Source organism: Harpia harpyja, chromosome 1 (assembly GCF_026419915.1).
Source record: "Harpia harpyja isolate bHarHar1 chromosome 1, bHarHar1 primary haplotype, whole genome shotgun sequence".
Lineage (NCBI taxonomy): Eukaryota > Metazoa > Chordata > Aves > Accipitriformes > Accipitridae > Harpia > Harpia harpyja.
Window position 1 is genome coordinate 46,306,722 of NC_068940.1, and position 269,077 is coordinate 46,575,798.

At 52.9% G+C, this 269,077-nt stretch overlaps 5 protein-coding genes across 18 annotated transcripts; 3 read left to right on the forward strand and 2 right to left on the reverse strand.

Moving 5' to 3' along the window:
• Positions 1-18,134: 18,134 nt before the first annotated feature.
• On the forward strand, positions 18,135-199,417 carry DLGAP4 (DLG associated protein 4). 8 transcript variants are annotated; one of them, XM_052791038.1, is made up of 14 exons: positions 18,135-18,508; positions 45,395-45,532; positions 125,699-126,741; positions 128,125-128,295; positions 134,200-134,417; positions 137,817-137,931; positions 140,913-140,963; positions 142,122-142,368; positions 189,846-190,207; positions 191,652-191,743; positions 192,196-192,605; positions 194,310-194,401; positions 195,985-196,137; positions 196,892-199,417. In XM_052791038.1, exons 2-14 carry the CDS (start codon positions 45,481-45,483, stop codon positions 197,105-197,107), a joined length of 3,222 nt encoding a protein of 1,073 aa, XP_052646998.1. In that variant the 5' UTR covers positions 18,135-18,508; positions 45,395-45,480; the 3' UTR covers positions 197,108-199,417. The 8 variants fall into 8 exon arrangements, with proteins under 8 accessions (XP_052646998.1, XP_052647009.1, XP_052647031.1 ...); XM_052791056.1 differs by lacking the exon at positions 18,135-18,508 and adding an exon at positions 115,614-115,707 and having other exon boundaries at positions 45,419-45,532; XM_052791063.1 differs by lacking the exons at positions 18,135-18,508; positions 45,395-45,532 and adding exons at positions 92,549-92,565; positions 115,614-115,707.
• A 3,307-nt stretch (positions 199,418-202,724) lies between these two features.
• On the reverse strand, positions 202,725-210,626 carry TGIF2 (TGFB induced factor homeobox 2). Of its 3 annotated transcripts, none has more exons than XM_052791119.1 (3): positions 210,418-210,626; positions 209,196-209,434; positions 202,725-205,459 (listed from the first exon to the last, which is right to left on the reverse strand). In XM_052791119.1, exons 1-3 carry the CDS (start codon positions 210,455-210,457, stop codon positions 204,875-204,877), a joined length of 864 nt encoding a protein of 287 aa, XP_052647079.1. In that variant the 5' UTR covers positions 210,458-210,626; the 3' UTR covers positions 202,725-204,874. The 3 variants fall into 3 exon arrangements, with proteins under 3 accessions (XP_052647079.1, XP_052647090.1, XP_052647070.1); XM_052791130.1 differs by lacking the exon at positions 210,418-210,626 and adding an exon at positions 210,229-210,396; XM_052791110.1 differs by lacking the exon at positions 210,418-210,626 and having other exon boundaries at positions 209,196-209,932.
• Positions 210,627-217,111: 6,485 nt separating this feature from the next.
• MYL9 (myosin light chain 9) lies at positions 217,112-226,439 on the reverse strand. Of its 4 annotated transcripts, none has more exons than XM_052791155.1 (5): positions 226,316-226,439; positions 225,262-225,335; positions 219,297-219,500; positions 217,960-218,121; positions 217,112-217,736 (listed from the first exon to the last, which is right to left on the reverse strand). In XM_052791155.1, exons 3-5 carry the CDS (start codon positions 219,478-219,480, stop codon positions 217,564-217,566), a joined length of 519 nt encoding a protein of 172 aa, XP_052647115.1. In that variant the 5' UTR covers positions 219,481-219,500; positions 225,262-225,335; positions 226,316-226,439; the 3' UTR covers positions 217,112-217,563. The 4 variants fall into 4 exon arrangements, with proteins under 4 accessions (XP_052647115.1, XP_052647105.1, XP_052647125.1 ...); XM_052791145.1 differs by having other exon boundaries at positions 226,266-226,408; XM_052791165.1 differs by lacking the exon at positions 225,262-225,335 and having other exon boundaries at positions 226,266-226,375.
• A 4,416-nt stretch (positions 226,440-230,855) lies between these two features.
• On the forward strand, positions 230,856-237,249 carry RAB5IF (RAB5 interacting factor). Its single transcript, XM_052791189.1, has 4 exons — positions 230,856-231,068; positions 232,557-232,660; positions 234,688-234,817; positions 235,486-237,249. The coding sequence occupies exons 1-4, from the start codon at positions 230,940-230,942 to the stop codon at positions 235,525-235,527; spliced, it is 405 nt and encodes a 134-aa protein (XP_052647149.1). The 5' UTR covers positions 230,856-230,939; the 3' UTR covers positions 235,528-237,249.
• Positions 237,250-241,053: 3,804 nt separating this feature from the next.
• GGT7 (gamma-glutamyltransferase 7) lies at positions 241,054-263,380 on the forward strand. 2 transcript variants are annotated; one of them, XM_052791203.1, is made up of 15 exons: positions 241,054-241,271; positions 245,130-245,356; positions 246,777-246,928; positions 247,924-248,038; positions 248,577-248,644; positions 249,329-249,402; positions 249,876-250,069; positions 252,391-252,478; positions 253,228-253,355; positions 255,506-255,594; positions 256,380-256,532; positions 257,056-257,173; positions 257,898-258,035; positions 259,023-259,122; positions 260,611-263,380. In XM_052791203.1, the coding sequence occupies exons 1-15, from the start codon at positions 241,085-241,087 to the stop codon at positions 260,772-260,774; spliced, it is 1,995 nt and encodes a 664-aa protein (XP_052647163.1). In that variant the 5' UTR covers positions 241,054-241,084; the 3' UTR covers positions 260,775-263,380. The 2 variants fall into 2 exon arrangements, with proteins under 2 accessions (XP_052647163.1, XP_052647172.1); XM_052791212.1 differs by lacking the exon at positions 241,054-241,271 and adding an exon at positions 244,775-245,015.
• The last annotated feature ends 5,697 nt before the right edge of the window (positions 263,381-269,077 follow it).

Consider the following 269,077-nt stretch of genomic DNA (forward strand, 5'->3'; position numbering starts at 1 on the left):
GGCCATGTGCTCTGCCAGAAGCTGCTGCTATCAGAAAGGGGAGAACGGGATATGTAACTGCCTCAAAAATGCAGTGGGCAAGGCGGGGGGGGGGGGCATGGCAAGGCTTGGGGCTATGTGGGCAGTGGCAGGTTTCTGTAGTTGTCTTTGTAATGCCCATCTCGCCTGCCTGCATGCCTGCTGCTGGGCATCAGTGCTGGAGGAGCCCCCGTCCTCCCCTCCCAGACTGGGGGGGTTCCTGCTTACCCCCTCCAGCTCATCCCCTGCTGCACGATGCAGGCCTGGACCCAGCACTGCTCCTGATGCCCTCAGGCAGGATCCTACTGTCCCATATGTGCCTTCTCCACCACTTCAGTCCTGGCATCCTCAGGTGTCTCAGATGAGGTTTGTGGTCTCCAGTTCATTTCATTTGGGTCTCTCTGTTGTTTGTATCCAAACTTTGGTCTCCCAGGGGCACAAATACTACCAGCACAGCTTGACATTAAGTTTCCTGAAAATCCCAAAGGAAGACAAACCCACCAATTTTGCTTTTTCTCATGCTCTGAGGAAGACCAGGTCCCTATCCTGGAAGAGTCGGAGAGTCCTCAGACTCATGCATGGTGTACTTGTAACACAGAGGTGTGATAAACAGTCCATGGGCGGGGAGCAGGGGGGGAGTAACAGCAAGGACACCCTACCCCAAGGGACAGTGTTGGATGGACTTTGAGGACTCTGGTTCCTACCCCAAGTTCAACCCAGCTTTGGCATTTGGGAGATGAGCTGCAACTTGCACTGCAGCCAACCCGGCCCAGCTGCCTCCACTCTACTGCGAGGACTCCTGCCACATGTGTTCCTCCGGTATTGCTTTTATCACCAACATGCTTCCTGGGCAACAGTTATTTGGAAGCAAAATGACTATTAGCTAACAAACATTGGGGCAACATTTGTCTTCTGTAGGAGTTAAACAAGCCCATGCGACTCGTCTTTAGGTTGCTGCTGGCTGCTGAGCCTGGGTGGGCTGCAGAGTCCCATCCCTGCCTGGTAAGAGTCCAAAAGAGCCTTGAACTGGCGGGATGGGGGTGAGAGGGGGATGTCCCCCCTGCCGTTAGCAGTTCCCTGGCTCCTTGTCACATGTCAGCCACTGGGGGTTACCTGTGTGGACCACAGTGACATTTCTTGGTCTCTCACACAAGGACAGCCAGGCACTTTGGAAGAGTATTTCTTGATTTGTGTACCTGCGTTGACACATCGGGGGTGGGCAGCTTCACCCTGTCACACCAAGGCTGCCAAAAGCAGTTGTCTGACCCCTAAGCAGAGGGACATTGCTTTCTGGGTGCTTGTCATACATGGCTGAAAGTGCCAGTGCCACCTTCTCTGCCAGGCTTGTGAGCTGCGTTTTGCCATCCCAGGGTCCACACTGGATGAGAGCATCCCCCCCCAGCAAGGAGGCTTGGCTGGCAAGTCTCAAGGCCAGCTGAGGGTGGCCCCTGTCTTTTGGGGCCCTTGAACAGCCAGAGAGGGCTGCAGGGAGGCTCGGCGAGGGCTGACCCCCTGCCCCATCACAGCCATGCCTGCAACAAGCAGGGCCCTGGTCCTCTGGACCCTGACCTGAGGGCTGACTTTCTGGCTCAAGCCTTGAGCTGCTTCACCATTGTGGGTTTGCTGGGTGGTCACTGGGCTGTGTCTGACCCCAGTTACTGTTGCCACACCTGATCCTGACCCTGGCTCGCTGACTTGCCTTCCAGGCTTGGCCTTGGACCTGTCTCATCACCAGCGACGTGCCTGATGATCGTGACTCTTGGCTGAACCTGGCTGCCATGCCTGCCCTGCTCCCTTGCTCGGGTACCATGGGACAGACCCCCGCTTATGAAGCCCCAGCCCCACCAGCCATGTTACTCTGCCCTTGCTGTGCCCTGGCAGGCATTGCCGTGTAGTGCAACACTGAAAGGATTATTTTCCTTTGACCTGTGATGCAAAATAAATATAGAAATGAGCCGAAACTTTGCTTACAGAATATACCAGGTGAATAAAATATGGCTTTGTGCATCTGACTAGGAATTCCTGCTCTGCTTCTGGCTGTTTTTTTGCAGCCAGGGGAAGGCATGCTTGGGCAAGCATGGCTTTCCCTTGCAGCTCACTATCAAAGATTGGGGATAGGGAGTCACACAGTGACCTCTTGTGTGCACTGCACAATACCCAGTACCTTCCTAGACTGTAGGCTACATGCTAGGTGCTGTACGTTTGCAATGAAAAGAGTAGGTACCACTCCAAAGAGCGGAGGTAGGAATACCTATGTTAGAGGTATTGAGGAAAGGAACTTAAAAGCTCAAGGCTTTGCTGCCAGAAGAGTTTGTGGCCAGTGGAGGATGCTCGGGCAGAAGTGTAAGAAACGTGACAAGCCCCAAATGCCTGCTCTGGCCACCTCATTGAGGTGTCGCTGCTTGTTCAGAGACTTTTGAGATTGCGTGCAGACCATCATCTCAGATGTTGGACTTATCCCATCTTGAATGCCTTTATTCTCTTTGCCAACATGATGCCCTGTGGCAAGGAGGTCCACAATTTCCTTGCACATTTGTATGGACAGATCCTTCCTTTTGCATGTTTTAAACCTTTCTCTGTGACAGCTTCTTTCCTGGCTTAGCTTCTGCATTGTGAGACAGAGTGAATTACTATTACTGACTTGTGTTCCTGCCTCCTTGTGTCCCCATCTGTGCGCCAAGGACCCTGCAGGAGCAGGTCCCAGCCACCAGACAGCGTTTGACTTTTCTGATGGGACAGTTCCCTTCAATTATTTTTTTTCCCAGAACAAAGCCTTTAGTATTGCTGAATCTGTGAAGATAAACAAGAGCACAGGACAGACTACAGTCTGGTTAATGCACCCACCAGGCAAGCAGCATGACGGCTTTCCATGGAAGGAGCCAGGGCTCGTGCCAGAGCTGATGCCAGGACATGCCCTGCCCTTCCCTGCCCACCTCCCCGTGCTGGCCGACACCTTCTTTCCTGGTCCGCTCCCACTTTGGCTCTGGGAAGTCCAGCCCTGGATTGTACAGCAGCTGGCTAGACAAAACCCTTCTGAATTGTCTGAAATTAAGCAAGCTGTATATGTGAGACAAGGAACCTGGACTGAGCATGAAATGGCTCTGTCCCTCCCCAGCAGCTAATTTCTAGATTGTCAGAGCCATTTATGGATGTCTACCTGCTGCAGTCTTCTTGTCCTGCAGTATGGTAGTAGCCAAAAAAATGATGAATAATAAAATTGTTTTTACCCATTAACTCTTGTCTCTCAGGCACATGTTCATATACAGAGTACAACAATCTCATGTTACTTGATAGACAAGAGGCTGCAACACTAGCAAATCTCCGGGTATGTTGACAAGAAGGTGAATCACTAGCTAGGCAGATTCAGGCAGACAACTGCCAGGCAAGCACATGGCTGGATAAACAGAGGTACAGGAGCTGATCAGTAGGTGGAAAAGCATTAAAGATCCTTTCATAGTTAATCTGTAGTGCAATAAATAAGACTCACCAAGAGCGGAGGGCATCTCTCTGCAGTCTGCAGGAGTGTGAGTGATGTACCTGTGGCATGATCTATATGGAGAGCCAGTATGGTCCCTGATTAATAAAGCCAAAGACTTTTGTCTTCTATGCTTCCAAAGCAGATCATACTGAACTGTGAGCTGAGATGTGCAGAAAAAGGGCAGATCTCAGCTCTGCAGAGCCAAAATTTCTGGTACACTGTTTTTCCACCTCTCAGATTTTTGTTCTTAAAATTGAGCCTTTTCTCTGAGATTCACAAAATGGATATTTTCATGCTAAGAACAATCCAAATCACACTTAACATTTTGAAATTTTTATTTATACTTTCCCCAGTGATTAGAGAAACAGACCATTTTTAATGAAAATATTTGCGACATTTTGCAAATCTGTTGTGAAAACAGGATGATTTTGCATTCATAATGAAGAGTGAAGAGACTGGCAGAGAACATTTCCCTGTTTCATTGCATGTATTAGTCACTCTGAGTGGAAAAGAGAGACATATACACATGTAAAGGCAAGCAGAGAAATGAATCTATAGGAAAAGAGCACTTTGTGAATGGTCAGATGAGGGACAGAAAAGGGGAGAAATAGGGTGGAATTTGGCAAAAGTGTATGTAGAAACAGTGGTGAACCTGGATAGAAAAATATATGGAGGGCTGGCAAACAGCCCAGGAGGAGGTCCTATTCCTTGAACATCTTCCTTGCACCTGAGGGCTTCATCATGTCCCTTCCATGGCAGGTCATGGTCTACCTGCAGTGCCCAACTGCCCCAACATCGGACATCTCTAAGAGAAGCAGCAGATTGTGTAATGCAGGATTTACTCCAAAGAGAACAAGGAGCATACGCTGTCCTGCACGGGGCATCAGCTGTCCCAGCAGAGCTGACCAAGATCACCAAACACAGCAGGAGCTCATCTAGAGTTGATACAACAGTCTTGGATATGGTGTGGGGCTGAAGGAATTGCAGGCCACCATGTCATTCGTCTGAAGGGTTTTGGAGAGTGCCAGGAGAGCTCAGCCTCTTGTCCCAGTGCACTGGGGCTGCACAAACACTTTGCCTGAAGTTGTCTTAATCTAGGCTCAGAGGTGGATAGGAGACAAGCAGCGTTCAAACACACCCACCACCCAATCCTGACGTTTTTTTCATTTTTCAAAATTTCACTTGGGAAACAACAATTACACTCAAAATTGGCTTTAATGTCAAGACTCTAATTTTCAGTTTTGCATCACTATTATTATTATTTTGATATAGTGGACCGGTGTATGCATCATATCAAAAGGCACATCACGGCGTGTACAACCACCGCTGATATATCCTAATAGAATTGTTTCATAGTGAAATGTTTTGACACTTTGAACAAGATAGGAAGAAAAGCACACAGCATACTAGTTAGAGGCCCAGCATTTTTCAATATATTAAATAATGATTTTAAACTAACGCAAAGGTATTGTGTCAAAGTATTTCATTAAAACACAAAGAAACATTTTGATCTAGAAAATAAGACGTTTCAATCAATGCTAAGTAAAAGCTGTTCAGAATAATGTAAAACAAATACAGTAATGTGAATAAAATAATGGAAGTGGTGCAATCCTCTGCCCCAGTGTGTGCCTGATGCATGTTACACAGTACTGCTGCTGCCACTTCTTGAGTGATAGAAATGTAAAGAAATACAGTTTGTATCCCTAGGGAAATGATGAAATGAATATTTTATTTCAAATTTTATTTGTGTATTTTATTTTAAAACACAATTTGCACTTTTATTTTCCAAACTATATTTGTTCCAGAACTGCTCATTTTATAGGACAGTTTTTTCCCTGAGCTAGAATTAATGCAGGTTTCAAGATGTGACAGTTTCTTATTAAATGCAGTTTCCAAGCTTCAGCCCCCGGTTGGTATGGCTCATTGCAACCTGTCCTGCTGTCCCTTGCCTGCCCATGGCTGGATGAGGCAGGGAGAGACCTTCCTGCCTGCACCAGTGTATCAACATGCTCTGGGCTCCTGGCACGGCGCTTCCCCTTTGTGCCCACAAAGCCCAGTGACTGTGCCTGGGCTGTGACCACCTCGCCCTCAACTGTTGCAGAGGCGCTGAAAATTGGTGCTTCCTTCTCTCCCTCGAGGCTGATGCTCTTTGCAAGGGCAGCAGGCACACAGGGCTGGAGCAGGGTCTGGTGGCATCCCTCCCCAGGCTCCTGTCCCAGCGTGGGAGCAGGCTCTTGCAAACAGAGTCTGTTGGGAACGCAGGGATTCTCCACGGACCGGTGGCATCATTAGAGAAAACAGCATCTAAGGGAGTCACGATCAGCCTCTGACTTTCCCTTTGGGCCCTAATTCTGTTCTTTGTTCACAGATGCCAGGCCCAGCTCCATTGGGAGGCTGTGGTGTCATCCCCGAGTGCACCCTGAGCTCCCCAGGAGCAGAACTGAACCATGCGGTCCATCACTCCTCACACTGTCAGTTAGAGGACCCGTTTCCCACTCCACTCCATGCACTGTGGAGGAGCAGCAGGCAGCCTGGGGTGAGCTGTGTGGCATTAATTCAGTCCTGGCTGCGCTGGTGGCTCATGAAGATCCAGCGAGCCTCCTTCCAGAGCTGCAATGTCACAGCATCACCATGCACTTGTTTCCTCCCAACCCCAAGCAGCAGCTCCATTACTCTTCCCATCCTGAGCAATGCTGCGGCCACTGACTCCTGTCCAAACGCCTGCAGCGCCTTCAGGACAGACATCTCCCTGGTGGGCTTTGCAGCAAGCTGTCCCCAGTGAGCTCCCCATGGCAGCTGGGGTGTTCTGCTGCCCAGCCTCCCTGGCCAGGAGGCAAGCCTGGCATTTTCTGTTCCACTGGGTTTTTCATATATATGCTAAGCAGGTAATCCTGGCTGGTAGACATAACCCATTCATCTTAACACAGCTGGGGATCCATCCATTTCTTTCTCCTGTTTTGGAGGGTTGTGCCAGAATTTGCTGGCGGTATCTGGAGTTGGGAAAGTGCCGAGATGCTACAAATCTGTCAGGACAGCACCAATGTCCAGATTATGCATGCAGGTAGGCAGTGCTGCATTTCTTGGACACATGCCTAGCCAGCCCCTTTTACCTCTCAGGCACTCTGGCCTCAGCAGGGTGGACAGACAGGCTGACTGCACTACCTCTGCTCCTTCCTTTCTCCCACGGACACCTGCCAGGCAGTTGCAGCCAGCAGACCAACCCCACAGAGATGTCAGACCAGAGCACCCAGCCTCCACAATCACTCTCTGCCTGGCACGAGACAGGGAGCTCCCGAAGAGGCAGATGAGTGCAGCAGTATGAAGTCTCAGGAGGGCTCAAAGGGCTGCTGGGCAGCAGGGATGTGCTGCATGGCCACTTCTGATGCCTGCATTGGAAATGATGCTTAAAAAATGAAGTGACTGTTTTCCATCCTGGCAAGAGTTTCTGCAGGGTCTACTGTCACAGTGAGCAGATGCTTGCCCTCATGAAGGGCAGGAACAATTTCCATGCCCATGAAACAATGCCTGTGGGATCATTTCTGACTCCATCTGCAGCAGTGCAGAAAGGCTGCAGCAGGCAAGCTCCAGCTACACCATCCAGCTAGAGCGACTGCATCCCAGCTCGGTGGCCTCAGTTCCAGGGAAGTCCTACATAGTCACCTTGGTGCCCTTGGAGGACCGAAAAGACTGCGGGCTGTGCCTGAAGCACCAAGGATGGTGCCTGCTTGGGTGCCCCTGTGCAAAGTGCTATTTGGCTCAGCTGGTCCCCAAGTTACTCCTGTCTTGCTGCTCACCTAGGCCCCCCCAACTCCAATGGCATCTCTGCTGCACAGGTAGCAGCAGCCATCAGGAAATGTACAGATTGTCAGAAAAGGAGAAAAAATGGCTGTCAGTGAAAAAAATGTATATGTCACTAAAAATGGCAAGATAATGTAGAAAAATCTGCTTTTCTTCCTTTGGCTTTAGTCTCTCTTTGGTGTCAATGCCTTGAATGCAGAATGTGGATTTAAGGGTTTCTGTGTTTTTTGAAGATTGAAAATGATGGATTTGGTATAAAGGGGAGTATAACTCTTGTAGTGCATGCCTGGACTGGTCTGTCCCTGCAGTGAGTCCGTCCCACATGTCCCTGGCCACAGGCAGGGTTGTCCCTCTGCATTTCAGGACAAGGCAATGTCCCTGGACTACTCTGGTGGCAGCCCAGGCAGGACTGGGAGCTGCCCAAGCTGCTCCCATGCAACTGCTCGCTGCTGACTGTGCAGGTTCCCACCTGCCTCAGGTACTGGAGACTCGCTAACTTCTCCTCCCCAAACTGCTCCAGGCAGTCAGCTGGCAGACTTGTGGTTCGTGGTTCAGTGTTTTCAGCTCAGAGACTTCACAAGCCAGATCTGGTTTCTGGATATTTAATAACCTGCCTGGGGATTTCATTTCTTTCCATTTATTTATTTTTCACACTTGTTATTGTTGAATCCTCAAGAATTTCTCTTTCAAGCAGTTTTCTGGTCTCCATATATTCCTGTACACTTTTGGCGTCTACAGCATCCTGTGGCAAGGAGAACCACAGCTCTGCCTCCACTTCATCACAGCATTTTGGGTTGGTTTGAACCTCATTGCTCTCGGCTTCATTTGGAGTAAGACGCTGTGAACTTTTTCCGGGTCTAATTCCTGTGTGCCCTGAGGGGAACAGAACTGCAGACAGCGTTCAAGAGGTGGTTTTCAGCTTGCACAGTGGCTCTGCCGTCTTCTTTCTTCTGCTTGTGTTGCAGTGGCCCAGCTGCATTGCTGGAAAGGGCACAGCTTCCCCATTTGCATGGCCACCTCGGTCTTCACACTGCACCGGGGGTGAGACTGAGCTGCATCACGGCCATTGGGAGCAGTTACAGCTAAAGCCAGCTCCAGGCCCTTGAACTGCAGGAGCTCCAGGGCATGAACACCCAAAGGTGCTTTGCTGCCCAGGATGCTGAAGTCAGAAAGGCAGCAGTGAGCTATGGTCCCAGGTCACGCATCAGCTGAAGGAGCTGGGAGGCCTTCAGCTCCCGAGACATCACAGCCTTCCTTGCATTTTACAATGGCCTTTCTATTTCATCTCTAAAATGTGCCTTGTGTGCTTTCTGTGTCTCAATAATAAAAAAAAAAAAAAAAACCATGGTATCTCCACACTGCAGGGAGGTAATTAAGACTAATAATGATCCGTGTTGTAAGTGATTTTAAAAACAAAGCACAGCTATTTCTATTTCTATTAGGCTTTTATAAAGCTTTTATAGGCTTTTATGAAGCTTATAGTTGGCTTTTTTAGATAATTAACTGTAGGCCTTAGCCTACGGGATGCTGATGTTACACCTTCAAACCAGCCATACTCTCCCACCCTGCACCAAGCACCTCTAGTCAGGGGGCACCTCTCCATCCATTTAACAAAATACCTCGTAATGTTTCTACATTTTCCTCCACACTGGTATAAAGCTAATTGCTCTGTGATAGCTCAGTGATCCCATATGTTGTGTTCGCTGCTTCTCAGTCCCTGGAAATCCTACTTTTCTTGAGGGAACTCAAACCTGACGCTTACCTGGAAGCTGCATTTCTCTTGTTGCCAGCTAAAAGCTGGTTCTTTCCCGAGCTGCATCTTCCCAAAGAAGTACGCTGCAAAAGGAGAAGCAAAACCTGACTTTGTTGTCTTTGCTTTGGGCAGGAATGGGATCTGGAGATGGGATCTGATGGGATCTGGAGATGGGTTCTGATGGGATCTGGAGATTTTAGAGAGGCCAAAAGATGCTGAAGGATGAGAGTGGAGCAAACCCAGGATGTGACCACATGAGCATGCTTGGAGGCACGAAGCAGCAACACCTCCCAGGCTCTGAGCTCTGCCCGACCAGCAGGTGCGATGCCAGCAGTGACAGCACAGCTTGCCAGCCTCTGGGCTGTGTGGTGTTGGCACTGCTGGCAGCGGGCATTTGCGTTAGCAGCTTTGCTTAGATAGGAGCACACATCTCCTGGTCACCATCACCTACCATAGCCTCACCTCTTGGGCTGCCACTTGCCAATGAGATGGAGCCAATGGAGGAGATTTCTGCTGATATGCATCTGATGATACATTATTTATAAGGTGGTTGTGTATTTGAACCAGGAAAAGGGGATTTTAATTATTCTGTAGTAACTCATTAGGTTTGACCATTATGCACATGAAAGAAAAAAGGGTACCACTGTTAAACATTGCACATTTTTGCCTCACTAGTTAGAGGGTGATTTTACGGCATACATGATGTAGGACCCTTCATACCCTCAGGAAAACAAAAGAAGTGTTCTTGGTGTATCTATGAGAAGAACCATCTCACACTGGTCCCCATCTCAAGGTTGCATACTCCATCTGGGGAAAACAAGGTATCAAAGTCCTTTTTATAAGAATGTCTTTTACAAGGTAACTGGAAAAGTTAAAAGAAAATGTGTTAGGTATGACCTGCCAATCAAATGTCTTCTGAGATCATCTGAATATAGCATGAAGGGAGGCAGGCAACGTGATGGAAAAGATTAGCCTAGTACCAAGGCCTACTCACTGTGGTAAAACATCCCCAAAATAGCAAAAGCCCCTGGCCCAGGGTGTGCGCTGAGTCTGGTGTCCAAAGCAGCCCCTGCCTGGGCCAGCTGAGAGGGCTGGGCTGTGGCCAGGCTGTCAGGTGCCCAGCGGCTGGGTTAGGAGAGGTTTCTCCAGTCTGAACTGGGCAAATGAAACTCCCCAGCCATAAAAGTGGCTGTAGATGCCTGCCCACCTCTGCTTTGCTCTGCGGATGACAGTTTCATCATTTCTAAGCCTTTTGGTTTGAATTCAGTCAGGTTGTAAAAATATTCATTTTATCCCTAGCTCAGATGTTGAAATTGAATGTCAGTTAGAAGCAGAAACCCAGAATTATTCCATGAGAAAATGCTAAAAAGAGGTTCTTCAAACTTTATTCCAAAAATAAAGTAAATTTTCCAGGGAGGCAGTTTGCTCCTGCAAGCACCCGTGCTCTCCCCAGCCCAGCGCTGGGGCCGGCTCTGCCCACAGCGGGGTCTGGTGCTGCTGCCCACCTGGCAGCATGTCAGCTCAGGATTTCACTGGGCATTTAATGGTAGCTGCAAATATTTGTCACCTCCCACAACCCGACTGCCGGGAGCCACACTGCCAGGGGAGTCTCAGTGCCCTTCCCCTCCTTTCCTCTCTCCATGCCCTCGGCATTATTCTCATTTAGCGAGAGCTTAGAAATACAAACTCTAAAGGTTTATATACCAGAAAGCAAATACAACTGCCAACAATTATTATTTTTAACCTCTCCAAATCTGTAATCCAATGACATGGATTTAAAAAATAGTAATTTATCTTATTGTACTTTTCAGTGAGGCTGATTTTTTTCATGTTTAGACTTCACCATGGAGTTACCTCCTGCTTCTGCCAGGGGACTGGTGCCACAGCGGTCTGGGCTTACTGTGTCTCCTGCCCAAGCAGAACCAGGAATTGGGCTGGGTGAGAGCCACGCTACCTTGGACATATCAGCTCATCCTTAGACCCAGCTTCCTGGTGTTGCAAACACCAGTTCCTATAAGGAAACCCTATTTTCAGCAAGCACTGACCAGTCACCAGTGCAGGATCCTGGCCCCGGGAGAAGACACGGGTACCCAGGGGAGAGGCTGGCTGGCTGGCACTGGGTGCGGACACTGCCCTGGCAAAGTGAGGCTGCCAGCTCCTCCATGTGGCCTGTCCCCAGGTCCAGGCCACAGCATTTACATCTCACGTGAGAAAATGACATTACGCTGCTGTAATTTTTGTGGTTAGCACCCTGGCTTTGCTGCACCTGTTGAGTCCTCCAGTGAAGCCTTCCTCATTTCTGTTTCTGGGTCACATCCTCAATCTCCCTTCTTATCAGGTTGAATCTATTTTTTTAATTAAATGCATTTCTGCTTAGCTGGTGCATATATCTCACCTGCATCATTCCTGGGCAGAAACGCAGCTTGTTCCTGGATGTTCACATGCTGAGAGCTATTACCATGCCCACTGCAGCTGAGAGCAGTGTATAAAAATACTGGGTTTTGGGGAGGGTGTGTAGATTTTGGGTGCATGGTTTTAATTAGAAATTGACATTTCTAAGCCTTTTGCTGCCAAGCAACAAGCATCTAGAAAATTATCTCAGTTGTGGTATGTAGGTACCCAGCGTCCATCCTCACTGCTGTATTTAAAGCCTCAGAAAGTGCCACCTCACCATTCATTACACAGGCACTCATCGACAGTTAAGTTAGCAGTTAAGCTAGATGGAAGCCAAGGCAGAGTGGCTGACCAAGGACCTTGTCACCCCCCAGCACTGCTGGAGTAGCAGAAACTGAACATAAAATTATGTGGGAATGAAATTTGGTATCAGAGCCAGTAGGATGCTCTGAAACTGCAGTCTGATCCCTGGCTGAATCTGGAGCCCTGGCTACTCTCTGTGGGTCAAGCCCAGGACTTCCCACAGCCTGAGGACTTGGCCCCTTGTTCAGCAGGCAAATGGGAGTGTGCAGCTGTAGCCCGGAGCCCGTACAAACAAAATGCAGCAGGAGGCAGAGAGCACAGAGACACTTGCACAGCTCTGCAGGCGCTGCCGTACAGCCTCCCTGGCCTCGTCCTTACAGAACAAGCAGCTTCCTCCTTATCTTTCCTTTCTGGAAGAGATTCTTGCCTCAAATTAGCTGACTGACTCACTGCACTCTTTGCAAAACAGTGTTTTGTCCTTTCTTGCTTGCAGCACCTCCCCTAGAGCTCTTCAGCCAGGCTGGCAGCAGAGGAGAGCAGCAAGAGACAGTCTCTAGAGACTCTGCAAAGCTTTGGCATCTCTGGGCCATCCTGCAGGTGGGAGGTCCTGATGGATACAGCACGCTCCTCCCCCTGCACAGCCCTTGTACCTCTGGCCTGCCCTGCCCTGACAGGAGAAGGGGCTGTAGCAGTGGCCGGGTGAAGCTGCTTCCCTGCTCAGCAGATGCAAAACTGCCCATTGGCTGTGGTCAGAGCATGGCAGCAAGATGAGCTCCTGAGCAATGGAAGAAAGGTTGCAGCTGCCTTATTCATTTCCCTCTTCCTTTCCTGGTACAGACTCATTTCTCATAGAATATCATCCAGATCTTTGCAGGTACAAAATATAACAGTATCTCTCAAGGAACAGCTGGACAGTATTGTAAACCGTTTCCTAGTGCCCACACCATGGTTTCCTGCAATAAAAACGTGCAAACAGTCACACTGGAGTAAACTGATGGCCCATCTGGTCTGACACTCTATGTCCAACAGTGGCTCATGGCAAACGCTCCCAAGAAGTTCCTTATACGCTCTTAATGTGCTTAACTGTGCAGTCCTGTCCTGTGGGGGCCAGATCCCAGCTGGCCAGCAGCTCTTGGTTTGTAGCAGGAGGTCTGCTGTCCCTTGTTTGTGTCCCTCTCTGGCCTAATGTGACTGCAGATGCTCCTCTTCTCCGTAAGTGCCTCAGCTTCTTTCTGAATCTTACCAAGCTCTTTCCTTCAGTTTTATCCCATTACTCCTCAGCATTCCTCCCTGGCATCCCTTCAGATAACTAGATATGGCCTTATACTCTCAGCCCTACTGTGCTCATTGCTTGGCTCATCATGTATTGAATTGAATTTGGTGCATTGCAAACGTGAGAGTAAGTGTCTGGCTGAGTTTAATTCACTTATTTCACCCTTCTGAGTATTCAGTTCTTGGTGTGCCCTATTTTGCATGCTCTCTGAGGTAGGGCACAGGACATTTTTTGTTCCAAGATATCATCAACTATAGGCGATGCATCTTGCCTATGTGGAACGTGTCTCTCCTCAGATGTGCTGATGGTCTCCAGCTTGTTCAGGCAGGGTAGGAGACCCATAATCTGCCTGCAGGTGCACATGCCATAACCAGCCCATCTGTCCTCAGAGAGAATGTGGACTTCAAGCCTCCAGCAAAGCCACATTGCCTGGAATGAACCATTACCTGGTTATGAGGAATTTTATGACAAAGGGTAGCAGAGGGTGGTCTGACAGACCATTCATTCTCGGTGAAACAGGCTTTTGAGAGCTTCCACCTAAGACCAAAGCAGGGGCATGGGGAGACATTTTCTGTGAGCAGGACACAGAGAGCATGGGAGACTGGGGCAGAGGTTTTGAGCATGTGGCTAAGTCAACAGGCTGTTACTCAGCAGCGTTTGCTTTCAGCAAGGAGCAGAGAGAAGAGTTGACTTCTGAGTGATTTGTTGACAGAAGATCAAAGCAAACCAGGCCTGCCCTCTGCCTAGCTGGGAGGTGCAGGAGGGCTGCACTGTGCTGTGCACACACCTCTGATCTTTTACAGCCCACTGCAGATTTTCTGGCCTTTCACCCCTCAGTGGTCTCCAGAGGTATCTCCAGCACCCTGGAGATACCCATAGTCAATGCAGGGGGTTATAGGATCTCACTGGAAGACCCACATCAGCTCAGAGCTTCATGAGCTTGGGGGATGCCAATCCATCCTGTGTTCAGTGCATCTCCATGTATCTGGGAGCACTGGGGTCTGGACCCCACACTTGAACAGCTGCTTCCCTGCAATGCCCTCATCTGGGCTCACTGTGTCTCTTCCTTATTCCCCCAGGTCCTAAGTCAGTCATGGTTATTTGTCTCAGGGTCCTACAGACTTAACAGCCCCAATATTGCTTTGTGCGTGCTCAGCACTGCATCCATCACTCTACACTGCCACCTCACTTACTCCTCTGACCTCCCTCTCCATATGTTGTCCTCTGGTCCCTCCCCAGCTTTGCTTGCTTCCTGTGCAGAGCCAACCTGGGTCATCTCTCCTGTTGGCAGCGAACATTTGGTCCAGTATGACTGAAATATTTGGTGGCATCTTTGACAAATTATGTCAGCCTTGGAGACTGAAGCAATCCAGTGCCAGAGGAATTGTTTCTGCTTAACAGCAGAGGGTTGCAAGCTACATTCAAAGACTGTCCTGTGGGCTGCAAAGCCATTCACTAGCTAAAATTCTAGGAGGATAAAACTTGAAATAGAAGAGCCTTTGTCTGACCAGGGTGGCTTTTGTGCCCATTGCTCATACAGTGCCATAGTGCAAGTCCCAAACTCAAGCCAACTTCTCGACTCAAACCAGTTCCTTTTAGATTTGATTCTGCCTTCTCCTCCCTAAATGACTGTTCCTCTCAGCGAATTGACCTCCCACACAGCACCCTGCCACCATCTTCATGAGGGATGTAAGAGATCCTGACCTGTCAACTCTCGTCCTCTTCTGCTGCTCTGTGGAGACAAATCTCCCCTGCCACCTTGGTGGGACTCTTCTGGATCCCTCTGTTTCTCCTTGCACCCCCATCCTCTGCCTCCCATGGGGACAGTCTCCCTCTGCTCTGCTCTGCTCTCTCCCTCACCTGTGCTAGGGCCCCTCAGCCTTACAGCACAAACATCTCTAAGCCTGGAGAAATCCCCTCAGATTGCTGCCCCATCTCTCCCAGGCCTTCTCCTCCTCCACCTCTACACTCACACCGTCTCTGCCTTCTGTCCCACTTGCTCAGCACACAGTCCTGTGTCCAGGTTTCAAAGCTATGCTCAGCCTTCAGCTTGGATCTTTCTCCTTGATGCCACACATTCAGTCACACTGGCTTAGAAAGCTGGTCCCTCTGAGCTTCTCTGATGTCCTTCCCTGGTTTTCTGCCTGCCTTTCTCAACTCTGCTTCTCTTCCTTGTCCTTGCGCCCGCTTCCCTCTTCTGCTGGATGCCCACAGCATCCTGTCCTTCAGCCCTTTCTGTTTTCCTTTCACACATTATCTCTGGGTAATCTCCGCTACCCACTAACTCCAACTGCTATCTCTATGGTGACTCTCAGATCTACCGTGCTGTGCCAGACTTGTCTCTTCCTTTCAAAAAAAACCAGCGAGTCTGGCTGATGTTTCCTGGTGGAGGTCTACCCCCTCAGCCCAATTTCAGCACAGTGAGAGCAGAGTTCATCACCTCTCACTAAAGCCTTCCCCATCTCTCCCGAGCAGACAAGACCTCCGTGCTGCACTGCTCTGCACCACCTTGAGTCCCACACGTTCTTTCCATACACTGCTTCCAGATGAACACTTTCATATTAATTCCTCCAGCTAAAATACTTGTATGGGCTCAAGGACGTTGCCATTTGATTACTGCTACACTCTTTTCTCTGGCCTGACAACAGCAGCCATGTTAATGAATATTCATCGCACTGGAAAGATTATTTCCCCTTTGCCTTGAATGTGTCACCTCTTCTTCCTATGGCCCCTTGATTGTCCCTCCTTTATCCCCAGGAAAAGCATCTACAGCTGCCTGTGGCTTTCCTGCTAGTGTCCAAGTCCCCTCTTGACTCCTGTACACCTGAGAAGTGAGGTTTGGGGCTGTTTTGCAGACAAACCTCCCCAGCTGCCCCTCATTCCCAATATCCCTTCTTATCCCACCATCTTATTCCTCCACATGGGCTTTGCTGGGTTGCTAACTAAAAATATAACAGGGGAGCATGCCAGCCTGCCAGGGCTGCTCTCCATCACCCTGGGGTCTGCACCTGGCTGTAGGCTTCTTAAGACATCAAGTGGCTTTTCTGAGGAGCACACATACACTCATGGTAAAATCAGCAATAAATAGCATTATTCATGCCTTCATCTTCCTTTCCTTTCAGACAGTTGGGGCTGACATAAGGCTTGGGAGGGCTGTAGAATAGGCAGTATGATGGAAGAGGCATTGCCCCTCAAAGCCAAAAGATTCAAGACTGACTGGTCCCGCCACTGGGATCCAGAAGCCTTCTTGCCTTTGGCAGAGACGAAATGCACTTTGCCTCTGCAGCAGCATGGTGCCTTTTGAAGTAAGCCATTCACTCAGCTTCTGCTCTCTTTTTTCCCCACACCTCTGGGTCGCAGTCTCCATCATTGACAAATAACCTGCCACATTTCAATTTAAGAAGAAAACCCATTTTGAAGCTGATAGGCATTTAGAGAGGGGTTTCAAAAATATGTGGGTAGCCTTCATTGCCCTGCAAAGGGAGCCAGGGACCCCTGAAACTTGGGAGAGGAAAATGCCTGGGTTGAGAAAGACTTTAGAAGGTGCAGAGAGCACTGTGGGGCTCGTTGTTCCTCTCTACTTGGTCATTTCCCCTTAGGAATGAACTGAATGGTCAATTCTGTATTCAAGGCTGTGAAGGCAGCTGCACTTTTGCTGAATCTGCTACAGGAAGGAAAAAAAAATCTGTATATTTCCATTTTCCTTAGAGAATGAATCCTCTTCCTCAGAAAGCAAAGCTCTCCCTTTGCAAAAGCACTAGGGCAAAGTGATGAGAAAATAACCATGATAGCTGCTCATAGCATCTCATATTCATCCCTCAGGCCTGATTCTGAAGCCTCTGACGGAGGTGCACAGCAGCTGTGGTGTTATTTTTTAGAAATTACCACTGCTTGGCTCTCCGAACACCTCACTTTCTCATGGGGCAGCCCTGGTCAGGCCTCCCAAAGCACCAAAGTCCATGAATTAGCAATCAATCACCTCTGAAGCCACAGATACCTGAATTGCCCAAGGCCAGGCTGTGAATCCGTGGCAAGGGGAAGTCCAAGAGCTCTTGCTCAGCATCCTGCATGGACCCATCTGCTCAGAGCACTTGAAAGCCAGTTGCTTGTCCTGCACACACCTTGAAGGGGCATCTGAATAAAGGGGCTGTTCCCCCAGACAGGTTCCTCAGCTCTCCCCAGGAGAGGACTGTGGGCATCAGGCAGGCTGGGCAGGGGGAATCCCTTCCACCCAGTTAAGGGTCCTAAGAGCATCCTAAGAAGATCAGAGAAAGTGTGAGGAGCAAGCACACTTGCCTGCAGCCCTGTGATGGCTGCCAGGCCTGGCAAGGTCATCCCCAGCCCATGGCAAGCTGGTGCCTAGGAAGACACGCATGCAATGGAATGACCAAAAGCCATGGGCAAAAGAGGAGAAGTATGTGAAGAGCTGAGCTTAATTTGTGCAAGACTGTAAATGAAAATCAGTGTGGCAGATGGTCAGTGGATTATTTTCCAGAGGGTTAATCAAGACCCAGATTAGGAAAAGCTGAGAAACTTTGATGTGGTGTGCAGGACACTATCCTGGTGCTCAGGACACATGGACCCCACTGCCTTTTGAGGGGCTCCTGGCTGTTCAGGGGGGTGGAGGAGCCCTGTCAGAGGATGGCAAAGCTGGGAGGGAGGCTGCCAGGGCAGATGTGGGGCCAAGTGTGCAGACTCTGCACACTGGGTTGGCAACACTGGCAAAAGGTGCCCCCCAAGCTTTACATGTCTTTAAAGCCAAGCTCCTGGCTGGGGTGGCTGGTGACCCCCTGGCTGGTGTGAGCCCTCACTTAGGAGGACATTTCGGTTTTGCAGGGGAGCCCTGACACTGCTCCGGCCCTGCGCGGGGCCGTGCCCACAGCCTGCATTCCCCTGATTTTTGCTTGCCCTTGCCACTCTCACAGCATCCCTGGGTTCCGTGCTGGGGTGCTGTGCCGGCCCCGCTCCGCTGCCTGCCCTGCTTTTCCTTGTGGAAATCCCAGAGTCTTCTCCAGATCCAGCTCTGGTTTTGGGGGCAGCCATCTCCCTCTCCCTCTCCCTCTCTCTCTCTCTTTCCTCTTCCCTCCTTCTGCTCTCCTTCCTCCTCCTCTCCCTCCCTCCTCTCCGCACTGTACTCTCCGGGGGCTCTAGGTACCGCTGCAGCATCACTAGCCACCTCCATCCAGGAGGCTGGGAGCGCGGGGCGGAAGGGGAGGGCTGCGGGGGACAAGCTGAATGAATGGGCATCGCCTCGGTGCTGCTGGAGCCTCCGCATAGGGGCGAGGCGGCCGGACCGCGCCGCGGGCAGGGGGGCAGCGGCCGCCGGCCAGCGGCCGGGGCCGGGGCCGGGGCCGGGCCGGGGCGGGCCGAGCCGAGCCGGGCCCCCCGCCGAGCCCGCCGCCGCCGCCGCCGGGGGGCTGCGAGGAGCGGGCGCTGCCCCGCCGCGGGGCCGCTCCGGCCCGGGCGCCGCCTCCTGCCGCCGCGGACCGAGGTGAGCGGGCGGGCCGCGGGGCGCGGGGTGGGCTGCGGCGGGGCCGGCGCTCGACCGCGGCCGCTCCCGGGACCCGCGCCGGGGCCGGCCCGACGGGGCGGGCTGCGGGGCTGCGGGGCTGGGGGCCGCGGCGGCCGCCCCGACGCAGCAGCGCGGGGCGGGGGGGGGACACACGCCGGGAGCGGGGCGGGAGGCGCAGCCCGGGAGGGTGGTGTGGAGCCGGGCCGGGCCGGACGGTGCGGGGCGTAGGGCTGGACGGGGCTGGGAGCGGGCTGGAAGATGGTGGGGCCGGGTTCGGTGATGCTGGGGCCGGGCTGGATGGTGCAGGGCTGGGCTGGATGGTGCTGGGGCCGGGCAACAAGGAGTTAAGCGGCTGCGGAGCAAGCGGGCTCAGCGAGTGGGTGCGTGTGTGTGTGTGTGTGTGTGTGTGTGTGTGCGCGCGTGTGATCCGGCACCCACCGGGGGGGCGTGGCCCATCCCACCCCACGGGTGTTGGTGCGCACGGCGAGCACGGGGCAGCGGGAGGCCGAGGGGTGCAGGTGCTGGCTGCAGCGTGTCGGGGCTCCACGGTTGCTAGAGCCACGGCAGAGCCTGTCCCCGCCGCTGCCTCCCCGGGAGCCACATCGCGCTTGTACGGGTGTGCGTGTGCGAGAACCCCAGGCCGAGCGTTCGTGCGTGTTTGGGGGGCGGGGGAGCCACTGCGGAGCCGGCGTGTGCGGTTGTGCCTGGGTGTGAGCCCCACGCCACGCCTGGCGCTGTCAAGGGTGCAGAGCTGAGCGTGGCCCTGTTTCGGCGTGAGTGCCAACCGCATTGAGCCTGTGTGTGGGAGCAACCCCCGCCGGAGCGCGCGCGTGTGTGTCCGCGCGTCCTGGTGCATGCGTGTGCACTGCTCTGAGTGTGCGCGGCGCATGCACGCGTGTGTGTCGGTAGGTGATGTGGGCCTGCCTGTGTGCATGCTGCGGGGGGGGGGGGGTGTTGGGGGCTGTGGGGGGGTGTGCCAGGGAAGGCACCGGTGGGATGGAGGGAGCAGGCATGTGTGGGGAAAGCGGGGATGTGCATGGAGTCTGTGAGCACCCGTGTGCCAGGGCTGGCTGCTTCCCCCGTGGGCAGGGGGGCAGCGTCTGATGGGCACACCGGGCCCTGGGCTGGCTCCTGGCACCTCCAAGGGAGAGGAGCTGCCGGCTACCCCCCTGCCCACCTCCGAGTGTCTGGCCCCCATCTCACCGAGTGGCTGCTGGCACTGAGCATGGCCTGCCTCTGGTTGCATCCCTCGGTGTCCCCCTCTCCTTTCCCTGGGACGGGGACACCATCGGCACACAGTGCCTGCCGAGGCAGGGTGGACAGCCGGAACCTCACCCCCCGCTGCCTGCTAGGTTTTGCAAGTGTAAAGGTGGTCCTGCTTCGCACCGGAACACACAGAGCCAGAGGGGCTGTGGAGAAATGGAGCCGGCTGGCAGCGAGCAGCAGTGCCTGGCAGGACAGTGCCCTCTGTTCCCCTGTGGATGCCGCCGGCAGGCAGGCTCCCTGCCTGCCCCTCAGGCTGTGGCAACGGCGTGGATCAGCCCTGAGGCGGTGGCCAGGTCATTACACTCGCATTAGACTTTTGGAGGGGCAGACAAGTGTCCCCCCACATGCTAGTCCCCCTCCAGGAGAGAGATGCCACAGAACAAACTCTTCTACAGGTCTTTGCCATGATGCAGTTAGGAAGCCCCAGTCCAGGATGAGGCCCAGGCAGGAGCAGGATTTAGAGCCTTGTTGCCATCATTTCAATAGGAGTTTGGCACCAGCATGCCTGTGAGGATCTGAGCCTTGGTGACCTTCCCGACACCGTGCCACCATCCTGGTGTAGGGCCAGCACCTGCTGCACCATGAGCAGACGTGTCCATGCAGATGCGCGGGGGCTGGCAGCCCACAGGACCTGGGCATCTTGGAGCGCTTCCTGCAAAATGGACTCTCGGAGCCTTGCAAATCTGCCTTCGACTGCTTCTCCTCTGAGGAAGCACAAAGTGGAGCCAGCCCAGAGGCTTCCTGCAGGAAGCTAACACCTGGTCAGAGCTGCCACTCCTGCTCCTGAGACATGGGGCTGCTTCTTACGCTGGCAGGAAAATGGGGCTTTTCCAAATCCAGACTCGGCAGCTGGTGTGTGCAAGCCCAGTTCTGATCTCCACAGCAGCTCGGCTCCTTCGCTTCTCTCAGTGTACGTGACGTACCAGTACAGTTTGAAGCACGGCTGCAAGTGGTGAAGGAATAGAGCAGCACAAGAGAAACATGCCACTCTGCAGCAGGAGACTTTTGCACCTTCTTACACCCTCGTGCCAGTCCAATGGTGTCGGGCTGAATTTCGCCCTCAGAGCATAAACATCTGGCAAGCCAGAAAAAAATATAAATCAAATAAACATCAGTAGTAATTGAAGACCCATTTTGAAATTGGTTTGATACCTGCATGCCTCCCAGGCAAGCTTTTCTCATGTTAACCATTGTGCATCTTTGCATGAAAAATGAGGCTTTATTTTCAGCCTGGGTAATGGCAGCGCAGCATGGATAGAAATGAACACGCTGTGTCCCCTCTAATCTGTCCACAATCAGGCTTCTCGCAAGCACTGAGCCGCTACTGCCGTCGTCAGAGATGAATAGTCCTGGATCCAGATGGCAGCCTGCTTTCCTTGGTGCCCACATCATCCCTTTGCCATCCGCAGAGGAAAGCAGCCTGTGAGAAAGCGTCCCTGGGAGGACCCCTGTGCCACAGCAGCCACCTGCGTCCCCAGTTTTGCTGCCCATGGCTCAGGCCAAAGCCATCAGATTGTGCCCAGCAGTGTCAGCCGCAGGCAAGGCAGCACCTGGTTGCCAGAAGCTGCGCTGACTGCTGATTTGCTTTTGGACAGAGTTCAAGGTGCTGATTTTGAGCTTTGAGCTCCGCGTGGTTTTTCTTCTCGCCATCTTCCAGCCTGGATCCGTCGCACCTGGGGCTGAAGCCACAGCTAGCTGAGCGGTCTGGCCAGCCGTGCCCAGGGCTGGAGGCAGCGGGCAGCCCCTTGCTGCAGCTCTGCAGTCCTGAGCAGCCTTTTTGGTCTCCTGGACCATGGTGAGGTGTGCTGAGTCACCCTAGGTCAGGCTGAGACATCACCCACCCTTCCCATGAGGAGACTGTGTTTGTGGAAAGGACTCTAGTCATACTTACTGAAAGCAAAGAGGTTGCAGGCGGATTGCAGGCAGATCTCAGGCTATAGCTGGGATGATCAGAGGGAGTTGTTTTGAGCAGGGAGTCTGCTTGATTATTCTTCATTTTGGGGGTGTTTTTAGGTTTATGCAGAATAAGTGGAAGTGAAGATTCAGCTCCTCTGCTTGGGGATGTGAGGGAAGCCCTCGGAACGAGCTGTTGCTTTAGGCACTGTGTCTTGCTGAAAGCTGGCTATGTGACAGCAAAGCTTTGTTGAAATGACACTCCCTGAGATTTGCATCAACCTCTTGCAGCTTGGACTTGGTGTGTCCTGCTATCTATGGCATAAAAATGACAATGCTTTGCAGAAGATACCTGTATTTCACACTTTGTATCTGCTTACAAGTCTTGTTTGCGAGCTTAGCTGGGTTCCTCTGTGGGTAATGTCTTTGGCTACAAGAACCACACAACTATTAGCAGAGTTTCCAGCAGGCTCCTTGTGTGACCTTGTGTTATGGTTTTGTGTGCGCAAGAGAAGGGAGTCCTGAGCCCCTTCTTGCTTGCAGAGACATTGCATAGGGAAAGTTCCCATGAGGCTGAAACTTAACATGCCAGCTCTTGTTTTGCTCAGGCAGGCTCTCAGGGATGTCACCCTTTCCCAGCTCTAATGGCTGGCTGGTGGGTTTGGACCACGGGCTGTCAGGAAAATTACCTTTCCTGAGAGCTTTCTCTGAATGACGCCTGGCTCACTGCAGCTCTTTGCAAAGCTTTCCAGCTGCTTGAAGGAAATTCTGTACAACTTCCAGAGCTGTTATGGTGATCTCAGTGGTTTTATGCCCTCTGGGGATGGGCAGGGGGGTTGTGACAAGCAGCCACAAACCTACACTGCTGGCTGCAGGATGGTTTAGATGTCCCCTGGGTCTGGCTCCTGCATGCCCTGGGGAGCATGCACCCTTCTGCACATCCCTTGGGCAACTCTCACATTGAGGGACCCCATTCCTTCAGGCCCTCAGCAACAGCCTTGAGGTTTGGTGTCCCCTTCTATCTCCTGTGCTGCCCATAGACCAGTTGGTGAGGACTTGGAGGAGCTCTCTCTGCAGGAGGGACTCAGGAGCTTTGAAGAACAGTTTTGACACTTGCGGGTGAGCAGAGGTCTGGCCTGTGAGCAGGGAAGGCAGGTGGCAGCTCAGTGTGTGCATAAAATATGTAAAAGGCAGGAGTATTAAAACTACTCAGCACTGGCTCAACTGTATCCTCAGGAGGAGCAGTATGAGACCCATGACAGGTGTCATGAAAGTCCCCTTACCTCAAGTATTTAATATCCAAATCCCTCGGCCATTTGTCTTAATGTGTCTGTGCAGGACAGGGGCCACCCACACCATTTCCCTTGCAAGATGAGATATGCGTGACACTGTGATGGTGGCTGGCTGGCATGGCTGGAGCGCTGGAACCCTTTCCCCACCTCTTCCCCTCCAATTGCCGTCCCTTTCAGATGTGACAGGGTATTTTCTTCATCCACATTGTCTCAAGGCCTTGGTAGAGGAGCAGGCACTGGAGCAGGCCGCTTCCCTCCATGCCATGTGTGCTGTGAAGAATGTGTGGCGAATGTCCCTGGGATGTTTCAGGGCATCAACTTGTGCCCTGAGGAGCCTCGGTTGCTACCTCCTCTTGTGTGAGACACCCCTCTGTGCCTGGGGTGCCCTGTGAGGAGGACAGAGATGGGCTGACTGTGTGTTTCAGGCTGGTTTGAGTCAGACCATAGTCCTCGGCTGCAGCCACAGGGAGCCTTGCAGTTTGCTTTGGAAGCATCCTGTGAGTGCTAATTCTTTCCACCATCTTCTTACCTCCGTCCTCCCCCTGGCTCAGCTCCATCCCCTCTGGTGTCTCCAGGGTTTACACAGCTCTTGCCCCATTCCCATCGACCGTGGCTCTCTCCCAGCCCCTAGCTTTCCTCTGGGGCTGCCCTGGAACAGCCCTGCAGTAACGTGTCCTTCTGTCCTTCACCCTCAGGGCAGGGCCAGGCAGCTGCCAGCTCCAGTGATGGTCATGGCCGTGCCTTTCCTGGGAGGCTGCCAGGCCCCAGCACCAGGGTAGGCAAGGGCCACGTCCTACTGCTCCATCAGCAGAGCAGCACCCCACGAGGTATTTATAGGCTTAGTAATGTTATTCCCTTGCCAAACTATTACTGAAATAGGCTCAGTGTGTGTCATAGGAGAGAGGATTTTAATGGCACAGTTTCTTCACTGCCGGACTGAAGTTGATGCTCCCTCACTGTTTCCCTCGTCCGATTAATCCTTCTCGTGGTGGAGGGGCACAAGGGGTTGGCTGGTCCGGTGGCTTCGTTGGGGTTTCACGGGCTTGGGCAAGTCCTTGAGATGGGCACCTCAGCCAGGTGTTCATTGCTGTGCCTGCTGGGACCTGCTGCCTTGCAGCCGCGCTTGGCTGGACCTAAACTGCCGGAGCGGTGGTGCCTCTCGTGGCTCCTCATGAGACCCTGGGGAGCACTGAGCCTGGCGGGAGCAGCCTGGACCCCGGGGACCCTCCTCCTGGGGCAGATCTGCCAAGGCAGCCGGGACTCAGGGCTGGTGTTGGGACCGCGCTGACACAGTTTAACGGACAAGGTCCCTTTTCTGGCAATTTTCGTTCTGAACAGTAAGGCAATTTTCTGAATGATCAGAAAGGGTCAGTTTGGCATTTTCTAAATAACCCACCCTCCTTTTGTCTCAGCTGGACACTGCTGGTGGTTTGGGAAGAGGTCAAAGTCCAGTGAATCCTTTTAGCAATGTCTCAAGGAAGCGTTTCAGCTGGCTGAAGCACAAAGGATTTCTCAGCCTGTCAGTTCATAAACGCTAGTGTGATTCCCTGTCTAGTCCCCACTTGCTGTGGTCAAAGTGTCTGGGGTGGGAAAACCAATTTCATGCCGGGTGTAGGTTTGGGTTGTGCTTTCCGGGCAGCATGCTGCATGTCCTGGAGGCTGGAGGTGCACGGACAGGTGTCTGTAGGACACAGACCTACCACAGCACGATGGCCAGTGTCCTCTCCCCCAGCTCAGCATGAGAGGGTGATGCTCAGTGAAGGTGTATGTGCCTTCCACAATGGGATGCAGGACAGTAGGGCTGGGCAGAAATAGGGGCACCTAAGCTCCTGATGAGCTCTTCAGTCATTTCCTGGGGCTGGCTGGGCATGGGAGTCCTGGCCCCAGCGCGTCAGATGGGTCTGCCTGTGGGATTTGAGCCCTGAAGGGCATGAGCAGAGGAGAGCAGCCCTCTCACTGCCCAGCACAGAAGCAGTGGAAGCCAAGGTCATGGGCTCTGAGTCATGGGGAGCCAAGGCCCCTGTGTGACATGGGGATGGGAGGCTGCTGCAGACCAGGGCTCACTAGGTTTGGAAACAGTTGCTACTGGTGACCCAATGAACAATGCGAGGCTTTGGAGCTGGAGCAGCTGCTGTCGTGGAGCTGCTGACCATGCAGCCTCTGCCCCTGCCACCCTGGTGACTCTACTCCTCTGCTTGGAGCTGCAAGCTGGGGAGGGAAACCTTCCCCTCCCATTGCTCCCTGACAGCCTCCGCCACTGCCCACGTGTGATGCAGACAGACACACTCCTGGGCCTTCATGCCCTCTGCCCCAGGGGGAGCCAGCCAGGGGCTGGTGGCCAGGGGCCAGTGGCCAGGAGGAGCCCAGCACCCAGTCCCCCGCAGTGCTGCGCACAAGCGCAGCACCCAGGCCCTTGAAGAGACAGCTTGGAAACTGGGAACCGATGTGCTAAAGAAAAATGTCCTTCCCACACAGCCCAGCCTATCCTCCTCCCTCCACCAGTGCTGCTGCTGGTGAGCTGCAGGCTCACTGCCGGGCCAGGGCACCAGGAGCCGGCAAAGTGATGGTAGCCCACAGGATGAAGAGACCTGAGGTCCAGGGCAGGGCGTGCAGATGGAGCGTATAGCCTTGGGGAGGCTTCTCCTGTGATGCCATGGGTATCTCCCAGGACCCGGCCCTCCTGCCCATGGCTCTGCAGGCCTCCCTTTGCCTCCTGCCAGCTCAGGGAGCTACCTTTTGGTGGAGGTTGCTGTGGATGGGTGCTGATGGTGGCTGTGTGGCTCAGGAGGCAGCATCCCTGCCCTGCTCTCCTCCTGCCCACACCTCTTTGGCTTCCACCATTGCTGCCAGGCCCCCCAGGCAGGCTGCCCAGCCAGCTGGACCCCTCGTCCTTTCCACCCCCAGTTATTTTCCGGACAGTCATTCCTCTCCCTCTCGTGGCTGCATATCCTGAGATCAATGCTGAGTGCTCTCCTCCTCCTCCTTGCTGTACTGTCCCTTAGGACAGACCATTCAGCTTGCTCCTCCTCCTCCTTTTCCACTTCGTTAATGAGTGTCTTCGCTGCCAGGGGACCTGGGAGGACTGTGGAGAGCAGTGGGAAGGCCACCAGCCCAAATCCCAGGGTTTGGGATGCTGGGCGCTGGGTTGCTGCTGTGGTTGCCTTGGTGCTGGCTGAGCCCCCAGCACGAGGTGTGTGGGGCAGGAGGGACATGACAGACAGTGAGTGTTTTGCACTTGCTCCCCTGCAGTGGCAGGAGGTGGAGAATCAGTTTTGGGTAGCTCCTAGCTGCTCTGCTAGTTTTGCCCCTTTTCTGCCATGCATGGTGCTCCTTACCCTGCTGCAGGGCTTCTCCTTCAGGGATCTCAAGGGCAGAGGGTGGGCAGCCCTGGTGTGGCCTCCCAGCTCCATCCCCGCAGCAAAGCTCCACATGGCCACTGAAGCTCCTGCAAAGGCTCGTGAATCTCACAGGAGATCTCCACTGGCCCTGGTGGGCTTCAGATCCAGTGGGCGGTGTGTTGGCAGGGGATGTGGGTCCTGGGCAGCCTCCAGCCCCTCACCCAGCAGCTGGTTCCCCTGCTCAGCATGTGCCAGTTGGCAGCGGAGGGGTCTGTGTGGCAGCTGCGCATGGTTCAGAGCCTTACTAATGAAAACTGGACTTTTCAAACACATTTTGTGGACATTGCTTTACTTTCCCAGTGTCTCAACACTCTCCAAAACCTGAGAAACTGAGATGGTTTCTTCTCGGTGGGGAGGTAGGCTCCTGTTGTCGCTCTCTCACATATGCACGCATGCACGCGTGCGCGCGCGCACACACACACACACAGAGGCTCTTTTCCTTCCCACTTTCCTCCTCCAAAAGACTTCAAACACTTTATGAAAATGTTATTTTCTCCCAGTTGCCTTTCTGTCTTGCTCTCCCTGAGCAGCCTGCTGGCTTTCCCTGGGCTCTGCTCCCGAAGTGCATGGTCGCAGCCACTCTGCATGTGCAATGTCAGCGATGTCCCTGCAGCAGATGCAGCCGAGCCTGCAGAAGGGGGAAGGTGCTTGTGTGGCTGCGCTGGGGGTGGCGGGCTGTCCCAGGGGCCTAACAGCAAACCTCCCTTTGCTTCTAGTGGGGCTCATCTGATCCCTCAAAGTTGTTCTAGATACAATAAAGCAAAACCCTCCTGCGAGGTGGTGCTGTGAGGATACAGCTGCCCAGCTGTGCTCTCCAGGATGCCATAAAGGTCCTGTTCACCAGAAACACACTGGAAGATGCCCGCAGCCCCATGGGAGCCTGCTTGCCTCTGGCAGCTGCCCTGCCTCGGGGAGCTGGGCTGCGGCGCTGGGCAGGAGCCCTGCTCCCCCTGCATATGGCAGGCTCTGCCGTCTGAGTGTCCTGCAGGCACGGATGGACCTGGGGACAGGCTGGAGGTGGGCTGGAGTTGAAAAACCCTTTGTTGTCTTGTACGAAGGGGACTGACTCACTGCTCTCCCGTGCTGTCATAAGCAGATGATTTAATCACCTAGCAACCAAAATAATGTCAGGTGAGGAGCGCTTTCTGATCTGTTCTCGGCCCACAGCCCCTCTGCCAGGCTGGTGGCAGGGGCCAGGCAATCCCCAGCCATTCCCCAGCCCTTGGGCTTCCCTGGGATAAGGCTGGCAGGGATCCCTCTCCTGCCAGCCCCACCAGAACAGGGTGCAGGGCTGTGCTGTGCATCATGCCTGCCACCAGCAGCCCAACAGAAGTGGCTCCCAGAGCCATGGCTGAGGTGGGGTGCACAGGGCCATGCAAGGGGTGAGGGTCATGCAGGGCCATGCAAGGAGTGGGATACTCCAAGGCCAGCTCCCAGGAAGGTCAAAGGGGCATCTCCAAACATCCACAGAGGGGCCAAGTCTCTAACACCATTTGGGCCAGGTTGCTGACTGCCTGGAGCATCCAGAGGTCCCATATGAGGTGAGGGAGGCTTGTGCCCGGGACCTCCAGAGCACAGTGAAGTTTCTGGGAGGTGAACCCAGAGGACTTTGGATGGGATCCACCAACCCCTTGGCACCCCCTCCTTTGTGTGCACCACTACAGTGCCAGCTCTGAGCGCCCATGGCTCCTGCCCCGTCCCCTTGCCTGGCACCCTGAAAGTGGGAGAATAACCCCAGCATCAGTGTGTTCATTCCAGTTCTTCTCCCATCACAGGCAGGGAGGTGTTTGCCTGCCCTGCCCGTGCTCATGGCATAGCCCTGATACTATCAATCCTGTGCTGCCTGAGATAGCAATTTCCTCCTGATGGCTCCAGCCACCCAGAAAGGCTCTTGGCATGGGCCTACTACAAGCCTGCAGGATGGGTTCACTACAACCCACCCTGCAGGTGATGAGACCTCCTGGAACAGGGTCTGAGCTGAGAAGGTTAGCAAGTGCTGGGCAGGCAGAGGGCTGCCCCAGCCTGGCCCGGTGGGGTGCAGACGTGTGATGACACTGTCAGTCTTGGGGTGTTCGTGCCACCCACTCGGAGCTAGCTGGAGTCCCTGTGCTGCAGACCCCTTCATGGCTCCTGACATGGGTGCATGTGCGAGGTGGTGTGGTGAGGACACATCTGCCTAGGCCACAAGCTCCAGCACCCTTGTGGGATTGCACTGCTGGACTGCCCAGGGTGGGCTTCTTCCCCCAGAGTGCCTGATCTTATGCTCAGACCTTGGTGGCAGCGTGAGATCACTTGCAGCCCTCAGGGCAGCCCAGTATTAGTCCAAGGGCTGGAGGGTGGGATGGAGAGAGGCCACTGATCCATCAGAGACCGCCTCAGACCCATGCAACTGTCTTCCCTCCCCACCAAAAGCAAACATCGAGGCAGGGAGTGGTTGTACCAGGCAAGCCTCGCTGGGTGTGGAGGTGTGGGCGGTGGGGAGCTGCTGCTCCCCTCCTCCAGCTGATTAGGCTGAAGGACATGGGCCCATCGCAGTACCTGGGCAAGGGGTGGGCTAGCACCAGCGCTGCGGCTGCTGGGGACCAGAGGAGAGCTGCGTAAATAGGGCACCCCATCTCCCAGCTCCTCTTTGTGGGACAGAGCCGATATAATTAGACGATACGCCCTGTTCTGTGCAGCGCACTGAGAAAGTCTTTGTGCTGCCGTGGCCCCAGGGAGCCTGGCAGCCCTACTTTGGTGGTACCGCTTGTCCCCACAAAGGTGAGCCACTTGCAGGCAATGAGCCCTGACTGGTTTGCTCCTTCCTTCCCTGTGCTGCTCCAAGAAGCACTGCCTGGTCTGCTTGCTAGATGACCATGTCTCCTCTCCTCTGCTGTGGGTTTTGGTGGCTTTGGTGGACCCTGCCGACCTACAAGAGAGGGGTCAGTGAGGTGATGCTGGCAGGAGCTGAGCACAGATCAGCACCTGCAACTCTGCACACCTGTGGGAAGAAGTGACCAAATCCAGTGCCTGCCACAGCAAGACAAGCTGCAGGACACAAGGCTGGCCTCTGTGAGCCAAAGCCCCACAGGCAAGTTAGGGGGTGGAGGGGTCCCCCCAAGTCAGGCTCTTAACCTCATTAGTGAACATCCCAAACTGCATCTGCACTGCCCCTGGAGAGCCTTGTCCCTCAAAACATCCATGAAACCATCTTGGGGTAGCTCCAGAAGTGCAGAGACTCCTGGTAGCACACATCGCCCTAGTCCTCCTGCTAACATGCAGCTCCCTGCTACTGCTGGTAGTGTGCCATTTTGGGGAGAAGAAAAGCCAGGGCCTGCTCTGGCTTGGTCTAGTTCACTTCTGCTCAGTGCCACAGCTCTTCTCTAAACACTCTGTCATGTTCTCATGTTGATTGATTAATGACCACAACCTAGGTGCTAAGCGGCCTGCTATTGATTTCTGCCCCAGGGTGTTCTGCACATCCCGGTGTTGATCAGTTGATCCTCCTGGACTAGTCCTGCCAAAGAAACTGAGCCATAGCTATTTGGGAAGTCCTGCTTGGTGGTTCTGACGTCAAGCTACCAAATCCTGCCACTTCTGCCCCTGCCAGCAGACAGGAGTGTGTTTGGCATCCCCACTCCTCCAGCCACTTCCAGTTCCTGCACAGGGATGGGCTCAGACCAAGCACCCACCAGCTCCATCAGGGTCCCTCTGCCAAGCTCCCATCCAGGTCTGGGGTGGATCTGTGGGTGCTCCCTGCAGAGTTTGCTCTGTGAGCATCCCTCATGGTAACTGCCAGTCTGCTGCAGAAACAATTGAGGTCTCTATGAACCAAGGCAAATTTCAGAGAAAGAGAAAAGAAATTTTAATTCCACAAATGCCTGTTTACACTGATCTACTGGTTTACACTGCAGATGTAAAGCTGCTTTAACCTCCCTTTCTCAGAGGGGCGTGAAGGGATATTTATGTACATCAGGCTCAGCGCTTGGGTCTCCAGGCTGTTCTCCCCAGGAGTCAGGTCCAGTTTCCTACCTGAGGACAGATTGATTAACTCACTGGCTCAGAAGCGGCTGCTCAGCCTCGTTGCAGCACCACTGCCTGCTCCTCTGCCCGCTCAGCCACGGCTCCTGGCTCACGCCGGTGGGAGCACTTGGGAGCTGCTGCACTTTACCTCCCCAGAGGTGGTACACAGGACTGTGCCTGTGCCTGCCCCAGACAGGGCTTCGTCCCCCTCCCACTGGAGGACACTTGCCTCAATTTGATGTCTTGGCTGGGAGAGAAGCAGTGCCATTGCCACCAGCTGTTGCAGGCAGTATGGACCAGGTGCCCCTGCCAGCCGTGTGTGTCACCTCCAAGCCAGGGATGACATAACCAGGAGGAGAAAAGAGGAGGGTGAAGGGCATCTGCTTTGATATTTCCTACTCTTGGCAGGGAAGTGACCCCATGAGGGGGTGCATGGGACCATGGGGCACATCAGGACCTTTTCCATGAGAAGAAGTCACAGCACATTGTGGCCTTCAGGGAACTTGGTGCAAGGAGAAGCTCTGGCTCACCCTGGCTGCTGGCCCTGGGCAGTGCCACGAGCAGCATGGTGCAGGCAGGTGCATCGGTGAGCTGGCCTGGGGGTGCAGGCAGGACTGTCCTGCCTTGGTGCTGGCATAGGGATGTGTCTGACGGTGGCTTGTAACAGCCTGTGGTGAGGTCCCAGTGTAGGAAGAGCTCTAGGAACCCCCAAGTTTTCCCTAGCCCCACCAAGCTGTGATAGAGCTGCTGGCAATGGGGCGAGCAGAGCAGGGTGGGAGCGGGGCTGGGTGCTGCTGGTGGCTCCCATGGTACGTGGCATCTCCTGCCCTTGGCAATGCTGCAGGAAGATGGGGTGGGCTGAAGGGAGAGGCATTTTTGGTTGGAAAGCCAAAATGGTGGGAGACCAAGCCATTGCTGTAGCTGGCGAGGACTCACCTCTGCACTGAACCCAGCCCAGGCACATTTGAATTTCCAGTGCCATTCCTGCTCTTTCCTCTCTCTGAAGATGTGACGGGATGGCTTTCTGGTCAGCTTGATGTTTTTGAGTACAGTGGCTCTGTTTGTCCTCTCCTCCAGGCAAGGAGGACCAGCCTGGGCAAGGCAATGCTGCTCAGGGAGCCCTGGTGTCCTCTGGCACCTGGACCTCAGCCAGCATTGCTCAGAAAGGGGAATTTCACAGGATTGACAAGGAGGAGGGAGGAGAAAGTCCAAACCTATGGATTTGAGGAGGTCATCCCAGATCTGAAGCAGGCTCTGACTCTCCTGTTTTCCCCAGTGATGGGAAAGACCAAGCCTGGGAAAGAGCCAGTAAATCAAACCCAGGCCACCCACACCCTACTCCAAGAGTAACTGGAGGCATCAGAAAAATGAACCTCTGCTGGCAAAGCAGACAAGGGCCTACTGGAGGCTGGAGACTGGCTCCAGCATGACTCCTTCTGCAAGAGCCTGGCCAGCAGGCTGGCCTCTCTACTCGAGATGGGAAGAGGGGCAGGACAGGGAGACCCCAGTGGGCCTGGGTGCTCTACTGGACTGGGGCTTGTCATCATTTCCACGAGCTCTTTGTTCTGTGTGCACCATCTTCTCCCAGTGGAGAAAAGACAATGTATATTTTTCCATTGAAATTCACAGTTTTTCTAACTTTTATCATAATGGGAACGTGAAATCTTGCCTCCCCTAGAAGTATGTGCAGCTTGAGCAAGAGATCACTCCACATTTAATTGGCATGGTGCAGGGAGCTGCAGTTTGGACAGTAGGTGCTTTTCTCCCAGCTGTTGTGTTGGCATTGCTGTTAAATAGGTGTCTGCAAAAAACATGCTCAAATGTCGTAAAAATGTGGCTGAAAGTCCTATTCTCTCTCGGATCATATGTTTATGGACATAAAGAGCTTTTATAGGTAGATTAACTTCATTAAAATTGAAAGCACTCATTAATACCACTGTAACTCAATCTAATAATGCCTTAAGCTGACCGGGTTCATCTTTGTGATGAAGCTGCTCCTCTGTGGGTGCCTGTACCTGTCACTGAGGCTTCCCATCTCCTCCCTCTGCCTTCACATCATGTTTGCATTTCTGTGTTGGATGATGCCGGATCAGGGTGGTGCCAGAAGGCTCACTCAGCACCAAGGGTTGGCGGGGAGCACACAGGGCCACGCAGGCTGGGGGACGGTCCAGGGTGGGTCTTGCAGATGTCAAGGCCCAGCAGGGTCATACCAGGGGTGGAGGACAGGAGTATCTCTGTCCTTGTGCACTGAGGATGTGGCTCATGCTTTCGAGCTCTGGCTCTTTGCTGTGTCTCCTATGCAAAGTCTTTGCACACAGCATGGAGCACTGCTGGAGGTAGCTGGGCTGCTTGGCTTTATGCCCGTCGGTTGGGTTTTAGAAGGGGTGTGATGCTGGGGAATGGGGGTGAGCACTAGGATGACTTTTGGGAAGGCCAAAGCTGTAGAGCAGTTCCTGAGATGGTCCTAGACCCACCTCATCTCCTGTTTGATCTGGAGCAAGTTTCTCACCCAGGAGAGAGGAGCCTGGTCCTGTAATGAACTACATGGGAAACAGGGGCCCTGCTAGAGACAGCAAGGGTTCAGAAGGGGCTGAGGCCAGCTCTGCTGCTCCTCCTTTGCTGGGAGCAGCATCTTGTCTCTGGGCTCTGTCTGGAGGAGGTGTTCAGAGCAGCCTCCACACACTTGTCATGGGCATTACCCAAAACACACAGGCATGGGGCTGCTTCCATCATAGCCTGCTGGTGGCCGCAGGGCTGGGGCGATCCTCTCGGACATATGGCCATGCCTGTCTGCACACACAAGGACTGCATTGCCTGTGGCTGTCAGCGAGTCCCATCACAGCATGGAGGTGCCAGTCGGGGCTTTCTTCCTGGAGTCTATCCCCAGCCAGAGCCAGCTCCCTGCCACCAGCAGCCATGTGGGGAAGGAGACAAGTGGGAGCCCCAAGAAGTGGTGTGAGCTTTCTGGGGCACTTGCTGCGCTGCTGCCTGCTGATGGCCAGTCCCCTGGTGTGACTTGCCAGTCATGGGAAGCAGGGTCCCTGTCCCCCTGAGACAGCGCAGGTGGCCTCCAGCCCGGCGCCAGGCTGCCCTTCTCTGGCAGCGGCATGAAGATCTGATTTATCTCCCCTGCCTTCAATTGGCCCCACTAAGCAGGTTTTAATTTTGTTAAATAAATATGAAGTAATGGCAGCGGGGCTAGGAGCCAAATGGCCTGGGGACAGCCTTGAGAGCCAGACGAGCTCTGCAGAAGGGCAAGACTCACTGCAGGAGCTGTGCAAGCTGGGGATGGCGTTGGGCAGAGCCTCCCAGGGCGAGAGGGAGCTGCTGGCAGTGGGGCCAGCAGGGTGGTCCTGGGCTTGCTGGCGTGGAGCAGATGCGGCTGCACGCTGCGGTGTGCTCACAGTGCCTTGCTGCCTTCAGAGCAATTTCTAAATGGCTGCTAAACATCACTGTCAGAAGCACACTCATCTTCCCTTCCTAATTAGTGGATCAGACAGTAATTTGTAATCCTTTTGAATAGGAAGATCTTAGTGTCTAGCCCTGGAGCCTGGGCAGGACATGGGGGATGGCAGCACAGAGCAGAGCTTGCCCCAGCCAGCAAGGCATCCAGGCAGGGATAAGGCAGAAGGGCTTCCTGCAGGGTCCTCAGTCTCTGCAAGAATTGCTCTCCCTTGTCTCTTTGGTCCAATGCACCTTTCTCTTCCTTCTCCAGAGTTTTGGCATTTTCATTTCTCTTTGTGATACGAAATGTAAAATAATCAGCACGGCAGCCCCAGCAGCAGGCTGGCTTGCAAGTCAGCTCCTCCAAGGTGGTGGATGTGGCAGGGTGGCGTAGCTGGTGGGAGCTGGAGCCCTTTGCACTGCTGGCGAGCCAGCTGGGCACAGTCACACTGGAGTTGGGATGGGATGGTGTCAGGGAAGCCCCCCAGGGCAAACCCATCCCAGCGTGGGTCTGGTCTTTGGTGTGCTGGTAAGCGTTTGCATTTTCAAGGCTGAGGATAAGATGAGACCTGGGAGCAAAAGGGGAAAAAAAGCTAACAAGCTGAAAAACATGATGCAAAGGAGGAGGGAATGAGGGTGGGAGGTGCACAGAGGGCAGTGAGCAGAGCAAGCAGGAGCGGACCCAGGTTAGATGGGCAGGGAGAGGAGGCCAGCATGGAGATGGGCTGGGCTGGACTGCTGGCCATCAAGAGCAGCAGTGAAGCAGGAGTTTGGTGCGATGGCCACAGCCTATCCCAAGTGTCAGCATCTCTGTGTGGCCCTCGGACAGACCAAGCCATGCTCTAGGGAGCAAGGCAGAGGTTGGGAATGGAGGTGGCGGTTCACAGAGGGGTCACAGCAGCTTCCCTGCACACGCAAGTGTAGGGGAGGGGAGAGTGGTCGTGGTGTGGAGTGGGGCTGAGCCAGGAGAAGGGCAGCAGGCAGACCTGCAGCACAGGGTGATGATGGGTGTTGAGGCTCATAGGGAGCTCTGGGATTATTAAAAGCGGTGACAGGCAGAATCAGCGCTTTGGGCAGACTGAGGGGACCAAGGAGTAGTAGTGTGCTGGGAGAGGGTCATGCAGCCCCCACCACATTATGGATGGCACTGAGCAACTCCTTGCTGCTGGTGTCTTTAGCATCAATTAATCTGGGAAAAGCATATCTGTCCTGCATGCATTAACCTTTATAAATGGCTTAATATGAGGTGCAGCCGCAAAGCACAGGAGGGGTCGTGGGAGTGGTAGAGACGCAGCTCATGTTGTCACCCCAGGCATGAAGAGCCTGGCCCCAGGGGGCACAGCCTTGGGGGAGGCAGGTGCCTGTGGGGCAGGCCAGGGGGATGGAGCCATCCCAGGTCGCAGAGCAGAGATCTTGATGGAAGGAAACAGCTGCAACCAGTGACTTCAAGGAACACCACTTTCCTACTCATTTCTACAGACTTTAGAAGAAAGTGTTTATAATAGCATTGGTGACTCACTGAGCGCGCTTTACTCACCAGTTAATGACTGAGCAGAGTTCCAGGGCTCTTAGCGATTCTGGCTTAGATAAACTCAACCTTTCTCCCAGATTCCCATTAATAGGGGAGAGTGGTCTGGGGCATTCAGAGAGGGCAGGTGAGCAGCATGGACAAGGAGGGCAACTTCTTACCCCAGTCCCAGCTCCCCACAGCTCCCCTGATGCTGAGGGTCTGCGTCAGAGCCAGAGGTAAAAGGAGAAAGCAAGCGATTTTGCAGGAAGGCTGGAGAAGCCACACACTCCATTTTTGGTGCTCATTCTTGCAAACCCCCACGCATCTGCACCCCGAGGCAGCTGCCTACACGTTCATGAAGAGGGTGGTGAGAGCCACCCAGCTCCCAGAGGAGCAGGAGAAGGTGTCAGTGGGATGGAAGGGGCACTGTGGCTGGAGCAGGGAGCTGGGGAGCCTTGGGAGCTGCACTTACTGTGGTTCCTGGTCTTACATAAAGTTATGAGTCAGCAGGGGACAGCCTGCTTTGGGGATGAACAAGAGGTTCCTGGAAGAAAAGCTTAAAGCCAGGCCTGGCTACGAGTGGTTTGCAAGGAACAAAGCACAGGAACAGATCACCATGCAGTGCAAGACCTTTGTGCACCATCAGAGCTTGGATCCAGAGGACAGGCTCTGGCTTTCTGGGCAAGAGTGTGTCCCACCAACGTGCCCAAGCTCACTGCCCTGGTCATGCCCCACGTGAAACATGCTGTTTGGTACGTGCTGACTGTGGGAGGTCCCAGCCCAGCCACAGCCGGGGCTGCTGACAATGGGTCGACGGAGTGTGCAGGAGCCCGTCTGCTGACTCCTGGCCCTCTTGCTGCAGGTGAGCTTCCCCTGGCTCTTGCCCCGGCCCACTACGCTGTGCTACCCAAGCAGTGAATCATGAAGCCAGGGTGAGCAAGTGCTTGCAGCTAATCACAAGAAGCCTGTCATCACTGTTGCGGGCTTCGCCCTCCAACCTGCCATGCTTGTCATGCTCGCCAGGGAGGTTTTGGTGGCCCCAGGCACTCGCTGGCTGGTTTAGGCAAACCAGATGCCAACCAGGTCCTTCCCACCTGGAGTGGCTTTGGATCAAGCCACTCCGCGTGAAGTGGTAGCACTGACACCAGCATTGGCACTTGTTTAGATAAACCACAGGATCAGTGGGATCAAAAGTTGTTCCCTCTGTGTACCAGCAGCACACAGAGGTCTGGCTCATGCATGGGGACACTGGGATGGCTGTAAAGGCTCCTCACCTCTGCCAGCCACATGCAAGGCTGGTTGTGAAGCCATTGCAGAAGCAGGATGTGAAGATGAAAATGAAAAAGATGCTCAGGTCTGTGGGGTGGGGAGGGGACTTGCAGGAAAGGAAGTTGAGCTTTGCCTGCTTTACCATTCATGATGCCCGCACCGCCCGGCCGCATCTCATGGGGGCTGGCGGGGAGGGAGGGCTGGAGGTTGCTGGCGTTCCTTGGCTGAGGTGGGATGCATGCCCAGGGCCTTCACCGGCAGGCAGGCAGGCTCCCCGCACCACTCGGTTCAGCCTGCTGTGTTCAGACCATGCCTTGTCTGCAATTAAATGGGTCCCTGCTGGCACTGAGACCAAGAGCCAAGGAAAGACCCCTGTGCCCGACAATAGACTTTCTTGTGCTCGTCCATCTTGTTTGGATGCTGGCTGCATCTGAACTGCCTCCTGGGATGGTTCCTGCCTGTGCTGGTCCCAAACCATGCCCTGAACCCAGCCGAGGGCTGTGCCAGGACTGGAGGGGTCAGGGCTTGGTCCTTGATGGTGGGGAGGTTTCCTGGGGGCTGGGGCTGAGGCCGGACCCAGGGCTGCCCAGGGCAGAGGTAGCTGGAGGGGGTGATGCCTCCCATGCTTGCAGTGCAGGGAAGGGGCTCATCCTCTGTCCTAACCAGGCATGTCCCAGTTCATGTGGACCACAGAAACCCCTCCTCGGCCAGAGGGACTGTAAAGAGGGAACAGTGGGAGGTTTCTCCAGGCTTCACAGGCTCCTGTAAGCCTGGAGCAGGGGCCTAAGCAGCACCTAGAGAGTGCACGTGGTGTGCCTGGAGAGCTGGGCTCAGTGAGGCAGCCCTGGCACCTGCACTGCTGGTGGATGAGGTGTTCCTGCACATCCATCTTCCAAACTGCTTTTGACAAAACCATGGGTTTTGAGCTACTATTTTTGCTGTAACAAGGTAGTTCGCGGCTGCCCCATATTCTTGCTGGGCTGTGAGGTGTTGTCTCCTCTGGGCACAGAGACCTGCCAGGACTGGCCCCAGTGCTCAGTGGGTCAGGGGGACGTGCAGGACCCCTGGTATCAGCAGGGCCCTGTATGTCCCTGGTGCAGCCCTGGCCCTGAACATTTAGGGGTCCTAGGCCCCCAGGGAGGGCAGGCTGCCTGGAGGCAGCTTTGTGTGCGTGTGATGGATGGGCAGAATTCATTTTAAGATTTTTTTTTTTTCCTAGCTTTTCCTTTTTCTCCCTAAATTACCAAATCTGGGACAGAGAGCTGGCTGTTTGCATTTGTCACACATACACGTGATGTTACATCTATACATTATCTTGACATCAAAGGGAAAGTGTGACATTTCTCTGGCTGTGCAGGCAAGAAAGGACACTGCCTGCTTTTGGGAGACAAGAGGTTATTATCAAAGGGTTACAGACAGCTCCTGGAAAGGAGAATGAGAAATAAGGACGGAGAGCACAGAACTGGGAGTGACAGCAAGGTGCTGCAAAAGCAAATCTTCTCCTGGTCTTTTCATCTTCCCTCTTTATTAAGGCAGGGCAAGAGCAAGCCTCTCACGGCATGGACTTAGTTATTATTTTAAGGAAAAAGAATCTGCAGATGTGATAGCTGGAGGGAGTTGGGGAATTTTGTTTGGGGAGGAGACTGAAGGAAACCTATCCGCATACAAAGCTTTACTGCAGTGATGCTCAAGGTTAAGCCAACACAGCCACCTTAACCCAAATGGGTGGGTGCTGAGCTCCTCAGTTCGGGGACGCTCATGCCACTGTCTCAAGCTCCCTGAGGAGTTCAGCACCTCACCCCTGAGGAGCCCAAGCACGCGAGCACTTGGAGGGGGCATTTACCAAAGTGCCATGTGAGCTTGGAAAGCTGCTGAGCCTTTGGCACCCAGGTCAAAACAAGCCTGGGCCGAGGGAAGGTGTAAAGAGACAGCATGTGGAGACGAATCTGGCTGGGCACTGGCCTGGCTCTGCCCCAGGTCCTGGGGACAGGCAGCCCCATGGGAGCCCCTGTCCCCTGGAGTCCTTCAGCGTATCCAGCCCACTGCCCTCAGCCCTGCCTCCTGCCTGCCCTCCCTCCGAGCAGGGCAGAGTGGCGAGCTGCCGGGGGCCTTCCCCATATCCCCCTCCTCTGCCTATGGGAGTGGATGACCAGCTCGTCGCCATGCACATCCAGCAGTGCCCGTGATGGGCAGCTGAGCCCTCTCCTTGAGTGGAGTTGTCCTCACTGGGGCCAGCTGGGCAGCCCAGCCGAGCCAGCTGAGCTGCTACCAGGCAGCTGGGCAGCCAGGAGGAGACTGCCCTGCCTCCAGCCTCCCAGCTGCCGCCTGGGCAGCGCCCACAATTTGCCAGATGACAGCTTGCCTTCCACCCCAAGGGTCTCCCGACCACAGGGCTCCTGGGGCTTTCCATTGGTGCAAGGTCGGATGCTCCAAAGGACTGTTGTCCCTGCTGTGGAGAGCTGCAGACAGTGTCTTCTCCTGAGATAGGTCCTTTCTGCTCCATCTCTCTCCTCGCACCAGGGAAGAAGCATAGGGGGGCAGTGGCAGTGATGCTGCCTGGCCAGATTGCTTCCTAAATGACCCCACATCCAGCTGTTGGTCTCCCCTGAAGCTCTTCACACCAAAGCAGTGTGGCTGAGCTCCCCTCTGCACTGCCCACACACCATGGGAATGCAAACAAACCTGTCTCCAGGCTTTACTGCAATGAAACTGAGTATGAAAAACAGCAGGGAGAAAAACTTCCAAGCCTGAGACTGGTGGTAAATCCTGCTGGGGAGTTTCTACAGGAAGTTGGTGCTGGAGGGTCCTTGTAGAGGTGACCCATCCCAGCGCAGGGAGCTGCAGGCTCGGTGCCTCCAGCCATGCTCCGGAGCTGGCAGAGCTGGTGCAGATGAGCTTGCAACTGGAGAGCAGCAAACCGCAGGAGCTGGATGTGCATGTTGTCCTTCCTGCTGAAGGTTTCTTGTCTGTCTTGGGGGAAACCTGGAAGGCAAAAAGGTTCCTGCTTGTCCTCTGAGCGGCCAAGGTCATTTCTGGGAGCCAGTGCAGACGCCGGCTGCCAAGTGGCTCATGCCCACAGCACCGTGGGGTAATTAGCTGGAAAGACAGTCAAGCAGCATGGGAAATGGGCAAGAAAAGGAAGGAAACAGCAGAGCCATGCCCAGATTGGAGCCTGAGGAGGATGCTTTTCTCTCCAGAGGTACCTCTCCATGTTCAGGTCTTCAGCCCCTGGAGCTGTGGGGATATTTGTGTGGGCATGTGTGGGGCAAGGAGTGGGAGCTCGGCCTGTGCTGGCTACCAAACGTGTCTTGGTTCTGCATCAGGGTACTGCAGGCTCCTCATGGTGCCTCTGCAGTGCCCCCAGACATCTTCCCCGGCCCTCCATGGACAGATTGTGTTTATTTCAGCTCAGTGCGCTCATTAGATTAAAGTGGAAGAGTCGATCTGATCAAACTTGGAAACACAAAAATAAACGTGCTGGGTTCAGCAGATGGAGGGAGCAGCGTGGCAAGTCGGGCGAGTGATGGCAGTGCCCCACAGCAAGCACTCGCAGCAGCTGCTTTGCAGCAGCCCTCGGACACACCTTCCCCATGCCATGCTGTGTGGTGCTCCTGCCCTGCGGTGCAGCACGGTGGGGATGCCGGCCGTGGCCTCGGGAGGGGGCTATGGGTGATGGGGTGTGCGCTGGGGGCCAGATCTACGCCTGGTGCAGCCACGTGGTTTTTCCCTCTAGCACTCTTGGCCAAGCATTGCATGGGGCTGCAGCTCAGGCCTGGGTTTTCTCCCTTTTGCTGCCCAGCTGCTTTGCTTTCCCCAAACCTCCCTGGCAGTGAGCCCGGGAACTGCTCCCACTGCCTCCAGGCAGCCTTGGATGGGGGTCCCGAGACTCCCCCCTCTCTCACTAGCATTTACTGGGGCTGAGGGTTTGTTGTGTGCTTCCATCATAAACCTCAGCAGTGTGAATGGTTATTCGTCATCTCGAAGGAGAGCACTGGGAACAGAGGTGAACGAACCTGTGCACTACAGTACAGCTGCTAGATGAACGTTTTATGGGGTATTTACTTTGCTGTGATGCTGAAGTACCTCTGGAGTTCAAGCACTGCTGAAATACATCTCCCCTGTCCTTTCCAGCTCCTTAACACCTGAATCCAGCCTGGCCCGCAAAAGGAGCAGCAGTGCCTGTCCTTTGGGGACCTTACACCCTCTGCCCTAGCAGAGAAAGCCCCCTCCAGCTTTCTCAAGAGAGCCTTGCCCTCGAGCCCTGCCCTCATCCTTCCCTGGAGGTGGCCTGTGTCCTCCAGGTTAGTGGCACTGAGAGCCCTCCCTGAAGATTCCTAGCCACCATCCATCTCCTCCAGCACTGAGGGATAGACTCTGCGGTCAAGGTTTCAGCGAGCAGAAGGGGAGCTGCTTCTCCTGCTGGAGACGTCTCCAATCCGTCTCTGCCAGGGCATTCGCATACCTTGCTGTCTGCTCCTCCAATTTTGGAGTCATTTTGCTCCTTAGGTTTGGAGCCACCTGAGCCCCAGGGCTCCTCCCAGCCCAGCGAGGGCTGGTTGTGCCTTAAACCTTCTCCTTAGTTAAATTTCTAATGGGTTTTCTCATGGGTTTCTAATGGGTCCCTGGTCTGGGGGGGGCTCCCACTGCCCTGGAACTGGGGGTAATGGTTGTATCTCCTGCTGAGCTCAATGGGAGATCTGCCTAGGAGGGAAGGAGCTGGTTGTTCAGACACCAGCACCAGTGTCCCCAAGCATGCGTCCTGCTGTATTTGTGTGGTAGGGGAGTGGACTCTGGCACTAATATTCCAGCATGGATTTTAAGTCTTCTGTGAGTGGTTCCGGTGATCCTGGCCATAGTGATCCCGGCAGCTCTCCTCAGTGGCTGGATCGTGGCCTGGTGGTTCTCTGTTGTGTGCCTCTTGCTGCCCAGAGTGTGCTGATGATGAACCAGAGTGTTTCTTCAGGGAATGATGTTGCACAGATCAAGTACCGTGTTACCCAGAGTCCCCATCCCTCTGAGATGGGTGCTTTTGGGGCTGCTCTGGCTCCTAGTCTGCTTGTGTGCTGGATGATGAGGCCAAGAGTCTGGGCTTTGGGAGATACAAGCTCCATCCCTGGGTCTGCTCTTGGCTCCCTGTGATCTCTTTGGCAAGTCATTACCCCTCTGGCCTCATGATATCTAGTTGCAAGACAGATGCAGTGCTCATCAAATGTACTGGGGAAGGTCTTTCTACTGGTGTTGTGCAGTGGTAGGATCTGCAGCATGGTGGAGAATTTACAGCAGGGGCCATACAACCCCTCTCTGTAGTGTGTGGGGACAACCCTGGGCCAGCCTCATGTCACTGTCCTCAGCCCACTGGGAAATGATGGGGTGGGATGAATCTTTCTGCTTGTGCTTTTCAGTCTGGGAAACCTCCTCCTACTGGCAAATGCTTCTGGGTTTGCTTCAGGGTCTTGTGAATATGTAGGGTTGTCCAGGACACTGAAGCAAACTGTTTTTTAAAGAAAACCAAGCAGAGCAGTTTTGTGCTTTGCTTTGTAACAGGTGACCTGCATGGGATCAGGCAGTCACATCTGCTCTCTCAGTCCCAGCTGAGTTTTAGGTCCGGCAGAGAATGACTTGTGAGGCAGCTGGGATGGAAGGGCTCTGGTTAGTGTTTGGGACTGAGGGAACAAGAATTGAAACCTGTTGGAGGTTGCCTTGGTCCTGAAGAAAAGGGAAGTGGAGTGTGGGGGCTGTGCTGAGAGGGTGTGGAGGTGGTCTGATGCCAGACAGAGAAGGTGGTACAGCAGTTTACGCTTTCTGATGGGCCCGGAGTCAAATAACTGCAGTGGTGATGCAAGGATGCGGAAAGTCACAGGGGAGGGATGTTGGGGATGATGGGGCTGTGATCTCCCCTGTCGGTCCTTACCATGGTGGGGAGAGGAAGCTGCTCTGTGGTTGGCAAGTCTGACCACTTCTCAGTCTGCCTATGCAGCAGTTGTTGGGCAGTGGCTCACCTTGACTCCTCCACTCTCCCTGCACCATGGATGGGACTTATCCTGAGGCTCTCGACCAGTTTGCCTGGCAGTCACAGCCCCTGTCTTTGCCAGGGTGGCTTGTGTCTGCTTGGCACCTGGTGCAAAGAGAGAAGTTTTGAACTATCCTGTCTTATGAAGTTTATTTATTTTTTTCTACCCACATGTCTTTTTCCCCCCTTGCCAAGAAAGCTGTCTGATCAGCAGCAATTAGCAAAGCAAGCTGCAGTAATGACCTTTATAGTGTGTTCTGTGCTGTCTCTCTGAATGCCCTCAAGAAGAATGCACCAGATGTTTGGGGGTTTCTGCTCTGCAGAGATAGGGCCAGGACATGACAAAGTGCAGCGAAAGATGCACAGGAGGGGCTGTGCTAGGCAGGCAGTAATGGTCACTCTGCTGAACTTCACCTGGGGCAGACCTCCACGTGCATAGCCTCTGCAAGCAGTGATCCTAACGCTGGTTGGCAGACCAGATGTGGGCTGTGGGACCAGCACCAGGGTCTCCCAGCAAGGCTGGGAAACTTGGAGCTCAGCAGCTGACTGTGCCTTTTCAACTGCAATAGGCTCTGCAAGCCCCCGTGGCTGTCCAAGCTCTTTCGATGATTTGATCTCAGCTCTTCTTGTCTTGCTGCTGTTCAACAGCACATCCAGGAAAACACTGGACTCTGGTACTGCTTTCCCATCCATCATCAATGATTCTCTTTTCATTTGCTTTTTGGCCTTCACCTTTTAATCCAGCTGTCTCCTGCCTTACAAATGTTTTTTCCTCAATTACTTACACCACGCTGCAGGGCTGGCTCCATTCATCTCAGGAGCACGATGAAGCTGTGCACTCAGCCAGGGCTTTGCTAGCTGAGTGCACAAGATCCTGCACCAGGAGCTGCCCCCTGCGTTGTCAGTCCCCACTTACGCCAAACAGATTGCACTGGCATGAGGGGTGGCTCCACTCTGTGCTTTCACCACTGACCACATCCCAGGTGGCTTCTGCCCATCTGACACACAGGTCCTCCACGTGCAAACCTAGTGTGGGAGCAGATTGCTTTCCTCAGCCTTCAACAGATGATGCAGGTTGACACTTCTTATTCCCTTCCTCTCCCCTGGTGCTGGTGTGGGGATTACCTCTAAAGGGACATGAGGAGGAAAAGGTGCCTGGCTTTCTTGGAGGAGCAAGTTGTGTCTGCTTTGCTGCAGGAGCTGTCAAGCTCCAATCCCATCCATGGGGCATGGGTCAGGGTTGGAGATCACCCAGGTGGTGATGGCTCTCAGTGAATGCCTCTGAAGGAGGAGCAGAGCTCTGCAGATTGCCTCTGGACCCGCATTCAGGAGGCAGAAGAAGGACTTCGCAGAGGAGGGAATCCAGTGTCAGCTTGGGGCTGAAGTGCAGTCAGAGCTGGGAGGTACCAGATCCCCTTACTGAAATGAGGGACTATGGGGAGAGATCCCACCCTGCTCCAAGGTCTCCTGATAAGGACTGTGCTGTCCTTGTTCCCCCTTGGGATTTCAGGCTCCTGATACAAAATACGAGCTTTTGGAGTGATCCTCTGTGTCCTATGCCCTGCCCTTCTTAGAGCTCCCCCATCTCCTGCACTGAGGGGGCTGCAGGCATGGAAAGACAGGTCATGTTAGGAGGGATGTGCTGAGCTGCTCTCAGGTGCCAGGGCATGCCACAGCACGCCAGACTAGGGACCAGCACAGACCATTCCTGCATGAAGGCTGCTTTATCCCCACTTCTTAATGCTCTTATCTTGAAGGCTCTCCTCAGATTAAAGCCCAGGCAGTCAGTTCCCTCCCTGGATTTATTGCAATGCAGTTTTCTTCCTCTAATCCGATCAGAGTGTAAGCTGCTCTTTTCAAAGTGCATGGGGAGGACAGATGTGCATGTCACTGGTGTGGTTAGCCAGTCTGACAGAAAGCAGCGGGAAGGTGCCCTGTTCTTTAGCTTTGTGGCACATCTGACTGTTTTCATGGCTTAAACCCCATTTTTTCTCCGAGCCTCTGAGAGCAGCTGTGATGTCTCAAGTGCACCAACAGTCATAAGGCAAAAGGTTTGCTTTGGAGCAGGGTGAGTTGCTCACCGTGCTGGAGTCTGTTGACCTTCCTGGACACCCTCATCAAGCTGGAGCCCAGTCTTTGGTGTCTGACAGCTATGGAGACCCTGGAGTCAGGGGAACGGTGCTGTCCATTTCAACAGGACCCCAGCAGGAGTTCAAGTGACACCTGAGGATTTGACCTCAGCAGTGTGACTGCCACCCAGTCATGGTGGACTGTTTTTTCCTGATGAGCTCATGAGTCCATGGCCATGCTTGGAGCAGGTCTGGAGAAGCCAGGGATGGACATGCATCCCTGCCGAGTTCCTTCTTTGCCTCTGCCTCTTGTTCTGCTGCGGGACTGGGGAGCTGAGACCACTCTTCTCTGCATGGCTGGTTCCCTGCGAGGGCTTTCCCAGTCCTTCTGATGGGTGCGGCATGGGTCAGCCCCACTCAGTGTGTTCCCAAGGAAGGCAGGGGCACATGGGGAGCCAGGGAGGGCTGGTGGAGAGGAGTGCCTGTGGGAGATGCTGGGTATGAATGTGCTCTGAACTTGACAGGTAGTGATACATCTGGGGTCTGGGGACTTTGGAGCAGGAGTATCTCTGCTGGATCCCTCCCTCACTGAGTGGGCCTGAAGGGACCTGGGGCAGGGGAAGACTGGAGGAGGATGACTCTTTTGTGATGGGGAAGGGACTGGGGTTAATCCATGCGTCTCTGGGCTCACACTCGTCTTTGTCCTCCTCAGCCCGAGGAGCACGGTCACAGAGCTGCCACCTGGCTCTGCCCACCCCGCAGCCAGCGCATGGACCACCAATGTCCTCCAGCTCGTGAATGACGGCAGCATCCTGGCAGAAGGGTCACCTCGGAGAGCAGCATCCGGACTGTGAGTGCTCCGGGCACCGCGGGCAGGGCAGGGCCTGAGGCAGCACCCCCACGGGTCATGGTCCTGCTCCATGGGGTTTCCTTGGGGCAAAAGGCAAGAGGAGCCTGTGGGTGTTGGAAAGCTGTGGGCTTCTCCTCTCTCGGGATGCTGTTGCCCTGCGAGGCGAAAAGAGAGCCTGAGCGCCGAGCGCAGCAAAGGAGGAGAGGTACTGCTGGCAGGGTAGGGGGAGATGGAGGGGCTGTCTGGGATGCACAGGTGAGCTGATATGAGGTGCTGGCATGGCCCCAGTGGCCTGGGGCACAGGGTGGCTGGAGGATTCTGTTACGGGTCTGGGGGCAGGGAGAGCTGTGACGGTGTCTGCTCTGGGTAATGGCTGTGATGCTGGGCAGCGGCTGGAGCAATGCCAGAGCACGGGAGCATCCAGGCTCCTGCTGTGGCTGTGGGGCAGAGCCCATGGAGACCAGGCAAGCCATGAGCCAAGTGGCAAGCAGACCCAGGAGGCACCTACACCCTCCAGGTGTAGGCGCAGTGGGGTCTGTGGGGCTGCCCCTCACCATGGTTTGCTTTCTGCTCTCTGCTGTTAGTTTGTGACCATGAGTTCAGCTACACATGTGGTGGTCCCCAAGGTCCCTGACTCACAGTGGGCTAGGTGGGCAAGAGGAGGGTGCAGACGCTTGACCCCCTCCAGCGAGCTAGAGAAGGAGGCTTCTGCAGGGAGCGGCTGCAGTCCTCTCAAGCACATGGAAAGCCTGTATTTCTCCCCCAAGGAGAGAGATGAGCTTATGCAAAGGGCAGGGCTCTGGATTCAAGCAGTGTTGCCGCAGCTGCTAAGGTCCATTGGGAAGGAACTTGTTCTGAAAGCAGCAGACACTTGAGAGGCGGTGAATAGGCAGGGCCAACCTATGGAGGAATAAATCACATGCCTTCCCTATGTGAGGAAAGATCTTCTGCCATCTCCCAGGATGTGACGCTGGCTCCATCAGCAGCTCAGCCAGACCTAAATATTCAAAAGGTCTTGATTTGGCCTCCGAAAGGGAGAAGATGGTCATAAAATCCAGTAAGCATCAAGACCATGTCAGGAGATTTTTTCTTCACAGCCCTGGACCTTTGGTCAATAGCAAGCAGCTGTGGACCCCAAGGGGTGGGGCTGGTGGGGTGCAGGGGCTGGTGTGGGTGCCCTGTCCTGGCCCTGATGCCACTTAGAAGTAAATAACAGCTCCTCCAAAGAGCGCAGGCTGCCAGAAATCTCATGACCCTTACAGCATGTGGCTTTCTCAGTACAGCAGCTACTAAAACACTTCTTTGAATTGTTGTCACAGGAAAATCCATGATGTTTTTTAACCAAGTTGATCTTTTTCCTCCCCCTTTGGGCCAATAAAAGAGTCTTTGTAGGCTTCTGGGGTCATTGAGAAAGAAAAGGCATATGGTTTTCTGCAGGCTGGCATACATAGAGGTTTCTCCTTAACGTCGAGGCTCTGGCAAGTAGTGCAGAGGTCTCAAGGAGATTTGGCAATGAGGATGGAGGTTGGGCATACATGCATGGAGGGATGGGCTGTGCACCTGGGATGGATACTGTGTTGGATTGAGGATTAAGGTCATACACAACCACAACCTCATCCCCTTCTGCACTGCAGAAAAGACCTTCTCCAGCCTTCTTCCTGAACAGCACATTCACAAACAGCAAACCCTACCAATGCAAACTGAGCACATGGTTTGGTGATGATTGAGACACAGCAACACTCCAGGCAGCTCCCACACACTGTAGTGCCAAGAACAGGGAAAGGGCCAGAAGGAAATCAAATCAGATGGGCTTGGGTACTTCCTGGATGTTACATCCAGGAGGATGGGAGAGACAAAGTTTGGTGTATGATTTGGGAAGGGAGACCTGAGAGCAAGTGGTCACAGTCCCCATGGGGCACAAAGGTGGATGGTTGCACAGGGGACAGTTATGTCCTTAGGATAGGAGAAACCACTGGGAACCCTGGGTGTTAGGAGGCCTCCACACCAGCGGGACTGCCCCTCTCCCATGGGACCTGCATGGCACAGTGAGAGCACCAGCCCTGGTTCCCTGCTGTGAAAGCACCGGGCAGCAGGGCCCTAGCTGGCTGGCCTTCCCTGCTTCCCCACTCCCCAGCAATCACCCATCTGTCTCTTTCCCTTAATTGCAGTTGCTTGATTTCTCTCTGGGTTCTTTTTTTAATGTAGGTGACACATGTTTGGTTCAAAGCACTTAATTACCTCTTGGGATGCATTTCATTTATTCATTAAGATAGAAATTGGAGTTGTCAGGTTTGCTTTATTTTGCTATTTTTTTTCCTTCTTTTTTCCCTTCTCTGTTTTGTAAGGAAAGGGTGGTGAAAAAAAATCCACATCCACCTCCAGCATGTGTGCACCCAACCTATCTCCTCTGTGCCTCCCAGGCTCTCCCGTAGCTCCTGAGCAGGAATGGTCCTCCCTGGCAGTCTGTTGGCACACCGTAGCTCCTTGGAAACTGGAAGGTGAATCGCAGTGCCAGTGCCAAGCTCAGCTCCCAGGCTGCCATGGGAGATGCTGGGAGGTGAGAGCCATGTGCCAGGTGCTCTGGCACAGGACAGGAGTGCTTGAAATACCGGGGGCTTGCAGCCTGACCCCCCCATGCCCAGGCAACCATGGTGCTGCCTGCAGTGGGCTGCTGAGCGGGCACCAGGGGACAAGCCATGCCTCAGGCTGCCTGGTGCCCTCAGCCCCTGCCTGGCAAGCTGGGGAAGCTGTGTCATGGGGGCAGAGGCATCCCTGGTTCTTCCTCTCTGACCTGGATGTGAGAGAAGAAAAGCCCTGGCGAGGTCTTTGGTTGTGTTCCTGTGAGGCTCGAGGGTCAGGGTCAAGGACGTGCTCCTGCCCTGCCTGTGTGACTGGAAGATACCTGCTGCGCTAGTATGGTGGTAGACTCCATGGCAGCAGGTTGGGATGCTGCAGCTGCACAGTGTGTTGGTCTGCGGGTGGGGGTGCCAGCATGTAGCAGGTGATGTCCCAGGAGGCGGGTGGCAGAGCTCAGGACAGCCTGGCTGGGGGGATGCATAGCTGCACTGCTGGATTGGCTTCCTGCCGTCTTTATAGCATGGCCAGGCAGTGGGTTGGCATCCAGGGTGATGATTCAGTGATGCTCAGGAGAGAGGAGCAGTGGGCATCTCACTATTGCTACAGCTGCCCTCCCCATTGTGAAGGACACATCACAGGAGCAGAACATAGTGGTGGGACGCATGGTGCTTCATTGGTACAAGCCACCTCTGGTGCCTCTGCCCTCCCATGTTGTGAGGCAGGCTGGAAATGAAGGGCCAGCCTCTCCCTGCACCTCTTCCCAGAACAAAGGTGCCCCCTCATCACCAGGCCAGGCTAGCAGCCTTGGCTGGGTTTTGCAGCTGGTCATTCTCCCCAAACCTGGGGAGGACACTTGTGCACAGCCAGGCCTGGTGCGTGCCCACTCCCAGCCAAGTTCGCTCTGAGCAACCCTTGGCACAACATTCACGTGCAGGTGGAGATGGAGCCACTGAGCAGGACCCAGAGCTGCTCTCCTCCATCTGCTCGCTCAGTGCCAAGGAGGCCAAACCTCTCCTGGCACCCATCTGAGAGCAGCTGGATGCTTCAGCACCTTCAAGACAGGATTTTGCTCGTGGCTGTCTTAAGCAGGGACCTTCTTGCAGTTTCTGCACAGGGTGCTCAGCGAAACGTGTCTTCAGAAAGGGTACTTGGGTCCTTATCACTAGTCAGGACTTCTGCTTTCATAACCTTTCTTGAAAGTACTGGAAAATGCAGGTGTGACTGCCTGCCCCTTGCCACATGTCTCATCGGGACTCTGGTCTCACTCTGCATTTGCATTTCTGCCCAGGGAATTTGGAACCAAAACAACCCCTTCCACCAGAGATGTGGCTGTATCGCAGTAATCCTCCTGCTGCCTATCAGTTGTGAGAAACCAATAACTCAAATTAACTGAAGAGAGAAAGAAGGCTTGCACTAGAAGCCCCCATCCCTTTGCTGCCTTGTGTCTGTGCAGAGAGACTTCTAGGATGGTCGCTGTCTATGCTGGGTAATTGCATAAACCACCCCGTGCTCTGACTTTGGGTCTGGAGGTGAAAAGGGGCCCAGGCTGGGCAAGGCAGGGGAGCATGGATGTATTTGCTGTGCTCCTGCAAGGATTCACCCATGTGGCTGGAGGGAGCTGCTGGCCTGCGGGAGAGGGATGCCAGAGCCTTTGTGTACTGTGGGAGAGAATCTGAGATTAAAAACTAAGGAGTGAGACTGATTAAAGATCACAGAGCTCTCAGAAGAGGCAGCTGAGGACTTCTTACTCCTAATGGCCTTCTTTTGTATGTTGAAGAGAAGCTTAATCTGAGGCTCCAGTGTTGCTTATTGACGTGTGCTGCAGGCAGAGCCAGCAAATGGGACCAGGATTACCCCAGGGCTTGGTTCAAAGTCAGAGTCCAGCATATTTGGGAAGGACTAGGGGCCTGCTCCCCTACAACGTCTTGCTTCCTTGAGTACAGAAAGAGGTGGTGGAAGAGGATGGGATGGCGAGTATTTACACTGTTCAGCCCAACCCCTGGCCCATACCCTCTAGGTTTCCTCCTGAGAGGAACATATTCCCTGAGCACACCTGTAACGAAGCATGGCTGATGACCCGTCTTCCCCAAAGTGTTTGGCGCAGCCCGGAGCACTGGTGTTTCTGTAGGGGTGAGGGTTGGCTGGGGGAGCGTGCTCTGAGCTGATGTTCATCCTGGAGAATTGCTAGCACAGGACAACAGGAATAACATGGAACCATGAAACCTAGCACCTGACTTGCAGGCTCCAGCCCTTCTTTCAAAGGGAAGAGGTCTGGCCTGCTTGCAGAGTCAGCTTCCACATTTGTACGTGATGAGCTTGTGGGATTGTTTTGGTTTTTACATATCGAAGGCCACTGGTGGAGGCACCTGCACTCCTTCTGGAAGCTTGCTTGCTTAGAGACAGAATAAAAGCAGAGGACGGACTTTAAGGCTTGGTGTCTGTTGCCCCAGGCCACATGTTTTCAAAGCAGTGTTGGTGCCCAGACCTCTGCAGATCCATCTTCTGGCTAGCACAAAAGTAGAGTATACCTTCTTCCCTGTTGAGAAACCCACAGACACATACTGGAGCTAATAAATGGAGATCCTAATAGTCACCTGGCTACCTTCCTAATAAACAGCAATCCAGACAGCTAATGGATTTGGATTTTGTGTGGATAAAAGAGAAAACTATGGAAGGACAGATGGCCAGGTGGACAGATAAATGGATGAATGGTTTGTTCTAAAAAGTTGAGCTGAATAAATTCAGAGAGGTGAACAGGTGGATGCTGTGGTGGGGAGGATGGGACTGCAGAGGCAGACCTAGAGGGCTAGCTTGGCCAAGGGCAGGTGGGTCTGGTACCTCCCGGCTCCACACATCCCCATGGTGCTTCTTGTCAGAAGCCTTGGTGCAAGAAATCCACCCTAGGTCCCTGCCCCAGTGACGGCTTTCTGCTGCCAGGGATTGCTGTCCCTTTTTTTAGGGGTTTCTGTTTATATTCTTTCCTTTCTCCTCCAAAGTTCTCATCAGCATGAACAGTCCCATTAGGAACAAGTGGACTGGGCCAAGAGCACAGGCATTTTCTGTCCCTTGGCAAGAGCCCTCCTGAGAGCATGACCTCCCTCACTCCATCCCTCTTTGCTTGGTTTCCAAGGGCCTAGAGGGAAGAAGAGTCATGGCTTTTAGAGGCAGCATGCCTTCCTTGTCAGAGGCTCCCTGGTCCAAATGGGCTCTCTCTATAGAAAGCCCCCTGCACACTTACTGAATCTCAGCTCCACAGTGCTCCTGTCCCCTTCATAACCCAGGGGCTGAGCCCCTCCAAAGGCTTGTCACCTGCAAAGGACCCCGTGGACACTGTCCCTGGACTTCCACACTCCATCAGTCCCTGAGCACCTGTGCTAAGGAGCACAAAACCAACCTCTCTCTCCCTGGATAGTGGTGCCACATGTTGAGTAAAGTGGCTCCCAAAAACTTGGTCGTGGGGGAACTTGTGCACCAGCAAACATGGAGATTGTTTTGCTGTGGATTCCCAAAAGATCTTCATAGCCCAGTAGTGCCCTGTGTCTGGCAAGAGAACTTGTTGGTTGTGTGAAGTGGGCGCTGGGTGTTGGATATATGGACATGCATCTATAGGTTGGGATCATCAGTAACCTGACGAGCTCGCAGCATGAAATCACTCCTCTGGGAAAGGGGCAGCCATGTTCCTGGGGGCTCAGAGCACAGCCCCCTATACTGACCAGGCAGAAATGAGCAGCTTGGCCAACACCATATGCCAAAAAGGGAACAAATCCCCCCAGTCCAGTTTTCTCCCAACCTGGGTCCTCCAACTGGTCTGGCAGAGGGGCTGCACAGAAAGCACAGGGGACACTGCTGCACACTGCCTGTGCATATGCATGGCACTAACACCCTCCCAGAAGTGCTCTGGCCCACGCTGCAAAGGGGCTGCAGCCACACGCTGTGAGCACTTTGCTCCCACCATTTCTCACAGCTCCAGACCTGGAAGCCTTTTTCCCTCTGCCTTCTCCTCCTCTCCTCCTGCTCCCCAGGTTTGAAGAGAGAGTTCAGCCGGGACTATCTGTGCCAGAGACAAGCACAGGAAAATGGGAATGGATGGTTCCTGCTCCCAGCCAGGCTATCTGCTCGGGAAGCTTTAGCTTAATCTACAGAGCCAGGATCTCCTGGGGACAGTTCCAGGACCTGCCTTGGGCAGGAGAAGGAGCAGGTGCTGTTCTGGACCCCTTTGTTCTCTCTCCAGAGTAGTTGTTTTCCTTCCAAGCAGCACTGCAGCACTCGAATAAGAAGGGATTTGCAATGCAGAGAAAAACCTCCCACCCGCCACTCAGCAGCGTGTAGGCTGAGAGCAGAGCTGGGAGCAGCTGTGCCACTTTGCTTTAACTGCTTGGGCTCAACAGTCCTCCTGCTTGTGCCCTCTGGGCTTGGCCACCTTACAGCATGTTCTGGGTCAGTTCCTAGCTCTGGGACCCGGAGCCTGCCAGGTAGGCTTATGGAAATTCCTCCTGGGACCCTCTGAGGCAGTGTGCCCTGGAGGGTGAAACGCTGCCTACGGATCATGGAGAAGATGATGCTCTGCTCTTGGCTGGTTTGGGGCTTGCTGCCTCCTTGCAACATGCTTTATTTTCCCAGTCTGCTGAGCAGGGACAGGGCTGCTGGCTTCACTTTGTGCCTTCCTTGGAGTCCTGGGCATGAAAAGCACTATAGAGGAAGTAGAAGCAGATGTAAGACAGTGAGATTTTTGTGTCTGTGATCCAGCAGATCAGCAGAAAGTGGGTGGATGTTTTGGCAATGGGGCACCAGAGAGAGGGCCTGGAGGACTCAGAGGTGTCCCAGGTTAGTCCCGCACCAGAAGGGAGGACACCGCTCCTGGTCTAGGCATACTTTGCTTTCTTGCTGGGAAAATGAGGATGGCTGGTGGAAGGGACAGCGTGTGCTTGGTCTTGGCTGTCCCCCCATACTGGACTGACAGAAATTCAAGCAGGCTAGGTGGGAGGGGGCACTATCTCCAGATTTGGAAACCAGTGCTGACCACACGTCCTCTCCTGGGAAGGCCACCATGCTCTCTGCTCCCTGGGGAAGCTTTAGGGTTACCTACAGAGAGAAGGAAACACCCTGCCGCGCACAGAGTAGCTACTTGTGCTCTTCTCAGTCTCTCAGTGGGGCAGGAAAGGTTTGGGTGATCCCAAGGTCATCCCTTCATTGGGGCTGTGATAAGGGACATCACAGTGCTGCTGCTTTGCACTTTGGGCTGCTGACCCTGCCTCCCGCCTGGAAAAAGTGAGCTGTGGTGGCTTACATTGCTTCCTCCCAGACTGAGGGTGAACCTGGGGATGATCTGCAGAGGAAGTGATGTAGTTGCTTGGCTCCAGGTGCCCCTGAGCCCAGGTGGGACAGGCATAATTTCTGTGGCACTGACTAATGAGCACATCCCCATCTCTGGTCCCACCCTCATTTCCCCAATACCCAGCTGAATGCGGGGCCTGAATCCCATCTCTGGACAGTGGGAGCAGTGGGAGCACTTCTCTTTCCCAAGCTGTCATGCTGCACTGTCACCTTGAAGAGTCAGAGCGTGGCTGGCGAGGCACCCACTGCTGGCAGCTGGGAGCACTGGAGTCCCAGCTGCTGAAAACACGGAATGAAACAAGCCATACCATGAAAGCCCAGGGGGTTTACCTTCCAGGAGCTAAAAGGGCTTTCACTGCTCCCCTCTTGGTTTGCAAACAGCTGCTGGGTTGCTTTTGCCCCTCTGTACTGGGGTGTGCTGGGTTTCTAGGTGAGCTGGGAAGAGGGCAGCTGAGGATGGACTGGCTCAGTGCAGCAGGGTCTGCATGGCTGCGATTAGGAGGATGCCATCTAGCCTCTGGCAGGGAGATGATTCCTCCTTGAGAGGCTCTGCCCTGAACAGGCAGGTGCTGCCCTGGAGAGGGGATGGTCTGAGATCATTGGTTTTTGCCAGAATAAAAGGGAGAAGGAAAATCAGCTGCCTCCCCAGGGTAGAGTCGCAGGAAGGGAGGAGTTGCTCTGGCTTGCAAGGGGAGGCAGGAGACCCCCAGCCTCTGGAGAGCTGGGACCACCTGGGACCTCACTGGAGAGATGTGTTTTCTTCCTTAGAGCACAACTGTCAATGGAAAAGTCTCAGCACAGACTTCAGTGCTCAGAAACACTGTGGGCTGGGACATTTTGGGGAAGATTTTTAGCTGCAGCAAAGAAATTTGGCAGGTTGGAAGCAATCTAATCATCCTCCTCCCATATGCTTGGTTCTATTTAAAAGGGAGCATGTACCCGATTCCTTCCGACCAGCACAGTGACATTTCCAGAGTGCGTTTGGAAATAAATTTGGCATCTGCTGTCAAAATCTCAGATTGAGCCCAGTGCGGCTAATTTGGGCTCTCAATGCCTTTGCCTCTGCAGAGCACTTTTCCCTGCTGACAGATCCTAAAGGCAGCAATAGCAGGGTTTGCTTCCTGCAGCCAGGATGGCACAGGCACCAGCCAGGCTTTGAGGGCTGAAAGGCACAAGTGATTTGGTTACCGGCTGGTGGCTCAAGCCCCTTTTCAACAACCGCTAAAGCTGAGGAGGCCATTCCCAGTTGGGTGGTAGCTGTGTGCCTGCCTGGCTCTCCTGAGCTGCTCTCTTCCCAGCACGGAGGCAGAAGGAGCTGCGGATGCTTGGGCTCGTCCTGCCAGCCTTCCGGGAGAGATAAGGCATTCTCTTTCCCCTTGCTTACTAACAGAACACCCATTCTCCTCCAAGCTCTCTGCTCACCAGAAACCTCTGTGAAAACAGTCCTACAACCTCCCACCCAGTGCCCTGCCTGGCCCAGGGGTGATGAGCTGTGGAGGGGCATTTAGAGTCTTCCTCACCTTCCCTCTCCCATTACACACCAGCCACCTGAATGTCTGAGGTGATGCCCCAGCAAGGTGGGAGCAATGTCGTACACAGCAGCGCTGCCCCACGCTGTGCTGGGTGGTGTGCGCAGGCATAATGAAGCCCATCTCCAGCTGTCCACAAGTGAAAACTGTCAGGGAAGTGGATGCTGCTTGTACCTCCCTTGTATGAACATGTGTCTGGTGGCCGGGCAGGCTGGCGGGCCCATCTCCATCCTACAGACGCGTCTCTGCTCTCCCCAGATAGGTGAGCATGGCTCTTTACATCTAGGTCTTTGCCCCCTGCCTGCAGCCACCCCTTGCTCCCTCAGCTTGAGGCTGTGGGTGAGATGGAGACCAGCCAGTCCTCCCAAGGGGAACATGGGGCTCTGGGGCTGTGCTGCACACCTGGTGACTGTCACTGACGGTGACAGCAAGGGGCAGTGCCAGGCAGTTGGGAGGATGTTTGGAGGGGAGTGTTACTGAGATGCTGCACACACACGAGGTTCGGTGTCATGTCAGCCTGTCTCAGCATGTTAGGTTGGGGTAGATGGACTGTATCTAGAAATGAGACCAGGTGCCACATCTCTGACCAGGAGCTGTTCCCTCCCCTCACCCAGAATCCCAATTCCTCCTCGGTCCCCCTGGCCCTGCTGAGCCCTGCCCTGCCCATCGCTCTGACCCAAACTGCTGCAGGCTGTGGGTGCACGGAGGTGTGAGTGCACATGGACACCCGTCCAAGGGGACAGTCTTCCTCCCTTCCTCTTCCTTCATGCTGGTTTTGGTCTCCCCCAGTGCTGCAAAAGGGCATTGGGGTGAGGGTGGAAGAGTAAAGTGGGTTGAAAGCATATGGTCGGATTAATGTTTATCTCTGCCTCCTAGCTATACATGTGTTCCTTCTCTGCCTTTGCCATTAGCTTCGTTAGCACCGCTGGAGTGGTGGATTAAATCCAGTGAGCTGTGCAATGAACCTCATTGCTTGAGTCAGTTTTAAGGATTATGGTGAATTATGTAGATCAGAATCAGACAGCAATCCAGGCATGGCCCCATGTCTCGAGGGGGTGACAGGGCTGTAGCTTTGCCATTCAGGAGGTTTGCTGTGATCTAATTAGATGTTCAAACAGACCCTCCTGGCCACAGCTCTGCAAATGCCTGCCCACATTTACCACTCCCCCCTGTGCACTCAACTTTGCTCAGTCTTTGTAAACAGCAAGGTCTGGGCTAGGCTTGGGGACAGAAGGGCGAAGGATATGTTGTGATTAGTGCCCAGATGGCAGAGGGTCCTGGAACCATGGAGGGAGGGAAGGAAATAAAGGTAGGAAATGAACAGATCTCTCTTGGTACCAGGTAGGAGGTGGAACCTGATGTCTCCCTCTGCCCAGGCTGAGCAATGGGGGGTTGCAGGACTTGCCTGGGTGCAGGCTGCACCTCTGCTCCCCACTGTGCAGTGCCATGCAGCAAAGCCGGCCAGGCAGGGGCAATGCACTGCTGCAGACATGCAGCTCCGCACTGCTCCTGCTGGACTGGGAGCAGGCTCCCTGCTCTCAGGTGTGAGCTTTCACTGGGGCGGAGGAGGACCCGAGGGTGAAAAAGGCAGGATCCCTCATTGCAGGGAAGAGGTGGAGCTTCTCCCATGGTCCTGATCTAGATCCACTGACCGACACAGGCTTTCTGTGCCTTCCTGGTCCAGTTCAGACATGCTGCCTGCTGTCTGCACCTCCGTGGTGCTCACTTCTCACTGACAGGGCAGACATACATGGTATTTTTGCCCTGGCTCTCTCTTTAAGCCTGTTTGCTTCTCCATTGCTGGGCAGTGATATGAAGTGCGCTATGCATTGGCAGTAAAAGCCCAGAAGAAGCCGAACTCCCAGCAGTGCCCTGACTGAAGTCCCATGGCCCTCAGTGCAGGTGAGCACGCTGTGCTGAGCCTTGGGGAGGGCTCACCAGTGGCCAGCACCCTGGGTGTGCTCAGTGCAGAGGAGTCAGGGAGGTGCACTGAAAGGTCCTTCCCAGGGCTGGGGCTGCAGCACATAACCAGTGCTGCTGAGCCAAATGCCAGGGTGGGCTGGAAGAGGGAGGTTTCTGATCTTGGCTAGGTTTGGATTTCCTTGGCTGAGGTGAGCATCATGCTGGCCTCCTGCCAGGCACACCAAAGGGCTCCTGCCTGTGCCTCAGGGCTTGAGATCAGATTAAAACATTCTTGACCCAGGAGACTTCTGGACAGACCCCCGTCCTGCTCCTCCAGGCTGATGTCTGCTGGGGAAGACTGGGCAGACTGCCACGGAGAAGGGATATTGTCTGGGCCTTTGGCCCCCCTGGAAGGGCTCCTCTGGCTGCCTTGGCCCTTCCTTGGGTCTAACACCTTTCTTCTGCAGCATTTTTTTCTCCACTGTAGTAAGGTGGAACACCTCCAAGTACCCTGCTGCTGTAGAGGTCTACCTCACCACCACCAACATTGTTCTACCTGCCTGCTGCTCCCCCCGCCCTCTCACCCTGCACACCCAGCTCCTGACTATTGTGAATGTGCCTGTTCCACCATGCATGGCCCCTATCTCCCCTGGCCTGCCCTGGCTGAGCAGCAAACACCCACGGCCCCATGGACCAGCTCCCTGCACCCTCCAGGACAGCAAAAGGGTTTGCAGGTCACCTGTGATTGCTAGCTCCCCTCTCTTTTTTTAGTTTAACTGAAAGAGCTAAAATCAAAGTGTGGGAGAAGTAATAAGGAAAAGTAACGTGGCTCTGGAGAATGAGGTGGTGAAGCCTTCATGGGCTACCAAGAAAAACGTTGTAGGTCCAGCTTTTGGTTCAGCCACTGATGATCCCCATGTGTGTGACCAGGCTCCAGACCAAAAGGTACCTAATTTTCCCATGCCAACTTACACCCTCCGGAGCAACCTTTGAAAAGCCTCCACTCATTCGGTTGAGTCTGTGAGCCTTTAAACAGCCCTCAGAGAAATGTGCTGAATCAGTCTGGTTTCATTTTGGCAGCGGGGTGTGAGCTGGTGTACCGGCTGGTGCTCCTGCCCGTGGCTCTCTGTCCCCAGAGGAGCTCTGCTCAGGCTGGAGAGCAAGGGCAGTACGGGGAAACAGTTCTGAATCACGAAACCAAAGGTGTCTGAGGATGGCCCGGGGAAATGTACACATGTTTGCAGCCAGCTTTATCCACTGCTTTGCTAGAATAGATCCATCAGGATTAAATGAAGAGTGACGCTTGCCCTGGTATCTCTTTTTTGTCACTGTTGTTCTTTTTAGCATTGGGCTATAAATTGTCTGCCTTGCCCAGGCATTGAAATGCTCTCCCCCTCCCCTGGCTGCTAGAAATAGGGTCAGCCTAAGGCTGTTGTTTAGCAGTACACAGAATACACTACCTCAGCAGCACCTCCTGTCCCAAGGTTTCAAAGGCCATCCAGGGATGAGTGAAGTGAGCTTGACAGTCCTCCTGCTAGCCAGTTCAGCAGGGCAAACAGGAAACTGAGGCACACTGAGAAAAGTGTGGATAGCTGGGACTGACTCAGGGTCACACAGCAAGTGGCATCCACCCGTGGGAAGGACACTGGCCTTCTCTCTGCCAGCCCTGGGTGCTGGACACCAGGCTTCCTCTGCCTTGCTGGGTTGCTGCACTTAAGAGATGTCATGAGTTTAACCTCTGTCTTCCCCCTGTGAGAGGTGTGTGCACGTGGGTGGACAACACTGCCAGCTCTCAGCCTCCCAGCCCTGCTCTCTTCTGGGTCTGTGATGGCCCCACTTGCACCCCAGGTAAAGCAGTGCTCTGCAACTGGCTGGAAGCACAGAGGGCAGGGAAGCCGAACGCCCTCCTGTGCTGCCCTTACTCTGAATCCTGTCCCAGTGGTGAAGCCAGGATAGCCGAGAGCCCAAGCAAGTCTTGTAACTGGGTGTCAGAAAATAAGGAAGGTGAATCCTGCGAGGCAGGTCCGTAGCAGTGAACAGAGTGTTTCCTGAATTGGTGGGGCAGCCTGAGCTGAGCACCCCTTCAAATCCCTCACCTCGGTGAGGATCCTGCCAGATGTCTGCACCGCAGATGCAGCGCAGCAGAGAAGGAGCTGGTGGTTCATAGTCATTGAGCTCTAGGCAGAAGATGTAGGGAGGATCCCTATGGAGACCATCACGTAAAGTCTCAGATGGGGAAGGGATTAGTCTAGCCCAGAATGACTTTGGTTTCAGCTGTAGCAGTGCTGGGCATGGGTCTGTTCCCAATTAGTGATGGAAATCCAGAATAGCCCTTAGTGTGAGTCAGGATAACTTCAGCATGGGGCATCTCTGCTCCTGGGCCCATACCTGTTCCTGCTTCAAGCCCACCAGGGCTGAAGTACCTTCCAGGCACAAAACTCCCTGGGTCCTCTCCAGCCCGAGGTCTGGAGGGAGGAGGGCTGGCTTGGACAGACGCTGGTGGCTGCCCGGCAGGCCCTCTGGCACCTCCAGCGGGAATCACCCACCGTCTTGGCATAAAAGGAAAGAGGGGAGAGCAAAATCTGGGATGGGCACACACCAAAACAGGAAAGGTCTGGCTAGCCTGGGTTATTTCAAAGGTCTGTGAACAAATGGGTGACAGATGTAGTCTCCATGACAACCCACAGCTGGCCGGGCAGGAATTAAAGGGCAGTGTGCTTCAATGGAGTGTCAGCATCTTAGATTCATCTACTCCTAGTAACTTGGGTAATTAGAGATGCACTTGAAAATGTGCAGATCCGAACATGTTCTTGTTTTAAGCCCTTTGAAGATAAGCAAATACAAGGACAATCATCCAAAAGGCTTATCTTCTGGTACAGCTCCTGTCTCCCAGCCATGTGCCTCCATGGTAGTTCCCTGGGCGTTGCGGGTGGTGGATGTGAATGGTGAGACCTCGTCTGTTTGTTCTCTAGGCAGCTCGCTGGAGGAGGAGAGCTGCCAGTGCCAGCACACGCCACTTCTGTGTTTTGTGCCGCATTGTTCGGTAAACTGGTGGTTCATGAAGAATGCTCTGGGCTCCGAGCCAAGCAAATTAGCCGTAATAGGTAGATAGCAATTAATGGCAGGTTTAACTGAACATCATCTCACAAAAGCTCTGCCCCGTGGAGTGGGCTTCCCTCACGGTAAGGACCCAAGTCTGAGGGATTCCTTACGTCGGGGAGGTTCGTTACCAAACAGCTGCTTGGCTCTAAATGAGGGCAGCTGAAAGCAGAATCTGCCCCATTTAAATTGGAGAAAGGACTTCATCAATGTAAGGAAGAAACAAATGGAGACCGGCCTCTCCTCTGAAAAAATCTTTTGCCTGTTATTACTATAATAAGTCTCCAAGTCATGTGTCTGAAAGGGCTGAAGGGAAAAATCTATTTTTCTCCCTGTTTTTTTAGGCTGCTGTCTGTGTCACAGTCGCGCTGCAGTCGCTGTGCTGGGTTCTGCGTAGAGGTAGCCAGTTTTTTCTTGTTGTTTGTGTGGGTTTTTCACATGGCAACGGCAGAGAGAAAAATCTTTTTTTTTTAAGAAGAAGCAAATGTGATTGTAAAAAGCAACTCAAATTTGCAAGAAAGAGGAAAGGGACGGGAACACAGACATCAGTGCACCTCACTCCTTTCTCCATTTTGGGACCACTGCGGTTGTTGTGCTCTTCTCAAACAGCCAGGCCCCGGGATGTTGTCTTCATCATCTGCTCCAAGGACATCTAAAAAGAGACCCCAGCCTGGGGCTGCCTGGGTGGGTTTCCTAATGGCCAAGGTAGAAGCAGGTCAGCCTCAGGCTGATGTTTTGCGGGGAGGCTCTGGGCATGCTGTGCTAGAAAGGGTTAGGGGTTTGGGAGCCTTGGTCCTCAGGCATCCTTTGGAAAGCTGAGATAGCAAAGGGAATGGGAGTGGTCTGGCTCTGTGTGGCCACCAAGAGCCATGCGGGAGCTTGTGCTGCCGAGCAAGCACCCTGAGCCAGGAGGAAAAGCGCCCGCGCTAATATGCCCAGTGCTAACGCAGCTCCGGTGTGCTGGGTCACCAGCTGGTGTCTGCAGGGAAAGGTGCCACCCTGGCCCCCCGTGCAGGGCAGCCATGCCTGTCCCACGTAAGAGCCATGAACGCCTCCCTTGCTGCTTGTACCCAGCTGCTCCTTCCCAATCCTCCTTGGTCCGGCCCTGGCCATGGCTGGAAACCACGTGCAGGCCCCCGGCACACTGCTCTGCTCTCTGCCCACCAGGCTGTAACAGCCCGCCGTGCTCCCTTGGGAAACTGTTCCCTTCGTTGGTCCATCACAGCACTCCCACGGCTGGTGCATGCGTCACTTTTTTCCCCCTTCTTCATACAACTGCCCTTTAGATATTTATATAGTGTTATCATGTTCCCCCTCAGGCATCATCTTTCTAGGCTATACAAATTAAATTCCCTTAGTCTCTGCCCATAAGTCATTCTCTCCAGTCCTTGTATCAATTTGGCTGCTGTACTCAGGATGTTTTTTTCCTTTTCTGTGTGCAATGTCTCTCTCCCTGTAAAAGCCACACTGGGTATTGTAGGACATATTTACCACCATGGTGTAAAAATAGAATTAGGACTTGTTTTGTCCAGTGAAGGATCATTCTGGGCTCACACCTGCAAGCAAGCTGCCTTTCAGTGGACCGGCAGCTCAGTGCCATGTCCCCACCCGGGTGCTTCCAACTCTTTGATCCGTGATTGCTCTGTAACTAACCATGTGCTCACTTCTACCCGTGCTGCCTGTCCTCCTTCCCGGCTGGGAGGGTCTCAGTGTGAACCCTGAGCACCAGCCTTGGTGTGCACCCATCAGGAAATCCTGCCTGGATCTCCCTGGATGCCCTCTTGGCTTGGGATGGCCACCAGATGCTCCTCTGTCCCCTGGCTTGTGGTAGCCCCTTATCTGAGCACACCCCCGGCTTGTGTGCCCAGTGCCCCCACTGCAGGCAGCTGGGCACTGCCCGGTGCCCTGTGAGTGTCCTACCCTGGGCACAGTGGAGGCTTCTCTGTCCTGCCAGATACACATGGCTTGGTCACCGGGGGGGCAATTTGGGGAGCACAGGGGAAGGTGGGATGGTCGGCCCTATAGCTACAATTTCTGATCAGCAGTTTGCTTACAAGCACTTGGGGAAGGCAGCTTGCAGAAGACATGACTGCAAGAGGCCAACAGTGCATTGGTTTGTCCTTAGCCTGTCAATGAATCCCTCACTGGAAATGACCATGATTAAATACTTGCACTCTCTACCTCGGACACCTGCAAGCCCACAGCTATGGGGGCAGCGCTCAGTGCTGTTTTCTTCTGCGGACACTTGGCTGTGGCAGAAGAACAAACAGGGAGCAAAACATGTTAACATTGCCTACCTTCTGTGGTGTGACAGAGGCCACGCCAGAGCAGTAACAACTGCTTGATAGAGGATAAACTCATTCACACAGCAGCTACATTCTATTTTATTCATATTTTCCCCCAGAAAATTAGATTTCATTTCCAGGTGTTGCTGCTTTTTTACATTCAGTATAAAGCTGAGTAATGTGTGCTAATGGGGTGCCCCAAAGCAATGCTTGCAGGGTTTTCATGCCTGCCTAGCAGAAAGCCTGGCTCTCGCCACCTCTTGCAGTCTGCCGTGGTGACCACACGTGGTCGCAGAGTGACCTCTTGGGAGAAACTGTTGTAAATTTGGGAGTTCCCATCAACCAAAAGGGTTTCTGTAATTCTTGCTGCCACGTTTGGGGTTTGTCCTTATATTTTGTCAGGCTGTATATTCATCCAGATCTACTCTTGGGAGGCAGCCGGCTTGCTGAGATGCAGCGAGCTGCCTTGGGGCTCAGGGCACTGTTACGGAGAGGAGGGGGATGAGCTGTGCTGTGCCTCCAGCTGGTGGATTTGCAGCCGCCATGTTGCAATCCTTCCTCCTGAAGGATTTTGTTTTTCTCCGTTGATCTCTCCCTTGTTCTTCTCCTGACCTCTCCCTCCGTATGCCAGCCTGGGCTTCTCTCTTGGTTGTTGCCTGCAGGATGTCTTCTGGGGTGGTGGTGTCTGAGACCTGCATAAGGACTGGGGAGGATCGCTCCATCCTTTAATATCTTTCATGCCTGCCTTCGCCCATGTTGCTTACTGGTGATTGTAACCTCCCCTCCAAGGGCTGGTGGGTTGTTGATGCAGCGTCAAACGCCTCTGGCTGTGCGAGGCTGGGCCTGGCTCTGCACAAATGCTGCAAGCTACAGTCACTCCCAGGGGCAGTAAGGCAAGAGGAGGTTGTGTGGCTGCAGCAAGTGTAGCGGGAGTCTGAAAAGTAGGAGTCTCAACCTCACCCTGTCAAGCTCTGGTTGGGAGCCACCCTCCTGTTCCGAGGATCCCACAGCTCCCACGAGGTAGGGGGACCTCACCCAGCACTCAGTCCCCATCACACCCCCTGTTTCAGTGCCAGTGCTCTGAAAAGGCTCAGATTGCCCATCTCCAAGCACCCGTGGTCCTGCCTGCACCTCCCCAGCTGCAGCCTGGCAGGGGCATCTGTGGACCACACACCAGCCCGGTGGAAGGGGCTGGTTTCTACGGCCCAAGCACTGAGCACTCTGCGATGCCCTGGGCTCTCACAGCCACCCCTCCCCATCGCATCATGCCTCCTCCAGCCTTCGCCAGCCATCAGTGAGCTCAGGCATTCAGACAGTCACTTGAAATGCCACCATGTTACAGTCTCTCTTTCATCCCTGGCATCTCCATATGTTTCATCTTGGAAGGCTTGATATTAAAAAGCATCTCAGGAGGCGTGATGAGAGGATTATAGAGGTTGAGTTAATAATGCATTTCACTTTGCAGCTTCCCTTTAAGCAAGAACTGGCTGGGGTGAGCTGCCTAAACAGGTAGGGACCCATGAGTGACAACATACAGACCAACTTGTATGGCTTGTAGAGTTTTTCAAGGCATTAAAGTTAATTAAGTACTAATTAACTGAAATACTCTGAAGTATCCCTGTCATAGCAACCTAGTATATCAGAGCCTGCCTGATTTATATTCACGTAAGTTCACTTTTTACATCAAGGCAGTCTGCTTTATGGATTCACTGCCGCTTTGTGTTGCATATCTAACCTGCCTGCAGGCTGATGGCTCAAATAGGAGTGTGGCCCCGATTCAGGAAGGGAATCAAGTGTGTTTATAATCAGAGAGTTGTGTTGAGCTGAATGGAAATGAAGCACGTGCGTGGGAGTGGGCCACATGCCCACCATGGCCAGTAAAGCACTCGTAGGGTCCCAGTGAGCCCTCCCTGCAGGACCTGCTCCTGGCTGCCTCGGCTCTCCTCCAAGACACCAAGCACATCACATGTCCCATGGGTGCCTCTTGCATAAGCCAGCACTGACCCCTGGGCCCAGCAGGGACCCACCATGTTTGATGGTGAAGCAGGTCTGAGTGCCTCCAGGGGGAAAGGCACAGCAGTCAAAGTCCAGGCAGCGAGTGCCTGTCAGCCACGCAGCCCTGCCTCGCACTTGCACGGTGGCATCCTGCATGGTCGGGACTGCTTGAACCCTTGTGCTTTCATCCTCTTTTCCCTTGAAGGGGAAAAACTCTGCAGGATTTGTCCTCTTTTAAATCTGCCGCAGCATCAGCCCGAGTCTTTGCTCTGCCTCAGTGCTTCTCTGACTTCCCCTCGCCGTCTGGTCACATTGAATTTGACGGGTTCTTTTGATGTCTCTGTTTAATTCAGTCAGGTGATGCCAGAGACGCTTTCTGCCTGCTGGAAAGCAAAGAGTTACCTCTTTAATGTCTGTGTAAGCCTTTGGGAAGAGTGGAGTTGGGGACATTAATCCTGAAATGAAAAACCCGCTCTTTGCATTGACAAGGTTGGCTGAAAAAAGGAAACCATTAAATTATTTGAAAGGCAGCCACTCTGGGGAAGGCAGACAATTGGGGTAGCACATGTAGGTTTGGAAACCTAAGAGATCGTGCAGGAGCAGAGGACAGCAAGGGGGACATAGGATATGTTTTAAAACTCATTGGATTAATTCTGATCTCAGTGGCAGGAGTTTCTCTTGGAAGTAAGGCTGCTGGGTTATTCCTGCCATGCCAGACCTGAATTCAGCTCTCTGGATTTCAAGGTTGTGGTTCAACCTGTCTAGATTTCATTCCCTGGCACTTGTGAGTTTCTGCTCCAGGGATAAAAGCAAAGTGAAATCATGTTTCCCAAGCTCTTGCAAAGCTGTCGGCACAAGGAAAAGTACAGCATAAAAGCGAGGAGGAGAGACCTGGATAGCTCGATTCCTGCCTATGCCGAATGCTAAAACATAAGGGCAGGGCAAACTGAGGCCAGGGTGTCTGCAAAGTACAGCCCGGAAATACAACATTCACAAAACTGCTGCCTGAAGGGAAAATCCCTGAGCAGGACAATTGGTCTCCATCCCTTTGAAGAGCACAATTTAGCCATCCTTTGCTTTTATTCAGACATAAAGCATCACTTTAAAAAGCGAGAGAGCAAGAGCGCATATTGCTATGCATGCATGAAAGAGAGAGAACAGATTTTCTGCAAGACTGGCAAAGGATAATTAGCAGTTTAGCCATTATAATCTGATATGTGCCCATTATAATCTGATATGTGCCCCCTCCCCAGCTTCTCCCCTGGTGTGTACAGTTGCTGTGGGTGTGTGCCTTGCTTGTCTCCTTGCCATGTAGGCACAAACACCGACCTGGTGCGCTTTGTTTTCTAGCTGTCTGGAGGAAGCTCATCTGCCCTGGGGTGTACACTGCCCTGGGCACCTTGTGCAGGAGGGACACTGGCAAGGCAGGGGCCCAGCCAGGCTCAGTCTCGGGGAAGGAATGAATTTCAGTAGCTGATAGGGCCTAGGAGAGGGCAGTTTACTGGCCATCACAAAATGAAGGCTGCAAAGGCTGTGTCCGTGCAAAAACTCAGGGAAGTTAGAAACACCTACCGGGACCAGGCTCATTCAAAGGCATGTATTGTGAGCATCTGCCATCTCAATCAGGTAATGGGATCAGAGCTGGAGATAGGCTTTGCCTGAATACCAGACCTGCTGAAGACAGGCATGACCAGTCAGTGCTGACCAGCTCCATCTTCTCCCAAGCAGATCAACCTTCTCTGGTGCCCGTCTGTATCCCAGTTGCCAAGTTCTCCTAGGACATGGTGATAGGGCTGTGTCTGCCAGCAGCATTGCCAGACTAAGGTGGTTGGTGCTGTCAGAGTAGGGTGGGAACGTGGTGGCACAGGAGCAACCAGCCCAGGTTGGTCCCTGGGCAACACTGAGAATGCTGGAAAGGGACAGCTCACCAAAGGTCGAGCTAGCACTGGTCAGAAAAACCCTTTTAATTTTCAGAGGCAGAAACTGTCCTACACTAATGCCAATTAAATTTTACAGGCATCTAAAAATTTAATCTGAGTTTAATCTCCCTTGCCAAAGCCACGAGTCTCTGATAAATATTTTATTTTCCTCCAAGTAAAGAGGCTTTGGAATAATTAAAGCAAGTGATGAGTCCTTTACTCCACTTGAGCCCCAGCAGAAGCAAGACCATAGCTCGCCCCCCAGCTCTCATGCTCCCCAGCGTGCCAAGCCACACAGCAGCCAAGCACCGGCCAGCCAGACACTTGCTGCACTCTGCATGCCTTATTGAGCAATTTGTGAAAGCTGCCTCTGTAGATAATGAGAGAGTTTTGCTGGTTGCAGCAACATTTGAAGAAGGAAGAAAGGAAGGCAGATGAGAAGGTCATTGCTTTCTCTTTGGAGGCAATGAAAGAAGTTGCCGCTTTCCTGGTCATTTGGAGATTGCGCTTGCAGTACGATGGCATGCTGTGTTTGGCATGCTTCATTGACACTTTCTGCTCTCCTCTGAGTGGGAAATTTTGGAAAGCATTGTTTTCAAAACCCATTACAGTTTATGGGAAATGCAGCAGCAATTAGAGATGCCATAGGTGGGACTTCAGATAGGGAAAGATCTTCCCACCTTGCTAAGGCAGGGAAGAGTTTTTCTGTGGACTCATGGCCATGGTTTCTTACCTGACAAATGAGCAACAGTAGCTGCAGGAAGATGAATGTGACGGAAGCAGGCTTTCCAAAGAGGGCGCGTGCAGCCCATGGTGCCTGAGCTTGGCGGAGCCTGGCCGAGTTATAATGGCTTTGTCATGGAGCAAGTGGCTGCGCTGAGCAGAGAAATTATATTGTCATGAAATCTCCATAGAGGGAGTCCATGAAAGTCCACTCATTGCACGGGGAAGGAAAGCATGTCAGCTAGCATAAATGTGCTCACCAGTGAGGAGAAGAGGAGGGTTGACAGCGTTTGCATTGACAGGGAGCAAGCCAGGAGGGGTCTGGAGGAAACAAACTGGGACGTGAGCTGTGAAGTCATTCAGCTGGCCTGTGTTTCCGAGGCCCTGGGAGCCTTGTAAGAGCCAGCCCCATCACCCCCTCTGTGGGGCAAACCAGCTCCACCAACACCCTCCGTGGCCAGGCAGAGCTGCAGGGGGACACGGCTCCTGGCATGGCAGGTGGAGCACATCAGAGGAAAATCAAGCGTATTCCACTCATCCCATCATCAGGCTGTTTGTCAGAGAAGGTGAGAGCAGGCTGTCATGGATGGGTGGATGGCAGGGATGGGTGGATGGCCCTGCACTGTCACCTCCCCACCCATCAGCCAAACTCATTGGCATGGAGAGCAAGCAAGGAGGCTTGGTTGGGAGCCTGCAGGCAAACCAGAAACCCTGCCAGCAGTCCGCAGCTTCCACCGTGATGTTCCTCTCTCCCCACTTGCCCCCTCTCAGCCTCCATCCAGTGATGCCCCCAGAGCATCACAGCTGTAAGTCACCACGGCAGGGCTGGTGACAGACCCCCTAAGGCTGGCATCCACTGGCAGGCAGCAAGCCAGACAGGTAGTGAGGCTGAGTGTAGCGGAGTCGTCACCTGGGTCCATCAGCTGTGCAGAGTCACGTTTCTGCAGTGCCCGTGTCCGCCCCCCTCCATTCATCACCGAGGCAGGCGGTAGTGCCTTGCACCCCTCTGCCTTGGCCTGTGGGGAGGAAAATTGGCAGGTGCGTTAAGCTGTGTGCACTGCTATGGTATTTTTTTTCTCCTGCAACTTTTTTTGGGGGGCTGTCTAGGATAGTGCTTGTAAAAACAGCCATAAAGACGTTAAAAAGCAATGTGCTGGCTCAGAGGAGTCGTTCAATATCCTTATTAAAGACCCACAGCACTGGAGCCATAATAGTACTTGGCACTCAGAGGGCACCTTTCATCTCACGAGTTCAAGTCACTTTACAAGCGCTAATGAATTAAGCTTCATAACAGCCTTGCATGCAGAGCCTTGCAAACGAATTATTCATCTGTTCTCACAATATAGGCATTAAATAATAATAATAAGCTGGTTAATTCTGTCTCTCCTCTGGTCTGGGGATTGTCTCTGAGCTGATATCAATTCCTTCCCATTTCTCCAGTGCTAATGGTCAATATTTCTAATGTGCAGGATTAGGCGAGCAGGGTTTTGCTGGCATATTTGACAGTCAGCCTGTGTTTTGGTCAGAGCAGCAGTATGGTGAGGCTACTCCTCTTGCCTCTTCTCCGCTCCAACCAAGCATTGAGCCTCAGATCCTGCCAAGGGCCAAGCACTCAGCCTGGCCCAGATAAGCTCTTAACCACCACCTTTGCTGATGTACATGAGTAGCGCAGTTAACGTCTGGGGAAATGCACCTTCCAGCAAATTCAACATCTTCCATAAGGTTTTTCTGGCTGGAGATTGAGTACTCTGGTGCTTCAGGGGATGAATCCAGAAACAGCCAGTAGGTGCTGTGCTCATGAAGAGATACAGGAGTAGTACTGAATTGGATCAAATGCTTAAATTAAGCACATTCGGAAGGATCCTGATCCATCAGGGTTTGGGTGAATAGTCCATTCAGATGTTGCTCTCAGAAAGTTGAGGTTGGGTGCAGGATTTCCTGGGGCAGTCCTGAGAGGTGGAGAGGGAATTGGTTTGGTTTGGACCAAAACAGAAAATGTGACACTTTTCAACCAAGTAAAAACCAAAAATGCCACTCTGAAGTGTTTAATCTGGTAGAAACTGAAGACCTTCATGCCCCTGCGCACTATATGATCCTCCTGCTTATGCTCATTTTCTTTTAATTTGTGAGGTTTCAATGTTAAAGCCCCAAACCTTGCAGTTTCAAAACGGCGCATATAATGTTGAAAAGAAAAAGAGCAGCTGTTCCAGCACACCTGCCACAAAAGTAGTCACTTAAAAACAATAAAATGCTTTTCAAATTGAACCTCCCCTTCCCCATTTTTGGCCAAAGCTCTTCACCTGGTATTTAATAGAAGCAATTAGATTTAGTCTCTCTCAGCACCAGATGCTCTCCCTTGGTCAGGGCACACAGTGGAAAGACATCGCCTTGCCTTTACCACAGTGGTGGCACCTTCCTGGAGGCACTTTCAGAAATATCAGGGGGCTGAGAGAGGGGAGGGGCAGCCGGTGGGTCAGGCAGAAGGTCCTTGTCCCAATTACTGAGCTCCAGCACGGTTGTGTTGGCTCTGGGAGGAGGGAGTTGAAGGCTGAACACAGGGGGGGACATGACTGGGCATCTCTTAGAAGGAAAGCTCCCCATCTCTTACAAAGAAATAGCAAACTGCCTTGACTCAGTTGTCAGGATTGAGTCACTGGTACAGGCGAGGGTGACAGCAACAACTGGAAAACTGCCCCAGAAATTCCGAAGCAAGGTGCTCCCTGCCCAGTGTCCATGCCAAGCCAGCGGAGAGCCCCTGGGGGAACCTGGGACTGATGGCACCAGGCACCGAGGTGGCAGTACGTCAGTCCCAGCCCCAAGGGCTGTGGCGCAGTGCAAAATGCGGAAGCACAAATGGTTGGTATCTGTCCAGACCCCTGTTACCTGAAGGTCATCAGTGTTGGTAAATGGGAGCACAGTCGAGACTGGGGCATGCTAAAAACCATCTGACTGTGCTAGAAACTGGGATGGTCAGGCCACACAGCTGGGGCGTTGCTGGGGCACCTGCTCTTACCTGCCAGCACAGGCTGGCCAAGGAGAAGTGTGGATATCTGCCCTTGCAAAGAGGGGGTCATGGAGCTGCTCCAGAGAGAGCAGAGCCAGAATGGGCAACAAGCCAGAGCCATCTGCAAAGTGACCTAGAGCCAAAGCGGACCTGTCACATCCCGGGCTAGGCTCGGGCTGTCTCCCCAAGGCATCTCGTGCAGTCCCTGGGCTGTAAGGATGGATACACAGGTGTGCGTCTCTGTGCCGCCTGCCTCGTGGTGTCCATGGGGAGGTGACACTGAGGCATCCCTGCTCCATCCCTTCCGGCAGCACATCTGTGGGGACTGGGGTTACCCCAAAAGCAGTAATGGCAACTGTGTGGGCATCCTTGCCCTCTCCCAGGAGGGTGGACAGCCCATGCTGACAGCAGGGTGGCACAGCCAGCACTCTGCGGCATTGGGACGTCTCCTTACAGCCAACCAGACCGATGCAGTCCTGCCCTCTGAGGGCACTGGAGGTGGTCCCTCCCATCCCTACCTGGGCATCCCCCCTTTCTCCTGGTTTCCATGGTGCATATTTGGGCGGTAATTATAAGGATGCTGCTGCTGAACTCATTGCTTTATTAATTTATCTGGGTGCTGAGGTCACCATCTTCACACTGGCAATCATTATAGCAATGAACACACAATAAAATAAATCTCCAGTCAAAGCCCAAGTCTAGAGGGAAAAAATCCCAGGAGCTGTCTCTTTTGCAAGGATGTGAGATAAAGAAACACTTGCTGCTAGGGATCTGCCATTTTCTCCATGTGATCTGAAGAATACAAGTGTCTAATGTGCTCCTGAACAGCATCTGAAAGGAGTGGTACAACAGGGGTTGAATTAGCCAGGGGTTCACACTGCCAAAACCAGCTGGGAAGCAGATCCCAGAGGAGGGAGGCTGTGCCTGCCCCAGAGGTGGAGGTCGGGGGGCAGCAGCCCTGCCAGTGCTGAAAGCCTCGGCTGCGCCTGGGCGCTGCAGGATTGCTGAGTCAGAAAAATAATAGCACTGAGGAGGAGTCAGAGCGGAGCGGCAGGCAGATATGCCGGAGGGGTTAGCAATTGCTTCCCGCCTCCAGCTCCTAAAGCCTCTTGCTGGGAATCCCAACTCCCACTAGATCGGACAACTTTTTTTGCTCACCACATGACCTTGGACAAATAATCTTTCCTGTGGTGCCTGCTTCCCCACCTGCACTGGGGACAAGGATGCCCCCCCCCCCCCGTTTTTAGTCAAGACCCAGAGATGGAGGCACACAGGGGTTTGCTCCCCCCGGTGCGGGACTACCCACAGGCATGCTGGGGCTGAGCCGGCTGCTCCCTTGGGACGGCTGTGGGAGGAAGCAGACGTTCGTCCATGGGCTGCTGTGGCATCATGCATGTGGATACCAGCTTGGGACTGTGTAGCATCGCGCTGGCAGTGCTGGCAGTGCTCTGCTGGCCCACGGCCACTGCGAGCTGGGTCTGGGGCTGGTGGCTAGGGCACCTGTGCTCTCCCCACAGGAGCAAAGGGCAGTATTTAAGGAGTGCTGGAGAGCAGAGCCCCTGAATCACAGCTTGATCTTGCCTGATCATTCCGTGTCACTAACCAGAACTCAAAATTATTTCTGTGCCATTCTGAGCATAAAAAAAGGGGTTGGGAACTGGGAGCGGAGTGTCAGTGGAGGAGTAAGTGTGTGTGGAAATAGCATAAGATTAATTACAGGAGCAACAACTATGATTGTTGATAAATCAGCTCCTGTTAGGAGAGTACCCGTGGTCCTGTAACTATCTACCATTCTCAAGCTGGGATGAATGAACTAGCTAATTGTTTGCTGTGCTGAAAAGCAATCTTCAGGGAGCAGCACATTACATTAAATGAGTCAGCTCCGTGCTGGCAGGACTATTATCAAATATTATAATATTTAGCTGGACGATTTCTACCCAAGCTCAGTGTCAACGGAGAATGGTGTTGTTTTCGTCAATGTATAAAGACAGACAGACATCAGATACTGTTTGTTTCCTGATGAGCCGAGATCTGGCAAAAAATGGGATCATTTCACTTGTTAGTGCACTTTTGAAATGAGTCATGTGTGTTTCAGTGCTGCTTCCAGAAACTTAATTGAAAGTTCTGGTGTCTGTTGTTGTTAAGGGGAGAACCATATGCCATCGAAAGACATGACTTGTTTTTTATAGTCCAGAAAGATTATAACAGCATCAAATCCCAACTGTTGTGGCAATGCATTCAGAGAGCAGGAATAAATCTAGGAGTTTCTACTGTAAGGAGATCAAACACCTGACGACAACAACAAAAAAGGAGAGACTGTTTGTGAAAACACAGCTTCATTTGGTAGTGTAGATAATCGTTGCTGACTGATCTACTTAAGGTCGAACGGCTGCAGGGATGTCTCCCCGTCCAGTGGAGGATAGGATGTGTGATACAGTCAGTTGTTTGCGAGGTGCTTGTGCTGCTGGCAATCCAGACTGCTGGCCCGTCTTTGAAAATCCTGGTTAATCATCCCATGCCATCCCATTCATCCTTTCTTATTATTATTTGCAAAGCTCTCTTGGCTGGAATATAAAGTCAGTGAATAACATGCTGGGAAACAAACAAGCCTCGTGATGCCAGTCTCCAGCAGCGTCAGGAGCTGAGCCGTGAATACATGGAGCATGGTGGTGAGAACACGGCTCCCGAGATCCTCGTGTAAAAGCTTTCTTGAGAAGAGCTGGAGTCCCTCCATGACCATCTCATCAAAGACCACATGCAATTGCTCTACAGAGGGCTTGTGAAGACAGCCTCTGCAAAATGAATAAGTGAAAGCAAAAAGCCTGAAACAACACTGATGATATAAAGTTGCATTGTCTAAGGAGAGCAACATGGGTAGTTGAAGGTGTTTATGCAGTGTCATCCCAGAGAGACTAAGCCCTCTTTCATCTACTGGAGATGTCCACAAGGACATAGTCTGCCAAGCACAAGTGTCACAAGTCAGAAGTAGCTCAATTTATTTGGCTGTGAAGTTGCAGTGTTAGCAGTTGGGTTACTGAGGTTTGCTCTTTGAGTTTAGTTGGGGTTTCTGTGGATAGACTGTTAACAGCTCTGTCACATAAATGGCGATCTCAGCACAGCCCCACATCTCTCCTATGCCTCCTCTACCCACTATTTCACATTTCGTCCCTTCCTTCTGCAGGTCACCTTCAGCAAAGCACTTAAACAAGTGCATAACTTTAGGTATCTGCTTAAACCCTAATACAACAGCACATGTTTAAAGCAAAATACATGCTTAGCATTTTGTGTGCTGGGGATGAAAGGGGCTGTTTCCCAAGTAGGGGTGCATGTGCTGGACTGCCGCATCCCAGGCAGGAACTAGCTGGAGCAGGAATCGCTTCTGAACCTGTTTGCACAATGTGGTGAAGGAGAGAGTCCTTGCAAGGTCCTGCTGTAGGCGGGACTGCAGCAGATACAGTAGTTAAATAATAACAGCCCTGTCAGAAGTGCTAACCTGCAGGAACTCAGCCTTTCTCTAATTCTGTATTTCCCTGTTTTATACATATGCCATATGCTGCAGTAGCATATGTCAGAAGATAAATTGCATGTGGCAGAATAATGAATTATGTAGAACTTGAACACGGGCTTCCTATTGTTGATAGATTTCTTCTTTCTTTTTATTTCTTTCTCTTTCTTTTTCTCCTTTTGCATGTACATCAGTTCAGAAAACCTCATTTCCCACAAATATGGCCAAGACACTTGCAGGGCTATTCACTGGAAATTTATCCAAGGGTCTACAAAAATGAATACAATTAACGAGTAAAACGGGGGAAACTTGGCCAAAGTATTTCAACTTCAAAAAAGGGGATAAAATTGAATAGAAGTTGCTCCTTTCAGTGGGCACAGATGATATCCTCAGGATATTAACCCAGTGAAAAGATAAACGAATGCTCATCACTTCTTTTTTGTCAGGAGGATGTTTCTGAGGGCCCAGCAGGCTTGGCACCTGAAGCAAGGGTACTGAGATCATTTTAGGTACAGTTTACCTGTCACCTTACAGGATTCCTGTGAGATCTTATGGGAACAAAAAGGCTGCTGTTATTTCCAGTGCTGTAATGGGAGAACCAACTAGTAGGGAAAAAAGTTGGGGTTTTTCTACATTTTTTTTTGTCTCAGGCAGAGGAGTAAAATTTCATCTCTGAAAGAACAATCCTGCAAGATGCTGGGTCCCTGTGCTCCATGAAGGTGATGGGGCCTCAGGACCTCCTGGGATGTGCTTAGCAGATTGAGTGGTGACCAGAGTAGAACAAAGGTTGACAAAAGCCTGGTCAGACCTAAGGGGGACAGTGCTGTGATCCAGCAGGCTGCTCTCAAGGCCTTAGAAATTCAGCTGTCTATCAAACCTGCAAATAAAGCAGCTGCTTTGGAAGCCATTCACTCACTTGCACTGCAGATGACGTGAATATATCCTAGACAATTCTGAGCAAAGAGGCAGGAAGAGCAACTCTCAGAGCACTTTCCTCTTGGAGTGGCACTAAGCTACAAAATTTTTTTGAAGTACTGCAGTGGACTCCCCACAAGCATAAATGGCAGGTCAGGTCAGGACAGAGGTGAGATTGCAGGCTGTCACCTCACCCAGAGACCTATCTGCGAGGCTGTGTCCTGGGAGGGGGTGAGAATTCCCCTTCTCTCCTAGAGCTGGAGGTGGCAGAGGGTGGAAGGTGTCCAGCCTGCATTTGGGCAAGGGGCCTCTGTAGCCTCCCTTTCATCTCATCCAAGTCACCTGCAGCAGCCACCCCTGGAAGGGCCCTAGGTACCCCCCTGTCCCCAGGCTATCAAAGGTTTTCACAAATCTATCATTCTTCTTGGAAATCACACTCTTCCTCCTCCAGTGCTGGCAAAGCAGGGCTGGGAGAATGCTTCTGCTCCCTGCTGCACATGTGAGAGCAGCAGGAGCACCGGCAAACTCAGGGCCATGCAGGAAAAGCAGATTTTCAATGACTTGATGGGTCTTTGATTCCAGATTTATACATATAAATATATATAGCATCATGAGTCATGACAGTGCTCTGGGAGCACAGGAGGACCATGAAAAGATTGTCTGACCACTAGCTAATTTGAAGATCTCCCCCTGTGCCAGACGCTCACCAGTGCTAAGACACTGCTGACCTAATGGATCACAGGGAGTTCTGGGAACTCAGCAGCTTCCAGGAGTCAGCCTGCTCACTGCACTAATCAAACAGCAGCCTGAAAAAGCCCCCAGATGCCTAGTCCATGCCAGGCACTGAAGACTTCCCTGTTGTCTTTCATTGTAAAGCACCACATTGGTTTTAAGCTGCAGATATGGGAATTAACATTTCTGAAATGACCAAGCATCTGTTTCCTCCATCTTTTTCTCTGTAGAGCAAAATGTCCACCTTGCAGGGGGCTCACACAAGGGCCGTGTCCCTCTTTCATCTCATGTTCACTCCTCTGCGTTGTAGACTTTTGGCAAAACCGCAATGGATGTGTTAACCTTTATTGTAGGCACACCAGTTGATATTCCTCCTGCCCCATTGGGCTTGAAAGCCCAAATGACCTGCCCAGCCCAGGAGTGGCTGTACTCTTGCAGAGACAAATTGCAGAGATGTTAAAGCAAGCAGGTGAGAGGAAGGCACACCAATCTGTGCTCCACTGGAAACACACAGAGAAGTAGGACCTCTTAAGGAGATGTCTACAGGTGGCTGAATTTAAATTCCCAGGGACTAGGACAAGCAAACAAATCATGGGAGGCATGTTTTAGAGATTCATCTTGTATACAGAAGCAAAGTGAATTGCAAAAATTGCAACTGCAAAATTGGCAATGCCAAATAAGCCAATTTCTGCCTTCGGACAGGTATACAGCTGTAGTAAGGCTATGATGAAGGAGGCAGCCTTAAACCCAAGCTTAGGCTGTTGCCCCTTTGCCTGCCAGATTTCAGTCCACATCTGACTGCTCTAGTGAGCCCAAATGCTGCAATGCCGCACACGGCAGGCAGGCAGCTTTGTAAGACACGAGCAGTCAGTGCCTTTCTATATGCCTCCCCGTATCTCCTCGCCTCTGCCACCAGCTGCAAAACCTCTGTAGAGATTATCAACAGAACATTTCTTGCCATGAGGAGGGTTGTTTTCACTCCTAATGGAGACCCAGACACAGCAGCCACGAGGCTCAGAGCCGCCCAGCAGGGTGAAAGGCAGTGTGTGGGCAGCCCTGGGGTGCTGGTGCCTCCAGGAGCACCTGGTGACGTGCAAAGGGCTACTTTGCTCCCATTCAAGGGCAAATCAGTGAAGTGGCCACGCTCAGTTACTCACAAGCTATTGCCAGCCAATGGTCAGCATGCTTAGACAAACCAGACTGACATGTTTGCTAGAGAACAATAATCTGCCCGTGTTGCCAGGTCTCTTTCTCTCACTTCTCAGTTAGTACTTACATTTTACAGTGCCCAAAAAGGAAGAATGAGCTCAAGTCTGTCAAGAAACTGCTGAGGAAAGAGGTCTTGTGACGGACATTGGTGATCATTTCCTTTACTGTTTACTAGTAGTGTATCTCCCCAAGAGCTTCCAGATGATGTTCTTGTCCTTGATCATCTTTTGGGGTGAAACACTGTAAGAAAGCACAAGCTACAGTAGCTCCTTTCTCCTTATGAATCATTTCCCTTGCTGCAGCTGATGTATACACAGCCCAGGGCAAAGGTTTAGTGGGCCATTTGCTTAAGGATCTATGGTCAGAAAGATCTGTGGGTCTTGCTGATGTGATTCATAGGTGGATTTGTATAGGAGACCTGAGGAGGCAAAGTCCCTGGGAGAAATCACCTGGAATGAAATTCCTACCCATAGAGAGCAAGACAAAAATAGTGCATTTTCCGAGTTGTTGAAGCAGGCGTTGATTATCTGTGTAATATAACACTATTTAGTAATCTACAACAATGGCACACCCCATTTATTCTTGCACAGCAGAGTATTGTCCTAATGGCAAAAACAATAAATGCAGCGCGCACCACCTGCACCACCTTCAGTGGGGTGCGCAGACGGCAGGTGCTGTGCTGGGACACCCAACAAATCCCTCTGCCTGGCCTTCAGCCACCCAGAGGGCTGGGGACTGAGCGTGTCTGGGACCCGGTGCCACAGGATGGGCTGGCTCCTGGAGACAACTGGCCCCTGCCCTGCTGCTGGCATAAGGCAAGGCTTGACAAATGGCTTTGCTACATGATGGCTTTTTGTGGCTCATCTAGGGGAGGAGTATTGCAAAGAGCAATTGCAAAGAGCCCAAGGACAAGTGCCATTAGCTGGGGCTCTTAAGAGGGAGGTCAAGCCAGAGACTGAGCAAAGCTCCAGCGTCTCTTACCCCTGAAGCCGAGCGGGAAGGATGGCCATGGCTGAACAGAGGAGGGTAATGGCTTTCATGAACTGGTCTGGAGATACCTGGGTGTCTTGCTAGCTGTTGACATGAGCATTACCAAATCTTGAACAGCAGCAGCTTGTGGAGATTGAGCCTTGTAGGGGCAGCTCCATGGCATTGCTTCACAAAGAAGACAACACAGGGCTTCTGCAAGAGCCTCCAGGCTCGGCTGCTTAATCTTCATTACTGGGTATTTACAAGTGTGTGCTGCCTCCTCTTCACAGTCGCTTTGATTGTGTGAGCAATTAGCAGGTCTGACGCTAGGAACAGGTGTTGTGGCGTGCACTGTGGGACAGGAGCAGGGGTTATTTTTAGGTCTGTAGAGTTGCTACCGTAGCACCCCTGTGCTGCACTGCTACCAAAAGCAGCACCTGCCTGTCTGGCAGGATAAAGGGCAGGGGGCTGAGCCAGTGACCCCAGCAGCACTGAGCCACTCCCTGCTTGCTAGCGCCCGTATCATGCCGCACAGCTGGCATCCACTGCCACGATCACTTCTCCTCACACTGAAACTGGCAGGGAGGTTGACTCTTAATGGAACAACCAGGGGTACATTTTGGGCCAGCCAGGCAGGTCACTGGGAAAAGGCATGTTCATAGCCAAGGAGCAAGTCAGTTGGTTGGTCACCACTGTGAATGTGGAAAGACTACAGCTAAATCAGGTGGGTTTTTAATTCCTATTTGTAAAAATAATAGGAGACTCTGAGCTCCCTGCTGCAAACTCTATGCAAATTTAGACCTCATGCATCTGAGCCTGTGGTTCTGAATGTCAGCAGATGTCCCTGGAGCTGCTCCTGGTACAGGATCAGAGGTTTGCAAACCTTCGGCACCTTTCACCCCTGGAGCTGCAGAGTGCGTGCCTTCTCAGCTCAATCTGGTCCGAGCACATCTCAAGAAGGTGACTCTGGCCCGTGGAGCTGGCAGGAACAATGTGGCATCCTGGGGATGGCTCAGCAGACAGGACCCTCAAGCATGAAGTTGGATACAGTCCCAAATGCAGCCAAGCAGCGAGCTGGAGCTGACAGCTGTCTGCAGAGGCCAGGGAGCCTCAGTGAAGGAGCCCCTTGGCCATCCAGGGGAACTGTCGTCATCCCTGTGGCTTCAGGAGACTCCCAGAGCAGCTTTCTCACACTGTAGGAATGATTCACCAGTGGTGCCCTGGCCTCCTTTCTGGCTGCTGTGTGGGATGTGGCATGCTACGTTCTGCCCCCAGGGGAGTCTTGACTTGAGCTGGCTTTGCCCTGAGTGCTGAGACTCAGGAATAAAAAAACCAAACCAGCTGGAGAGGGCTGGAGACCAAGGGCAGCAGTCCCTGTAGGCATGGTGCAAAGCCTTTCCCACTTCCACCAGCTATTTGTGGCACAGAGGAGCCCAGTGGGAGCTGGCCCTGCCCCATCCTGCCAATGGTGTGGGCTCCCTTTGCCCAGTCAAGGGATCAAGCTGGGGGAGATACAGATCACAACCAGTATTTGTTAGAACACTTTTTATTAATGAAGCTCTTATTATTAGTAGAATCAAGCTGTTAGTAACAGAGGAGTGTCACTAACTCACACACCTGCAGTTCCCTGGCGGCAGCTGCCACAGGGAGGCTGGCTCTGGAGGGTCGTGGTGATGTGCCAATGACTTTTAGGCTCAGAAAGTCCTTCAGGGCTCCCTGCTTTCATCAGATGTATACATAACCTGTAGTCTTGGTCTGCAGCAGCACACATGCCAGCACCCAGGGCAGGCACGTCCTGCCAGCCTCCCAGCACACGTGCTTGGAGAGAAAGGGTGGTCCCAGACCCAGCAGAGCCAGAAGCCCTGCCAGCCTCTGCGCCATGCCTGCTCCTCTGACAAGATTGATGGGCAGCTAAAAAGCGTTCGTAGCTGCCTTGTAGAAAGCGAGTGTGTCGTCGTCTTCTGCAGCTCTCACAGTACCTGAGGACCTGACCTTCCAGCAGTCCTTGCTGCAACTCATACAACATGGGCTTAATTCCTCCTCCCTGCACAGGCCCTTGTGTTGCTACTGTCCCAGATAAAACTCCATACAAGGTGTGATGTGACCTTGATTCAGGGAGCATGTCATGCATGTTGTCTTCAGGTCAACAGACTGTCCCCTTCCAGGTTGCTGAAATCTCCACTTCAGTGTGCTATTGCATTGCATTCCCACGCTGCTCCCAGAGGATTTGAACCCACTCCAAACTTCTGGGCCAAGTTCTGCCAAATCCAAGGTAAAAGTCTTTGAGCATGCAGTCAAACACACTGATGAATTGGAGAGGGGGAAACGAGGCAACTGGTGGGAGCAGTGGTGTTCACAGAGCATCCCAGCACTGCTGCAGGGCAGCCTGCGTGACAGCCAGCCTTGCGCTCCAGCAGGCAAAGGAGCAGCTCTGTTGCAGGAAGGAGGACACAGGGGGTAGGAGGCGGAGGTGAAGCAGCAAACATGCCTCCAGGAGCAAACAGGGCTCCAGGAGTCAGGAGCAGGCCTAACAGTTCATCTCCCCCATGGTCAACCCAACTGCATCAGAGAGTCAGACTGGCCTGAAGGACATCTGTCATGGCAACTGGAGGGTCTTGCCATTATTTACTTATTTAGCCTTGCACCTCCCAACCCAGGTCCCAAGTATAAGATGTCTAGGAAAACCATGCACCTCTGTGAGCCTGACAGTTTGATTTTCTAAGGCTGAAGGTCAAAGAACAGCTCCAGCTTCCAGGAGGTTGGAGACATCATGATAAAGTAGCCGGAGGTGAGCAGAAATAGTCAGGAGAATATGTGAAGAAGGTAAAGGAGAGCTGGGTATTAAACATCTTGAAGTGAGCCATTGTTTCTGGTCCACAAAAGGCAGGCCCAACAGAGCTCCACGTGGAGCTCAGCACGATCAGTTTGGACCCGTTGCACACAGTGATGAAGCAAACCAGAGGTTATGAGGAGAGGGTGGTCTCAGGACCAGCTAAGTGGGACTTTGAAAGGAATCATCAACTCTGGGAAAATACATGCTGGTGGCCAAACCCCCAGTGGATCAAACCCACAGCCTCAGCAGGGTGTTGGATCTGAGGTGGCTGGAGGGGTTTTCCCATTTGTTTGATCTATCCATGCCATGCGAAGGTGGTACAGCGAGTATCACCACCCAGGAGGATGGCAATACAGCAGTGATTGGGTCAGGATTAGGATTTCTGCCATCTGTGGTGGCACAACAGCAGTAGTGATGTTCATCGCACTAACATTAACACTGAGCTGATGGTATGGCATGCAGCTGATGATCCCAGCGTGAGGGGTCAGGCTGAGCGCTGCTCCAAGGGAGAACAGGAGCATATAACTAGCAGGGGTGCAGGATCAGTGCAATGCTCCAGCAATACTGCAAGCATGGGGGATAGTATCCCCTGCACTGTCTCAGTGGCAGGTCCTGCAAAGCCCAGAGGGTGAGTTGGCAGCACCAGGACAAGGGTCCTTGCAGGGTGGAGGGAGGGGAGGGACCAGGGCTCACAGCTGCAGGGCTGCAACACAGCGAGGTGCCAGGAAGCTGCACACACTCTCTCATCGCATCTGTGCATTCATGAATGATTGCTGAGAGGGACTGAATGAAGGCTGCATGGTCCATGGAGCTCTGCCCCTCTTTTCTCCCTTGCCAAGCAGGCAGAAGACGCAATGTGCTGCATATATCACAGGCCTCTGAGCCGCTAAATCCCTCCTCCCCTGCACACCCCACACACCCCCAGCAGTAGATTAAACGATGGCGGAGGGAAGGAATACCACTTCATCCAGGCAATGCATGTCAGCCAGAGATCTGTCATCTAGGGCCTGACTTTCTTCCTGACTTGCAAGCTGGCCACCCCGGTCTGGAGAGCTGGAGCTTTCCCCCAGCTGCGTTAGCTCAGGCTGGGCACCAGACTCCCATCTGCACTGCTCTTTTCCAGTGGTTGGGCACTTTAACAGGGATCCAGTGACATTTGCTGCCAGAAAAGTATTTTCTACAAGAAGAGGCTTTTTTAAGCAAGTTAAGAGTGAGGGGTTATTTAGCACTGGCAATGCCACAAACTTGCTCTGTGCGTTTCTGTACGAAAATTGCACAGACAACACCAGGAGGCTGCACAGTGCTCAGTCTGTGCCTTTCCATCTTTCCCAGCCTTGCCATGCCATCTGGCCGGCTCCCGTCCCGCTCCTCCTCCCAATTCCCCAGCAGACCTAGGGATCCCATGTTATAAAGGTAGAAGCAGACTCTGCTGCCATACCCTCGTGCCGCCTGTACTTTTTGGGATGCTGGTCCCTTGTTTTTCAAATGAGGCCAAGGGATCACCTGCATCACCTACCTACCAGCTGGCCAGGTAGGTTCTGCTGCTGGAGCCCACCCCCTGCCATGACAGCGATGGGACAGCAGGAGCAGAACAAGCCCTCGCTTTTCTCCACATGGCCAGTGCCAGCAGCTCTGTTCATATTGGGCTCACTCAGTCTGCAGTGAGTGGCCAGGGACACCCTGAACTGGGCCACGTCCCCAGCCCTGGGGGGGAGAAGGGTCGGCAGTGTGAGGCTGACTGGGCACCGGGATGAGGGCCATCGCTGGTGCTGGGGAGGGCATTGTAGTCCCCCGCTCGGCCAAGCTCCCTGGCTCATCCACAAAAGTAGCCCAGAGGTGCCAGACATTGTCTGCAGGGAAGTGAAATGCCCTGCCTCATCCATGCTGCCCATCCTGGAGAGGCTGGCGGCAGAGCTGGGGGCTGACAGAGGGACCAGGGCTCACGGCGGGGACAGGGCTAATGGCAGGGACAGGAATGGTGGCAGTGCTGGGGATGATGGCAGGGCTAAACCGGTGACAGGAACAAGGCTGATGGCAGTGACTGCAAAGAATATCTTTCCTGGGTCCGTGTGCCCTTCTGAGGGAATAAGGGACCTTGCCAGTGCCAGCAAGGACAGCTTCGCAAAGGGGCACAGAACCGATGGTGCACCAGGTCACTGGGGAGACAGCTGGAAGTGTGCGTGCTTCTTTGATGAAGACAAATGAGCACATTTATGTCAGGTCCAGAAAAGTAACATCTGCATGGGGCCTTAATGAAAAGCCAGGTACCTGGTAATATAATTACCATCTGGATTGTCAACAGCAAATTAAACCGTTTAGGCTGGGTGCTGCCTTTCTTCTGGGGTTATTTTCCACAGGTAGGAAATCAGCAGAGTTCTTGGGGCTCAGGGCTTTGTTGTTATTTGGGGGGGGGGAGTTTACTCTCATGGACCCAAATTTCTTCTCTCCCTGGAGCATTCAGCCTCCTGCCTTTTCTGATGCAGCACAGGGACAAGAGGCAGCTTCACTCTCGATGCCCTGTCCTACAGAGATGCTGCTGCAGGGGCAGTCATGCCTCTATCTTTGAGGGGCCAGATTTGCAGATTCAAACCCTGCTCCCAGTCTGGGCAATTGGTCAACTGCAGGAGCGGCCTCAAGGCATATCCCGAGGGATGCTGAGCACCTTCAGCTCCCCATGAAGGCAAAGGCTTGGTAGGCACCAGAGCTGAGAGTCTGGGTGCTTACGCAGAGAGTGACTGATGTTCTGCCTCGCTGCTGCGCCCTGCCGAGAGACCTCAGAGCAAAGGAAGGCTTAACGTACTAATTGGGGTTTCAGTAGCTCCTGGGTCATGGTAACACCAAGCCTAGTGCAAGCTAAGTTTGTCTAGGTCCCACCTTCCTAAGTTAAAGCTGGCACCAGCATCTTTCTTCTGGAGTGGAGAGGAGCCTGAGCGGGGGCTGCACAGGCTCCCAGCCAGCGCTGAGCCCCATGGCAGGACCATGCCAGCCTCGTGGAGCTGGAACACAGCAGTGTTCCCTGTCTGGGAAAGATGCTCATGGGTTTCCACTGGGCTCAACCTCCCTGGCCCTGTCACTTCACTGTCTCCACTTCCAACATCAGCATCTTCAAAAAACCCTTCAGCTGATGGGGGACCTCAGTGGCCTCCAGCGGGGGCTCTCAAAGCCAGGAGGGACTTGCTGCAGCTGCGCTGCCAATGCTCAGGGAGGTGGGAGGAGGCGAGCGAGCAGCAAGCGACAGCGCATCTTTGCCCCTCGCACTCTTCCACACTCCTTCTTGTGCTTCCGACTCCCTTTTTTGGCCATGCATGACATTAACAGCTGTTCTTAGATAATCACAGATGGACAGAAAGCCAAGGCAGCTGACAGCGCAAACATCCCTGTCTCTGCCCAGCACTTTTCCTTCCCCTGCTTGGTTCTGCTCTCTGTCCCTCTCTGAGGTAGAGGAGACCAGGGAGCTCTGATGAGCACGTGGTCTCCCTGCCAAAAAAAATTTTATCCTCCTGGCAGCAAAAAAATGCTTTCAAACATGCCTTCCAATGAGTCAAGCAACATTTTTAGAGTGGGATGCAGTCATGGGGTGGACGAGGGGGGCACAGCACAGCCTGTCCCATGTCATGGAGACAGAGCATGCATGTCCCCAAGCAGTATGAGTGGTGTGGCTCTGGTGCTTGCTCATCATGAAGAGAGTGTTTGTTCTGTGTGGTTTTGCTGATCAATCGCTGTTGACCATGTTTCCTCAGAGGAGCTACATTAATAAGTGCCGCAGCCTTTGCCTGCATCTCCCACCAGCCCTACTCCCCAAGCACAGCGTGAGAGTTTTCAGCAGGAGCCTAGGCTAGAGCAGGTCTGGAAAGAGCAAATCGTCATGTCCTGGTGTCCCTTCTGAAGGGCTCAGAAGCACTTTGAGATCTGTGGATCAAAAGAGCTTGTGGGGAAAGGCCAGTCAGGACTGCTGCTGCAAAGCAGGTGAGGGCTGAAGCAATCACCTGCAATGTGCAAAGTCCTTTCACCTTCACTCTGTTGCTTCATACTCAGGCAAAAGCCCCTCTTCCAACCCTCTGAGTGTGAGTGCTGGCCAGCTGTGCCAGCTCCAGCCCAGGGCAGCCTGCTTCACACCAAGCTCAGGTGGGCACTGTCTGTCCGAGAGAGCCCTGTGCGAGGGCACAGCGCCGGCAGCATGACCTCCTTGTCTTGTCGTAGCCTGTGCAGGAGAAGTGCTCTGGCTTCTTGTGCCGTACACACAAACAGCTGTTCAGAGGTTGGCTGTAAATCATGCTCTCTGAGCAGTTGGCAGATGCAAACTGGTGGGCACAGACACCCAAGGACCCTACCAAAGGGCTGGAACATACAGATCAGTGCAGAGCAATGCTGCGAGCTTCCACCCTCCCAGCCTCTCCAGCCACCAGCAGGACAGTGACCCTGGGACAGAGCAGCCCCACAGGCTGGATGAGGGGCTGGACTTGGGTATGGGGACATGAATTTGCCTTCCCAAGTCCATCGCAAGCTTCTCACTGAATGGATGAGCCACTTACTGCTAAACCTGTGTAAAGCAAGGGTGGAGCATCCCTGCCCCATGGAAGAGCTGAGAAAGAAAAATCCTCAATACTCGAATGTGGTGGGCTGGCCATGTCAGGTCCTACAGGGCCAGTGTTGTGTGCAGAGGTGCAATGGGGAGCAGGTCAGAAGCCATTTTAGGCTAGTGCTCCATGGCATCCTGATGTTGTCTTGTCTCTGGAGGTGTTTCTGATGGTAAGTCAGCTCATCCTGCCTGGCAGTACATTACACTTACCAGCCAGCAGCACAAGATGCCCTGATGATAAATAGTTTCAAAGGCAGGACTAGGTAGGGCTCAATATATTATCATCTTACTATTAACACATAGCTTCAGGTGCCAAAAAGCAGCTTTCCTGGCATGCTTTCAGGGCTGTTATGCCAGACCTGCATCCCAGCTGCAACTTTGACGATGACGCTCTTGAGCTGTACTTATTCAGGTGCAGCATGCAGACAAACCACAGAGCAACCAAGCAATAAATAGGATTCTCAGCCTGTCCCGTCCCAGATGTTATTTCTAAGCATGTCCTTGGCCAGGACTCTTCAGGGTAGTTCAGTCCTGTAGACTGAAGATCCCAGGGATCTGGTTGAGATAAGGAACCGCTTCCTACCACTGTTTCCAGGTCCTGGCCGCAGCAAGGCTGAGCCAGATCCCCGCTGGGGCACACACCCTGCAGGCACAGCCGAACCAGCATAGGCAGGAGGGCAATGCTTGTGTGGGGGATATATGAGCATGAACAGCCCCATCCTACTCCTGAGGCTCACAGCTCAGGGAAAAAACCCTTCAGAGAGCCTCCTCGGTATCCACCTTCCAGACCCTCAGCCTCTCCAGGATTTGCCTCCAGCACTGCCTGTTGTACTGACTGGCTAGCCTGGCTTGAAGTTCACTAGCGGATCTGGATCACACGCACACACAAGGATGTACCACACAGGAAAATAAGAAGGCAGCACAGACTGCATGCTTGTTCCTCCCTGTTATACCTGGATCCCTCCCTTTCCCCACCTTTGACCCTTCTCCAAACCATCCTATAACAAGTATTGTGCAATCCCCAAATTCCCTGGTTCAATCCTCAAAATTCCCCCAGGAAGTCCTGGAAACTTTGTGCGGCAGCCCTGTTAGCATGCACACCTTTCCAGAGAGTTTCTGCTGCTGAATCCCCATGGAGGGGGTTGCCACAGCGGCAAAGGTGTGAGCACTCAGCCATGATGGTTTAGGGGTGTCTGAGGGTTAGCTGAGGTCAGCACTGCCTCATTTCCTCTGGTCACTCTGTGTTTATTTGCATCGTCCTTACACGGCCATCCTTGAAGGACAGGCACAGGGACGCAGCAGGGAAAGTGCGAAAGAAGGATCACATGAGCATAACTCTCGTTTGAGGTGTTGCGCTTCTGTACAGCATAAATATGTGTGAACACACAAGCACCATAGCAGCCCTCTCTTTGAAGGATATTTGTGATCCATCCTGTCCCCTTAGCAAAGAGTCTGTTGTCAAATAACAGCACAAGATAAATTGGTGTCTGTGAATGCCTGAGCTGAGACCACCACACTTGTTACATGGGAGTGCAATTTGGAATGACATGGCAGCCTTGGGAGCATGTGTTGTGTCATCCCTGCTAAACTCCCGTCTCTGAGCACAGGAACAAGTACCCACAGTATCGTGTGTCTCCTCACTAGACACAGCACAAATAATCACATTAGTCCCTAATGAGCCCAGGGCCCCACTGTGAGAGTCAGACACAAATTCATATTCAGAGACTTTTCCAGTCCCAAATGGCTTATGAGCTATCCTGGTTAAGACAGACAGAGGAAATATCATAAGCCTTGCTTTACAGATGGGGAATTGAGGCATCAAAAGGTTTAAGTGACTTAACAGGGATTCAGAGAGCAGTATTTCCAGAGCCCAAGTGCAGAAGCATCCCTGGAAGAAGGCCTGACCTTTCAGTGTCCACCTCATCAAAAATACCAGCTGGCACAAAACAAGAGGTATCAACAGCTATGGATGACCATTCATGATGCCAGCCCAGCTCCAGCGTGCCCCCAGTTCTTTCTCACTGCATCAGGCTGGTGGCATGCAGGCAGCCCCCGGGGTCAGTGCCCTGGCAGAAACCTGTGCCCCCTCCTGCTCCGGTGGGGAGAGGCTGTCCCCTCCTCTGGGCAGGGTGCACAGAGGCCACACGGACCGGCACACAGGAGACTGGTGATGCTGGCACAAGGCTGATGCCAAGGTTAGAAAAGTAGCTAACCTACTGACATGACTGAGGTTCCCAAAAGCAGCCCACATCACCACACGCAAGCCTCCAGAGCCTGTTGGCACATGCAAGGAGACCTCTGGAGACAGGGAGGGAGTTAGTAGATCCCAGGGATCTCTTCCTTCAGGGGCTCTGTAATCCTGTTTGTCCCCAGCTTGCTGCTGTCACCTGAGCACTCCTGGGGTCTTCTCAATGGATTTGTCTCCCTGTTCTTTGCTCCTCCTTCTCTTGGGTACTTTCAGTGGCTTGTTGTGTCACAGCCTGGGGAACTGTGTCAGCACCTGCCGGGTGTGTGTGCCTGCACATGTGCATATGTTGGCACGTGTGTGCATGCTTGGAAGGGGAGAGACAATCCTGTAACCTAGATAACCTAGCATAGTATCTTACCAGCACTGCTCTTGACAGTGACTGGGCTTTGGAAGAGGCCATGGGGAGTGTGGGCATGAGCATCTGCACGGGCAGGAGTGTCTGGGGTGCGTATGAGGTGGGTGAGCTGAAGGAGGGGTGCCCATGCTTGCAGCTGGCCAGGGTGAAAGTCAGTGCTCCCAGGCAGGAGCTGTGCACTGTGCACCACCAGTAGGATCCATCCCTGAGGACATTCAGGTCAGGGCTGACCGACCTAACTTGCCCATGGCTCCCTCCATCTTCAGTAGTGAGAGGCACACCTGGAAAGAGGGGGGGGGGGGCCCTGAGCCCCTCCGGCACACCTAGGAGCCTGTGTATCCCCAGTGATTGGTCACGCAGGCACACTTGTTAGCCCTGGCTTCATCTGTCCTCACTGACACAGATCAGCCCATGGCCCCAGGTTTCCTGTGCTAAGACTTCAGGAGGAGGTCTGCAGAGTGGTCCTGAAGTGGTTTTAGAAACACCTCATGTTTCCAGACATGGGACACCAGGACAATCAACGTTGGATGCTCAGATGTCACCTTTGGCTTTCTAGAAAGCCGGAGATTGAAGATTTTGAAAACACCACATGCTGAGATTTATTTGCTTCTTTCTGATTTTTTCAAGCTATTTAGCATGCTGTCATACCGCTGCAATCAGAAGGTCAGAGCTTTGCTACTTAAAATACAGGAAAGCAAGCTGGGTTTTCACGTAAGCCTGTGGCTCCTGGAGCTGCAGCGCATGAAGCTCCCACCAAATACAGTGAGCTGAGAAGTTTGCACGAGTTGGCCAGGTGCTGTGCATGTCTGTGAATGAATAAATTGGCTGCTGAACTCTGAGCTGAGGGAAAAGCTTTGGAAATTTCCTGCAGAAGTGCAAAGTGGCATGGCAGCATGTGCAGCCTTGGCTGGCCGAGAGGCTCCGGGCTTCGGTCAGGGGATGGGGGGGGAAGCTGTGCTGCCCATGGAGACCCAGAGGAGCTCTTGCAGGCTCAGGTGCGAATTGCTGTGCTGCAAAAGAGCCCCACATGTGCTTTACAGCCTCCCCAGGCAGGGCAGGAGCATGGCCAGGCTAGAGCGGCTTCAAGGCCCCACAGCTGCAGGGTCATGGGCCAGTTACCCCATCACCCCCAGCAGCAGCAGCAGCAGGCTTGGCTTTGCAAACCAGTATTTGCCAGCAAAAAAGGTATTTGCTGCTGTTGTTTTTTTCTTTTCTTTTTTTCTGAAGGAAAGATGTAAGGTGCTTTAGCAATAGTGGTGAAAGGAGGACTTGAGGAATTGCTTATGAGAGCAGATGTGCTGCAGCATAAATTGTAGCTGTGAATCCTGGTTCTGCAGGCAGTGTTGGGGGCATTTGAGACACATCTTTTATAAATTTTGGGTAAAAGGGCTTTGGTCATTTATAATCTCCTTCTTCTGTGAGGCATTTGTGTCTCAGGTTTGTCTCGGTGAATGTGTGTTGTCCCTGCCCTGTTCGTAGTGAGCCCAGGACCGCTTCCGATAATCTCTTTCTGTCTTGTTCTCTGCGTTTCTTTAGGACTGAGCCAGTGTTTGTCTCCATGGCTCTCCATTAATATCACATACTGTACGCTTTTGAAGCTATTCTGTGGTTTGGCTGAGGGCCTCACTTAATACCTGGCTGATCTCCTGGCTCAGAAAGATCATTGTCATGTTTTTAGGTATGCGGTTCACACTAGCATCGTGCTCAGGAGCAATGTCCTGCGTTCAAGGAATGGGATGTCAGAAGTGCTCTGCCATAGGGTAAAGTCTGAGCACCCCAGACACCCCAAGATTTGCCTCAGTGGAAGAGATGGCTCCACAATGAGCTTCTGAGGTCTTCGTGCCCTGGGACCTAGGGATGGGTGCAGGGTGCTTAAAGCCAGATGTGGCAAAGCCCTGGGTAGCCGCACTGCCAGGGAGCCCTTCTGCCACAACCCCGAGAGGGTGAACGTGAGCCACAGTCCAGCATTCACAAGACCCGCTCTGCTGAGGCTGTGCCCAAGCACCCAAAGAGGGAGCACCTCACCGAACTCCTGAGACAGGCTGGGTATGAGGGGTTACGTACGATCCCCGTGATTTTACACAGCAATGGTCTCATTGCCTCCTTGCTCTGGGCTGCAGCGAGGAGTTGTTCCCAGGACTGCAGTCATCAGTGCTGCAGGGTTTGCAGAGTAACAGCCCCGTAAGGAGCTGCTTGCATGGTGGAACAGCCACGGTCCCTCCTGCATCCCACGCCCCTGCTCTCCGAGCTTGGCCTCAGCCAGGCCTCTTTTGCCCAGTAGTGAAGGAAAGTCCTTGTGAACTGCTTTCAGAACACTGGGTCCCCTCCACGGCCATGGTGTCAGCCTGCCCCTGGCTCCTGGTAGGCTGCTGTTCCCAACCAACTTGTCAGCCCTTGCAGGGCGTTAACCCCTGGGGAGCTGGTACGGGGAGATGTCATGTTCATGCAGGGAGTCAGCTGGTGGGAGCTGCGCTGGCCCTGTTCACAGATGTCTGCAGGGCACACAAACCCAGTGCAGCTGCCCACCTGTCCTGTCCAGTTTTATGTCTCAGAAACAAAGAAATAAATGACCCAGAATGAGATTTTTAAAGCTGAAGGGTGACTGTGTCAGATGTGGTCCTTTTCGAGGCGTTTGTGACATCTGCAGCCCAGAGTGATGGCCTTCCCATAGGAGCTGCTCCAGCTCTACCTAGTGGGTGGCTGTACACCCTGATTTCCAAACCAGAGCAGTGTGCCAGGCTGACTGCCACCAGGCTGGGGCCACCTGGGCATCCCACAGCTTGATAGTGTGGGGCTGCCATGCTGGGGCTGGGCACTGGTGCTTGTCCCAGGGTGTGGTGGTCCCAAAGCAAGAAGGGGTCCACAGTCTGCAGAGGTCTGCTGGTATCCCCTCTCCAGGTTGCTCTCCTGGTGTAGGTAGTGCTCAGATCCTTTTCTGTTGCAGAATCCTGGGCTTTCCTCAGCCTCCCAAATTTGCTCTCCTCTGCTCCAGCATGAAGTGCAGACATGCATGGCTCTCCAGGGCCTGCTGGGGAGCCAACAAGGGGGCTCACGAACCCACTGTTGGTGGACCCCACAACTGCATGTTAGGATCAGCATTCCAGTAGACTTTTTTCCTGTTTCTTGCCATACAACAGACTGAAGCGAAGTTTTCCGGCTTCCTGGGATGACAGTTGAATTACTCAACCAGACAAGGGCAGTGAGAGAGCTGGAAGTTGGACACTTAGTTGCAGCCCTGCAAAGCATGTCTGGCTGTGCTGCTGTGCCTCAGTTTCCCCCTCCGTGTAGAAGGGATGGTTGTTCTTAGCTGTTTGCATGAGGCATTGCTGCCAGACAGGCACCCAGAGCAGGGTGCTGAGCTGAACAGAGTAAATGGGTGACTTCAGCCACCCAAAATCCTTGATGGAGACTTCCGAACCACAGGTCACACTGGGAAAGGCTCTCATTTTCCTGTGTCCCCTTCCAGATGGGACACAGCTAGTGTGAGAGCAGAGGGGAGCGCCAGTGCTGCTCCTGCTGCAGATACCCGCTCCCGGGGCTGTGCCTTGCATCGGGGGATGCAGAGAGGTTGCTATGGGCCTGTGGCTCTGGCTGGCAGCTGGGGACCATGGCTGTAGCACACCCCACTCACTGCTGGAGATGTGTGTGCTTTGTATTAGGAAATGGCAAGAATGGGATCAAGCTGCTAAAAAGTGACCTGTTGGAGAGAAAGGAAAGTCCACAGCTCCCTCAAAACGGTCTTGGGTGCCTGGAGCCCGTTTGCTTGCAGTGTTAGATGTCCTTTCTGCTTGGATTTTTCTTTAGAAACAGTATTTCAGGTTTCATGACACTCTGCTTTGGTGAGGAACTTCTTGGGCTGTCAGAAGGTTAGGGCACAGCATTTGGGCCCCTCACTACAGGAAAGACATTGAGCTGCTTGAGCGTGTCCAGAGAAGGGCAACGAAGTTGGTGAGGGGCCTTGAGCACAAGTCTTATGAGGAGCGGCTGAAGGATCTGGGGTTGTTCAGTCTAGAAAAGAGGAGGCTGAGGGGAGACCTTATCGCTCTCTACAACTACCTGAAAGGGGGTTGTAGTGAGGTGGGTGTTGGTCTCTTCTGTCAGGTGTCTGGAGATAGGACAAGAGGAAATGGCCTCAAGTTGAGGCAAGGGAGATGAGGTTAGATATTAGGAAAAATTTTTTTACTGAGAGGGTTGTCAAACATTGGAATGGGCTGCCCAGGGAAGTGGTTGATTCACCATCCCTGGAGGTATTCAAAAAGCGAGTGGACAGGGTACTCCAGGGCATGGTTAATGGTTGGACTCGATGATCTTGAAGGTCTTTTCCAACCGAAATGATTCTATGATTCTATGATTCTATGATTCTATGATTTATCACCTGGCAGCTAGCTACCTGTGGAAAGGGCTGTCCTGCCACCCCTGCTCATTTTTATCTTTCTCCTTCCCCTCTTAGTACCCGCTGGGGCCCTCCTGTGCTGCACCAGACCAGAGTGTTCAGATCAAACCTCACCGGGAAAAAACAGCCCTTTCTAGTAATCCGGGTCCCAAACCGGCTCCCTGGGGGATCAAGCAGGATCAGGTTTTCTTTGTCCTTGGGCTCCTCCCATGACTCGTATTGGGGTTTTTCCCATGGCTGTCCAACGTGGGCAAAGCAACAGGACAGCCCCATCTCCGAGCGAGCAGCAGTGCAACGCAGAAGTGGCACCTGGTCAGACCAAGGAGCGTGCTTTCCCGGAGAGGGGCTGCACGGCAGCTCCGGCATCACGGAGTTAAGACAGAGGTTTGGCATGACGGTGGACACCTGCCTTTACAAAACACAGCCTTGCGAGGCTGCTGCGAGACCTGGTTTGGTTTTGGCAAGGAAGGTGTCACGCAGCTGTGCGTGTGACCACCGCCGAGTTGGTCGTAGTGTTTTCCTGGCTTCCAGGGGACAATGGTACGGGGAGGGGTGGCGAGCCCTGGGCATCACGCCTGCCCTGCGGCACGTCGCTCCCATCTCCATCTCCTCCTGGGTGTTACCGGCGTGTGTTCACACGCTCTGCGCGGGGCGGCACTCGCTGCCACCGGTTCCTGCCAGACCGGCCGGGGCCACCTCGCTCGCCTGATGCCTGCGAGCTGGCTGCCGCCGGGGCGGCACGGGGGCGGCTGTCGGCCCTGTCCCCGCTGCCTCCGGCCGGCGGGGCTGGGCGGGATGCCCGCCGCGGGGATCCAGCGCCTCATCTCCTGGCAACGGTCCTTCCGTAGCAACCGCCGAGCCGCCGAGGGGAGCGGGAGGGCTGCGGCCAGGGAGGAGGAAGAGCGGGAGGCCCTGGCGGAGCCCCCAGGTACGTGCGGCTCTGGCCGTGCAGCGGCTATTGCCGGATGCTGGACGGCGCCTGCCGGCATCCTCTGTCCGGCCCCAGGGGTGCTGGGGCAGCAAGGGGCCCAGGGCAGCTGCTGGGCCGGGGGGCAGCTCAGCCCGCGGGCGTGTGGGGCGGCTGGGAGCGGGGAGCAGCGTGTGCGGGGGCTGCTGGCTCCCAGCCATCACTCGGGCAGGGGAGGGCGGGCAGCGGGGCTGGCAGGCGCTCCTGCTGGTGTCCCCCAGGCGTGCCCATGGCCTGGCCAGCCTGCCCAAAGGAGCAGGCACTGGGCTGGTGGAGCTCCCTCCGAGGACGTCCTTCCCTCAGCTTTGTCAAGGCCAAATCGCCCGCTGTACTGACTGGTGGCGTCAGTGCCTGGCCCCAGCAGGGTCTTCTCCAGCTGCCCCTCGGCACACAGGCAGTGCCCACGGACCAGCTCTTCCAGCAGCTGGTCAAGCCCAAGCCCCAGTGCATGGGAGCTCCCCACCCGGTGCTTGCCAAGGCATGTCCCTTCAGGGCTGGTCCTCCTCAGCCGTTGGCCCATAATGTTTTTTCAGTGGCGTGTGAGTCACAGAGTGAATGTCTCCATGACTTGCCTCTGCCCTTGTTCCTTTTTTTACTGCCAGCCTATTTTAAGCTGATTTGCTTTGCACTCCTGGTTGCTTCCCCTTTGCCTTAGCCGTGCCTGCACCTGTTGAATGCAGACCTGTGCACTCGCTGCTGTAGTTTAAGCTCAGCCTTTTGGTGTTCCCCTCACTTCTCCAAAACCCTCCCTGCGCACATCCTCTCCACACTATGCCAGTGGGTGGGTGCATCTCTTGAGCTGAGGCCATACCCCGCCCCCCCCCAGGAGCAGGGGGCTGGGCACCAACGTCTGGGTTGTCGCATGGGGATGGTGGGGCCATGGCCAGGTAAACCATGGGGAACTTTGTGCCCCTCTGCACAGCACAAGATTCACACATGGGACAGACACCCTTGCTGCTGCTTGCACTTGCACATACTATTGCACCACAGCATCTCTCCAAAGATTTGCTATAGGAGGTGCCTCTTCACTAGGTGTGTGCCTATGCCACTCTTCTTTCTCCATCCCTGACAGCACTGGCGTGCCTGCAAGGCACAGGAGTGTTCCCCATGGGGCTGCAGGCTCAGGCTGCCCTATCCTGTGCCACAGCCAGCTAAATATGTCCAGAGAGCTGGAATGAGAGCTGCAGCTTGCACCGACACGGGCTGCCAATGTGCCTTTGAGACACACGGCGCGCAGGCCCCTGCGGTAGTCATCATGGCCAGAAATGCTGCTTTTTTTTCTGTAACAACAAACAGCATTCATATGAATACAGTGTGCAAATCAGGCACTTGGAGAATCATGGCCAGAGAGTGCAGGTGCCAGAGGACACAGGGAGGAAGCATAGCTGGGGGCGATCCACCATCCACCTGCAGGCGGGCAGGCAATGGGGGAAGGAGTTAAGATGCAGCAGGCTCCCACAGGCACAAGGCAGCTCTGGGCACAGATCTGGTGGGAGAGCAGGGCTGAGTCAGCTCACGCCCCTTTCTCCAACCCTGTGCCTCTACCTCCTTACAAGAAAAGCCCTGTGGAGCAAAGGTGGACTGATTGAGGGATGAAGGGTGTAAACAGGCAGTAAGCCATGTCTAGCCATCACTCAGTGCTGCTCTGTGGCTGTTGTACATCTGGCCAGCATTTCTACCAGGAGGGCCCCTGCACTGACTGTTGATGCTTTGTCCCACTGCCTGGGGACAATAGGACTTGCCTTTCCCTGGGCCCTGCAGATGCTATAATGTGGGACATCCATCAGACACAGCAAGCCCCCAGAGACCCAAAACCTAAGTGCAGGTACCCTGGCCGTGGGGAGTTTCTTGTCAGGGGTTCTGCTATCTGTTGTGGTTTAACCCCAGCCAGCAACTAAGCACCACGCAGCCGCTCACTCACTCACCCCCCACCCACTGGGATGGGGGAGAGAATCGGAAGGAAAAAGTAAAACTCATGGGTTGAGATAAGAACAGTTTAATAGAACAGAAAGGAAGAAAATAATATTGATAATAATAACAATAATAAAATTACAATAATAATAATAATTAAAGAATTGGAATATACAAAACAAGTGATGCACAATGCAATTGCTCACCACTCACCAACTGATGCCCAGTTAGCTCCTGAGCAGCAATCTGCCCCCCCAGGCCAACTCGCCCCAGTTTATATACTGGGCATGACGTCACATGGTATGGAATATCCCTTTGGCCAGTTTGGGTCAGCTGCCCTGGCTGTGTCCCCTCCCAACTTCTTGTGCACTTCCAGCCTTCTTGCTGGCTGGGCATGAGAAGCTGAAAAATCCTTGACTTAGTGTAAACATTACTCAGCAACAACTGAAAACATCAGTGTGTTATCAATAATCTTCTCATACTGAATCCAAAACATAACACTATATCAGCTACTAGAAAGAAAATTAACTGTATCCCAGCCAAAATCAGGACAGTGTCATCCCCAAATGACACGTTTAGTCCAGCTCTTCAGTCTGGAGATCCCCATCTGGAGATTTCCAACCCCAAAAGTGACTTCCAGGACCCCTCGGATTTCTTCAAGCTTCCAGCCCATCCCAGGTGAACAGAGTCCTTGTGACTCACTTTGGTTCTTGAACTTTGGGTCAGCTCTCCCTGGAGAACGGACAGCAGTCAGCTCAGCTTGCAGAATGCAGTCTACCCCATAAATTCAGTGGCTTCGCTCCCCTTCTCATCCTCTGGCCTCTCTGAGTCAGAGTGGCAAGGAGCTAATCTCTGTCACTGGCTCAGCAGGGGCAAAGGCAAGACAGGGTGTTGAGGACCCATGCCCATGGGTCTCCTCACCATAGCTGAATGTTTGCACAGACCCCTGATGAGGTAGAGCTCTCTAGTCAGGGACAGCTGGAGGCAATCAGATCTGGGACTGTTGTAGGAAAGACAGCAGAAGAAATAGGGAGGTATCTCTGGGCTAGTGGCAGCTGACCTGAAACCTTCAATTAGTGCTTGATTGGTGCAGAGCCCCTTGGAGGAACAGGAACTAATTATACTGGAATCTGTCTCTATGCAGAGGGACCAGAAAAAAACATATTATTCTACCAAGTACATCTGTGTCTGTACGAGATGGGTCCAGGTCTACCCCAAAAGCACAGCCCGCTCTGTGGCAGGTTTTCTCCAGCCTTATCAAAATGAGCCTCCCAGAACTAGATGTAGCCATCTCCAGGAAAACTCCATGAAGAGACTGTAAGATCTTATGCAGATGGACTGAGTCTTTCCAGACCTGTGGGCAGATGAGTGGGAAGAGGCTCTGATCTCTGTTTTTGGCCTTTGTATGCTGCTGTGTTTAAAAATTTAGCAGCTATAATTTCAGGCACAGCAGGCAAGTCTCTCCATGATGCGATTGGACTGGTCCAATTGAACTCAACTCCCGAGAAAACAGCAGGACCTTGGCTTGACTTTGGAGATCCCAGACCCCTGGGGATCCCCTGAAATAGGTTGGAGAAGCCCAGAGGGCCAGATGCAGAGAACAGGGAGCAACAACGGCTGTTGGCAGGTGGCCTGGTCCCCTGCCAGCCCCAGTGGCAAACATGGCGCAGTTCCACAGATGGATCTGCATCGCTTGGCACGGAGGTTTCATTGCAGCCAATGTCCTTTCTAACAGCCGGCTGCAAGGAGCACTGAATGCAGGTCATAATTTACAGGACCTGGGAGTGGGATCCTGGCATACAGTGATCTTGAAATGGATTTAAGGATGAAACTAGAGGAAGCATTAAATGCAAGATCCCAGTGAGGCCAATCATAAGGGAGTAGAGTCAACCTGCAAATCCTGGCTTGTTTGGGCTGTTGAAAGAAAGGGGATGCGACAGCTGTCTATTGATGCATTACTGGGTAAACACTAGAGTAGAGAAGAAAGACAGAGTTCAGCTAAAGGACACAAGAAATGGTGCAATGTTTGGAAATGTTCGAGCTGGAAATTCAGACAAAAGCACAAATCAGCACTGTGGGGTATGGTGGCTTCTTCATATAACACCCTGGCCCAACCCAGGCTGTGGGCTTATTGCAGGTGCAGATGGATGGCATCCTCCAGCCCAGGTCCCACAGGACCAGGTGTGGGAGCAGAAATGGTCCTTCTGCCCCCGCTAGGTCTTCAGACCTTGGACATGGAGGCCACATTGTGTTATTGCTTCATGAATTCATAGTGCTAGGATGATCATGCTCCAGCAACAGTAAATTGCAGCAATAAGGAGAGATAATTGCAATTAGAATTACTGTGCTGTAATTAGGATGTTTGATACAAAATGTCAGATGAGGCAGTGCTGACGGCATGGGTGGGTTCACTCTTGAAGCCATGCATGACAGAAGGGACTAGAAGGCCGAGGAGGTTCCCCTTAGCATTCATCAGCCATGGAGAGGGCTTGACGACTTGGCAGGTTCTCCAAGATCTGCCAAACATCAATCTGCCGTAGATGTTGGAGAGGCTTGGCTCATGCTCCCCTGTCCTGTCACCCACTGGTGACTGTCTCCTCTCCCAGCCGTTTCTGCTGGCCTCGGGGAGCAATGCTGCATCTCTTTGTCTGAGTCCAGAGACCTAACACCAGCCTGTCTGCCCACAAGGGCTGTGGAAGAGTGGGTGACCTGGAGTTTGCCAGACCTGGTCCCCACTGGACCAGCAAGCAGCTTTGAAGAAGGCAGTGGCTCCTGCAGCATTTGCTCACCAGCTTTGCCATGCTGCATTGGCAAGAGCTGGCTGCCTGTCCCCTGCCAGCAGCGCACGTGGGCAGCAGAGCATGGGAACGGGCTCCCCTTGCCTTGGCTTGGGCACACCTGGGTGCCAGCCCCAGAGTGCAGCCAGTTGCCGAGCTCCTCTAACCCCGTCACCCATCCCTTCGCTTGGCATCGGCATCAGCATCAGCATCGGCATCGGCACCGGCAGCTGCCGGTGTGCCTCGGGCTGCCCGCTTCGTGCCCTGCAGGTATCACCAGCCTGAGGGGTCTCGCCTGTGTGAGGGGTGGTGGTGGAGGGTGCCTGGGCTTCAGGCAGCCCTTGCTGTCACTGTACGATTCAGGCAGGGACTGAAGGATGCCCCTGTGTTGCACCAGGCAGGAGAGCTGTGAGGAGTGGAATTTTTCAGCCAAAATCTTTTTTTAAGTGGGAAAAAAACCCCACCTTTTGATTTTTTTAGATCTTTTGGGGAACTCACCTGCCAAACTGAGCAGGTCAAAATCCATTTTTTTTAAAGTCAAAATGCTTTATCTCAATACCTTCCTCCAGGATGCTTCAGCAGCAGCGTCAGAGTTTCCTTCCATTTTAGTCTAATTTTATGATACTTCTAAAATTTCATCAAAGCTGGAATTGAAAGCTCTTGCTTGGGCCCAAATAAAATTGTTTTGATTTTCTAAGTTGCTTAAAAAAATGTTAATTTTAGTGCTGCTCAGCTCAAAATTATTTTTTCCTGTTTTCTGACTGTGCACCTGCCCCCTTGACCTCTCCCACTGCAGGAAGAGCTGCTGGGGTGCCAGACATCCCTGGGTGAGGGGGTCTTCCCTCAAAGCCAAAAGAGACTGTGTGCTCGGTGCTGTGCAGTGCTGTCCTGGTGTGCTTCAGCAAACCCCAGCATCTAGTTGCTTTGGTAGTGCATTTTTCCAGGGGAGGAGGGAAGTCACTGGAGACACATAACTCTGAAGGTCAGGCAGCGCAGACTGAGAAGGGAGGGTCTTTTGGTGACAAAGCATCAACCTTGGCTTACCACCATGCCCCTCAGCTCTAGGGGATGTCCCTTGCATGCGTTCCTGCAGGTCTGCATCTCACCTGTCTCTTCTTCCAGGGGTGCTGCTGAGCTCCCCATCCTGCAGCATTTGCCTTTACAGCAAGTCTGTCTGTCTGTGCAGACAACGGGGCTCATCTTCCTCCTCCTGTTCTGCTCTAGTTTTACTCTCCCTGTGTTTCTACAACACTCCCGGTTCTGCCCTCCGCTCCACCTCCTCCGCTTCTGTCCACCCTCCAACGCTTGAGTACACCGGCTAATTGCCTGGGACACATCCACTGATTCACCAACCCTGCAATATTCAACAGGAAGAAAGAAGTAACTGGTATGACCTGCCCGTTTTGCCTGTCTGGTATCTCCTGGCCCATCCATCCTTTGTGTTTATCAGGCACCTAAAATAAGAGTTGTGTTAATACGTCTCTTCCTCCCAGGAGTGTTGGGTGGATTAATTAGTTAATGTTTGTACAGTGCTTTGAAGATAAGTGCCAAGCGGGATGATGGTAAGAGTAGAAATGGATTCTTTCATCATCTCCTTCCTTTTTTCATGTGGGCTAATGCTAACAGCCGATGTACTCTTCCTTCGCTAAGTCACCTGCTGGGGATAGTATTACCTCTCCTTGCGAACCAGGGTGAGGAGATAGGTGTGAGCAGAATCACCAATGGGGAGTAAATAAAAAAGCAGAGAGAAGGTGGCCAGCTGAGGAAAGCAGCAGGGTTCAGCTCCGGTGGGGTCTGGGCACACAGCTGTGTGCCATAGCCCTGGGACGTTGCCACTGGCTTAGGGCTAGCTCACTGTGCCTGGGACCTCTCTGGCTTGGGTGGGAGGGGGGCGTGCAGCACTACCCCCTGATACGGACCCCGGCTAGTTGACTGCCAGCAAATTTGCTACCAACGAGCTCAGGGGAGATACTTACCCTTTGGGTGCGGAAGGAGAGGTGAACCCTCCCCAGATGACTCAGGCTGGAAGGGCATTTGACATTTCTCAGGCAGGCAAGGGGTCGATGTCTTACTGTAGATAGGCTGGTGTGAGGCCTCACATGGCTCTCATTCTCCCAAAACCAAGGGAACCTCCCACTCTCATTCCCATCAGGGAACAGGCTGTTCTTGTCCCACCCAAGATGTCTCTGTCATTGTGGGTCTTACCACCAGCCAGGATGGGTTTCCACATCCCAGCCTCCCTGCTCTACTGGTCAGTCTGGTTTCCTGACACCTTTCCTTGGCTCTCCAGCTCAAGAGGTTTAGTTTTGCTTTAAGCCTGCCTTTCTCATAAAACCCACGTAGCAAAGACGAGAACAAGGGGCTGAGTGGGAGACATGACCCCACACTTTTTGGCTGGCACATCAGGAGAGCTAATCCAAGGTATTTCTGCCAAGTGGGCCCCTTCCCAGGAGCTAGAGATAAGACATGGCCAAAATGTAGGACAACACTGTTCTCTGGGCTCCCATTCCTAAGGGGGTGGTTTGGGTCTGATATGGTGGCAAGGAGGGCTGGAATAAGAGTGGAGGACACTGCTGGGGCAGACATTTCCTGAGCAGAGCAGGACAGCATGATGCTCATAATCCCTTCACAGGGTGCCTTGCTCCAGAGACTGTAGGGCAGTGCTGCAGCTGAGCCCCACTGCACCTGGGTTGCTGGGGCACAACCCCACCTTCAGTCCTCCTTCCCCCACCTCGGCCACACCCAGACCCTAAATCACCCTGAGGACAGGACCCATGCAAGAACAGCACTTGATTTTCTGCATGCCACGTACGTGCACATGCTGGGGAGAGGGAGTCTTCTGAGTCTGTGATCAGAGTGGCTGGGCTGCCCATGCTGCAGCCCCTGTGAGCCCAGGGCTGGTGCTGGGCAGCCCGGGTTTACGCTGGGCAGCCAGCAGCTGCCCCAAACCTGGATGACTGGGACGGCACCTCCATCACATCGGGGAAGGGGAGGCCCCAGGTACCAGCAGACAGAGGCATGCGGACCCCAGTGTCCACGTGCTGCAGCCCTGCCTCACTGGCCAATACTCATCGGGTGGTGGGGCTTTGGTAGCTGGGATTTCTTTGGTAGCTTGTTAAAACTGCTTTTGGTCACAGTGGCCATTTTCCATGACAGTTCCACAATGCTTATATCATTTTTACCAAAAGCTCTCTCTGGAATCTCTCTCTGGAATGGCCAACACTCTTCACATACCAAAACCACACTTTCTTATGGAAAACTCAGTGTGATTTTCTCATGGAAAGAATGAGATTTTCTTGTGCGGAGTGGTAGTACAGGAAAGTGTTTCACCCACAGGACCTTCTTTTCTTCCTTATTCCAAACTATGCAAAAGGGAAACAACTCCAGTTGTTTCACCAAATTTCTTTCAGTTGTCTGTGCCAACTGCCCCCAAAAGCAGCCAGCTCTGGGGAAGATCACAGCAGCTATCCACATCCTGGAGCAATGCAAGGGAAGCTGAGGCAGAGCCTCCCTGCCTGAGCAGGACAAGTCCAGCATGTTGGGCAGCAGGACTGAAATTTCAGGCTAGAGAATTCCCACCAGCCGTGCACCAGCCCCAGCTCCGTCTCATTGTACATCAATAGTGGATGAGCTCCGGCTTTGTCTGGGCTGGGGAATACATGTTGCAGCTAGTGATGTTAATTAAGCGGTAACTAGACTGATGGAGATTTATTTTCAGGCTGCCTGCTAGAAACTGGTTATACACATCTGGGAAATTGAAAATTGACTTCATGTTCATTTCCTGTCTTCTCCAAAGCAACAGTTAATTATTGTGGTAGCCTGCAGAAGCTATGGGGTAGGCTCCTCCATGCAGCGCTCCCTTGGGGCCACCCAGACAGGCCTGGCAGGAAGCATCTCTTCAGCCTGGCTCTGGAGCCTGGTCCTCATCTCCCTCCATCCCAGATTCTGATCCAGGCAATCAGCCCTGGAGCTGGCTGGGGATGACCTGGGGTGCCACCTCCTTGCCTTCCTCCCACTCCCAGCCTGCGCAGCCCCAGGGAGAGGAGGGCTGCTCATGGCTGTGGAGATCTTTAAGCCTGGAAAAGGGGGATGTGGTCAGCACTGGGTGCAGATAGGGCAGCTCTAGGCTCAGCTCAGCACTCAGGGCAGGCAACACAACATCCCTGGGAGCTCCTTCCACAGTGGGGACCACAGGAGCTGGCACTGGGCAGAGTTCAAAAGACTTGAGGTCTCTCCCTGTCTGCATGACTGACCTTCCCTATCCTATGCCTCAGTTTCCCCCGAGTGATGGTGGTTGTTTGAGTGAGGGTGATGGTTTTTGCACTTAACAGGGTTCATCCTTTTGCTGCAGAAGAGGCCAGAAGCACTGGCTCCAGAACCAGTGGCTCCAGTTGGTACAGGATGCTCCGTTTTTTCCACACCTGTGCAACATGAACTACTCCTTGACGTGTTTCCCTCCATCTGGCTTTGCACACAGTCTTACTCTCTATCCGTGCATCACGCAGCAGACTGGAGTGTGGAACCACTGGAGTCTTGAGACCTGCTTGCCTGCATGGAGCTAACTGGGCTCCACTGGGCCACCTGGGGAACTCCCCTGTCTCCTGGGCTGGGTGGGCTGTGAGTCCCTGGGCTGGGACCAGGCCTGCGCCCCACACCGCTCTGTGTTTGCAAGACAGATGATGCCAAAGGGATCCAGGCCTGGGGAGAAGCAGCAGCTGCCTGGAAAAGCACGAAAGGGCTTTACAGCCTGTCTGGCTTAGCACTGGGGCTACAGGCTCCATCTGCTCCCTGTCTCAGCCAGCAGCCTTGGCCAGCAGCATAGGGACAGGGGACAACAACAACAAGTGGCACTTCCTTTTAGGTACTTTTAACCCTTGAGTTTCAGGTGACCTGCAAACAAAGCCCACAACCCACACACAATCTCCTGGTTAGTGCCAAAAACCAGCACAGCAGTCGCCCATACTGCTTTTATAATCTGCTTTCTTTAAGATGACTGTTCCCACAAGAAAGGGAGGGGGAGGCATGATTAATTTTCATTAGCCTTGTAAATAATAAGCATGTTTCCGCTAGCCTTGCCCTGTAATTAGAGCTCTGGTTCCAGGGCCCTGCAGAAGGAAGCTGAGATTTGCTGGTGACTCATGGGAAGCCAGGCCAGCCTGGACATCCCACCCTGGGCCAGGAAAAGGGAAGTGGCTGGGGCCCCCTCGGAGAGACAGAGCTTCTCGTCCCTCCAGAGGGGAAGGGAGCAAGGGACAGTGGTCCTGCGAGGGGAGAGGGAAAAGCCCACCCGAAGGAAGTGTAGGCTGAGGTTTGCACATCTTCATTATTCAAATGAAAATGAAAGCAAAACTTCTGGTTCAGGGCTGGCAGCATCTGCCCCAATAGCTGGATGTTGAATATGGATGTAGGATGATCTCAGGAGGAGTTCAGTGACATGGAGATAAGGTGGGGAAGGAGCACCTGGATATTTGCATTGAATCTGGGGCTGATGACCTACAGCCACCAGCGCCCAAGCACACAGCTTTTGTCCAAAGCACTGTGGAAATACTCACTCTTGAACCGTGGAGTGAAGAAGCCTCTACAGCTGAGGACACAGCTGTGTCTCTATGAGAGGGACCACACAATGGTGATGGGTGATCTTTTGGGTAGATATGTGGTTGGGGGGGCTCAAAACCTCAGACGAACAAGAGGGGAATTTTTGGAGCCTCCATTGCTATTTTGGTGCCTGCTAGGCAAAAGCATTTCAGTTTTTAATCTGAAAATGCTGTTTCGATATATTTTAAAGAATTAATGATATTTTACAACAAAAAGTTTGCACAGTTTAAAAAACCCAAACCAACTCAAGAAAGTATTTCATTAGAGACCCCCCAAAAATGGTCATGCTGATCCCAAAACACTTATGCCAATTCCTTGGGAAAACCAAACAAAAATTTAATTGCAGGAAAGCCCGAAAGAAGCAATTCTTTCCTAAGTTTAGCCAGAAACTGAAAAATTTCTGTGTATGCAGCTCCCCCGCCCTGGTCTCTGGGAGCTGTACTGTCTGTGGTGTGACCTTCCCTTCTCAAAGCTCCTGTGGACAAGGTGGCACTCACCAGAGAAGTCCCTCGCGCTCCTCCAAAGAGGCTGTATGCAAGGTAGGCCTTGAAGCCAGCTCAGCTGTGCCCAAGCTATGAAGACTGGGGCTGGAGCCTCATCCCAGTCCTGGCACAGGTGTGTGGAGCTCATGGCACAGAGGTCTGCATGGAGAAGTGCCTTGTTGTGCCACATGACACTGCTCGTGCAGGATCACAGCAGAGCTGCAGGGAAACAGCCTCATCCAGAGCAGTTTTCTGCTGGCTGCTGCTCTGTCCCTAAGCTGCCTGATCTATGCCCCTACCCCAGGCACTCGGGGAATGGCAAAGGAGCGTGGCCTGGGACACAATGTCCTTCATCACTATGTCCCCAGCTCAGCACCTTCCTTTTGATGGGACGAGGCTTGGCCCTACCCTACCATAAACCTTATGCCAAGCAGTGGTACCACACTGACCAGTTTTGTTTTTCCATAGCTTTACCTAGGTTGCATTATACCCTCCCTTACTGTAGGCTTGATCCTACACCTCTGTGTGCCCCAAAATGCCTACCCACCAGGACATGTTTGGACACAGGGTTTTAGCTTAGTCTGAGATGGAGGTGGCAAGTGAATGACTCTCTTGCAGTATTTGGCAGTGCATGATTCATTCCCTTCACCCAACATACTGATATTGCTTGGAACCAGACCTCATAGCTGAGCATCATGTTTCACAGTTCCATAGCTCCCCCAGGGGCAGAGGTTGCAGGACATTAGGCCAGAGCAGAGGTGACACAGCCACTTTAATAGATGTGTGCAGGGAACTGTAGTTGGAGAATCCAGTGACTTCTAGTCACTGGTTTTATTGCAAGGGGCTGATGAACAGTCGCTCCCCTCCATGCAGCAGCATTCAGAGAGTGTGTAGGTGGCAGAGGGGATATCGGTGCTGGAGGCAGAAGTGCCTTCAGCTGGTCCTGCCCCACGGTATGGGATGGTGCTCAGCCTGTCTCGCCCAGGGCAGCTGCACAGTGTCAGGAGGCTCATGGCTAAGCAGCAGCACTTTGTCCTGGCCCAAAAAATTCACATGGGAAGAAATAAAGAGGGACTCATGGGGCTGAGATCTGGGAAACAGAGCATGCCCCAAAGCAGGGGACTGCTGCTTTGGTTACTCTTCTCCCTAACACAAGGACAAAGCATCGCAGAAAGTGATCAGGGTGGGATCCTTTTTTCACAAGCAAAATTCAGCTGTGAAACCTGCTGCCATGAGATGTCAGAAGCACGAAGCTAAGGAAGTATCAAAAGAGAAAAAAAAGGCTGAAAGGGATGTGGATAAGGAGAATGTCTCTGCCTACAAGAGGTGAAAGCCAGTCTTTGGGTCCTCTGGAAAATGCAATGTCAAGGATACCGCTAGCATGGGGAACCTCCAGGAATGCCTCCATCCCCACAGCATGCACACAATCCCTCCTTGGGCTTGTGAGGTTCTCAGTTACCTCTGCATGCTGCTCAGTGAAAGTCATACCATCCAGCTCAGACAGCCTGGGAGGTGAACTGCAAAGCCAGGTGGGAGCTACCGATGAACAGCACATCTTCCTCTCCGATTTTAATATGCAAGAAGATGCACAGCTTCAGCAAGACAACAGCCAGCTGTGGTTAAACACTACTAGAGTCGGGAAAATAAACATCCTGGGTTGTTGGTTGTTTATTTTACACCTATTTTACAGCCACCCAAAAGTGGCTTCTGTGCTGGGTGCTCACCCCTGTTGTGGGTCAGGGATGAGCCGGATGTATGCCATGCTCCGCACATGAGCCCAGTCCTACAGCCTCCATGGAAGGAACCTCATGCTGAAGAACTAAAACACAGCCCCTTCTGGGAACAGTGTTTTCCCAACCTAGCAGATGCAGCAAAACCCCTTCTTCAAAGAGCTGTTTGCTAGGGAAAAAACAATTGGCACACTAATTAAAAGTGACTGATTAAAGGACTGAATGGGAATTACTCATCTTGTTAAAGGCAGGCACCTGCAGAGCTCTTCTTGCTATCAGAGGGACAGCATCCTCCATACCACAGAGAGGACACCGCTGCTCAGCAGTGGCAGGTGTGTGAAGCAGCCCTGATCAGCGTAGCACGTCCTCTCATCCAGCACAAACCTGCAGCCATCAGCCCGGCACATCCCGAGCAGCTGCAGCAAATTGATCCACCGCGAGGCAGTGGCAGTCGGTGGCTGTCGGTATGATGGCAGGCAGCGCAGCACAGCGCACCACAAAACAGCGAGCGCCATGGGCCAGGCAGCTCAAACACAGCATGACCCACTCGCAGCCACATGACCCAAGCAGCACCACACACACAGGGGTGTATGCACACACATTTTCCCCCTCTCTTTCTGGGCTGGCTGTTCTCTTCTAGCACCAGCATGGTCTGCCCTTACTTGGGTTTGCCACAAACGGCTTCTCCACCCAAAGGTGCAGCCAGTGGCCATGTCAGAGCAAGGAGGGCTCAGGTGAGAAGCACAGAGCAGAGACAAGGCTGAGGGCTTCTTAGTGGGAGCTGTCACTTTCTGACATGAGTGGTGGTGTGGCAGACCTGGTTTAGGGATTTTTTTGCTGAGATTTTGAGTGGCCATATCAGGTTGTGTCCAGCCCCAGAGAGAGATGCTGCTCTTTATCTCCTGTTAGCCTGAGCAGACAAGCAGTGTCAGGGAGAGGGAGCAAGGAGCAGTGGCAAGGACAGATTGTTCAGGTCGTCTTTGCCACAGGAGAGTAGGTCTTCCTCCCGTAGGGCTCAGTGAGCGTGGTCAGGACACAGGCACTTTGCAGCAGAAAATCCCTTCAGACCACAACCAGGAAGAGGCTCCTCGGTTCCCTGGGTGAGGAGCGCACTGAGAACAGACACTGCAGAGCTGCAGGCTGGGAACAGGCCGGGCAGCAGAGGAGGTGGCTCCAAGCCAGCTCCTCTGGCCTTCTCTTTACTCTGTAGCCCCATTTCAGCTCTGGCTGGCTATCCCACCTGTGCAATTAAACCCTGTGTTCTCTGGCTTTGCATGGTTGGCCAAAGGTTAAAGTAAGAGCCAGCAGAGACAGTGAGCATGTGCCAATCCATGGCTGAATGTATGTGTAGCTGTAGGCACAGGGGAATCCGCTCTTCTTTGGCTTTGGGTCAATGTGCCTCCATCCTTTCTTCCCTGGCTCAAGCCTGGTCCTGCTGCACTGGTGAGCAGCTAGTGCAGATCCCTTTTTCAGTCTGGTCCATCAGCAAGAGGCTGGAGGCAGCTGTTTGCTTTCCTTGCATGCCTGGTGTTACTGCTGGCAGTGTTCACACCTTTCTTCTAGGTCAGTCAGGTGGTAGCTTGGAAGGAACATGGAGTTTCTTGGAAGCGGTGATGTCCAGAGCATCACCAGTAATATTCTTCCATAGGGCCAGACACTTTCTCTCCTGGCCTCAGCTCAGGCTTTAGGGGAGGAAAAAACCTGCAGGAAGGGTAGAAACTATCATGGGAAAGCATTCACCGCATGAGAAAGGCTGAGAGCCTCCCACTGGCATTGAGGTGCTGTCTGTAGGATGGACAGGTCAGCAGGGGCCACCTGGGGCAGTGGCCTGTCTCTGGCCCATGCCAGGTTTCTAGGAGAGAGCCAACAGGCTGGGCAAGTGGAGCTCCCTGAGCCGAGCTGTACCTGCATCCATGCATTTCCCAGCCCTTCACAGACTTTCTCCCATGCTGCTGGCTGCCTGTCAAAGCAGGGAGGCCACTCTAGGACCAATGAGCAGGGGGATCCCAGACCTCTCCACAACACCTAGCTGGAGCAGAGGAGTTCCCCACTGCCTGACCTGGCCCAATAGAGGGTCTGGCATTTGTCCTCTCCTTGTCCATGGGACTGAGCGGTACTGGGATGACTTGTCCATCTGATGCTGTTCTGTGTCTGTGGTACTCCCAGTGCTATTTTTCAGAAGAAAAAAAATGCCATAAATCTGGTCTGTTTCCTGGAAGATGTAAGCATGAAATTAGGGGCCCTGAACATGTGCAAGTGTCCCATTTATCACAATGCCCCAAACCAGAACGAAATACAGTCACTTTTGAAAAGGTAATAGCAACTGAGTAAGAAATCCCTGAGTTTGTTTATCCTTCAGGTCTCAGAACTGCATTTGAACTAAACATCTTGGGAAAAACCTCCCAGGTAACTTGAACTTTTGCCCATGATAGAGAATGCACTGCTACACTCAGTGGGGCGTAGTCCTTTTAATGGCCGATTGCTCTTGTTTGTTAAAAATAAAACCTTTCTTTGATTGTGGTCCAGACTGAACCATCTTCAGGTGCCTCCCCCTGGATGCATATGGGGTCCTGGCTGCAGTGCTGAAGAGCCCTCCATTGTCAGCCTTTTAAGGACTGGTGGTCTGCAGTGAAGTTGCTTGTGTGCCTGCTGCGAGCCACATCATGCAGTCCTTGTGGCTCTTCTCTAAACCATCTCCAGTTTATCAACATCCTCCCAGATCCAGAGCTGCCAGAAAAGGACCCTCTTTTCTAGTAAGATAGTATCTATGCCACACACAGGCCCTGCTTCTACTGCAGTGTCCTTCATTGGTCGAGGCAGAGTCTCATTTTAACCATCATTTTGCACAGATGTCATGTCCAGCTGCTTAGCCACCATGTCCCTCAAGTCAATCTTGGGGTCATACTAGGATACAGTTCTCAGCACCAGTCTCTCCAGTTAAGTTCCTCATAACAAGCCAACCTCTTTTCCATACTTACCACAGAGATGCTTGCAGAGCCAGCTGTCAGGCTCACCAGGATGAGCTGGTGGGTTGTAGAAAGCCCATACATTCTCCATCTTCTGCTTCCTCTGCTAGGACACAGATCTGTAAGCTTTACAGGTATATATGACTCAAAAAGCTGACCTTGCCTGCCATGACATTCAATGTCCCTCTTTGCGCCCTCATTCTTCCCTAAAGGTGTTGATTTTAACATTTGCTGATTTTAACATTCCAATTATGTGATGCTCCCAGCCAGATTTTGGTAGCACAACTAGGTCAAATTCGTGTCCATACGTGAGCAGAGTGTGTTATCCAGGCTCCCTGGCATTGGTGTGAAGGCAGTTAAAGAATTTCTTCTCTTCAAGTCCCTTGCTGTCTGGACCAATTTTATTCTCAACATCATGATGTCATGCTAGTGAAGGCTCCTCAGTCCCTTCTACTTGGCCTTCTCCTTCATTGTTTCTTATCCTACTGGGTCTGTCCCGCACTCTCCTTGGTCCCCATGCCCTCAGAGGAAGGTTTTCCATCATGAACAGCATCTCATGGAGCGCTGCACCACACCGGACCCTGCCAGCTCACACCCTCACGCTGCCAGCTGGGCACTGCTGCAGGAGCCTTCTTCTTGCAGAGGCACGCAGCTGCCCCAGCAGTGCCTCCAGCATCTCCGGCCCCACCACTGCCCTCTGCATGCCCAGGAGCTCTTGCCCGTGAGGTGCATCATTAGTGTGGATTAGTGAATCCCTCCTCAGCAATGACAGGCTACCCAGCCATGTGGACACCCAGTGTATCTGGGCCCTGGGGAGGAAACATGCCACCCCGCTGGTGAGTGGGATCCCTCAGTAAGAGCATCCATCTTCCCTGCTGGGTGTCACTGTGGGTGTGATTATCTCACTGCATGGACCAGAGAGGCTCAGTTCTGCTCCACCCAGCTCCGTCTCCCATTCCTCCACTGGGAACCTCAGAGCTCTTTTCTGCTCTTCCCATGGTAAGAATTGGTAACCTCCACCCACAGGGAATTATGTCTCCTCCTCTCCTCTCTGGTGCTGCTGGCCTGGCCAAGCTTCAATCTCTAATCAGGCAGAGCAGACCCTAGTTGTCTGTGTGTTTATTTAGTAAATTAATGAAACAAAATTTAATACAAGATCTTACCAGAAGGGAGGGTGGTATTTCTTTCAAAGGAAACAGATTTCAATCACTCAAACTCATTCTCTCTGAAGTCTTTCTCCTTCCTGTACTCACAAGCTCCAAGGCTTATGTCCAGGAGGTCTTGCCAGGTTCACCTGTGTACAAAATTAAAGGAGAGGAGCGCTGCTGTCTGGTCCCCACTGTGTCTCTCTGGTTCCTCTTGATTGACAAGGATGTGGGTTTGGGATCGGTCTTTTACACCCTCTAGGAGTCAATGGTCACGATGGGTGGATCTTTTGCCTCAGCCTCTTGCTTACTTCAACTTCCATAAATCTTAGGCAAGATTAGTGCGCATTATCTTTGTGTTCAGGGTACCTTCCTGTTGGGAGAGAGGAAGAGGAACAGCACATGCAATGTGCTGTAACCTTGTTTCCCTCCTCCCATGACCTGAACAGAACTCTTCTACTGACAAGTCATCTGTGCAGGGACCTTTGCAGAGCGGCAGACTTCTGGGCTCGGAGAGAGGAACATGTTCCTCACGGTTCAGCATGACTTTGCCACCCTTCCCACCTTTGCTCGATTGTTTCCTCTGATGCTTTTACACACATATTTTTCCATTCATACCTTCTTCAGAAGAATCTTAATACTGGCTACAAATCTCTTCATTTATGAACAGCCATATCTCATCTGTGCTCTCTACTCTCTCCACAGCATCCTTTTTTCCTTTCTTGAATGTGAGGCAGTGATAGCTCTCAAATCAGGCCCCAAGCATCCTTCATACCAAATATATTTTTTTCTGGGAGACCCAAAGGTACTAAAGGTATTTGTTTTATCCAGAGAAATGGTTATGAGATTAGAGGTACAAGAACACACATATATTTATTTTCATTATTTCTGTTGCTGGATTTGCACAGAATGATGCTATGGCCTATTTCATAAAGGAGTGCAGGCCAGAGGTTTATAATGACTATAGCTGAACTTACAGTCTGTAAATATAAGTATTAGAAGGAACTCAAGTTAGGGATGATAGCAGGAGGAGGGGAACATTGCATTCAATAGCGCTTGCCATTGCTGGGAGCCTGCATGCCTGCCTGTGCTCTTCACCCATTTCTTACTGCCCCGGTGCTGGACCTGCTGATCCCCTCCATCCCTGCAGACATCCCGAGGATCTTCACTCGGGCTCACAGCCTTTCTCCTGTGTAAGAGCTCTGGATCTGACATGGGGCCAGCTGCGAAATAGAGAAGCCCAGGCAGGTCACTTTGCTGGTTCCCTGACACAAGGACTTCATTTCTTCTGAGGTTTAGCAAGCAGACATGGCAGTTTGCTGAGGCTCTTTCAAGTCTGGAAGAGAAGCAGAACGTCCCTGCAGCAGGAGGTGAGGGAACGGCCAGGGAGGGGCCTCCCTTTCTCACACAGACCCAGCCCAAAATGCTGCTTTTTGAGCCTGTAACATTTCACAGTATTTTCACCAAAATTAAATCCCAGCACCATCTGCACCTTCCCAGGAATGCCCACCATCACTGCTCTGCTTGCCTTGCTCTGCCCAGGTTGTGGCCACACCTGTGTGGCCCCAGGAGTGGCTGGCTGGAAGGGAAAGACCATCCTGCCTTTTGCATCATGCTGCCGTGCGAGCAGGCTGTGCTTTCCACTGCTCAGTCATGACTGAAACCCTCATCAACTTCCTCTGGAGACCCCAGCAGGCAACAGGATCCTTTACTCAGAGTTGCATCTTTCTGTCATTTAGCTGCAGTCATCTCTGAGGTGGCAATACCAGGGATCATGAATACCAGGTCAGTCTCTTCAAGGTCTTCTCCAGCCACACTTCAAGTCCAACAGAACCACATGGGCTACAGAAGGGCAGGTTGTGGCCCTCCTCTCCTAGACCAAGGCTCAGAGGAACAACAATCATGAGCTGGTTCTCCAGTGAGATTTGGCTGCAGAGCATCTGAGGCCCTAGTTCACCAAAAGTGTCTTGAATCATGCGGGGAAGGGACATCAGTTCATCAGCAGGACAGCCCTGAGCAAACAACAGCATGGGAGCATGCAGACCACCCTGGAAGGACCCTTGGCTGCTTCCTCCGGCATCCTGTGCCTTCATTGCCTCAAAGCTCAGGGACCTCAGCTTGCCCCCTGCTCCCCACCATTCCCCGTAGTCTGCAATCCACTTGCCTGAGGTTACACCACCTCTCGTAGCAGTGTATGTCCTTCCACACATCATCTTCAATCTCACCCCCTCCACCCAGCAACCATGATGTGAGCAAGCTGCTCCTGAGAATGGGAGAAAGAGGGGGATGATGGAGGTGGATCGCTGGTAGTTAACGTAATGTAATTGTGCTGGTGGCACAACTGTTCATTTGCATTTCCTTGGGGCGTTGATGCTGATATTAATTAAAGATAATTATAGCACTGCTTTCTCAGTGCAACAGTAGCATGCAAAGACAAAAGCAGTATTACAGTCAAAAATGTTTCTTCCCCAGAGCTTCAAATGGCATCTTCTATTTTGATAAATCTGCAGGGTGAGTGGAGGCCTAGAGCCCAGGCACTGCTCCTCCCACCCATCAGAGTCACTCTGTGCCAAGGGGTCCCAGGATCAGCACCGGTTCTAGAAGTACTCCAGGATACCCTGAGAGTGCTGGTGACAGACACACACATGACAGGTGATGGTAGTACTGAACAGATACTTCCAGTGCAAGTAGCTACTGGTGGTGATACAGGATGCTGGACACTAGTGCACCCAGGAGTGGTGCTGAGAGCATTGCTAGCAGATGCTGCAGACTTTCATGATCGACATTAGTGGCTCTAGTGATACATAGTGTTACGCTTCATAACAGTACCGGTGGCATTAGAGCAGGAGAGCAATAGCTGTGCTGCTGGCAGAGGGGTGCTGATGCTATGGATGGCTGTAGGTAGCACTAGCCATGGATACTGGCTATGCAGGCTCTTCATGTCTGGATTACTGGCTCAAACCTAACTCAACTCACTAGTATCTGGAATTCACTTTTCATGTGGAAAGAGCTGTGAATGGGTTGGATGGTGTCAATGCAATTACTGCTGCACAACCATTTGCAGCACCCAGAATCATCATACCTCATCTTACCACATTCACACAGCACTGTCTTTAGTGCTGGGAGTAGTGGCCTATTGGCAGGAACTTACAACCTCCTTGACACCTCTAAGCTCAGGAACATCTGAGTCTGGGATGTGGAATTGTCCCTTGTCTTCAGGAGCTGATGCCTCCAGAACAGAGGCCTCCTTGGTTAGGTGGAAGCATGTTTGCTGTACCTCCTGGATAGAGCATCTGTCTCTGGTTTTCACAGCTGAGTACCCATCAGCAGCAAGAAACTCAAAAACCAAGTGTTTTGGTGCAGAAGACAAGTTAGGTCTGGGGACAGATGTGACTGCCCTGTCTAAACAACAGCTGTCTCCTGCTTGGCTTTCCCGGGGTGTGTGCCTTTTCTTTAACCTTTTCCTCTGCATTATTGGGGTTCAAGTGGCACAGAGCTAGTGGGAAGGTGAAAAGGGTTTGGACCGGATTTAGGAGGGCAGCCTTCTGATCTTTCTAGGCTTTCCATTCTTCTGTCTCTTGGGATATCCACCATGAGAGTCTCTGAATGCCTGTTGAACACCAAGTCCTCTTACTCTCTACCTGCACTGTATCTGTCCATCTATCTAGTCTTCACTTCCTTGGGACGAATTATAAGGAGGGCTGTTGAGCATGTTTGGAAGGAAATGCGGTGCCTCTGTCATAACCCAGGCATACATTGCACCTGGGATGTCTGTAAAGACAACCCCCGCCAGGCATGAGTTATCCTGGGGAGAAAACCCCTCTTGCTGGGTGGTGGCAGGGTGAGAGAGCAGGATCTCATGAGCACTGCAGTGCCCATCTCTCCTTTCTGGGGACAAAGAGCTGCTGTCTTATCACTGGCACTAGAGCACCAGTTCGGTCATCTTCTGCTTCACCCGAGAGGGAGTCAAACCCACCACTCAGATCCATCTTTCATAGAAAAACTGCTGAGGTTTGTGTCCTTGTCCCAGCCTTCCATACATCTTCCCAGTCAAGAAACTGGGGTTCGCCTATTTTAAAGCCCCCTTGAGCTCTAGGCAGGCTTTTTCAAGACCCACATGGCATCCTCTGTTCAATTAGGAATGAAAAAAAATACCATTATAGGAATGCTGACTCCTTACTTTGAGTTACCACACCATTCCCATCTCTTGCTTCTCAGCAGCGAAAGGCTGGATTCGCCAGATTGTCCCAGCACCGTGCCTGCATCTTCTCAGTGCAGAATAGAAAGCATGCATGCATACACACAAGCCTACCTTGGAAATTAAATGATGTAAACCCCAAATAATATTTAATCTCGCTGATAAAGTAATACAGGCTGTGTTCTCTGTTGTGATGTATAGGTTTTTGAGGACATTAAGAAACACTGGGTTTTTTTCCCCATATTTATTTACTTTACTTTTCATACAGGGAGCATTTTTTTCAGTTGTTTGCAGCGTAGCTGATGGTGAATGACAATGAAGAAAGAAGTACAATGCTTTAGCTGCAATACAGTAGCACCTAGTGACCAGAGGGAAGAGATTTACAGTGTGACCTGCTCAAGCAAAAGTTTAATGAGCAGCATTGGTAGGTGAGAGTAAGATGCAGATTTTGGCAGGTGTATAGCTAGGACACACCAAAGATAACCAGCTGCTGCTTGCCACCCCAGTCAGGGGGCTTATCCTCAGGATTGTCCTTCCTGCCTTACCAGTCTCTGTTCTCCCATGGCTCAGAGCAAAGTGAACAGCCCAGAAGATGAGGCACAGAGGGTTACAGAATCACCCCTGCTCAGGTCAGTAAGCTCCTGGCATGGCCGAGAAACAAAAATACAGCTACGGGCAGCAAGGGGGTTCCCTGAGGGATTCTTTCATGACAAAGAAACAAGGGAAGGAAAGTCAAAGAGCACTTTCCCACAAAGGGTCTCACCCCAGCCCTGTGCCCCTGAGCAAGAAGCCCAGGTATTTTGCATTTTTTCGTCCCCACCTAGCTGATTTCCAGTCCATCCTTTCAGTCCACATGCAGCACAGAGGGACATGGTGTGATGGGTTAACCCTGGCTGGACGCCAGGTGCCCACCAGAGCCGTTCTATCACTCCCCGTCCTTCTCAGCTGGACAGGGGAGAGAAAATATAACAAAGAGCTTGTGGGTCGAGATAAGGACAGGAGAGATCACTCACTAATTACTGTCACGGGCAAAACAGACTCAGTTTGGGGAAAATTAACGCGATTTATTACAAATCAACCGGAGTAGGGTAATGAGAAATAAAACCAAATCTCAGAACACCTTCCCTCCACCCCTCCCTTCTTCCCGGGCACGACTTCACTCCCGGATTCTCTACCAACCCCCCAGCGGCACAGGGGGATGGGGATGGGGTTTACGGTCAGTTCATCACACGTTATTTTCTGCCGCTTCATCCTCCTCAGGGGGAGGACTCATCACACTCTTCCCCTGCTCCAGCGTGGGGTCCCACCCACGGGAGACAGTCTTCCACGAACTTCTCCAACGTGGGTCCTTCCCACGGTGTGCAGTCCTTCAGGCACAGACTGCTCCAGCGTGGGTCCCCCACGGGGTCACAAGTCCTGCCAGAAAACCTGCTCCGTGGGCTCCTCTCTCCACAGATCCGCAGGTCCTGCCAGGAGCCTGCTCCAGCGCAGGGTTCCCACGGGGTCACAGCCTCCTTCGGGAACCCACCTGCTCCGGCGTGGGGTCCTCCACGAGCTGCAGGTGGATATCTGCTCCACCGTGGACCTCCATGGGCTGCAGGGGGACAGCCTGCCTCACCATGGTCTTCACCACGGGCTGCAGGGGAATCTCTGCTCCGGCGCCTGGAGCATCTCCTCCCCCTCCTTCTTCACTGACCTTGGTGTCCACAGGGTTGTTTCTCTTACATGTTCTCACTCCTCTCTCCAGCTGCCGAATACCTCCATCCCAACTTTTTTCCTTCTTAAAAATGTTATCACAGAGGCGTTACCACTATCGCTGATTGGCTCGGCCTTGGCCGGCGGCGGGTCCATCTTAGAGCCAGCTGGTATAGGCTTTTCTCGAACACAGGGGAAGCTTCCAGCAGCTTCTTATAGAAGCCACCCCTGTAACCCCCCCCACTACCAAAACCTTGCCACACAAAACCAATACACATGGGACCCACTTCCACATCTTTCCCCCCTCCCATGGGTATTGTCTCTGCCTCTTTACATAGGATGGTTTCTTGCATTTGCCCTGTCTTTGCTAGGACTTAATGAAGACAACCTGGGTGTCAGAGTTGTTGTGTCTTTACAGCATCAGGATTATGGCCTGGAACATTTGGCAGGAAGACACCACTCTGCTTTTTGTGACCCAAGGACATTTTCCCTTTTCTCTCTGCCTGGCAGGTCTTCATGAGGCACAGCTCTGGAGCCCAGAGGGACACAAGGTGCACAGGATGCTGAATCTGGCCTAGTCCCCAAGCCCAGCAAGCTGTGAGAGGTACAGTATGGCCCAGGGATTACTTTGGAGCTCTTCAGAAACAGCCAAGGGGGAGGACGGGATGGGCAGACACAGCTGTGTGCGTGTGCTCCGAGGGGCAGCGGAGCAGGAGGGAGAAGAGGGCTGGGGAAGTAGAGCTGGAGAAGGTATTTCAATGACAACCCTCCTTCCATCTAGTAGTGAATCCTGCAACACGCCCATCACCAAAATAAAGTTATGAAATCTAATACTGATTGCTATAGTAACGTCACGCCTCCACGATGACCTAGTTTGAGACAAAGGAAGTGCTCCCACAGCTTTGAGCACACAGGAGGCTGCAGATGAGTCTCAGTCTGTTCTCTGGAAAGAATGGCAGAGGGAGCTGCTGGTTTTTCCCCACCTGCTTCCCCTTGCCCCAGGACCCTCAGGCAACATGAGCTGCTTTATCTCAGGCACTGCCAGAAAGCATCTCCATCCTGCATCCCAAATGCAGGCAGGGCCCCACCTAGCTTCATCTGGACCTGCCTAGCTTCATCTGGATGTTCAGGCAATGGGAACATCTGCCCTGGAGCAAAGCAACGTCCTTGCAAAGCTGCAGAGACCTGGTGGCACAGCAGCAACAGCCATCACCATGCGGAGCACCCTGTTACTACTGTGCCACAAACATCTAGGACAAGGAGCCTGTCCCTACCCGGCCAGCTATCCCCACCTTCTTGTCTGCTTAGTCCTTGGTACCACCGGTTGGGGGGCTGCTGCTTGCTCTGGTAGCACGGTGAGACAGGAGGATCCAGCTGGCAGTTTGGGGCAGGGTGGTAGCACAAGACACCAAGCAGAGTGGCATGCCTTCTTCTGTGTCACAAGTTTGCAGTGCAAGTGTGGACAACCTCCATCCTGGGAGTCACACCATAAGCAAGGTCGAGGGCAGCCACATTAAGTGCTTTTCATCCTCTGCTTGGCTTCACGGAGGGCTTTGCAAACACACACACACCCCTCCAGGCCTCTTGAACAGCACTGACCAGAACAAATCAGGTTTGGTCCCAACTTGTCTCATTAGCTGCTCTTCCAGACAAGCTGGAACATGCATCACGTTGTCACCAGCATGTGCCCCAAGTGCCCTGTAAGAGAGAAGAGACTGCAGGTAGGTCTCAAAAGACAGTGACCCTTGCTCACTGTCCTTGCACTCCATCTCATCACTCTCCTGCTTTCTTCCTGAAAACTCTCCCTTTCTTATCTTGCCTTCATTTGGCTCATTTGACTGACTTGATGCTTTGCATTTCCTTCTTCAGAGCAGACCCCATCTTCTGGAGAACTTTGAGAAACTTCTATTTAGGGACAGACAAATAGGTTTTAAAGTTTCTGGGGTTTTGTTCCCTTGAGAGTGGATTATATTACCAGGGACATTTGCATGAAAATAAGTTCTCTGTCTCTCTCAAGAGTTCATCTGCTCCTCTAGCTGAGTCAACACCTAAAGTAAAAAATCTTTGTCATATTGCAGCCATTGATTTTCACAGCATTTGGTTGTGCTGCTACCAAAAAAAGTAGTGTCTGTTTTGGCTCCAATCAGACCCCATCCCTCCCCATCACCCCAGTGGGCATCAGCTGGCAGTCCCAGCAGAGATATCGCTTTGCCTGAAGAACGAGTAGGAGACCACAGGCATGCACCAACGATCCCAGGGCTGTGGGGCACTATTCAACTGCCATGAAGCCTTGGGAGCTCTATGCAGATTCCACATTAAAAAAGTACAAACCACTTATTCACACATGAAGTGAGATGTGAGGAGATCCTTCCACTGGTGACATGGGACTCAGTAGCATTGAGAAATCAGTGCTGCACACTTTCTTGAGGTCATACGCCAATGTAGCCTATGCTGGGCTTTGGTTCATCTAGCGTTAGCTGCCTGGAAGTTGGATTTGTAGATGGGCTGGGCGAGCCTACTGGGACACCTTCAGGCAACAGGCAGACTGGCCCTCGTAAAGCAATTCATCCATCTCCTAAGGAGGTATCCCTGGTAGGTGAGACACATGATTCGCTGGAAGCCACTGTCTCCCCTCCATTGCTGTATGGAGAGTGAGGGGCAAAGGGTGGCTATGCCTTGGTTCTCCTGGCGATGCTGTCACATGTCTCAGTAAGAAGGTCCAGGTGACATTAACCCCATGGGTGCTCCTCAGGAGACCCTGGCTTAAGCTTTCCTCAGCAGTCCAGGATGGGCAGCATTGCCTGCTGCTTGCACCTCGGTACCTGCTCTACCCCTGGGACAAAGCTCCCCAGCAGCAGTGGGAAAATTCCCGGGAAGAAGCGAGCAGCAGAAGGAGGCTGGAGGAAGGTCTGTTGTATAATGAATTGTTCTAAGTAGAAGCTGGCTATTTTTATCCCCTGTGATTAGATTCTGAACTCTTTGAATCATCATTAATGCAACGCCCTGGAAGCCAGCGGCCCCCCTTGCTGAATGCCACATGAAGTGTTCCTGCTAATTCAGGGAACTTTTGAATTCATGCGTGTAGGCAGACCGACGTCACCTACACCACAGTATACAATTTTTTAAGCTTCTTGCGGCAGGGTGAGGGGAGTCATTTTTCTTCTGCAGGTTGCAAATCATTTATTCCTTATCTAGCTAGTTATTAGCATGTTGCTAGGTTTCTATATATAAAAGCCACCCATGTGTTTGCAGCCAGCTTGGATGGCTGGGCTGAGGTTTACATGGGAGATTATGGTACGTGGAGCCCTGGAAGAGCTGATCAGCAGAGGGCAGGACTAGTTGACTCCAAAGGGTGCCTGCAGCCCCATCAGGACAGGGATTTCTTCTTTCTGGAGGACTTATGCCCTGAGCAGTCCCATTTTACAGGCTGCTGCTTCTCCTGATGCTTCTACCTGCCTCTCCTGAGCAGCACCTGAATGGCCTCCTGGCCCTTCGTGGCCAGCCCTGCCTCAGTAGTACATGTCCTTCCCCAAACAGTCCTGTTCAGGCAAACGCTGCTTCAAAGCTTATGATCTCAAGAGATGCCTTCCAACCTAAACAAGTCTGTGTTGGACTATATAACAAGGTTGTTATATAAATGCCAGCCAAGAAGCCTGGCGAGAGGGTCTCTGGCTTCTTGCTGGCACCACCTGGACCAAGGTCTGGCTGCATGTCTGGTGCCTGGTGTTTTGCACAGGTGCAGTGATTTTGTGGTGTGTTATGTTCTTTAGATGGAACATGACAGAGGTTAGGATAAGAGACCTGAGTTCTCCTGGGAGGTGGTAGGTTCCTCCCTCCATCCAGCAAAGATGAAGGCCCCTGGGCTGGCATGCAGTGTGGGGGCAGCAGCTTTGGTGTTTCCACAGGGAACAAACTTAGAAGCTGTTGGAAAGCTCTGCTGGTGGGAATAGCAGGAATCTACAGCTAAGCTGTGAGAGGGAGGCAGAGAGGAGAGGGAAGCAAGGGAAGGAGGGAATGATGCTTTCAGCTGTGATTTTGGGGAGAAAGAAGAGCTCTTCAAGTGCCCGTTTCTGGATCTGCTCAGTCAGGGCAGCCGTGGCTGTTTGCAGAGGAGGTTGGCCAGGGACAGGGCACGGACTTCTTGCATGGAAGATGTGTGCCAAGGGCATGGTAAAAGGGATGGAGGTAGCACAGAGCCTGCACCCACTGCTGGCCGTGGGAGGTGAAATGCAGCCACCAGGCCAGCGCTTGCAGCTCCCCAGTTTCTACAGGAGCAGAAGCACCCACACGCAGACTGCAGTCCCTCATGCTGTGAAAGCTGCAGAGGTAGGTCTGACCTCCCTCTTGCCCACCTCCAGTGCCTGGCAGGGCAACCCTGATCCCTGTACCTGGGCCTCCACCATGCACACTACTGGCAACAGCACACCAACACACAATCCACAGCCACACAGACATGTTTGCCCTCCTGATACAGTCCCAACACGCACGCACAAGGAGCAGAAATCCAGGTGAACACTGGGGTGTTCTCAGAGCTCCTTATGCCCTGCCAGGCTTGGTGAGAAGGAGCGAGCCCTGCCCAGTGAGCCCTAGCACCGGCTGACTCTGCCACGCACTGGACTTGTAAACACCAGCTAATTGCAAAGTGAAATCCTGGAAATGGACTGAAGCAGATAGCAGCAAGGCGAGGCGAGGCTGGCAGGGTAAGGTACTGCATTTCCTCCTCTTGTTCCCTCCTCACTGAGAGAGGGCAGAGGGTTTGCCCTGTCCTCTGCCCTGTCTTCTCCATGCCCTCAGTATAGCTACTTTAAGGTGGGTTTGCAGAATTTAAGTGGGGAATTTGGCCCACGGGATACCAGAGACATGAGAAAAAGGGTAGTTTCTCCTGGAAACCCACCTCCACCCCAAAGTTAAAATGGAGGTATGGTGGGCAGTGGCAGGTGGTTTGCCCAAGTCCCTTGTGGTGCAGAGCCCCAGCACAGAAGCTGATCAAAGCCGGTGGTCCCTAACATGGTTGGCTTGCAGAAGGTGCTCTGCCTTCTCACAAGCACAGGGGCCTCCCAGGCTTTGTTGTTTTGTCTCTTGGGGCTCAAGCCTGTTTGGAACAGGCAAGGAGCATCCCCTGCAGAGCAGTGGTCCTCTGGCTGCGGCCTTCACCATGTCACAGCAACAGGGGAGGAAGTACTATGGGGAGATGGGGACAGACCCATGGCCAGTGTCTCCCGGGCAGCCATCCTCTCGAGGACACAGTGCATAGCCTCGTGGAGCACCTCCAAGGGGACATGGAGCTCATCTCCAAGGGTGCAAAGGAGGAAGGAGATCTGTTCTCCATGTGCAGGGTGGACAGGACAAGACATCACAGGCTGGAGCTGCCACCAGAGAGATCCCGGATGGGTAGTAGAAACTTCAGAGCTTTATAGGATTGCAAAGACAGACAGGTATCTCCAAGACAGCTCATTGGACTTCTGCCCTGGGTGGCATTTTGACAGACTTCTCGCTCACACTTTCTGCCAGGAGTTACAAACCATAATTTCAAGGACTCACCAAACACTGCCTGGCTGGGCAACTGGCTGGATGGAGAGCCATAAGCTGGGCAAGCACATGAGAATGAGGACAGGACAGATAGCTAGGAAATCATTGCTTTGCTAGCATCTACACTGCATTGCAGCTGTCTCCTCTTCTCCATCCAGTTCCTTTCGGTTACCTCCTGCTCTGCCCAGAGGTCAGGCCAGCCTAATCTCTTTGCTGTTAAAAAGAGACAGAAAAGCAAATATTTGCAGTCATTGAAATATCTCTTTACAACAACAGAGGCTTTTCAGCTCACAATGAAGATGTGATTCAGTCTTCCTGAAGTGGAGTGAACAATCTCCCACCAGCGTCGGCAGCTCCTGGACCAGCCCCATCTCCCACTCACAGTAGACAAGCACAGCAGCTGTGGGTCCTACAGGAGGGAAACATTGGCAGCGCTCAGCCAGGGGAGGAGAGGAGTCCCTGCTGAGCAGGAAGCTTCTTCAGGCAAGGCTATCATCTTCTGCATGATTTGAGATTTCAGACACTGCTTGGTGTCTGGAGCTGCAGATGTATTTTGCAGGAGGTGCTGCTGTAAGTGAATTCAGTGCAGTCAGTCTGAGCCTGCAAACAGGCAGCTCCAGTGCTGCTGTTGTAAACCGTGCCTGAGAGGAAGCTGAGTCCAGCTGGTTGGTTTGGGACACACAAAACTGCCATAAATCAGGTCAGGTCATCTGCTGCACCTCAGAGACCTCTGAGCATCAGCAAAGCCACTGGGAAGAGGAAAGGCAACCCCAAAAAAACACAAGTTGAGGGGAAGGAAGGTAATGGGGCCACGCAGCAAAACCAGCCCCTTCCCATGGGCTCAGGGGTGTAGCCTCTCCACACCCTGGCAGCCCCGGCTATGACCATCTGCTAACCAGGGTCTTCTCCTGCTGACCACTCTGGGTGCCCTCCCTGTGGTTGGGGGCTGTCCACCTCCTTGCTGTGATGCCTGACTCAGGGCAGGAGGACACAGCAGGGGCACCAGGCAGCTGTCCTGGGAGACAAACCTTGCCCAGTTTGTGAGCTGCAGGATTGTGGATTTGGGAGATTTAATTTCAAGCTTTTTCATCCTTCCAGATTAAAAAGATGGCAGGAAAGAAGCTTGTTGGGTTTTTCCCTTCCCTGACCCCATGTCTCAAGAAAGTGCCAAGGATTGCAGAGAGTAATTGAAATGTAATGAAAACAGTTTAATCCATCTTAAAGGGAAACCAGCTCACAGAGGCTGCAGCAAACACAGCATGGTGGGCACCAGGGGCTAGGGGAGTCCTGACTGCCCCACCAGCCCTGACCTGACACATGCCCAGCAGCAAGGCTGGTGCCCCACACTGTGGCTGGCCATCACGTGAAGAGATGCCCAGGGCAAGCAGGACAGGCAGGAGGACCAGGACCTTTCGGCAACCCTGCAAGAGCCCACAGGAGGAAAAGGGAGCAATAAACTATTTGCCATATAGAAGGGAGTGTCCGCCCTTGGCAAGAGCACACCAGCCTGGGAGAGAGGGAGCTCCCTGCCCTCCCCTGCTCCCTGACTTCCCATCCCTTCTGCTCCCACCCCTCCAGCCCCCCCCACCAAACTTCACTTTTCCTCCCTTCCCACTTGTCCCCACAGCCCCTCAGTCACTACTCCCTGCCCCTCTGCTTCTTGAGCTGTCCTGAGCCAGTCTGGCCCCCAGTCCTGCTCTTCCCTTGAAAGCCAAGCTTTCATTGCATTTCATTTCTTTTCATTTCATGTATTTAATTTCATTTCATTTCCCTATTTATTTTGAGTCCTAAGGCAGGTTTACTTTATTCTTCAGCCCAGTGAACACAAAAGCAGTGATGCTGATGTGCTTTATGGTGAAGGAGTCACAGGGCTGAAGTCTCAGGAATGCCTGGGAGATTTCTGCTTCAAATATTGATTGTTCTTTCTAGGAAAAGATGTATTTAATGTCAATATCCAGAGACATCCCATTATAATCAAATCAGCACTGTGTTGTCTCCTTAGGGACTGTCTGACTCCTGGAACGCATGATACACAGTGTCCATCAGAGCCAGCATGGCCTTGGGCGGACGAGCCTGAGTGAAGGACCTTGCTGGGAGTCCAGAGCTGGGGCATGGAAGGAAGGGAGGGCATGGCAGGCAGAGCTGAGCCTAGGCAGATCAGGGTGTTATTCAGGGAGGATTTGGGCTCCCTGCTGCCTGCAGGGCTTCCCCTCCAAGTCGAGCAGGGTTGAGCTTGCCCATTCATGGCCATCTGGAATTTAAAGGACCACATGGATAGCTCAGTCTGGAGCCTGTCTTTCTACACTCTGTCCTTCTCTTATGTCCAGAGGGTTTCCTTTGAGAACATCTCCTGGGGCTTTTTGTCACCACTCTTCCACTACTGTGCTGATGCCAGCTTGCACAAAGCAGGAGCAAGGCTGCCTGGCACATCCATGAGTCTTTCTTCTGTGGCACTTCTCCAGTCAGCACCCACTGCTGCTCCACCAGCTCACATGGGTGCTGTCCCATGGGCAAGGGACTCCAGAGAGGCTGATGCACCTAGCTGCTGAAGAGCACAACAGGAAAAGGATGGCACCCACAGGGACCATGAGTAGCTGGACACCAGTCAAGGCTAATGTTGCATTGGGTGTTTTGGCAAGAAGGACAGGTTTGGTGTCAAAGTTCCCCCAGCTCAGGCCAGGATGACAACCATGTCCTCATACTCAAAACGCATGGGCACTGTCCATGTGGTGGACAGGCCCGAGGGTCACATCGTCTCTCCCACACCACCGAAGCCCAGGCCATGTGGCAGGGCACCAGGTTGCAGGTGAAGGCAGCTGGACCAGCTGCAGGGCCCAGGTCAGCAGCAGGTCTAGAAGACCCACCCCATGGGGCTGTACAGCTTCTCCAGGTGGGTTTCAGGAGAGGTGGGACAGGACCAAGCAAGCCTTGTGTGCAGCCACAGGATCCCCTGGGGAGAAGAGCCATGCAGGTTCACATGAGTGCTGGCAGGCAGCTGGCAATGCCTAGAAGCGTGCTCAGCTGAGTTCACCACCGGACAGCTGGCAGGACCCCCGAGAGCAGGATTTGCCAGAGGGGGAGTGGGAGTCTCTGTCAGAGCGGGGCGGGGAGCCCAGGCTGCACTCTCCTGCTGTTTGCAAACCACTGCTTTAGAAAGACCAGCTTTGCTTTGCCAACCCGCTGGGAGCAAGAGAGTTAGATGGAGAATTTTTAAAAACCATCAAGCCATGGAATACATTGCACTTCTCCTTCTTTTTGTGCTTCCAAACAACTATTTAAAGCCCCAGCTGCTTTGCATTATTAATGTATTTTTCCCTGTCTGAGGAGGGAAAACAAGCCTGTCAATTCCTATCATCCTCCAGTGACTACTGACTCCGCTCCCCACGCCAGTTTGGTCCTAGCTGCTTTTGCTGACCAGACTGCATGCAGGACAAGCTTCCTGGAGAGACTAGAGTCAAATTTGTGGCTGAACAGGGAGAACCCAGGAGCCCAGACTACCAGCTCTGCTTCTCGCAAGGTCACACCATTATCCTACTATCCTACTACCTCTAGGAATAAGCAAATGATAGTTTTCTTTCTCACAAACTCACTGAAGGCTCTGAGGGTCCAGGCACTATTTCCCCTTCCAGGTGCATGTTGGGGAACATTGGATCATCCTAATGTTGGAAAATGGCTCTTCTGCACAGACCCCTGTTGTCCCAGCTCCCAGGGCAGCCCCTTCATCTTACCAAGGAGCAGCTGTTCAGCTACTTGTACATGTTTTGGGGCCCTGGATTTTGAAAAAGTAGTCTAGGATCTCATTCTCCAGATTTTTGCACCCATCACTGTTTGCTAGTTGCCTTTAAGTGACACTCAAACTAAAGCAAAAAGGAAATAAGAAACTAAACTAAAAGGTAAAAGGAAATGAGAATTAGTTTATACACTACATGATTTCAAAGAGGTTTTAAGTATGGAAAATCAACTCATTGATTGACAACTCATCTATGTGTTCATTGATTTTTTTTTAAGCAGCCCCCAAAAGTTTGTCTTTTTTCCCTGTATAACCCAGTGCAGATGAGGATCCCTCCGAGCCAAGCAGGACGGGGTAAGTGCACCAGAGAAATCTTCAGCGAGAAGCTACCCTGCCCTAAGGGGACCCTCTGTGTCCAGGTGCCCCCTCCACGACCCCGCAGGGATGCCTGTACCTGATGAATGGGCCACAGATGGCCAACCTCAGCCTCACAGCCAGCTTGCTGTGGCAGAGGAGGACCGTAGCAAGGGACAGCCAGCCAGGCTCAGAGGGTGACACAGCTCCCCCAGGAGTGATGCAGCAAGGCAGGAAAGATCAACTGGGCAGCAACCAGCTTCTCAGGTCAGGCTCTGAGTGTTCAGAAACACCTCTGCTCTCATCGTAGCTACTGAAACAATTTCCTCCAGGGTAAAACATGCCATAAACCAGGGCACTTGTTGAAGAGGAGACGTTTGACATCATATCGCATTAGCGCAGCTGTACGCAACACACAGAGCAGGGCTGCCAGTCCCCTTCCAAGATCCAATAACCACAGAAACACAAAGCATAATGCAGAAGATGGGATGCTCAGCTCCAGACTTCCCTTGGCTCAGGCAAGGCCCGTGTGCAGTGTTTGACAGCAGGTTTTTCTCCAGTCCCCTGAACGAATGGGACAGGAGAGGTGATTTGCTGGCAGCGCCCCTGCTAGCCTTTGTTATGCTGGCTGGGGAAGGGACTCTATTAAATAAACATGTGCAGAGACCAGAAAAATAGCAGCAGCATTATTAGAGCAGCCTGTGGTTGAGCACAGAGATACACAAGCACTGAAACTGCAACTCGAAAGAATGAATCCTTCCCCTCCTCCTCTCCTGTACACTGTTCTCTCCAGCCCCTGGTCTCCTGCCCCTTCTCCCTCCTGCCATGTCATCTCTCTCCCATCCTGCTTCTCTCCTTCATCCCTTAACCTTGGTGGCATTTGCTTTTAGAGCTGGGACAGCCCTCGCAAGGACACCCCGGTGAGGAGTGGGCTGCCAAAGAGGTACTCGGCAGGCTCTGAGCATCTGTCCTCTTCCTCCAGGTGTAGGGAAGTCTGCGGGGGAGCAGGATCGGCGCTCCTGCAAGGGCTCTGCCGCACCACCCCTGAGCGATGGTCTAGGAAACACTGGGACCATGAAGGGCTTAGGAGATAACAGAAGCCGACACCTCTCCGATAACCTGGACTCCCCTCAAGACTCTCTTTATGCCCCCCAGGACAGGAACCCTTATCTCCTCAGCCCCGCTGACTCCTTTACCATGGACCCCCGATTCCCAGCCCAGAATACCCTCCATGGCGACTGTCTCCTTCCGCTCAACAACCAGATCTCCAACAGCAGCACTTTCCCCCGCATCCATTACAACTCCCACTTCGAGGTCCCAGATGACAACCCTTTTCCAAGCCATGCCCAAGCCACTAAAATCAACCGCCTGCCTGCCAACCTCCTTGACCAGTTTGAGAAGCAGCTGCCCATTCACAGAGACGGCTTCAGCACCCTCCAGTTTCAGAGGAGCGATGCAAAGCACCGGAGTGAGAGCCCTGGGCGCATCCGGCACCTTGTCCACTCTGTCCAGAAGCTATTTGCCAAGTCCCAGTCTCTGGAGGGCCCCACCAAAGGCAACGTGAATGGCAAGAAGGGGGCAGATGACCCCAAGCAAAACCGGAGGAGCAAGAGCAAAGACCGAGCGAAGACCTCCGAGCCCAAGCGCAGGACCAGATCCAACATATCAGGCTGGTGGAGCTCAGATGACAACTTAGACAGCGATACCTGCAGCTACCGCAACCCAATGGGCCTCATGACACTGGGCCGGCAGCCGGACCACAGCCAGCCGAAGTATTTCATGCACGCTTACAATACCATCAGCGAGCACATGCTGAAATCCTCCAAGAGCAATAATGACCTCAAGGTCACCCCTTGCACCAATATCCCCATCAACAATGACTCCAACTACATTAAGAGGGGCTCCTGGTCCACGCTGACACTCAGCCATGCCCGGGAAGTGTGCCAGAAGGCCTCCGCCACGATCGACAAAGCATTGCTGAAATCCAAGTCCTGCCATCAAGACTTGGCCTACCACTACCTGCAGGTGGGTGCAGCGGCGGGTTATGGCTCCATGCAGGGAGAGCGCAGGAAGACAGGGGACACCCTCCCAGTAGGCACCCTATTGCGCGGTAGACCTTATCAAACAGCTCCAGATGGTTCAGCTGCTACCTCAAGTCACATTGCCAGGAGAGGGCTGGGGGGGGTTAAATTCACCAAGGCCCCAGGGACAGACCACCACACTTCCCACAGGGACACTGGTACAGCTCCCCCAGCTGCAGTGCTGCCCCAGGACCCCCCAGCCCCTGTGCTGGACCATGGCAGCGTGGGGAGGAGGTGATGTGCCCACGCCACAGCCTCGGCAGCCTCTGCTGTGATCCCCATTTGCTGCGGGACCCCAGCATGCCCCCGCTGCCCTCCCAGACCCCGCAAATGCTGTGCTGGGGTGGACTCTTGGGCAGCCGGGCACGTAGCTGCCCACACGTAGCTGTTTCCGCTCGGCGCCCAGGCAGCGGGGCATGCCGATGGGCTGCGGCTCATACCCCACCCGGACACAACTCCCCTGCCTCTGGCCAAGCACTGCCACCACCCCACAGTCTAAAGGTCACCAGTGATAACTAATGCTTAACCCTTTATATCCACGCATCGCAAGGATGTGCCGGCGTGCCCAGTAAGCCCCGCTCTACAGAGCTTCCCCGGAGCACTGGTAGGACCTGCAGCTCCATGGGGCATGGCTGCCTTAGCTGCTCATCCGCCTGCGGGGCAGGGCTGTGGGGCCAGGAGGGCAGTGCCAGCCGCCCCGCTTCCATGGCAGAAGCCTGCATGGCTAATGCTGGTTTGAATTCCCCCCATCACCAAAAGCGCCGGGTCACTGTGGCAGTTTCAAAAAGTGGCGCTTGAAGAACATAAAACTGGTTGTGCCCTAGACAGAGGAATGAAGATAAATAAGCCAGGCCTGGATGGGGGGAGGAGGGGACTAGTCTATGTATGTAAATCTCCAGCATCCTTTTTAATGCAAAGGTGTCATGGGCTCCCCTGGCTGTGGCCAGCGGGCTTAGAAGCTTTAAAGAGCAATGAATTATTGAAGCACACTCCACTTCCAATACCTTGCTTGCCACAGCTGCAAATCAAATTTCAGAGGGATTTATTGCATCAGGAATGTCATCAGAAAAAATGTTCTTGGCCTGGTTTCTTTTTCTTTGCCCCCCTCCTTTCAGTTAAGCGTTAGGAGTTTAAAGAGCTGCAGGCAAAATATCCGCTGGCACTGTTCCCTCTCCTGGTGTGGCAGCAGAGCCCAGCGCAGGCAGCCCCAGGCGCCGAATGCGACCCCAACAGCCCCTCACCTCCTGGGATTTGGCCACGGCCAGGGGTACGAGACTGCCCTGCTCGTTATTCCCCACCCATGTAATGAGCCTCCGTTTCTCGACAGCCTGACGGAGGGCTGTGGGCACAGCTGGGTGGCGTGAGCCCAGCCAGCAGCTGGGCAGCCCCACCGCTCGGCTGGGAGGACACGGGTGCCGCCCCGCTGCAGCCGAGCGAGCCCCCGCGAAGGTGGGACCAGCCCCTCAGCCCTGGGCCAACCGACGCAGGCAGCGGCCAGGTAGGGATCTTGTTTTGAGGGGAAGCTTTTGCCCAGCTCCCTCCCTGCCCTGACCCTCCTGGGACCATCGGATGGGGTCGGCAGCCTGTGCCACCGCTCGGAGCGGGAGCAGCCTGGGTAGGGAGCAGCCGGCAGCCACTGTCAGCATGGCTGGAGGGGCACTGGGGGATGCTGGGGTGTGACCAGCATCCCAAGCGCCTGGGGCAGCCCCCACGGCCGGCGGCAGCATCTCACCAGCAAAGCCAAGACCCCGGGCACCCAGTCCAGAAAACATGATATTTGGTGCCCACGCAAGCTGACAGGTCACAGATGCTCGGGCTGACCTTGCCCCAGATGCCCGGTGTGAGCCCCGGAGGGCAGGGCACAGGGCTTGGGGCCCTTGGGGTAGGATGGGGTGATTGTATCCAGACCCCCTCCTCAGCATGGGAAGGGGACTATGCTGGCAATGGAGAAGTCACCTCTGGAGCCTGGTGTGTGGAAAACATCCTTTTGCAAGGCCACATGTTCCCCTGCCACGTGCTCCTCCCTGGAGCAGGATGAGCCCACTCCCTGCTTGTGCCATGGTGAGGGACAGCGTGCATCTGCCTGCCCACAGAGCCCAGTGCTTGGGGAGCATGGAGGCCCTGCCCTGCTGTGGACAGGGTTCCTGCAAGGCAGAAATGCCTGGTGGGTCCCAGAGGTGGAGAAGTGCCTCTCTGACATGAGGGAGGACAGGAGGAGTGGGCTGGGGACAAACAGGACCGCCCAGCCTCTGGGCTGGGATAAGCCCCCAAGGCTATTCACCTCCCCTGCCCCATTTGCAGGCTCTGGGTAGTCTTGGGGCTCATCAGGGACTACTGGATATCCATGTCATGTTTCCAGACCCATCCCCAGACTCAGATGTTGGAGCTGAGAGTGGGCGATCACCCAGCCGCACGTCCAGCCCTGTCCCATCAGGGTGGGGGGTTTCTCAGGAGCAGTCCTCAAGGCAACACAGCACTGTCCTTAGAGCACAGTCCCCAGGGAGGAAGGCTGTGCTCCCTGTCCTCTCTTTTCCCCTCCCCGTGGGCCCCACATGCGGCTGGCGGTGCAGGGGAGGAGGCTGAGGGGTCAGGATGCCAATGGCCAAGGAGCTCCTTGGAGTAAGAGATAGCACAAGCCAGGGGTGAACAGGAGCAGGCAGGGCTGAGCAGCATTTCTGCCCCAGACACAGAGTCAGCCCCATATCCATGGATACCAAGACCACATCAAAGGGACGGGTAGTGTCGGGGCTCCCAGGGGACAGAATCATACCACAGGCACCATTAGCCTGATGCATGATCCAGATTAGCCTCCCCAGCCCCACTTATAGTCAGACCACACCAAAGCTTTCTTAACCCCCAGCAGCCCCCAAAATAAATTCGTAATCCAGGGTGGGTGGCCTGTTCAGTGCCAGCCACTCTGCAGATGCTGGCTGCCCTCACACCAGCCCCACAAGAGCTCCCATGGGGCAGGAAACCTGGCCCAGGTCCTTCCCAGAGGGTGCCCTGTGAAAAGGACAAATGGGGTCCATCGGCAGCCTAGGCTCCAGCTTTCTTTCTTGAGGACATGCCTGAGACCACACATCGCCCTTGGGACACCACAAGGGATCTGGCCCTGGAGGGAGCAGCAGTGTACCTACATCGGGCTCAGTCTCTGCATTGGAGCCTGGCTGCATGGCACGTGCATCCCTGCACGCTGCGTCCAGCCCTGTGGGTGCCTCAGCGGGTGCGTTCATGTGTGGTGCATGTCTGTGTGTGACGGGCCTGGGCTGCATGTCAGAGCTGGCACACGTGCAAATGGAAACCCTGTTTGCTCTGCAAGTCTCTCTTTCCCAGACCTCACCAAAGCGATGGGAGCAATGCAGCTCTTTTGCCCCTGCCCAGCACCCAGGATTGGAGTTTTCCCCTTCCCTCCTCTCTCCCCTCTGTTAATGCTCCAGGTAACTGGCGAATGCCCCAGGCAGAATTAAGGTAGGGGGAAAACTCTGTGTAGCCCCTTCTTTCCTTTTTCCTCCATGCTCAGCTCGTGACATGGAGAGCAGAAGAGCCAGAAGGCACTTCTTCCTTGCAACATGCAGTATTGTGGCAGGATGGTGTCAGTGGAGCCCAGTTCCCCAGGGACAGACATATGCCTGGATCCCACATGCCTGCCCCACAGGGCACTGTATGGACGAAGCCCGGGCAGAAAGGAGGATCCACATCCTGAAGCCTGGCAGAGCATCTCTGCTGTCCACTCCTCCCCACCTGGGCAGCCACTGGGCAGGGTGGATCCCCAGGCCTTCTGTGCCAGCAGCCACCGACAAAGGCTCTTGACCTCAGTGTCCTCTTGCTCCCGCCCCTTTCACACCAACCAAACCACCATGGGCAGAGCCAAGCCTACATCTGGGAGAGCAGCATGAAGAGCAGCAAGGCTCCCACAGCCTGTGAGGAGCCTCCTGAGCTTCTCTGTGCCAGGCCTAGGTGCAATACAAGGCAGCCCTCATTTCCACTTTCTGTAATACACATGCTGTGATCAGAGCCCAGGGTCTCAGCTGCCAGGAAAGTTGCTGCCATTGAGGTGCTGCAGTGGCCACCATTGACAACAGGAGGTGCTTTGGGTTCTTCACCCCTATCGCAGAGCTTCAGAGACTGTGGGACAGGCTCCTCGCATCCTCAGGTGCCTGAAGGTGCACAGAAGCACTCTGGAGGATCCAGAACTGCGCCTCAAGTACCTGCACTGCTTTTGAAGATCCCCAAGAGCACCTACTTGTCTTTTCAGGTGTGGCACTTTTGAAACACTTGCCCTGCGCTCTGTCCCACAGGAGCAAGAGCTGTGGGAGTCCCTGTGGACTCTGTGCCGACAGAGGCAGGACACGCTCCAAACTGGGGCACCAGATTCAAAGGGTGTCCTGCTAAGCATCTTCCTTCCCCTTGATGCTGCTAAACTGGAATGTGGAGCACCTTGAGAACAGCTTTGTTTCTTGCAGACTTGCCAAGACGCAAAGTAGAGGAGAAGCATGGGAAAGGAGAACTAAGGCAGCTCAGTTAGGACCCGCGAGGCTGTTGCAATGCGATGGGGAAGCTGGTGGAGGCTGTGCCTAGGAGAGGGGCAGGGTCCATACGAGGCAGGCAGTGCTGGGGATGCTTGGCTCACTCTGCTGTAGACAAGCTGCACCAGCAGAGACATACTGAAAACACTGTCTTTGTGTTGCTTTGCCTAGAGCCGACAGTGCCCAAGGCTAGCAGGCAGATGCACAAGCCCATGCAGAGCTGAGCAAGCCCCAGACCCTGCCCTCAAGCAGCAGCAGCAGAGCGGCTGCAAGACCCTTGGGTCTTAATTGAGCAACCTGGTCTAGTGGAAGGTGTCCCTGCCCATGGCAGTGGGGTTGGAACTAGGTGTTCTTTAAGGTCCCTTCCAACCCAAACCATTCTATGATTCTATGATTAATGCTTCCTCTGTCCTTGGGCTCACTGGACTGAGCCCAGCACCTCTCACTGCCCCACAAAATACAGCATTCGCCTCTGCATAGGGGATGGCTGTGTAGTCCCCTGACCTCTGCTTGGCATGCCTGGCTGCTGGCGAGCTCTTACCTCCTTAGCCAGGGGCTGCAGACTCCAGCCCTCTCTGCCACCTTGCTGGCCCAAGACCCTTGCAGGCAGGAGGCTGCAATTCATCCTGAGAAGAAGGCAGGCAGCAAAATGCAGTCTCAAGTCAGACCCGACGCCAAAGCAATGGGTATAAAAGTGCTTCTCAGGGGCCCTGTCTCCTTTAGGAAAGGTCAGAGCCAGCCACCCCAGTGACCTGTGGAATCTCTCCCATGGCAGGACTCAGCTGGAGCCAGCAGGGTCCCTCCTGACTGGCCTCAGGGCCAACCAGTGCAGGCAGCTGAGCTGGGGCAGAGGGAGTGCTCCCACCCAGGAAAGAAAGGGCTCTCTGCTCTTACTTTTGTAGGAACCTGCAGGGTAACACCCAGTAGCTCCTGAGCTGGGTGGTCTTGTAAGCAGCCAGCCCAGAAGCCATTGCCAAGCACGAAGCTTGCAGGAGGCAGAGTGGTAAGAGCTGGGAAAACCTGCAGCAGCAGTGAGCAGGGCCAGGGAGGCCTGGCCAGGTTTGTGTCTCACCTGTGAGACTTGCTTCATGTCAGTCCCCACTTGGATCTCGCATACAGACAACACGATGCCCCTGGCTTTCTGTTCCATGTCCCCCAGTAATATGGGTCCTGGCTCATGGGCACACATCATGGTGGGAGCTCTATCACCAAAGCAGTCCCACAGGTTGTTTGGGTTCTGCTCCACATAGCGCTGGGGTCACCCCTTGCCTTCTCCCAAACACACAGAGCAAGCAGCAGGCTGGCAGGACATGGGCTGAACCCCTGGTTCCTTTGGGCAGAAGAAAGCCCTCGGAGTGAGCTAAGCTGTTGCGTGTGGATTGAGCCTGTATCTGGCACATCCCGGGCCCTCTCAGGAGAATGAGAAGCCACTACCTGCAGATCTGAAGCTCATCTGAAGATGTCGCACCCCAGCAGCAGCAGACGGCACCCTCAAGCCAGCTATGGCTCCCACAGAGCATGCCTGCTTTGAACAAGGAAGGGAACAGGAACCACGCAGCGCTTAACAGCTCTGGCTCATCACAGTTAGCTGCAACACAGCTCTGTGCATCCCCAAAGCACTATACAAACACTGGCTGATTAATCCCACAGCCCCCTGGGGAGCTGGGCAAATCCAACAGATCCATCCAGCAGAGTCAACGTGGATGTCCTCAGCAGCATGAGCTGCGCTCAGCACAAGACCCTTTACTGCTCCCCATGGTGTTCCCCAACCAGCCTGCTTCCCACAGCAGACTGCGGGGCCTCAGGCTGTCCTGGTGTCTGCATGATTTGCACATTGCTGCATTCCTCACATCTTCCCTTGCTTTTCCTTGACCACGTCTCCTCAGCTCAAGGGCAGGTCAAAGGCCAGCTACAAACCAAGTTAGCCATGAAACCAAGGCTTGCTCCTGGCAACTCAGGTTGCCCCATCTTTCTCCTGGCCTGTCCCACACTACGCAAGTGTGGCTCTTGTCCTGATCAGTCCAGGGCTGATGTCTGGCTCTGCTGCTGGCCGAGCACCTCCAATCACCTATACAAACCTTTCACAGGACAGGCAGGCAGTGGTGTTGGTTACTTCAGTTGCTCAGTGCTTCAGGCCTCTAGTGGAAACATCAGCTTGCCCATCTCTAATGAAGGACCAAGAGACTATGTCTGCCTTAAATTAGTTGCAGAGTTGTCATCTCAGTGAATTTAGAAGTGCTTTTCTTGCACTCTGCATCTCTGTGCAGACAGGCCAGCACAAGGTCAATGTGCCTGAGCAGTTCTAGAGGGATTTGTGAGGGCCTGGCTTGGCTTCAGAAATGAATTTCAGCCACTAAGAGTCACATTCAACTCAGAAACCTTAAAGGGTGTTGGACCTAGTGAAGGTCTGGGCTCTGATCCACAGGTCCCTGTCTGCAATAGCTCTTGATTGCCTTGGCCTGAATAGTATGTGCACTTTACGCTAAATGAGCTTGGTCTTTGTGTTGAACAACTGTGTGCCACTCCTGTCCCAATGCCCAGCACAAATCTGGTGAGACTCTTCCCTCCCCATTATGTCTGGCACTGTGCAGCTTTTATCAACTGTGTAAGCATGGTCCAGTGTGAAGGTGGTCTGCAGTGGTGGTGGGGTGAATGGCTCTGGGTAGATGTGCTAAAACAGAGGCAATCAAATGTAGGGCTGCCTGGCATGAACTAGTAAGGGAGGGTCGGAAAGGAATTGTGTTGCCCGTTCCCACTACACTCCAGCTGAGGGTCCAATGGTTGTCCTTGCCACCAATCCCTCCAAGTCCCCATGATCCCTCTGGGCCCAGAGCTGCCATCCCTCACAGCTGCTCATGCTCCCCTTACTTTTGCAGGTGCCTCAGGGGGAGTGGAACAACACGCTGTCTCAGGACAAAGACAGCGAGATCCCGTGCCGGCGCATGCGGAGCGGGAGTTACATCAAAGCCATGGGGGATGATGATAGTGAAGACTCAGAAACCAGCCCCAAACCATCCCCGAAAACTGCAGCTCGGAGGCAGAGTTACCTCAAGGCCACCCAACAGTCCCTGAGTGAGCAGAGCACCACACAAAGGTAACACTGGAGCTCCTCCACAAGCTCTGCACAGGTCCCCAGGGGCCATCCCAGAAGCAGTCCTTGGGGTCTAGCCAGCAGCACCCACATGGAGACCCCATGTGGGGATCAGAGCCCAGCAGGGCTCCTGCACACCAGCTCAGTTTGCCCACAGGGCAGGCAGATGAGGAGACAAGCAGGACAGGACATGTGGCAGAGGAATGGAGAGAGCTTCCTATCCTGGTGACTCCAAATAGCCCTGGTGGTAGGAGCCTGCTCCAGGTCCCTGTTCCCTCAGTGATGGGCAGGGCACTCCTTTGATGGAGCTCTGTATTTCCTCTCTAAGCATCTGCTCCTCCAAGGGAGTGCAGAGATCCCAACCCCATGATGCTATTTAGACATGGAAGATGCTCAGCTGGCATGGCTGAGAACACTTGGCACGCAGCCCACGGGCTGCTGGGACTGTGCCATCTGCTTTGCTCCACAGGTGTCCCAGGGACTCTGAGACCAGCCAGAACGTGCCCTGTTGGCACACTAGGCTGGGTAATATCCTGAGGCCAGGAGAGATGAGCAAAGAGGTCTGGGACCAGGTATTGAGGAAGACCCACAGTGGCTTGAGCCAGATAGACAGCAGAGCAAGGGGAACACAGCAAAAGCTTACTGGGCAAGAGGCTGGTCCTTGCAGAATGGGGTCTGTGTCACCACCTGACTGGTGGTGATGCTGTGCCATGTCTTCACCAGCTGCTCTCCTTCCTGGGACAAGGCACCCAGGGGCTCTAACAGGCTGTCAGTGTTTCATATGCTGCAGCTCAGGAGGTTGTGAGCAGCACAGAGGGGCAGGAGGAGGCAGGAGCCACCGTGGATGCACTGCTGATGTTCAGCAGACAGAGCCAGAAGGAAGTGGGGGTGCAGCAGGCAGTGTGGAGACCCCTCATGGTGGCTTCAGATTGCAGACCAGATGCTGCTTTCTGCTGAGCGATGGTGACAAAATTAACTGCAAGGAGCCCTGGAAATGCCTGCCCTGAATCCATCCCTGTTCCTTGCCTTCACATCCACTTCAGGGGGAGCAGAGTTGGGGCCAGGGGTCTCTGATGCAAAATACCCAAGTTGAGAGACTGGAGTTCTTCCTATCTTGGGCTCATTTTCCATTCAGGTCATGTCCATCAGGGTATGCCCTCACCTGGGCTGCTGGGGTCCAGCCGGAGCCCACGGACAGGTAGCTTTGAGGAAGGGGCTAAGTCAGGGCAGGGTGTTTGAGCCAGTGGATGCAGCTACGTGGGAGAAGCAGGGTCCGGGCAGGGCTGGGCTGGATGCAGCCATTGCTGCGAGTGCTTGGTCCCCAGGAGGAGATTTGCTGGAGGGAAGGATCCTGCCTGGGAAGGAGGGCGCTCCGCAGCTCTTGGCGCTGCGCTCCAGCGAGGGACATGGTACCCTGCTCTGCCCGTCCCCGATGCCCCAGGGCGGGCCCAGGACAGGCCGGAGCGTCAGCCAAGCCGGCGCCGGAGCATGAGCACGGCTGCCATCTGCCGACCACCCCGTCGCCTCTCCAAACCCCCTCCCCCAAGGATGCTTTTCGGATGCTGTGGCCGCTTTGGTTGCTGCGGGGCCTCCCTGGGTGGCACCGTGCCCTGGCACACCCTTGGGACAGCAGCGGGGGCACCGTGCCCTGGCACGGCCCCATGCCAGCCCTCGCCAAGATCCTCGGTCTCCTTGGCCAGAGCTGCTGGGTCTCTTTCTGGGCTCCGCCAGTGGAGGGGTACCGGACCTGTAGTTTGGGATGGGAGGGACTGCAGGGAGGACAGCTGGAGCCTTAGCCAGGACGTGGCACAGAGGAGTGAGACCCGATCCGTCCCTATGAGAGGGTGTCTGCCTTTCCAAAGTCTGTTACCTGCTTTGTGACTCGGTTTCCCCACAGGCAGGCTGCAAGGGTAGGTCAGGGTGAAGCCCAATGGGATGGGCACGGGGGGCTGGCAGGGACACTGCCTGCCCCAGGACACAACTGACTCACACCATGGGTGCACGGTGAGCTCACGGACAAAACCCTCTCAGGCAGAGGGAAACAAGGCAATAAACAGATAGTGCGGGGTTTGGGGCACCACATTGCCCTTGGCTGCTCAGCAGTGGGTCTGCTGCGGGCTGGGAGTCTCCTCCATCACCCCTGGCAGAAGAGACTACTCCCCACTCTCATCACACCCCAGGATGGAGACTCAGGAGGTGCCACAGTCCTTCCTGGAGGTCCACGCACTGCACAGGCCTCCTGCCCAGCTGGGACACACTCTGCCCTCAGCTTTGCTGTCCCCCAGGCTGGTGAAGGACAGACCTCTGCACTCACGGCCCTGCCAGATGCAGGGGAAGCCGTACCCCAAGGGTCCTCTGTAGGGACCATGGGCGATTCAAGAGGGAGAGTCCCCACAGCTCACCCAGGCTGGCATGGCTAACTGTGTCCTCCACCATGTCCCACCTGGTCTGTGACAAGGACTTCTTCATGCAGGGTTTCATGGTGGAACAGAAGAATGGGAGAGCCCCATCCTTCCCACTTCCCTCCTCTTCCTCCCACATCCCTCCCATCCTTCCACAACCCTCCCGGCCCCATGTGCCTGGGTCTCAGCAGAGTCTGTAGTGTGGTCTTGGCTGGGTGGGGCTCAGTGACAGCCCTGCTCTTTTTCTGACGCATTGGCTGCTGCTGAGCCCCAGGGCATGGAGACAGTGCTTCTCCCAGAGCCTGCAGCAAAAGCTGCTCTGGAAATACTGACCCCCCTGCTTCTGCAGCACTGTCATTCAGGCTTGGCTCCCCTTGAACTTCTTCCAGATAATCTTTTGGGTTCCTCTACACAAATTAAAAAAAAAAAAAAATCCTGCAGATGTTTCCAATTGCAAAGTCCACAAAATACCATTTAAAAGTTATTTCTCACCTCACCTCTTGCACCCCCTTCCCACTAGTCCAGGCAGGGAAGAGCTGGCTTCCCTGACCCTGGCCCCCAGCATCAGCCTGTGCGAGAGCTGGTGTGTCACCAGGGCTCTGACTCTGGGGGCTGGCACGGATCCCATGTGCTCCCTGGGGTTCAGCTGGACTAACCTGGCATCGGCAGTGCATTCCTGGGGGCAGCAGGACCCAAGGTCTTGTCCCCTCTCCTTCCCCTGCACCCCACAAACCTTCACCTTTGTGCCAGACTCGATAGCTCAAGCCAGGAGCCAGCAAGGTGAGAAAGTGCTTCCTTCTACTCCAGGAGCTGCAACAGGGGCCGAGTGGTGGATGCGGTGCCCAGCATCGTCTCTGTGCTGCCACGTGTGCCTGTGCCTGGCAGAGGGTGCTGTGGGCAGGGGTGGTCTGGCTCGCCTGGCAGGGCGGCAGCTCCAGCACAGCCCCAGCGCTGCCCCCGCTGTGGGGACACCCCTCACATCCTCTCTCTCTGCTGGCAGGAGCCTGGACCGCCTGGACTCTGTCGAGATCCTCCTACCTCCAAAGTTCCCAACCTGGGAGGAAGAATACAACCAGATCTCCGACAGCGTCAATGACTCCAGTTGCATCAACCAGGTGAGATGCTGGAGCGCTGAGCCCCGCTGCACCAACACACCCCAGTGAGAAAGGAGGCCAGCTGAGGGGAGAGAGGAACATGTTTTTCCCCCTTCAAAATAAGGCACTGGCTGTGCTCCAGGAATTGCACATGCTATTCTCTGGCAGTTTTACCAAAGCATGAAGGCCAGCTCCTTAATTCTGATTCATATTAGACCCCCCCTTCCTCTAGCTTTGCCTCCTCTCAGTACTGCTGGTGCAGCTGAAGTCACTCTGTCATGGCCACAGGTATGGTAGCCCGGAGCGATGCTTCACAGCAATGGGTGAAGCTCAGGGCTGCTCTGAGTGCAAGGTCCCACCATGTCACCACCCAGAAGCCACCTGCAAGGCTGCTCCATCCTGCTGCAAGCTCCTCCCACCCCACTGGGTGGGTGCAGAGCCCAGGCCAACCTCACCTGTGCAAAAGGTGACATCCAGCCTGGGACCCTGCAGTGGGTCACCAGGGACAGTAACCCTCCTTAGCTCTGAGGACCTCATCCCTTGTGCAGCAGACTGGACCGAGGAACAAGGTGCCTGTAACTCGGGAGACTGTCCTGCCAGCTAGCTGGGTATGTCTCCCTTGAAAATTCCTGCTCCCCTGGGAAGGGCAAATCCAAGGATGCCAGTGAGGCACTGATGGTGGGTGGCAAACCCCTTGCCACGGGGTGGGCTCATGCCGTGACCCCAACCTCTGGGATGCAGTCGGTGCAGACTGGGGTTAACTCCCAGTCCCACGCTATGCCTCCCCTTGGGATTACTCTGGAGTAGCTCGGGGCTTGGATGGCTATAAGCCAGCTGCCTCACAGGCCAGGAAATAACCCATGCCAGGATGAGGCCTTTGCAGAGGTCCTGTGTGCTTATCTCAGCCCCAGGGAGCCCATCCTTTCAGTATGCAGGTGGAGGTCCCCAGGGCAGCAATGGCTCCACAAGCTTCGCCCAACTGTTTCACTGTCGCCCTGGGCCTCTGTCATGTCCCATCTCTGTTCGCACATGTCTGCATGGGAACATCTGCACACACATGCCCCTTCTGGGCTGCTCCACTCTGTGCGCAATGATCAAGGGTGGCAGTGCGAGGCAGGGGTTAAGCAGCGGGATGGGCGTCGCGAACCAGAGCATGGAGGAGGGTGAGCACTGTGTGCTATGTGTGGGGCTCTGAGCCCTCCTCCAGTCCAGCCCAGCCTCTCGGGCCCCATGGCTGGTTTCTCCTGCTGTCACAGAGCAGTTGGAGCCCTTGGTGGGGAGCTTTGGGGAAAGGTACAGGGGCATTGCTTCCGGGTGTACATGTTCCTTGTGGTCAGTCTTGTTCCTTGTACATCAACAGCAATGTGCTGGGTGTCTCGTTGCACAGAGAGGGGGTCGGGACCGTCACATTCTTGTCCTTTGCATGTAAATCCATGTCTGAAGCCAGGTCTCTGTGTGAAGACAACAGGTGGGCTGAGTCTGTGCTCTCTCCCTGTCTAAAGCTGCCATTTAGCAGCTGAGTGCAGCACCCCCATGAAGGCATCAGAAGGTTCTTGGAGCTGGAGGATTTGGGCAGCCCACAATGTGCCAGGAGCTGCCCAGGCAAATGCCCCAGGCCCAGACTGGTAGCACCGTGATGCTGGGGGCATGCCAACTGCCACAGCACTTGCTCAAGCATGGGGCTGCCGTCATCACGTGCACTCTGCCCACTTTCCTCCAAATCAGAGAGAGTTCAGCTGCAACTGGGTTGGGATTTTAAGGCCTCCCATGAATTGCATATCTGTTGATCCAGGATGGAGCTGGTACAGCCACCAGTGTGTGCTGGTCTGATCCTCTGGCGGGTCTGACCTGCCCTTTCATCCAGTGCCAGAGGCAGTTCCTCCACTGCCCTCACTTTTCTGTGACCTCCAACACCTTCCTTGCGTGTCCAGCAAGACCCTAGTGTCCTCCCACACAGAAGCATCCCCAGCTCTGAAAGACAAGTCTGCTCTGCTTGGTTTTGTCCCTACTGACCTCCACCTTGCAAACCTCTGGAAGTCCAGCATTCACTGGGTGTGCATGTCAGCATCTACCTGTCACACCAAGGGGATCAGTGGCCAGAGAGAGCCAGCTGGTGACCCCCAACAATGCTTATCCACACTTTGAGCTGTGCCCTATATAGAAGGGCTGGACCCAGGCCCCAGAGCCAAACCTCTTCCCTTGGGTACCTTTTGAACCTGGATTCTTCCCAAGATGGGTCATCGTGGGTAGCTCACACAGGGCAGAACTCATAGGGTGGATGTGCTCTGCAGACCAGGGATGGAGAGGAGGAGAAGGCATTCCTCCCCACAGGCAGCGCAGTGTCTGTCAAGCGTCTGTCCTTATGCCGAGTGTGTGCCGTGGCTTTGCTATGGAGATAAGGCAGTATCGCTTCTGTGTAGCTTCCTCCTGGCGCGGGGACAGATGAGATAGCAGTGAGGTGGCCAGCCCAACCCCATCAGGGTGAAGGACAGTTTCCCTGACATGGAGCACTCAGACTGCCCATCCACCCTGGCTCTGCAGGCTGTGGAGGCCCATCGCTGCTCCTGGCCATGTTGCAAGGTGCTGGCCAATGCTGGAGGCTTCACAGGTGCAAACTGGGAGCCACGCCAGCCCTTGTCCAGCAGCCACAGGCAACCCAAGTGTGCCAAGGGGTGCTCCAGCAATGTGTGTCCCAAGTGTGCCCTGTGTATATATATTGATATATGGTGCATACAACAGGCTGAATGCATCAGCAGCTTTTCTCCGTCTGGGAGGTGTCCCGTGGAGCTTTGCCATGCCGTGTTTGTGCCGCTGTCTGAGGCGCCTGTACGGCATCTTGCTTGGCATCTTATGAGCTCTGAAGTTTGTACTGAAGTGTCAGCAGCAGTGGCCCCAGGGGACAGGCTGTCCGCTCCCCTCGTCCTCGGTCCCTGTGCAATGGCTGTCTGTGTGAGGGGCTCCCCCGTTCTTGGCCTTTAACCTTCTCCAACTCTTTCTTCCAGATCTTTGGACCCCCCTCACTTATCCCTCAGATATTTACCCATGGAGAGCAGGTACCGTCCCACTGGCGTTTCCCTCTTCCTTCCTCATGGAGCTTTCTCAGGTCAGCCTGGACACCCATGACAGGGTGCAAGGCAGGCTGTGGGGTCAGCCCACACCCCAGGGCCAGGAGGAGGAGGAAGAGGAGGAGGAGAATGAGGCAGCACTCCCAACCTGGGCACTGCAGGGCAGCTGGAGAGCTTGGTTCCCCTGGCCCTGGCAGGGGGTTAGGGACTGTCAGGTTTAGGGGGAAAGTAGATGAAATTTTTGAGCTAAACCTTGTGCAGATGCCAATGCTGGGCAGAAATACTGTCCTTGAGGCCAAAGAAAGGGCCAGGAGAGATGGAAGTGGGCAACAGGGCCAATCTCAGCATCTCTCATCTGTATTTCAGAATGCTCTGCTTTAGGCTGGCTCTGGTTTAACCCAGGTGAGCCTGTCTTAAGTCCAAGTTTGACCAGCCACTGCTACTGGAGAGCAGGGCAGGGCCGGGAGCATGGGTGGGAGGGAGGTGGGGGCAGCAGCAGAAGCAGGGAGCAAAGCTGCCCCTGCTCAGCTCACACCTTGCCACAGCCTGCCATCGAGCCCTCTCCTGGTCCCCCACCATGGATGGGGCTAGGATGCATTCCTGATGGTGCCACCTAGAACCAGTCCAGGCAGCCTGTCCCTGGTCAAGCGTGGAGGCTGTCTCTATAGCCCACACGTCCCCACCTTCTCTCTCTGCGCTGCACCCCGCTGTAAGGCCAGGCCATCTACCCCCACTGAGGAGCATGCCTGCCTGGGCAGGGTCTTGCAGCTGAGGCTGGGGTCTCCCAGCTGTGCTGGTGGGGCAGAGGGACCTGTCAGAGGCTGGACAGACATTTTAGCCTCATGTGCTCTCAGCCTCTCCGTCAGAGACTGAAGGGTGTTTCACAGGCACTGTGGTGGTAAGTCCTACTCCACAAGCATGGACCCTCACACCTCCAAGGAGGGTCCCCTCTTCCCTCTCTCTCAGCAGAGAGCCCGGGCATCCTGCACCCCACCAGCACTGACCACTGCACCTCCCAGTCTCGTCTGCCGTAAGCAGGACCACGCAGGAATGGCAGCAGGGCGGCTGCAGGGAGAGGAGCAGGAGGGAAGGGAAAGGGCTGCCTGCAGGCAGAGGGTGACTGGATCTGCCCCTCTTCCCCTGCAGGCACTAGAGCCGGAGCTGGGGGAGCAGTATGAAGTGGTCTGCGACTCTACCTACAGCGAGGCTGAGTCGGCTGCTGCAGAGGTGCTGGACCTGCCTCTGCCCAGCTACTTCCGATCCCGGAGCCACAGCTACCTCCGAGCCATCCAGGCAGGCTGCTCCCAGGAAGAGGACACGGGCTCCATCCGCTCCATCTCCCCCCCGCCAGCGGGCAGCCTCAGTGGCAGCAGGACCCTACCCACCAACAGCAGTGAGTGCTAGCGGCGTGCGGTGGGGAGGCGGAGGGGAAGGGGCATGAGGCCAGCGTGGACAGGGGGTACTGCTGCTGACCGCCTGGGAGGTGTCGAGCATGTGAGGTGCTTGGCTCAGATACCTGTATCTCCAGCCACGGTTGTCCAAGCCTTTTGTGGTCTTATGGGGGCTTGTTCTGTGCTGGAGAGGGGTCATGCCGCTAGGATGGCTGGGGCTGGAGCTCCGGATGCAGGCGCCGAAATGGCAGACAGGCTCTGGTTGTCGGGATCTGGCCGGCACAGCTGATGCGGCCTGCAAAGGTCTGGGAGAGCTCAAAGTCTTCACCCAGTCAAGCCAAACCCAAGCCTGAGTGCTGTGGCCGGGAGCACCCCATGGGATGCCCACCTTGTCCAGGAGCACTGGCTGCCCTCTGCCTGAAGTCCTGCGGGGCTGCAGATGCAGCGGGAACTTGCAGCACAGGCAAACAGCCCTGCTGGCCTACACTATCAATAGCTTCCATCTTCCTCCTCCTCTCCACTATGTGTCTCTTATTAGCCCAATCCAGGCTACAGTTGACAGGTTTGACCTCTGTCTGAAACTCTTGGGAACAAAAATGTCTGTCAGGGACTCTGCACCAGCTTCCCCAGGGTCTGAGCATATCCTGATCTCTGCAGCCCCTTCAGCCAGAGGCAGAAATTTGGGCTGACAGGAGGAGGGAGGGCAGAAGGCATCTGCCTCCATCGCTCAGTGATGGAGGTGTGACAAGGCTTTGGAGTTCACCATGAACTTCTTTGCAGGTTCCTGCACAGAGCAGGACTCCTGGAAACAGGTCTGGGGGATTAGATCTGGGGGGAAAGGCGAATGGTGCAAATTTGCCCCCTCCAGATCCACAGGGTTTGTGATTTTGCCCAGCAGAGTCACAGGCAGGTCTGACCCTGCCCATCCAGGGGCCCAAGCTTTGGCCGGTGAGGGCAGGACCCTGGCCAGCCCGGACCTGAGCAGTGCAGCCCAGGCAGCAGCATGCCAAACGTGGGGCTCGGCAGCACAGCTCCTATGCCATCCAGGCGACAACCCAGCTCCATGCAGAGGCAGAGTGGTGCTGTGTGTTGGGCTCACAGCACTCGCACCCCAGTCCCTTCCCCTGCAGGCAGGGCAGAGGAAGCAACGGGCAGACAGTGTCACCCTGGTGCACCCAGCCCTCAGAAGATTTCAAAATCTTCTGACAGTGAGATGCTGGGAGTTCATCCTTTGGCTGGACTGGCTCCAGCTGCTTTCTCTCCCAGAGACAGAATTGCAGCAGCCACGTAGGTATCTAACACATCAAGTCCTATTTGCCCCTCTCAATTAGGTGTACATAGACTAGAGACCCCAACGTCCCCGGTCTGGGGTAAAAACAGGTCTTGCTCTGAGTTTCAAGGCACTTACAAGCCTTCCCAAGCACCAGAGCCCAGCACCCTGCAGCCTCGGTGCACTGAGCAATCGGCAGCATTATACCCAGCTCCAGATGCCTCGCCTGGTGCTGGATGCGGACATTATTCATTCCAGGCCCTTCTCTTTTGATTGGTAATTACTGTATGGACAAGAGCCTGGCCTTTCCCTCCGACGCTAGTCAGGATTGACTCCATCCCCCAGAATAGGGGTGAGGCTGCAGGCAGCCCTGTTCAGCTGGTGTTTGTCACCAGCCAGGCCGTCTCTCCCAGGAGGAAGCTCCCAGCATTGCCGCAGAGCAGGTCCCTTCACCAAACGTCTGGCCGCAGCTGGCTCTCCTGCATGCCAAGCCTTCCCTTCCCCAATGGCCAGAGCACCCAGCACCTCTGGGAAGAGTTGGGGCTGCCCGCGCTCCCTGGCAGGACCACCATTGCCCACCTGCAGTGCTGCTGGAGGAGGCTCCTGTGAATGCCCCACACATTCAGCACTGGGGTGGGAAGCAAGGAAGGCAAGTGCTTTGCCCCAGGATGTAATTTTGCCAGGATGCTGGGGTCACTGGCTCAAGACAGCAAGGAACGGCGAGGGCTGCTCTGACCTCACAGTGCTGGGAAAGCCCAGGAGGAAAGAGATGCAAGAGCTGTTTTTCTGTCTCATCCAAAAATTAGCTGGCACTGTCTCCCTGGTGCAGAGACCAGCACTGCCCTGGCCCGGGCACATGTTTGGTGAAGCCAGGCTCCACCTCTGGCTGCCTTTACCAAAGCATAATCTGCAGCAGTGGCTTCACTCCCCAGTGGTCTGTGCCTCTCCTGGAAAACGTGTGCAAGGGCTGTGGGTGGCAGGGAGGAGCATTGCTCTGGAGATGCTGCTTCTGCAAATGGCTCCTGAAGGCCTGAGCAGAGCCAACAGGCTCAGCTGTGTGAACCTGCAGTGTGGGGAGCAGCTCTCCTCTCACTGCAGCACTTTGGCTGGTATGAGGCCCTCCTGGGGCACTGGGGGGTGGGAGCAGGCTCCAGAGAGATGCCCAGGGAAGTTGGCAGGCCCTTGCCAGAAGAGAAGCCTGCTACTTTTCTGTGATGCTTCAAGTCACTTGATCTGCATCACTTTTGCATCATTTTCTTCAAGGCAGTCTGTGTCCTTCTTGGCTCCTGGCCAGCCACTGTGCTCCAGGTAAAGCTCAGCCGTAAAGCAGGGCACAAGGAGCTGAGGGGTCCCATCCTGGGAAGAGTTTTGGGAACTTGTTGGAAAAATTGATGCCTTGGTACTCCCAGACGTGGTGGTGCCTGGACATCATGCCAGGCAGACACCAGAGCGGGCAGGAGGAGTCCAGCATCTTACCAGGGTTATACAGTGCTACCAGCAGCATGGAGGCAGACAGCAAGCCCTGTCACACACAGGCACACCGGGGTCAGGTCCAGCAGGGCAGGCTGCTCTTGGCATGAGCTCTGGCACCAAACCACAGAGCTGGGGTTGGGCCGTGTTCAGAGCAGCCTCAGTGTATCTACCACGGGCAAAGCTGCCGGAATGCAGGAGTGGGCTGTTGGTGGGAGCCAGGTCAGAGCCCCATCCCAGCAGCGGGCAGAGGGGGGAGCAGGAAGGGGAGCACCAGCAGCCTTTGTGCCTGGCTCCAGGCCTTCCCACCTAGACATGTCCATGCCCTCACATCTCCCCTTCAGTGATCTGCACTCCAGGGTCATCACAGTCAAAGTCCACAGGATGAGGCAGGGACTGGAAGAGATCCCCTGGGAGGGACGGGCTGCTTGCTCAGCCCCATCCCTCCTTCCTACTACCCTCTCTCGCTGCTTCTGTCCCATGTTCTTCCCACCCTGGCTCACCCCACTGCCCGCAAGCCACCCTTGCTCCTTGCTGGCAGTACGGCTGATGCTGAACTCAGCGCTGCTCCAAATCCAGGCTAACACCAGGAAGCAACAGCCGGCATAGCACAGAGGAGGGCTTTCGAAATGACTGGTTGCCACCTCTCTCTGATGCGACCTAACAGAGATCTGCTGATTTCCAGAACATCCTCCAGCCCTTTGCATTGGCTGCTGGGGCTTTAGGAGGGAAACGTTTTTGATGGAGGGGGTGGGGAGCACAGTGGACCATCTGTGTTTTTGCATGTGCATGATGGGGAAGGCAGGAGGCATATCTGGATAGCAGTCACACCTTTAATCAGCCACTCGGGCTCAGTTCCCCCTGCAAATGTGCATCACTGAGGCTTTAATTGGTTGGTGCTGTATGAGAGGGGCCTCCCAAGCAGCAGGGTGCTACCTCTCAGCTTGATGGCATCAGTCTGGACCAATAGGGAGAAGTGGGTTCACCATCGTCTGCAGGTCTAATGGTCACTCACGGCCTCTGCTCCATACTGGGCTCTGGAGTGAAACAACTGAGAGCCCTCAGCCATTCCCTTCCCACAGACACCCTCCTGCACCAGCATCCATGCAGCAACCCAGAGGAACTGTTCCCATCATGTGCCCGGTCCCTGAGAGGGGGTCTGGGTTTCTTCTCTGTTAGGACACATCCTAAAGAGGCACCAGCAGCAGCAATGCTGTGGCTGACACAGGCTTTTCATTCTTTGAGGACAGCATGGGGGTTGAATCGTAAAGCAAAGGGATTCAGCCACCGGCATGAAGAGGTGCAGTGAGCTCCATTTCACGGAGGGCTGCCAGTCTCAGGGTCTGTGTGGGGAGCACGGCCAGGTGGGAGAGCCTTGACAGCTGTCACATCTCTGACAAGCCAGTTCCTCCCACAAATGCCTGTATCACTTGCGCATTACAAGGCAATTAGCTCCCATTTGACAGCCAGCGAGACAGATGATGAGCTGCCCTTGATCAACCTTAAACAAAGCTTTGTGCCTTGTGAAGCCAGAGACTCAAAAGCCCCAGTGAAACCTATTCATCTAATTGCCAGGCGTTCAGCCGACAGCCACGCTGGCTCCTGAGCATTACAAAGGGCTCCCCAGCCCCAGCTCCTTCTTATTAGAGGCAGCACTGGGAATTGCTTGCTTAATAGACTGCTTGCAATACAGAGCTGAATATTTGGTGTCCAGGGGAAACAGGAAAGCAGAGGTGAGCAAAGCACAGCAAAAGGAAGTGAGAATCCCCAGTGTGAAGACCCCAGCCCAGCCTCCACTCAAGGCACCAGTGACAGCAGGGAACGCTCACACCAAGCCAGTTCCAACATGAGCTCTTCCCAGTCCTCCCTGTGCCGTCTGGTAACGTCACCCTTGCTCAGAGCATCCTGCCCTGGGATTCAGCAGCCTGTTACCAGAAAGCCCAGGTGTCCAACTCCTTATTCTGTGCCCAAATCTCTTCCAGGGAGGCCAGGGAATCCAGCTCTGCCACCTCCTCCAGGACTGGGCTGTCTCTGTTGACCTGTCATACCAATGGTTAAGATGTCCCTGAGAGTGTGAGCTCTGAAGGGCAGCAACCCTCCAGTTCTCCCTTTCTGCTGACCCCATGATGGCAGCTCTGGCTGCAGGCCCCCATCCCATCCCAGCACGGGAAACACAGCACCTGGAGCAGAAGGAGCTTGAGAAAGTCTAGCCCTTCAGGCTAGCCCAACCTTGACCCAACCAGAGCCAGGCATCAGGCTCATCCTTGAGAGCCACCAGCACCATAAACAACTCCCAGGGCTGCACACACCTTGTGTCCATCCATATGCCCAAGCTTTGCCAAGCCCAGGCTGGGCTTGAGAACACTACTTGGGAGAGATACTCCCCAAAGGCAGGACAGAATAGCTGCCCTTCTGCCTCCAGCCTGCTTTCTGTCTTCTTTGTATTGCTTTTTTTTCTTTTCATCACTAAACTAGAGAGATGGCTCCCAGGACCATTGCTGTGCTGGGAACCCTGCCCTGCTCCGGGAGAAGGCAGATCCCAGCCCGGTCCCCTGGCACTGATGCTCTTGCAGGGGGAGCATGGCTGTGCTTAGTGGAGGAAAGCCAAAGTGCCTGCACACCTCTGTGCGGTGTCAGAGCACAAAGCAGCATCATGCTGACCAAATCCCCAAGGGCTGGCTCACTGTGGGACGAGTTTCCACAGCTTCTGGGAAAGTCATGTAGTGCTGGCTTGTGAGGGATAGCTACAGACACCCTTCCTCCTCCTCCTCCTCTGCCTCTTCATCCTCTACCTGCAGTGATTACCCGGTCTCTGGGCAGGAAGGCAAGTTCTGCTCCTCTCCTCTCTCGGCTGTCATGGCCTTCTCTTCTTTGTGGGGAAGAAGTAGTGGTGTGAAGGCAAAGGAAAAACCAAACCAGGCCAGGACACATTGTTCAGCCTGTGAGTGAGCGGCTGCAGCTGAGGAGTAAAGCACCATTGTGGCCCCTTTGCTAATCGTATCAGCCTGAGCTGACCCTGTACAGCCTTTGAGGAGAGAGACTGTTATCATTCCCTTCAGATTTTCTCCTTCTTTTTGACCTAGATTTCACGTTCCAGAAATAGCTTTCTCTGACATACCAGCAGGAAAGGGATTAGAGAGAGAGAGAGAGTGTGTGTGCGCGCACGCGCGCCAGGGAAAGAGTTCTGTTGCATGCTCCATCAGTGCTTGTAAGAGAAAAAAAGGGTACATATACATGTTCCATGATCTATTTGTATGTCTGTAGGACACAAAGACATTTATGACAACCGTTTCTCTCCACACTTACTGTTAATTTTTCACGTCTAATCTTTCCCTTGCTATTATGGAAACTCCACTACCAAGCCCTGCGCCCAGACAGCGCTCCCTTTTCCGCAGGAAGCCTGTACCATGGCTACAACCCTGCTCTCCAACTCCACCACCAAAACCAAAATCTCTCTGTCCTTCTGCCTCAGCAAAGCTGCGCTTGCTGCTCTTTGCTGCCAGGTTTCAGCTCTACTACAGGCAGCACCCAGTGCAGCAAGCTCTCTTTCTGCTGCCTGCTGTGTGCATGTGTCTCGCTGGCACCCAGGAACGGCTCCAATGGGTTTGAGCCCCATGGAAATGTCACTTGCCCAGTGACATTTCAGATCCCCAGGAAGAGGGGAGCTGCAGCCCACACATGATGCTGTGCCAACACAAGCAGACTTAATATTGGGAAGTGAGCACAGCTCCAAGGTCCTGGCCAAGCCTGCCCTCTCCCAGCAGGGTCCATCTACAAGGGAGTAGAAAGGCAGCTGCCAGCATTTTCCTTTGGTAATATGGTCAGAAAGCCAAGTCCTTCTCGTTGCTTGCTTTTATCAGCCTTAATGGCAGGAAAGGGAGTCAGTCGTGCTGTCCTTGTGAGAGAGAAGAAACTGAGGCACCAAGGGGTGCCTCAGCTTGCTCAGAGCCTGTGGGAGAGCAGCAGCAGGGAGCCCATGCATGGTGTAGTGCTCTGCCCACGAGGCTGCGCTGGTTGGAGAGCAACAGACCGGGTACAGCAGATACCTAAGGTCTCTTCTTAGGCTGAGGGGCCTGGTAGCATCCCAACACACTGGCCCAGCTGCCATCCATGCAAACTGCGTGAGCACAGAGCTGCCCTGGTGCCAGGCAATCACAGATGCCCCTTCGTGTCCCTGCTGTCGGCAATGCTCAGCACCTCTCTACATCTCCCTCCATGGCCACAGGGCTCGTGCCGTTGCTGGAGCAGTCCAGCAGCAACTGGCGACGGTCTTAGCTAAGATACACACACATGCCAGGACAGAGGGACTGCATGAGGTTTAGTAAGGCCATGCACCCAGGCCTGAGCATTTGCAGGATTTCAGACAGCGCAGGCAAATGAGGATTTCTTTATCTGTGTTTCTCTTGTTCTGGTTTGCTTTTCCTCTCCTTCATGCTTTTCCATTACTTTTTCCATCTACGGAGCCACGATGTGGGTATTCCTGAGGATTCAGGAAGAGATAGGCTCAGAGCTTTGCAGAGCCACTCACAGCCCGTGTGGATGAGGGGCCCTCAGTCCAGAGCTGCTCACCACTCCCAAGCCTGGAAGCAGTTGAATCAAAAACAAGTTTTCTTGTTTTCCTTGGTAGGCAGTGAGGGAAGTGATCCTGGGCTGCAGGTCCCGAGTCTCAGGGCTCCCTGGGGAGATCCTCCTTCGGCTCCACTTTGCTGCTCTGCTTCCGAGAGCAGAAGCAGCACATCCACAGCAATTCCATTGCTGAATGCGAAGGGCGGCGGTGGCTCAGCCCTACTTGCTGGAGCTGGCAGCGCGTGAGCTCGGTGCGGTGTTTCCCCAAGGCACTTTGATCTCTCCTTGCTGCAGACCAGCCCTTCTCCACTGAGCGCCGTGAACCCAGCGAGTCATAAATAAATCAGAGCATCCAAAGACTGATGTAACAGTGAGGAGTTGGGGCAGCACACGCGGCAACACTGCTACCTGCAAAGCCACAACCCCTGCTGGAGGCCAAGCACTCCGCAGGCGGCACCATTAGGCAGCATCCACCTGCATTAGCAGCAGGTGCCCGCTGCCCCTGTCTCGTGTCAGACCGCCGTGTGGCATGGCTTCAGCATCACAGAGGTCTCCTCCTGCCCTGCAGTCTGGGCGAGCCTCACGCGCAGCTCCGGATCTCTCAACATGGGATTGGAGGGATGGAGCTGGATGCTGCTCCAGCACCTGGCACATCTGTGCCCAGGGTGCCAAACCTGGCGTGGCTCTGCCCAGGCAGGCTCTCCCTGCAGCCCACAAGCCGTACCAGCCTTGCTCCCCTTCGCAGGTCCATCATCCATCGTTCCTGCTCAGGCAGCCTAACAGGGAGGCACAAAACACAGGCACCGAGCACAGCAGCAGCACTCGGTGAAGCGAGGCTCAGTTCCCTCTCCCCGTGCCCATCATGATGGAGCTCGGTTAGCAAATCTGTGACCAGCGGGAAACACCCACCCAGGGAAACAACCATGTCCCCGCTCTTTCCTTTTCGATTGATTTCTCTCCCCACCAGAGACCTTCCGGCCGCTCATGCTGCGCTCTGCCTGCAGCTGCCCTGCAGCAGGTGGGGGCCAGCGGCGCTGCTCCCCAGGGCCGGGCCCCGCGGCAGCCTCACCTGCAGGGCGCCCACCCTCCCCCTCCGGCCCAGCTCGGAGTGTCCCCGGCGCGGGGGGCCGGCGCCGGGGCCGGGGCAGCGGCGGGACGAGGAGGTCTTTAAGCCAAACCCACTTTCGCGTCGGGGGGAAAGACGGGGCCGTGCTGGGGGAATGTCACCGAGGCTCCCGCGGCCATCAGGAGGTGACAAAGCCCCCGCGCGGGGGTGAGAGAGACGCCCGCTTTCTTCAGCAGCGCTGGCCTCCCCCGCTTCTGCCGCGCACGGGGCTGCCACCCGCAGGAGTGCCGGTGCGGGAACGGCGGCAGCCGCCGCCTCCCTCCCCGTGTGTGTCCCGTGTGTCGTCGTCCCCCCCCGCCGCGTCCCGCCCGCTGCAGACGCGGGGCTCCCGGTTAAGGCTTGAGACGTGCCCAGTCTCCTTGTTCCCGCCCAGAGACCGGGAACCGCGGCGCGGCGCGCGGAGCAGGGACGCGCGCGACCGCGCCCGGTCGTGGGAGTGCCGCGGAGCGGGGCCGCGCCTGCGCGGGGCGGGGCGGTGACGCGCGGGGCGGGGCGGGGCAGGGCGGGGGTTTAAGGCGCGGCCCCGCCCGCGGCACGCAGCCGTGAGCGGCGGGCGGGCGCGGTGAGTGCGGCGGTGGCCTCCTCGCGTCTTCTCCCTCCTCCCGCCCGCGGCCGCAGGAGCAGCCGACGCGGCCCCAGCCCGCGGCCCGTCCTCCTCCCGCTGGGCACGGCCCGTCCTCCCCTCCGTGGGAGCCAAGCCGGGCCGAGCGCCCCCGCCCCGCGGGCCCCCCCCCCCCTCCCCGTCTCTCCGGTCCCCTCCGCCCCTCCTTTGTGTCTCCCATGGCTTTGTGTCTGGAGCTCCTCAAGCAATGTGAGTGACTGCCCGGGGCGCGGCGGGCGGGCGGGGGGCCGGGCCGGGCCCTGCATGGCTCCGCGGCGGGGGTGCCGCGCCCTGCCTGCCTGCCTGCTGCTGCCGCCGCTTGCCGGCCTCGCCGCCCCGCCGGGATCGCAGGTGGCGCTTCCGCTTCCCACGCGCGTCCCGACCCTCCGGGGGGTGGGGGGGGAACTGCGCGGCCGCGGCGGGAGGGCTCCTGCTGCCTCCGCGCTCCTCTCCGGGCGAGGGGAAGGGGGTAGGGGGGGCTGCCCCATCCTCCCACGCATGCCGCCTTCGCTGCGTGGGGTTCCGCGTCCCCGCGGGGAGAGCTGGGCCCTGTGCTGGAGGGCGGAGGTGGGCTTCGCCTCGGAGCGGGCGGCTGGAGCGGCTGCTCGTCCCCTCTGCCCTCACCGGGAGCTGCCTGCGGCGGGGGAGCAGCGGCAGCGCTTGGTCCCAGCGCCGGCTGCGCTGAGCTCCGCTGTCCCCGTCCCTCCGAAGAGAAGCGGGGTCGTGGCGGGTCAGGCTGGATGCCCAGGCCGGTGCTTAAGGTCTTTAAGGAGTCCTTAGGTGCTGGAGGAAATGAAACGGTGCTTCGCTAAATGTTTTCTCGCCCCAGGGAACACTGACCCTTTTTTTAAGGTGGTGGTTGGATTCTTCCTCCCCGCGAGAAGAAAAGGGTATTGTCTGGGTGAGGCACGAAGCTTCAGCGTGCCTGTCGCTGCTGAAGGCTGACATTTTAGCAGCGCAGCAAGCTGGCACCTCCTGGCCAGAGCAGGCTTTGAAAAGTCTCTTTTTTACCCTGTGCAAGCAGGTCCTGGCTGAGGCTACCTGGTGTTGCACCCCAGTGTGGAGCCGCCCTGCCCTGGCTAAGGGTTTAGGCTGAATGCCTCTGAATTTAACCGCAGGTGTAGCTCAGATGTCAGTGTGCTGTGTTGGACAGTGGGGATGTTAGGGTTGGTTTTAAGCAGTAAGTAAATGTAGCTCTTAATTTCTATTCTGGTCTTTGTTAAGAGGTCCAAAAAGGAGGATTATTTCCAGGATCCTGTTGATAGGACTAATATTACTTATTCTGTAAAGGTACAGACCCTGACCCCAGGTTGCGAGGGAAATGTGTGTTTGAGACAGGAATGGAATTAGGGTCTCTGAATTCTGGGCTGTAATTTGCCACTTGGGGGAGGGAAAAGAAAAGAAAAAACAAAACCGACAGCATGTGGCATTGGATCCTAAAATAAATTCCAATCATGTGGGATGATAACAAGCCAGATTGCCAAATCGTGTAAGTTGGCAGACTTGACTCCAGAGGGTCCAAATTACTTAGCTGGTAATTGCTCTTCCAACAGGAGTTTGGTGCTATTAAGTTACACATTCTTGAATGTGCGGAGAAAAGTAAGCCTGACTAGTGGTCAAATCTAGCCTGCTTGTCTTTCACATTAAGATAACTTATGTGTGCCTACTCTGCAGTGGTACCCAGGTACTCAGAAGAAAGTTATCTGCACAATTTGTCTGACACATTGCAGTCATGGAAAACCTAAAAGCTCACCTTTAAGGTGCAAGTGCTAAACTGCTGCATGCTATTTCTGCATCTATAGCTTGCTACTTCTATTCTGCTTCTGTAGTAGCAGTGTAAGTTTTTGGTGTAGCCGAGGGCCCCAGGATCTGTGACTTGGCCCTTGAAGTGCTGGGGTGTAACTACTATGCAGTGTGCCAGTTTTGAAAGGACAAGAAGACCCTGTGCAGCCCCTGCCAGCTCCTTGACAGCAAAGGTGATAATGGAAGAACTTGATTTCTGTTGTGTGTGGATTGGAGAATACTGAGAATATGATGGGATTTGGTAAACCATGGAGCACTCTGAGGCCAACAGGTACCTTTGTGGAACTTGATCTGCTGTAGCTGGTGTCCCAGCCCTCTAGCTGATGGGGCAAACATTGTCAGCTGCTGGGGAAGAGCTTGCATTTCGCTTTGCAGCTGTGAGTCAGTAGTTGGATACTCAGTTGCTTAATCTGTGCATGCAGTTTAGATTTGTGGATGCTTCTGACTACTTAGCTCAAGGTTATTCATCTGCTTCTGCAGCCTAATGTGTAATGCATGGGAGACCTGCTGTTCTGTGAGCTCATTCTTAGCTGTGCATGCTGCCAGAGCAATATAATTTAAAAAGCTTTTAATGGATAACTAATAACTGCCAGGCACTTACAAATAACTGTATATCAGTTCTTGTCTCCCGTATAGATTTTTCCTGTTGTTTGAGTCCAGACTCAAATAGTTTGGAGTGAACTATTCACCAGACCCTGTAAAAGTCACTCTGTGACACTTGATTTTCCTAATAATGCAATACATGCCTGCCTGAAGAAGTAAGGCTGCAAAGCCATGCTGCAGCAGGGCTTTTTTTTGTCTCCTCAGCTGATACTTTTGCTCTGTGCAACCTGAGCAACAGCCTCAAATATTTTTTAATGGATTGAGGAGGCATAATTGGCTTCAGTGTAGTGCAAGTTACAGTAACATATGGGAGCTGGAAGGATTAAGGCTGTGCAGGCGGCTGGCCTTGTTCAAGAAAAATCCACTTCAATTTCTGCAGTGAAAAGTTGTGTGTTTTCTATCAGAGCAGATTTAAAAAGGGAGGGGAGAAATACTAAGTATGATTGCTGTTTGCTTTGAAAGGCGATTAGAGTTCAGGCTGTCAGATAAACTTCTGTGAAGGCTGTAGTTGGGCTTGGGGATGAAAATGGTGAATTTGGGTCCCTCCAGAAGAGCTCACAAAAGAGTTATCTTTCCCTTCTCTTCTGGTCTCCATGCCAGCCTGCCACCTGGAGAGAGGGAGAAGTGGGGGACAGAATGACACCAGGGTGTTTGACATAAGCTGCCTTTAAACAAGTGGAAGTTAAACTATTTGCAGATGGGCTAGTTAATGAGGAGAGTGGAAATTCTGTCCACTTCAATTTGTCTTGCAAAATTAATGAATTGCTGGCCCTTTAGTGCAGATGGGTACACTAAGTCAACCTTCTGTCCCCTGTAGAAGCAGCGGGCAAGAGGAACAGCAGCCCCATGACTGAAGCCCTGACCTGGGCCCTAGCCCTGTGCTTCACTTCTCTGGTCTGCCAGGGTATGGCTTGTAAAGCCAAAAGGCACCATTTCAAAAGCATTTGCAATTTCCACTGAAAACAGTGAGGTAGCTGCTCAGATACATCTGCCCATGTGAGTCTGGTCTCTCATTTTATGGGCAACATGAGGTAGGGCAGTACCAGTGTCTACAAGCCGCAGTGTGGGCTGCTAGTCTGCTATCAAGGATAGGTGACAAGCAGTCCTTGGGGAAGTAATGGTCCCCCAGGACTGGAGACTTTGATTTCTGTAGGGGACAGGGATATGGATTATGTGCTGCCAGGCCTCTTCCCGCATTTCCTTGCAGTGTTTAAATACTGTGAAGGAAGACAGCTGACTTCTGGTTCTCTCCTACTTCCCCCTGGGGTTCTTGGTGGTGGGCTTGGTCTTGCACTGTGAAATTGCCAGTAAAGGCACAGAGGGGCACATACACATACTGGGGTGCAAGAAGGATATCTGATACCTACATGAGTACTGCAGCCTCCCCGCTGCTGCTTCATCTTAGCAGATGGTGCACACAGGAACTTGGTTATCCTCACTGCTGTACAGGGTCTCTGGGGGTTAAGTTTGTCAGCTCTTCTGGCAACACCAAGAAAACAAAAACAGTCTCTTTAAAAGGGACTCACCTGAGACAGGCTGTAGCTTGCTGCATCAGACAGCAGTGCTCAAAAAGGGAACAGTGTGAAGATGCATAAATTTTAAATGTTAGCATTAGTATTTACATCAAGGACATGTTGACTATCAGTCTTGTGTGTCTTATTTAGTATTCTTCATTAAGACATCCATGTTTCACTGCAATGATCTTTTCTTCTGAACCTAGTTCTAAGAGATCAAAGCTTAAGCTACTGTGTTGTCTCTCCAGTTTGAAGCTGGCCAAAAAACTTGAGTGGTGAATGTTTCAAAGGTAAATTCTTACTTGAGGTGCAAGTCTGTCAGAGCTGGAATTAAAGCAAAGATTAGAAGTTGCATATGCCTTTCTACTGATGTGCTGTCATAGTGCAAGGTGATATTTGATGAAAGCTGAAAGGTATTTAAGAGTTGATAAAAGGGAATTTTTATTGCAAGTTGTTGTCATAAGATTAGTCAAACTTCTAAGAATTATTTGTCTTGTTTTTTCTATTCTGGGAGTGGTTGAGGATCTAACTGAACAGAGTCCCAGCAGGGCATTTGCTGTGCTCAGGAGGGATCTCCAAGCCTAAAACTTCGTACCCAGTGTGGGCCTATCTACAGCTGCATTAAATGGAAAGTTAAAATTGGGAAGTTAAAGCATGGATATTACATTCCTCTTAGGCCTTATATGTAAGACAGCTATCTGTGTCTGAAGCTAGAGAAAGTGTCCCAAAGGCTACTGTGGAGTTGTCCCCAAGGGGGTTCCTGGACCCTCTTCTGAAGGCCCTTGTTAGGAGCTGTGCCGCTGCCTGCTTGGCTGCCAGATTAGTCAGCGCTGCTCTTGTGGAGAGCAGTGTGTGTCAGGGCAGCTGGTAAGCCAGCATACTATTGCAGAGCTGGTCTCCCTTGCCTCTTGTAAGGTCACCTGAGTAACTGTTTTGTTGGGAAGCCTTCTCTTCCTTGTTTGAACCCTGAGGCTTTTCTCAGTCTCTCAGCTTGGCCCAAACATGTGGTCCTGAGTCATGACATTTCTGTCCAGGAACACTTCCAGGTTTTGGTGCGCTCTATTGAATGGCTACCAGTGCTTTCTTGTCTGACCTGCCACTCCAGCAGCAGTCCCGGGCTGGGAATTTTGGCCTCTTAGTGCTCTACTCTGAGCAAAGCAAGCTCCCTGGCAGTGCAGAGCTGGTATAATGCCAAGCCTTGTACAGCGTGGGCAGGGACTTGCCAGGGGAGAAGGTGGATTTGGGGAGATGGGTACTAGTAGAATGGAGCTGGAGAACTTTTCCCAGTGCCTGAACAGCTGCTTATTCTCATCCCTTGGAAATAAAAGGGTGTTGGACAGTGCTTGCACCTCCTGAGCTCTGGTCCTGAACAAAGTAGCTACTTTGATTCGAAAGCATTGAGTTTCAGTGACCCTCAAATTTGCAGTGTGCCAAGAGCAAGGCCTTGAGCACGGAGATCCTGGACGCTGGGAAGCAGAGATCTGCTCACCAGCAGCCTGTTGCCTTGGCCACAGCACTGCTGCTGTTGGCCTTTGTGCTTGGCACCGGGCTCCAATGTCTGCATCTCACTGTCACCCTGCAATCTTCTAGGGCATTCTGGAGGCGGCCACTGCTAATAATGGTATTATGCTGCACATTAGCTTTTATCGCTGCTCTGTTAACATGCTTACTGGAGATGAGTGCTGCAAAATGCTCTGGGTTGCTAAGGGGAGGCTGCCAAAGCAGGCTCTTACAGCCCTGCTGTCTCACAGGAGTCATTCTTGCTCAAGTCAAATAGTGAATCAGGCTGATCAGGGGAAATCAGGTCTTTGGGGGAGGGGAAACAAAAAGCTTGTATGTATACCTGTCTTCAGTCCCCTTGCCTGTGTAACTGCTGGTGCAAATGCTGTTCCCTGTCAGCTGTGCGTTGTGTGTGCTTTCAGTGGACATGCTTGTCTGTGAGGGGCCTGTTTCACCTGACCTGCTTGTTGGCTGTGTGGGCATCGGCTGGGAGGCATCCCCGATTTTGGGGCTGTTCATCTGTGTGATGCTTTAAGTCCTTTTCATAGTGCCGCGGGGGGACGATGTCAATGTGACATCAGGACTGAAGAACCTGCAAGCTTAAAAGAAAAAGGGAGGCAGTGCATTTTGAGTATGAACTTCCTCGGGGGGGGGGGCAAGGAGCGGGCGCAGCAGCAAACAGGAGCCGTCCGGGCTCCCGAGCAGCCGTGGGCCGGAGGTGGGAGATGCCCAGAGCTTGCGTGAAGTGACTCAGAGTGGGTTTCTCACGGCTGTGTAAATCGGTGGCGGATTGTCCTGCCCCTGCGGAAGCCTTTGGGGTGACTTGGTGCCGTTGCTGATGCTCCCTGGCTCTGCCCGAGGCGGGGGGGGCCTGCCCTGACCCGGGCAGCGGGCCCTGGAGGGCGGGTGGGGTGCCGGCCCGCGCCGCGGACCCTCTCCAGCCCCGCGGAGCGCCCCGTGCCGCCGCCAGGCCGGAGAGGGCCGTGCCCGGCGGGAGGGCGGCCCAAGCCCGGCCCGCGCTGCGCCGCTCCCCTCGCCCCGCCCGCGCTTTCCGGCCGCCGCTCTTTGCAGCAGGCCGTAGGGCGAGGTAAGCGGCCGGGCCCGGGGCGGCGGGTCCCGGGCCTGCTCCAGGGTGGCCGCTGCCGCCGCGGGGCCGGGCCGGGGCCGCCTCCTCCACCGCCCCGGGCGGCGGGGAGCGCTGGTCCAGAGACACCCCGGCCTTTGCCGTTCTGTCCGGTCACTGAAGAGGCACTCCGAGCCCTTGCGGTGCCCGCCCCCCCCCCCCCGCAGCCCCTCTGGGCCGGCGCTTTGAGCGGGGACGCCCCGACCGGCGCCAGCCCCGCGCTGCGCCTTCAGCCTCCGCGGTGGCCGTGCCGGCGCTCCGGTGAGCTCCACCGGCGTCGGCTGCGGGTAGGATGCCTGCCCCTCCCCTCCCGGCCCAGTCTGTTTGGGGAGGTGGCCGAGCTGGAAGGGTAGCCAGCTGTCAAGTGTGGAGAGGGAACCCTCCCTAACCTGTCACCTTGGGCCTTAAATAACAGCAGGCTTTAAAAAGCAAGGATGAAAGTGCCTGTCTGTCTTTTTCCCTGCTTTAAAGTGCTGTGCTCGACCTCTCCAATAGCAAATCGACAGCTGTCCTGCTGTGGGCCCCCAGCACAGAGCAGTGCTCGTTATTTCCCCCAGCACACATGTGGCGTGGCTCCAGTGGAGTCGGTGAAGTTCCTGAGAGCTTGCTGTGGTAGAGCAAAGCAGAGCTCAGACTAATGAGGCCTCCTCGAATCAAAAGGACAGAACTGGGCCAGCTGTTCAGGCTGCTGCTGTTGTGACAGCAGTAAACTTTGAAGCACTGTCTGCTTTCTTCTGGCACTGCTATTTGTGTGCTTACCTTGGATTTATTTTTTTTCAAGGGCTTTGAATATCTTGGGTGCTGGAGGAGGCAGCTCTAAAAATAACTTTAGAAGCTAGTTGTTTCCAAAGTCATTATTTCTGCTTATCTCGGGTTTCTTTCCCTTCTGTAGCCAATGTCTTTTTCTAGTGCTGCAAGGCCTGGTTCATACAGAAAATCATGTTTTCTGCTCTCTTCTAGTTCTTGCTCTGTTAGCAAACATGCTTTGGGTATGCGTGATGGTATGTGTTCAGACAGCAGGTGGATATGTTCACAGTTCTGGGTAAACAAGTTCATGTACCAGGAACACTGAGGCCAGAATGAACTAAAACCTTTTTGAAGGGCAGAACTCTTAGCTTGTGAAAAACAGAGCTGCTCAGGTGCTGTCCTGCAGAAGGCAGTGTGCAGGAATGTGTGTGTCTGCTGTATGAACCAACTGTGTTCACAGGTGAGAGTGGCTTGAGGAAGTCCTGTTGTCCCATTTCTCAGAAGTGTGCCACAGGATGGCTTGTTTTTAATGGCTGGGTGAATCCTAGCAGGAGCCCTAGTCACTGTTAATGCCTTAACTCAAGTCCTGCTGTTGCATGTGAAATAGCTTCACCAGACTGAGGTAGGAGCTAGAAAAAGTGTTTGGTACAAAGACTCTTACTTGGATGGATTATGACTGAGAGCTGCTTCTGCTGCAGTTGTTGAGGGGACCTGTTAAATCTATTTTATGCTAATTCTTATTTTTTTTAAGCTGGCTCAATTAGAGTTTTAGCCAGCTGTGCCCCTTATCAGAAAACAGCTGCTAACCTGATTACTGCCTGGCCTCCACATGCCATGAGCTTGTCTGTACTAGGGACCTGTGTGCTCTGTTTCCCCTGCCAAGAGTGACATGCCTCTTTCCCATCGAGTTGCAGGAGAGGAACAGAATAGGTCTGCTGGCTGCAGCTCTTGGAAGCAGCGTTACCCTTGAAGGTTTAACCACCAGTTGTGACTGTGTTCAGTATGGCTGTGCTCAAGCTGCTATGTTGGGTGCAGCTCTCCTCACTCCAGGTGGCCTGACTTCATGCTGTGGGTTACAACTTCAAGCTTGCTTTCTTGGAAAGTATACCCTAAGGTTATTCATGGACTGCTGCAGCTTTTAGGCTTGCTTGAGAAAAGAAAAATGCTGTAAATGTACCTCTGAATGTAGCTAGTATTTAATGGTCCGAATCTATAGACAAAGTAGAGTTGCCTAAGGCTTAAGGCCTGATTGTGGTACACTCTAAACAGCTGCTCTGCCCTGGGGACTTCCTACTAGCTTTGCATTGGTCCTGGCCACTCTGGAGCAATGCAGCAGTTGCCTTATCCCTGGGACTGCAGCAAGTGCTTCCTGATTGACATGCACTGTAGGGTGGAGAGTGGAGATCGGTCAGGGAGCCAGATTTTGCTTAATGTTCCTCCAACAGCACGGTAACAATTTAACCTATGCTAGCAGAGATTGCTCCTGTATGTCTCTTATTGATTTGGAGGTTGAAAACAACATGGTATAGATACCTAGAGGGTCCAGATCTTGTTCATATCATCTATTTCAAATCTTGAGTGTGCTTCATCCTTGAAGGTGGTGTCTTAGCCAGCATGAGTGACTATGGATTGGCAGCCTTGGGTTGGTTTCTTTTGTGTGTTCCCCCACACATATGCGTGCATGCTAATTGTAGCAACTTCAAAGGCACTTGGGAGGCTTTGCTTGAGCGTGATGGGCTGAGAAGCCTCCTAAGCATGTGGGCAGGCTACAATGGAAAGGAGAACTTGACATGAGGGGAGAGGAAAAATTATCTCTGTGATCCAGGCTCAATCAGTGTTCTTTAGAGCTGGGAAAGAAGCTGATGATAGCATGGGTTTGCCAGTCTAGAAGGGCTTTTTTTTATACTTAGACATGGTTTGGGGGTTTTAGGTTCACCTGGCAAACTAAAAGCAAGGTTTTTATTGTTGGAATGATGTACTTTTTATAACAGCTTCTCTTATTTCTGTCAATTACTATGGTTCCAACCACAAAAGAGCTTTCTTGTTCTAATTGGCCTCCTCCTGTTCAGATTCAGTTGTGTTGCTGTGTCACCACGGAGACAATCGTGAAGTCACAAGCTGTGGCATCACTGAAAAGTGGCTGGGAGGCAGTTGTTAATATTCCCCCCTCACCCCATCCACCCCAGTAATCAATAGTTGGGAGGAGAAAGCAGAACAGCTCAATAGGTTTCAGGGAAGATACAGAGCTTTTAAATGAGCCTGAATTACAGCTGCGATTTTAAGGCTGTTGCTTCAGTAGTGATGGCAGAAGAGGTGTAATATGACCACTTTCTCAAAACTATCTTCATTGCTGTGTCTGTTGTTGAGCTCACTTAATTAAAATAAATAAATAAATGGCAGGAAGACCAAAATCTCCAGCTATTGCTGTGCTGCTTCACTTGAGCTGGGTTAACAAACATTTGTGATGCTAAAAATCCAGGTACCTACTAGGCTGTGTTCCAGTCACAGCTGAAGGGCTTGGTGGTTCTTGTGGCTGGATAAAAGGTATAGTGAGCTTGTCTAGCTAGCTCTGACATCAGTCAGAAAAGCTGATGCATCACCAGGGTGGCAGTTTGAGGAGCTTTTTGGGGTCTCTTCCCTTTCTAGCACTTCTGAGATGGCTGTTTCCACTGTGGGAATACTTAAGCACATAATGGGGTAGCTAGGCTGCTGACAGCTATGCGATAAGATCATGAAAGCCAACAGGATTTGACTTGTATGACCTCATGTATGAGCTCAGTGGAGATGGTAACATAGCAGAGAACTGGGCTTCTTTCGTGGCTTAATTCTGCTCTTTGCCAAAATGCTAGGAACTTTCTTATTTCCTGAAATGCCATGACTCGTCACCACAAAGACTGTGTGTGAGGCTGTATTCTGCTCTGTGTGATCTCTTCCATGCATTTGTCCTCAGCTTTATCCATTTTCTTGTAAGGGGTCTGGTTGAGAGCATGGCATAGCATACTTGATGCTGTGTCTTGAGCTGTAACAGCCTACTCAAATTTTAACTAATCTCCTCCTGATTAGTGGGAGGCAGGATGGTCTTCAGTGCCTGACCTGGCAAGCATGTAGCTAATGCTTTCCAATTATGTGGCCTATTTGATAAAGGGGTTTTGTCATAGCTATCGCAGAAGCATGTTACCTGTAACTTTTCTGTTTGTATTAGTCTGATATTAGGGAGGGGGCATGTAGATTCTCCCTGTATGTGGGGTGTATCTGGAGCTCTGGGGTGAGATTGGGATGCTCTCGTACTGCTGGGTGCTGGCCCCTGCTGCTCAGCAGGGACCCTGTGCACTGCACCTGCACGGTTTGGCTTGCTGCTCTGAGCTGTAATCTACTGGGGCTGGCACTTGCTTGGCAAGCATGATCGTACATAATCTCCCTTGTGCTTTGCTTGTTTTAAGCAGCCTTGTATTCAGACAAAAGGGGTAAAATTTCATGTAATATGGAAGCTGAAACAAGTTGACTTTTTCGGTGTGAGAGAAATTTCTGGCTGTTTTCCTGAAAGGATCAAAACTGTTTTCCAGCAGTTTTGCTGACAGACTCTTCTTTTTCTAATTTATCTTCTGAATTGCTGGGGTTTTAAGATGAAAGGCTAGAGCAGGTCATAGCTTGAAGACAAAGTGGTTTTCACCTTGTCTGTTCTCTTGGTGCCCTTGATTATCCCTTGATAAGTGTCCTGTTTAGGGGGAAAATGTGATGGAAAGGCCAGTTGCATTTGAATCATGTTAATTTGTAGTGCTGTTGATCTTAAAATAGCTAGCTGTCTGGCCAAAGGTGCTAAAACCTGCTTTTTAACCAACATTGGTTAAAAACTGTAGAGGGTACGAAATGTTTTAGTTCTGACACTGATCACATCTGTCCTGATTGCTACAAGGGCTGTGGAGCAACGCACACCAAGGCTACTTGACTCTAATACTTCTAGCACTATATTTACCATCGAGGAAAAAATGAATGCATAAAAGTCTACGACTAAAATTGTTTAGGACTACAGTTTGCAGACAGATAGATGTCATTCAGGAAAAGAGTTCAAAGCTCATCTATGAATTATGCTTGGTTTGTAGGTTTAGCTACATTTTTAGCATGCTTTGTTTTCAGTGTGTGTAGAAAACTACCTCATCTATGGGAAGGGTAAGATGAAGATTCCCTTAATACAGCAAAACAGCTAATTCCAAAGTATTGGGAGATTTCCATTAAAGTCTATGAATACATTGCTTCCTAGAAAGAAACTAGTCCTTCTGTCCTTACTCATGGGCTTGTCTAACAGAGGTAACCCAAACAAATTCCTTTACTACATGAGCAAGTTGCTGTGAAATGGCTTATTCTTTCAAAATAAGACTCTGCATGGAGTTCCTTATCCCCTAAACTTGTTTATGCCCTAGGGGTTAACTGGGGATAATTCTGTGGATGAGTCCATGATCTGATATTCTCAGTTGCTCTGTTCTTATGCCAGACTTTTGGTAGACTTGAATGCCAAGTATACATCAGATAATCTGACCATATAATCTCCACTGCTAGGTTCTGAATAATCCAATATATATACTGAGTTTGTTAGAAGATGCTGTGTAGGCTGCTTTTGTACCCCTGTCTTTCAAAAATATGAAGAACCTGGCTGAATTAATGGTCCTCTGTGGGGGAGCCTGGAAGCTCTTCTCCTTTCCCTGTTGCTTCTAGCAGGTAACTCTTGCTGCTGAGGAATGGGGTGATCCTGCTCTGGAATGGGCTGAACATGAGCAGCTCTCATGAGTGACAAATCTTGGTGTTGGTTGCTTTCTGCTTGGTTCTTCCATGGCTGCTGCTACAAAGCCAAAGGAAAACTAGGTCAGTGTTGTGCTGCTTTGAGGAGCAAGAGGTCAGCAGGAGAGGCAGAGACCCCCTCCCCTCTGTCACAGCTGTGCAAATGCCAGAGCACCAGGTTTCCTTGCTCCTGGTGTGCAGTGTCTTACCTGCTCCCACCAGTAGGGCTACACTGACCACCTTGGACTTCAGTGCAGATGCTTTAACGATGCACTTGCAGAAGGAAAAAACGAGGTGCTAGCTAAGGTAGGCTGAGTACTTGAGGGTGGGAACAGAAGCATAAAACCTAATATCCTGTGAATTAATGTGTTCTTCTATTGAGTTCTCTGAAATTTAGACATAAGGGCACATACCTGTCATTCAAACAAGTTTTAAAGGATGTCTTTGCAGAAGATGGTCACCTACAGGATGGTAAGCAGTATCCAAACTTAAAAGGGAAGAGTGAGTGGGCACTGACAATTTTTGCAGAATAACTCTGCAAAATATATCTGAGATATTAAGGGAAATGGCATTCCTGCCTGAAAGATAAGGTAGTGAAAATTGCTACAAGTTTGTCTGGGCATCTTTCCAGTGCTGAAGTTTCAGGCATTCTTTCAGCAGCAGTTGGCTAAGGGTTGTGACACCAAGTGCTTGTTCAGATTGTAAGTCAACAGATTGCATGCTGCAAGCCAGGACCTGGAGACTAAAATCAAATTGTCTTGTGTGGTCTCTGATAAAGACTTTGAAACTAGAGCTGCCTGATCCTGTAGCAGCAATGGCCATGTATACTTGTTCAGAGGTAAACAGAGCTCCTGCAAACATCACCTAGAGATGGAGGTTAAAATATGGATTTGTGCTCAAAGCAAACTGTTACAGAGAAAAGGAGATGATGCAGAGCTGGCAGGTGCTCTTAAGTAAATGACTAAAAAGTGGGGTTACTTAAGAATGTCTCAAAGCCTCACGTTCCCATCTAGCTAAGCTGCCATGCTTCAGAATGATAGAATAGGACTTTTTTCTTGGTGTCTGTTCACCTCGTAGTAACTGCTGGTCAGTGAGTGGCAAAAGATAACGGAGTCCTTCCCTTTGCTCTGAAGAAAAATGTGTTTGCTCTTTAAGTCTTGTCCATTCTTTTCTAACCCCTCAGCAGATGGAAAATACCTTAGTGAACCAAGGTCTGCACTTGCCTGGGCTTTTTACATTCACATTGAGCACTGCTTACTCATGTGGTGTCATATGCAGGGCAAACACAAAGTGGATGAGGGTGGCATTTGGCTGCTTTCAGTCTTAAAGATCTCCTTGTCTAGCCAGTAGTGACACACTTCAGGGATGTGAATCACGTCTGTGTCAGTGGTATTTGCACATTTTAGGGAGACTTGCTGCACTGTGGTTTGTGCAACACTGGGAAACTTTAAAGATAGAAGGGAAGCATAGCTGGATAATACTGTCAGGTGCATGTCTTGATCTGAACTCCTCCCAGTGCTGAAAGGTGAACTGTCAGTTTAACTTCAACAGTGTTAAGACTGGCTGGTGCTTAATCCTGTCTGCAGGATTGCAAGAAGCTTGTGAATAGCTATTAAGTTTGAAAACCTGCACACCTGGCCACCTCCTGTAGTAAGTGTCCCCAGAAGCCACAACTTGTGCTTAAGCCCTTGCCCAGGTTTTCCAAGTCCTTTGAGGTTTTCATGGAGGGAGAATGTATGCAGAAGGAAGCTGGTCTGTGCTGGTTTAGGAAATACCTGTGCATGCTGTGCTGTGATGCAGGCAGGCCTATGGTCATGTATTCTGTCTGCTCTCTCCATGCAGTTGGCTTCAAGTTACTAACAGCCTTTCTTATTTGAAGGGGCAGTGGATGCTGTTCAGTTGGCCACTTGTACTGAAGTTCTCTGAGCCTGTTCATCTGTACTACAGCTGATTCATGCCAAACTTAGCACTGCTCTTGACTGAGTGTGGCTGCTTATGGCTGCATTGACTTTGAGTTTGTCTTGTGTAATGTGTTGAGGTCCAGTGAACAGGGTTGGTAGGCTACCAGTGGAGTCTCTCTTGCTGGGAAGGACTGACTGCAGTTCTCAGTTGTGTTGGCTGATCTTTTGGTTGCTGTTTTCCTGCATCTCTAAGTGGTGAAGATCAGAGCTAGGGTTTTCACATAGCTACAGTCATAAATGTAGGAAGCAAATAGTTCAGCACTATCTGCTGAAGGGGGAACTTTGCATGTTCTGCAGTGGAACTTGTGCATATGGGAACTCTGGTCTCTCTGCACTGTTTCTGCTGTTTCAGTATGTAAAAACTAAAGATGAAGAGTTCTTTTTTCCTCTTACAAGTAAAATTTATGAATAATTTCTTAGCCAGCTTTATGGTGAAGTCTCATTGATAAAACAAGCAAGTAAAGTTCCTTAGTAAGGAGTCTCCGATTAGGATGTCTAATTTTTCTAGTATTGATAAATACTTCCAGGAAGCAGGATGCTTAATAACACATCTGAATTGGTACTTGGTAGCCTGTTGGGTACCAGGGCCTGAAAATCTGGGCCACTGTTCTCAAAGATACTGGAAATTACTAAGTTCAAGTGCTGTGATGCCAGCTCTGCGCATGCTCCTTAGAGTGCAGTTGCTTAACTGTGTGTTGAGGTTGTAGTTATATTTCTTGCCCTGAGAGGCAGCAGGTGATTGTTGCTCACCTTGTTAGGCTGCAGAGAGTTGTCTCCAGCACTTGCTAGCAGTAAGTGGAACAGGGATGGGAAGGGGGACAGCTGGGTCATCTTAAAGTAGGGAAACTTATGCTTAGTTGTGGTTCTGGGTTTTTTGAAGTGTAATCTTCCTCCAGAGTTTTGGGTTGTGCCTTCTGTTTTGCTCTAGGGTTCAGTTTGTTTTCTTATTCCCTGGCACCTTTAGAGAGCCAACAGGTCAACCTCCTCTGTTAAGGGGCTGAACACTCAAAATGACAGTGGGACATCACAGGATGGAGTCTGACTTACGACCTACCACAACCAGACTGATAGCTTTAAAACTTCAGAAGCAATTATTATTTCATGCCATTGTTCTTTGCACTATAATGCCTTCACACATACATACCTAATAGAGACTAATGACTGTTCTGATATTAATGCAGAGAGGATATGCACTGTATACATGAAATCTGAAGGAAGTGTCAGGTAACTTTAAAGTTTTGAAGCTTCTTGCATCTAATGTGCAAGAACCAAAGCCTAAGGCAAATTTGTTTGTTCTGGCAGGGACTGCTGAATTAAACCATAAAGCAGTTCTCTCCTTACTCAGATTCCTGAGAGCATTCTCTGATAACATCCTGGCCTTGGAACTGCAAAATCATTTGCTTACTGGAACCTGTCTCTAGCTTTAAACACTATTGTGCTTTTCTCTGTGTTCAGAGTGCTACATGTAGTAATGAGGAGCAGCTACTACTGCAGTCTCACAGGCAAAGGGCAGAACATCCTAGAATGTAACTTCCTGATGAAAAAAGTAGCTATTTGGTAATGGGAGGCTTCCAGTGATTGTGTGAATTCATAGGGTGTTAAAACTTCTGTTAAATTATGCTCATACTTAAAGATCACTGCAGAAGTAGGCAAAGAGATCAGGCTGGAGTCCTTAAGATGGCAAATTGAAGGGTTGTTTTAGTTTTGTGGTACTCAAATTTCCAATGTACTCTTGACTACTTCCTTGTGCATACACATCTAAGCATCTGCAGAACTTGGGTGTAGTGATGCTTTTGTGCAAAATTTACCAGCTCATTTAAAACTTGAAATGGTTGTATCTAGGGGTTTCCTTCTGCACTGCCTTAGCATATGAACTCTCTCCCTTGATTTTGAACAGGGAGCACTTCTAAAAGTGTTTCTCAAACTGAATGGTGCTGGGGGACAGACTGTGCTGTCCCTGAGACATGTCCTGTTGGACAGCAGTTTTGGAGGGTATGCTGTATTTCAGTTAGATATGATCCTGGCTCTCAGGAAAGGTGGTACTTAAATTAACAGAATACTAATATTTGTATTGCAAATTCCCAAATGCTTGGTTTCCTGACCTAGAGAAACCACAAATTAAGTAGAGGACAGAAGATCCACATCATTAGTTGAATGTTAATAAACCTCAGATCCTGCAGCTGTAGACCTCAGCCCACCAGCTCCCTGCACCTCACACTGCTGTGGCATGGCTGTGTGTCACCACCTGGTGTGTGGTCATGGGTGATAACTGGAGTTGCAGGCTGCTCAGCACTGTGTGGTGGGGAATGGTGGACAGCTTAAGGTGAAGGTGGGAGGATGAGGACTTTTGGCTCTCTGGCCTGCTTCTGTAGCCCTGCTTTTACTGTTCCCAGCTCTGAGCTCTGTTGCTGTCCCTTGGCTCTGTTGCTGTAACACTTGTGTTGCAGTGGAGAGCGTGACCACAGTTTGAGTGAATATTCTCTATTGTGCTGCCCATGTAATATTGTGCTTCTATATTCAGCATTTCCTTTGATCTCACAGGTGTTGATTGTGGTCTTCTGTCTGTGGATCTCATACATACTAATGCTTGCTATATTAACTTGCACAGAAGATCCTACCTTTAATGTTGATCAAATTCCTTGTTTTCATGTCTTGCTCTTTGGTGCCTGAGTGAGCTGTATGCAGCTTTTTAAGCACACAAAGTAATGACTCCCTGGTATGAAGCCTGCCAGGGTAGACAGACCATACTGAAATCAGTAGGCTGTCCTGGCATGAACTATGTCAAAGTGGTGGCCTACTGTGTGTGTAAGGTGACTCACTTCTGTTGTTACACCTTTCCCCAAGGATAAGGCATCCCTGCTACAGAGAGTAGGAGGTCCAGCTTGCACCTGGCCCTATGGTGGTTGAGTCAGATGTCTTGTCAATTAATATAATTAACAGTTAGCTGTAGAAACACCTCCTCTAACTGTCCTTGTGGTTGTGTCTGTTAGTGGCTGGAGTAGGAGGGAACAGTCCTGTGGTACCCAAGGGAGATGGCACTTCACAAATTCTTCCAGGTGTCTTGTAGCATGAGCTGCTGATGTTGCAGACTGATGAAAATTTACTGATGGAGATGATGCAAGCTGCTCAAAGCTTGCAGTTAGATAACCCTGTGAGTGCTCTGCTGCTCCCTCTCAGAGCCTACTCATACTAATGTTCCCATGGTTAGATAACTGGCCATGCATCTGTTTACAAAATAGTATCCAAAATAACTTGTTACTGTTTTGTTTCCTCAGCTGTACTGTGCATCTTGGTTACAGCTAGAAAAATAGAAGAACTGAAATCTGTTGCTGAAACAGGGTTGGACTTCCTTTTCCCCTATCACTGCTTTAGTACAAGGTTGTTTTCACCATCTCAGGACTTTGGCTTGTTGGTATGAAGCTTGTCTGCTGTCATTTCGTAGGCATCCTATGTCTTCTGGATGTCTGGGACAGTAATAGAAACAGAGCAGCTTTACATCACTGTCTGAAGATTGGATTCATTCTTGGTCTGATGATCATGCCGAAGATGCTAGCCTTTGCATGTGGGGAATGGTTGCTTGTGTAGGAAGGGCTGTCCTAGCCACTCTTTGCTTGCCTCCCTGGAAGTCAGCAAGAGGTTAATCCTTGTGCAGCTGGCTGCTTCCAGCTGGGTGCTCAGATGCTTGGTGGAGCAGCAGCCCTGCAGGCAGTGTGTGGGGAGTGGGCCCTGAGGCAGCCCTGTATATGGGTTGCTGCACTGCAGCAGCTGGTTTGGCCCTGCTTGTTTCTGGGAATGTACCAGCCCACTCTGACTGGGGGTTAATGCACAGTCAGAGCTGGAGCAAGCAGGAGAGCTTCCAGCTCTTCACCAGGTTTGTGTGATTGGAAGACAATAGAAATCAGACACTCAAAAATTAAAGGCACTTATTTAGTGTTGTCACACCTCTTCACTTGCCACAGGACCATTAATTTATCTTCAGAACCACTTCTGGTTGGTTTTGGCCTTTGAAAGGCTGTTAGGGGATAAAGGAGATTTTTCTCTTGCTGTCAAACAGTGACAGAGCTGAGAACATAGTTGTTTCTTTAGGTATGTTGAGAAGGAAAATTAATTTCAGCAGCATGCACTCTAGGTCTCCATCAATGTGTGCTGTAATGGGAACAGTTTCAGCACTCCCTTTTTTTCGGCCTCTTGACAGCACTTCTCCCTGCTGTATCATTCTCTTGCTGACAGCAAGTTCACAGTGTTTCTCCTGCCTGGCTGCCAGAAGCTGTACAGAGGAGATCTCTGGTAGAGTCATCCTGTTCCACTGACCTTCATCTAAACCCTGGCTGAGACATCAGAGCAGCTTGCTTCTCCTGAGGGATGGACCTTTGTGGTGTTTGGTTGTTACTATGATTATGAACTATCTTCAATCAGTATCTAGTAGTATGTCTTAACTCTTCTGGCATGGCCTAGATCCAAGACACTTGACTGGGTATCTCTTCCTCTGACAGCATGGCTCTGGTACATAACCTGAATGTTTTCTTGAAAGTGCTTTCCAGGAAAATGTAGGAGGGATTGGATTGGTTTGTTTCCCAGTCTGGTATCAGAGACATCAAGGGTGACCCCGAGCCACTCAAGTGCACTGTCCCTTTACAGGTGATGCTGGGACAACTGCAGCATATATATGCTGAGGGTCTGTGCTTGGGTGCAGTCCTGCGGTTCAGACTGAAGTGACAAGGGCAGAGCGGTCTCCCTCCCAGCTGTGTCCCTCTCTTGGAGGCACTGTTTCCTGGAGTATCTTGCTATACTCTTTCTCTAACTGATGGAGGGTCCTTCTGGCAAATGAACCCCTGGAGCAGATAGCTGGAGACCTGCTGCCGCATAAGCTCTCCTTGACCCCAAATTTACTGTGCCCCACAAATTAAATGCTGCTCTAGGTTTGTGTCTACATGATCACAGTTTGGTTATTTTTGTGTGGTAGTTCTTGTTTTGCAAGGCCACTTAAGGTGAAAGCACTTGCTGGACTAACCCCCCAGGTAGCTGACATGGTGTCAATCTGTACTGGGTAGCCAGTGTAGCTATGTTCTCAGCAATCCCTTTGAGCTAAACATGGCAAAGGCTGAGTTGGTGACTGCCTTGGAAAGCACTGCATCGAAAGATTGGCATTTCATTTGGAAGGGTAAGCTGCTGTTACTATGAATTTCATCCTACAGCTGGTCTTGGTGTTGGACAAGTGGCATGACAAGGAGTGGCTGCTTGAATGCAGTAATTTGTTCCAAGCCTAAAATTGTTCCCTGGCCGAGTGTGGGGAGATGGCCAAGTGGAGAAATAACTCCAGCCTTGGGCAATCTTCAAAGTGTCTGGTTTGGCTGGGATTTTCAGAGGAATGAAGAGGTGGGATTTTTCACTAAGAGCTGATAACAGCATACTCGCCTTGGTGTATGCATGGGAGCGAAGTCAGGCCACCTCCAAACACTGCTGTGAGGTTGGCTCCTTACTCCCAGGAGCTATTTGGAAAGTCTGAGCTGTTTCACTCCAAAACCATTTCATCCTTGGTTGTGTGAGGAAGTCTCTGCAAGGAGCAGTTTGTTTAGCTTGTTCACTCCATCCTGCCCTTGCAGGAAGAACTTCTTGGCCTGTATGCTTTAGAGTTGTCTTCACCTCCATGTTGTAACAGCTGCCTGAATGTTCAGACTTTGGGTGGGGGGTGGGGGGAAAAGGGAAGAGGTGGGTATGGACTTGGCTACCAACAGTCCCAACACCTTGTTTGCTGAAACCTCTGATCATGTTCTCCAAAGGATTGGTAGCTCAGCTGTTTGGTAGGATTGTGACTCTGAAGACCTCTAGCAAAAAGCCCCATAATTTCCCTTCTGGAACTTTAGACTTGGTAAGCTTCTGATATGAGAAGCAGGGCCATTCTGACTGTAGCTGTTACATTAGTTCTGGTACTTGACTGATGTTTTCTGTCAAACTAGGAGTCCAGCAGATCCTGCATTTTCTCCATGGCACCACTTTAGTTACTGTTTAGGTTATTCTATAACTGACAAAAGGCTTCTGTGCTTGTTTGGAGCAGGAGCTTTGCAATCAAAAAAAAAAAAACCCCACTGATCTTTGTTGCTGCCTGCTATAAGTGCAGATGCCTGAGACAGCCCTGTGAAACTGTTGTATGTGAGGGAAAGCTGAAGATGAACAGGAAAAGGCAGCATTGTGGATAGGCTTCTTTCAAGGCTGTTCTCTGCTGCTAAACAAGCCACCATGGAAAGCCCGTTAATGATGTGTTTACAACTCTTTCGACTAAAGAATAGCGGGGGTGGTGTGTCTTTCAGCAGTCTCTTGGAGGCCCATCCAGCTCTGGGAGATCAAGTGAACACTTTTTCAGGAAGGTCAGATAGCTGTGCTTCAGCAAGGACTGGCTTCTTCCAAAAACACCTCTGGTAAACTGTCTCTTGCTGGAATAACTTCAAAACAGTCTGACTCAAGATGATTCTCATCACCTTCCTCAAGCCACTCCAAATCAGTGGTTGTTACCTCCTCCTCACCCTGTCAGACTAACCTCTTCCATTTAGTGTCATGCAACAGGTCAAGAAAAGCAGAGGTGCCAGTGCTGAAAGCACTGCTTCATCTGCCTGTTGGTATTCAGTGTTTACAGGTGGAGTCCTAGGAGGAAGCTTTTTGGAATATCCTGCAGAACAGCCCTAGGATTTCTGAGTTTGATTTGGATAGTGTTTATTTTGTAGCTGGAGCTATACAACTGGTAAGCTGAAAGGAGCAGAGGGAGAGGAGGTCACTCATTTGGAAACAGGAATAAATATCAGCAAGGTGGGAAATTAAGCCAAGAAGTCTTCTGGCACATAGCTTTCAAGGCAGGAAAATAGTCTGTTCCGCAGTTGAGCGGGTGACGTATAATACTTTTGCTGGAGACTCAGTTTTACTGTTAACCCTCCTTGGAAGGCCAGGGCATCATTGTGTCAAATACTGAATTCAAGGACAGCAGGACAGAAAGGAGTAGGTCCTGAGAGTGCCATGGCAGACAAAATGGCATGAGAACAGCATAACTAAGACACAGTGCCTTTAGCTTTGTTGTCTAGAAACTGAATCTGTTGAATGGATGTGGTAGGGCTCCTCACTAGCCTCTCCCTTGTGTCCCTTTTCTAGTTAATAGTCTTAGATCTTCAAAGTACCTTTATGGCAGGTTCTGCAAGCTGGAGGACCAGATGAATGTGAATGTGGGCAAACAGGTACTGCACATGTGAATCTAGACCTGCTACCCATATTTGTGGCTGAAAAGTGGTGGTCTAGGCTCTTAACTTGAAAGATTACAGGGATTCTTCAGGACTGTGAACCAGGAGCTTGGTGTTTCAGAGCAAAAGCAGAGTAAAAAGCAGAGTAAAAGCAAACTGAGCAGTAAAGATGAAGACTTGGTGGCTTGAAGCTATTTAGGTCACAGGTATTAGAGCCTCAGATGTGCTTGGAGAAGACTCTCAGTTCATGCTTGGGATTTGTTGTGCTCTTTCATTTCACAGCTGGAGCCTGCACAGTGGCTCCTTTGTCAAATGGCCTGCTTGACTCCCAAAATGAAGTATTCCAGAAAGTGCTGGGTTTACTCCAGATACCCCCTCCCTTGGGAGGATGGGAGAAGGGACCATTGTTCTGGAAGTCCTTGTGATATTTGGAATTCTTAAGAAATCAAAGCTGGAGACTCTTGGCCTATGGGAGAACAGTGTGAGCAGCGTCACTGGGAATGTATGCTATCATTTCTCTATGTACTTAGCTAGTGAGAAAGAAGAAAGCCAGCTCGGCTTTGCAGTATATGTATGTTAGTTCATATGGGAGCATTCAGAAATCCAAGCAATGATAACGGCTGTGCTTTTGAAAGCTTTCTAGTACCCTACCCAAAAGGATTAGAAGGTTGGAATATTTGCTTAATTGCATGCTCTGACTCCAAGGGTTTACCTTGCCTCTTCAGATCAGACAAGAGGTTTGCAGTGTTGCCTGTTCTGGTTGGTGCAACAGCTAACCACTGCCAAATTTAATGCTAATGAAGAGAGATTGCAACCTGCTACAGTCTTTTCTGTGTTCATCTGATTTTTTTTTAATCTTATAACTAATGCCATGTTAAATTGTGAATTAGAATATGGAATAGCTTTGTCTAACATGCAAAGCTTGTCTTCTGCCTCAGCAAACAAGTTTCCCAGCAATTTTGACTTTGATTCTTCAGTATTAGCATAATGTTGCCACATCTTGGTTTGTACATACTTAAGGGAGGAAATAGCTTCAATTGAATCTAACTATTAAAACCTCCTGATGACTGTAGCTTTGAAGATGTAAATCTTGGGTGCTGGCTGCCTGACAGCAAATGTCCAAGTGGAAAGACAGTCTTGACTAAGGGTTAGATTTTTCATAGGCTGGGTAAGTGCAGGGAGATGATGCCTTCCCCATCTCCTTGCGCAGAGGCTGTGTTGCATTGTTGTCTCCTCATCTGCTGACACATGTGCTTTCTCTGGCCCTGTGGGTACAGGGTGTGGTTTGTTTTTAGCTTACAAAGAATTTCTAGTCATTTGGGTGTGGGGAGGGTTTTTCGTGATGTTCTGGCAAAACCACCTCTGCTGCTCCTGGTGGCATTGCTGAATGATTGCTCTTGCCTAAAACAGCTGGAATCTTGTCCTGTGAGCAAGTGGGAATAGCAGATGGCAGCAGTTCCCTGCCTGGATCAGGTAAAATTTGGGATACAGTAACTGAAAACTGTAATGAAAATCTTGATGCTGAATAAAGTGATGGAGAAATTAATTCTTCTCTTGCCTTGAGGTTTTTTGGCAGCAATGGTGGCAATTTCTAAATCTTCTAGGTAGGCTAGAGAATTGCTGGCTGCTTCTGTTCTTGGGGATGAAGCAATCCCCTAGGAGCCCCATTTATACTAGGGGGAACTCAGCTATTGCTGACACCAATGCAGCCCTGTTCCTGTTATCACAGTCTGTGTTGACAAGCTGCTGGCTGCCATCAATGTTTTCAGCACCCTCTTGGCCAGCTCTTCTGTGAACAGTGTTTAAATGGTACACTTAAAATAATGGTAACCCATCCACACTGCTTCCATGACTGTCTGTTGGTGGGAACATGCCAATTTTGCCTCAGCAACTGTGCAGTTTTTGCAAAACCTTCCTGCTGTTCTCTGGGCACCATGGGCCGAACTAGTGTCAGTGGGCTTGGTTGCCCCAAAACTTCAGTTGTGATTCTGCTATACTGGAGCTCTTCATGTTCCTACAGCTGTAAAATGGTCCTGGACAAGAAGTGAGATGGGTTATTGGTGGGCTTTGAGGATGGTCACTGAGCTGAAAGGGAGCTGTGTGGGGAAATACTGCAGAATAACTGCTGCTTGTACCATGCTAGGTGGACAAATTTCCCTTTCTGAAAGAGCAAGCAGTTTGGCTGTTGCACTTATTTTGTGCTAAAGGTGCAGCTTACTGTCTGTACATTGAAATCTTGCAATGTATCTCCTTTGACATGTGAGCAAATGCTTGGGAATGACTTGATTTTATGCTTTAGCGGTCAGCATATCCTAAAATAGTAAGTTTGAGCTGTTGAGCTTTGACATAGACAAGAACAGACTTGGTTTACCAAGTGGTGCTGCATGGTTTCTAGCCATATGGTTTTTGACTGAGTGCGACTTTGAGGAGGTGTGTTAAGATTCCCTGGACTGGACTTCTGCAGTGGCAGAGAAGCAAGTTAAAAGCATCTGCATATGTGCATATGCCATCCTCCGAGTGATGTGGCATTGCATAAAGTGAAGTGATGGCAAATGGAAAGGATATTTCATGCAGTGCATAATTAGCTGGTGGAACTTACTTCTGCAGGATATTCTAGAAACTGCTAGCTTGGAGAAAACCTAGTAAGACCTGCCTAATTAAACTAGCTTTCCTAAACACTTTGAAGATAAACACTAATACCCTCAGTGCACTTAGAAGTGGCTATAGTAGTGGATAAATGGAGGATTCTCAGTCATTCTTCGTATTAGTGTCTCTTCTAAATGCCTAACCCTGGTCCGTGCAGTTTGCCACTTTGCAGAGCAGCAGCAGTTTAACATCCCATGGTGGGGAAGGGAGAGGGGAAGCAGCCTGCGACCTAGTGGCACTGGCTAATTCATGTCTGGTTCACATTTATGCCCTAAATTCATGTGTGTGCTGCCATAATCCTAAGCAAAACTTACAGAAAAGTGGCATTAAACAGGGAGAGGAGTACAGACTGGTCACTATTGTGTGACTGTAATACTCTGGCAGCCAGTTCAGACCAGTGCTCCCTCACTGCCTTTCTGCATGTTATCCATGGTCTTGGATGTCCTGCGCAGTTCTTGCTCTTCACAAGGCCATTCTAATACAGACACTCAGGGCTGCAGAGCCAAAACTGGCCTGGACAAAAAGCTTCAGTGTGCAGTCGGCAGTAACAGACTCCCCAGCCCTTTAGTGAAAGAATTGTTATTTTGAGACTGCCACAGTATGTATTTAAAAGCAAGGAGGAATAGGGCCTGCAATAAGTGCTATTCTTGAAAAATACTCTGGAATGCAAATCTCTAGATATCTCTAGCTGTTTTTTCTCTTTCCTGTTCTGCTAGCAGATCAGTCTTGTCTCTCTAATCTCCTGGCTGATGGTTTTAGAGCTACCCTGAGTGCTCTGTGTTTGTGCTGCTGCACTGACAAGAAGTGCATGGTCAAAGTCCAGTTGACAGTCCCTTGTGCTGGGACTGCTGCTGCTGCCAGGTGAGCTTTATTTGCCACACCTGGGTGAGACTGCTGCAGGCACAGCTGTCTGCATTGGGAGGATGAAGTGGATGATGCTTTGGTGCATTAGCAGAAAGGGGTTTTGCTTTCCCATTGTGGCAGCATCTTTCAGTGCAGCTTATCTCACTGTCTGAGGAGCTTTTGGCTGATAGGTGGTCACTAAGCTGTGGTCCATATACTACTGAAGTGGTCCTCATATCTCCTGGAGCCCTGTTGAGCTGTGGTGTGCTGAGCTGCAGACCAGCTGTGCTGGAGGGAGAGGCTGTGCCCTGGGTGGGCTCTGCGAGGCAGCCTGTGCTCCAGTCTGTCAATCTTGCTTTCTGTTATCAGATGTGAGATCTGGCACTGGCTGCAGGGAAGTCCATGTAGCCTGTCCCGATGGCAGGGTCTGATGGAAACGTCTGCTGTCTTGAAATCATCTGCCTCTGTGGCATGGATAGTTCAGAGCTCAGCCCCTTCCTGACGATGGTCTGGAGAGGACTAGCTGCCATGTGGCCCAGATGTGTAGGCAGGGTATTCAGGCTCCTCCCAGCCAGCCCCCTCCCCAGGATCCTCACTCTGCTTGCAGCCACCCTTCCTCCCCCTGTGCCTGCCATGATTCACACCTGGGTCAGAGCCAGTGTGGTGCTGTGTGAATGAAAGGATCCTGAGGTGAGAAGGGGGCTCCAGGGGAGCTGTATTTGCAGCCATGTAGTAAACAGGCTGCTGGGTGATGCAATGAGTCCTGCTGGGTCTGCCCTCAGTCTAGTACAGGGGCTCCTTGGCACCATTGATACCCCCACTTGGGTTTGCTCGCCTGCTATTTCTGCATCCCCTGGACAAACGCAAATGGGAAGAAATGGCGTATCTGAGTGTGGCTTTAAGGCCGAGCTGGACTCCTGTCAGTGAGAGCTTTCTACACATGTAAAAACCTGCCATGGGGTTAGGATTATGCTGGCACTTCTCTGATAGCCTTTGCTTGCTGTTCTGTGCCGCAGGGGTGCTGCGTGGCCAGGGATTTGGCTGGGGAATGGTTGTGCATGATCATGGGGAGGAGGCAGCTCTGTCTTCAAGCCTGCCTGTGTAGGCTCATGGAAGCAGACTTGCCCGGTTTGGTAGCTCTGCAGCCCTGGTTGTGCTGCTGTAGCTGTGTCAACAGGGTCTGCTTGGGCCAAGGCAAGATCTGGTGGCAGAAGGAATTGGTTGGTGTCTCTGTTGCTGCCCAACCTGTGTAAGACAAGCTGGCAGGACAGGTGCTGGTAGTCCATGTGCTGCTGCCCAGGAGTGTGCTGGGGATGCTGCTGCTTCAATGGTTGAATTCCTGGAGCAGGGCCCTGGCCTCAGAGCCTGGTCTTTGTGGAGACTGCAAGAGCATAGGTGATGAGCAGAGATCCTAGTGCCCTGTGGGCTTGGGTTCCCTTTAGCTGTGCTGCTTCACATCTCTTGGTGTATTAAGCTTATTAAGCATTAGCCCTCATTAGTGAGGGTGTTGAGGGGATAAACACAACCTGACTTCCTGTACAGAGCAAAGGCACACTGAACTGATGGACCATTCACTTCACTTCATACACTTTGTGGAAAAATGTGTGTGCCACCACTAAATGGGCAATGAGCTAGCAGGTGAGGGGCAAGGGGCCCAGTCCCTGGGCATCAAGCACCCCCATCCTGTCAGAGCTGCAGTTCTGCTTCTTCTGGGACCATGCCCATGGCTTTTCTCTTCTCAGTGACTTCTTGAGGCAGGATGGTTAGGTTTTGGGGATCTTGGTTCTTGTTAATGAATTAACACCTTGAGCAGGGAGAGGAAGGGGATGCTCCCTTAAGCTACTGCCCTGTGCTAGCTGGATTGGAGACCTGGCTGAGTCCCACAGGACAGATGGACAGCTTGCTGGATGTGTGTCTGTGGAGCAGGGTGGAGTTGCCTATCACTGCTCCAACTTGCTTTAAAACCTGTGCTGAAAATTACTTTGGGGAGGGTGGGGAGAAATTACAGTGTCTCTTCTAATACAAGTAGAAGCCCCAGTAATAGTTGCTGCAGATGGGTTTGGGAGTGTCTGTGGCTGGCGTTCCCTGTAGCATTTGTGTCCTTACTGTAAGGCTAACTCTGCAGTAGCAGTATGTGCTGAATGGGGGAGATGACCATATCGGTTAGAAGGCCAGCTGTGCAAGATACTGTATTTTTAAACACCAGGATTCTTGGGTGGTGTCATCTGATGCTTCATGCCTCTTAAATTTGTGACCTTCTACAAGTGGCTTTTTAAAAAGAAAAAAGCAAGCTGCCTTGCCTTCCCAGTGTAATAGTTTTCAGTGTACAAGTGCTTATTATAATTTCTCTGCTCAAACATTGCTACAAATTCCAAATCAGAGCACTTCCAAGAAGCTCAGACTTGTGGTACATTGAAAAATCCAAAGTCCCTCATGTAAAGAGATCACAACCCTATTAGCCTTTCCTTCACTGGCTAAATGTTTCTGCTCCCCCTGCCAAAGTATAGGGACTAGGTCTCTAATCAGAAGTGGCTGCTAAATCTTGCGCAGTCCTGAGTGGCGGAGTACTGCCACCCTTGCCCTGTTGCCTGCGTTGTGCAGTCCCCAGTCCACCTAGCATAGTTGCTTAATGCTGTTAACTAATGCTGCAATTCACGCCAAAGGCATGTCAGTCATGGGTGACCAGAGAACACAAATGGTTGTACAGAGTATTTTGTGGCATATTTCTGGATAGAAGCTGTACTGTTAGTCTAAAAGCGCACAGCTGATGTTCAAGGAGAGCCCTTTGCTTCTGTATTTGCATTGGGGGGGGTGGGGGGGTGGGGTGTCTCTTTGACTGTAACATTTGAGATGCTCCCTTGAGTTTGAGGTCTTTTTTCTGCTGATATGTCCGGTTCTTTTGTTTCAATAATATTCAGGAACTTACTGTACTCGGCAGTGGTGTATTGGTTTTGTGTGGCAAGGTTTTGGTAGCGGGGGGGGTTACAGGGGTGGCTTCTGTAAGAAGCTGCTGGAAGCTTCCCCTGTGTTCGAGAGAGCCCATACCAGCCGGCTCTAAGACGGACCCGCTGCCAGCCAAGGCCGAGCCAATCAGTGATATTGGTAACGCCTCTGTGATAACATTTTTTAAGAAGGAAAAAGTTGGGACAGCGGTATTCGGCAGCCGGAGAGAGGAGTGAGAACATGTAAGAGAAACAACCCTGCGGACACCAAGGTCAGTGAAGAAGGAGGGGGAGGAGATGCTCCAGGCGCCGGAGCAGAGATTCCCCTGCAGCCCGTGGTGAAGACCGTGGTGAAGACCATGGTGAGGCAGGCTGTCCCCCTGCAGTCCATGGAGGTCCACGGTGGAGCAGATATCCACCTGCAGCCCAGGGAGGACCCCATGCCAGAGCAGGTGGGTTCCCGAAGGAGGCTGTGACCCCGTGGGAACCCCGCGCTGGAGCAGGCTCCTGGCAGGACCTGCGGATCTGTGGAGAGAGGAGCCCACGGAGCAGGTTTTCTGGCAGGACTTGTGACCCCGTGGGGGGCCCACGCTGGAGCAGTCTGTGCCTGAAGGACTGCACACCGTGGAAAGGACCCATGTTGGAGCAGTTTGTGAAGAACTGCAGCCCGTGGGAAGGACCCATGTTGGAGAAGTTTGTGGAGGACTGTCTCCCGTGGGTGGGACCCCATGCTGGAGCAGGGGAAGTGTGATGAGTCCTCCCCCTGAGGAGGATGAAGCGGCAGAAAATAATGTGTGTTGAACTGACTGTAAACCCCATCCCCGTCCCCCTGTGCCGCTGGGGGGTTGGTAGAGAATCTGGGAGTGAAGTTGTGCCTGGGAAGAAGGGAGGGGTGGAGGGAAGGTGTTCTGAGACTTGGTTTTATTTCTCATTACCCTACTCCGGTTGATTTGTAATAAATTGAGTTAATTTTCCCCAAACTGAGTCTGTTTTGCCCATGATGGTAATTGGTGAGTGATCTCTCCTATCCTTATCTCAACCCACAAGCTCTTTGTTATATTTTCTCTCCCCTGTCCAGCTGAGAAGGAGGGGGAGTGATAGAATGGCTCTGGTGGGCACCTGGTGTCCAGCCAGGGTTAACCCATCACAAGTGGTCAAGCAAGTGCAGGGCAGTCCCTTGTTTCTCAATAACAGGTAGCAGATGAATACATAAGTGATAAATACTATCCTGCCAGCATAGCCTTAGAGATCTGCAAGAGTGCTGTGACCAAGGTGGGTACTGAACCTGAACAGGAGCAACAGGTGACAAATCTTTAACAGCTCTCTGCTTGCTTGACCAGCACTTGCAAGTGGTTTCCCAGCTGGGAAGCAAAGACCTATTTGCACAGGTCTTTGTTTAATACTGTAGCCCTTGCAAACATGGAAGCACTTGCTGCTCAGTGGTGGGGAGGAGGCAGCTGTGTTAGCTTCTCTGGCTGGATTGTGGTGGGGCTTTAGGGAAGGAGGTGTTTCTCTTAAAGCTAAGAAGTTATTTCTTTTCTTCTTTCTGCAATGAAATGCCAGATAGCTGGAATGTAGTCTACAAACCTGGTACAGGCTGTACCAACAGGGAGCTGGGGTATGGGTCAAGCATGTATGTGGGTTGGATGGTGGGAGCTCCCAGAGGAAGCCAGTGTGCTGGTGTGGGAAAAATGGTACTCATTAGTGAGGGCATCTCCCCTCTATGTGCTTATCTCATAGGTGAGTTGATGCTGTTCATTTCAAGTGGAAATAGCCATTTCCCGTAGCTGTTTGGGTCAGGAAAAGTGAATTGGGTACAACTCCAAGTGAGGTCTGGTCATCTTCCATAGCTGCTGGTAGGAACAGCTACAGCTTTGGGGTTTCAGGATATGACCCCAAGCTGCTTCAGTGGAGGAGATGAGCCTGCTGCCCCTCATGTCTCCTTGGTCTCTGCTGCAGACCCACCTTCCCTCAGTGTGGCCTCTTTGGTGTGCTCCCTGATGTTGCTGTGATGCTCTTGCTTCTGGCTGGGAGTCCAGTGGGCTGGTGTGAGGGGGTGCCCCATTGCCTGTGGAGAGGGATGGCGGCAGAAACCCCAAGGCCTTGTTGTCTGTCCTGGAAACAAGTGTCTTGTCTTCAGCTGGTTGTATGGTGGGAGAAGCAACAGCCTGCAGGCAGCAATGTGGCAGTGGTCTCCTTGTCCCACCTGTCACTCCAGGCATGCCCAAGCAGGCTGCAGGGCTTGCTGCTCTACCTACTGAGCTGTGCTGGGGCCAAAAGCTGAGGATGAGTAGAGCAATAAGGGGAATGTAAGTGTAAATTTCTCTACCGACCTCCTTTGGAACTACTCAAGGTGATTTGGATGTCTGGAGCAGAAGCTGGGCTGTTGTGTGGCTGGGTTTAAGCAGGGCTGTAATGCAGAGGTGGTGGTGCTTTTACCCTGGTGCTGCTGCTTGGGAGGAGCACCTGGAGCCTGCAGTGTTGTCTGACTTGCAAGCATAGCCTGGCTCGTGTGTCAGCTCTGTGATTACAAGGAAACAGCAGGTACAGTAAGCAAAGTTGAGGGCTGTGGTGAGCTGGTGAAGTGCTAACAATGTTCCTCTTGATTGAGAGCTTTGGAAAGGCTTTGCTGGGCTGGTCCCTTTGTAGATCTCCATGGGCATGCTCAGCCTCCACAAAGGCAGTGCACAGTTTGGACTGTAGGTGAGCTGCTCACTCCAGGATGCCACTGCTGTCGGGGTTTTACACTGCAGCTTGGTGAAGTGAGGACTGTGGCAGGAGAGTCCACAGCCCCTCCCTGGCTCCCCAGCTTAGTCACAGTCAGCAACATACTTCCCTGTTGGGTGCCTGTTTTCTTCTATGTAGTACTGAGGTGAGATTATTTTCTTTTTTCAAATAACAGTACTAAGATTTACAAAGGGAGAACACTGAGGGAGTAGGCATTTATAGCATTTCCATAAACAGTCTCTTTAAACAAATGCAGTCACTTAACTTTGCTTGCCAGTAGTGTGCTTTTGTTTAAGCTGTGTAAGACTTATTTTAAAATTTCTCCAGCACTCTAAAGACAGTCATTCTTTCAGAGCAAGAGGTGGCATCTTCACATGGATTCTCCCTCTTGTCTAGATGGAAATATTTTCCTGTTGACTAATAAAATTTGGCTAGGTTTCTCATCTGTGCCTCTGATGCAGGAATCTTGACCTTCAATCTGCAGAGTACTCAGCTTCTATACAGGCCAAATACTGATTTGAGGAGGCCTGTGTGCTGTGGCCATGGCCATAGAGGCTAGAAATATTTTGTTTCAGCAGAAAAATAAGGTCTGAAGTGATTGCTGGGAACCATAAAATCAATAAAGATCTGTATTGTCTTCAGTAGCAATTTTAACTGGGTATCGTTTTTACTTGGACTCTCTACAAATAAAACATCCTGCAGTTCATAATAGTTTCAACCTTGAAGTGTTTTTTGAGCTGATGAAAATCAAAGGTCAGGCTGCTTGGAATGCAGCTGTTCCAGTTCCCTTTGCTATTGAAAACTGCCTCTAAATGCAACTCCTTCCATCTGTGAGACCCTGTGGTGCAAACAAGCCCAAAGACATGTGACCAAAATCTGAGGGGTAATGCAACTGATGGTGGTTCTCATTTGCTGCAAGATTATTGGGTTGTTTCATTTAAAAGACAAATGAGCTTGTCTTGTAGTAGGAGGGACTATTTCAGAGCATGTTGCTTTATGCACAAGGAAATGAGGTCATTTCTTCAGATCTTCCCATGGAGAAAGGGGGGATACATGGAGTGGGGAAGTGATAGTCTGAGCCCTGCTAATATGTTTGAAGGCAGTCTAACTTGCCTTCACAGGTGACTGTGGCTTGGAGCCTTTGAGATAATTTAACAAAAATGAAGATGGCTTCAATAGGTCCTTGAAGTCACTGGAATGATTACACATACCACCAGGCTGTATTGACTGAGCAATAGCAACAAAATAACTGGGCACTTCATGCTAGATGCACACTTGAGGGCAATTATGGTATTTAAATCTAAAACCAAACTACCTTGGCTATGATCTTGGCAGTGCTGCCAGGTACTGAGCAGGTAAGCACAGCCTGATGGTGATTGAACTGGGGCCTCTTAAGGCAGTGCTGGATTTAATACTCTTTTATGACTCCAGTGTTTAGTCTTTCAAGAAGCAAATGCCTGGTTCTCTGGGAGGAGAGGGAGAGGATCACAGTGTGCCCAACTGGCTTGGGGGTCAGGAGGGCTCTCCAGGCTATGGCTCTGAAAACAGATCTTCTGCCTGGGGCTACATCAGTGGGTATTGCCCAAGCCCCTGAGAGCAGCAGGTAATGTCATGTGGAAAATGCTAATTTGGAAACATGCTGCTTTCTAAAAATAATTACACAAGGAAGACTATAAACAGACATTCCTCCCCCCAAAAATCAATCATCCACTGCACAGTTGTGAATTATAACAGCTTGCTTAAATAAGCTTTAGAAGATCCTATCAGCAGGAAAAGTCTAGTGCTGCAAAGCTGGAAGCTTAAGCAAAACTTCCACATTTTCTTGTTCTTCTGCAACTTTTTGGAGTGTGGCTGATGTTCACAAGCAAACTTAGCTGATGATGCTGCAGAATAAGATGTGTACCTGCTTCAGTGCCTGTGTGGATTGTAGTTCCACATTATAGCACAAGCTGATTTTAAAATATGATAGGCTATGACCTGCAGTAACTCAAGAGCAGGTTCATACCCTGTTGACCTGTAGCCCTTTGAAGGGGGTAAGTCAGCAACTGGAACATTCCTAACTGGTGGGATTGACCTCTGAGCCATGAGGGCATGCTGCCTGCTGAGTTGGTCCAGTAACATATCTCTCCTACAGAAATAGCAGGATGTTCTTAGCCTCTTCAATATCTTGTCTCTTCCCACAGATGCAAGAAACAATGACACTTACAAGTTCAGAGTTTTGTTGACGGAGAAAGGCAGACTGTTCTAGATGGGCTTGCTTTGACTTTTGCTTTTGAGACACATTTTAGGTAAGGTGTGGTTTCTGAGTTTGCTGCACTGTTTTATGGTTGCAGAGGGCTTCAGTGGGGTTAATTTGCAATTGCACTAATCAAAGTGTCACCAGTTCAAGGCTCCTGATCTTTTTGTGTTTCTTTCATTAGCAATGTTTTACAGCTGTAAACATGTTTTTATAGCTCACATAGTCAACCCTTTGACCACATGTACATTAACGGGCATTTTTTTGTTGGTACTGTGTGATTCCCTTCTAGCAAAATCTGTGATGCTGTTCAGCTGAGCCGGGTCGCATAAAGGGATCCCTTGGAACAAGACAAGGGGATGCTGCTGTATCCCCCTGTATGTAGAGCAGCACAAACAGTATTCATACCATCTCTTGGTAGGTGGAAGGATGAATTTGGATCTAGCTTATTGACCCTGAACATCACTTATCTTCCCCAGGAAACGCTACTGCATTTCTGTGCTGATTTGCTGCCCTCCTCATGTTTTGCCTGGCTGCTGTGTTTGATATCAGATAGCAATTGATTTGCTTTCCCCAATTACTTTACAGCCCTGTGGGTGTAAACAGCAGCTGGGAAACTTGAGCTGTGCTCCTAGTAAACATGCCAGCAAAACCACCACACCCTTCCCATCAGTTCAGCTCCAAGCAGGATGGTGTCACAGAGGCTTACTGTTAGGTGGCAGGGGACCCTGGGCAGCTGGTGTGCCAGAGCTGGGCACTCTCCCTGGGGACGAACAGAGGCCATGTGGAGTGGGGAGACAAGGTATTTAATTGGAGGGCCATACGGACATGCTTTGCTGCCAATTTGGGTGGCTCTTGCTTGTCCTTGCTGTAGCCCCTGGTATGGTAACGCAAGGCAGCATGTGTGGCCTGTGTTTTGGTGGTGTAGCCACAGCTTATCCAGGGGTATTTCTGCTATTGCTCTGTTCAGGCTGCTCCTACGCTGCTCTGTTGGGATGGGCTGTACAAGACAGGGCATAAGACTTGGCCTAGAAATTGTTCTAGCTATTTAAGATGGTGCTCTCTGGTCAGCCCTGGCAGAGCAACTGTGTGGGCACTCCTCATCTGTGGGGTGCTCAATGGCTTCCTCCTCTGCTGCTGGCAGAGGCCTCCTGCACCTCTGGCAGTGTGTGCCTGTGCAGCTTTGCTTTGGAGAGCAGTGATGAGGGCCTGAGCAGCCAAAGGCCTGGGCTGCTCTTGTGCTCTCTAGTGCATGTTTACTGTTGGACTTTTTCATCCATCTTCAGTGGGGGTGTCCTGCATGAGCAGGTGTTGGTGGCAGATGAGTTATTTCAGCACATGCCCAAGAGGCTGTTCAGCTGTAGAGCCAGGGGAGTCTTCTGTGATGGGGCGAAGCTCTTGTAGCTGTGCTCATGTGAAGAATGCTTTACCTGTCTAGCATGCTGTGCTCTGTGTCAGGTATGTGTAGTCAAGGTTTCTGCTGTAAGGGCAGAGTAGGTAAACACCTGTAACAAGGCAAGCTTTAACTTGACCACATCTACACTACACCTAAGGAGGCTTTTGGGGATGTCCAGCAGAGAATATGGGGAAAGAAAGGGAATGATCGTGCAGTAACTGTTGCTTTAGCACCTCCATGCCTCCTACTGTGCTGGCAGTTTGTACATTTGCACAATGAACTAGATCCTGTAAAGCAACATCCATGGGCAAAGGTCAGCTCTGGGGTGCAGTTCAACCTGTGCTTGCACAAGTGGTGCCGTCTAATCTGGTAGCCCTGAAAGAGGCATCCCAGTGGCGAACTTGACTTGCTTGGAGATGCTAAACACTTCTGAGCTGGTGCTGTTTGAGCATCTGCAGCGGGTCCTGCTGCTGTCCTGAGTGTAGGAGCTTCCACTCTGCATGGGAAAGGTGAAGTGGCACTGCCAGGTAGGAGGTGAATGCCAGTGCCCTTTTAGTCATCTGTTGGTGATGAACTTGCAGTGCAGTTGCACACTCTACATGACTGAATAAGTATTGGCTAAAAGATGTGTGTAGCTGTGTTTTGGCATGTAAATTTGACAAGTTGAAGCACTTGCATCTGACCTTTTAGGAAGTTATTGTAGGTGAGTTTTAAAGTGCCTAGTAAGTTCCTGTCCCTGACTGGAGACGTGGCAGCTGTGGGCTCAGGCTGCCCTAAGCAGTTTACATGGCATGTGCCAGCACTGAGAACTGATCAAGCTGAAAAATAACCCAGTACCCAGACATAGTAGCCTATCCCGGTTATTTTTCAGCTGTGTGGTTCCCTACTGCAAGTCCCTCTTGCAGCGATGTGGACCATGTGTCAGAAGGTAGTGTAAGGGCTGGGGTGAGCAGTCAGGATAGGTCCTGCTCTCACAGTCATCAGGACACTGCTCAATTTGTGCTGGACTTGGTGTACTGAGGGGCTGGGGGAACTGGTATGGGATTTGTGCCTTACTTAGCTCCTGTCCAGATTCACACTGAAAGGCAGCTTGGTTGGCAACCCTGTCATAGGCTCCCTAGTTGTCCTGTAGCAGCAGCAGTGTTATGGTGCTTCTTGGGATCTTTGGGCTTAAATGCTTTTAGAAACATGGATCTCCTTCTCTGTAACCAGTCCCTTTTAGTTCCTTCTTTGAAGTGGAACTTTAACTGTTAATGTGGTAAATAATGGGATGTGTAAATACAGGCATGTGTAAATACTGTCAATAAGGCACATGGTGTAGGTGTGCAATTTCCCCACAAGTAATATAGCTGGGCTCCCAGGGATGTTCAGGACTGGCTCTGACCCCATTGGAGACTGCAAGGCAGCTGGGACACTGCTCCTGGATGCCCTGTGAGTATGGTCAGCCTCTGCTGCATGCAGAGGGACCTGTCTGGGGAGCAAAAGGAGCTGCTGGGAGGCTCATGTCACCTGAAACACCCCTTCCCATACCTGTAATCAATTTGCATCAGGTTCATTTGATATTTCTCAGTTGATTGTGCTAAAATTATGCAGGGAACAGAAGGCACCCTCTGATGGGCTGAGCCAGAATTGGTTGTGTCCAGTTGTTCTGCAAGATCAAAACTTGTGTCAAGTGCTCTGTTGTGAGCTCCCCAGGGCATGCAGGCAGTGCAGTTTGAGGGCGAAAGGTAATGTTCAGAAGCAGCAGGTACCTCTGCCCTTGCAGTCCCCAAGTAGTCAAAGGATTCCTGACAAGAGAGGACTGGTCTTTAATCTAGTACTAAATTTGCTAATATGCTGGTGGCTATTTTGGGGATAGAAATGGTGAAGTTAACAGTCTATCTGTATTGTTTAATGAAAATGGTCTGTATCTTCATATATATCTATCACTGTCAGCAGGTTTTGTTTGGGGAGGTTATGTATAGGACTGGGCAGTGCAATTGGAGGTAGGATCTTGCAATTTGAGGTGCAAAACTTTACTGAGATCAGGGAATATGGGTTGGAGCAGGGAACCCAAGGGAATGACAGCCCCTGCAGTCATCAGAGCTGTACTAGGAAAACACTTAGAAACTGGGTTTGGGTTTGTACAGCCCATCTGTGTTGTTGGTTGGGTGACCTGGGAGGTATATGGGTCTGTGCTGGTATCTGTCAACATCTGCATGTCAAGGGCTAGGGGAAAGGTATGCATGGAACAGGATGGTGCATGGGGTTTCAGTTTGAAGGACAAAACCCCTTTGCTGGAGAACAAGGACTATGGGCTGGAGCAGGGAACCAAGAAGAGTGACAGCCCTGCTACCACTGGAGCTTCCCACACCACTGTACAGTAGTGACTTACACAGGGATGCTTCGTTTGTCATTGATAATGTGGGAAAGGGACTGCCCTGTAAACATGCCTCTTTAACATGCTAACTGACCAAGTCCAGGAGCAGGGACCTGTTTCCTTTTAATATGTAAGGTACAGCTTGGGCAGGCTGACCTGGCCCTCCATGATGCAGAGTGGTGATGGAGCTGATCTGCTTGCAGCCTGGAGCAGCAAAGCTCCCTACCCAGCCTGCAGGACCAAAGCACAGCTGTGCACCACCACTGAGACACCAAGGCAAGAGAAGGGTAATCCCTGTGGGTGCTGCCTGCACAGCACAGGGTTACCCTGAAACCTGCAGCAGCCCTGATCCTACAGCTCCTTTCCAGGGGAGTGGGACTGCAGGGCTTGGCACACCACAGCCACACAGACCTACAAGACCCTTGGGAGGAACCTGGCAGCAGCACTAAGTTTCCCCCTCCAGGAGTGTGGCCCTCCCAGGAGGTGAAATGGGTGGCTGGGCAGTGCTGTACAAGGAGAGAGGATAGTGTGAGCCTCTCTGCTTATGCCTTGGAGCAGGGCAGTGTTGTATGTGATAAAGTTCCTGTGCATGTCCACAAAGGGGCTCAGAGACAATAGTAGGAGGGGGAGCCTCAATCATACCTTGTTGGACTACTCCCAGGTCTATCCCAGAGGCCATCAGCCCATCGCAAGCCCAGAGCAGGGACAAGCAGGGATGCACAATGGCAGGTGGGAGCCCAAGCCAAGAACCCCTGAGCACTGAACACCCTGTCCAGGCCCATCTTGGGGTCGTCCCAGGAGAGCCTCAGCCCTGGTGTCCAGGTGTGACACCCATCACCATGAGCCATGGGGAGCACCTCCCCAGATCACCTTTCAGACTAAGGAGATTGCTCCCAAGGGCTGGGACACATTATGGGGTGCAGGGCAAAAGCAGTTTGGGATTGGACAGGACTTAATGGGATATTTATGGGAGGAACCAAAGGTGGGACAAGAAAGGGGTTTTGGTGATTTGGGGAGGAACAAGAGTGGGGAATACAGGGGTAAGGGATAAAAGGAGGTCAGTTATGTGTAGGTAGGTGGCTGGTCAGTGCACTTGTCTGGCCATGCCCTGCCCAGCACAGTCTGTCCTGTCTGGACAGCAACTGGAGTAGGACTTTGCCTTCAGGGGCTTGTATGTCCAGGGGCCAGGAACTGGGCAGACTGAGTGCCTCAGCACAGCTGCTGCAGGATCCACCTTGTACATGTATTTTCACTAATAGACTTCCATCCTGTCAAGCCAGAGACAGGAGCAGGATGAGGCCATTGCTGCTGTCCGTGTTCATGTGGGTGCTCTTCTGTGACCTGCGTGGCCAGCCACATATATATGTACATCTAGTGGATATGTGTGCTCCGTGTGCCTGCTGGGAACACATCTTCAGCCTCACTACTGGTTGGATCTGGGGACATGGAGCAGCAGCAGCCTTTCCACTCTTGGGCTGTTGCATCCATATGATGTATTTTCCTCTAATGCATAGCAGCTAGGTTTTTAAGGTACTTCACAAATGTTTGTTCCTACCATCAGCATCTAACAAACTTTATGGCTTTCCGTTTTTATAGGAAAAAACACCAGCCTGGTCCAGACACTGAAACTTGTCAACTGATGGGACAAAGAGCTGAGACACTTGGCTGTACTAGGACACTAAAACATAGGGTTTAGCCAAAGAAAATTTCCCCAACGTGGAGGCTTACACCTGCCAAACCCTGTAGCATTCTTGGGAGGCTTTTCTATACCTCCTCTCCATTTCCAGCCTTTCACACATCACGGTATTCCTTTTGACTTCTTTTGCAAGCTAGCTCTGGCTCTGCCTTCTGCTTCCCCTTACGCTTTGGTTTGGGTTACCCAGTGTGAGCTGCTGGCTGTAGGCTGTTCCTGCATTTCTGCCTCCAGCTTCTACCTGGAGGCTTCTCTTGGATGTTGTGACTGACCTGCTTTTTCTTTCTCTTTTACTGTATCTCTCTCTCTCCAATCTGTCTTTTGCGTTCTTCATTCTTCCCACCTCCATTACTGCAGGTTCATCATGCCTAGTGGCATATAAAAAGACTCCACCTCCTGTCCCACCTCGGACCACATCAAAGCCGTTCATCTCTGTCACTGTGCAGAGCAGCACTGAATCGGCACAGGACACATACCTGGACAGCCAGGACCACAAGAGCGAGGTCACCAGCCAGTCGGGACTCAGCAATTCTTCGGACAGCTTGGACAGCACCAGGACACCCAGTGTGACAAGGGGAAGCGTTGTGACTCCAGCAAGAGAGACTCCAGAGTTATCCCAGAAAAATGCAACTTTGAAAAGTGACAAAGGGACTCTGACTAGCGAAGAGCCTAAAGTGGAGAATATCCCGAAAAGAAAGCTGTCATCTATAGGAATACAAGTATGGAATAGTTTGTTCTCCTTTGTCTTAAGGAATGTCCTTAACCCATCCATTTAGTGTGTGCATTTTGTGTGACCAGGTGTGCATCTGAACTCACTTAGAATAGCAAGTGAGTGAGCAACTAACTGCCTTGTCAAACTAACTTCCTGTGTTCCCAGGGGTAAAATACAGCAGAAGCTTTCCATAACAGACCAGAAAGGACTAAGTTCTTTTAGTACAAAATTAAAATGTTTCATAAAGCAGTGGGACCATGTTAACTGGGTGAGTCCCTCTAAAGAGGCCTTTGGCTGCTAGTATGCCTGTGCTGAGCCTGTGCTCTGTACTTTGTATTACTTAACATCAATCTGTTCCTTGTCCATCACGGTTCTACGGACAACTTTCTTCTGAGAGATGGGCCCTTCTACTTGACATCCACGTAGTATGGGCTGCTGCAGTACAAAATGGTCCCTGGGCTGTAAGCACTGCTGTCCGCTGTTCCCAGCAGATTGCTGCTTCTCTTGCTAGAGGCATTTAACTCTGTGGAAATTGATGGAAATGAGCTTTTGATTATATAGTCAAATGAGAACCCATTGAGTAGTGTAAATCCATGCTTTATTCAGCAAAACTTAAAGTCATCTGCAGTTGTACGTTCTTCTTGTGGACAGATTTCCCAGTTACAGATGGCTGACTGCCACAAGCACTTGTTCTGTCCCAAAGTCCTGGTTCAGTGCTGCAGGCTATTACATGCAGATAGGAACTTGAGCATTTGGGCAAGTCCAAATGCAGGATCTGAGCTTTGAGCCACCATGTGTGTGTGTGCTGAGTAAATTCTCCATTGGCTTTACAGTAAGGCTAGCTGGCCAGTAAGGTACATGTGATAGTGAAGGCTTTTCTGCAGGGCTAGTGGGGCAAAACACATGCTGAAAGGGCAGCAAGGCAAGAGAACTCGCATTTGAGAGGCTGCCTTCCTCTCTTCTTCCTTTTCTGAGCTGGTTCCCAAGCCACCTGCCCCACAGTCTGGATTTTGTTCCTAAAACCTTCTAACCCTCTTATTAGCTATGGAGGGTGTCAATCCCTGGGAGAGAGGAAGCTGGGCTTTGCTGTCAATCTTAATCAGATCACTGCCCTTTCTTGAATGTCTTGCCCTTTGCCACACACACAGCTGCTCCCTCAGGGACACACAGCCTTCCCCAGCATGCCACAACTGTGCAGACAGCAGTGGATGGCAGAGCTGAGTGCTCTTAGACCAGATACCTGGCAGCAGCCTGGCAAGATACAGTCTTGATGCTCAGAGTGGAGGCAGACCTGAGCAGTAGCCTTGTGCCTCTCCTAAGACAACCCTCTAGTTGGCATGTGGTGTCAGCATGCTGTTTGTGTGTGCAGTGCTCCTGGTCTACTAATGTGAATTCCAGCAGCAAGTTCTTGTGTCTGTTTTTGTCTGTATTTTTTTTTTCTGTTTAATAAGGTTGACTGCCTTCAGCCAGTGGCAAAAGAGGAGCCTCCTCCACCAGCCACCAAATTCCAGTCCATCGGGGTACAGGTAGAGGACGAGTGGCGGTAAGTGAAAGACGCAAGCTTTTGTAGTTTCCTTTCTTTTAAATTGCACTTCCCCCACTTTCGCTTAGACCTTCTCCCCTTCTTTGGTCCAATATGAGTGGTGTTGAATGGGGGCCCATGGAGAGCTCTTCCTCCACAGCACACACCCGCTGCAAAAAGCACTTGTTCTGTAAACAGCCAAATCGATGGGAGTTTGAAATTAAAAAGAAAAGTACAAGATGTAATTATAGATGTGCGTCAGTCCTCTTGTCTGAACAGCCTATTGCAGTAAGCAGGCAACCTTATAATTTTGTCTGTCTGAATGTGTGGTGTGTGTTTGTGTGTGAGGAGGGGCAGGGTGGGCAGGGTGAGGCTCATCTGCAGGCATAATAAACAAATGCATTTCACTTGTCAGTGCGTGAGGCCAGCCAGGTTGAGTTCTGCTATTTAATGTTTGCTTTTGATCTCTCTAGAAACAGCCACTCTCGCAGCATGTCCTCCAAACAGGACACAGACTCTGACACACAGGAACCTAATAATTCTAGCTATAAATCATCTGAGAGAAGCCTTGCTGAGTGCCCCCAACACAACAACTCCGTTGGTGTTGATGCCACCACCAGGCAACCAGCCAAGCCCTCACAGATTAAGAGAAACCTCTCCTATGGAGAAAACAATGACCCAGCCCTGGAGCCTTCCTCTCTCCCTCCTCCTGACCCCTGGCTTGAGATGTCGTCCACCTCACCATCAGAACCCACACAGACAGGAGCCTGCCGGCGGGATGGGTACTGGTTTCTGAAGCTGCTGCAGGCAGAAACAGAGCGGTTAGAAGGCTGGTGCCGCCAGATGGACCAGGAGACCAAAGAGAACAATCTCTCTGAAGAAGGTAAGTGTTGTCAGCCTCTGGACACTAGACTGGAGCAGCCTAGCAGCTCCTCTCTTGAGAAAGAGTTGTAACTGAGTATGGGATCAGCTTTCTGCAGTTAAATTGCTGATAGCACACATAGAGACAGAACATGGGACAAGGAACATTTTTTCTTTGGAAAGGATAAGGTAACTCCTTACCCTAACCAGGGTAAGAAATAATACTGTGATGTAGCCTGTAAGACTTGCAGGGCATGATGCAGCTTCTAACCATTTGAAACTGCTAAAAGCTTAAATGGATTGCTTTCAGGGAGGCTGTGGGATCTTTCTCCCTGCCTAACCCATTGTACTCAAGCAGGCAGGTGGAAGTTTAGTTGGCAGTGGGGCAGAATGAACATGACTTTGGAGCTTGTTTGATCTGTTGAATCAGCGGACTTGTCTTCACAACAAAGAGGAAGTTTCTTTATATGGGAAAGCTTCATTGAATTTGTGCTAAATACGCCAAAAGCACATGCACAGGGAACACAAGGCTGCTTAATTTTATTGGGTTCAGTCCCAATTGGACTTGTTCCATTATTTTCAAATGAGTTGGCAAAACCTGTGCTTCTTGCAGTGAAAATTGTGCCTGTGGTGCATGCATATAGAGTGACAGAAGTGGTTGACTAGGCTGCAGAGGGCAGGATCTTGGTTTTGAGTCTGGTTGATTTTTATTTTTTTAATATCTGAGAAAGGTGAAATAATGGTGAGACTCAGTTATAGCTCACTGTCCCTGCTAGGGCTTGGGGGAGCTAGTCACTAATCCTATTGCACTAAGATGCTGCACTGGCTGCCAAGCTGGACGGGCTGTGCCAGGGCTCTCCCTACCTCGGGGATTGCCCTTGTTTTGCCTGTGGCAACAGTGCTCTGGCAAAAAAAGACACCAAGACCAGTGTGGCATATTATCTGTGACCTCTAAGAGCAATCTCCTAGTAGATTCTGTAACCGGGAACTTGGTGGGTACAGAGAGGCCCCAGCTTACGCTTGTTCCACCAAGATCTATAAACATGCAGAACTGATCAGTAGGTGCAGCAGCATACCAAGGAGGAGAAGGGGAATCAGTTCATCCCTGTTCATGGTGCAGTTGCAGGCACTGTGGGGCTCTCAACCGTGCCTTCGGAAGGCAAAAGCCCATACAGTGTTCTTCCATTAATGAGCAGAGGAATGTTGCCATGCCCAGAGACTACTTGGAAAACCCACTAAGAGCAGCATAAAGTCCTGGGTATTAAAAGCCCTAGCCTGCCAGTATTTTAATCCCTTCTGGTAAATGGAGGTTGGAGACAGTTCTCCTGCCCCTTGCTACTGTCAGCTCGTGCATGAGTGGAAAAGCAGGTTGTGATCTGCAAGCAGGTGCTAGCAGATGGGCTCACTGAGATTGTGCTGGTGACTTGTCTGATGGGCTGAAGGCAGTTCAAGGTATTTTCTGTCAACTCTGATGTAATGTTCTCGGTCTGGCCTGCTTTTGACCTGCTCTAGAAGGAGCAACAATAGATGGCAAAGACAGATGTAGATTAGTTTCAATACATCTTCTTTCCCTGAGAGCAGTTAGTTCCTTGGGGATCTCTGAAACTCCTTTTCTAATGAATCAAGAGTGTTTCTTTGCTCCAGAAACATTCCAGTTCATTGCTGTGTTTAATAGTCTGTTCAACTGAGGTCTTTTTTCTTTTTTTTTTTTTTCTCTTCCCAATAGTCTTAGGAAAAGTCCTGAGTGCAGTGGGCAGTGCACAGTTACTAATGTCACAGAAGTTCCAGCAATTCCATGGCCTCTGTGAACAAAACTTGGTGAGTCTGGATCTATTTCTCCTGGTTTTTGAGAGGGGGATGTATCTGTTTCAACAGCACTACAGGAACTTCATCAGGTATTAACAGGCTATTGTCACTGTAAAAACAAAGCCAATGCAGCTGTAGCGTACAACCTGACCACCATGCCACGATGGATGAACGCTGATTTAAAATGGCAGTTGAGCAGTGGGAGGCTGATCACCTCAGCCTCTCTCAGGGATGAGTGTTTGGAATTCCTTTTGGTGCTTACATGAGCATGGGAATTTTCTTGAACTGCTGATCAGGGTATGTGGAATACGCTGAGTCTCTCTGTGGGTCTGAATTGTCAACTAGCCATACTGCTGTGTGTCTGGGGAACTACCTCTTTCTTGTCACTTCTAAAGGGCTTTTTGAGGTGAACCACTGAGGTTTTGCCAAATAGGGAGGAATGTTCAAAAAGTCTTCCATTCTTCTCCAAACATGCTTGCTTTGCACATAGATTATGTGGATGGTAAAACTGTCCCAACAGGATTGTCCCTCATTGGTCACAAAGCACTGTTTGAATCGGATCTCTTCAAATGTAATGCAAGGGTGTGCCCTTGCTGAGAGCTGAACAGGGCTAACATGGGGATGGATGGGAATCTGTGTTTTGTTTTTCCCCTCAAACTTTATCATGGTGTGGATTTTGCAGACTTCCTCAGAGGTGAATTCCCCCTTCACTTGCAAAAAAAACCTTAGAGAAACTTGGGAAGGAGGAGAAGGGGAAGTGCTGAGCATCTGCTTGCTGATCTCTGGTTTACCACAGTTGAGAGATCAGCAGCAACACCACTAGCTGCCAGGCTTTCAACAGAGCTTTGTGCTGAGGTCTCCCTTGGATGCTTTGTGCTGAGTTGCTCACATCCGATCCCATGCTTTCCTGAGACAATCCAGGCCTATGATGGCAGTTCAGATGTCTTGGAACTGGGAAAATTCTGTTTCTGGAAGAAACTTAAGCTACTTAAAATTTTTCAACCTAGCCTGAGAAATATTGATACTTTCAGATTGTTTTGGGGGGGGATGTAGCAAAGTAATTTTGCTTGTGAAAGCTATATTGACTTCTTTGGATTGCTGTACACTGGCATGCAAGTTCTCCAGGTGCCAGAGCTGTGCTTTGCATTGTGTGGTGTCCATTTCCATTATTACCCACCCTGAAACCAGGATCCCTGTGTAAGAAACCGGTGTTCTAGCTCTGAACCATGTGCTGGGGACCTTCAGTTGGAGGTTACTGCTGTGGGATTAGCGCTAGCTGGGGAAGCTTTGGGGAGAATGGGAGCTGTTGCTTTCTGCTCCAGAGAGTGTCTTTTTCAGGATTCTTCTTCAGGCTTCTGTAGGAGAAATACAGTCAGGATCTGCTTCCTGATCTTTGCAGAAATAGTTTTGACTATGAATGATGGCATTGTGTGCCTGCATATTTAGGGCTGGTGTCTCCTGTGGGTTCTTGACATTTCAGTTGTTAGGCAGGTAGACTTACAAGGGGTGAATATGTAGGCTGTGCAGACTGCTCTGCTTGTCAAGAGGGTATATTCTTTCTGAAAGGTTGGGTTTTTTTATGCTTTCCCTTCTAGAACCCTAATGCCAATCCCAGACCCACAGCCCAGGACCTAGCTGGGTTTTGGGATCTCCTGCAGTTGTCCATTGAAGACATCAGCATGAAGTTTGATGAGCTGTACCACCTGAAAGCTAATAGCTGGCAATTGGCAGAGACACCGGAGAGAAAGGTGAGTGTGGGGCAGTTGAGAGCAGCCCGAGCACACCTCAGACATTTCAAGTATCTGAGGTCTATTTTTGTCTGCAAACAGAACACCTCCAGGGCTTTTACCATCTTGCACTTGTGCAGTGTAATCTCACAGCCTTGTGAGGCACTGAGACCATTTCTCTTGAGTAATAGTGGAAACAGTTTTGTACAAGGGGAAGAAGTATTAGGATGGTGAGAGACTAGAGTGATGAGTGGTGGTATGTGCTTGAAGTAGTGATACAGAGGCCTCTAGTGTTACAACCATTGTATGAATAGGTTATAACTATTCCTGGTGTCTGAGTAGTATAAAAAACACCTACTGGAACCTTTTGAAAATGCAGCACAGGCTGTGTCCCTGGGCCAGGCTGCCTGACTAGACATGAGGGTAGGACTATGGCTCTGGGCAGGGTGGCATATTAAAATTTTGCAGTTTCAACTCAAATTCAGTCTTCATGCCTGTGCTGTGTTCTCACCTGTAGCTGAGCCATAGTCTGCAAACTCTAGTCCCCTTCACAGAGGGCCTCTATGATGAAATGCAAAATGGCACATTTCTAGAAATTGGAGAAGCTGATTTTGATGAGTGTCTTTCTCAAGAACTGCTCCTGCTTCTTTCACCTGACGCTCGATCTCATTGCTTATTGCCTCATGCCATAAGAGTCCCCACCATATCAGAGAGCAAGATTCTGTATGTGCATTTTTATTTTATGTTTGGGTTTTTCCTTACTGTCTCCCTAAAGGAAGAGAAGAAACCACCCCCTCCAGTGCCAAAGAAGCCAGCCAAGTCCAAATCTCAACTGAACCGGGACAAAGCCTCTGATTCAGACAAGCAGCGCCAGGAAGCTCGCAAGCGTCTTATGGCAGCCAAGCGGGCTGCCTCTGTCCGGCAGAACTCGGCCACAGAGAGCGCAGATAGCATTGAGATCTACGTACCTGAGGCACAGACCCGCCTTTGAGCAAAGGGGCAGAGGAAGGAACCGCGTGGTTTTTATAAGTCATTAAAAAGGAAAAAAAAAAAAGGTTCTCTCTAAACTAGTGTGATTTATTCAGTCTAGAGACAATGAGCCATCCTTGAAAAGGGCTCCTGAGTTGGCTTTTTTTCTCTCAGCTTTAAGTAATGAAGATTTTAAAAAAAAAAAACCACAAAAAAAAACAAAAAAAAAAGAAAAGAAAAAAATACCCCTCGTTTTCTCACTGGCTGTGGTGTTGCTGAATGGACTGAACAGACTCCTGGAAACTCCAGTCCCTTGACTTGGAACTTCAGTCTTTTTACTTGTTCTATCTAATGAGAATTACTAGCTTGTTTACAAGAAGAGGACAAGAAAACATGAAGCCTTGAGCACTTGCCATGCTGTGTTCTTCCTCCTCAGTTCTGTTCTTCCTTCTCATCCTTTATTTTTTTCTTCTTCTGCTTCCTTTCTCCCACCCTTTGCATGGCTTTGTTTACCGTGTTAGAAATAACCTCTCTTCCACAGAGGTCCTGAAGAGAACACCCTTTCAGTGTGTACTACTATTGCACTCTGCTAGCAAGCAGCCTTTCTTGGGGTTTTTTTTTTGTTTTTCTTTTGATGGGGATATTGGGGTGGGGGGAGGATGGGTGGGCAGGGACAGGGCAATGGGTTTGTATTCCTCTGTTTTATTGAAGTGAGAGGATGACAGGGTCTGTGGAATGTAATGCAGAGTTGTTGAAATGTAGCCCAGAACCAATGTGCAATAAGCTGGCAAAGGGGAAAGGGACAGCACTTGGCTGGCTGATCCCAAAAGAGCAGTACCTTACTCCAGGCACAGGAGGGGAGCTGAAGGACCACAGAGCAACTATGGGCATGATCCACACATGCTTCACTTTGATTTTTCTCCTCTTCCCTTTACAAAATTATTTTCCTTGAATTGCTTGTTGAGAAAGAAGCTGCTACACTGGGGGACCTGTTTCAAAGTGGAGGGGGGAGGGCTGGGGAGAGTGTAATGGTATTTCAAGGTGGGAGGACTGGGTTTTGTACAAAGAGGAAGGCACAGGTAGCTGGTGGGTAGGCTGCCTGCCTGTATGTATGTGTACATATGCACATATACACTTAGTACCTGTACATTTAATTCATACACACGTATACATGCCCATATGCACAGTGCAGATGGTGTACTAAAAGCACCTTGGTGAGAATGGGCATATGTATAGCATATATTTTTACATGTACTATATCTAGATGTGTGTAAAAGTGTGTGTAAAAATATATACCCTGTGTGTAATCAGATGACTATTTTTTCCTTATCTCCCTGCTCTCTGGGTAGAGGAAGGTTTGCTAAATATTTTTTAGCCCATTTTCCCCTTTGTAGGTCTCCTTTTCAGTCTGGCTTCTTGAAGCCAGAACTGCCACCATCGAATTCTTTGCCACCCCCTCAAACTAAGCATTTGGCCACATCTTGAGTGATCTTGCTGGGTGTTTTGTTTTGTTTTTTTTTCCTTTACTTGCTTGAATGAGTTGGGTGATTGTGTGCTACTTTCATGGGGGTGGGGGTAGAATCCCAGAGAAGTTTCAGCAAGGGTGCTGGTGCTCCAGAAGGCAAAAAATAAATAAAAGTGAAATCCTAAATGCTGTCTGAATGACCATTGTATACTGTCCAGTGTTGTCCATACATAGGTTGCCTTAGATATTTCTGTGCACCTACCATAAATCTCAGACATGGAAGTAGATTCCCATCAACAATTGGCCATAATGTAACTCATTCAGTATTAATCTTGATCTTTGTGGGTAGAGACACTGAGTTGTTGGGTAGCACTGTCAGGTTTTGGGGAAGGATTGTAAAGATGCGGTTTTAGAGATATCTAGCATTGAAATTGGGAACATCAGGGAAAGGTGATTTTTTTTTTATTTTTTTTTTTAATTTACTCTTCCAAAAGTGGCTGAGGCTGCTGCTGGGGAGCTGGCCTGGAAAGCTGCTGCTTCTGGGGCTGGCAGTCTGTGGGCAGCAGCCCATCTCACTGAGTTGTCAAATGATCTTCTTCAATCACCTGGGCTGAGATCACTCTTCATCCTTGGTTGGTTGCGCTGGGCCCTAAGGCTGTGCTTTGTGAGCTGCAGCCAGGAGAGGTGCAGCAGGGCATTGATGCGGGCTGTTCTGTATGCACAGGTCTCGGGGTTGAGGCTGGGTAGCGGAGGCGAGCATGTCTGCCTGCCTGACTCTCATTTTGTTTCCTGCCACCTCGGAGGAGAAGAACTTACAGCAGCAAGGACAGCTGGCTGACTTACCGTAAAAAAAAAAAAACAAAACCACAAAACAATAAATAAACAAATGCAGTCTGAATTTATACCTGCCTGTGGTCTCTCTTGCTCTTTTTTTTCTCAGCAGTGGTATCTGTGACTGGTTTGGAATGGGCTGTGTCTTTGAGTGTGCTCAGAGCTGTTCTGTGGAGTGGTGTTGACCTTCAGCTGTGGGGGACCCCAGCAATATGGCTGATAGGGTGAAGGGCTGAGGGGTGGGTGGGGCATGGTGGGGACAGGTGCTTCTGGTGGAAGTCCTACCCCCTCCTGCAGCCTCACAGGCTGCTTGCCCAGGAAGTCACACCCTCTTCCAGTCATATGGTTGATGGTGATTGTCTAGCAGGACACCCCCTCCCCCCACCCTGTGGTTTACCTGGAAGTACATCAGAGTGGAGGGCCCTTCCTTTACATTTTATCTATTTTACACCTGTAGGTTTATGGCTAATATATATTTAATCTCTGCAGCTTTATAAATGGGCATATATGTTAAAATATATACATGTATACAACTATAGAAGTATATATCTGAAAAATATGTATTTATACACACCTTTATATAAATAATTCTATATATACATACATTGTATAAAAATTGATGTATTTTTCTATCTGAGCACTTCTAGGGCCAGAGGAAGTGGGCAGCCAATCACGGGGCTGCCGAGAACACGTGGGCATGATAGAGTTAAGAAATGGCTGTCAGCCAATCACAGAGCTGTATGATGTTTACAAAATGGCTGCCCCCATAAAATGGTGGGTGAAACAAAATGGCTGCCCCCAGTGTACATGGGGGGGTGGGCCTTCTGTGTCAAATGTACTTCCGGGTAACCTGGGGGGACGGGGGCTGGCTGTTCCTGCCAGCCAATCACAACAGACCATGTGACTTCTGGGGCAAATGGCTGCTGAGGCTGGTGGGAGGGAGTGGGACTTCTGGCAGAAGCTGTAGGCGGAGCACCTGTCAGTCCCGCCCCTGCAGTCCCTGGGCAGTGGGTGTGAGGGCGGGGTGGCAGCTGGGAGGGCTGGGGTGGCCGGTGCCTCACACCTCGGGCCCCCAGAGTTCTCCTCGGACAGGAGGGGCTGAGCCCACCCTGTGGCCTGGGCAGCACTGGGGCAGGCCCCAGCCAGGCAGAAAACCCCTGGTACCCATGCTGGGTCTTTGCGGGAGGTTTGTGTCCTGGCCTGAGGGCTGCAGCAGGTGGGGTCTCCCCAGCTGAATGAGAGCCGCTGTCACTGCCATGCCAGCCGGCCTTCCACTGGGCCTCTCTGGGAACAGCTGCCTGCTGTGCCGGCTGACTGCGGGACTCCCATGACACTTAGCACAAGTCCAGCATCCCAGGCAGCACTGAAACCAGAGGTAGCATGGAGCCAGGCTGGTGCATACCCTGAGAAGCAGTGCCAGGGGAGCATCTCCCTGCATTATCCAGGTAAGAGGAGCACAGCAAGAAGCAGGAGGGGGACAGTTTGTGCTACTGCTGACCTACACATCCCTGGGGGCTTGGAGGACCTCGTGATGTGTAACTTTACCTTCTGGTTGTGCTGTTTTCGGGCGCAGCATGATACCCTGCATTGCCTCTTTGCCCCAGCAGTGGAAGATGTAGCTGCCAGGGAGGGTGTCCCAAAGCCTTACCCCCCCGTGTGGGTGTTTTGGGACCGTGGTGGCTATGGCATGAGAAGTATGAAAGCATCATATTAATGAGGCTTTTCTGCACTCAATGCAATGTTTGATCATGCCCAGGGCAGAGCACAGGGCGGGGTGGTGGGCTGCAGGGCTGGGACAGGGCAGGTGGTGGTCAGCCGGCAGGACCCCTCCTGGAAGTACAAGTCCCAGCTGCTGCCCTGGGAGGTGGCACCTGGGAGGCAGGGGCAGAGCCATCCCTCACCCTGGGTAACCATGCTCAGCACTGTGCTAGAGGACGAGGATGCTGGCTGTCCCCCCTGCAGCGCTCTCCTTGTGCCTGTGGGAAATGTCTGCCCATCACCCTGTGGCAGGGGTGCCTGAGCCCTGCTGGGGGTCCAGTGGCCCTCCCCCCATGGAGGCAAGTGCAGGTCCCCGAGGCTCTGCCCGACCTGCCTGGGGGAGTCCCCGGGGCCTGGCCGGGACAAAGGCACCTCTGTGCAACTCAGGAACCCTGAAGTGCTATTTGAGACCACAGGAGGGGCAGGCAGAGCTGGGGGGCATGGGCTCTGTTTTACCCAGCCATGATCCCCTGTTGCTGTGCTGACCACCACCCCTGAGTTGGGCTGGCAGTCCCTTGCCCTGGCTGAGTCCTGGCTCTAGCCCCACAAGCACTCCAGCCCTGCCGGGTGCCCCAGCCCACATTCCTCACCATGAACACAAAGTGCCAGCAGCCCATACAGGGTGGGGGACACCCTGTTGCTATTATTGTCACCAGAGGTGCCCAGGGATTTCCCTAGAGCTGCGTTGATTAAGGCCTGCCTGGAGGCTAGGTGCCTCCATCCTTCCACAGCCCCTGCCCAGTGCTGGGTTGCAGTGGGTGCAGAGCCCCTGGGGTTGCCCCTACACCACAGGAAGCCAGGGGCAAGGGGGCTGCAAAGGGCTTGAACTAGTGTTAGCACCCACTCCAGCCCCTACTACAGTAGAGAGCAGGTATCCAAGGCAGGTAGGGCATCAAGAGACTGCAGCCCTGAGCTGGTGTGCATGAAAGATGCCAGCAGATGAAATATCAGAGTGCACACTCCTAGTGTGTGCAAGAGGCTGACTGAGCCCCCGGGGCAGCACAGGAGCAGGCACAGCAGCCCTGAGCCCAGCCTTGCTGCCAGCATCCATGCCAGCAGTGCAGCAGCCTTTGGGTCCATGCCCCTGCCCTCTGTGGCAAAGCAAGGCAGGCTGGGGCTGCTGCCCCAGGAACAGCTCTGCAAGACCCCTGCCCACCTGACAGGGTTCCTGACCCAGGAAACTGTGTGCAGTGGAGCCCCACCACAATTGTTTCTTTTTTCCTTTGCCAAGGGGCTAGCACTGGTGCCCTCTCACTTTCCCAATGCTGGCCAGGAGGAGAGAAGACACAAACACATCAGCCCTCTGCTGCTGCCAAGTGATTTCTGGCTCCCAGACACCAGGATCAAACACTGTGGGAAGTGAGCACATAACATCAGACCAAACAATGGTGGAGTAGGTGCAGGCCCATACCAACCACTGGTCCAGCTTTTTCCAGCCTCAGCAATGTTCCTCAGGCCTCTTAAGCTGCTTTGGCCCAGTGGCAGGAGGTGTGGGCTGGTAGTGAGGGAGGAGCAAGTGAGCCACCCACAAATGACATAGTCCAGTCTCACACACAGCTCATTTAAAAAAAAAAAAAAACCAAAAAAAAACTAAAAAACTTTTATTTGACAACAGAAGAACAAACAAAAAGATATTTACAGTAGTTTTTTGCTCCATAAATTTCATTCCAATAATCCCTGCCCTCCCCACTCTTTCTGGTCCATCCCCAGGGCAGCAACACCAGTCCATGGCACAGGCACAGCTGTAGCACTCCTGCCCTGGAGGAGGAAACCACTTTGGTTTGACTGGGGCAACATAAGGGGAGGAGACTAAAAAGCCTCTCCCTCCCCTGGGGGAGGAAACAGAACTGCAGGGAGGTGACAGGGGGAAGGGCTACCTAGAAATAAGGGAGGGAGTCCTAAAATTCAGGGCTTTCCCCAGAAAGGAGGCAGAAGACAAAGGCTGGACATAAAATGGAGCCAGGGGAGATGAGGAAGGGGATGTTCACAGCCACATGATGAGCATCCACCTGAAGCCGGGTAGTGCCAGAGCTGGAGCCATCCCTGCGCTGCACAGGGACACCCAGCCAACGCAACACATTATTGGCAAGCCTGCCTGCAGCCCTCATTAGTACTCACGAACTCCTCTCTCCTGTCACCTTCTCTCTGAAGAAAAGGCAGGGGAGGGGAGGAAACACCAGTCCCCAAAATCAGTGCTTTTCCCTTCCAGGCCCCATCATCCCCCAGCGCTGCTGGCTCCAACCACTGCAGAGCACCGGATCCTGTGGACATTATTATCTCTAGTCATGCAACTTAACAATCAGGCTAATTACCTAGGATTAGTGTTTCTCAGGATAGATAACATAGGTGCATACATATCGCTATTTAACTTACATTTTACAGTGAAACAGCAATATCTCAGTCCTAGGACCAGCGCAGCACCCAGGCTCCGACTCAGTGATAGCAAGTGATGCCCAGCCAGGAACTGCCTCGGAGCCTGAAAACTACCACCAGGCCAGGCTGGGGGGGACCAGCCAGCTCCCAGCAGACACCAGCTTGTCACTAGAGGTCACCAGCACCACACAGCCAGGCACAGCCACGCTCAGCCCTGGAGAGCAAGAGCAGGAGGGAGGGGATGGCAGAGCAATAAGACTCCATCCCTCTGCGTTCCCAGGGCAGTTCATCAGCACTTGGCTGATGAGACAACTCTGCTTTCCAGGAACCGTGGTCTGCAGGCTGTGAGCACTGCACTTGCAGAAGAACACACATGCCCATACCAGCAACACGCCTCTTTCCAAATTAAAAAAAAAAAAAAAAAAAAAAAAAGAAAGAAGTCAGGTACAAAATTTTCACAGTCTCAGCTTTGCATCCACCCCCAGCAGCAGCCTGCTGTCAGCATCTCACAGGCTCCGCAATGCGCTCTCTGTTCCGGGACACAGTGTGCACATACTCAGCAGGAACTCAAGAGAAACACGGGCAAGTTGTGGAAATGCTTACAGAAGAAAACAAAAATAATCGTATAATAAATCACAATTAAATGAAAATGTTTCAACAAAAAATTGCTAAACAGCACCATAGGGATTTCTACTGGCAGCATCCGTAACACCCTAAATCAGAAAAGGAGTCCCATGTTTTCCATGCGAAAAAATGCCACAGACTTCAGGTTTCCAGTTCATCTGTCCTTTGCCCTTCCCTGGGCAAGGCAGGACTCCTGGCCAGCACAAGGTACCAGAAAGGCCCTCCACAAACAAAAGGGGGAAAAAAAGGGGGGGATGGGGGGTGGGGAAAGAGAGCAGAGATTTGGGAGAAAGAGCTTTTCATCCATAGTCCTTAAAACAGACACCAACTTTAAAAAAAAAATAAATTCTCTCTCTCTCCCTGAAGAAACGGTGTTGGCTGGACCCTTGTTTGCAGGAGAGAGAAAAAGAAGTCAGCAGGTTTTCCAAGGGGAGCTCCACAGTAACCATCAGTCACAGCAGGGCGAGGTCAGTAAAGCTGCAAAGGTCTTTTCACAGCAGCCAGACTGCAGTGGCCACATCCTCCCATGTACCCAGGGCACAATCCTCAGTGGCAAGGGCAGCAGGCAGGGGGGCATCTCCCCACCTCTCCCCCCTTGGCTGACAGAGAAACCAGAGCCCCCTGGAAGGCAGGAGTCCGCTCCTGAGATGAGTTGGTTGGGGGGTGCAGGCAGATGGGTGGCCGGGAGGGTCAGGCACCCCCCGAGGAAGGGCACCCTGCGGGAGCTGGCCCAGGGGGTTATTTGGAGATGGAGGCTCCCGGAGGCTCAGTCTGGGGTAAGAGGGGCAGCTGCCCGCCCTGCCGCTGCGACTCCAGCTCGGCCGCCTTCTGCAATGCCACCTCCACCAGCAGCTGGAAGCTGCTGAAGTCGTCGCCGAAGAGCTCGGGGGGCGTGGGGGGTGGTGTGTTGAAGAGTCCACTGGTGGGGCTGGCCGCCTCAGCCCGGGCCAGCAAGGTCATGGTGCTGCCGGTGGCACCCAGCGGTGCTTTGGGGGCAGGGTCCGGCTCCACTCGCTGCGGGCCAGGGGGCTTCTCCCACTCAGGACTGTGGGCGCTCACCACCGTCAGGTTGCTGCCCAGCGCCTGGGCAGGGTGGCACAGTACCTGCGGGCATACGGACATCGACAGCACCTTGGAGGCCCCCGCGGCCGTCACGGGAGGTACCACCAGCACCCCAGAACTGGCAGCAGCCCCCCGCGGCAGAGCTACATCACCAGCTTTGCCACCCCGGCGGGAGATGGTGAACTGGTTGGGGTCCTTCCCATCCTTACGCAGCATGTCAGGGAGCAGCCGCCTCCTGGCGTTGATGAACCAGTTGCAGATCTGGGAGGAAAGAGGGGCACAGTGCTGTCAGCTGGGGGCTGCCACGCATGCACAGCACTGGCCGGGGGGCAGCAGCCCAAAGCCAAGCCAGCAGAATCCTCCCCTGGACGCAGGCAAGAAGCTCACGCACACCCCAGCTACCACAGGTCTCCCCCCTCCAGCCCCACACCTCCTTCCCGTGGGGCTCCAGAGAGGCAGAGCTACTCCTGGCAGGGGTTGCCCAGCCACCCACGGAAACCCCAACACTGGCTGCTTCCTGCCTGGCACTGCCTGCCTGGGGGGGCCCCTTCCTCCCTGCACTCCTGTCCCAGCTGCCCACAGTCCAACGCTCCCACTCAGCCCTGCCAGCCCACCTTGCCGGGGACTGTGCATGGGTGTCAGCACCCCACGGCACTGCCGGCACCCGCTCACCACACCAGCACACTGAACAAATGGAGCCTGGGTAGCTTTGGGGTGAGCCGCTCTGCAAGCCAGAGCAAGGCTGCATAGAACTGCTGGAGCTGCAGCGGCTCTCGAGCAGAGCTGCCCGTTCCCCAGGGAAGGATGGCCTCAGCGCTGTCCCCCCACAGCCCAAAGTCCCAGCAACTGACTGTGCCCAGCCACATGCAGGTAAAGCAGGGTGCAGCTCCCAGCACCCTCCTGAGGGCTCCTGCCGTTCCCCCTAACCAGAGGCTGTGGCATTGCACAGAGCCAGCTCGGAGCCCAACAGCCTCCAGCAGGTCCCTGGTCTGGGGGGAGTTTTCCTTTCTCCAGGTAACCTACCCCAGGGGTCGGCGTGCCCCACCACACTTCGGCACGCTGATGCCAGTGCCAACATGCTGCCGCCCTGGACAGGAGCACTGAGGCTGCCCAGAGCAGACAGACGGCAGGACAGCAGCATGGATGGAAAACCCTAAAAACCATCAGCTCGCAGAGCTGCAGCTCCCCATCCCCTAATGGGGTGGCAGGGATTGCAGTAGTACATCGACACCTTCCCGTGCCTCCTAACAAGTGAGGTTACAGCTAACTTTAAAGCTAACTTTAAAGGCTCTTCCAAACATCTGCACACTAAAGAGGCAGAGCTCTGCAGCTACACCTCTGGAAGCCCTTCAGAATCACAGCAGCCATGTATTCAGTCTCAGCCATGTATTGTTTCAGCACATTTATATAAAAAGCTACATTAAAATAACTGCCTTCTTCCTAGAAAACAATTAGAAGAGAATAAATCAGGACAAAAAAAAAAAAAAAAAAAAGACTGATCTTTCCTAAATCAACAGCTATGTAAAATATTTCCCCCGGGGAGAGAGAACTTACCACAACTTTGATCACAGCAAGATCTCAGTTGTCCTTTTTTTGTCTTTAAGACAATATTTGGCATTTAACACCCTCAAACACACCAGTCTCACCCCCTTTTCCCTTCCAAACACCCTCCCTTGCAAGCCTTAACCAGGTCCCCTTGATGTGATCTTGCGATCCCATGGCCATCAACCACCGTAGTCCAGAGGGCTGGACTCCCAACAAAAAGCCCAACAAACTCTGCAATGCTGAGAAGCCCCCAGAAATCCTGCCGGTCCTCCCTGCCATGCTCTTTCCAGCATTCAACTCCCTCTGGAGAACACACGCACAACCACCAGTGACACTGCACGGCATCACCTGCCCAGGGAACTGGGATATGCCTCGGCTTTGAAGCAAGCAGCTTTTTTTTTTTTTTTTTTTTTTTTTTTTTTTAAAACATGGCCATTGCTTGGCCCCACCGCCGGGCACACCCGACCGTCACTTTGGGCAGCATCTGTCCCCACCACTGCCACAGGAGAGGCATGCCCTCTGCAGGGAGGAAAAGCCCATCCCACAGGAGGGCACGGGCTTGGCAACCTGCCGTTGTCCAGGAAGCCTCGCCAGGCACAGGCACTGCTTTCTTACCTCCCAACTTTCTGCAAGGGAGACACATGGCTTCCCAGTCTCTCTGAAGACCTGAGATTGCTGCACTCCTGATTGCTGCACTCCTGATCCCTGGCCACTGGTGCCTGGCTCCAGCTCCCCAGGCCACTGGATGCACAAATAAACAACTGGGGAGGTGTCTGGCCAGTGGCTGCAGCAGAGCCCTGTGCTCAAGAGGCTCCTGGAGGGGTCAGATTGGCACTGATGGATCAAACCCTGCAGCCACTCCAGCCTTGCCGTAGGGTGTCCCACACCTCCACCCCAACAGGCTTCTCCTCGTCAGATGAAGCAGCCCCCCACAGCATCCTGTTGCATCACCTCAGACTGACAGAAATCCCCGTGACAGCCCTCAGCTGGCCCGGGGAAATGCCACCAGGCTGGGACCCCCCTGCCTGGGGGGGTATAGGGGCAGTCTCCTCACCAGGCACACGGGGGCTGCAGGGGGTCCCACGGGGCAGACAGTGGCTGGCACGCAGCAAGGCCACACCTCGACACAAGCCCACAAGCCTGCCAACACCCTCCCAAAGAGCTCAGGGCACAGCCAGGCAGGCACCTGCCGGTCCCACTGACACAAGCCCTGGGGTTAACCCCCATGTGCCAGGCACCGCCATGCCAACCCTGGTCCGGCACAAGCCCAGACCCCCACAGCCCCAAACCCAACACTGCTTCCCCCAGCACTCTTGACTCAAGACCTCCCAGGACCACCAGCCTCCCCTTGGAGCAGCTGCCTGGACACAAATCTGTTGCACAGCCAGCATTTAAAGAAACACATTAAAATGAAAAAGAAAGTTTGCCTTGCCGGCCAGGAAGACAGAAACCAGACAGCCACTGCCCACACACCGGTGTCTGGGCTGTGGCCAGGATGGCTGGCCAGGACCACGCTGAGCTGCAGGGAAAGGAGCCAGAGGTGCAGAAGAAGCCCCAAGGAGAGGAGCTCAGCTGCAAACCCACTAGCCCTTGCCTGCTCCCTTACACACAAGAGCTGTTTCCCACCCCACTGTACCCCCAGAACCAGAGAACAGAGCAAAGCCCTCATCCATCTCCCACCATGCCAGCTGGGAGAGGGGGGATGGGGCCCTGGGCACACAGGGGTCCCCCTGCCTGGAGGCTGCTGGCCTTCATGTGGATCAAAGGGGCAGGCAGCTGCAGGCAGGTTCTCAAGCCAAAGCTGGAAGGAAAAGCACTGCTCACCCCCAGCTGCTCACCAGGGCGCCAGCTGGGCACCCATCACAGTGCCACGCAGAGAACACCAGCCCACAACCAGGAGTGGAACAGGGGACCTCCTACCCAGGAGCCCTCAGCTGGGCTGGGCTCCTCTTAATGCAACTGGGGTAACTGGGGCCAGGTGGACCAGCCAGTACTTAGTGCTGCTAATGGCCCACCTGGGGTCAAAGCCCAGTCCAGTCTCTCTCTCCTAAGATAGTTGTCCCCCACCCAGCTCTGCATGCTGGGGGGGGGGTGCTCAGGGGAACAGGATAAAGCAGCACCCCCCAAAAGCCTTCTATCAGTGGTGGCTTTTACTAACAATAGGGTATTGCTTAGTTTTTCCCCATCCCACTCCCTCCATCTTCTGGCCAGCCAAAAAGGTCTGCTCCAGCACTACCATAAAACTAGTCCCCGGGGCTCAGACCTCTCCCAAAAAGCAGCTTTGCTTCCCTGCTGTTCCCTCCCTCGCCTCCTCGCTGCCCTTCAGAGGCAAGTGGTTCCAGCGTGCCAAGTCCTTTGGGATCTTCAGTGGGGTTCTCCTGGTCTGGCCCATCCCAAGCACTGCAGCAGCAGACCCAGCGGTGTCCCTAGCATGAGGGGGACTAGCTCCTACCTGCAGCACGGAGAGGCTGGTCTGCCCCGAGAGGCTGAGCTTCTCCTGCTCAGAGGGGTAGGCATTGAAGCGGTGCTCGTACAGCCAGTCCCGGAGGATCTTCACGGACTCCTTGGGGAGATTGCCCCTTCTCTTCCTCTTGTTGGACTGTGAGGGGTCTGGGGATATGGCGCTGTCGTCCTCCCCGAGGTCGCTATCCGACATGGTGGAGCTGCCCGCAGATCTCTCCTGGTTAAAGCCTGGCAAGGTGGAAACCAAAGAACAGGCATCAGGCTGCGTCCCGGTCAGGGGAGCGAAGTGGGGGGAAGTGCAGCCACAGCCCCCCCCCGCCTCGGTGAGGGGCGGCTCTCCCCCTCCTCGCCTGGCCGGGGGTGGGGGGCAATAATCCAGAGGCAGCGGCCCCCCCCGGGGAGAGGAGAAGCTACAGGCACCGGCGGAGACAACAGCCCACCCCGCGGCTCTGCGGGGGCTGCACCGGCGTGAGCCCGGCAAGCGGGGCTCCGGGGGGGCCATCGCAGCGGGCAAGAGAAAACACAGCGGTTGGGGGGGGGGGGGGAGTGGGGGGGAATGTAAAACAAAAGATATCTCAGCCGGAGAAGAAGGCCCGGGCTGGAAAGTCGGAGTTGCTCCAGGGAGAAGGAACCACGCGGGGTCATTGTGCGGCGGGGATGGAGGCGGGGGGCGGCGGGGGCGACTTCCCCGCGCTGCTGTCACGGGCCGGGGGCTCGGCTCGGCGGTCCGGGCCGCCCCCCCCTCCCCGCACAACTCCCCCCCCGCCCCTCCAGCCGCAACAGGTAGCGCGGCGCCGGGGTCCCTGCCCGCCGCGAACACAAAGCCGGGGGAAGCGGCGAGCCCCGGCCCCCCCCCCGCCGCCGCCGCCGCCCGGGGAGGCGAAGGAGAAAGAAAGAGAAGCTGGAAAGTGGCCCGCCGCCCCGCACCCCCGCAAACGGCAGAAACCGGCCCCAAAATAGCCCCGACCAAACAAACAACATCGGCCAAGTTAGAAACGAGGCGGAAAGGGAACAAAACCCACCCGAGCTCGCCCACCCGCGACTCCCACAAACTTTTCACGCCGGGGGCGGCTCCCGGCCCGGCCTGGCCCGGCCCGCACAAAGGCGGCGGGGCCGCGCTCCGCTCCGCGCTCCCCGGCCCGGCCCGGCCCGCCGCGCCCGCAGCCCGGCTGGGACTCCATGTTTGCCGCCCGCCCCGGCTGCGCTCTTACCCCCGGGCCGCCGCCGCCGCCGCCGCCTCGGCCCTTGCATGGGCCGCGCCGGGGTCGCGCCGCCGCCGGGGCTCCGGTGCCGGTGCCGGGGGTGCGGCGGGACCCTCCCGCGGCGGCGGGGCGGGCGGCCGAGGCGCAGCGAAAAGTTTTGGGTGGGCGGCGGTGACAGATGCCGAGACAGAGTTCCCTTTGTTCCCGAGGAGGCAGGAACTCGGCCGGGCCCCCCGCCCCCGGCCCCGGCCCGCCCGCCCCTGGCTGTCACCGCTGCGGCACCGGGCAGCGGGCACCCGAGCCCCCGCCCCGCCGAGCCCCGGGCCGGTACCTGGCGGCGGCGGCACCCCCGTCCCGGAGCGGCCCCGCGGCGGGGATGGGGCTCTGCCCCCGCTCCCGGACACGGTGCTCGGCGGGAGGGAGCCCCCGCAACCCTGCAGGCTGCACTGGGCTGCAGAAGTGCCGTGGTAACCCCCCACTGCGGGGAGCTGCACCCCGGCACCCGCCCAGGGGCACCCATGCAGGGGCACCCACCCAGGGATACCTGCTCAGGGATACCCATGCAGGGACACCCACCCAGGGGCGCTCACCCACAGGTACCCCCACAAGGCACCGCACAAGCTCCTTCCCCCCCAGTCATGTTAAGGCTGAATCCTGTAACTGAGCACCAAGGGGTTACTGGTGCCTGCGGGCAGGGCCAGGCCTGGGGACAGGAGCTGCTGGGGCTGGTGTGGGTGAGAGCCCCAGGGACCTCAGGCCACCCTGAGGCACCACCGGTGCTTCGCTTGGTGGCTTTCGACATACTAAATGGGAAGTCAGAAGCTTGGCACATCACCACTCCTGTGGTGGAAGGTGTTTCAAAGTAAGGGTGGTGATCAGGGAGGCACCAGGTGGGACCTTTGCTGTCTCCATTGCCAACGGGCTGGGCAAGGTCTTTGGAGGCCTTACTGGGCTGCCCCTGCTCTCCCTGCACCTCTCCGCTGCAACAGCAGAGCCCAAGGTGACCTTCTGAGGTTTAGAGACCAAATCACTCCATTGACATGCAAGCACGCTGCTGGTCCAGGATGTGGCTCCCACAGGATTTCCCCACCACGTGCTCCATGCCCTTCTGTGATGTGGGGCTGGGTCACACCTTCACCCTCTGCCAGATGCTCGGGACAGGCAGGTGAGCAGTGCCAAGCACAGAAGGGGACGCATCCATCATGTCCACCCTGGGGTAGTACCCGTCATTGGTGGGAACCACAGGGAGAAGAGCTGCTCTGAGCAGTGGTGCCACATCCTGTGGGTCAGGCACCCCCTCAGCTGTATGGACAACATGGTGAGAAACACAGACTGATCCCTTCCAGTTCCTGCAATGGAGAAGGTGCTGCCATGGGAAGCCAAGAGGACCCTGTCCAGCGGCCAGCCCAGAGGGGTGCCAGCACAGAGACCCCCCTCTTGGGGATGTCCTCTTTGGGATGTCCATCCCCCCCTCTTGGGGATGTCCACGCTCACCCTTGCCAAGCCAAGCACAGCATGTGTTTGTGCATCCCCCCAGGGATATGGGGGGGATGCTTTTGGGGCACAGCAGCCCCAAGGGTCACCAGGTCCTGCTCCGTCTTTCTCCATGCAGAGCTTGTTTGCAGCCAGTGTTTGATGGCAACCTGGCATAGGAGCCAGCCTTGCAGCAGTTCTCCCTTCCCAGGCTCCACCACCTTTGCAGGCTGTGCTGAGCTCCCCTCCCTCCCCTCTTTTCTGCTTGCAGGGAAAAAGATGGATATCTGTTCGGGTATTGAGAAAGGCTGCAAAAAAACTTTTATGGTAGGTTTTTGATCCGTGCAAAGCAGATTGTGTGGTGCAATAAAGGATTAAATAGCAAAAAAAGCAGAATTCCTTAAAGCATTTGTTTAGTTGCTGCTAAATCTTCAATGTCCTGAGTGAAACTGTATCCCCAAATTGCTGTTGCTCCATTAATGCAAACGCAGTACAGGCTGATGAGCCACGGGCGAGGTGTGGAGCCAGCCCTGGGTGTAAATCCTGCCTGCTGCATGTTTGCATCAGTGCATGGTGCATCCCCCGCCCCAGCCAGCCCTCTCACATTCGGCTCGCTCTTGCCTGCAAACCAGAGCCACTACCAGGCAGGGTGTGCTCATCCTGCCCGCTCTGCTCCCTGTCTGGGTGCCCAGCCTGTTCCTGGTGGGTGACACCGCAGAGTCCCCTGGGCCACCTGCCCGGCTGTGTCGGCTGTGTCAACCACCATGCCGAGAGGCAGGACTGTCCTCCCGAGCAGTCTGGTTTTGCTCCCACCCTTTGAGAAAAGCTGTATTAGTCTTCTGCCTAATTGAAACAACTGGGAAATGGTCCCTGGGCTCAAATACCGGCCCAGGGCTGGGCCATGAGCCCTCCCACACTCCCTGGGCTGCAGATACAGGTAGTGTGGAAGTAGCTTTGGAAAAATCCCACTGGGCATCTGAGTGCAGCATCTGGGGAGCCTAAATCCCTGGGCAAGCCCAGCTTGGAGCAGGAGCCAGGTTGCTCCCAGCTGATGGGGAATTAAAAGCCTTGTGGGGTGAGGGGCCAGGGCAGGGGCTATGGGGCATCTCCCTGCCTGCTCTCCCTAAGGGCTTGTCCAGGCTGAATCCCTCGGCACGAGGCCCTGCAAAGTCTGGCCAGGACCATTGACATGATAATACTATTAAACTTCAGCAATTTGAAAAACAATCAGTCAGCAAGAGCCCAAAGGGGGATGCTGGAAACCCCAGGCAGCCTCTGAGGGCATTGACCTGTCCCAGGCAGGACTTCCTCCACCCTTTGCCCACCCTCTGATATTTAATCTGGATTTTTGGCAAGGAGAATTAGATTTGTGGTCAGTCGTGCTGGCTGTCGGCTACAGCCCTGCCCTCGGGGCCCAGCTCTGGTTCTCCAGCAGCCAGGGTCCTGGTCCCTGCTCAGAGCCACCACACTCCCTGCAGGCTGGGATTCTCGCAGTAGGACTGGTCCTGGGAGTGGTGTTAACAGGGCTTATTTTACTGGTTCACAGCCCGCCTTCGCTCTGCAAAAGCCAAGGCTTGATGGCCTTGCACTGGAGTCATGGGTGTGCTAATTAGGAGGGAAACAATAGCTGGGTTCGTCCTTCCCCTGCTCAGGGATGGAGTGGGAGCCTCGGGCTGGTGCACTCCTTCACCCACCTCAGGCAGAGCTTTAAAGGCAGGTTTAAAGGTTTAAAAGTGCCTGCTCAGCAAGGAGACCGACAGTTGCATGAAAGTGCCGGTAAGGGCCGGTGCATGCCGGCAGCACCGCACCACAAAAACACCCAGCGTCTGACTGTTTGTGCCACAGTCCCGCGGTGCAGGGCTCAGCCCAAGTCAGCTGTAGCACAAGCTGCTTCACCGCCTCCAGTGCCACGTGGCTCTGCCCGGCTCCAGCACCGGAGCACCATGCTTGGGCGCCGCGGCCCCTCCATCTCCTCCTGCCCCTTCCTGTGGGGCAGCTCTGCTGTTCCTGTTGCCCTTCCCGCAGACCACAGGGCAGGGCAGATCCTCTCTCAGCAGGTACCGCCATATCCTTTGCCTCTCTGGTATTCCCATAACCTGCGTCATTGGACATGGAAAGAGGAGCCGTGGTGCTCTGGGGACATCAGGATGGAGCTCACAGCACTGGAGAACAACACTCTTGGGTCAGGGTTTGGAGGAACCCAAACTCCCTGGGCTGCATAGACAGCTCTTGTTCAGGCTAAAGGAGGGCATAATTCCCATGGGGAGAGCTGAGATGACAGGAGCTGCCACCCAGAGCACCCAGGACTGCTCCTGGGCCCCTGGCTGGACTGTGTGTAAGAGGAGGAGCAAGAGCTGAAGAAATGGGCCAACAGGAACCTCATGAAGTTCAACTAGGGGATGTGCAAAGTCCTGCCCCTGGGAAGGAACAACCCTGGGCACCAGGATGTGCCAGGTGCTGCCCAGCTGGAAAGCAGCTTGGCAGGAAAGGCCCCGGGAGTCCTGGTGCACAGCAGGTTGACCATGAGCCAGCAATATGCCCTTGCAGAAAAGGCGGCGAACAAATGGTGTCCTGGGCTGCATTAGGAGGAGTTTCACAGCACGTGGAGGGAGGTGATCCTTCCCCTCTGCTCAGCACTGGTGAGCCCACCCCTGGAGTGCTGGGTCCAGTGCTGGGCTCCCCAGTACAAGAGAGACAGGGACAGGCTGGAGAGAGTCCAGCGAAGGGCCATGAAGGGGATGAAGGGACTGGAGCATTTCTGCTAAGAGGAGAGGCTGAGAGAGCTGGGACTGTTCAGCCTGGAGCAGAGCGGGCTCAGGGGGATCCCATCAGTGTGTATAAATACCTGGAGGGAGGGTGCAGAAAGGATGGAGCCAGGCTCTTCTCAGTGGTGCCCAGGGACAGGACCAGAGGCCATGGGCACAAACTGGAACAGAGGAGGGTCCCTCTGAACATCACGAAACACTTCTTCACTGTGAGCAGCTCCTTTAGATTGACCCAAAAGGATGGTTATTTTCTTAACTTGGTTCCCCTGCCCCAAGTAAACATTTCTGAAATTAAATGTCTAGATTTTTTTTGGTGCTGTTTAATACTTTTGAAATGACTGAGTCAGGTCAGGTCAACCTGCTGGCCACAGTTCTCGTGATGCTGTCCAGGATACGGTTGGCTTTCTGGGCTGCGAGCGCACATTGCCAGCTCACGCCCAATTTGCCACCCACCAGTATCCCCAAGTCCTTCTCCTTACAGCTGCTCTCAACCCATCCAGCCCCCAGTCTGTGCTGGTACTGGGGATTGCCCTGACCCAGGTGCAGGACCTTGCACTTGGCCTGGTTGAACTTCATGAGGTTCATATGGGCCCAAATAGTTTGGGGGTTTGCTGATGTTTCTTTCTCTCTCTTTGGATGCAGTGGTTGACCAAAGCAGATGAAGTGGTTTTGGGGAATGCACAGCTGACAGCACAGGAGAACTGCCCCATCTGCTTGTGTTGGTGGCACCAGGGGCGTCCCAAGAGCATTAGCTGATGGGCGATGTGAGCCAATGAGATTGGAAAGGCTGCCCTCTGGCCTCTGCACTGCTGGAAAAGCTGGGAAGCCAACAGCTGAGCAAAACCAGGGGAAGGGCCTCAGTTAGTACCAGGACTAAGAAAAAATAACAAAGTGTAGAAAGGGCTCTGAGCATTGCTGGATGAACTGGCATGTCTCCCGGGGTCCTGTCTCCCACCGTGGCTGGAAGCAGGTGCTGAAAGAGGGTGAGAACAGAGCCCATGGGAGAGATGCTCCCGGCCACAGACACCCTGAGCCAGATGTGGCTCTGGCTTCCAGTGCTGCGGAAGCAGCACCATCCCCATGCTACCACCCCACTCCCACGTCTCCTTGCCAGGCCAGAGTTCAGCCTGCCTGGGCCCTCCTCGGGTGCAGGCTGGTCCATCCTGCCAAACCTCCCAGTTGCCCTTCTCAGGATGCTTCCACTTTGGCTCTATCTCTTTTTTATATTCAAGTTGTGGGCAATAAAAGGACCTAGCCAATGGCCGAACAGTGGTCTCTCTTTTAATCTCCTTTCTTTTCCTAGGAATTCCTAGCATGTGATTTTCTTTCTCCTTTTTTTCTTGATTTTGACAGCTGCTGAGCTCTGACCTTTCCTTGGGGCTGTCTTGGGGTACTTGGAGCCTGTTGTCTCACCCGTGAAGTCAAGGTTGATCTTCCCCATGTGCTTCACTTTCTGTCAACCCACCTATGACTGCACTTGCATTTCAGTGCTTTTCACTCAGCCTCTGAAGTCCTGCAAGCCAGCCCCATCTTTGTTACCCAAATAATTTCTTGATCCACCTGCAAAGAGCTCCAGGAGGTGGGAGAGGCAGGACTACCTTTTGCAAGGACCATATTTACTCTTCCCATACTTACCCCAGTGTCCATGAAGTTCCTCTACTTTGCTAGCATCAGGGTTGAAGGATGCCCTCTCCTGAGAGTCCTGCGGTGTAACTATGGCCGTGCCGGTGAAGGGGGCAGCTCAGACACAGCAGCTTTAATCATAGAATCATTTCGGTTGGAAAAGACCTTCAAGATCGAGTCCAACCATTAACCATGCCCCCTAAACCATGCCCTGGAGTACCCTGTCCACTCGCTTTTTGAATATCTCCAGGGATGGTGACTCAACCACTTCCCTGGGCAGCCCATTCCAATGTTTGACAACCCTCTCAGTAAGTAGCTGCTTGAGACAGTGCTTCTGAATGCCCCATGCTGGAGCCTGTGGCAGCTCTCTGCTGGGGGCCAGCAATGCCCGCAGCTGGTGGTGGCCAGCCACCAAGTCCATCCCACTCCCGACACTGGGAGAACCTGGGCTAGTCACAAAAGCTGATCCTTTGGGGTCAGTGGGGCTGAACATCGCCCCTGGATGCAGCTGCCTCCAGAAGACAGTTTGCCCATAGCGTGGCAGAGACCCTGCAGAAGCTGGAGGCCCTTTCCCACACCACTCGGTTTATCTCCAGCATCAGCCCATCTGCCTCAAAGTGAGGTCTGTGAGATGTTCACTTTGGTGTGCGTCCCACTGAATGGGGCTTTTTAAAAGGCATCCCACCCCCCAAACCCACCGCAGTGCAGCACAGCATGGCACCGGTCCACGAGGGAACCACACACATCATGTCTCCATATCACACCCATCAGGTGTTATATGCCACTTTGGCTTCCCAAATCCCTCAGATCACAGGCTCTAAAGCCATAAAACAGCCAGGGAGGAGGAAACAAAGTGGGTTTTCTTTCATGAAGGAAGGGAGCGTGGGAGCAGAGGGGAGAGGTGCTTTCTCTCTGTGCTACAGCCCCGAGACAGGGATCACTCAGGCTCGAGCCAGCCAAAATCCCCGCAGGCCAGTGCTCACCTGGGATGCTCACCCCAGCCCCAGGGACCAGCGGCATGGTGGCTTTGAGGGAGTCAATGGCTGCTTGGTGGGGGTCCCAGCAGGGTGAGCCTGTGGGTGGGAGAGGCAATGGGAGGGGAGGTCTGGGGCTGACAGATGGGCACACAGCGGTGCAGTGATGGGAGCGCTTCCCCTCCAAGCATGACCTGATGCAAGGTGCTGGTCCTGGGAGGTGTTTCCCATGGGGGGAGCCTGCTGTGGGGCAGCAAGGGGGACTGAGGGGTGGGGGGTCGTGCACAGGAGGAGCCAGAGGGGGTGAGCAGCCCCGGGCCCTAATCGTCCTTGTCCTTGGCCCCATGCTTCAGGATGCGGGTGAACTCCACGTAGTTGAAGTTGCCCTTCTTGTCGATGGGCGCCTCCCGGTACATCTCATCCACCTCCTCGTCAGTGAACCTGTCTCCCATGGTGGTCAGCAGCTCACGCAGATGGTCCTCGTGAATGAAGCCTGCAGGGATGGCAGGGGGTGGCATTAGCTGGGGACACTGTGGGAGGGCTGAGCGGCAGGATCTTACCCCCCTCTCCCAAAGACACCCCTGCCCAGCTCTCCCACTCTGGAGCTGCTTGGGGACTGTCCCCAAAGATCTGGCCCCAGCCCTCATCCTGGCTGCACACCTGAGGGGCAAAGCGCCCAGGCAGGAGGCAGGGGGCTATGCAGGCAGTGCCCATACCTGACGCCTCCTCGTCGAAGCAGGCAAAGGCGTTGCGGATGACGTCCTCCGGGTCGGTACCGTTCAGCTTCTCCCCGAACATGGTGAGGAACATGGTGAAGTTGATGGGCCCTGGCGCCTCGCTCATCATGCCCTCCAGGTACTCGTCAGTGGGGTTCTTCCCTGCCAGACACAGGCAGTGGTGTGGGTGCAGGGCCCTGTTCCCCCCTCCCTGGCACCCATCCCCAAGGCCAGCCCATGCACTCAGCTGGCTGGTTTTTTTAAATTGCAAATGAATTTGCTGGCACATGTTCACCCACCCCACGAACAAGGGAAGGGGGTTTCCGCAGTGCCTGGTACTTCCCCCTCGGCATCTCTCCCCATGCTTTAAACCATGCTGGAGGCCACCTGGAACCACGCTCTGCCAGGCTCAGCCTCAAGGGAGATGCAGGATTTCATCTGGGGGCTGCCGGGAACTAAACCCACAGCTTTTCCCCATTCCCCTGGCAGCTGACACCCAGCACCACCCAAGGAGAGGGGCAGCAATGTCCCTACATGAGCCTTGTGCTGCTGATGTCCCTAGCCCTGCTCCTACCATGGATGCACCAGGGATGGTTTAAGCTTCTCTGCTGAGGTCTGTGGGCCCCCAGCACCCGGCCCCTCTCTGCTCCCAGAGCTATGGCTCATGGGGGAGGACGGAGGTCCCTCCCACGGCCGGGCAGGACCTCCAAAACAGGTTTGGCTGCCAGGTCAATCATTGACAGACCTCCCAAAGTGCGGTGGAGGTACTGCGGGGAGCAGGAGGTGAAAGCCATGGCCTGCAGCGAAGGAGAATGGGCTCTGGGTGGGGAGCGCAGCCAGACCTGCAAGTCTCAACCAGCCGAGGTATCACACCGGTCGTGAAGGGACCCAGGCTGTCACCCAGGCTGAGAGCAACGGGAGGGCTTTATCCTGCAGGGGATGACACCAGGCGATATTCTGGGGTGAGACTACTCAAATACTCAACAGCTGTGGCTGGTGGTTGCTCCTAGGGCAGAGCTTCTCCAACCCCAAGGGTCTCTTCCCTTCTAGTGAGGATGGCTGTAAGAGCAACACACCAAGCTGCTGCCCCTGAGTGCCTCCACAAACGCACCTTCTGTGGTCAACTGGAGAAATCTGCCCCCCCCCCCAGTTTTGTAGCCAGCATCGGGCTGGCCCAAAGCAGGAGGGCTGTGCCTCAATGGCAACCCACCAAAGCTGGTCTTCAACGCTGGGTGTGAGGCACTAGGTCACCCAGCAGCTCTCCCCACTTGCTGAGGAGGCGTTGAGGGCAGAGGGGCTGAGGGACACATGGAGGCACGAGGGAAGGATCTCCTCACCAAGGGAAGCCAGCATGTCGTGCAGGTCCTCCTTGTCAATGAAGCCGTCGCGGTTCTGGTCGATCATGTTGAAGGCTTCCTTGAACTCCTGGATCTGTGACTGGTCAAACATGGCGAAGACGTTGGAGGTGGCACGCTGGGGACGCTTCTTCGTGGTCTTGGCTTTGGCACGTTTGCTGGACATCTTGGCGGCTGGGGTGGTACCTAGGGGCAGGGCAGCAGGCAGGACCGTCAGGAGGGCTGGGGACAGGCAGAGCCCAAGGGGCTGGAGCAGAGCCAGGGACACACAATTCCTGGCACCTCCAGTCCCGTGCCTCAGTTTCCCTGGCTGTCACACAGTTTGGCAACAGTGAGGTAAGGGGGTCACAGGGTCGGACATGCGGACAGGCAAGACTCAGGCTCTAATGAGTCCCTTGGGAAGTCACAAGAGCAGGCAGCGCTCACTGGCACCCCTTCTTCCCCAGGGCAGTCCCCATGGGCTGTAGGCAGGGCTCCCTGCCTGCACCCTTGGCCTCCAAACCCCCAAACCTGATTGCCGCCTGTCCCCTTTGTGTCCCAGCCACAGGGACAGATGCCAAGCCCAGCACCCAGCATCCACCCACCGCCGTCAGTCCTGGGGGGGGGCCAGGGGGACGGGTGCCTCGGCATTTTAGGCAGAGCTTGGCCGTGCCCCTGCCCAGGCCTCCCCTCCTCTTCTGGCAGGGCTCTCCCCAGCCCTCCCCAGCCCACCTCCTGGGGCAATGGGTCTCCCTCGCATCCTCCATTTCGCTTCGCAAAAGCAGCCCCCAGCCACGTCCCCTGGAGGTGGGCTCGGCACAGCACCCAGCACCCAGCGGGAAGGGGTTATCTGCTCCGGGCACATTCCTCACATACCACCGCTTCCCTTCCCCCTCCACCCACCCCACCTCCTGCCACCGCCAGGTCCGTCCGGGCCGAAGGCCACTCGCCATCCCCTCCCTACCACAGCGCCCGGGTGCACCCCATGCTCTGCCAGGCGAGCCCACGGGAAGGGCCCTGAAGTGGAGGGGAGAGAGGGCTGGTGGTTCTCTGGGGGGCTGCAGAGCCCCTGCGGGGCAGGGGAGAGTGGCCAAGCAACGCTGGGAACCCAGGGTGCTGAGGACTGGTGCTGTTGTTACAGGTAATGAATGCCAGGAGAAGGGAACAGCCTGGAGGTGCAAAAAGTCGGGGATAGCAGTGGGACAGACAGACCTTTGGGGACACGGCTGGGGCAATGAGTGTCCCATGGGGAATGGCAAAGGGACCATGCAGACCCCAAACACCACCGAGGCAGGACCATGGCAGGAAAACCTGGTCTTTCGAAGGGGGGCTCCTGCCCCCAGCCCAGCAGGGTGCCCAGCAGAGCTGGGCTGGAGCAGGGTGCCCATTCCCACCCCGAGATGACACCCACGCCCCTTCACAGCCTCCGAGCAGGGGTTTGGTGATAACCCCCCCCCATGCTGCCAGGGTGAGGGATGCAGTCAGTATTTAAGACACCCACCACCATTAAGCCGTGGGTGCTGGGGACCCAAACAGGATCCGTATGGGGTGCTTGGCAGCCCCAGCAACCACCAATGTTGCCTGAGAGGAGGATGCTCAGACCTCTTCCAGTCAAATCCTGCCAAGCATAATTCAGCAAGATGCCAGCAAAGACCAGCCTGGCAGAGGGATGGTGTCGGCTGCCAGCTCAGCATGGCCCTGCAGGAAAGTCTGGGACAAGGTCAGCCCAAGGGAGAGATGCTGCTCAGAGCCCTCATGTTTCTACTGCAGCCATTTCTCCCTCACACGCAGCCCTGTGCCTCAGTTTCCCCATCTGGGTCAGCAGCTGGCATGGGGAGCAGCTGGAGGAGGCAATGTTAAATTAATGGATTGTGAATTAATTCCATGGGGGAAGAGGACAGTATTACTACCCTGCTCTGCTGTGTGCCCCGTGCCATGGTGGGCAGCAGGGCTGCCTGGGTTCCTGCCTTCTCTGCCAGGGGACACAGGGTAGTTAAGGAGCCACATCGTGTTGCATGAAGCAGCACAAAGCAACAGCACCAGCAAGCTGTGTGCCAGCAACCATGCCTGGCTGGTTTGGCCACCCTGGGCGTGCTGCTCCAGGATCCGCTTCCCAGCTGGGTCCTTAATGCTGATGCACCCAGGGAGGCTGCAGGGCCTTGGGGAGCATCCCTCCCAGCGAGACCCCAGTGCTGGCAGACTAGGCCAGAGCAAACAGCCTTCTGCACCCACACAGCTCCCGCCAGCCCTCCCCACACCATACCTGTTTTCCAGCTCTTTCCCTCCCCTCCTGCTATCCCTCTTTCAAGGGGTTGCAGAGGTAGGGGCTGTAGCAGCCACCAGCCTGGTCCCCACCCTGTTGCAGTCCCCAGCCTCCCCTAGCTGGGCTGTGCTGGAAGGACATCCTGGGGGCTGTGGTAAGTGCCAAATCCCAGCTACCGTGCCAGTGCCAGCAGAGCTGCCTGTCACCGCAGTGCCCAGCCAAGTTCAGAGGGGGCTGAGGACTCTCCCCCCACCCCCCGACACCTGCTCCCATCCCACTGCGGGAGCAGTGCACCACACCAGAGAGCCTGGCAGCACCCGCCGAGCCCAAGCTGGGCCCTTCATCTGCAGGGGACATGCTCCATGTCCCCCAGGAGACAGTCCCCCCCTCGTCCCCCAGGAGCCCCAGTGGCTGCAGGCACTGGGATGGAAACTGCACTGCCCTCAGCCCCCTCCCTTGCACTGCCCCAGGCTGCCCTGGCCAGCACCCAGCACCTAACAGCAGTCATCAAATCACCCCGCCATCTCCCAAATGCTTGGTCCTTTCCCAGTGCCCACCAGGAAAGAGATGTTTGTCACCAGCCAGCTGAGGAGAGTGGCAGGACTGGAGAGCCCAGCCATGCCCACGGCTGGGTGGGCAGGAGATCTCACCCCCCATGGCCCATCTCTTGCCCCCTGCTTCCGCCAGCACTGCTGCACCATAAAGCTCTTTGCAATGACAACCTCTTTCTGCATGCCCTGCCAGACACCAGCATGCACTGCCGGCCCATAACCATCCCCCAGGCTGCGGTGTGGGGAAGCTCAGCTGAACACCACAACTTTGCTGTGCAGGGCCAGAGCCAGCAATAAAAGCTCTGCTGCTGGCCCATGGCACTGGGCTCAGCTTTCAAAACACACTAAATTATTAGCAGAATTATTAGCAGAATTATTAGCAGAATTATTAGCAGAAGACTAGAGAAATAAGCAGGAGTTTTGCTCTCACTACATGAATTAATATTATCCAAATATTTACCCTGCCCTGGCTGCGACCAGCAGCAGAAGCATGGCTTGGCACCCTCTCCAGAGAGATGGTTCTTGTTAGGGGGATTAAGTGCGATTTTGACAGCACATGGTTTTGCTGTTTGATCCAAAATATGCCCTGGAAAGATGCCTGGTCCCAAGGTCCAGCCCAGCCTGGTCATCTCCTAATCATTCTATTTCTGCTGTTAGCAGACCTCCTTGGGCTGGCTGGGGCTTGGGAAGAAACTTTTTTGGGTCAGTGCAGGGAAAGGTGCCTCTTGCATGAGACATAAGTGGTTTGCAGCGAGGCCTGATTCGACAGGGGTGATCCACGCTGTGCACAAGGGCTTAATGGCTGCGCTCCCCTCGTCTTCGAGCCCACGCTTTCTGGGATTCCCAAAAACCCGATGCCAAGCCCGTTCCAGGGAATGCCCAGCCTTGATGCCCTGCACACTGGGGTGGACTTGGCTGAGCCAATTGGTGTAGTCACCAAACCTCCGGCTTCCTCCTCGGCAAGAAGGAAACCCACAGAGACAGGTCCTGCTCCTGCCACCTCCCGCTGAAAGCCCCATCCCAGCGCTGCTCCAGCCCAGGAGCTGCTGATCTCAGGCAGCAGAGCTGAGGAGGTTAGTGCTGGGATGAGACCCCAGCCAGCCTGGCATGAAAGGTATGTGCCAATCTGATCACCACACTCGCCCCGTCACCGGCTGCCCTTATTCCCTTGTCCTTCAGCCACCGTTCCTGCCGAGATGATGTCCCTGCTTCCTGCACCACCGGGCTTGTGCCTTCCCCACCTGAGAGTCAGACCCAAGGGGCCATGGGGCTGGCTTAAAAAGTTCATAAAATATAGTTCAGTTTTAAAGAGAAAGAGCAAAGACCCACAGTTATCAGAAAAATAAACCACAATGTGTTTCCTCCTTGGTAAAAACCAAACGAGCAACTCCATCCTGGTGCTGCTTCCTGACCGTGCTGGGGAGGGTGGGATAAGCCAAAGAGACATCGCAGTCTGGGCCCTGTCCCATCCCCATCCTCCTCCCTCCTGCCTGCTTCCACCCTTCCCTACCCCACACCTTCTCCTGGGCTGCTCCAGCTCACTATCCCAGCTGACAAATAAAACAGCGGGGGAGCTGCTGCTGGGCCAGCAGGCTGTGTGGGCTTGTGGCTGGTCTGGCTGGCACGAAGGAAGGGTGCCTAGGTGGGGAGGGGACAGGGCAGCCCCCCTTGCAGTGGCAGCAGCCTGTCCCTAGGCACTGAGGTGTTCCTGTGTATTCAGAATCTATGATCACCTGGGATATGCTGCTAAGGGTTTCCCAAAGGTGGCTCCTCCAAAGCTGGCCATGCAACTGCAGGAGCCACCTCTAAAAAAGTGCTGCTGAGGCTCCGTCACCGCGTGGGGCTGCCCTGCAGGCTCCAGCACAGCCGGAGAGGGACATCGCCTCCTGCTCGCAGCGAACCCCTCTCCACCATGAGATCCCAGCAGCGAGATGCATGATGTGCATCTGCTGGATGCTTTTGGTCAGGATAGAGAAAGAGCGATTCAACAGCCAGGGCTGTCCCAGAGGACACCCCTGCAGGGTGAATGATGGCCCCTTGCAGGGACTGTGGTTCAATCTCTGCCCAATGGCACTTCCCAAAGTTAGTTGCTACATTACAGCACCGCAGGGGTGCAGTCCAGCACAAGCAGCAGTTCCCATCCCCTCTCCCAGGGTGGCACAAGGGCCAGCGTGGGTGATGCCTTGCAGCATCCCACACTAGCACAGGAGGCTGCAGGGCAGTGCTGCAGCCGTGTCATCCTTCCACCCATAAAGCTTTGCTGTCCATCAGGCACCTCCCCCAGCATCAGGACTGCCCAGGAGCAGACATCCCACCTCCGGAGCCAGCGGGACACGCTGGAGGAGTCAGCGGAGAGCAGCTCATCTTCCCTGCCTAATTTGTTGTTAAACTGTCCCTTTCCTCCAGCCCGGCCCCGCTCAGGATGCCCTTGGGATGTGGCATTGCTCAGCTCCATCCCTGCTGCCAAGGGGTGCTGGGGGAACCACAATGCCGGCCAGAGGCACTAGAGCTGCGGGAGGAGCCCCCCATCCCGCTCGGCACTGCAGGAACAGAGGCAGGCTGCCATTCTTGCTCCTTTTTTGGCCTTATTAGAGATGGATGTGGGAAAGGGAGTTTGGAGGCGAGGGGAAAGCAGAACCTGAGCCCCAGGCTGTGTCCCCAGACCAGCCATACCCACCAGTACTGAAGCTGGTGAGCAGGTTTCGTGTGTGGATGGGAAGGAGCAGGGCAGCATCAGGGAGCCAGAGCTAAGTATGCAGCGACCCCCAGGAGGGAGAGTTCATCCCAGCCCTCCCTCAGCTCCTGCCACACACCGGGGACCCAACCAGGCCCACGCACAGCTGTGGGGCTCAGCTGTAAGTTCGGCAGATGGTTTCTGGGCTGGCTCCTTCCCACCTAGTTTAGGGGACAAGGACTTCATCGTGCCTATGTGGCACATGCAAGCCCCTCCAAAGCGCACCTTCTGGGGCCACCACAGGATGACCATGCACAGACACCATCACCACCCAAAAGACCCAGCATGCAGCACTCTTCTGATGCCTGGGGGGCCTGGGAAACAGGACCATGGGGCAGAAGGTCTTCATGGCCTCGGGCCACCAGCATAACATGCCCTGGACTGGGTTTGATATTTTCCCAGGAGAATTAAGGGGCTCATCTCAGTGGGGGAATCTGGCCGCAGCGCCTCAGAGGGGGAGGTGACCGCAAACTCCTCCTACAGCTGCACAGAGCCTGCCAGTGATGAGAGGAAAAAAATTCAAGTGACTGAAGAAACCCAACCATCTTTGGTCAGTGGCAGTGGTTGTTAACACTTGGGGATATTCCACTCCAAAGAATGCAGCTTCGGCTGCCGCCTTCTCCTACACATCCATGTTTTACAGCCTCTCTGTCTTTTATCACAGTCGTAAGATTTTGTACCAAAAGGGCATGCAGGGAGAGAAGCCAAGAGGACCTCAAGTTTTCACAGGCAAGGCTAAACAAAACACAATGTTCCTCTGTGTTTAAGACCGAGGGAAATGAGTGAAATAAACCTTTTGTGCCTTACAACAGTTTATTGCCTGAACTCGCTCACAGGTCACTGGGGAGATCTCTGGAGCATCATGCATGCATCTGGATCTTGTCTCTGGCCATCAGCACTTTTTGCTGGGGGGACAAGCAGATGTTCCAGACAGGAACAGCTCTCACAAACCAGGAGGCGGGTGAAGCCATAGGCGGCAGGATCTGCTGTTGCAGCACTGCCATCCCGGGGAAGCCGGGATGTCCCCAGCTCCAAGTCATTGCAGACAGTTACCGAGAGCTTTGCTCAAGACCGCTCCTTGCCTCCCCTAGCTGGGACAGCCCTGCCGGGCCCCGGCGAGGGGCTCCCCCCACCTGCCCGGGCAGAGGGGGGCCTGGCAGGAACGCACCGGGGCCTCTCCTGCCGCTCATCGCCCCCTCCCCAGGGCTCTCCCCAGCACCAGCTCCAGCACCGCCACAGTGGGGGGCCGGCCGGGGCTGCTCCCTCCCGCTCTCCCCGGGGCAGCCGCCTCCTCCCGTCCCACCGCTTCCCCTCCGAGCTGCCCCCGGCTCCAGCCCGCCCCATCCATCGGGGCTGTCCCGGCTCCATCCCGCCCGGTCCCTCCCGCCCGCCCCGCGGCTGCCCCCCGCTCCCTCCCGTCCCACCTGGCGGAGCGAGGAGCAGCAGGACCGGGACCCTGGCGGAGCCGCCTCACCTGGACCGGAGCGGGGTTACTGCAGGGCGGCGGGCGCTGCTCTGCCGGGGCCCGGCCCGCGGCGCGGCCCTAGGGGCGGGCGGGCAGCCGGCGCCCGGGGCGGTGCCGCCCGCCCGGCCCGGCCCGGCTCGGCCCATAGAAGGCAGAAGAATGCGGCGGGGCCGGGGCCTCGGGGCCGGGGCGGCGGGACGGCGCTCCCGGCCTTATATAGACGAAAGGGCAGCGGGAGTGGCCCACGCGTGTCCGCTTTCCCGCGGGGAGATGCGCCCGGGGGGGCTGGGAACCGGCCCATTCCGGCGTTCCCGTGCGGCGTGCCTGCAGCTCCCAACCTGGTGACACAGGGGGATGCCGTGCTCTGCGGAGCCGTGGGCACCCATGGGTGACACCAGCCAGGGGCCCATGGGTGGCGGTTCACCCTGGCACAGCCCTGGCTGCGGCAGCGCGGCCCTGGCAGGTCCCTGCCTGCGGGCATCGGGCTGCCTGTGGACCCATTTGGGTGGCACGGAGGGGCCCTGGGGCATCCCAAGGCTGCACCATGGCTGGCCAAAAGCCTCTGTTAATGGTCCAGTGGGACCACTCTGCAAAGGGAACGGTGGCCAGAAGGACCAGCCAGCCAGCACTGAGCCCTGCCTCCACCCATGGCTGTGAGCCCCCAGAAGGACCCGGTTAAACAGCCCCTCGAAGGTCCTCTAAAACGTGGCCTGGATGGAGAACAGCCAGGGACCAGCGCTGTTCCCGAGCTGGGGTCTGGAGCCTGGAGGCGCAGGGATGGGGAGCTCACACCTTTCACCTCAGGCAGGGCAGACACTGGTCCTGGGACACCTCTCCAGGGCAGCAGGTCTTGCCCATGTTTCCTTTCCATCAGCAACCCCGTGCCACATCCCAGTCCTGCAGTCACCAAGAGGACTTCCTGGTCCTGTGGGCTCCCCCTCGGAAGGGTGATGCCACCCACCAGACATCATCCTGGGGGGATTTATCTTTGGTTTGCAGGACCCCACTGGGGCCAGGATTCAGCCTGCAGAGGAGCAGGCAAGCGGGAGAGGGAGACACCAGGAGTGTTTCTGAGAGGGATTCACCCAACCCTGGAGGAGGCAGCTGGAGCAAGGGCTGCTCTGCCCGGGCACTGCCAGCAGCTCTGTCACTGTCCATGGAGAGGTGAGAGCTTGAGGACAAGGAGCATACCCTGCTGTCACCCCTGGGCTCTTCCCAGTGTGGCAGAGCTGTGCCGATGGGACAGTGTGGGGCGCATGGGCTGTACTTGCAGCAGCACAGGTGAAGAGCAGACATGACCAGTGACACAAATTAACCTTCAGCTGCCATTCTCCTTCAGGGCATCACTGCAAACAACAGTTAAAAAGCCAGAAAACCTGTTTCATCACTGACACAAAAGCAACGGCCATACCCTCCAGCAGCCTGGCCAGACCCTGCCCAGGGCACGGATTTTGTTCCCATTGGCTCAGAAAACCAGTGACCTGCTCTGCCAACAGCCTGCCAGACTTGGGGACATGCTAACCATGCCTCCGAGCTGCTTGGACAAAATCTGCCAGGGCATTGCCTCCTGTGGGGAGCGGGGGAGCCATGGAGGTCACTCAGCCTTCGCTGGAGGAAGGTGTCCTGCCTGCATCCCCTCCAAAGGACAGGCCATGCTGGGGGAGGAATCAGGAGCTGGCCAAACACAGAGACGGGGTTAGAAACACCATTGAGTGCTGTGCCGGGCCAGAGGCGAGCCAGGGAGAGTGCAGAGCCTTTGCCATGCCCATGATCTGGCCATGAGGGTCCCATTTAATAAAAATGTAAGGAAAGAGAAAAAAGAAAGAAAAAAAGAACAAAACCTAGGAGTCAGCAGCCTGAGCTGCCACCCCGTGGCTGGTCCCAGGTTTTTCTCTGCTGGAGGAAAGGCCCGGCCTCAGCCACGTCCAGGTGGTCCCCGGGAGCCTGGCAGGGGGCGGGACCCCGCTCCAGCCCCTCTGGAGTGGCCGCTGTCCCTCACCGAGCCCCAGTTCCTTGCCACTGGGCAGGTGTCAGGCCAGGCCCCGGAGGGGGGGAACTGGTGAAGAGGGGCAGTACGGACATGGCAGCTCCTCGCATGCTTTGCAGCCTCTGAAGCTGTGTGCACGTAAGAGGCTGCTGCTGGCCACCTTGTACAGCCCCTCGGGCTCTCCCTTGAGCCCTATCCAGCCCTTCCCGCCTTCCCCTGCCTGTGCCAGGTTCCTCATGTAGTCCTCCCTTACTTCCACGTGCCTGCCAACACGCACCCCTTACCAGGGGCCTGTTTGTACCCCCGTGACATCCTCTGGCACCTCTCCTGCCTCCTCCTTGTTCTTTCAAGCCCCAGTTTAATTTGTTTTTCTCTCTGGGCAGTGGATCAGGCAATGGAGATGGAGTAAAACAAGCTAGTTGGTTTTTTAGTGTGTGAATTTTAGGTCGGTTCCCTGATCCAGGTGTCTTATCACCAATGCAAGCGCTTCCACCCCTGCAAAGTGGCCTGGGGCAGGTGCATGGAGCTGGGCACTGTGAGACTCCTCACATGCCTAGGACACAGCCTGAAGTCCTGGAAGAGATCAGCCATGGGGTCCCGCAGCTGCCGCCTCCCCCTGTGCCCAGTGACGATATCCATCACAGAGAGGAGGGTGCGGAGCAGGAGGGGGGCTGCCATGCCCCAAGCACCTGAGGAGTGCCCCAGGAGTGAGGCTGGAGTGGGGGCACGTGAGACCTGGCCTCTCAGTGAAGGGCCCTGTCATGGTGGGGGTGTCAGAGGCAAAGGTCCTGCCAGAGATACAGCGATGACCCCCCTTCCTGCTAATGCAACATGGGTCCATTGACTTAGACCAGCCTTTGGCTTGTGGCAAATGCCCAAGGAGTTGGACACATGCTCAGGGGTCTGATAACCGGAGCAGAACAAGATACTTTTGAAGTCCCAAAGTATCTTGCATAATCCGTATTTAAATTACATGGCCTGGAAGTGGTTGGAGGTCTGGGACAAGGACTCATCTGCCTGCTCCCCTCTGTGATAACCACACATGGTTCGGGTAGGTCCAGTCTACCCCTGAAGGTTCCCAGGTCCTGATGAAATCAACAGCAAGGCGGCTGCTACTGAAGTATTTAGCACTGCAGACAGAGAGCAGTCAGGCTCCTGAGATGCTCAGCATGTCATGCGTTTGCTAGTTTGTGCAACAGAAGGAAACGCAGGACCTTGGGCCTGGGGTTTGTTCATGCCGAAATGAAACAGTGAACCTCATCGTGTGTCAGCACCAGTGGGGATCTGCACGGGCAAGCGGGGAACAAATGGCTCCACACAAGCTGTTTTCGCAGGACTCGGGCTTCACCACCACCAGCAAGGTTCACTGCAGGATTGAGGTCTTCCAGCAATACCTTGAGTGGCCCCAGCACTGCTGAGCTGAATGGCTTGTCACGCTGCCCACCAGAAGGAGGTCCCTGGACCCACACCCACGCACAGGCAGGCAATTCAATCATTTATTGTCACAAACCCAGGCGCTTCTCTGCCCACAGCTCACACTGAAGAGGGTAAAAGCGAACAAATCCCAACCAAATACCCTGCCTACCCCATGCTGAGGAAGTAATTCCCAACATGTTTTTTTCATGAGAAATGCAACTGTTTTAAGTTGAATACAATTGCTCCTGTAAGGCAAGAAAATAAAAAAAGTAAGATCTTTAGGACTCCACATGTGATTGTTTTATTTGCATACACTTCCAAGAGCCCACCTTCCGCTGATGGCGTATGTTTGGCTGCTGTAATGTCTACTCCACTAAACAGAGATAATAAGCTGTAGCACCCTGCACAACCACACTGCATTTTACAGGCTGTCCTGCTCCAAATGCCTCCAGTCCTGCAGCCTGTCTCCAGAAAGGAACCACCGAGAGTCTCACAAGCTTGGCTACGGATTTCAAGCAGGCAGCGTGGCACGATGCCTACGTGCACTCAAAGGGTCCAGCAAGGGGGGAAGCTGTCCGCCGGGAAACCCGCACGATGCTTGGCCGCCTGTATTGGTCCCAAGGGCCGTCCCCTCTCCCACCCAACCTGCGAGGCCACCACGGGGGCTCTTCTCCCGCCCTTCCACTGAGGAGCGGCCCTGCGAGGCAACGGTGCCCGAGGCGGCCCGTTACCGACACGGGCCCCTTTTGCCTCAGGGCCGCTACCGGCCCAGGCGCTACCCCGGCCGGGCCGCACACACCACCTCCGCCCGGGCCCGGCGCCGCCGGCGGCCTGGCGGAGGGAGCCCGGCCCGGGGGCCGCCCCACGCTCCGGGGGCCCCTCCCTGGCCTCCCACCCCTTCCCGTGCAGGGCCGGGAGCCGCGCAGGGCGGCGGGAGGGGTGGGACCCCTCCCCGCCTTACCGAGCCCAGGCTCCGCCCCCCGAGCCCAGAGAGCGCCGCGCTTCAGCCTGGCCCCTCTCCCCTGCCGTAGGGGGAGAGGCTCTCGCCGTTGTCACGTGTGACGCCAGGCACCGCCGCGATTGGCGGAACCGGGGCGCGGGCAGGTGACGGTGCGCGGCGGCCGCTTCCGGGCCGGCGGCGGGGCCGGAGCCAGAGCCGGGACCGGGACCGGGACCGGGACCGGCATCGGCATCGGGGCCGGGACCGGAGCGGGGCGGGCGGGAAGGAGGATGAGCGGCGCGCGGCGCCGGGAGGACCCGCCGCACGCGCAGCAGCACGCGGTGGCCAACGGCGGCGCGGCCGGGCGCGCCTCCGTGTGGGGCAAGGCGCTGCGCAGCGACTCCGCCTGGCACGACAAGGTGGGGCGGCGGCGGCGGCGGGGGTGGGGGGAGAAGTTGGGGGGGGAATATATTTGCAAATGCGTCTGACCTGTCAGGTCTGAAGGGAAAGGGCAGCGGCCAGAACAGGCTCGTCAGAGTTTGTCCGCTCCAGTGTCGCGGCGCGGGGATGCTCTCGCGGAGCAGTAACGTCATGGCGGCCGCTCCGCCGCCTGCGGTTTGCTTTGCTGTTCCTAGCCTCGCCGTCCACCAGTGCAAAAAGAGCTTCGGCTTCTATAAAACTTCACGCGTGTGCTCAGCTTGCATGTTTTGCTCGCGTTTGTCAGCGAGCCTTCCAAGTGTGAGTGAAAACGTGTCAGCCACAGACCTCCCAGTGGTTTTAGCGCTGGTGAAGCCTTTTCTCCTGTGCATCTGCCCCTGGTCTGCGCCTCTTCCTGCTGCTGCCCCCCAGCAGCACACCCACAGGGTGCTCTGAGCTCCTGCAGCATCCCGGGTCCTGCCATAGCCCACACACGGCCCATGTGCCAGGGACGTCTGCTCCCCGGTTGGCTGGCTTTGCCTTTCAGCGGGGAGCAGGTGCGGGCTCTGCCCTGCTTTTCCTCGGGAGACAGAGGCGAATCTGTGTCACTTTTTTCTTATCGGTTGCTGTTGCTCACAGAACCGGCGGGGCTCTCCTGTACTTGACCTCATCTCTCTCTGACAAATTGGGCAGGAATTTCAGAGTTAGCACAGGCTGTGCCAATGTTTTTGATGCAATAGGATGTGAACTGAAGGCTAAAACAAGTGAGAAATTTAGTGACAGAGAAACGACCGTATCTGACGTGGATTCTAGTCTTCCACGTGGAGCAAAACGACCTCGCGCATCCTGCAGTAAAGTCATGAAGGCCGTTGGTGTTTGGGGGTATGCTGGGGCAATCCCGTCCTTGGGGATGCTAGGAAAAAAGATGCGAGCAGAAGTGAATTTTATTTAAAGTGTGAGTCAGCATTGTCCAGCTGCAATACTTACAGTTGTATCGGCCCTGTGGACAAACAGGAATGACCACTTTGCTGCTGCTCTGAAAGAATGCAGGTGTGCTTGTAGTACGTGTGAGATATGGTTTGCGGTTTGGAGTTGGCATGGGTACTGGCTACTGGTAGCACTTGTTTCTGGGTGGGAGAGGGGCTGGGGCACTGAAAGTGGCTATAACAGTCTTAAAGCATAAACAGTTCTTTAACTTTTTATTCCAGTGAGTTTTTATAGAATTGAATCTTTAGTAAACTAGGGGACTCAATACTTGTTCGCCTCTACAGTTAGCCCATGGGAGGACAAAGCTGTGTATTTCATTTGGAGGCAGAACAGCCTAGGGTGCATGATGTCATAAGCTGCTTTCATCTGCTCTGAGTACAATGTCTTATACTTTGGAAAACTAAGTGTTCAGTGTGTTAAATTTTCACCTGTTAATTGTATGATGCTTTAAAAAAAGGAAACATAGTAAGTGCCAAAATCTTTCTTGTACTTTATCTCCTCAGGACGAGTTTTTAGATGTGATCTACTGGTTCCGGCAGATCATTGCAGTTATTTTGGGAATCATCTGGGGAGTAGTTCCACTGAAAGGATTCGTGGGAATAGCAGTGTAAGGTTTATTTCCTTTTCTGTCTCCTGTACTTTCCCACATTTGGACTTTACTTGGTGTCTGGTTTAAAGTTGTGCTATAAACAGTGGGCTGGCCAAACACAGCCTCTGTCTGCCATGCATCTTAAAGTCAGCGTTGCATTCCAGATTGTTAATTGTTACGAAATTCTTACAAATCATAACATGTCTTCATCAGCCTCTTTCTCTCTTCTCAGCCCGATTAATGCTTTTTAAAATTATTATTTTATTATTATTAAAGGGGGCAGGGGTAGAAGAAGGGAACGAGAGGTTCAACTGACTTGTGAAGTGGCCTGTTCCTGCCTGTGTGAATAGGGGCTATGAGTATGGTGCTTAGTGTGGCCACCTAAGAAGTAAGGACCATAGAGGGGAAGGTGTGGTAGTCCTCTCTGAGTCAGGAGCCCTCCTCAGAGAGGAGGTTCTGTTAGTAGACAAGAGGGGCAGCTTCTCTTTGAAAAAGAAAAGGTTTCTTCAAAACACCAAAGACCGTAGGTAACAAGCAGGCAAAGTGGCACCATTGGCAGTGCTGCTGCAGTGCTCCCAGCTTGCTGAAGGTCTTCTTTCAGCCATGTGGTGGGGGGGAAGGCAGTGCCTAGAAGGGTGTGTACTCATCGGATCCCTACCAAGACATGGGATTCAGGTCACCTCCCAGGAGGTGTCCGAAGGCTGCAGTGAGCACTCTGAGTTATGAAATGAAAATTTGTTTGGCCCTGGTATGTGCCTGAAAGCCTCTGGAGGGACACCAGAGATGGGAAACACAGCCCTGCTCTCTGAACACCGGGTGTGGGAAGATGCTGTGTCGGCTCTGGGGAGTCTCCATTTGCAAATGTCTCTGCCTAGTCAAGCTCACAACCTCACAGCTTTTCTTAGGCAAAGTTGAGTTGTCATCTTGTCCCTCCTGAGTGTCCTGGCTGTGGCAAGAAAGTGGAGGGAGTAGCAGCAAGTGTCTCTAAGGAACAACAAAAAAAAAAGCTTGAAATTTAGGAAAAAGGGGCTGTAAAGCAGTGATGCTCCAATAGGAACTCAATAACTACATGCAAACAGTTAAATCTAAAGTGCTCCCAGTAACAAATGTGGAGTAGCTGAGAAGCATTGTTCTTACTTAGTCATCCATAAATTCACAAGGCACCTCAGCCAATTCCTGTGCTAAATTTTAATAAGAAATAAAAGTGATTTGGTGTACGATGGAAAAATGAAAAGCTTCTAGAACTCTGTTTGTGGTTTCTCTGTGGTACACAGTCGCACAGCTGCTCACAGGTTGCTGCCAGTCACTGAACTTATGTGTATGTCTTCCCGTATTGCCCTGCCTACACAGCCTTCTTTCCAGGAAATGTACCTGTCGCTTCCCAGGGTGCCCCAGTCCTAAGTTGGGGTGGTGTAAAACCAAACGTGTCTAAGGACAAACAGGAGTTCATGTTTTCTTCTCTCTGTTGCAGCGTAACTGTTGGCACAGACTAGAGCATGTTAAAAGTTGTCTCAAGTTGAACCCCAGTGCTCTGACTCTGAGAGTGCTATTGAGTCTTCTCAGGCTCTCATCTCTAAGTCACTGTGTTTGGTCATGGGACACTAACAGGGATCTTACACTGAGCATGGAGTCTATAACAGTCTTCCCTCTTAGCAGCCTCAAAATCAAGTAGCACACACACAAGGAAATTGGATTTTGTGTGGGAGCAGGACTGCTGATGATCTGCAGGACAGGAAAACTTGCAGGGTTTGCAGATCTGCTGAAACTTCCATCTTTTGACTACTGTCTATTGAGCCTTACTAGGAGTAGGTTGTGCCTTGTGACGTGAACTTCATCCAAACCTAGCATGCTATGACAAGCTGACCTGGAGGTGCTCTTTTAAGGAAGTGACTCAGCTGCCTGAGAAGCATTGCAGGAACAGTGTTCCTCTTTGCTTCCTCTCTGCTGCGGATGAAAAGACGTTTCACTGCTGCGTTGCTGTATGGCACGTTGGATACCTGCATCCTATATCACCAAAATGACAGTTCCTAACCTCTTTCTTCCAGGTTCTGCCTGATCAATGCTGGTGTTCTGTACCTCTACTTCAGTAGCTTCCAGCAGATAGATGAGGAGGAGTATGGCGGGACATGGGAGCTAACAAAGGAAGGATTCATGACATCTTTTGCACTGTTTCTGGTAATGCCTCTTGCTTTCTTTAAGTTGATTAGTGAATTGTGTTGGTACACTTTCTGAGAGAAAAGACCTGGAAGAAAAGCTGGTGAGGTGGTACGCTGATAGAAGAGAGATCATCTAATCTAATCTAGTTAACATCGTCTAATAAGTGGAGTTCATTGGGAAAGAAAATCACAAAATCTGATGGCTACTGGCTATGAAATACAGTATTAGTGCCTGGGATTTCTCTGTAGGAAAGGATGTAGGAACAGGCAGCTATACTTCTGCATCTACTACTTAACTTTTGTGTCTTCCCATCCTCTGTCCCAGATATCCTGGCAGAGTTTCATCTAGAGCCAGTTACACCCAAACTGATTTTTTGGGTGTCTTTTTTTTCTGTTGCTCCCTTCCCTGCAGTCTCTGAATACTCTCAGCACTTGATTTGGTGGTGTTTCTGAATCACTAGAGGGACTGTGGTGGGATTTTAATGTGGAGAAGCTAGTCACCCCAAAAGGCAAGTTGAATGCCACCGTCTGTGGCACATGGTGATCCTAACATCTCTCCGAGACCATCTCAAAGCTGGAATTCAGTCCCCAAGTCCTCTATTGAGAGCAAGAAGTGAGTCTTGTTTTCCATGTCTGAACCCTCTCCAGAGGCATCAAAATAACCTTCACTTCCTTTCCTCTCCACAGGTTGTTTGGATAATCTTCTATACTGCTATCCACTATGATTGACACAGTCTGCAGCTTTTGCCTGTTAAATCAGTTGACAGTAAATCGAGAAGGTTTTAATAAATCATAGTCTTTAGTGGACTGGTGGGAAGTTGGGGGAAGTCAAATCAACCCCCTTCTGTACCAGTGGTCTGATTAGCCTGGAAGAGCCCCAACTCTTCTGCTGGAGAAGTCCGTCTCCGTTTTATATACCTGTTAATTGTTGGAACTATTAAAAAGCCATTGGAATTTTTGGAAGTGGTTCAAGACTGTTGAAATTTGGAACCTTCCATGACTCTAGCCAGTAACTCTTATCAAACTCCTGTGTGGTGAAGGTTGAATCTGTTAATTTAATGTATGTATGCCCTTCTGTTTGAAATCTGTCATTAAATCCTGACTTGTCTTCCATTGTTGTCCTTCAGACAAACAGTTTTTAAAAAGCAGTTGTAGGGTACATGGGAGAAAGGCACTGCAGCATCCAGGATATGAGTTGAGTGGCTGTCCTTAGCATGTTTTTGTAGTAATCAGATCTGATTTGATTAAACAGATTGTGTTGTTACCATTTCTAGTATTTTTTGTTTTACATGCAAATCAGTTGTCCACCAGAAATTTTAAATGGTCTTTGCTGAAGACAAATTTTTAAGCAATTTTGCTAGAAAGAACTGTGATTCATTTGGTTAACAAAGGTGTATTCAGGAGGCTTAGAAACTCCGCTGCATTCTGCTAGCCTGACTACTAAGTTGCCATCGCATACCTCAGAGCTTAGTAGTCTTGAAGGAGAGTCATTCTGGAGATACCCTTTTAAAAGTTAAGCATTTAAATTCTTTTTTTTTTTTTTTTTTAAGCTCTTGAATTCAACTGCTCCTTGTTAATAAATGCAGGAGACTAAGACACAATTGAGGCAGCTATTATCTTAAATGCAGAATTACTAACTTGCAAATCAGGCAAAGTACATAGCCTCTGGTTTGTGAGGTGCTTTTTGTGAGTCAATCACTTCATAGCTCAGTTCCTCCCCAGTCATGCCCTTTTTGTGCATCAAGGGGGGAGCCTCTGCTTCAAGATATTTTTAAGGACGTGTCTTTCAGAAATAGTTCTTGGGAAACACGCACAGTCCTTGTTATTGTCCCAGGACCTTGTAGTCTTGTTGCCATGTGGTCCTTGCTTTTCTAAACAACAGCTCAGGCACCCAAAAAGAGTCCTGACCTAAAGCTGCCTTATAGTGAGGAGTTGATAGTTTTAGTGTGCTCTTGCTGAAAGTCTGCATTGCTTCCTTGCTGATGGAAGTCCAACAGCCTGGTTCTCACATATGAGTATGCAAAGCCAGGGATCTAACTGCTGAGCTAGGGCTCCAGAATGGCCCACCAGTGCAGGCCTCTATTCTTACCAGGGAAAATGCTGTCTGTTCTGGGTGGAAAAAAACATGCCTGGCTATTTTAGGTCCTTGGGATGCCAAGGGAAGAGTGCAATAGCAGGCAGCTTCTGCTACTTTTGAGTTGCCAATTCAAGTAAGTGATCTCAAATAAAATCTTCTCTATTTCCTCCTCCCCTTGCTCAATCTTTTAGTCTGATCCTTTCTTTTCCTCTTCTTTCAGCTGAAAGCATTAATTTCCCACAAGAATTGCAGAGCCTGCTAGTTCTAGGTCACCCTTTCCTACTGGCATCTGTTTGCATCTTAGCTGCTCACTGCTTAGCCATCAGTAAAATCATTGTATACTTGAAATGCTCTAATAAATGTTGCCTGGATAATCCACTATGCAGCTTCTGTATCCTCCGGTCTTGGAAGTTTTGTAAAATGGTGGGAGTGTGAGATTCCTTTAAGAGTTTGATTTTTGGTAAATATCTAAGCCAGCAGCTCTTTGGGATTCTCAGGTCTCTTGTGCTGCAGGCTTGAGTCCTGCACTTTTAGAAAGGGTCAGAAGCATTTGTAGTGGAAGTAGTAGCTAATGCTTAGATCCATGCTTTAGTGGGTGATTAAGCAGGTTAAGCCAAGTGTTGCCTGTATGTAAGCTGTTCTGCTCCTTCAGCAGCTGTCCCTGCCCCGTGACACACAACCATGGCAGACCCACTGCTGCATTGCAGAGTGGCCAAGTCTGGTCCAGAGCAGGACTTCAAGCACTGTTGTAAAATGTGCAGAGTGAGAGAGTGCAGAGCTGGAGAGTTGCTTACCTGCCCCTTTGCTTTCTTCCTTGCTTGCCTGCAGTCCCACCAGATGAGTTTCTTGGTCTTTGGAGTTCTCTGCTGTTCTAGTGGCTGGAAGCTGAGGCAGAACCCAAGCTGATGAGGGTCCTCTGCTGACGAGGATCACGACCATGTGGAAGAGATGTTGGTCTCTGGATCTCCTGAAGGCTCTGGGTAAATAAGTTAGTGATTGCAGTTGCTCAGCTGCAAGCTTTCAATCTCTTAAGGTTTCTATTTTAAGGGGTGCCTCAACGGCTAGAAGCAGGTATCCTCAGTGCTGATGACCAAGAGATCTAAAGCTATGGCATCTGCTCCCGAAGAAAGGAGGTTAATTTTAAGAAGCTCAAGGGGATGTGGCAGCCTGTAGAATGGAGCTGAGCATCTTACAATGATAAGCACTGTAAAAACAAGGGTTTTTTGCAGAGACTTGAGAGATTGACACAGGGATGATCTAGCAGAGAGCATGAAATTGAGTGCTAGGAGGACAGAAGAGCAGCACCTGACAGGAGTAGTGACTGCAGTGGTGGGGACAGGGGCTTGGACAACACCTCTGTCCTCAGCACTTTTGGTATTGGCACAATGAGCACGCTCTGCACCCTCCTCTCCTTGAAGGGTGGGGGACTAAACCAATGGCTGGTGGGGGTCTGCACTACTATGGAGCAGTGACTCGGGAAGAAAAAGGTCTTTCCTGCACTGGAGAGCTGAGCTGCGGGAGCCACAGCTGTTAGGATTTGGTTCTACCAGGAGGCTGCATCCTTATGGGGTCTACATGATGGTGCAGAGAAGAGGCTGTACTGCCTGCAGGCTCTGCGAAGCTCACTGCTAGGTGCAGACCTGGAGCAACATCACTTTGGCTTTCAGCAAAAAGCAGCCAGTCCCTGGCAGGAAGGAGAGTGAGATATTCCCCAGCCTGACCTCATTGTGAGGAGAGGAGCAAATGTGTTCTGGTGTGGAACTGGCAGAGAAATTTCTTATGGTCTTTCTTGGGCTTCAAGTGTATTATCTGTTAAAACTTTAATGCAAGTTATTTTTGGTGTTAAAGGGAAAAATGGTGTGGGTGCAAAGATGTGCTGACAGGTATTGAGAGGTGGCTGTGCGGCTGGGCATCTTGCATCTTGGCAACATCAGTTGTCAGACCTCAGCTAAAACAGCTGCTGCCCGCCGCAGGGTAGCTCTGCAGCAGCGATGGCTGAGCATGCAGCATGATGTAAATTTGTTACCTGTGGGTTTGGTCCAGCAAGGGAACGTTGCTGATGTCAGTTGCTTTAACAGTGCTTGGGATGTTCTTAAAGCGAGTGGTGCCTGTTGGGTCTGGGAGCACGCCACTGAGGGGCCTCTGTCCCCTCCATGGAGGTGTCATTATCTCTGCATTTCACCAGCTTGACTACCAAGCTTGCAAAGGCTGTGCCTACATTTGCTGGGATTTAGCTGCCCACGGGTGACAGAGCTGATTGGTTTTGGTTTGTCAGAAACACAAGACTAATAGAGGCTGGGTTGGTCTGGGGCAAGCAGGGTCTTGAAAACCCAAGAAGCAGGAAGTAGAGCTTTGTCTTCAAGCACTGTTAAGTCACACGTATGTCTGACAACTGGGGATAGTGTTTGCTGAGTGTGTCCCTGCACGCACTTCCTAGGGTGTTTCATTTCAATGATGTCTGTTAATAGTCTGCCAGGCAAATGGGCAGAGGAGGATACAGTATGCACAAAGCTCCTGGCCTTGGAGGAGCTGCTTTGGGGGGGAAGGGACCACCTCCAACTGCTGGGGATGAGAAGGCTAGAGAGATGTCTGAAAATGGAGCAGGCTGAGACTGGCTTGCAAAAGCTGAACTATCCTCCCACAAGTATTTAGTTAATAACTGACAGTGCCCATTATGCCCTCAGGCTGCTGGAGGGCACTAGCAAAACCTTGCCACTGCCACAGCAAAGGAAGATTTACATCTCCCTGCATTAAGGAGCATTGACTGAGCTAGTGGAGCTGCTCAGAGAGGGAAGAGCAGGGGGCATTAGCTGGCTCGTTGGAGGATGAGAAAGTAGGACACATACTTCTCAGGTGACTTCCCCAGAGCCAAACAGCCCAGCACTCAACACGCTCCGTCTCCCAAAACAACAGATATCCAGGATAGATCAGGGCAGAGGATGGATTTTTCAGATCTGGCAGCCGAACAGCCAAGCGTGTGTGCCAAGCTGAGAGGGAGAGGCCAGTGTCGTTGCGGGGGGAAGTAATTTGCACAAACCTGAAGCGTTTTGTTCAGCCCAGAATGAAACAACCTCTTCCCTCTTCCAGTTATTTTACTGGTGTTTTTTAGGTCAACCTCTGAAAGAAGCATAGAGGGAAAAAATGAAATGTTTCAGCCAGTCTGATTTCAGAAATGTCCATGCAAACCAGGCCTCCCCTGCTGTATGCATTTCAATCAAAACTCTTTGCCAAATGGGAGCTGTTGGCAACCATAGCTCAGGTTTGCCCCAGGCATCGCTGGTTCTGCGGCCCCAGTGTGGGCTCTGCCTGCACCCACCTGGCTTTGTGCTGGCTGGCTGCACTGCCTGGCAGCCTCAGCCCATCCTGACACACATGCTGGTGCTGCTGGAGGCAGCAGCAGCAAGAGCCACTGGTGCCAGGGCTGAGCCTGGCCAGCTTCACCTGCAAAAACCGAAACCTGTTGTGCTGCGAGGAGGACTGCAATCTTCAGCTCTCATCTTCAGATGGCCGTGCACGAGAGGTCCGTGTTGGAAGGCCAAGCTGGCTGAGAGAGCACACACGAGGCTGCTTTGTGGCAATGTCACTGTGTCTCTTGCTGATGGTGTCCTACTGGGTGCTGGACCCCCCTTGCCGCCGTGGTAATGCATGAAATGGTGGTGTGTGAGCCTCCCTGCTAGAGGTCGGCTTGAATAAGTGATGACACAAAGTATGTGCACGTCCCTCGGAAAACTCTTCCAAGCCCTCTGGAGACAGGACTAAGAAATCTCTGATCCAGCTGCCCTGGAGGCTTGGCCCGGAAAGCAGACAGCCCTGCTCAGAGAGGGGCCAGGGCTGATCCCCCCCAGCTCTGACCCCGCGCGTGGAGCAGGGGACAAGGGGGAGCTCAGACCCCCAGAGCTTCACCCGGCTGGAGCCCAGACCAGCCCGGTCCTTCTCCTCCGCCCCGAGCCACCCTGCGCCTGGCACCCCCACGCTGTCCCGTTCCCCTCCCCAGGCTCCCCCACCGCAGCGCTCGGGCTGTGGGGAAGCGACCGGGACAGGGCCCGCCGGCCAGGGTGGAGGATCCAGGCCAGCGCGTCGCCCCTCCACGGCCCCCCCCCGGCCTCCAGCGCCCGCCACCTGCCGCTCCCCTCAGGGCCCCGCCGCGGGGAGGGGCCGCGAGGCCGCCGCGGCGCGGCCCGGCCCCTTCCGGCGGCGGCGGCGGCGGCGATGGCGGTGCCGGCGCCGGCGGAGGCGGGGGGAGGCCGGCAGCGGGCCCTGGCCGCCGGCTCGCCCGTGGACTACATGAGCATCACCAGCTTCCCGCGGCTGCCCGAGGAGGAGGCGGGCAGCGCGGCCGAGGGCGGCCTCCGCTCCCGGAAGGAGGAGGACGCGTTCCTGGGCGAGCAGGACACGGGTGAGGGGCGGCGGCCGAGCCCACCCGCGTGCCCCCGGCCCCCGCCGACCCCCGGCCGGCTCCCCCCCCCTCCTCGGGCCCCCGCTCCGCCCGCGGCCCCGAGCCCGCCCGCCGCCGCCAGCAGGCCGGCTCCGGGGGTCCCCTCAAACCGCAGCCCCCCGCTCCCCCTCCAAACCGCCTTCCCCGGCGCTACCGGCCCTCGGCCGGGCAGAGGGGCTCCCTCTCCCCGCCCCCCAGGCAGGGAGCGGGGGGGCTCGCCGGGCTCCCAGGTCCTCGTTTCCCTTGCGGGGGCCGCAGGCACGGGAGAGCGCCAGAGATAGCGGGGGTCTGGCATGGAGCTAGCGATCCCTCCCGCTAGGTGCGCGGCTGTAATAAAGTCGGGTGGTCCTGGATCCTCGTGAAAACCCTTTGCCTGTTTTTAGTTGATCGCTTCCTTCTCAGTAGTTCAGAGAAACGGTTTTTCTCCCCCATGTCATGTTCCTCCAAGCAATGTTGCCCTTCACCCTCGGGGCTGCTTCGTAGCCTGCGGGCAGGTCTCTGCCCCATCGACCCTCAAACCCTGTTTGAGCAGGCCCCACGTGCCCCGTGTCCTCTGCCCTGTCCCGCTGTGACCACCGGGTGAAGTTCCCGTTGCCCGTTCTCGTCCTGTGCCATCCCACACTGTTGGGGCGAAGCCACCGCGTGCAGGTTTGCCGGAACAGCTCTTTGGAAAGCACGAGGCCTCTCATCTCGCCATGCAGATCATGAGCAGTGTTTGGTGCGGTTTTGGCTGTGCCGGCGCCCTCCCAGGCACAGGGTCTCAGCCTCCCCGGGTGCCTGCATGTGGGGAGCCTGGAGGAGCTGCTGCTCTCCTGCCGCGTGGAAACTGGTGCTCATCCGACACTGCATGTGTGTTGCAAAAGCCGGCTGTGCTTCTCCGTGCCACGTTATCTGCCGGACCGGCAGGGAGGGAACCCAGACCTTTGGTTTCTACCACTCAGAGATCTCATTAATAGGACAAGCCCCTGTTGTGCTGTCGGTGCTGGGGACAGACCCCCCCAAAGGACTCAACGGTCCCACATTGCAGTGCCTGCCAGAGCCTGCAAGCCGCTCCAGTCTCTGCTGTCCCCTTTGCAGTGGCTCCAGAGCTGGCGTGGCCCTGGTTCCCCAAAGCACTGGTTCCCCCGTGAAGCCACTTCTCCTTCACGGCCCCCATGGAAGCCAAGTAGGGTTTGGTGGCTTCTCTTTCAAGTGTGGACATCAGTGGTGGGACGGGCACCTGTGTGTTGGCCTCGCAGGCTGCTCCTTGCCCTCTGTGCTCCTGACTAACCTCTTCCAGCTGCTCCTGTCCCCAAACCAGCCACAGCCCTGCTGTCCCCATGCAGCACCAGTGGTCACATAGACTAAGTGACTTGCCCAAGGCCACGTGGGATGTTTGTGGCAGAGAACAAAGGGACTTCTGCGTGGGTGGGAGAGGCCACCCTGGAGGGCCATGGCCTGTCCTTTCCCATGGTTGCTCCCTGAATGTTCATGTCCCCTCGTGTTGGGCTGGCCTGTCACCAGTGCTACAGGAGCAGAGTAGAGAGACAGTGTCCTGGGGGGGTTGTGCAGAGGACCCCAGCTCACTCCTCAGTGTTTCCCCACTGGTGGGGCTGGTACTCCACTGGGGTGTGCCAGGGGCTGTATGTGACATCCCTCCCCAATGGCATCCCCTGCCAGGCCAGTCGTGGCCCCCACTGGAGGCATGCCAGCCCATCAGCCCCCCCCAACCAGGCCTCCTGCTCTGCCCGCACACTGCAGGCCCAGCTCACTCAGACCAGATGTGCTGGTGAGGAGCTCTGTGCATACTCGGAGGTGCAGGCTGGGAACGCTGAGCCTTTCCCAGCCGCGCTCCTAAATCACTGCAGCATGAATGAGATTAAATTCACCCTAAGGGGATTCCCTGGCTGCAGGGGGCTTACTTCTGGTTGCAGTATCACTGCAATTAAAACAAATTCCCTGCCTGGCCCCAGGAGAGCTGCACCCAGCAGGTCTTTTTAGCATCATGGCAAGGACAGGGCTGGCAGCACCCAGGGAGATGCTGCCTGCCAGAGCAGATGGAGAGGCACGGCGGGATGTTGGGGGATGCAGAGTTTCCTGCTCACTCCCTTTGATACTGAAAAGCCAGTTGAAGAAACTCTCTAAGACTCGTTTTGGAGTTTTAGAAAGCAAGCATTCTTTATTGCAGTGCTGGATGCATGGGGGATAATTCCACCTAGTGTGCATGCCACAGCTTCAGCACAAACAGGTTATATGGAGTAACAATTACATATTAATCAGATTAGTATACATATACATAAAAATTATTGTAATTGATTATCATAGTACTGCCTACATCTGATCATGCGCAATGAAGAATTCATTTGAATTGAAGGGCTGCTTTTACGACCACTGACCTATTTGAGATTCTCTTGGCTGTCCTTGAAGTCCTTGTTCTTTGATCTTGAAGCTTAGCACAGTTTCAATCACGTGATCAGCTTCAATGTTGTTCTCATCTAGCGTACAGGAACATCTAGTCATAAGAGCAAAGAACTGCAAAACTTATGAGTAACTACCTCTACTAGTTAATTGCTTGGCTATACTTTTGTCTATTGTTTCAGTCATAGTGTTAGTATAAGATTTCTAATAATTATTTACCAAATCTCACTTTTACAGTCATCTAGCAGCAAACCAGTTTCCACGGCTGGTACAAAATATTAAAACCATCAGGATATTTAGACATACCATACAGAATGTATGGACATATGCTATTACCTTCTCCCTTACCCCAAACCTGGGAAATGTCCCCTGTGTGGAGGGACAAGCTTCTTGTCTTTTCCACTCGGTGCTCCTCTTCTTCCCACCGTGGATGCGCCGGGCACTGCAGCCCCTGCTGGCTCTTGGCAGCCCACCAAAAAATTCATTCAGGAGCCCTGGATGATGCCCTGAGCCGCTTGGTCCCATTCAGTGCCTGGCAGGGACGGGCATGTCCCCACGGCTGCACCAGCAGTTCCATGTGCCCAGCAGCACTTGTGCGCAGGCAGGGCACACTCAGCCAGCGTCCTCCCTGCCGCAAAGGCAGCAGCTGATGCAAGCAGAGATTCAAGGCATCTTTCAGAGCAAAAGAGAGACTTTTTCATCCTGCTGAGCATTGTTTGCTGTCTGGCGGATGCCCAGCAAAACCTTGCCTCATGGCATTTGCCATCTCAGAGCTGGGCGTTCAGCAAGTGGCTTTATTTCACAGTGGGCCTCATCAGCCGGAGGAAGCAAGAAATTAAAGCAGAGCCTTTCCTGCCATCAGAGCAGGTGGACGTCCCAAGGCCCCCTGGTTTGCAGGTTTGCTTCTCTCTGCCCTCACTTTGCCGTGCTTCCATAGAGGTATTTCCTGTGCCCAGGCCACATGTTTTGCTTCGCCTTGGTGCTTTAGCTCAAGCATAGCTCCAAATAAGGCTGCTGGATTTTTTTTTTTTTGTATCTTAATTTCCTCTTCTTCAGTCCTGCTGCATTTCAGAGACCTGTTTGCGAGTTGGTGCTGTTAAGAACCCCTCCAAATGGAGCAGTAACTGTGGGCCCGTCGCTGAAGACTGATGAGTGGACTGAAATGGAGCAAAATTCAGGTTTTTTTGCGCCTCTTAACTCCAGGGAAGTCCGTTTGGAATAACTAGAGCTAAAGGAAGGGATCAGTAAAATGACCTAAAGCAGCATCTGAGCCAGAAAGTCTCTTGAGAGCTGGGAACAATAGGGAAGGTAATAGCCTTGCTGGAAGGGGCACGGTGTAGTGTTAGCACTGGGTAAACACTGCAATAAGAGCCCCATGTTGCTCAATAACTAACACTTGTTTTCTCCCTGCTGCCCATAAAGACCCAGACTCCTTCCTGAAGTCTGCGCGTCTCCAGCGCCTGCCCTCGTCCTCGTCAGAGATGGGAAGCCAGGACGTGTCTCCTCTCCAGGAGACCAGCAAGGACCCTTTTTCTGGAGACTGCAGCTGCCGGCAGGATGGGCTGACTGTCATCATCACCGCCTGCCTGACCTTTGCCACGGGGGTCACGGTGGCCCTGATCATGCAGATCTATTTTGGGGACCCTCAGGTAAGATGAAACAGCAGCTTTGCAGTCAGGCTTTGGCTCCAAAAATAGGAGAAGCTCCCTAACTTTCCTCCTTGCCAGCAGTTTAGTGGGGTAAGTGCTGGTGGGCCCTGGTCAGTGTCAATGAGACCCTGGGTGCTGAGTCTCTCTCTGCGATTCCACCCCCAATTGTCTCAAAAGCTTTTTCCTGCAGCTGGGGGTTGTGCTTGGAGAGGTCAGCTGGGCTCTTGGCACCTGTCCTGTGGCTGGGGCATGGGTGGCTGTGCCTGGCAGGTTTGGGGGAGCGGCCGGGGGGAAACGGGCAGCCCCACTGCTGTGTCTGCAGCTGTAGTTTGAGCCAGATGTGAATGCTTTCAGAAAGCAATCCTTAGTTAAGCAGTAGGCATCTTTCATACATCTCCACTTGGAGAGAATTTTACGGATCTGTATGCCCAGGCTTGCCTCTGGAAGGATCTGTCCAGGACCAAGCAGGAAAATAGCTGAAAACAGAGCTAAGCCTCCTGCTAATCTGTCCCACAGAGTAGTGCTGAATTGCAGAGCAAAGGCAGCATTGCCATGGGGTCATACTTTCCTGCAGAACATCTCCTGCCAAGTACTGCAGCCTGAGAAGGGCCAAGGGGCAGCCAGTAGTCACCATCATCTTCTCCATATGCTGCCCAGCAGGGCAGAGCTGCCTGCAAGTCCACATGAAAGAGATCTGGTTTTTTTTAATTTATTGCTCTGTCACTGGCATGCAAAACGCAGCCATTGGGAGTGGAGTGGCTTGGCCCTGCAGCTGACTGGAGTGCAGTGCCAGAGGGAGGCTGTGCAACGCAGCCCCTTTCGTGGCACTGCTGGAAGGGCCAGTCCTGCCCACCGGCCTGCCGTGGCCCTTCCATCTTTGCACTTTCCAAGGCCACTCTGGCTCATGCTGAGATGCTGCAATTTGTACTACAGGGTTAAAATGAACTTTTTAAAACTTCTTGTGATTGCATTATCACTGCCACTGGCACTAGGGAAGGATGAGAACAAGCTGTGGTACTGGGAGGGATGCTGCATTCTTTGCAGCGATATTCCTGTTTCCAGTGACCGCATTGCTGCAGTGCAGTGACAGCATGCTGTCGCCCATTGCTCTTGAGGATTAGTCCAACCCTGCTCTGGGGTTGTGGAGGACAGGGTGAGACGTGGCCCACCAGCTTAGCATGTCTAGTGTTGAAAGCAGCTAAGCTGATGGCCATGGCTACATGCAGAGACGCCACAGCTGCCCTGGTGCGGGGATGTGCCAAGGGACGTGTTACTCCCACCGGCATTTGGAGGCACCTGCAAATGCATATCAGCCACAGCCTTGGCACTGGCCTCAGGCTTCAGGTCCCACAGAGCTGAGTGAAGATCTGGGCAGCCCCAGCACCCTTCCCTGGTCACAACCACTCTCCTTTTCCGGCAGATCTTCCACCGCGGTGCCGTGGTCACGGATGCTGCCCGCTGCACGGCGCTGGGCATAGAAGTGCTCAACAAGCAGGGCTCCTCAGTAGATGCGGCCATCGCCTCAGCCCTCTGTGCGGGAATCATCAACCCCCACACGTCAGGGATTGGCGGGTAAGTGTTGATTACTCACCCTCTGCTGTCGTCTGCAGTTGTCCTCAGGCAGGTGGTTTCCCCACCAGCTGAGACGTGCCTTCATGGTAGCCCGAGTCCCAGCACGTGGTACCAGGTCTCTGACATCAGGCAGTGGACGTGTCCACATCTGCACAGGGACAGGGACCCTTCCTGTGCACCAAGTTCACAGCGAGGGACAGAGACCCCCCAGGGAGGGAAAAGCTGCATCTGCCATAGTGGCTGCCAGAAAAGTCCAAGCCTTAGGCTCAAGAGAGTTGAAAAAGTGACTACAGGTTGCCGAGCCCCTCTGCGAGTGTGCCAAGAGCTTGCAACACCCTGGGCTCAGTCCCAATGCTTTCAGAGATTGAGTGCTTCCCTCCATGAGCTCTGCTCCTGCTGCAACAGGAGGCTGAGGTCCGAGCCAGGCTCTGGGCAGCAGCCAGGGGAGGCATGGCGGTGAGGGGTGGCCTCCTCCCAGCCCTCATCCCCAGGGTGGCATCCACGTAAGCCTGGTGCTCTCGGCTCTGCAGGAGGTCTCGGGAGTGTTGCATAAACGACCACCACCCGATAGCTTCTCCAGGCTGCACCTCAGATTGCTGTTGTAAGCAAAAACCCTGTTCTGTTGCAAAACTGCTCAGATTAGAAAGAAAATCCCAGATATTCCCAGCCTGGCAGTGGAACACAACCAGTGGCCCTCTGGCCAGGCTGGCAGGGACTGATCCAGCCTTGCTGCAGGCTCAGCATGGGGGCTGCCTGCATCCCGCACTGACCCTGGCTCAGTTGTCCTGAGCTGCTCTCTGGGAAAGGGCAGCAGCATTCCCCTGTGCCGCTGGCCAGCCCTGGGTCACTGCTGAGGCTGGTGACCTGCTACGATGGCCCCGCCATGCCGGGACTGGGCCTGGCCCCAGTGGCACCCGTGCTCTTCATTTTGGCTGCGTGGCAGCAGCTGTTGCAGGGACAGCCGGTGCTGTGCCATGACCCCTGTCTCGCTGCAGGGGTGGGGTGATGCTGGTCCACGACATTCGGAAGAACAGGAGCTGGGTGATCGACTTCCGCGAGGTGGCTCCCCTGGGCATCCCACTGGAGGGGGACCTGCAGAAGGACACCAAGGTGAGGACCAGTGTCCCATGGCCGACCCCTCCAGGGCTGTAGCTGGCTGACATCTCCAGCTCTCCTCTTGCCACAACTCTCGGGCCGAGGGGGAGATGCCCAGGGAAGCGACAGGAGGCCTCTCCCACCATGGGAGATCCCGGCCCCTACAGACATGCAGAGTCCAGGGAAAATACTTCTTTGGCAGGCCCAAAACAGCTGGAGCCTGCAGGGCTTGGGGAGTAGAGGCATGTCCCTCTGGCAGTGGGGAGCTGGGAGAACAAGAGTCCCAGGAAGGAGCAGAATCCCATGTCGTTCTGCTGAGTTATTTCTCCTGACCAGACTGGGTTGAGACCAGGATTGAATTTGCCTCTTTCCTTCCAAAAACTTACTCCCTAATTTAGTGTGTTGCTACAGACCTCTTCCCCTCTCCTAAAGACCATGCAGACATTTCCCATGTAAACATGACTTTCATCTCCTTGACTTGCAACTGGGGACCATGTCCCATGACCTCATGGGAAGGAGACTACTATTCCTTTTTGTCCTTCCTATTTTACAGCCAGGTCTGCTCGTGGGCGTACCAGGCATGATACAAGGAATGCACCAAGCGCATGAGTTACACGGGAGGTAAGACTCGAGGCTGGCACAGGCAGGCTGTCCTCATGCCACACAGGCTGTGCCCTGGGGTCCCTACGGGGGAGCTGGGAGCACACGAGCCCTCGCCATCAGACGACGTTCTCAGCCACCAGTCACAACCATCAGCTAAGGTGTATTTGGAGGCTTGTGTTGACAAATATGTTCATTTTTTGGTACTTCATTTAACAAAAGAAAAAATTCAGCTTGGTCAGGTTTTCTGCAGAGCAAAATTTTGGCTAACAAGACGGACAATAAATGTTCTCTTAGACATAGGCACAGGACATCTTCATGCATGTCTGTGTATTTTCATTCTCTCTTTAGCTGGACCCTAAGAAGTGTGGCTCTCCTTGATGCCCTGTTGGGACAGGGAGGGAGGGATCTGAATGACTTTTTCAGGGCTGGAGCCTGGCTTAAGATTTTGCTCCAGAGATGGCCCCTCCCCTGTCTTTGCACTGACGTTCCTCTCTGGTGCACATCATGGAGCACTGAGTTGATCCTGCTAAAAAGAAACAACCCACTGAAAGCTCAGTGCTCCTTTTGGCCACTGCTGGCCACACAGCCTGGTCTTTCAGGAGTCCCCTGACTGCAGAGCTGAGCCCTGTGCTTGCTTCCCACCACCCTGCCCTGCTGCACCCCTCCAAGGCACATTTCTCCTTGTCCTTTCTCCTTTGGCAGACTCCCATGGTCCGAGCTGCTGGGCCTCGCGGCCGGTGTTGCCCACGATGGGTTTAATGTCACACACGATTTGGGTGAGTACCTGATGGGGAGCCAAAGGTGGCTGCTCAGCACGGAGGAGCACACTGGCCACTGTGCTTGGGTGCAAGGCAGCTGGGGATGTAGATGGTTATTCATGGGAGATTAAGGCTCTTTGCGCCTGGAGATGGATGGTATTGGGAGCTGAGCAACGCGTGAGCCACGGTCAGGCAAAGGGAGAGCATGGCGGCAGCAAAACTGGAGCCCTTTCCCAGGGCTGGTCAGGGACGGGTCAGAGCAGCCCACACTGGGCAGCTGCCCAGGGCCAGCCAGGGAAGGGCACTGGGGTTTCTCTGGGTTTCCTTCCCAGCTCTAATAGATGCATGATCCAGCCTCCCTCTAGTTTTGAAATAGGGCAAGAGGCAGCAGCAAGTCTCCAACATCCCCATCAGGTGCACAGTGACTCCAGGTCCCCTGCGCGTTCCTGCACCCTGGCTTTTCTGGATGTCCTTCCCCTTCTCGCCCGCAGCCAAAGCCATAAGTGAACTGAAGGACCTGAACTACTCTGACAAATTTCGGGAGATCTTCCTGCCGGATGGCCAGCCCTTGCTGCCTGGCATGTTTGTCAGGCGCCTGGACCTCGCAGCTGTCCTGGAGCTGGTGGGGGCAGAAGGGGTGTCAGCTTTCTACAGTGGAAATTTGACCCAAGAGATAATCTCTGAGGTGAGCCACATCTGTCCCTGTGTCTGCCCCAGACCACACAGCACAGCCTGGGCTGGGGGTGCCACCTGCCATGTCATCTGCTGAAGGTGACAACCTGGAGATAAGCCATAGCCAAGTGTCAGCACAATGATGGGGACAAATGCATGGAGCCTCTTTCTTTCCTGTCCCTGTCACTGCAGTGGTGTAAGTGACGCACAGGTCACATCCACAGCCTACGGAAGCAAAACCTCCATTTCCTCTATAACCAGGACACACTGTTTTTTCTAAGGAAAAAAATCTTAATTTCAAGCCCCGCTCTGGGCTGTGTTAATATTAGTGGCAACCCCATTTTCCCCATAAAGAGAGGTGTCCTGCTGTTGAGAAGCAAATTTTTCTTGTTAATGGGACTGTAAGATATAGACTCCAGGAAAATAGTTTAAAAATAAAACTGTGAGCCTTGGGAGCAGAAGATCAGACAGGCTTGGTCCCACTTAGGGTTGCCCTAGTTTGACTCCTATTGTTAGAGGTTCTCTGGAAAAAATAGCATCAACAAACAAAGTAATTATTCTGGTAAAAAAAAAAAACAACAAACAACTTTTATACCTGGGTAGCTGCAATCAGGGTGGTTGGTGGCACCATTTTTCCCTACCATCTTGGTTCAAGTGATGCACCTTCAACATGTCGTCAGTAATTGGGAAGGGGTTCATTCAGCTCAAGCGTCAGATATTTGTGAGCTCTGTGTTTGGAAATCTCCTAAGGTTCACCTGGACCACAGCAGAGGTGGAGAACAAGGAACAGGAAAAGTCCCAAGCTTGTGGTGCATCTCCGCAGCTAAACCCTGCTTTATCACCCCGTTCCCCAGACCTGAGGGCTGCCGCAGGGACGCACAAACTCTCTATGGAGGAGCAAGGCCCAGGGTTGCAACACCAAAGACCCTGGCAAGCTCTGGGATCAAGTGTGCAATTCCAGCTTTGGTTGCAGAGCAGAGCAAAGTGCTGGCTTCCCACAGTGTTTATTGTTCCGGCAAAGGGAGGGCATCAACATGGTGAAATCAAGTAAAGCTCCAAAACACCCTACCCTTTGTTTCCATCCTGTGACAGGAAGGCACGGGTGCAAAAAAGTGCTCTCTGGGGAATTTGAGATGGTGTCTGCAGTGTGTGGCTGGCCAGGGCTTCTCCCCTTTCTGTGCCATGGCTCCTCCTGCCCCACTCCCCACTGCTTTGCCCAGGCTTTCCACTGGCTGAGCTCCAGGGAGCCAGCTCCTGGCACAGGCACCTGCCTGCTCATCTCAGCCGTTGGGTTCAGCCTGGCCTGTTCTCTGGGACTGCTTTGGGAAGGAGGCAGCGATCCCCTGTAGGGGATACATCTTTTTTTGCAGCTTTGGGGTGGTTTGACATGCTGCCCCCCCCACAACATGCCCTGCATTAGCTTTCCTGCTCCAGTCATTCATCCATTTCTGCCAGAGAAGGAGTTTTCTTGACAAGTTAGCTGGCTAGTTTAGAAATCAGAGCATGCACAGGTTATTTGTTCTTGCGCATTTTTGAATGGAAATCCAGAGGACTCATAGCAGCTACTCACCCCAGCAGAACCTCTCACCAGGTTGTGTCACTTCTCCTGGGTGGAGAAAGAGTTGGCCCATGAGCACAGTAGCACCTGTATGCTGACTGAGAGTATTACGTACTTCAGGAGATCTTAAGATCAGCGGAGTGCAGTTGTGATGGTCCTACCTCATCTCCATCATGACTCAGCCACAGAAGACCTGCAGTGGAGGGAATTACCCATCTTTACCGTGTTCATGAAAATTACCAAGCCCAGTAAATTGTACCTCTGGGAGAGTCTTACAGAAAGACCAAGGGTACAGCAGACCCACTATCACCTGAAATAATTAAAAATAAGTTGGGAATTGGATGCTAAAGATTTCTAGTGATGACAACCTGCTATACCCATGTTCCTTCTCTCCCGGATCCATATAGATCTTTTATCCTGGCAGTATTCAAATGCTTCATAACCTTTAACATACTCATGCTTGCCACCCAGGGGAGAGAAGGCAGTGTCAGTCCCCATCCTCACAGGTAGGCAGAACATCTACAAAGCACCCATGGGGTAGGTGAGCTTTTGGAGGTTAGCTGCAGAGCCTTCCAGCAGTGGTGAATGGTGAGCCAGGCCACCAAGGCCATGAAAGCACAGATTTTCAGGGTATGCTGAGGAACCTGGCACTTGGCTTGGGAATCTCGGTGGTATTTGTTTGACAGCGTGGTGTGTGTTCACCTGGGCGAGCACGAGGAACACAGAAAGCCTTGACCCAGCTTTCTCAGTGTGCACTGCTTTGCTCTCCTACACAGGTCCACAACTATGGAGGAGTCTTGGTGGAGGAAGACTTCAGCAATTACAGTGTCACAGTGGAGAATCCCATCCACACAGTCTATCAAGGTAAATGCCTGACCCATTGCCATGCAACTCCAGTTAAAAGTTAGCTTCACCTGGCAAGAGGTGGCGACAGTATTTAACAAGAGTTGAAGTCACAGCTGCGCTGAGGCATCTGCAGAAAAGCCCTCCAGGGAGTTTCTTGCTATTGCCTGCTGACACTGATGCATCCTAGGCAGTTCAGGAAGTTTTCAGCACTTCGAAATGGGCCTGTTTTTTCCTTGGTAGTGACCAATGGTATTTTGATAGTGTTAAAGTGTAAAGATGCAACATGATAACATATTGATGCAATGTCTGGATAGAAGCTGGACCATAGGCTAGCACCTACGTCAGAAGACAGTTCCCAAAGTTGATCTACAAGGGGGAAAAACATACTTTATGCAAAAAGTTTCTAAAATGTCATTCTTTTCTAGGAATCCCTGTGTTTACTGTCCATATAGCTGTAATGTTGCAAACCCATTTTATCTCTGTTTTTCCATACTGCAGTCCAGAAACCAACCAGCCAACCAAAAAGAACTGAATTTCAGATGTAAAAAAAGCATCCCTATTTGGGCTTCCTTCATCCATCAGAGAGAAACAGAAAGATACAACAGGAATGTTTTGGGAAATCCTTTTCAAATCATGTTGCTTTCCATTATTTCCCCTCAAATCTGGAAAGGTTTCACTGTCCTCAAGGACACTAGCTTATGGGAAAGTGTTATAACTGGACAGTATCTGACAAAAGCAGCTTCATTCCTCCCTTCTTCCCTTCACAGGTCATCTTGTTTTCAGTCCCCCACCTCCACATGCAGGTCCTGCACTGATCACAGCACTGAACATCCTTGAGGGCTTTAACATCACAAGTCAAGTATCCAGGGGGAATATCTTGCACTGGATGGCAGAGGTGAGAGGAGGTTCAACATTTGCTGAATTTCTTGTGCTGCTAGAGAATAATTTATTTATTGCTTGGTTGTACAAAAATATTTGTAGGTAATTCCCAGAGGAGAATGAGCAAATAGACTGCTAAGGTGTAAATTTGAGCTGTTCTGCTGCCTCAGGTGGGTGCAGGTGCTGGAGCTTCCTGCTCGGCTGAGCTCTTTCTTGCTTAGGCAGAGCTTTTTCAGAATAACAAACTGTGGCTTTTGCCCATTTCTTGTACATGATCGTCTCTTCAGAATGACCCCACAGCAGCTGAGGGTGGTCCCATCTCTTTCCTCCACCTCTTATGCTCCAGTGGCCCTGGCCATACCAGAAGACCAGAGCTCTGCTAGGGCACTGCAAGGAGAGTAGCAATCTGATCCTGCAAGCAAAAACCTGTATGTGGCAATGACAAGGAAAACTGACCCAACACTATATTTTTTCAAAATTCTTACATTTTACCCCACCTCATGATCTCAGTGGTCTAGATCATGATTTTTCTAGTGTTTAGGGCTGTCAGCCCTACCAAAACATTGCAGCTTCCCAGGAAGTCAAGCAAGTGCTCTGTTTCGTGCCCTGCAAGGAGTCTTACATTCTTAGATGCTTAACAGAACGACAGCTGGGTTTTATGAATTGGGAATTTTAAGCAAGGATGTAACCACATCCTTGTAGCAGACAGGACAGTGGGTGCTTGGAAGTTATTGCCTCTCAGCAAAAATGCAACAGCTGGAGGTGTTACATGCTGCTAGGCCTGTGCAGAGGCAGAGGAGGTTGACTCACCTAAATTATTTTTGAGCTCTCTTCAGGAAGCTTTGGATGAATCTGCTCTGCATTTGCACCAGGCCAAGAGTTTCACCCATTGGTTATCATGTCCCAGCTGAGGAACAGCAACCTCCAGATAAAGGGCAGTCACTTCAGAAGATGTGTAACCCTGATCTTGGGATCTTACTTGGGATCACACGGCTGAACACATGGCTGAGATTCAGTGCTAAGTCAGCACCAGATAGTCCAGCCCTGGGACAGCCATGACCAAGATGTCCTTAACCTGTGCCTGTGGGGTGGATGTGGTCTGCTTGTTTCAGTGGAGCTCTTCCTTGGCCACCAAGCCTCTCGTACCTCCTCTGTATGGTATGGTAGTCAGGAGACTGTTTCATGGAAATGCCACCTTCTCCAGAAGTTAATCATGTTCTACGCTGTACATCAGAAGATAAATGATGATGCTTCAGGAGAAGTTGTTGATGCGTGGCACTTATCAAAACAGAAGTCACATCTAGCTATCTACCTGCAGCGTAATGTGCTGTCTTGAATCTTGAATGAAAATGGATGACCTGCAAGCTGAAAGTCTAGTGCATTTCTGCTAGGCCCAAGCCGGCTTGATTGAAGAGCACATTTCTCCTTGTGGTTGTCCCCTGGCTATGCACTGTAACACCAGGGCTGGATAAACTGTGTCTTTTGAAATTGCATCTTCCCATTTTTAATGGACTGGCTTAGGCAGGATTCTGCATGTATGAGAAACCAGATGCCTTCCCCTTTTTACACCATCATTCCCTTAAGTGTGCTGGGACTAATGCTTTCTGTTCAAACACTTCGGATGACTTACAACTAGGAACATGGGTAGCAGCTGGTGAGCAGAATAGCTCATTTCTGCTCGGCAGTAGTGCTGCGCCAGTGGAGCTGCCATTCAGAGGCAACGGCAAGCCCAGGACCCACTGTCCCACTGGGATTCAGTGTGATCTCTGCTGCTGTGGCAACCACTCAGGAATGGAAATAGAAAGTAAGTGGCATCCTGGTGACCCTGTCTGCCAGCTGGCAATGCAGCTGAACCACTGAGCTGGGCTGAGCCAGCTGGTCAGCTCCTGCCAGGCATGTTCCACCTTGTGCAAACACTGCTGGATACGCTTGGCTCCCACAGCACACAGTTTCCCATGCCAAACTGATGCCTTTTGGTCCCCGTACTCATGTGTGGCAGCCCTTTGCACTGAGGTATTCCCAGGACCAGGCTTTTAGACATTTTTCTTCATAGGCTTCTGCCAACATGCCAGGAGACCAGATACCTCTTCCTGTTTGGAGTATCAAAAGTTGTATTTCCAGGGTCACTTAAATGTTTTTCTTTCTTTCTTTGTGTGTTCAATTCAGACGTTAAAAATAGCCCTGAGTCTAGCTAGCAACCTGGGAGACCCATCTGATGATGTGTCCGTCACTCACGCTGCAGAAGACATGGTGAGGTAGGTCTGAGGCTGACAGGCACAGTGACAGTTGCAAGATATGTGGTTTGGATATCATTCCTGGATTTGCTCTTTTCAGTGCACAGGGGAAACTGAGGTTATTCTGCTTCTGTTTTACTGAGGAAAGGTCAGTCCTTGGGTGTCCTCCTAGGGCTCACTCTTCAACAAGGATCACAGCTGATAGCATGGGGCTCTGGGGAAGGGTCATGGAATATCCTCACACAGAGGTTTCCTGGAGCCAGCTTGATCTTGAGGGTTCCTCCCACTTTCTCACCTCTCTAAATATTCCTTCTCAGCAGGCCAGACAAACAGCCATCCGCATGACCATGACCACACATGCAGTTTCTGGCTCTCCCTTCCCCACCGTGGGGCTCGGGTGCCTTTGCAGTACACCCAGAAGCGCGGGCGAGGCCAGGCCTGGGGTTTCAGCCTAGCCTCCTACCTCAGAGCCAGGTCCAGCCATAGTTGGTGGCCAGAGCAGGACCTGACTTGCCAGTCCTGGAGGACTGGCATTCAGCCGGGTGGTGCCAGCCCCTGTCCATTGGGGGTGAGTTTACCACTGTAGACAGAGCCCGGGAGGTCCACAGCATTGCCTCTCTGTGTGGACTGAGCCATCTTGTCTCCTTCCATCGGGTGAACCAAAGGAGCTCCCTGTCCTCAGTGCCAGCCCCCTCAGGGAGACACCACCAGTAGCTGTGTAGATGTACCCCCACAGAGAGACCAAGAGACGTTCAGCTTCCTAGGCTCATGGCTTGCTTTCTTCTTTCCCTCCCTCATTGCTGAAGTAAATCAGAAGCTAATTCCCTGCGCCAGCTGATTAATGACTCCCAGTCCTTCTCGTCTGATCTCCGCATGCCTCACTTCTCTGTGGAGAGTGGACCCGCTGCTAGCCAGGTCCTTGTCATGGGGCCCGATGACTTCATTGTTGCTGTTGTAAGGTAAAGGATTTACTTCTTCCTTCCATAATGTACTCAGAGGGTGGGAGCAGGGAGAAGAAAACAGGTTCAACAGGACAGGATGGGACCAGACCTGGAGCAGCTGGGCTGCTCTGTCCCAGTTAGTCCTGCAACAGAAGAAATGGTGAAGATGGGGTGGAGATGTGTGAGCTGGTGCTGCTCTGCCCTGTGCAATCCCACAGCCCTCTCACAGTGAAACATGTCTGGATTGGCCTGAATCTGCTCCCTGGATGGCCAAATTTAAGGACTGATGGGGGCATGGAGACAGGTCCATCAACCTAGAGGGGAATCCTTAAACACAGGGAGGGACAGAGCTGCCATCGCCCACATGGTTTCTGCTCCTAAGTATGTGGAGACTTTCACTCCTCACATCTAACCAGCCCTGAAGAACTACCGAAGAGTCTATCAAGCCAGGATGGGACAGAAAATTGGAGCTCTGAAAGCCTCGAGGTGTACAGAAATCTCTGGGAGGATTTTTATGAGATTTCTTCATGTTTCTTTTCAGTTCTTTGAATCATCCCTTTGGCAGTGGAATAATAACACCCTCTGGAGTCCTCCTGAACAGCCAGATGTTGGACTTCTCCTGGCAAAATAAAACAATGAACCACTCTATTCCCAGGCCGGTAATGAATGACATGACGAATTCTTTATTTGAGTTGTCTGTACCATTTTTTTCAATTTTATTCTCATCTCCACAACAGGGAGGCTATTTAATGCCTTATTAATAATTGAGAGACAATAGTCTGTAGAAAGCTCCTATTTTTTCATTATATGAGCCACTGAAACAGAGTAAACAGAAGGTTTCATGTGTATCAGTTATCATTATAATGCAGTTTTATCAGATGATGCTGTACATCTCAGCTACCTATTTTCCCTGCAGTCCAGATGCACTTTAAAGCAACCATCCTTTTCTGTGGACTTGAATTAAGGACTCTCTTTATGAATTGCTGCTCTGCAGGTTTAAAAGTAACAGATAGCAGAAAAAAAATCTTCAGGTCGTGGAAAGAAACAATAGCAGACCAGTATTGGTGGCTTCCACTGCTGCCTTGTTGTTTCTTCTTGCCATGTATTGAAAAACCATCCCACTTTGCTGGGTTGGTACTTCAGAAGTGGGTGAATGGCTCTGTGTACCTTCTGTAAAAGTGCACCATGGTGTGAAATGGGACAGATCCTGTTAACACCAGAGAGCATTATCATAGCAGTGAGGATGTCAGCCTTGTAAAACTACACAAGTGCAATTGTTGGCTGAAGCATAAAGGGTAAGAAGTTAATCTGCACAACTTGAGCACCAGCAAAGCTTTAGTCGGCTTGCTGAAATTTTTTGGTCTGTCTTTTCTTCAACTGCAGCAAAATCTCATTCAGCCTCGGAAACGACCCCTGTCTTTCCTGTTGCCCACCATCGTGAGACCATCCGAGGGGATGTGCGGGACGTACCTATGTCTGGGAGCTAACAATGGGGACAAAGCCTTGAGCAGCATCATTCAGGTCAGTGCTGTGTCTGGGCACCTCCCCTCTCAGAGCAGCTGTTGAGCTCAACACTAAGTAGGGTCCCTTCCTGTAGTACAGGCTTTCCCTTCCTTACGTCCCAGGCTCTGTTGAAACTGGTGGCCACAGGATTACCAGTTCATTCTTTAATGTCTCCACTTCCACATATTTGGTTTTTCAGATCTCTAAAAGCTACCGGTTTACTTCTCTTGCACCTTTCCTGGTGGCACTGCTCATAATTGTAGAGGAAGAGCATCTTGGCAAAATCTATAATGGTTTTGTGTCATTCTAATACCTGTTCAAAGCTTATTTTAAGGATCATTAGGAAAAAAAAGGAGCATTTTGTATTCAGAGAATTGCAGGAGACTGGCAGCCCTTTAGACCTTTTCCCCATGAAAAGCTCCATTTAGTGCATTCCCGACTGAATTGCTCAGCACTTGCTCTAAATTGGGCAGCTCCTCCTAATTTATGATTTGTAATGAGGTGAAGTACTTGCCAATAGCTTGAGTGCATGCACAACAGCAATGGATTGCTAAAAAGAAAGGCACAACAAGAATGGCTCCCATTTTCCTTACCTTTTGGAAGGCATTATTCAGAGCAGAACTAAAGCCAACCATTGCTTCCTAATGCTTTGTTTGGAGAAGTCACGTTCTGAGCTTTTGGCTGTAACTAACAAGTATTTAGAGGTTACATCACATTCCAGACACACAACTCTCCTAATTTAGCAGGAACTATGTGACAAAAAGCCCATGCAATCCTGAAAAGGTACCACTTTTCCACCAACAATATACAGGCTGTATTTCAAGGGCCTCTTTGTATGTGCAAAACCCTGCATTAGTTCATGCAGTTTGGTAAATGGTTAAAAATGTTCTTTGCCTGCTGCATCTGCAGATGTTGGAGCCACCAATTAGGGGGATGCTCAGGAAGTTGGCTACTCCTATTCTCATTACTTGTTTTTATTATTGAGGATCTTTTATTCTTTTGCAGGTTTTGGTAAATGTTTTAACATTTAACAAGAATCTGAGTGAAAGTTTGTCACTTGGTCGACTTCACCCACAGCTTCAGTCTAACATCTTGCAGGTTGACAGTGAGTATGGACACTGGGTGTGGTGCAGCCTACAAATCTAGCGTGTTTAGAAAAGGAGCAGGATTTTCTTAGCACACTGCTGTGGAAGTGCGACAGCCCGGCACACAGCTCACTGTGTTCTAGGGTCCTCAGTGGGTGCAGAGGGTTTTGGGGAAGACAGGAAGCAGCAACCTAGCTTCTTCAAAGCTTGGAGCCCTTACTGAGCCATGCCCTCTCCCTCTTGTCTTGGGAATACTCCCTGGCCCTTCCAACACCACCTGTCCAAACTCTTCCAGGTGCTTCTCCCCAACCCTCCTTCTGTCCCAGCTCACCTCCTGGTAGCAGCCTTGTCCTGTGCTTAAAACCTTTTGGCAATCTGATGCCACTGAAGATATCCAAATAAACAAGACTGCAACCACAACTTCACCCAGACAGGTCCTGAATGCTAGCAGATCTTCCTACACTTTATTACCACTGCCATAAATGATATTCTTCCACTTTGCAGTCCGTGTCCCTTAACTCCACCGGCTGGGGAGAAGACAAGGCTTATGGCAAGACTTGTAGCTTGACAGTGCTGGAAATGCAGCATCAATGCTGACACTCTGGAGACTGTACTGCCAGCTCTTGTCCTTGTTATTACAAGTCTTGGTCTATCTGTTGTTTTTCACAAAGCCCCATACCTTACCGGAGTGAAACATAAGTGAAATTTGGTTCTTGTTTCACACAAAATAGCCAAAGTTTCTAGGCCTTCTCATTTCAGAGGAAAATCTAAAATTGTCTGGTGAGTGTGACCTGCAGACTTGGAAACTGAATTAATTGAACCTAATCCAAAACTTCAGAAGGTCCTAATTTGTGGGTTTGGACATTTGGCATCAACAAGATATATGTTAAGACACATCTGCAATGTGTATAGCTTAAATAACTGTGGGATTTCTGTGTGCCTGCTCAGTTTGTCCAGTTGCATTCCCAGCTTTGTATCCTCAGGCACTTCTATTCAGGCAGAAATTACAAAACATCAAACAAACAAAATAAAAGCAGAAGAGCAAGGAACCTAAGGTAGATGGCTGGAAGATTAAGAAATACATGAAGGGGAAATTGGAAGGCTTATCACAAAGTTTGTCATTTGGCAACTTGTTTTACTATCATTTGTTTTGAGCTGCCTTACATCTTATTTTGACTAATAACTGTTAATACTATTATTTGTAACTAAGCTCTTAAGAGCAGGGACTGCCTTGTACTGTAAGAAGAATAACTACAATAGGTGCCAGATCCTGTCATTTCCCCCACCGCACAGAGCACTGCCCATCTCTGAACAGCCTTTGCTGCTGAGAGCTGAGAGAGTGAGTGCTGGTCCTCCTCGACCGCTTGGCTCTCCCTAGCTGGGACGCCTTCTGAAGAGGCTGCAGGCAGTTTTCTTCACACTGCAGATCCCAAAAGGGTTAGAATAGAGGTTTGTGTCAAAGGCAACACTAGTTTCAGTTACAAATTCCTCTTTCAAAATCCCTGCAGGTGAGTTTCCTGAAGAAGATATTGAATTTCTTGTAGCCAGGGGCCATCAAGTGGATAAAGTCAAAGTGGTCTCCCTAGTTCATGGGGCCAGAAGAACCAACAGTTTCATCATTGGCCTGAAGGACCCCAGGAGCGTGGATGCTGCCGGAGCCACAATATTGTAGCACCTCCCAGATGACATGTTCACTGAACAAGGCTTAGACAAATCAACCCAAGTGATGTGCATGTTCTGAAATGGCCCCTTCTCCATCCCCAGGGTGGTAGCCCTGCATACACACTGCTGAGTAGACTTTCTGCATTCCCCACCCAGGATGACACCAGAGGGGTTAGCTGCACAACATACAGCTCTCTGGTTTTTTAATTTATTTTATTTTTAAATTATTTGAATTGCAAGCAGCTCAGTCCTTGTTATAGGAATGCAGGGGGCACACTTTTCTTTTGGCAGACTATTGCTAATAATTCAGTCTTTTCAAAAGCCCAATTCTAGCCAGCATCTTCATTTTAGTGAGCGGGAACATTAGCAAAGGAAAAAACAGCTGCTGATGATACTGTCATCTTCATCTCCCTGTCTTTCCCAAGTTCATTCTTTGCCTCTTGTGTAAACCAATAATTAATGCAGCCTAATGTAGTGTTTGTAGGTGCCTGTGGCTGGAATATCAGGGAGTCCTTTAATACTCTGTATGGGCCAGCTGATTTTTACTGGCATGCAGCCTCCTGTGTTAGTTCCTTTTCACACATCACTACATACATTGAATTTCAGGAGTAAGTATTTTGAATCGAGTTACTGCGCAGACTCACTGGCAGTCTGATTTTGTAACTGGAGCAATGGTTTTCAACTTCTAACAACTTGTGGACCCCCCAATAGTTTTCTTACAGAGGTTCAGCCTCTTCCATGGTGAATTGAAGCTTAGTGGTAGTGGGCTTAATTTTTTTAGATACCTTTTGGGGATATCTTAGCAGTACTCCACAGACTTGTAAAAATCCACGCAAACCATGGACCGAAAACCACATGGAGAGTGTTTAGGTAGGCTCAGGGCTTTCCTTACACTGCCTTATCTCAGTCTGCTCTGAAAGCCTGAATCATGTAATCCCTACATAGAGGCTTGGGATATTCTGCTTACTAAATTCATGCCTGTACTTCAGCTCTATATTTTAATACTGGTGGCTCTATTGCAAAAGCTGAAGAGAGCGAGAGAAAAGGTACAAACCAAACCAAACACTACTGAGATAATTTTCTGTCTGCAGCATGTAGTGCAAAATATAAGAATACTTCTTCATTTCTCGTCTGAAATAGACTGAGGAAATAATACCACATCTGACAGCTGCACCATTTCATTCAACCCACATTTGGACATTTCCTTCTCTTTTTACTAGCAAGTTAGACAGAGACACCTGGCACTAAAAAATTCTAGAATTTGATCATTTTCTGCAGTCTAAAATTTGATGATTTCCTTCATGGTGCAAATGCATCTATGGCCACTGTACATATTATATGTGTATGTCTGCTTATGGTTGTCTTGTTCTTTCATTTAATGATTACACCAGTCACCCCCAACCCTCCTCCTGAGAGACCCTGGAACACTCATCTATTTGTAATGCACCTTCTAACGCTCATTGCCATTTGATACGGGGAGCATGCGGGTCATTTTGGGGCAGTCAGGGCGCTACAGCAGATAATCGGACTAATCGTTCCTGCCACCTGCCAGCTGAGGATCTCAAAGCATCTTACGTGAAGCCTTGCACGTTGCGCTGAGGAAGGACAGAGATGCTTTTATGCTCCACTGAAGCGCAGCTACCCGTGAGAAGAGCACGGCAGCTACCTAGCAGACGGGAACATCAATGGTGTTTTCTGCTACAAATGCGTCAGTAGCCTCAGCTGAGAGACAGGGGAAGTACAACATTGTCTTTGGGAAGTTGTCTTCTGTGCCACCACAGTGCCCGTAGGGCAAGAAGAGACTTTCTTCACCATAGGGACATCAAATCTATTTATTTGTTTTTCTGTCATCAGCACTAGAGTTGGTCACAGCCCAAAGTCAGAGCGTTCATAAAACTTTACCTGTCTTGGAGCAGACCTCTTCAGGTTTCACAGGAAGGGAAGGATGCAGTTTTGTGCGTTGAATCTCACTGGTGAAAATTTGGGGTTTTCTAGTACGGTACAGCAGTAATCTATCCCTTGGGCACAGAGGTTTACTGTGCACAGCCACAAAATAAGTGGTCAAGTCATTGTTGCTTCAGTACTTTGCATGGAATATCACAAAACCCTTTGAAAGATAAAATTCCTCCTTATTAACTGAATTTGCCAACTCACTTCTGATGCTGGAAACTGTGTATTCATTTGGGAGTTAAAGACTCTGGTCTTGATTCAAAAGGGCACTTACACACCCAAAGGTACAATTTCACAGCAGTTATTCAGAATCTGAAAATAAAGCATGTTCCTAAGTGCTCTGCTGGATCATGGACTATGTTGCAAAAAAGAGAAAATTTAAAATAATCGGAAGATGGGACTTAGGCCTCTAGGTCATGGCTAAGAGAAGTAAAGATATTTTGAATTATTTCCCATTTTCTCTGTTTAAAAACAGCATCAGTATAGCACAGATGTATTAGATACAGAAACCTTTAATCTGCTAATTGGCCCAGTGTCTCTGATACATTGAGTCCATCTGTTGGGATGAGATCTGATGAATTTAGTGTGAGGTACCAAGAAATACCCAATGTTTCCTTCTGTACAGGTGAGAGAGACATTGTGAAATAAAGGGCCATGTTCTGGAGACATGTGTGTGCAGAGTAAATGCATTGATTTCAACCCGGCTATTGCAGACATCTAACAGCTCTGAAGCAGAATTTGTCCTGAAGCTTTTACATGCAAGTGTCAGCGAGGAGCTTGGAACACAAAACACATAATATAAAGTGGCTGAGAAAAACAATAAAGAAAATTTTTAAAGGAACAAAATAACCCCAAACAAAATAAAGAAAAAAAAAAAAGATGCCTTTGCCAAATGTGACTATTATGATCTGGAATGTGATCAGCTTGCCTCTGCCAACATTTCCATTGCTCCCCATCAATGTATACTGGTTTTTACATCGGGATAAGCTGAAGACAGGCTCTGCCACTAAATGTTAGCTCAGTTTATTGGTATTTCTCACAAAGGCTCAATACCATTCATGAGCACAGATAACAAGCAGTGCTTTGCTAGCTTTAGATACCGCTGTTCACCTGTGTGCATCGAGCACCGATCACTGCGTATAAAAGCCTAAATGGGGGACAAGGCAGAAGTCAGCGCCACTGTCCTGCAGCTGTGGGGACGAGGATACTCTGGCCCCTCAGCTGTGCCATCTTGTTCCCATTGCCGTCCCGTTCAGTGCCCAGACACTGAGGGGGGCTGGAGCCTGCCTTGCTCCCACTGGTCTGGGTAGGGGCGGATGCTGCTGGGGCTGTCGGGGTGGTTAGAGCCACGCTGCCGGTGTGGCTTGGCACAGTGCCCGGCGCAGGCGCTTGAAGGGCCGGGGATCCCCTGCTGCCCCTGGGCACGGGTATGAGACCAGCCGGCCCAGGACACACCAGGTGTTTCTGCACTCTAGCAAGCAGCTCCGGCAGCATGCCCCGCTCTGTGCTTCAGGGGACCGGGGCCTGCCAGGGTCAGGTGAGGGCAGAGAGTAGCCGCTGCCACTGTAGCCAGGGCAGCAGGTTCAGGTCCCCAGTCTCCAGGGATGATGACTGGTGTCCTACAGCTCTGCTGCAGCTCTGCCAGCATCTCTGAGGGGTCCCTCAGCTGGGGCGGTGAGTCCAAAAGTGCCTGTTAAGTGTCAGCTGGTTGGTTGGCTGGCTGCCAGGAGCTGGACCCTCCAGGTGGCTGCTGGGTCCCTCTGGCTGGACCATCTCAGAGCCTCCTTCCACCTGCTGCACAACTCGACAGGCTTCCATGGGCTGATCCTAGACCCTAACTTGTTGGAGAGAAAGGGGAGTCAGGCCTCAGTAAACACCATGAGGTGAAACCTGCAGAACACATGAACACATCAAAAACACTGAAGATTTTGTAAGGTTTTGCAAAGAATCAGGTGGAGCGGGAAGAGCTCCTGTAGCACCCAGGTATTTTCATCACAACGGTTTTGGAAAGATCTTCCATACTTCAGTGATGGACATCTGCGTGCTAGCCAGGGAAAGGAGAGCTCTGACAGGCAGAGCTGGTTTTCGAAGAGGCAGGGCACTATCTAAAATGAAACGCATCTGTGCAGAGGGCAGAAGAGCCTATGGAGTAGGAGCACTCGAGCACTGAAAAAAGCTGCCCAAGAAGGGCCCTCCAGTGACCACAGCATTTTCAGATGCAGATTGTCCTCACAGAGCTGACCCTGCTGCCTGGGGGCAATATCCCATTTGACAAGAGCTACTTGGCAGCTGTGACCCTTCATCCACCCCGACTGCCCCCAGCATGACTGGGGCTCCCCACCCGGCAGCTCTCACCTCTCCGTCCATCCAGAAGGAGAGGATGACTCCTGTGTATCCCCACCCTATCTATCATGTCTGGAGCCAATTGCCCATCTCTCTCTTTCTCGCCATACTCACAGGTTAACAAAATCCCACATCAAAAGTGATTGTGACTGCAATGCAACAGGTCTCCCTTCCTTCTCTCTAAGTGAGCATCGTACCGGTATTAGAGCAGAAACTGGTATTAGAGCAGAAATTATTTTGTTCAAGTCATTGTATAATATTTAAGTTTGGAAAAATCTAAAGCTAGTCATAAGTCTACCTACTTTTTCTGTATAATACCTTTCCTTTGAAAATACTGTCATATGAAAATGCATGTAAATAGAACCACAATTTTGATTGTTGTGATCTCAAATGCATTTCTCTGTTCTTTTTGCGGACAATGAAGCTTTCAAACAGCTGTCTCTGTGTGCTGTACGTAGCCCTCCTCTGCAGGTGATGTTGTATTAGTATGTATCCTTTGTTTTGCAGCAAAGCTTCAGAATCCAAACCAAAATGAGAGTCTGCTCATGGAGGGGCTCCACAAACACAGAATGATGGGACAGATCTAGCCCCCCAAAAATCTCCTGTCTTGGTTATGGTGTACAGAGGCCAGGTGAGATCTAGAAACATTTAAGCTACACAGCGTGGATCCAGGCTGTGCAGTAACCTCAGCTCTGGAGAGCTGCCTACAGTGCACCTTGCTGCAGAGATGCACCTGCACATGCAGGCAGCAGGATGCCAGGGTGGTAGTGCTTGAGCTCTCCCATATTTCTTCCCCCTTGCAGTCCTCCACATCATGTTATTCCCTTCTCACCACTGCCAGGTACCCGTCTGTCTCCTGCTGCATGCATCGGTGGCCAGTGAGCCGCATGCCTTTCGCTAACTACAGTGTGCAGGATGGCAATCCCACTTTGGGTTCCTCCAGCTGCCGGTCTTAAGCAGAGATGCCTCAGAAGGGTCCTCGGTCATGTCCTGTCGCCCTGGTGTCCCTTCAGCTCTACCTTCTCTTTACTTCCTTACACTTGTGGCAAGGCTATTTTGAGAGAATGGGGATTAATTTTAGTCATGTGGAGTTTCTGCCAGTTCTGGTCTTTCCCAACAGCGAGCAGCAACATACGGAAAAGCCATCAGAAGCAGCGTGCTGCAAAGCGCTAAGTGGATGTACGAGGCACCAAGCTGCTAATGAAGGCAGGGTTTGTTTGCAAACTCCATGTGTTATTAGGCACAGGAAAGCTACCTGTGTGTGACCTCTCAAGCCCAGATCAGAAAGTCACAGCACTTAAATGGCTTGAGCAGATCCTAGTGAGATACCTCAATATTGTGCTTCCGGAAAACATGGGTTTTGAAAAATAGTGTTCTACTTGTTCTTGTTTGCTATTGCGTACGAGATGTGTCCAGCATTAATGTAGATAATACATATGAAAACAAGCAAACAAACCTGAAGGACAATCTTGCAAGACAAGCACAGCAGCATCGATGGGAAAGATGGGGATTTTTTGGAAGCAGCACTCTGATCTAACTGTGCCAGAGCGGGAAATGCATGAGCCTTTGGGGGAAGATCAAGCTGGAGGAGGAAGAAGTTAAATGCTGCTGGGTTAAGAAGCATCTCCTGAAATAGCAGAAAGCATGAAGACAAGTGGGGAAGAAAGGTACTTCTCGGGTACTGAAGAAGTCTTCTCTCAGCTTCCTCGTGTTTCCAGCCTGTCTCAAAAGACAGAAGCAGTGTAAGGCAAGGCACAGGAAACATCCACGCTAATGGAAACAGAAACTCCCTGATAGACAATCGGATGTAATGAATGCTCCTTGTTACCACTCCTGTGACTGACGCCCCGTCTCCTCTTCTGACACCTCTGAGGGTCTCCCGGGGCTTGGGGAAGGGCTTTTCACTTGTCCATAGCGCAGCGGAGAGGTGCTGGAGGTGGGGTCCCTATCCCAGAAACTGGAGAAGGCGTAAACAGACAAAGGCAGGCGTGAACAGAACAGTCCTTCAGCAAAGAATTACTCAGTGCTTGTCTGCCAGCAGGGAGCTTTAGAGCTGCAAAAGCAAAGGAAACAAGCAATCTGCTTGCAGCTTTCCACACACCCAACAATATTTAATTATTAAGATAAGTCATATATTAACCATGATGTTCATTATTTTGTTTTGATTTGTTTTTTTTTTTTACAGAATGCATTTATATGTCAATTTAAAAAAAGATATTTTTTCTGTGTTGCGAGCTATAGTGACAAAGGAGATGTGGGATTATTGTATTTAAAAGGTTTTGCAAAATAAAAAAAAAAAAAAAAATCCTCTTTCCATGTCGTTTACCCTGCAGTAATCTGCATAAAGCCAATGTCAGGAGGGCTGTGAGGGCTGGCTCCAGCTGTGCAGCCCCACAGGCCTGCACCACCCCTCCTGAAGCCAGCAGATCCTACTCAAGTTACTAACATTAACTGTACATATTTTTGCAGGACTAAAGTCTATTTTTCCCACAAGGGACTTTTGATTGTTTTACTAGCCTGAAATAGTAATCGCCACGTGTTTCTTTACCACCGCCAGGCAACGGCCTCCTGCTTAAAGAAATGACCGGCAGGAAAAAAAAAGGACATTTCTGCAGTGCCACTGTCCTTTTATACTAATTTATCATTTCTCCTATTAATAAAGGTTTGTAGGAAGAGACAAACTGGGAGACTCTGTGTCCAGCAAGCCATTCTGGGGGGATCACCTCCACTGTAAAGCCCCCCCGTGCCCCGAGGTGTCTTTTCAGGGAGGGAGCATCACCCACTGGGGACTGCCGGCCTGTTTGTTAACCAGATAAAGAGACTTTTCATTAAAATTCAGCATCGCGGCCTCTGCTGAATCTGTATCAGGTTGCTCTCTGGCTTCTTTCCCACCTCCCCAGTGGTAAAACAGTGTAATTCATTGATATTTATAAAGTCTGAAATCTTCAGATGAAGAGTTCCTCTGAATTAAAATTCCTCTGAATTAAAAACCACGTTTCCTAGTCATTTCCCCATAAAGGCCTTAATTATTACTTTTTCTTCAGCTTCATCCAGGAAACACTTTTTATTCCGTCGCAGAACCGCAGGCCAGCCCCGCGGCCTCCTCCGCCGCCGCCGCTGCTGGCGAGGCACAGGCTCTCTCCTCAGGCAGGGCCCCGCCCTGACAGCCCGCCCCGCCGAAGACGAGCTCCCGCCGCTGAAGGGGGCTCCCACGAAGCCAGCGGGTGCCCCGCCCCTGGGGCGCGCGGGACCCCACCCCGCGGGGAGCTCCCCCCCGAAGAAGCCGGTGGCCGGTCTCCCCGGCGGGAAGGGCTCTTCCCACGGGCCGGGCAGAGCGGCGGGGCCAAGACGTCCGCGCGGGAGGGGACTCCTCCCTTGGGGCGAGGGGGCACGGCCCTCCCCGCGCCAGGCGGGGAAGGGTCCCCGACTCCCCCGCGGGAACCAGGCCCACCCTCCCACGAGGGAGGCCGCCGCCGAGGGGAGGTGGGAGGGGGTGTCCCAGCACCTCGGCGAGCGGACACGCTCCGCCCGCCCACGCACCGGCACCACGCGCGGGGGCGCAGCACCCCCACCCCCTCCGCCCGGCTCCGCGCGCTCGGACGCAGGCGCGCGCGGGCGGCGCGGGGCGGGCTGGGTCACGTGCCGCCGCGGCGGAGGGAGGCGGAGGCGGCGGCGGAGCGGCGCCGGCCTGCGCTGGCTCTGCCGGGCGTCCCCGGGCCGAGCGCGACCCCCCGCCCCGCGTCCGTCCCCCCCCGCCCCCGCGGGCCCCGCGCGCGCCCCCGCTCGCCGAGGCGGCCCCCGCCCTCCTGCGCGCGCTCGCGGCGCGGGCGCGGCGGCGGTGGCGGAGGCGGCGGCGGCTGCGGCGGCGGCAGCAGCAGCGCCACCGCGGCCGCCACCAGCGGCGGCAGCGCCAGCGCCAGGTGAGGGCGGGGCGGGACAGGCCCTCGGCGGGGCCTCTCCGCCGCCCGCGGGGGCGCGGGGACCCGGCGAGCGGCGGGAGTGACAGAGGCGGCGGGGCGG

What these genes read in the sequence shown, in the direction of transcription:
- DLGAP4 (XM_052791038.1), top strand. Translation starts at nt 45,481, where the DNA reads ATGACGGCAGCATCCTGGCAGAAGGGTCACCTCGGAGAGCAGCATCCG. An exon ending in TGGCCTACCACTACCTGCAG is followed by an intron (nt 126,742 to 128,124) that starts GTGGGTGCAGCG and finishes GTTTCTCGACAG; the next exon opens with CCTGACGGAGGGCTGTGGGC. An exon ending in GAGCAGAGCACCACACAAAG is followed by an intron (nt 134,418 to 137,816) that starts GTAACACTGGAG and finishes CTCTGCTGGCAG; the next exon opens with GAGCCTGGACCGCCTGGACT.
- TGIF2 (XM_052791110.1), bottom strand. Translation starts at nt 209,708, where the DNA reads ATGGCCCCCCCGGAGCCCCGCTTGCCGGGCTCACGCCGGTGCAGCCCC. An exon ending in CCAGCCTCTCCGTGCTGCAG is followed by an intron (nt 205,460 to 209,195) that starts GTAGGAGCTAGT and finishes CTTTCCTCCCAG; the next exon opens with ATCTGCAACTGGTTCATCAA.
- MYL9 (XM_052791155.1), bottom strand. Translation starts at nt 219,480, where the DNA reads ATGTCCAGCAAACGTGCCAAAGCCAAGACCACGAAGAAGCGTCCCCAG. An exon ending in CGACATGCTGGCTTCCCTTG is followed by an intron (nt 218,122 to 219,296) that starts GTGAGGAGATCC and finishes TGTGTCTGGCAG; the next exon opens with GGAAGAACCCCACTGACGAG. An exon ending in CTTCGACGAGGAGGCGTCAG is followed by an intron (nt 217,737 to 217,959) that starts GTATGGGCACTG and finishes CCATCCCTGCAG; the next exon opens with GCTTCATTCACGAGGACCAT.
- RAB5IF (XM_052791189.1), top strand. Translation starts at nt 230,940, where the DNA reads ATGAGCGGCGCGCGGCGCCGGGAGGACCCGCCGCACGCGCAGCAGCAC. An exon ending in ACTCCGCCTGGCACGACAAG is followed by an intron (nt 231,069 to 232,556) that starts GTGGGGCGGCGG and finishes TTATCTCCTCAG; the next exon opens with GACGAGTTTTTAGATGTGAT. An exon ending in CATCTTTTGCACTGTTTCTG is followed by an intron (nt 234,818 to 235,485) that starts GTAATGCCTCTT and finishes TCCTCTCCACAG; the next exon opens with GTTGTTTGGATAATCTTCTA.
- GGT7 (XM_052791203.1), top strand. Translation starts at nt 241,085, where the DNA reads ATGGCGGTGCCGGCGCCGGCGGAGGCGGGGGGAGGCCGGCAGCGGGCC. An exon ending in CCTGGGCGAGCAGGACACGG is followed by an intron (nt 241,272 to 245,129) that starts GTGAGGGGCGGC and finishes CTGCCCATAAAG; the next exon opens with ACCCAGACTCCTTCCTGAAG. An exon ending in CCCAAGAGATAATCTCTGAG is followed by an intron (nt 250,070 to 252,390) that starts GTGAGCCACATC and finishes TCTCCTACACAG; the next exon opens with GTCCACAACTATGGAGGAGT.